Consider the following 212052-nt stretch of genomic DNA (forward strand, 5'->3'; position numbering starts at 1 on the left):
TTTTGTAAAGATCGAAATCAATGTGTAAGGTAACAAAGCTGCAATGTAGGGAAATCTTCTGCGGCGCTATTTGGAGATTCCTGAAATTTCAACTATTTCACTGGTTCATTACCAGTCTAACCTGATCCCACAAGTCATGCAGTGGATTTTGGAAAGCCAGAGGCCTCTTGTTCCGTCTTAGTGTCAAGTATCAGAGGGTAAAAAGAAAAAAAGATGTGTTAAAAATGTATGAGTACAGTAACATGAGAGGGATAAGTATAGAGCTGGACTGTTGTGATGCACCATGCATTTTATTGATCTGAACATACAAGCTATTACATCTTCCCAGTGATAACTCAATCAGCTGGTATAATGACTTGATTATGTGGCCGGGTGCCCTTTAAGATATAAACAACAAAAAACAACACTTTAATAACCTACTCTTATCACTGCTTTTTCTCATGTCTACCTGTGTGTGTGGGGGTGTTGGGTTCTGCAGGATCATGTCACCAGGACAGCTGCATGTTTGCACCCCTGCTGGAGAGTCAGGCCTCCAGCTCCTCGGGAGGCGACAGGCATGTTTCTATCAATCCCACCATCAGCCACTCAGTGTCCTGGAGCTCCTCGCCCGCCAACAGTCTCCACTCGGGAGGAACAGAGACGGAGAGCGACCGACACTCCGGTGAGTTTGCACACATCACACAAGATAAATGTCACTGGGCTAAGCACTGCTCCTGTTGGTTGCTGCATGCAAACCTAATGTGCATTCAAAATTGTTAATGCTAGACTTTGAAGCCTCCTCCTTCATAATTATAACAATAACACTAATTATAATAAGCTTTATAACTTCTCTTGATAATATTACAAAGTAATTTAGAAGGAAGAAACAAGAAGATAAGTCAATGGAACAGAAGCAGAGGAAACAATGATAATTGATCAAAATGATAGAATTATATGAATAAATAGGGTTATTCGGTGTAAGAAATATTCTATATCATTTTTTAAAGCTTTCATAAAAAGATACATTTTAAGAAGGGATTTATAAGGAGCTCAAGAATTACCCTGTCTAAGTTCATTGTGGAGCAAATTCCAGAATGTGCAAACCTTTGACACTCACATCGATCCAGCCAGAACTCCCATAAGCCTGTCAATCACATTGTGCTGTGGCCACTGGACATCAGATGCACTCAGCACCGCACCACTGATCGACTGTGCTTATGACACACAGTGAAGAAGAAAGGTTTCTACCCTCAGCTGAATGGTTGGTTCTGAACTTTGATAAAATCTACATCAGCAGATCCGTCAGAGCGAGACGTCAGTATTCATTCGGTTGAACGCTGCTGTTGAGCGTCTTGATGTGACTGGTGATTGTCATTCAGGAGCCTCTTGAGTGGGCGCAGAGTTCTTTTGATTCTTGGAACATTTGCAAACACAGAGATGTGAAGCTGCAGCCTCAGATTGAAGCTGATTAAATATCCCCCGCTACACTTTCAACATTCTTCAAATTGGTAAATGGGCTGTATTTATATTGAGCTTTTCTTGTCTTGATTGCTACTCAAAGCGCTTTACATTACAGTTTTTTTTTTTACAATAACTCATTCACACACACATTCATACACTGCATCTACTGTATGTGCTGATCTAGTGCCGTATTGCCCAAGGACATGTCAGCTTGCAGATCGAACCCCCATACCTTCTGGTTGGTGGTTGACCCGCTCTTCCTCAACCACAGCCACCCCTTTAATTTGCAATATAATTGAACTGTAGTTTTATTACAGTTATATAATTTAGACTTTAAGTATCTCACAACTAAAAAAATATGTAAATTAAATTAGCTTCCTTGATTTTACATCTTTTAACTGTAAAAAATATAGTTAGACTTTTGATGCAAATATAATATGACGGTTCAGCATATTGTTTGAGACTGCATGAGTCATTCAGTATGACACTAGTGAGAAGTAGCTCATGATTGTATATTAACATGCACACCATGAGGTGAATAATGCATAAACCCACTGTGCTGCCTGAGACTAAATACTAACTGCTCTGCTGCTTTGTACCCACAAGGTGGCAGTCTTTCACTTATCTTAAACCTCTCTCCCTCTGCAGAGCCTGTGATCTGACCTACATCTCTACTCTAACAGGCAGGAATGGAGGAGAATGTATTGTAAATGGCACTGACCCTATAAAAAGCTGCCTACCTCTTTATTTATTTATCGGCCCGATGGAAGAAATACAGTCGCCTGATGGTTCCATGACATGTGATCAGGGTTGGCACGCACACAAAGCTGCCACCAGCGCTCAATAAATATCAGAACAGTAGGAGGAGGAGAGGCTTGCTGAGCCTTAAGAAAGCAGATGGTATTTTGCATTTACTGACAGATGCCAGGCAACTCCGCAGAATAGCAGCACAGACAGAGACGGATACACAGAAGTACGCAGCCCAAACTGTAACCTGTGTTATTGAGATTCTGTCTGGAGGTCTGCTGGTGTGCAGCCAATCGTGGCTGACATTGAGATAAGAGTAGTGACCTTGCAGTTACACCATGATAAGCTCAGTATTGGTATGCAATGTCAAAAGATGACAGATAGATTTATGAAGTAAATTGATGCAAATCTTTATATTCTTTGCATTTCTTGTCCTCAGAAGTTGAATGAGTTGTTAATTACATGTCACCTGAAATATCTACTTACAAATTCAAGAAATACTTCTTATAGCCAGGACTTTGAAATCCATTTCAATGTCCTCTAAATCCCAATCAATCCAGCAGGAGAAATACCCCATCAGTTTTAATATTAGGCTATTAAACTTTACTAGAGTAATTTCTTTCCGCCCTGCTCAGTTTATGTGACATGATGTTACATTAGCTCTCAAACAGGGATCCCCTGTTGCTGCATCAGCACTGTCTGCACAGCTGATCTGTGAGTCCTATAGTATTGATTGTTTTGGAGTTTTTCTATCTGCTGTAGAAAAACTGCTCAGCCTGAAAACACTGTAATGAGCCGAGACTTTTCAAAGGTTGTTCTTTTCACTGAAGTTGGGGCCTTAACTTCAAGGCTGCAGAGTGGATTGATAAAAAAAGATCTCAGAGAGGCGTCATAATCTCAAAATGATGAACCCCCTGGCCTCAATATCTTTTTTTAATGAAACCATTATGTGATTATTAAAGGTGGTGTTACATAATTTTCTCTTTTTTTGAGGTCAGTTTGTTCAATTTGCACCCACTGCCCTGAAATTCACGCTATGATTCTTTAACGGACATGCATCTCTCATCGTGCACAAAGGAGAACGACTGATGGCTGAATCGATACACGTTGTTGTCGGCCCATTAAGTTCTGCTGCCCCTGGTAATTTCCCGCAGCTTTATTTTGAGTCAGTAAATCACGACGGAGGGGGGACGTGACCATCCAATGTGGGACCTCCCCTACCGCCCGTCACCATGACAACAGCCGTGGATGGAGGTGGTTGGGGAGCTGAGGATGCTGAGGGGGGAGGAGGAGGAGCAGGAGGGGGCGGGGCGGGTGGGGGGGGGGGGTACATGCGGAGCTGAGACAGGTGTTGCTGGAGGTTTGCGCATCGCCCGCGAGATCGTGCGGCGGCATGAGGGGCTGAGGGAGCGCGCGGACACGACCCAAACACAGTTGTTCATGTATTCTGTAATTCTGCTCCTCGATACACGGGATTTAATAATCGCCGCCGGGAAACAACTGACCGTCACCATGGTGCACCACTCGGGTTCGATCCAGTCCTTCAAGCAGCAGAAAGGTTGGTCCGCCGTACGTTGTGCCAATTACGCGCCCGGGGAGGGTTTGTTGTCGAGCTGGCTGCGATGCGCGGGGACTTTCCTCTCTTAGTTGAAGAGTTGGCGGTGAGACATGGCGCTCGCAGGTATCAGACTGTGTACTTGGCTGAAGAGTGACGCAGAGTTAGAGGTCTCACAGCCTCCTCCTCCTCCTGGGATGAAGCTCAACCTGGTGCGCTCTGAAATTACTTTTATATTGACTGTATTAAGTAATTTTTGTTTTGCTGCAGGCTACAGGGAAACAACTCTAACCCTAACGGGATACAGCATATTAACCTCTAATAATTGTATGTATACCCATCTATCTATATAAAACCAAACTTATTCACACAACATGTATTATAATATAGTGGGTGGTTGTATTTGTAATGCTGCAAAGGAAAAATGACTGACCTTTACAGATGTTGGAAAGGTAGTTTGATGATTGAATTTGCAGTGATTTCCCTGTCGTGTCCATATGACATTTAGAATTATCCACACCTACACAGTACAGGCTCTGTGTTGGTGATGACACACATAGGGCTGGGCAATACAACTAACAATAATTGTCACAGAATAATTTGAATCTCTAGTAATAGAACAGAAGTTCAATACATATGGATATGATGCTAATGGATTGTGCGAACACAGTTAGGTGGTCTAACAGAATTGGTTTTAAGGCACATAAAGAAGACTGTAAAACCATAACGTTCATGCAGGAACAAAAATCAGTCTTTGAACATGAAGAAATCATAATGTGACATTTATCGTGACAATTGTCAAAGCCGACTGCCATGAAAATATTGCCCACTCCTATGATAACATTAAAAAAAAAAGCGTTGAGGAAAGAGACAGGCTTTGTTTCCCATTCATCTGTTCAGGGGCTTGCTGACGACTTTGTACCTTTGTGCCAAGCCCCTGTCAGGAGTCGCTGCCCCGAGGCTGTGTGCTTATAAAAGTCATAAGAAATGATTGTAGGCTGTTCAAAGTTCCTGCCATGCAGTCAAATGGAAAATACAATCTCCTCCCAGCGAGCTGTTGAAAAAGCAATTTGAGACGTCGTCGGACCCCATGCTACTGCTGCAGTCCATTTGGCATCGCTGCACTCTGCACCAGCAATAACTTAACGCGGGTCATGTAACAAATGTGTATGGTGAAAGAAAGAGAATTGGAGTGAATTTCATCAAATCTATGAGTAAGTAGCAATCAAGTCATCAATCTGTGTCTGCCATTTCAGCGAGATTGCACTGATATTCCGCTATTGATTTGGGAGCCAGAGTTTATGCCTCTTTGGAGAACATTAGAGGTTCTTTAACGCTCGGTGTTCATTATACATGTGTCGGCTGTGTAAATTTAGAAAGATGCCGAAGAAGGTCGTTGTTTTTCCTGCGGACGTGGGGCTCGTAAATGAGGATCTTTTTGTGTTCGTCTCCCTGGCTGAGGAGGATGAAAGAGCCTATCCCTTGGCTTCTGGGGAGAAGATGCTGAGCTGAGTAGCTAAAGAATCTGGTGACTGAGGGAAGCCCTGCTGAGGATGGTGTGAGCTGCACACACCAGCTGCACTCAATCCTTTTTACTGGGTTTCAGTGTGAAAACAGACCAAGAGGAAGAAAAAGCAGGATATTGACAGAGATGTATTTTCTCTCTATTCTCAATCTTACACCGTGACCCACATGAATATTATGGGCTGTATTCATCCAGCGTTTCAGGTTTGTTTTTAAGTTTTATGATCATCTTTTTATATTGTCTGTTGTGCAGCACTTGCCTCTTGCTATTCCGCATAAAATCATAGCATATCACAGAGTGAACCACTCACCAGAAAGCAACATTACACTCCACTTACCCGAACGCTATCATCAACACATATGAGCTCGTAAAAGGCTTGATGAGCTGATATTGCTTGTGTACCATTTGAAGGCTGAGTGGAGCCCCGTGTTGACGGCAAAAAATCGTTAGCAATTTTGGAACCAAGCTGTAACTGCTTCATTCGTCATCAGTCTAATCGGGGAATTGATTCCATAAAATCCACTTCAAAGCCAATATCAGATCAATAGGAGAGATACATCTGTGTTCCAGCTTCTCCACTGAGAGACACAGGGGAAAACATTTCTGGTCGAAGATAGACTTTGACAGAAGTTAGAGGCGGACTAATTATTGAAAATTATCAAATGATTTAAGGCATCCATCCGCCCATATACTAGTTATCCTTTGAGGGGCGGAATTAGCAGGAGCCAAACCTAGTTGACATTGGCCGAGGGCTGGAGTACAGCCCATCAAAGCTGACAAATCGAGACAAACAACCATTCTCACTCACATTCACCAATTAGAGTTTCCAATTAACCAGAGAAAACCCACACAGACACAGGAAGAACATGCAAACTCACCAACCCCAGCTGGGATTCTACCCAGGAAGCTTTTCTCCATGAGGGAACATATAAGACCCCTTCCTGTCTTGATCAAATGTATCGCTCAATTGAAGCAGATTGGAAAATGAAGCTACATCTGATATAACTGTTCACGATGTAAGGGAAGGAACATCTCTTTATGTTGGCCCTATGATTCGCTGGCAACCTGTCCAGGGAACCACACCTCTCACCCAGTTGTAGGATAATTTGATAGAAAATGATTTATAGAACAAACAATTAACTGATTAATGTAGAAAATATTTGATCAGTGGGTTAGGGTTTGGGATAGATAACAACCAACTTCTCCTGTGCTGTAAATCAAGCAATGTCTTGCTCTTCCTTATGAAAATAGTTTATGGATTAATGATTAAATTTGTTTTGTTTTTATGACGGAAATTGTGTGCGTGTGTGCCTGCTAAAGGACAGGGAGTACTGTCCTCTCCTCTCTCACACTACCTTTACTTTTTAACTTTGCATATGTGCATATAGGCAGTAAATATGTGTTAACCATGCCTATGTGGTTGTGTGTTCACGTGCAAACCTTTGGTTGCACAGTCCCAAGCAGGCCACCTGTCCTCTTATGCAAGCAGGCAGATGGTTTTATCGATGCAATCTCAGCACAGATTTGGGAAGAGCACATGTAACATATCCTCTGGGATTTAAACAGACTGAGGAGCAGTTTTTATGTAAGATGAGGGGATCAATACCGTTTATAAAGAGACAGCAAGCCAGGCAGACAACCAGTTCAGAAAAATGACAAAACAAAGAGGCTGCTTTTTCTCCTGCATGTGTGCGCAAAGTGTGGCTGTTCGGAGCTCTAACACTTTCACAGTCTTTAAATAGTCAGTCGCTTTGTTGCTAGGTTATAAGAACATTACAGGCACAAGTTCTGCTGGAGTCCGAATCGTATTCTACAGTTTCATCACGTCTACGAAACTAATGGCGACAGTGGAGCCATTCTGGAACCAAAATGTTCTTCCTTGAACTTAATGCTCGTATCCTGAGCACAGTGCAGTTCACAGACGCTCCCAGACGAGGTGTGGACCCACGGACACAACAGAGGCTTTGCAGAGAATCCTGTGATGCGGTAGAAGATCAACAGCAATCAGGGCGCATAAGAAGATAGTGTGGCATTAAAGGAATCGGGGAAATGCAGAGATTGAAAGACAAGGAAGATGTTTAATCTTCTCTAATGATGCAATCCAGAGGTTGTGCCAGGACCGAGTAACAGGCCGCTGAATGTTTTAAACCCTGCATGGGTAAAAAGTGCCATCTGCTCTGAGGTGTGTTCACGGTCAGACCGATGGGCCGAGCTGCACGTGACAGACAGACGACAGCATGACAGTCTGTGGAGCAAATTATTATCCACAATGGGGGAAAAGTTATTAGGCAATTTTAATTCCTCAGGATTAATCTTTATTTCTGAACAAATACAATCGTAACTCACTCAGTCAATCCGACAAAGTCAAACTTCAACCTGACTGTTTAACAAAGGTCATGTGAGTTTTGTCTTTCTTATATACATTTGCAGAATTATTAAGCAACTAAATTACAAAATTTATTTCCCCCAACTCACTTGTTTATTCTTAGTTTTAAGAGCAATTATAACAAATAAGTAACACAATTAGTCAATTTTTTTATAAATACAAATATGCAGTTTCCAATATTTCAGGGGTGGAAACTTTTTATTTTCTTGGCTCTTTTTGAAGTACACATTGTGCTTGAACTTTAACAGTAAACAAGGAATGACTTAAATGTGCACCTGACTGAATCAGGAATTTTGCAAGGATGTTGAGTGTATCATTGGCCCCTCTTTGCAAAGTGTGGCCTCTTTGTGACCCTTGATTTAAAAACTCCTCAGTTCACCCTTATTTTGAGTAAGTGCCATTTGGTTTCCTTTCATGGAGTCTGCCAGTTTCTGGATGTGTTCATAATTTGTTTCTGTAGGAGCGTCCACAGTCTGGTCATAGATCTGTATTGTCCTACCTTTCTGGGAATCTCACATTAAGTCAGGTGAGGAAGGGGTCCACCTTTTTAATCTCTCATTTGTTAGGCCTTTGCTGGATTCCAAAACAGGGCAGAAGTTGGATGCATGTGGATATATGTGTTGTGTCCTGCATTAGATCATTAGCTCCATGAATTGACTTAGTCCTGTACTACTAAAAGAAAGTGGAGCAGATTTTAAGTCAATCTTCAACTCCATTGGACCAACTAGGGAAACTGTACCAGTTCTCTCCTCCGCTTTGCTGACACCTCAAAGTTGTGCCCCGTGTCCATTAGTGATCCAGACACAGGCCAATACATCTGGCCCTTCAACAGTGACTTTCATTTCATCTCCTTTACACAATCCGTCTTCCGATATTTTTTTGGCCAAGTGTTGACATTTTCAATTTGTTAAAAGCCTTCTTTACCTCGGCTTCTCTGAGCAGTAGGAACCTTGCACTTCTGGACCATCCAGCGAAGTTACACTTTGCGATGTGCTGTTGCCAGCTTAACTTATATGTTTCGTTCTTATTTGCAAAAAAAAATATTTGCTGATGCTCCTGCCTCAAAAGTTTAGTTATTTCAAGAGTGCTGAATCTGTCTGAAAGGTACCTTTGACTAATCAGTTGTGTTTATATTTCGTTCACTGGCCCATTATACCTTTATTAACGATGCTGCCTAACGATTGCTTAAACATTAATATGAGGTGTTAATTATTTAGGCAGAACCCTCTGTCATACACATGACATGAAAATGACAAAATCCTATGAGGAACTGGAATATGTGCTTAGCAATAATTATTAAGTCAGAAAACTACACTGTTATTGTACATGCAGTGTTGTGGTGATCCTTATTAAAAAAAAAGAAAAAATGTCAATAAAATGTAAAATAAAAAATAGAATAAATAATATAACATTACTATAAACATTTTTTAAATTTATTTATTTAAAACAGAATAAGGTGTAAGGGATGAATCTTTTCGTTCTGACTGCACATGAGACCGTTGTTTTCTTCACTAATGACATGTGAACCCTGCCCTCATTAGCTAAAATACATTTTACTGTCAGTCATTAAGTCCATAGCTTATGCAGCTAAGTCCATAATCTATAGGGTATCAGATATGAATAGCTGACCATCATTTATCATCATTAAATGAATGGATGAGCAGACGTTACTCAAACTAATCATTTGAGAGGATAAATTACTTTTATTGAAAATTACCTGGGGCAGCTTACGTAATATAAAATAAAATATTGACAAAGAAAAACAATATGTAGTATAATTTTATGTCATTGTTTTATTCTGATGGAATCAAATTATTTAATTGCATGTTTTGCGCTGTGGATATAAACTGGCCTTAAATGCACACTTGTAAGACGGCAGGTATTTGCATATATTTTATAATAAATAAACAGATTTAAAGACCTACAGAGAGATGTAAACTGAAAATACTTACAGAATACAGAACAGAGACATGAGGAAACTCAGGGGAACTAAACACAGCAGCATGAGGGAACATGAAGGGAGCTGAACACACAAACTGACAAAGAGAAGCGGAAGCACCGAGTCAAAGGAGAGAAACGGGGGAAAATAAGAGGTGAAACAACCGACACAATAACACACCAAAGAGTTTGAAGAGTGACCTTAGAGAGGCAGGTCACGGTATTTTTTTATTTTTGTTGGTAGAAACAAGAGACAAACAATGTGCACTCAATTTGTGGTGTTAAAAGCCATAAATCTTCAAATTCTCTATGTAGAGGCTATTATATATTAATGTGTTGAGTGATCCATCCTCATAAAACATTTTTGGTTCCAATAGAGAAAAAATATTAATATTTTCTCCGTGCAACCTGGAGCTACAAAACCACAGACACAGTAAGTGGTGCAGCAGTTATAATTATAAAACTGCTGTGATACTGTGATGATTATCAGCTGTAACATTAAATATCATATTAGTCAAAATGTTTTTAAGAACTATGTTATTATCGTGATTATGTTTTATTTATTTAATCTTTATTTAATCGGGGAGTCTCATTGAGATGTATCGTTTTCTAAGAGTGACCAAAGAATAGGAGACACTCACAAACCAAAAATAAATACAACACAACAGGCAACAATTGCAAGAATCATGTAAACCATTAGATAATGGAGATTTGTACTGCAGTACTAAACTTGCCTGTTTTGAATGGGCAGTTCTCTTGGCCTGTGTTAATGCTCCAGAACTCCTTCAGAATTGTTCCTTGTCATTAGTGAGTCCTCCTCCAACAGTTCTACAATATACTGTCACTTTTTATTGTTTGTGTGCTGGATGTTGTGTGCAGAGCTTTTTCTATACAGTTTAGTGCGGACTGTAGTAAGAACAACTTTGTGTTCATCCTACCTGGTTTGTCTGCAATGAAGATTTTATAGTCAACGTTTTTCAGACTAAAGTTCACATCTTTTCAAATAAAAACGTGTAAGTCAGGTTGATACAAAGCATACCAGCAACAAAACGAACACTGTGCTCTTACTTTTCTATACACATGCTAATTGTGAAGCCGATAAGATTTAATGTTCTAGAGATATGCGTTCCACAGTCAGACAGACAGACATTAGTGGCATTAGTAGGTCGATTTATTCAAATTTTTTAGAGTTTGTCAGATTAACACAACGAACCCAAGTTGAACCATACATTTTAACTGTTAATGATTCATTTTGCTCTTCTTGGGTAGACTTAAAATGACAATTCAAAAGGATCCTCTGAAGCAGGACGGTCTGTTTCACTCAGCAGCAAACACTTGTACTGTGCTCCACACCTTTGAGCCTCGTTTGCTTCCTGCACTTGTCTTTGGTGAAGAGGAATCGTTGCTGTGCCTTGAGTGCTAACCATGTAGCTTAAGATGGGACTTGAATATTCATTGGCTGATAATGACAATCTTCCAAATCCTCCCTGTGAACCCAGATCTGAATATGTGTTCTTTGATATGGCGCCAGGCAGAGGATGAAACACTCTCTTAATTGCTCGGAGAACGTTTCTGTCGGGGTGGCTGCCGGCCTCGCCTCAGTCCTGCCTCCACTTATCACTTTTTAAAACCCACTGTCGCAGAGCTTTGTGAGAGCTTGAGTGTGTGTGTGTTTCTCTTTTTTTACTTTGTTGCCGCTGTTTTAAAGCAGTGATCTCCTGAAATGCACCCTGTAATATAAAACAATAGTGATGGGTGTTTAAAAATGTCCTGATGCAGAATGTGCCTCGGTTGAAAGCTTTGACGCTGAAAAAGAGCTATGAGCTGAGAGTGGATGAATAATTGAAAGTATAGAATAAGGGAACATCGAGGCATGATGGGAAACAGCCTACTGACCTGAATTCTCTGTTCGGTACTTTGTGCAACATCCTTGCAGATAATCTAATACTGCAGGCTCCACTTTCTGCTCAGGTCTCCCAGTGATCAATGGTCGACGGAAAAACACAACGCAAAGCATAAGTTCCTCTTGGACAGCATATCTCATCATCACTTGTGTTATCTCCGCCGTCTGACAGCTTTTAAATTGATCATAAAGTCCTGGATGTTTTTTGAATTGTGCGTTTGTTCTTCTTGCTGGCTGCGGAGGCAAACAGACACACAAAGGAGTAGTGCTCCGACACTGCCAGTGATGTGCTTGCTTTTCATGACAGAATTAATCAAGAGGAGCAAAGGGACCTGACACAAACAAACACTGTTCTTCTTCTTTATGTTTGTCACCAACACAAAGTAAAAAGTCTCAATGGCATATATACTGTATATATATATATGTGTATATATACAATAGCATACACACACACACACACACACACACACACACACACACACACACACACACGTACAGACAGAAAAATAATCATTTTAATCCCTCATCACAAGACCATCGTGGACAAGCTGCACAGGGGATATCCAAATCCCAGATCACGACCTTCCCTGACGCTCGTCCAGCTCCCCCCCGGCTGCGCCTGAGTGGGTCTTTGCGGGAGCGAGCACACGATTGTCATCAAGTTGATACTCATGCTGATACCCAGACAGTTTCTGAGATGGTTTTTTCCCCTGCATTAACCTCAAACGAGCGTCCGCTCCCTGGTCCTCCTGATGCCTCTTGATTTGTCACCTCCTTCCTGCTCCTTGTGCACGACACACACACACACACACACACACACACACACACACACACACACACACACACACACACACACACACACACACACACTGTTACAGCCCACACTCTCACACACATGCACGTACACTCCATGCACACACACACAAACACACACAGGATTAACTTTCTCCTGATAAACCAGTTTTAGCCAGCACACAGTGAGATTAAAAACAGGATTTCAAATTAGAGGACGCAGTTATATATTTATATAGACTTACACAAAGAGTCTGACTCCGACAGTGAGTTAAAATTAAGCTTTGGAGCAATGATTGTCAGATAATAATTATTATATATTTCATATCCACTGGGGCTCAGAGATTTGACCAGAGGGGGAAAAAAAGTCATCTACATATGCTCGGAAATTTCCATGCGACAATTTCACACAACACCAGCTCAGTCCTATTTGTAGAGCTATTTTAAACTTTGAGTGTCCTTTGGGACCACCGAGCCTCACCCTTACAGGCCCATTAGCTTTCTGTGCTCTGATAGGTCTAAGGCATGTTGAGCCTTGCCCATGTCTATTGGGACCCGCTCACCTACAGTCAAACAAATATACTTTTCTGACAAAGCACGTGCCATCGATACGCAGTAATCGTGCTCTGTGCAGGGTTTTCTAACTGGACACTTATATTAAGTAAACATGGATCAGCGTTGGGATTATGGCACTTAAGGCTACTGGCCTCTAGAATGGAAGCTCATAGCTCACATCCAGTGTGTTTACATGGAAAGCACATATTCGGACTATTGACCTTATTTTCACACTGGACTTTAGACATTATTCCGATGATGATGTTTGACCAACAGAATATTACCATTTTCATGTAACAGAGCCGAGGGAACACATGTGAACATTACATCCTATTTTATACTCAAACCAAGGCAATGCGTTATCGCAAATTGCTGTGAAAACGACACTATGTTGTAGTAAAGACTTATATATTTCTACATAATGTGAGTAATACCACTTTTATTACAACTGTCACTGCTGCTCTCTTCATCTCTTTAATACACCCCTTCTCTACTTTCTCCTCTCCTCATGTAAGGCACTTTCTTTTCTCATGAATGTTGGAAATATTGTTATTTTGTTGATTTGCTCCTACACACATATAAGCACTTCTGTCCAACCTCGGAGACGGATCCCTCACGTGCAGTTCTCTCTGAGTTTTTTGTATCTTTAACCTCATTTGGTCAATATCAGAATATTGTTTTTTATGTAAATATGTCTACTGATTAACAGTCCTGTCCTAATGCATGTTGTTGCTGTGTTTGCTGCTGAGGGAAACAGACCCTCCTGCTCAGTGGACATTCAATTATCTGATTTCTAAAATGTCATTGCAGATGTAATTGCCTCAACTTACAAAACAACAGCTTAACAACCTGCAGCTCAGTATTGATTTGAAATATCGGATTTAATGAACCTGATTGAAATATAAAGGGATGAAGGGGAGGTGCATGCTGTGCACTCGTATACACAGCGGAAATAATTGAAGGACTGGGAAATCAAGCTCTGTCATAAGCCTGAAGGCAAATGAACAATTAGATCTAAAGTTAACTTGTGTCATGTTTTGTGCTGTGTAGTCATACTTTAAAATTTTCTCAAAAAATGTGTTATAGAATTTGTCTCTTGAGAGGGAAATCTACCTTCAAGCAGTCCCACTGTCTCAATTATTCATTATTTAGCCCTTAGCTAGAGTTCACAACTGTCATTATTTTGTTTCTGTGGGGCTGCATAAAAAGAAAATACACAGCATGATTAGTGGCTCCCCTGGGTTCACATTTTCAACTGGTTCCATTCTCACCCAACAGAAGTGGGAAATCCCTCGGTGATCAATGACACGAGAATGAGTTATTGCGCAGCTCACAGCCTTTGGCCCTCAGGTTGCAGAGTGAACTATCAATGCATCCGAACGTTTCAGGAAGGTCACTGGGAGAATCCCTTACTGGAGGCTAAAGTAAGTCACATTCTCATTTGAAAAGAGAGAGAGAGAAAGAGAGAAAGAGGGAAAGAATGAGCGTGAGAGAGAGAGAGACTCCTTTTCATGAATAAATTTGTCAGGAGCTGTGGCTGCCTGCCGTGAAGGTCATGCAAACTGTCCTGCTTCCATTGCTGGACATGCATTATCGTTATTAACCTCTGGGCTTCTCTTAACAATTCATCACTGTAGTATTGTTTTAAAGCGTTATGCATCAATCTTGTCTGCCTGCTCATTCGCTCTTTTATGGTGGAACTGACCTTATGAATAACCTCTAGTGGTATTAATAAGGGCGGCGCGGTGATGCAGCGGTTTACCTCACAGCAAGATACTTCTTGGTTTGTTCCCCTTTCCAGCTCAAGCCTTTCTGAGGAATTAGGATTGTCTTCCCGTGGCAGTGTGGTCGTCTCCTGGTGCTCCTGCTTCGGTTAAATCGACGTACCTGTAGGTGTGAGTCGGCCTTTGAGATGAGCTGATGGGATGGACATTGTTGTCCATGGCGTACCCCAGCTTGTGCCCAGTGTTTGCTTGGATAAGCAAAAAAAAGGATAAGTGTTATCTCTAATGGATGGATAGATGGTGTTATTAAAATAATAGCATGTTAATTGCTGCATTGGTTGCAGGATTTACAGACGTTCAGTATGTATCTAGTTTCGTTTTGTGGATTCACATAATGCTGCTTCTCTTCATGTACTGAGCTGTGTCATTTAATGGAGGATTGCTGATTGTTTTAATGCACTCCTCTGTGAATGACAAAATCATCACCACTGTAGCCTGTAAAAGGATGAAGCAGCTGATGAATGATGTCACCCCCCCCCCCCAACACACACACACACACACACCCTTTCTGTCCCTCACTCCCTTGATATCAGTTTCTGCACTTGATGTGCTGAATACTGTAAATAGATTTCTATCCTCATTAATTCAATTTATTACCTCCAGCAAGGAAGTTATGTTTTTACCCTCATCTTTGTGGTTGTTGGTTTGTTGGTTTGTTTGTTTGATTGTAAGCAAGGTTACACAATAACTACCAAACAGATTTCCACAAAATTTGAGGATTTAGTATGGATCAGGGAAGAACTCATACAATTAGTTGTGGATCCAGATCAGAGGCTGGCTCCAGGAATTTTGTTTTCCCTTTCAACTTACTTTGTGAACTTGGGTGGGTTTTATAAATTTTTTTATTTATTGTTTACATTTTCACCAGTTTCTGAGATAATAATGAATTGATCGTGATGAAAAAGAATCCTATGTGTCTAGGGGATTGATACCTATGAGTGTGTGTGAAATTTGGTTGAGCTTGATTGAATTGAAGGGGACCGACGGGCCCTGGTGGTACTGAGTGCCATTCGAAATCATTATACATATAAACCTTCATATAAATGAACACGTATGGAAAAAAACAAAAGGTTTTAACTCCCCATTGTCCCTCTCGTCCTCAGGCATGCACACCAGCATCAGCGAGATCCTGAAGGAGAAGAGCCTGAAGCCGTCTCGCCGCAGCCTGCCCTGCCTGGCCCAGAGTCAGACTCATCCAATCAACCTCAACCACTTCCTGTCTGTGCCTCTGAGCCCGGAGCCCAAACCAGAGGTCGAAGCTCTGAGTCAGAGCATCAGCACTTCCTGCAGCATCCTCCCCCCACAGACAGGTCAGTCCTCCGAGTGGAGCTAACAGACGTCTTCTGAAACCCATTAATGGATGTGGTGCTTCAGTTCTGAGAGAGCCTCAACACTCATGTGTGTTGTCTTTTTAAAGTGTAGTTTCATTGCAGGTATTTCTGCAGGGAACTGTACAAAGACCACAAAAAATAATAAAAATAATAAATTAATAATAATAACAACCTGGAGGTAAATTAATTATCATAGGAGGATCATTTTTAGTCTAATGCCAGTGAGTAGGATTTCAACCACATACAGTGCCTTGCATAAGTATTCACCCCCTTTGGACTTTTCTACATTTTGTCATGGTATAACCACAGATTAAAATTTATTTCATCGTGAGTTTATGTAATGGACCAACACAAAATAGTGCATCATTTGGAAGTGGGGGGAAATATTACATGGATTTCACAATTATTTACAAATAAAAATCTGAAAAGTGTTGAGTGCATATGTATTCACCCCCTTTACTGTGAAACCCCTAACAAAGATCTGGTGCGACCAATTGCATTCACAAGTCACATTTGCAAGTCACATAATTAGTAAATAGGGTCCACCTGTCTGCAATTTAATCTCAGTATAAATACACCTGTTCTGTGACGGACTCAGAGTTTGTTGGAGATCATTACTGAACAAACAGCATCATGAAGACCAAGGAGCTCACCAAACAGGTCAGGGATAAAGTTGTGGAGAAATATGAAGCAGGGTTAGGTTATAAAAAAATATCCAGAGCTTTGAACATCTCTCTGAGCACCATAAAATCCATCATAAGAAAATGGAAAGAATATGGCACAACCGCAAACCTACCAAGAGGAGGCCGTCCACCCAAACTGAAGAGTCGGACAAGGAGAAAATTAATCAGAGAAGCAACCAGGAGGCCCATGGTTACTCTGGAGGAGTTGCAGAGATCCACAGCTGAGGTGGGAGAATCTGTCCACAGGACAACTATTAGTCGTCTACTCCACAAATCTGGCCTTTATGGAAGAGTGGCAAGAAGAAAGCCATTGTTGAAAGGGATCCATAAAAAATCCCGTTTGGAGTTTGCCAGAAGCCATGTGGGAGACACAGCAAACATGTGGAAGAAGGTGCTCTGGTCAGATGAGACCAAAATTGAACTTTTTGGCCTCAATGCAAAACGCTATGTGTGGCGAAAACCCAACACTGCCCATCACCCTGAGCACACCATCCCAACAGTGAAACATGGTGGTGGTAGCATCATGCTGTGGGGATGCTTCTCTTCAGCAGGTACAGGGAAACTGGTCAGAATAGAGGGAAAGATGGATGGAGCCAAATACAGGGAAATCCTTGAAGAAAATCTGATGCAGTCTGCAAAAGACTTGAGACTGGGGCGGAGGTTCATCTTCCAGCAGGACAATGACCCTAAACATACAGCCAGAGCTACAAAGGAATGGTTTGGATTAAAGAATGTTAATGTCTTAAAATGGCCCAGTCAAAGCCCAGACCTCAATCCAATAGAGAATCTATGGCAAGACTTGAAGATTGCGGTTCACAGACGGTCTCCATCCAATCTGACTGAGCTTCATCTTTTTTGCCAAGAAGAATGGACAAACCTTTCCATCTCTAGATGTGCAAAGCTGGTAGAGACATACCCCAAAAGACTTGCAGCTGTAATTGCAGCGAAAGGGGGTTCTACCAAGTATTGACACAGGGGGGTGAATACTTATGCACCCAACAGATGTCAACTTTTTTGTTCTCATTATTGTTTGTGTCACAATATTTTGCACCTCCAAAGTACTATGCATGTTTTGTTGATCAAACGGGAAAAAGTTTATTTAAGTCTATTTGAATTCCAGTTAGTAACAGTACATAATGGGAAAAAGTCCAAGGGGGGTGAATTCTTATGCAAGGCACTGTATACTGTTATCGTTGTATACCTCGATGGATAGACTTTTGATTTGTCCCCATAGGGAAATCGGTGTGCAGAAATAATCACAGACCACCTTCCACACACCAATATAACGTATACACTTGATCCACACCAGCCGACCATCTGTGCATGTTTAAAAACTCCAGCACATGTGGAACATAAGGACATTTATCAGAGGTTTTCTTTATAATCGTGGAAGGCAATAATGATGTCCAGATGAGCAGTTTAAATGAGGGAGTCTTTTTTCTGGGCTTCAGTAGCATTACCAAACCCACGGAAGGTACAGAACGTCCAAACGCTAAAGCACAATAAAGAGGTGAGGTGCTTTGGAATGCACAAAGAAAGATATCTCGATCCATTCCATCAGCTGACAGCAGCAGATCTCCCCGCCAGGCCACATGAGCCAATCCCCTCCCATGCTTTCAATTGGCAGAGCTCATATTGTGCACTCTTTTTAAGCTGCTTGAATCTTCCTGCCACTTCCCAACCCACCTCCACCCCATCACCTCTTTTTCATACTGAACACAAACATTACTGATCAACTTGAAACTCTTTCTCGTCGTCATTAATTATGAGTTATTTTCCCCCTCTCTTTACAATGAACCGCATCATGCCTGTGGTGCAAACTATTAATGTTATTTTCTATAACTACATATGTTTCTTTCTTCAGCTGTGTTTTGTATGTTGTGCTCAACTGAAACAGTGTCGGTTGCTCCACTGATTTCTGAAACGTCGGTGACATTTCAGCCTCGTGCACAAAATTGATTGCCCAGATGAGTTTGTGCTGCTGGAGATTTACCGAACAGTGAAACAGTCTGTTGCACTTCCAGCGGGAGTGAGATAGTGTGAGAAAAATGCTGTTGCAAGGAAAACAACACATCACTGTGTGGACTGGTAAAATGAAAATGTCAGTTGAAGAGGAAAATCCTTTAGTATTGTTCATTCAGAGGACATCGATAGTGAGGGGGCTTATTTGTGTCACGGCACAAGCAGTAGCGCGTGCAGCTCTTTTCAGCATGATGCGGTTTGTCCTGACCTCGAAAGGCTCTGTGCTCGACCCTGTTGGTATTCGGGTGACGAGTGCAGCGAGACAAAGCTGGAGGTGAGATGTTGCTATTTGGTGAGAACCGACTTTTTTGTTGTGCCGAGAATCGACCTGTGTGGAACAGGTCTGTTTTCTGTTGGCCCGAGGAGAGAGAGAGAGAGAGAGAGAATACGGGCAGAGTAGAGAGGTTGAGAGACAAGGACGCGATCCCTCTCCAGCTTCCCATCTGTGAACACTGACATATGTTTTTAACTGGGATCAAGGTGGATGTGACACATGTTGATGTTTTACTGTTATTGCTCTAATTTATTGATTATTTTACCGAAGCTTACAACTGAGTCAGTTCCACAAACTAACATTCTGAAGGTTGGCACCATCTTGTCCCCAGGTATGATTACATTAGTTTAAAGTGAACTGATGAGCAAACATGTTCAACCCCCCTGGTGGAGCCTACGGCTGGATGCTGAGGTGGTGGAGGGGCTGTGCTCTGTACTGTTGCTCACCCTCACAATTAAAAAGAAATCTCCATCCTGTCATTTCTTATTTTGTGTTATTATTTAGTGTGGTAATTTCTTTATGGTTTATGTTAAAATGTGTGTAAATACAACATGATCCAGATCAGACTTTTCTTTGAGTCATTTTTCAGCACGGTTCACCCTTTTATCTCCAAATCCATAAAACGTTGGTCTGTAGGAAATTCAACATTATCCTTGATAGACTCAGCTGTTTGCCTATGGTTTGTCCCATTGATCTGTTAAACTGCATCAATGTGTTGAACCCAAGCTGACGAACACGTTCCAAATAACTTTTATTCAGCTCAGATCTCATTTCAATCCTGGCAGTCAGACTAGGGAAGATATCGACTCGAGCAACAACAAAAGAATGAATGAATGCAGGTAGGGTAGGTAGGATTCCTCACCCACTGTGTCATTGATCGTGCTGTGTCTGTGTGCAGCAGAGGATGGCAAGGATCGTTATACAGAGGAGTCCGAGGTGACTACATGTGAAACGAGAGCGGACCAGTCATTCCTGCTACAGAAGCCCTCCATTCGTGCTAAGCTAGAGGCCCGTACGGATTCACTAAAGGTACTACACTCCCAGCGATCCACAGTTAACACACAGTTTGAATCTTCATGGTGTCGGGACTGTTTTTATTTTATCGCAACAGCCCGAGAATCTTCAAGCATCAGCCTTTCTGTGTCAAGTTTGCATCTTACATTCAGAGGTAAATCACTGTTGCCACAGGGAAAGAAAGCTGTTCATTCCTCTGGACTCTTTTTCCGAGATGGGAAAAAACGCATCGACTACATCCTGGTTTACAAGAAGTCCAGTCCACAGGTGGAGAAAAGGTGCACGTTCGAGAAGAATTTACGTTCTGAGGGCCTGATGTTGGAGAAAGAGGTACGAATATCTATTTTGCTTTACATACTGTTTGTATTTTGTTTTGTGCTTTCCATGTGCTATGTGCCTTTGTTTGTGTCTGTGCATGTACTCCTGTGTCTTTACACAAACGTCAATTTGTTAGATTTTTACCACCAACATACCATGGGACTGCAGATGACAACAACCCTGTTTGGCTAAATCTGGCAGATTTTAGAAAGGTGTGTGACTAAAGATAGCCGATCTCTCACCTTATCTCTGATTTCTCTGCATTTCTCTTAAACTTTGAAGCCGTCGCTGACGAACAACGACATCATGTTTGTGAAGGTCCACGCTCCTTGGGACTCACTTTGCAAATATGCAGAGCAGATGAACATCAGAATGCCTTTCAGGTAACTAGAGAATGACAGATTGAATCTAGGAAAGTGAAGGCCACTTTATTTCAGTGTCTCTCTAACTCCTCTTTTCTTTTCTTTTTAAGGAAAAAATGTTACTTTTCAGACCGGAAGAGCAAAGCATTGGGCAGGTGAGAAGATTTAAGATTCAAGGCTATATGATTATTTAACTCTGTTACCGTTTGGAGGCAGAAAGACGTTTTTTACCACATTCATTAACGCCACTGCTGCAGGGCTTCAGCTGACATGTGAGCTGGTGATGCCGTTTTTTAGAATGAAGCTCTGAGTCACTTCAGTGAATAACAAAGACAGAGAAAGTGACAAACCATCATTGTGCATGGTTACCCTCCTACTTACTTTTAATGAGTCGAGAATTAATCAAGTCTGAAGCCTGTGTGTAAATAAACAGTATTTACAAAGTCTGGGGTTAGAATTTTAAATTGGAAAATCCACCCCTGTCTAGAGCTGGGATAAGTAAGAGTAATTAAACCTGTGGCAAAGGAAGGTTTCTGAAAAAATGCAGTACTTCATTGTGTAAACATTTAAAAAAGCAATTTTAGATTTGTTAATAAAATAAATATCTTTAATTAAACTTTACAACCTTTTCAAAACGCACAGCATCCACCTCAGACAGAGCTTTTCTATTAAATACTTGCAATTTTTCAGGGAAATAAATGGAGCTGCATCGGCTTATTTGCATACTATTTTTAGAGCGATGCAGTTGCGCTTTGATGCGTCGTCCAAGCTCTGCACAGGACTCCAGATTTCCATCTCTTCATCTCACTGGAAAGCAGAAAGAAACAGCCCAACAAGGAAACCAAAAGCAGCATCTTTAGTCTCTATAGACTCATGTCTTTCATGTTCTGCAAATACATTTTAATTCTATAAAGTTTGTAAACACTCTAATGGTTTAATGGCTCTAAAAAGCCTATTTTATCAAGTAAGTTATAAACACGACATTTTGGATATTTTTCATGAGAAATATCTGTATTTTTCGTTTGCTTTTACTTTCTTATATGTTTGTAGTGGGCAGGGAAATTGTGATGTCATGTATTTCCATGCACCAAACCTTTTGACAACAGTAATGATAAATGGGTTGTGTTTATATAGCACTTTTCCAGTCTTATCGACCACTTAATGCTCTTTACAGTATAAATTGCATTCACTGATCCATTCATACACCCACTTTACAAAGCATTGTTTCTATTACACCATTCATTCACTGTTGGCACAGCTACGCAGGCGCAATTTGAGGTTTGGTATCTTGCTCAATGGGATCGAATCCGGTTCCTCTAGTGAGCTCATCCACACAACCTTCTGGTTGGTCGACGACTAATGTCTACAAACACATTCTGTATGTGAATGCGTCGAATCTGTAGGCGAGGGACAAGATTTTTGGGCCAGAAGATTTCTGGTGTTCCAGTTTGACCAATCACATTTCTCCACGCATCTAGCCAGAATGTTCTCTGAACCTATAAAAAGTTCAAGTTAAAAGTTTTACTATTTGTGTTTTGTGCGGAGAAACATTTGACCACTGTGATAAAAGAGACTAGTCGGACTCTAAACAGTGTGCAGAGGCTGATATCTGCTGTCGACACTGGCAGCTCCAGATTATTGTCCGTAGCCCCCCAGAGGATAATTTGCACCAGACTGGTGGAAGGCCCTTTCTGCCTCCTGAGCCTGTGTCAGAAAGAATTATAGGTGGTTCATCTGGTCCATTAACAATCCAGTCTGATAAAACCACAACCTCACAGCTGAGAATAGCCCAATGCTTTTTTTTACGACTACAGAAAAATACACATTTGAGTTTGTGCTTTGTTTTCTTACGATGGCTGAAGTTTAAGTATAAGCTTCGAGTCAGCCCTTGTACAGCTCTGAGTATGCAACAATCAGTGAAGTGTGATATTAGTGGGGTTGAGTTTCTGCAGGTCTTTTATCCATTAAATTGCAAACATGGTGTGACTGTTGGTGTTTCCATCCTCTGGCTGTGTTTTGAACAGAGCCTATTGAGCTATACAGAGCTTAGTCAGCCAGGATTAGTGCACCCTGACAGACTAACTGCAATAAATGTGCCTGTTTCAGTGTTTTATGATACTTCACCGTAGATATAATAACGTGTTAATAAACGATTGCAAATGCATCCTGCTTGAACAACACAAGATCTCAAAGATTAATATGTAATTTCATATTTGCACACGATGTAAACAGTATATATTCATAGTTTTGTTCGCAGGACACCTACACACCTTCACACAAAGCAGACAAAACGACACACAACAATCCTTCGCCCACATGTCCAACCGATAACAAAGCACCACTTTTATATTTTTGTATGACAGTGATCTTAGTCATTGTGGAGAATAAGAACCATTCTGTTTTTCTCAGAGCTCCTGAGGCTCTTTCATCATAAGCTGCTGTTTTCTAAATGAAATTCTACCGGAGTAGTAAATAGGCGTCATGCGTTTACTAATGGTCTGTCATTAAGTCGTGTCCTGGTGTAGGCAGAACAAATTGACGGTGTGCAGGTGGTGATAGCTTGTTGGCTTGATACCATTACTTTCTGTACAGAACCTGTCCTCATCAAAACAGCATTCTTAAAACCTATGATTTCCCCCGAAGAATTCCCATTTATATTCGTTAAATCTACATCAGAGCTGCAGCCTTAAAAATTAGTCCAATACGTCTCGGGCCGATCTGCAGAAGCACCGAGCAGATACCCAGCCCATTGATTTTTCAGACACAGGAGCAGCGTAGCTCCCGGGATGTAGGTGACAGTCTGTCGCTTGGTCCAACACTGTGGTTCAGACTGAAGTATCTGAAGAAGTATCAGTTTGCCAGCCAACTGTTATTTCTTGCACTGTTTCTATTGGTCCCATGTTATGGATAAAACATTTTTATTGACTTTAAGCATTAAGTTTAGTTTAGAGATCCCTCAAGGCCGAATTAAGCTACATACTGTACCTTTAACTTTTCATGTAGCACCATCATCAGATTACATTCAGTCTAAACCTTTAAAATGTGTTGTAGCGCACCCCCAACCTGCCCAGCTTTACTTTATGTTCAGTGCTAATTAGCAAATGTTTGCATGCTAACACAAGGGGTGATGTTCACATGGTAAACATTGTGCCTTCTAAGCATTAGTAATTTTGCATCATGAGCTTGTTAGCATGCTGATCAGTTAGCTCAAACTCTGCTGTGCCTTAAAACAGCCCCACAGAGCTGCTAGCATGGCTTCTTTCTATTTATTTCTACTTTTACAATTCTTGAAATCATCGATCAGTCCTCATCTGGTCCTTAAATCGTTAAATGAAAGAATAGAATTATCCCTCGAGTTGGATTCAGCGGACTGTGAGGATCTGCGTCTCCCAGGATCATGAGTTACAAAGTGAAAATAAAAAGCGTGCGCATGTGTCTGTGTCAACACGTCTTCAGTGAGGATGAGGTGGTGCGAGTTTGTCATGGTTGCATTATGGGAAAAGGTTACAGGAGCCACTGATCAAAGAAAACAATCTCCATGTTAATCCGAGCCGTTAATCCTGTTTCCCTGCGCGCCCGTGCAGCAGGTTCCATCGGAGATGTCGTCAGATAAAAAGCTGGCTTCCCAGAAATCCCATGAAGCTGGACAAAGAGGCCTTGCCTGACCTGGAGGAGACCGACTGCTACACAGCCCCGTTCAGCAGAGCGCGCATGCACCAGTGAGTCGGACATGCACGTGCTCAGTCGTACCTGCACGCCACCACGCTCATGATCAAAGTGTCAAATAGAAGCAGTGTCTGTTGTGTTGGTTTGATCCTCATCCTGCTCCGTGTCCCCAGCTTCTCTCTCATCTCGCACATTCATTCATGTCTCTGAACTCTTTATATAGAATCTGGAAACAAGGGGATGACATCACCTTCATCTTGTATGTTTGAAAGCTTTCAGCATGAACTCAGAGGCCCGAAGGAAAAGAACACGTTGATCATGAATTAAATATTAATATATAGCAGCTGATGTCCTTAAAAGCCTTACGTTTCTCCTCCGTCCTTTTCTTTCATAGGTTCTGTTTGATGAAGAATGTCTCTAATCTCATTTGTTAGTGAACCATTTCCTTCTTCCTTTACTTGGTAAATAATGATGCGGGCGCGAACATAAACTTTACAGCCCATATTGAGTTTTAATGATCCCATCATTGCTGGCTCAGCTTTCATTAAGAGCCCTGACTGGAGGATAGTGATATATTGTTACTTGATGAACTGCTCGAATAATGTCCTATTATTATCTTCTCCAGCTTCACTATCAACAACAGAGGAACCTTCTTCTCCAACTCCACCAGAAGCAGAATCGTCCATCATGTCCTGCAGCGCACCAAGTACGAGGAGGAAAAATTAAAGATGGGTAGGGCTCCACACTTCTATAAGATTTCTATATTTCTATAAAATATTGTACATAAAACACCCATTATAGTTATGTAGTTATGTTTTTATTTTCATTCCTGTTGATTTAGCAGATTTATTAGTATTAGTCTCAGAAACAGGCCCATAATTAGCTAATTAAAACACATGGGGTTTGTCTCTTTATAAGGAAAATTTAGCCAAAACCATTGGACAGATAACCAGGAAACTTGGTGGAGGGATGCAGTATGGGTCATGGAAGAACTCCTTTGATTCTGGTGCAGATTCAGAAGTTAACATTGTGAGATAGGGGGTTTTGTCAATTGTGAATAATTCATGGCTCTTGATTTTTAAATAAAAAATCTGCCATGTTTAGGGGACTGATATTTATTTGATTTTAATTAACTTGGTGACAACCCAAATAAAAATCTTGATCTAGTGAATCTAAATATTGTTTTCATAAGAGAACTGTAGTGGGACTGTATGTAAATTATGTGAGTGTAATGTTAGTGTACATTTAAACGTTGATTGATTTAATAATTTTCAGTCTTTTAAACAGTATTTTAAACATATATGTTCAATAACACGTCGAAATCAATCAAATAAGCCGGAATGAAACATTTAACATTTACAGGGGGTCGGAATACATTTCTTCTTGCTACGCACTCGACTGAGTCATTCTGCTTCTGCCGTCATTTCTGTTGTATTTTACTACGTGATAAAATGTTATTGTCTAAAACCACCAGGGGTTATCAGACCTTTAAGATTCTCGTCCTTGTTTGACTTGAGAGTGATGGTTGGGGGGATGTGATGCCTCCTTGTTTGCTGTTTTGCTGTGGGATGATTAAACTGTGGGCTGTTGTTATCGTCTAACTTGTGGCTGGTCCCTCCTCTCCTTCTGGCTGTTTGCTTTTCGGTATTGGCAGACACTACAATGTCCATCGACTCCCACCTCACAGTCCTGTCTGACTGCCAATGTGATTTGCTGATTAAAGTTTGGACTTGAAGCACTGGAAATTGATTCCACATTAATATTTGAATACTGTTGACCACTTTCCAACAAATAAGATCAGCTTTCCCACAAGAGCGAAAAATCCTCTACAAATCCCTGCCCTGTTCCTGCTCTCGTTATCTACAGTTTCAGAAAGAGGAGGACAATGTAGAAATGACAGTTCATTCATTACTGCTTCATATCGACAGTAATTCAGTTACTCTACCGTGATTCAGATGATATTTCACAACCTTCACTCACGATGGTGTGGATAAGAAGTGGTTACGTTTCATAAAAAAAATGACAAACGTTGTTTCGAATTGCTCGCAGTGATGTGAAACTCTAACCTGGTTAGTGTTTTAAGCCTCTAATGTGCTTGTCTAATGCAGCTTGTCAGTTGCATAATGGAGTAAATTGTTATGACTGTGGAGGAGTGGATTTAAATGAACCTCTCACTCAACCCACCTCTCAGTGATGGCTGCTACTGAATTTTTTACGCGGTGTCCTTTTGCTATTCTATCTCTTATTTGTGCATCCTTTGACTTGACACGCTTCATTATTTATGTAGGTATCAACCGGTTATTGGGCAACAACACCTACGAGGCTGCATTTCCTCCTCATGAGGTAAGGCAGCTTTTTTATTTTTTTCACAGGGATATGCATATTGACAAAACTGTACTTTTCCTCCTGTAATGTAGATGTTCTTTTAAACACTTTGTCTCATCAGGGTGGTTACAAGAGCCGACATCCAATCAAGACACACGGAGCCCAGAACCAAAGGCATCTTCTGTACGAGCGCTGGGCCCGCTGGGGCATGTGGTATAAATACCAGCCTCTTGACCTCATCAGGTAATCAGCTCTTTGAGCAGACGACACCGCATGGCCAGCTGTGACAGGACATTCACCTGAGCTCCAGTGTCCACTGCTCTCTCCTGTCTCTGCTCAGAGTCAGGATGTGGTGTTGAAACAGATCAAAACTAACCCTGTTGTTTATCTTGATGCAGTCACTGCACGAGTATTAGGTCATCCCAGTTTCTTAAAGGCTGGAGGCTTGTTTGTGGTGGAGTTGTTTTAATAAGATGAGATGAGCCTGCTTTAGTCTGATTTGTTTTTTCAAGAAGAAGATCAATACCACTCCAGAGTGAACTGGATATTGGAGGTGATGAATTTAGCTAAGAATAAAGACTGGAGGTGTGGGAATCAGCTCCACTTCATGACTAATTCTTACATTTCTGTTTTTGCTACAAAACGTTTGGTTTGCTTCGGACAGAGCAATTCCACCTATTTGACCAGACTTCCAGTCTTCATGCAGAGATAGTATAATGTCCGCCCTGCTAAATTTGCATTAGTGAAGCACATGGAGTCTTGTCAATCTGTTATTATTATTTAAATATTGAGGTCATGTGTATTTGCATGTAATCATCATCATCTTCCTTTAGGGCTGTGGTAGCCTGTATGATGATGTATAACATGAGATAACTGTAGGGCAAAGATCTGGTCATAATGTATGCACCATGATATTTATCTGGTTTGTGGATAATGTTGCAAATCAACAAGCAGAACTTCTTAAAGCAAATATTATATTTACTTTAGTATTCATGAGGTACCTCGGTTTTTCAGGTATTTAATAGATTAGAGAGAAGCTATTCCCATCCCATACTCAGTTAGTTTTTTGGGGAAATTCTTATCATAGTAAAAGACAATATAATGACATTAAATGATTTACACTGATAAGCCACAACAGAAAAGCCAACTTCTTTATACTGTGTAGTTCCCCCAGTGTGGCAGGTTGCATTGATCTGCTGTAAGAGTCCCCTGTCTTCAGGGAGTTCTGTTAATGGATGTGCTTAGTCTGAATTTTGTTAAGGCAGATGGTAAGTGTCAAAGTAGAATTCAGATGAGTGCCAAAGGTTTCCCAGCAGAACATTGCCTGGAGCATCACACTACTGCCTCTGCAGGTTCGCCTCCTTCCCATAGTGCTGCCTGTAAAGGCTGCACACACACACGGCTGTCCACGTGAAATAAATTATTTATCAGATCAAGCGGCCTTCTACCAAAGCTTCATCGTCCAGTTCTGACGCTGAAGTTCTCAGTGTGGATACTGCGACTTCTCTGCAGCTACACAGCTCCGTATGCTGCAAGCTGTGATCCTCTGTGTGTTCTGACAGCTTTCTATCAAAGTTCTCAGCAATGGGTGCTGCAGATCACACGGGTCAGCTTTTCCTCCACCCCTTGCATAAATGAGCCTTGGGTGCCCACCACCGTGTCACAGGTTCACCAGTTGCACACCAGGAATAACCTGCCAGTCTTTGAGCCTCAATCCATCACAAATGTCAGAGTTGCTCAGATCCTTATATTTCTCCTGCTTCCAGCCCATCATCCTCAAAAACAGACTTTTCACTTGATGCACCATGAACAGGAGCCATTGTAAGAAGATAATCTATGTTGTTTTCTGCACCCCAGTCAGTGGCTTTAATGTTGTGGTTGATCAGGGTTTGTCATGATAAACGCTTTAATCCTTGAAAACCTGCTGTGTGTAATGTCTTATCATATTGCTGTGATAGTTGTGTACACATTTAAAGATACTTAGAGAAACTTACTTTTTTTTATATAGAAATGCACTTGCTTACACATTTGTGTGTTTCCTGATGCAGTTAATTGCTGAAGCGTTGTCTTGCTGAAGGGCACCTTAACAGTTGTGGTTTAGGAATTAGTAATTGATTCATTCTCCACCACTGCATTGTACTGTGTGACTTACTCCAGCAGCCTGACTGTCCATTAGGCCACCGCGACCCCCCTCACAGTTTTCTATCCACACCCACAACTGCAGTCATAAAGAACATGCTCCACTTTAATTAAAACATCTTTGACCCCGTCTCTCCCTCAGACGTTACTTTGGTGAGAAAATCGGCCTCTACTTTGCGTGGTTGGGCTGGTACACCGGCATGTTGATCCCAGCTGCCCTGGTTGGCGTTTTTGTCTTCCTCTACGGCCTCTTCACCATGGACTCTAGTCAAGTCAGGTCGGTTCACACAACTGGTCCCGTCCATTTATTTATTATGATTTAAAACTTGTTGAGTTTGGATTGTTATTGTCTTTTCCTAAGGCTCTGTTCATTGTCTCCCCAGTAAAGAAATATGTGAAGGCAACACAACCATCATGTGTCCCATGTGTGAGGAGAACTGTGGCCCGTGGACCCTGAGTGACAGCTGCGTCTACGCAAAGGTCTGTGCCCTCCTGATATTCATCACAGTATCTCAGCATGGTGGCATTCCTTAACCTCTTCTGGCTTGTTTGCAATTTAATTTTAAAAGAAATTTACCCTCCAAGCGTTAACAAGTTGCATATCTGTCAGTCATGAGAGTGGTCGATCTTACCATAATCATGTTTTCCATTGGCAACTATTCATTTTAAACCCCTAACCCTTGGAGTAAACTCGCAAAACTACTGAAACTGAAAAGATATCAAATTAATTTCCAATCAAATTTTGTTGAATGAATACATTTCAGGGAGAATTCCTTGTGTTTTCAGAGCAGCCCCTCATGTCCTTGTGTTTGTAGGTGACCCATCTGTTTGACAATGGCGGCACTGTGTTCTTTGCCATCTTCATGGCTATTTGGGGTAAGTGGAGTCTGCTTTTTGTCCTCAATCTTCCTAATTTTTAAAGATCTCTTGTTGTATTACACCGGCTGTGCTCTGTGCTTTATACAATCCCTCCTGGAATTCAAATCTATTAATACTATTGTGTGTCAGTGCTCATGCTTCCACTCTCCACTCAACTCCTCCAAACACATTAAGCTTTTGCACAGAGAATTCGATATATAAACAGTCGGCAGTTCACACACAGGAGACCTTCATTCTCTATTACATCTGTCAGCCAATAAGTCACGGTCAGGATTTCTCTGACTGAAGCCCCGTGCTTACACTTCCAGAGCTGTCCTGATGTAATTAGTCGGATAATTAAACATCTCACCAGAGGGAGACAGTATCATTCAGAGGTTGGGGCTGTACAACTGCCCTATGATAGCCGCATATTGCAGCTATAGGTATAATACCCTTGTGATGTAGAGTTTGAGCGAGAGTGTGCAGCATCTGGCCCAGATCCACCACTCTGCCATGGTAAACGGTAAATAATCACCTGCGCCCAGAGGGAACACTTTGCACATTGTGTTCTACGTCTGGGGTTAAACGAAGGCCGAGCAGAGCCAGAGAGCCGGAGGAGGTCCGGGCAGCCTCACTGACTGAGGTCTGCAGCTCTCAATCCTGCATGAAAGCTTTGGGCAATGTGGACCAAAGAAGCAGCACTCCACTACAGAGTGAGTGCACTCTAGGTCTAGTGTGTGTGTGTGTGTGTGTGTGTGTGTGTGTGTGTGTGTGTTAGTGTGTGTGTGTGTGTGTGTATCGCAGGCCAACTACTGTTTGGCGGTTACAGTAACTACACCAAATCGTTGAATGTGTGTGTGTCGTGTGGAAGACAGAAATGAAAAATTGTTTCGCCCAAGGGACCAGATGTAGGCATCTGAAAGGCTTTTCCTTTTTTTGCCTTAAACAAAAGTGGGTCGAGCTATATTAAACTTCAACACAGCAGTAGAAGTTGTTCTGATTGAGGTTCCTCCAGTCCATCCTGGTGGTTTTTCAGGCCACCAGTTCTTTCTGTGGCCCAAATTCGACCTAATCACTGGAATCGTTTTACTTCGCTTTAAACCTATGAACAAAAAACACATGTTGGCCTGCAATGAATACTTTACGGATGGATATTTTGATCTTTGAATGCCAGAAAATGGGGGGGGGGGGCAAAAGCCCACAATGATCTCATGGAAATAATTGTTTCGTCTGAGCATTAGTCAAAACTTCTTTAAAATCAAATATGATTTAAAAAATAGACTGAGTTGCTAGGAAAATGTTTTTTCTGTCAATCGACTTATTCATTAATTAATTGAGTTTAACTTCAGTTCATGTTTGTTAAGATTCAGTTCTCTTTTGAAGTCTGTCCCTTTGCCACAGCATCGCACACGTGTTGTGTGTGTGTGTGTGTGTTGAATGGACGCTGACAAACGAGCGGAACCAGCAGTATAGTGTTACAGTGTGCTGTCCACCACAGATCATACATGACTGAACCGCTTCCTCCACATACACTGTCCCACACAAGTGTTGATTCTGAAGTGTGCAGCCTTTTATTAGAGCCTTGTTTTCTCGTGTTACGTGTGTGTGATGACACAAAATGAATGAGCAGTTATGGCTGAAAAAAAAAAATTAGGAAAGTCCTATCTGGTGTTGTGTGCAGCTGAAGTCACGATAGAGTTTGACAGAACGGAAACAAAGCCTCCAGCCAGTGTTCTGCCCACAGAAGCTCTGATTTTGAAGTCTTTCAGTTTTTGGTTTTGGGTGTGAAACGTTGCACAAGTGAAGCCTATTTGCTGCTGCCACTTTTCTTTAACTTCACATGACGCAGCAGCGTGAGAGCTGACGACTGTGATAAGTTTCTATAGCGGGCTGTGAGTGTCGGTGCAGGATTATTCAGTTTATCAGGTCTGTGCCTATGAATTGTCTCCAGGGGGAATTCCCCTCATGATTATCGATCATATTGTGTGTCGCATATCAAAGTTAACCAATGGTGTGATTGATTCCTGATTGATTTCCCCCCCACCCCCTTTACAGCCACGGTATTCCTGGAGTTCTGGAAAAGAAGGAGAGCAGAGCTGACTTATGACTGGGATCTCATTGATTGGGAAGAGGAAGAGGTGCGTCAGCAATATCTTGGAATCGATTCCATATCATATGATGACCTCGCAGTTGTAGCTTGTATTCTTGCCTTGCATCCTTTAAATTTGAATGCCGCTTACATAATAATAAAGAGGAGAGTAATTGCTGCATCAGGCAGACAGTTCAATAGTTCACCATGGAATATGTGTTGTTAATCAGGAGGAGCTGCGGCCTCAGTTCGAAGCCAAGTACTCCAGGGTGGAGAGGGTCAACCCCATCTCTGGCAAGCCCGAGCCGTTCCAGCCGTTCTCAGACAAACTCAGCCGGCTGATGGTGTCTGTGTCCGGAATATTCTTCATGGTAAATCCTCTGATCCTTCCATAATCTGCCCTTTTGGGAACTGGGCTTAGAATGAGCTCACAGTTGTTTTGTGTGCCACGTTTTGGGGGCAGTATGGTGGTGCTAGCAGTGATGTAACATCTCCTCCTGCTGGACAAAGAGTGCATTAGAGGAAGCACTGGATTAAGACCTTCTGATCACCTCATTTCTGTTGTTTACTGATCTATACACGACTTCATCTGAATAGTCAATTGTTGCTTAATCAATAGTTTTTTTGTTTTTTTTTACCCATTTCTTCATTACAATACAAGATTAGTCCTCTCAAGCCCAAACTAGAGTGCCCATGTTTTCTGAGGTTAAGTGCTTAATACGGTTTATAAACTCACTCATCATCCCTTCTTCTCTGCTTCCTTCAGATTTCCCTGGTTCTGACGGCCGTGTTTGCCGTGGTGGTGTTCCGCCTCATAGTGATGGAGAAGTTTGCCTCCTTCAACTGGAAGTTTGTGAAGAAGAACTGGCAGTTTGCCACCTCCGGCACCGGCGTCTGCATCAACTTCATGATCATCATGTCTCTCAACGTGGTGGGTGTCTGGACAAGCTTCATCTGGCACATGTTTACATATTCTATCCAGCAAGTATTTTTCTTATAAACCATTTATTTAGAACTTTGTGCCAGGAAATTTCACATCCACAGCCAGAATTTTTTTTCCTGAGATTCCTGTTCGCTTCTCTTTCTCACGATCCCTTGACGTGCTTCTCCAACCTTTGCCTGTTGCTCACGCATGCTATCATCTTCTCAGGTGTATGAAAAGGTGGCCTATCTGCTGACTAATTTAGGTGAGCTATGTGCACACGCTGCCTGCATTTGTGCCTTCATTATCTCTCACTTCCCAGATGGTGGGCAGCCATTTATTTTGTCACAACCCCTATTTCCCCCTCTTCAGAGCATCCGCGGACCGAGTCGGAGTGGGAGAACAGCTTCGCTCTGAAGATGTTCCTCTTCCAGTTTGTAAATCTGAACAGCTCCACGTTTTACATCGCCTTCTTTCTTGGAAGGTAGGCCCGGCCTTCATGACCCTACAGTTCCTGTTTACAGTGAATTTAACGAGCGATAGAGAGATGTTGTGCTTCAAACTCCCATGTCATGACATCTGCCAAGACTCCCTCCCTTTTCCCCTCCTCACGCTATACTTATTTTTGGACATTTACAAAACACTCCTTGGTCCTGAGATGTGAATAAGCTGTGGTTAATCGGACACAGCTTCGGGTGTCTTGTTTTTAATCTTTCTGTAGTGAGTTTTCTCTGATTGCATTTTGCGCCTAATGTGGCCCATCTCAATCTGTTCAGGTTTGCTGGCAGGCCCGGAAAATACAATAAACTCTTTAATCGATGGAGACTGGAGGAGGTGAGTGCAATTAGGCATCGCCCTAGGTGGCTGATTTATTGCCTCTGTTTCAGGGATATTTTTAGAAAATGTCCAATGATCCGTATGAATATTACTGTGTGAACCATTTATCTCCCACATAACTAATGAGATGTTCAGTTCAAATGATCTGAAAACATTGGGATGAAGTGTGTCTCAGGCTTCACTTGTGGCCTTATATTATCAGGCATGAAAATTCTATTTATTTAAATGTATTTGTCTCAGTGTCACCCGAGCGGCTGTTTGATTGATCTGTGCCTGCAAATGGGAGTCATCATGTTCTTCAAACAAATCTGGAACAACTTCATGGAGCTCGGATATCCGTAAGTTATATGTTATTACAATCATGTGCTTCTGTCTCTAAGACTCATTAGAGATGCCATATTTAATTCCCAGTAGTGAAGCTTGATTATGAGCCTACTCATGCCTGATTAGCATTTTACACACCATTTGTATTTCCTGCATAGTTTTTGTCCGTTTTGCTGATTAGCATAGGAAAAGGTTTTATCTCCTTCAGGAACTAATCAAATCCTCTTGTAGAGAAAAAGGTTCCTACAGCGCTCAGTTCATTGTCAGAAATAATTGCTTTGAGTTCACAGTTAGCTACTTGCTACATTCTCAGCTTGCTGCAGAACTGGTGGTCTCGCAGGAAGTTAAAGAAAGGAGGTGGAGGAGGGCAGAATGTAGACAATAAAGCCCAGCTCCCCCAGTGGGAAAAAGACTGGAATCTGCAGCCGATGAACACCCATGGACTGGTGGATGAATACCTTGAAATGGGTAAAGCATCACAGATCGTTCCAAGTGTTATATTTGACTTTGTAAATTGCAGCCATTATTCAATCATTGACATCGTTGTTGCCAGACTTGAGGCAGACATCCTGTGAGGTTTTATCCAAGCTCTTCTTTCCTCTGCAGTTCTCCAGTTTGGCTTCACCACCATCTTTGTAGCAGCATTCCCGCTGGCTCCTCTCCTGGCTCTGCTCAACAACATCATCGAGATTCGTCTTGACGCCTACAAGTTTGTCACTCAGTGGAGGAGACCCATGCCGGCCCGAGCCACTGACATCGGTCGGTGTGATCCCTGACTGCCCTTACACACTCACCTCCTCACAAACTCACCTCCTCACACACTCACCTCCTCACTGTCTCGACTCCGCAGTGTTATTTTTAGCTTTTGAGATTAGCTTTTTTTTTCAAGCAGAAAACCACTGTAGGAACCAAAACTGTTCCACCCTAATGAGATGGATATGTTTCCATATCCTGTGTCTGCACTGCCATATGCTGCAGCGCCCCCCCACCTCACCCCTCCCCATATGATTACAAACACCACCCTCCAACAGCCGTGTAACAAATGCTTTGTGTGGCATGTCGCCCTGTAATTAAAGGATCCCTGACATATTTAGGAATTCCTCAGCTGACGTGAATGCATTATGTGTCAGTCACAGGCTCAAAGAGCAAAGCTTCTTTTGCAGCTTTAAACTGACATTTACAGGGTAGAAAAGGCGAACAGAAGATTTTCCGCCACTCACAGTCGCCTGAATAGACTTTACGTTTAAAGTAAAACGGTAATGACATTGAAATAGAAAAAGATTTCACCATTAAATGGCTTGTTAACTTCTAGATCTCTGTAGATTATGTGTTTCTTGCTGGAAACAATATTGTAAAAGGTTTATTCCCCTCTGTCTTGGCGCCCAGGTATCTGGCATGGGATCCTCGAAGGAATCGGCGTGCTGGCGGTCATCACCAACGCCTTTGTCATCGCCATCACCTCAGACTACATCCCCCGCTTTGTGTACGCCTTCAAATACGGCCCGTGTGTGGACAAGGGGCATCACCACGAGGATGAGTGAGCATTTAGAACCCATGCGTGAGCAGCAAATCCATCTGGCCGAGAGGCTTCCTGTTATGTTCTGACGGCTTCCCCCCTTTCGCTCTCAGGTGTCTGCGAGGCTACATGAACAGCAGCTTGTCTGTGTTTGACATGGGCGAGTTCAAAAACAGCAGCCAGTCCAGGTACTGCAGGTACCGGGACTACAGAGCGCCGCCCTGGAGCCCGGTCCCATACGAGTTCACCCTGCAGTTCTGGCACGTCTTGGCTGCCAGGCTGGCCTTCATCATCGTCTTTGAGGTCTGTATGCGCTCTTCTTTTCTTTCCTTTTTTTGTTTATTTCCCAGTAAGGCAAGCAGTTAAAGTACATCTCCTTGAGTCTGTGTAACTGCAGAACATTTCTTAGAGGCATATTGTTTTTATTGTTATTAATTTATGTTGCTTTCAGTGTTGAACCACAACCCTGCAATCCCAATTTAGGTGATATTTGCTGCTGCAGTAGTCTGAGGAATTTAACTCAAAACCCACAGAATAAAACCTTAATTACATTGTGGCTCACATAATAACATCATCGTGTTTCTTCTCATCTTGAAAAGTAAGCACCAGGGCTCCCCTGACAATTTTGCCCTTTACATTCATTTCTGCAGAAGAAAAACTTATATCGCGTTATAGGGCATTGGAAATTATTTATCGCGGCCCACACAGTGTTTACCTCGGCGTGCTCATTGAATTATCGGCAAATACTGGCAACTAAAGTAAAGTGTGTTCTGTGGAAGGTAACTGGTAAATGATTGATGCTTCCCACAGCACCTGGTGTTTGGGATCAAGTCCTTCATAGCGTACCTCATTCCGGACATGCCGAAGGGCCTGTGTGATCGCATGAGGAGGGAGAAGTACCTGATGCAGGAGATGATGTACGAAGCCGAGCTGGAGCACCTGCAGAAGGAGCGGAAGAAGAACGGACGGCGGTATCACCACGAGTGGCCTTAGCTTTACCCCCCCCCCCCCCCCCCCCCCCCACGTCTCCACTACAGGCCTCACAACACACAGGCACACCCCCCCCCCCCTCCCCCCTGCCTGCTTCTTTATGTATTTTAGCTTTGAGAGAGTCCAGCTTCACTCAGCTGATTCTTTTAAACCAAAGACACCTTCTTCAGTGACCAGATCCCTTGCTCTCCCCCCCCCCCCCCCCCCACAGGCCCGCTTGGCTTCAGCTCAAGCTCCGACCCAGAACCCTCTCTCACCATCTGTTGCTCGGCTGGCTTGTTGGCTCTTTTTCTCGGTTTTCAGCCCCGCCCCTGATCCCTCACCTGGCTGCGTCCAGCAGGTCGCCCTCGGGTTCTTTGCTGTGTCCTGGCTTCACTTGGGGGAAAACCCTGCAATTGCAACGTCTACTATGCAGATCAAGGGCTGCAGATCGGCACTTTTCGCTCTTGGCATCCGTCCCGCCCTCTTCTCTGTGTGGCAGCTAGCACTTCGCTTTGGCTCTGCAGTCCGACGCAGCCCCGCAGCTTGGCCGTGTTTTTCTACCACCAGTGGCGTTATGTGACAGAGCTGCTGTGGCACTTTAATGTTGCAAAAGTGATTCTGGTATTTTGTGGCTACCAAATAAAATGGTCTGTTCTTGCAAAGTGACTGTAAATTGCCCTTGAAGCATGCTGATTCAAATTTGCTACCGTTTCATAGACTGCAAAAAAAAATCTAAAAACTGAAAGACAGCAGCACTCATCGTTGAGGGTGTGAACATCCATTCAGTACATTCGACAAAGAATTCTCTATGGAATCGTATAAAGTGCATGATAAACTTGTTTGGTACCTTTCTGACGGATAAAGCCCCTGTCTTGATGCCTGGTTCACACGTGTCTGTACTCGGTGTGTGCTGTCTGTTGATGTCCGTGCAACTGCTGAGCGTGACCGTCTTGAGTTGAGAAATCTTATAACTTTGTGCAATTTGATTGTGCCTACAGTGGTGTGCACCACAATTGTGTCACCAACATCACGCGTGCCTGTTTGTGCTGCACGTGCTTTTTTTTTCTCAAAGTGCAAGGAAATCTTCTCTCTCCTCGTTTCGTCGTCCGATCTGCTGTAACCTCTCTGAACCCTCCTGCCAGGATTTGTTTTTTGGACGTGCTAATGGCTCTGAAACACACGGGCCGTGTACATTGTAACGCGACTCCCAGCGTGAAGCAATGTATACACTCGCATGCAGGAGCTACAAATCTGCTCTTCCGTTCTGCGCCCGCAGCCTGTTTTTCATTTGCTGCTGGAAACGCTGAATCGTGGTTGAAACTTGGATCACTTGGGCATACCTGTGGCTTGAATGTTCAGTTTGCAAAGAACATCCATCCACTGTTCCTCACTCCGAAAGTACAGCAAGAGTCTTAACTGCCAGTGTTCTACTGAGCAGATGTGGTTACAGAGGATTTCTGACCTTTACCAGTGTGAAAATGAGAAATTAGGTTTTTGGTTAAAGCAAAGTCCTGATTTTGGGGATTAGAGCGGCATGTTTTTATCCAATGAGAACTCAGGATATCAGGCAGCATGAGCGACACATCTGTCTATGAGGCTGAATCGTATAATGCCCTGCTTCTTTCATGTTGGGATTGAAGGTTATGGAGGATGTACAGTGAGGTATTAATGTTCTTAGTAGGTGATGAGAACTCCAACTCACCCAGTAAAGGTCCCAGGGATCATGTGATGGGAGTTAAGACTGAGAGTTAACCACATTATGCACAGTAAAAAGTGAAAGTAACGTGTGAAGGTGAGGAAAATCCCTCCCCTGAATGCATTGCACAACACTGAGAAACGTATTCCTCATTTTGCAAGAATTGTACATTATTTGTATTGATTTCCTTCACTGTTCTTTCTACATTTTCTGACATATGTAATGTTTTTTATACATTTAAAACTGTGCTATATATGAGTTCACATGTTTTCACCCTCAGACCGTCAAACGTCCACATTTCTCAGGTGTCCTCTGAATGTTTGCCGATGGTCAACATGTCGTCATCTTTTCTACGACGCAATCCAAGCTGTCCTGCTTTTTTAGATATATATTTTTGCACCGCGTTACATTGCATGACTACACTGCACATTCACCAATAAAAGCATGTTAGATTTTCTTCTCGCACAATCCCAGTGAAGATCATAAGAGCAGGTCGTAAACAACGGCAGTTAGAGATTTATGATGCAGGCTATTGTATTAAATATAATAGTGTTTTTATTCAATCAATCATCATCGTTTCATTCACAAGAGAGAGAGATATATGTTTAACATCTTATTCCAATGATGTTTAGGAAACTAGCGCAGGTTTTCAGAATATCTTCCTTGCTATGTGAACATTGAAAATCTATGCATGTTGTTCTCCTCGAGTGCTACATTTCCTTTTGAATAGACGCAGATGTAAATGTCCTGGTACATTTGTACGGTAGTGTTATGCATGAAATGACACCTGCTTTGAGCAACTTACAGCATCTTAAAAAACATCACCTCCCGATTCCCGGTGTTGGTCCTTGCTGGAGGTCAGGGCGAGACATGTGTATGTTTCTTGATGTGGCCGAGTTTTATACTGGTAGAGTGTTTTATAAATAATAATCGACTCCAGACGGATTTGTTTAATCTGTCCTGGACTGAGTTTCAAGGGGAGGTTGATAAGAGAGAACTCAGACTTGTTTTGTTTGCACACTCAACAGCAAATTAGAAGTGTGTTTACCCTCTGACAGCTGCAGTGTTTAACCTAGTGCGATACGGGCTGATGTCATGAATAATTCCGGGACCTTGTTTCCAACTAATCATCTCTGGATGGATCTCTTTCCCGTTTTCTTTCTCTTTCTCTGAGAGCATCAGTTCACGTTCTCACCGATTCAAATGCTGCACAGCAGTGGCAAGGTGTTTTCTCAGGCCTTCTGCTTCTGGCAATAGCACAACATGGGTATTGTGTAATAAGTAATAACGGCATGACCTTGCACATCTCTGAAAACATGGCGGTCGAGAGAGGATCAAGCGTTCAGCTCGATGCCGCGCCTCCTAATAGGATGATGTACCTGATGTGGAAGCACAGTGACATTTTCAAGATTCAACTGTACAATATGATGGTATCAGTGGTGACATGAAGTGTATTAGTAACATTGTTTACTTCGTTCCTGTTTACATGTAAAAACATACTGAAATGTATAAATAATATGACATAAAATAATTTGGATATCACTCTTTTTCTGTAATAAATCATGGATTGTATCTTTCAAATCACATCTGGCATCATTATTCATGTTTTTTTCCACCCTGCAAAATGGCGGACAGACAAACCGGCAGACACTGAGCCGAGCTGATATCATCCTCATGACTATTCAAGTTTGACTAAATCTGCTTATGGAACAAACCAGAGCTGCAGCTGAGTGCAAAAATTGCCTTCTTGCTTTTTTTTTTTCTCCCTCTCTCTCGCTATTATCACAAACCACAAAACTTCTTGCCAAAGAGTCCTCGTGTAACATATTGTTAAAAAGATTATGTTTCCATGAAAAACCTACCATTTGATTTTTGCAGCATTTTCCCTCAGCGTTAGGACTGTTTGCTGCCACTCCTCTTCTAACTGCTTTTCCATACGAGTCATGTCAGTCAACGCTAGCCTTCATTTATTTTACTGTGAAATCTAAATAGTCCACAGGAAACATGCCAAGCTCTGGTTTGTTTTAAGCTATAATGACAGATGCTTAATACTTTGATTATTTCCTGTGTTCAGTTTTACACTTGGACGGCCACACCAAGATATTTCCTTTCACCTCTTTGACCGACAGACGTTACTTAGGGGCTTAAAAAGCTGTGGTTTCACATTCTCAACACAGTTGGTTCTTAGAGAAAACAGCCGTGCAGGATTTATGCACATCTGTCTCATGGTACTGCCGCTCTATGTCAATGATGGGGTTGGCACTGGGAAACTTTTAAGAGCTTTTTGACAAAAACACAAGCTAAACACAACCACCTCACAACAGATGAAAGAAAGACTAAAATCTTCGAAGCAACTCTAGTAAGTAAGTGTCAAGCACAACAAAATCAAGATTATTAATCAAGTAAAGAAATTAATTAATCAAAATGGAAATGGTAATGGAAATCAAGAAAATGAAATAAAATGATGAAAATGCATTTTCATTCATAGCACCTTTCCAAACCCCCAAGAACACATTACAATATAAATAAACGCATGAATGATCAAAGTAAAATCAAACAATACAATCTGAATAGGAGACGTAAACACAACACAATAAATACAGCATATGTGGCGCAAGAATAGTTTAACTCAAAAGCCTGCAAGGACATAAGAGTCTTCAGTTTAGTCGAGCTTCATTGTAAAAGGTTCCAAAGGTCCGGTGCAGCTAGAACAAGCATGATCAACCTCACAACTTCGCCTCGACCAAGGAACCTCCAGGAGCAACTCATCAAAGGACCTGAGAGATCTGGGGGTTGGAAATACAGGAAGGAAACTTTTTCTTCCTGGTACCAGTTATCAGTCTAGCGCCAGTATTCTGTGCTGGCTGCAGTCGTGACAGGGATGATTGCCTATGTCCACATAGCCTGAAATTTGTGTGGTCAGCAAAATTGTTCTAAAGCAAAGCAGGCGATATATTAGACAGCTTCATTCGACCGCTTTGTGAGGAATTCAAGCGGGAAAAGGTTATTTAGTGGAACTGCTAATAACCCATAGAAATGTAACAAGGATCACAGCCGAACAGCAGAGCAGGTTTACAGCACCTCTCAGAATGACTTATTCTCTGGCCCAGCTGCACCAGCAGGATGTTTTGTGCCCGGCACCACAGTTAATCCCACTGGTCTGTCCACCAATAAAACACAAGCAGCCTTATTCACACTTTGTTCCGAGCAGTTTTCCAACCCTGGCCTCACATATCAGGGATTTAACCCCTCTCCCTCTCAGGCAGACTGTGGCCATTAGTTCTTGCTCTCTCCAATCACCCCCAGGTGACTGATGTAATTCATACAGCACAGATTTACAGGACAGGTTAGGAGGGTAATCAGTTGACCCACTGAGACTGTGGCCATAAATCCAGCTGTACCGGGGTGTAAAGGGACAGGGAACCAAGGACGAGCAGCGGGGGACAAAGTTACATCACTGGCGTCCACAAATCATCAGTGCACACACTGATAGCTGGGTGCAGGGAATGGTGTCCAGTGTGGTGGAGTAAGTTCCCCACTGTTCCGTGATGTGTATCCAATGGAATCCGCTGCATGTAAAATAACTATAAACTATGGTTTCATGAAAACATGTTCCATTGATTTGGACATGCTATAAAAGTCAGTTAAAAGTCAGTCCATCAACAACTAGTTGATTGACTGTCATGACATTTTCTCTTTAGTGGCTTGGTCATCCACTAAGTAGAGGGTCATTGGTTCGAACCCTGGCTCCTCCTGACAGCATTCCAGAGTGTCCTTGGGCAAGATACCGAACCCCAAATTTCCCCTGACAGCTGTGCCAGCAGTGTATGAACGGTTTGTGATAGAAAAAGTGATGCGTACAATATAGTATGAATGTGTGCGTGAATGGATGAATGCTGTAAGTAGATAAGAGCTTTATAAATACAGTGTATTTACCATTTAAAGTTGTTCGGACATTCATTGTCCCCAGAGGTCGAATCCGACTAACTTTGTTTATCTTGTGCCCCTTTCGCCACCATGAGGTTGACATTTAATAACTTCATCGTGAATAATTTGGTCATCTCCTGACTTACTGGTTCCAAATTATTATGTTATTTTAGTTTTTGCTTTCAAGACACTGGATTTAAGTTTTTACTCCAACGACCGAGATGAGTTTAAAGCATCTGAACTGTAGTAGGAAGTGGCAAAGTTTGAAAACGTTTTTTTCCGGTAAAGTTTATTTGTGCAGAACATGAGAAGTGGAAAAACCCCAGGGCCGGATGGGATACCTATTGAGATTTATAAATTGTTTCCAGAAAAATTGCTCCCTCCACTGCTAAAAATGTTCGAAGAGGCATATGAATCAGGAATCCTGCCCCCATCCTTACGGTCTGCACTAATTACCTTGGTACCAAAGCCTGGCAAGTCACCAACAGAAAGGGGATCCTATCGCCCCCTATCTTTAATGTGCTGCGACACAAAGATATTATGCAAGGCCTTGGCTAGGAGACTGGTGATATGTGTTCCATCCCTAATTTCTAATGATCAGAATGGTTTTGTTCTTGGACGCCAGGCATTTCATAATATACGTAGAGTATTGAATATATTACATGAAAGGCGTGATGCCAAAGATAATGCAATCCTATCGTTGGATGCTGAGAAGGCCTTCGACAGGATTGAATGGAAATATTTGATGGAGGTCTTGGCAAGGTTTGGGATGGGAGAAAAGTACCTTAAATGGGTGAAACTTTTATATACAGAACCAACAGCAGAAATAATAACAAACAACCTCATATCACAGACCTTTAGTCTTCACCGAGGCACGCGACAAGGCTGTCCTTTGTCGCCCCTTCTGTTTTTGTTTGCTATTGAACCCCTGGCCTTGGCCATCCGGCAGCATCCAAAAATCTCCGGTTTTAAAATAGGAGAACTGGAGCATATTATTTTGCTCTTTGCGGATGATGTTGTTATCTATTTGTCCAACTTGAATACATCTATTCCAACACTCGCTGACCTAATCAAATCGTTTGGAGAATTCTCTGGCTACAAAGTTAATAGTTCAAAGTCAGCCATACTATTTCTGAATGAACATGAAAGACAAAACCCCAAAGTAGTTACCCCCTTTTCAGTTACCCAGGAGGGATTTACATATTTAGGAATCAAAATAGTCCCGGAAATTGAGAATATAGTCGCTCTCAACTATGATCCCATAGTACAATTCACAAGCGAATCTTTGAGTAGGTGGATGTCAATGCCGATCTCTATGTTAGGCCGTATTAATATAATTAAAATGTCAATCCTCCCTAAATTCCTTTATTTATTTCAATCGATCCCTCTCCCACTTTCACAAACTTTTTTCTGTAATCTTAGGAAATTGTTCTCAAATTTTGTATGGAATAACAGGCGTCCAAGACTGCGGCTCTCCTTACTGTATCTTCCCTACGACAGAGGGGGGCTTCACTACAATGGTACTATTGGGCAGCACAGCTGCGCACAGCTATGTTTTACTTCTCCTCTGACCCCCCAGCATGGATAGCTATCGAACGCACTGCAACATACGGTTTACCTCTTCAATCATATATGTATTCTGCTCCTATTAAGATACTCAAGAAACAGACGAAAAATCCATTTGTTAAGAATACCCTCTCTGTATGGCATGAAGCGCATGCTTATGTTGGGGATGCACCCAAACTCTCCCAATTCTCCCCGATATGGGGCAATGACAGCTTTGTTCCTGGTAGAGCTGATGGTGGATTCAAACAATGGGCAGAAAAGGGTTTGGGCAAAATAGCGGATTTATATGTAGAAGGGAAACTAATGACTTTTGATCAGCTGGTTCATAGATATGGGATCCCTAGAAAACACTATTTTAAATATTTACAGTTAAGAAGCTTTATAACATCACAGACCCACAGCTTACTGGAGCCGCCCCTCTCAGATACAGAGAGTATTATTGTAAAGAGTGGAAATAATCGAAGACAAATGGCATTATTGTATACTATGCTGAGATCCAAATCTATAGACACCTCACACTCCAGACTTAATGCCTGGAGGGACGATCTACGAGTAGATATCACTGAGGTTGAGTGGGAAAATACTTGCTTAAAAGCACAAACGCAGACGATTAACACTGCATTGAAACTGTTACAGTATAAATGGTTGTTCAGGACATATGTCACACCTGTGAAACTCAATAAGTTTAACCCTGACATTCCTGATAATTGTCCTAAATGCAATGTTTATGTTGGCACACTGTTGCACTGTATGTGGGAATGCCCAAAAATTCAGTCGTTTTGGAAGAATACAGTTAACCTGGTCACACGTATAGCTGCCATAGAGGTCCCTCTTGAGGCAAAGTTCTGTATATTAGCTATCTATCCTAATCACTTTGTACCAAGCCGAAAGACAGCACCTTTGATTAACCTGTGTATGCTTCAAGCCAGGAGAGTGATCGCTTTGAGATGGAAGAGTGTGGACAGTCCTACAACTGCAATGTGGCTAGGGGAAATGGCTTCTTGCCTTGCCTTGGAGAAATTAACATATGTGGTCAGAGGGAAAAACAGTAAATTCAAGGAGATATGGGACACCTTCATGCAATTTTTGGAAAGCGACCAAGTGGAAATTAATGAGTGAAACAGAATAAAATAGCAGCACCTAATGGGATGAATATTAATAGTATCTAACTAATATTATGAATAAGAGAACGTTATTTTATCTAGGCTTTTGATTTGATTGATTGGAATTTTATTTTATTTATTTGTATTTGTATATTTCTGTCTTTATTTACTTCCATTTATTATTATATTTTTATTATTATTTTATTTAATCTCATTTAAGTTTTTTTAATTTCTGCCTTTTTTTCCTTACCCTGAGTGTTTGATTGTGGGTTGGGGGTGTTCATAAACGTTTGTATGTTTATAAATGTTTGAATGTATGTTTCTTATATGTAAAACTCAATAAATATATTGTTAAAAAAAAAAAAAAAAAAAAAAAGTTTATTTGTAGAGCAGCTGGTGAAGATCGCAGCACAGCAGGCCTGCTGGGAAATTGCTATCGAGGTGACAGAGGGGTGAGATTCAGATATTACTCATGAGTAACAGCCATGACAGATGAGTTGACAGCAACAGCCTAAAATTACTTAGTGGCGCTGGACGGATGAAAGAAGTGACGGCCGTTCACAGAGTCAACGAAAACACCTGCAGCACCAGGAAGTTACCGAGCCAGAGTCAATCTGATTAAGTCGAAACTAAGTGGACATAATCTGCTCTGAAATCTTCTCTCATCATCTTCTTTATTGCTTTTATTATCTCAGGGTCTGAGAATGACAGCTCCGTGTTATGGGCTGAATGGCAACAAACAGTTCATGTACATATACTGGTTAGGCGGGGCGGGTGTCAGTAGAGGTGGTGTCAAAGATGAGGTCAGAGGTCATTTGACAGCTACATTGCTGCAGTTATCCACCACTCTCAGGGGGCAGGGTGTAGAAAACAATCTCATTTTCACTTTGAGACATCTGTAACCTTCCGTTTACTGTGGATCCAGATGCTCCAACTTTCCAGGAGGTTATCGACGTCATTGCTTTTAAACAACGATGAGTGTGTGGGTTTGTGAAAGTGTCATCATCCAGCTGTTGTGTGTGTGCGGAGGAAAAGAGCGGAACAATCTCTGTAATGATGATTATAACACTATAGTGCTGTACTTAAAGATAAAACAATGATATGTCTTGTGGCAGCATTGCTTGATGGTCTATTGAGGCTTCAGACAGTGGAATAATTACTTCTTCTTCTTCGCTGGATTTCTTAACAAAAGCCATTTTTACTTTGAGAACAGAACCAGGTACTTACAGTTTATCTGTGATAAATCCACTTCTGGAGGGAAATCTTACCTGCGGCTGCACATGAAATGAGTTTATAAAGTGACGTGTCTATATTTGGGATGTTTTCTGCAAGAAAATGTAAAATACACTTCTATATATGGAATATGTTACACAAGGATTCGTTGGCAAGAAGATTTGTGGTTTGTTAAATAGTGAGAGAGAAGAAAAAGAAAAAAAAACAATTTCCGCAGTCTGCTCGGCTCAGGTTTTTTCCATCCGCTGTTTTAGTCAAACTTGAATAATCATGTGCTCGCCAACATAAGGATTAATGGTGAATTTTATATTTTTGCTGTCAGTCCAGATTGCATACATACATAGTGTAAATAGTGTAATTACAATGGCGTCCTCGCAAAAACCCTGCAGAGCTGCAAGTTAAGTCACCGTAACAGTGCAGCTAATGGGTATGATGTTCTAACATTTTGTATTATTCAAACATTTATTTATAAAAAGGTGTTCTTCAAAATAACGTGTGGTCCAGGTAACATCTGCTGCTTTGTGCACTGAAGGTATGTTTTCATTCAATTCAGATTTGACATGTACTTAATGCATTTCAATTATTTTCAGGGTTTTTATTATGTATGCATCTTTTTTAATGTGTATGAGAGACCTTAAAGATTTAAATTAATTTGATTATGGAGTTTTATAGCTTTTGCAAAGAGTCGCACCCATGGTGGGATAACTGTGGAGACATTCTCAATTCTTGAGAAAATAAAAACAATCTTTTTATGAATTCTAGTAACCCAGACTTGTTGTCTTTTCCCTCCCTGAAATGTTTCTATTGCACTTCAAGCTTTTTCTTTTGACTGCTCTCACATACGTTGTTCCAAGTCTAAGGACAACCAGGGCTCACCCAGTAAATCATTTTATTCACCACCGTGAACACCGATTAGAAATTCAGCCGTCTTTCATCAACCATCTGTGCGGAAAACTTTCCCTTATCAATTATAGAAATTATTAATATAATTGAATTACAGGATGGTTCAGAGGTTTCTCCTCTTTGGATCCTGTTTTACTTGATTAATTTGTTACATGTAATTGTCTAAATCTTTCAAGAGCTTGTTGTAATGCAGGGCCACAGTAATGAACATAACTCCACTGCTGGTAACTTAGAGAATGTAAATGATCAAATCTGAATCATTCCTTTGGTTGTGATGAGCATAAGGTCATTATGATTCACTGTGAGTCGGTCTGTGCAGCCGCCCACGCAGCCTGCAGGCCCTCGACCCTCCTGCTTCCTCAGATCTGCACTGAGAGGAAACACATCAGCATCATCTAAAAGGCATGTGTCCAAACTACTGCCAAACACGCGTCCACACACACACACACACACACACACACACACACACACACACAATATCATACAGTAAAAGCTCAACAAGAACAGTTTGTTGTTACATGTGTTACTTCATCTGCTTTCAGGCAGCGTTGCCCTGCAGTCTCCAGCTGGTCAGTTTACTCCATCAGTGTTTATGCTTAGAGATGTTATATTTATTCAGGTGTGTGACTTACAGAGGAAAAGAGACAGCCTGCACGCTGGGCAGCCTCGAGTTGTCTTTGCTCGTGTCGTGCTGCTCGTCCAGAAGTATGTTCAGCACCACTGAGGTGTTCTAAACAATCAACTCTTTTGACGAGACATAAACACAAAACACCTGTACTAGCTTGGTTTCCCACACTTGTTCTGAAGTCCTCAGTTTCATACTGAATATTACAACTGCACAGTTACAGACGCTGTGACGTATTTAAAAATTGCCAAACCCTTGGTAACCCTTGTAAAATCCCTCATGAGCCACAGTGTGGAGTCGTGACTCAGACTTTGAAAATCAATGCAAGAGAAAGTACAAAGCTCAGTGAGCGGAGAGAGTAACTTCCATTTCAAGGTCCGGAGTGAAACAAAGTATGAATGTGAGTATTAAAAAAGTCTCAAAACTTCAATAATCTGTCTTTATTTCCAAGATGTGTGTAATGTGAAGGGGACTGTTAGTGACCTAGAGAGTTTGCACCGGACTCTGATCCTCTCAGCTTTGGTTAGCTGGTTGGTCGACCATTGACTGAGTAAATGAGTTAGTTGGTTGGTTGGTTGGTTGGTTGGTTGGTTGGTTGGTTAATCATGAACTGAAACCTTGACTGACAGTAAAGAGCCGGGTAGCGGCTTCTGCAAAAGTGGAGTACCACCACCACCACCAGTAGCGTCTCTACTATGGCGGCAGGAACGAGGGCATTTGTGTATCGACAGATAGATAGATAGATAGATAGATAGATTGATAGATAGATAGATAGATAGATAGATAGATTGATAGATAGATTGATAGATAGATAGATAGATAGATAGATAGATAGATAGCATCTTCAGATCCAGCGTGGACCACGAATGGATGGATCACACAGAAACCATCAGTTTTTAGTCCGGTGTTTACAGCTCGCCATATGGTTCTGGTTTAAGTGAGCATTGACCTGCTGAGACACGTATCTGCCAACCACCTAGTGGTGATGCAATTACCCAAGACAGGATGTGCAGTAGAGGGGATCGTAGCCCAGGGGACTTTCTCCCTCATTGCAGTAATGTAATCTTCCTACTGAAGTCGTCAGAGTGAGCTCTAACTACTGCTCCCTGACTCTCACAGTCTGGGAATGCAAAAGAAAAAGATCCATTACCATACTCATTTAACATTCATCACATCTGTTCTGTGCATTTACATATCCTCCCTGTATACTCCTGGACCACTTCTTCTTCAGGCTAATCACAAACAGATTTGTTGGCATGAATTACCATCTATTGATTCAATTGTTTATTTTAGCATCTCTTTTCTTTAATGATTTGTCAATGGTTGTTTTGCTTATTGTGAATCCGATGAACTTTTTTCAAAAAGTACTGTTTAAATGAAGTAGATTATTGATATTATGTATATTTTCTTTTGACAGTGTAAATGATGGTGCTGTAGGGCCCTTGTTAAATGATCTGGTTCAGTCCCACATGTGAACTTGTAAGATTTGACTGTTGTGTGATGGGACTGTATTCAGGCAGGGATCAAATACTTATTATAGGTCTTGTTTGTTTAATATAAATTCCAATGTATACCATTAAAACCCAGCAGTGTGTTCAAATACTATATTATTTCAACTCATTTGAGACCTTGTAAGACTTGTATATTGACTGCCAGGAATTTGTCTTGCTGAATATCTTGTTATATATGACTGACACAGACTAAATCCAGCTCTTATAAATAAATCTGAAAAAGCTTTTAGTGGTAAAAACTCACCAAATAAGAAAATAAATTGAGGTTAGTAGACTGCTGATAAATAGGTTAGTTAACTACTGGTTAGTAAACTACTGATAAATCAAACTAAATAATTTGATACAAAACAGATTTGTCTTGAATCAGGACTGGATGAGAAAAACTGAATAATAATCTTGCACATACGAGTCAAAATGTCCATTTGTGGTGTGAATCCTCCTTCAACAGTATAGATTTAGTAAATACTTATTCCTGCTCATTGTTTAATCTCAGATCTCAGATACAAAGGATATCGGGAAATTAAAGTGTGAATCAACTTTGAACTGCAGGAGAACACAGTCTGCACTGACACTGTGTGGCTGTATAATACCTTGGGGCCACCAGGGGCCCTCTCTACTCAAACAGGCGGTCTGTGCCTTTTAGGTGACGGGGAGTTGTGTAACATGAGTCGGGATGAAAACTGTGCGCTGGCTCCGGCTACCAGTGCAGATGCTGGTCGCCAAAGGGAGAGAGGAGGTGCATGATGGTTCCCGTCCCACTGCTGCTCCTCATAGTCGCATCTGTGCCATGTTGCTCCGCAGTCTACGACGGGCCCCTCCAGCCGGAGATCTCCAACGGCACCTTCCATCACTTCTTCGTGCCGGACGGAGACTACGAAGAGAACGTGGACCCGGAGGAGTGCCAGATGCTCTTTAAGTTCTCCGACGTGTATCCGTGCGCGGCCAACGAGGAGCGGGACTCGGTGGTGCGGGACGACTTCCTCATCGCCAAGCTGCAGGCGGAGGACGCGGCGCGGCTGCTGGAGGGCATCGGACGCGCCGTGGCGCACGACCTGGACGGAGAGGACAGCTACGGCAAGTTCCTGCTGCGGGAAATCTCCCAGATCGGCGAGGCGTTCTCCAGCGTGGACAAGTCCCTGCTGGAGCTGGAGGTGAAGTTCAAGCAGAGTCAGGAGTCGGAGCTGAGAGAGGAGCAGCAGCTGAACGGATACGTGGTGAAGCAAGTGAGCGACGTCAGGGACGCGCTGAGGAAGACCACGGACATCTCTGTGGGACTGAAGGATAAACAAGAGCTGCTGTCTCTCATCATCCGCAGCCACGGCACCAGACTGAGCCGCCTCAAGACTGAGTACCTCAACTTTGGAGCATAGAGGTGTTCTGGCAGGTTAATGTGTGGGATTGTGTGTAGGTGGCTGTAAGTGTTGGTAACTGTCTGTAAGTGTGTGTAAGTGTGTTTGTTAGTGTGTTTGTGTGCGTGTAGGACACTCCAGTTCAACAAACAACTGGAAAGTTAGTTTAGGCTTATGAATATCCTTCCTATAAGTGTTTGAATCGCTCTGACCTCTTGATGACTGCCAGTCCTCTAACAGAAGCATCAACACGTTCCTCTGGCTCAGGGAGGAAGAAAGAAAATGTGAACATAAATTACTTCTACAAGGAAACCTCTGTGCCTCTTAGGAAACTTTGTATTCAGCAGAAAGTATGAAAATAAAAGTCTTCCCAGCTCCTGTTGGGGTTTTTCTTCTCTGGCGTGTGGAGCCCCCTTTCTGTGTCTGTGGTTTAAATAAAATAGGTTGTGTACAATTTTAGGTGATTTCCATTTAAATAAATACTTCATTTTCATCACATATGGTAACTCTCCCTTTTTCTTTCAAGCTAATTTTTTTATTTTTCAGATCATATCCCCGCTAAAAAAATGCTTTTGTTTGTCGTGTCAAATTCACACGTTTTCTGTGGCATGTTTGTCATGCAGACATACAGTTGTCATGTGGTTTTATACTGTAAAAAACACCACCATGCTTTGAAGCTCTGGGTTTAAATAAACATTTAAAAAATAACTTTGAAATCTGAATTTTGGATTATCTGCAGTAGAAAGTGCCCCCCCACTCCCCTGCCATGTCTCTGTGTCACCATGTTTATTGTCAGCACGTACAAGTGGCAGACACGATCGTTCCTTCAAGTGGCCGTGCGTAATTGGCGTCTAAAGTCTGTCACTGCCTCCCACTTTCATCTGGAAGTCATCTGTACTCCAGTATGAAATATGTTTGTCTGAAGGCAGCCACTGTTGTTGCTGTGTATTCCTTTGTCTGTCACCACCTATCGGGCTCGTGGTTGAAGTGAGATGTTTTTGTGTCAAGTCATTTTTCTAGAATAGACTCTCTATCAAAGTTCCCTGGTTTTGTGTTGACACATAACATCTTATTTCCGTCGCACTGTTTACGGAAGGAAAGCCGTTTTGAATTCCTGCACGACATTAACTGTGTCCTTGAAGCGAAGAAACAATCTACTGTCATGCTGTTTCCATTTTCCTGAACTTTTATTTGGGTTTTATCTCTGTTTTCAAATGCTCTCCTTTTAACCCGTGTCGGCGTCTACCGCAAAGTAGCTGCCGTAAGTGTGCCAACTTTTTACAGTGATAATGTCCCTGCAGATGTGAGGTAGCCAGATGGGCAGCCATGGGCGCAACTGGGTGTGATTTCCTCTGTCTGGTTTTCCTCCCAGTCCAGCTTCCCCCAGGGGACCCCCTTTTAAAAACAGCTCTCTGCAGCTCGGCACAGCGCCGAGCTCCATGTGCAGGGAAACCCTATATGTCTATATGGCTCTTTATTTCCAGGGGCACTGCTTGGGGCTCAGAAGAGTAGATTACAAGATACTGGTTAAAATTTCCACTGTGTAAGTGAAGGCTGAGCAGGTCATGGAAGCTCTCATAAACAACCTATCATACTCAGTTTGTCTTTTTGGCCCACAGTTATTAATTCCACCTTTTTTCTTCTTTTCCTACAAAAACACATTTTCTATAGATTCTCAACTCCCTGATTCTTAGAAGTAAAAGCCCCGGAGTGTTCCCTTTCCATTAGAAGAAAGTTTTCTCCTCCTGACATTTCTCGAGGACAAACAAAGAAAGGCCAGGAATGCAGAGCAGAGTTGACCTGAGAACACAGTGATCCATCTCGGAGCTGAGCACAAAGCCCCTAAACCACATGCTTCTGCGCTGCTGTTATGACCATGAAGAAGAATACAGCTAGCGAGAGACCCTCAATAATTATCACTGCAATGAATGTGATACTTCATCTACCACCATTACTAACATTAATGCCATCATCTGACACTTTCTGACAGAGGCTAGTCGTTATTTGTACTTTAAAGGGGACATACAGTATTTAGCCCATTTTACCGCAAGTTGAAATGGTTCCTTGGGGTCTTAATGAAATGTCTGTAACATTTTTGGTCAAAATACCACAAGGATAATTTAAAACAGCACCCTTTTTACCCTGTCTAAAACAGCCCTCCTCAGATTGACCTGTTTTGAGGTCCCCGCCTGTGCTTTTTACTGCTCGTCTGAAGATCAAGGCTGAACTGTCAGTCTAGACTGAGTGTTCCTGATAAAACAAAATGTAGCAGCTCAACAGACAGTCGACTGTCTATGAGAAAGGATTACATCCACTTCCTTTCACATTAAGGCGCTGAGTAGTGAAACTGGTAATATTCCTTCTTATAAACAGAAGCTAGGAGGAGGCCTTGGACCTCTTTGTCTCCAAACTCGAGAGTGTTTGTTGGTTTCTGCCATGTGTCTTTTGAATAGTCTTTAATCTAAGGAGCATTCCTAACCCAACCCAACTATTAATCAGGGTTACTGAGTGTTAAACAACTGATGTGAAGGTACTAATATTTCTCTCTCTCTCTTTGGATAAATAGAATGGATGACTGATTTCAACCCTTTATTTCTGAGTGTGTTGAGGCTCTATTTAGAACCATAAATCCATAACATTTACAGTTTAATATATTTCAGTTCAGTAAAAGTATTCATATCCAAGTGTGGAAATACAAGTAAATACAAGTATTGCATTCCCTGCATGATAGTGACTTGTCCAGGTTAAACCCCGCCTCTCTCGCAATGCTGGCTGTGATTGGCCCCAGCCAACATTTCTCTCCTGCAGTGACTTTGCAGAATCAATTTTTTGTGCTAAATAAATGTTATAAAATGTTATAGTGTCAGGATATAACTTAGCTGGAATACATGGATGTTATACTATATATTGAAATGTGAATTACTTTTTAAAGCCATGTAATTCAGGTATTCTGTGTCAATGTTTCCAGAGAGTTTAGTTTAATGCAACAACAACGTGATATTATTAGAGGAGCGCTTCTTTACAAAGAATAAATATCACTTTAGATTTTTTGCTTCCTCACCCTCTGCACTTTGTTATTCATGAGCCGTTGGCCATGACTGCTGCACTGCACTAAAACAATAATATAAATGTCAAAGCTTTAAAGTGCAGATAATCTTATTGTGAATAACGTAAGTATTCTTCAATCATTGTCTGTGTTGTATTTGTTATAAATACTCAAGACAACACAGTCTCCGGTGGCCAATAAGGTTTCGCAACAATGATTTCTTTCAAGGCTGCAGCTGCATATAATAACTCTATGAGGATAATAAATATAATGTGAGAGGAACAATAGTAAAGACAAGATGCTGAGGACTGAGGAAACCTCAGCGAATGAATGAAGCCAGAGCTGGAAATAGATGTCAGAAGGATTTAATTTGTCATTAAAGTTGTGAGGAGGTTATTCACGGTGACATTTTGTCAATGGAAAACAAGCTGGTTGTTAAATCAGAGAAGTTGTTCAGCTGTTGTCAGCATGTTTAAAGTGTTTGATCGGAGAGCTTTTCATGTAGTTATCTGGATTTCCTTGTTTACATGGATCACTCCTGTTAATACAATTAGGTTTTACAGCAGCAGCAGACCATTACTTCACTTTCTTTGTTCTAGTTTATTTGCCTTTTTTTGTCTGTTTCGGTCACTGACTCAGTCTTTGGCCACCGACACTTGTTTTGAAATGGCTGCATAAAACAGACGCTTGCTACACTGACATAAATACAAACAGCTGCTGTTTTACACATGATGGAAGACTCCATCCCGGCTCTGCTGACAGACTAATGAACTTGTGTCATTATGCAAGAGGAGACACCCTTACAAGGAAGTTTATATGATGCCTGTTCAGTGGGTTAAGCCAGAAAAGTGGTTTTGCATGACTGTTTTATTTTTCAAAAATATTTTGATGGGGGTCAGACCTCAAGAACAACAAAACATTTCCTTCAAACACAGTTTGGTCTTAATGCTCATATTTTTCCTTGAATAAACACAAATGCATCTGCATACATACAGTTTAAAAAGTACATGTACATATCTTGTTTTGAATGGGTACATAATGATACACAGTTGCCCTTTGAAATGTGACAGTACACATCCACCTTCAATACAGATTTTAAAGTTGTGCTATGGGTCTTCTGCCAGTGTTTTCTTTTCTTTTCTGTTTTTTTTTTTTTCTTTTCTTTTCAAACTAGCAGATTTTACAGGAAAAAAAATGTGTATATCTATTCTTCTGTTCGAGAGCAAGCATAACAATGAACAGTTCATTCATGAAGAGGGACGGAAAAAAGCACCAGAGGAGCTGAAAGCGTCTTTCAGTCAATCAGATGTCACCTCTTTATTTTTCATTTTCATGTGAGCAAGAGTCCTGTGCTGCATCTGTGCCAAAGCCGTGTGAAGGCATCCACTGCTCTGAGTCCCTGGGTGAAACTGTCTCTGGAACAGGGCCAGTCACTGTTTCAGAAGGAGACAGGTGTCCGTTAGATGTGCGGCGGCCTGTCACACGCTGCCATTCTCCTGCCTGGGCTTGTGCACCACAGGGGTTTGTGGAGGGTAGAGGGAAGGGGCGAGTGTGCACAGGAAACCAGCCAGCAGTGTGAGGCCCAGTCCTCCCCACGCACAGAACATGGACCAGCCGTAACCGTGGCTGATGTCCTCTGGTATGCCAAACATGTAGCGGGGATAGCGGGACAGCTCGAAGTTGATCCCGGCCACACATGTGCAAAGAGATATTATGCAGCACGTCCCTGCCAGAGAGGAAGCAGACATCCAGTCACACAGCAATCCAAGTTAATTGCCCCTGATGCATCATTTCATCTCCCCCGCATTGATTGAGACTTTAGCGCCCCTCTGTGGTGACTCGGGAGCAGTGCTCTTTATGTAAAGTACAGTGCATCTTACCTCCCATGAGAAAGAGAAGTCCAGCGACATACTGCATCAGATCATGCTCCTTACAGCAGCCCAGCACGCCTATGACCCAGCCGAACAGGATGATGGATATGGCCATGCCTACGAAGCTGGCAGTCATCCTCTGCAGGTCTGCAAAGGCGCACAAACACATGTGTCAGAATGTCAAGGTCCTCCGCATTCATTCCTCTGGTTGTGCCAAAATAAATATATTAGACAAGGTATTTTTGGGGTACTCACGGAGCGCGTGCCACTCATCCTGCCTTATTGTCTTAGTCAGATTGATTGGCAGGTTCCTGGGCAGCGTTGAGGATGAGTAGTAGTATTTTATTGGCGTGCAGCGCGGAACCAATCCTGTGGATGTAAACAAGGCAGAGAGGATGTGTCACATATGAGCACTGGGATGAGATGAAGAGGATACCACAGGGCTCTCTGCTGCCACCTCCTCCCCGAAAAAATAAAGCACCCAACCCCCTTCCACTCACCCACCACCCACCCATCCACCCACATTGTGGAGAAGCTTATTGTACTCATCTCCAGGCTTCTGCTACTACAGCTTGCCCCCGTTTTTTCTTGTGCTGGGAAACAACACAGCCCGTCGATGGGCATTGTGAGCGGATGTAGTGCGTGTGGTGCTGCGTAGGCCTTCAGGGTCTGTGCGCAGCATCAGCACCTTGGATAGCGCATTCATGCACAAAGTATTTACAGAGAGCGCGACGCACAACAACACACATATACAAAATAAACACACGAAAACACAAAATATGACACACACATACACACACTCCTCCAGATGCAGACCTTTAAAGATCAAATCCTCCGTCTCCAAGTCAAACCCCTCTCGGTGGCACTTTCTCCACAGTCCCGTGATGGTGGAGTTGAATTGCCGACTGCAGAGCGACTCCATGGCAGAGGCGGGAGGCAAGAAGTGCCGCTTGGCCCGCAGCAGCATCTCGCCGCCGACGCCGGAGCCCTTCCTCTCCACGCTCTTCTCCTTGGGCAGCATGCGGAGCGGGAGGTTGTTGTTGGAGATGTAGATGTAACCAGGGTCGTTCCTTTTGTTCGAGTAATTCTTGCAGCGCTCCCGGTGCCTCCTCGCGTCCGTCTCGTACCAGTTGTTGGTGCCGATCGCCACTGCGATCAGCCCCAGAGCGCAGAATGCCAGGAAGAGACCCGCCGCGGTTAAAGTCCTCATCGCAGCCATGTTCCATGCGTGTGTCTCGGTTGCCGTGTTAATTCCACGGGACAGCAGGACCCCCGCTCCCGGCTGCTGCTGTCAGTGGCTGAGGTGCAGAGGAAATTGAGCAATACGGGGAAATCTGAAGCGCAGATGAATCACCGGAGCCCCCATTCGGCTGATGTGCCAACCATCGCCGAAAAAAAAACAAATTCAGAGGCTAGGGGATAAATAAATAAATGATAGCCTGGTTTTGCTATTTTGGTTGTCTCCTCTGTGCGCCTCTGAACTCAGTCTAGCCTAGATACTGGCCAGTCAAGTATCTCTCTCTCTCCAGTAGATGGAGACAGAGCAAATATTTGAAAGCACAACAAGCCTCGAGCCTGCACTGTAGATCATGATGTGCATGGAGAGGTGCCAAAGTTTGACAGAGTCTGTCAACACAGAGGAGCATCCCCTGATTCACCTCAGCTGCTGTTATTGTGTTGTGAAAAACTGAAACATATCCAGAGTGAATAAAACCATGACACTTCGTGTTTCTCTCCAAGGAGCAGGGAACTGTTCATCACACACACACACACAGACAAATAGATGTATGTGTATTCTGAACTTTATATCCCAACAGGCCAAAACAAATCACAAATTACTTTTGAATGACCACATAGCCAATTGTCAGATGGTTATTGGCTCTGGTATCATTAATAACATCATAACATCTACAAATATCACTCCTCTTATTATTTGCATTGCAACCAGTCTGACAGAGCTTAACCATGATGGTTACTGAAGCTCGTCTCAACATGAACATTTATCTAAAACTTTTTTTTAAAATTGGGATGTTTTATCAAAACTAGTTTGAACTGTTGAGACCAACAGACTGATAGATGGACAGACAAACGGACGTCTGTCTGTGTGTCTGTCTGTCTGTCTGTCTGTCTGTCAGCTTCCTGTTTTGTCAAGCATATCAATTCGAGAGACTTTTTTGTTTGTTATGAAGAGAGACATGGCCTGACCGATTTTTGTAATTGTCGGCCAATCGTGGTGCCAGGGCTGCACTGTAGGTGGCGCTATTCAGTTATTTTTCAACGCCCATTCCTTAAATTCAGGTGGGCTGTTGTTACACAAATGTAGTTTGACGGAGATTAAACCATGAACACTGAAGTTACAGCAATTCCGTGTGTCATGGCGAGTTGATGAACTTTAATGCTACGCCACTAATATGGCGTTTGAAGAAAAACTCACAGTTATCTTATGCCTACGTTATCAATGTCTTGAAACGCATTTGACACAGTTAGACATGGTTAGGGTCAGTGGTTGATGAGGAATACATCCAAGTGTAACACATACAAAAATCAAGACATTTCCTGTTGCCCCCAGGGTGCATTGTGATCTTAAGTCATGCTTTCTGTGGAGATGTCATCAGTACGGGACTCTTGTCTTACATGTCTAGTTTGGAGTTGATTAGATCATGCATGCCTGATGAAGGCCCTGGGACAAGCTCGTCAAAGTTAAAATGTGGAAAATGGCCACTTAATCCAAAATGGCGGGCTTCCTGTTGCGTTTTTCATAATGCTCCTTGAGACTTGTTTGTTTGTCTGGTCCTGATACACCTGTGAACCGATTTAAGGGAAACTTAGGGGCTGCGTTCCAGGTGGCGCTGTTGAGCCATTTAGCCATGTCCTTTTCAAAATACTCCAGAATACATACATTTCAACCACTTTCTAATTTTCTGCATGTTCAAGCTCTCAAAAAGCCCCTTCTATTGCCTGAAAAATAATAATAATCATTTGAAATTCAATAGGGCCTCCCACCATCGTTGGCAAAACTGCTCTTCCAAGAGGATGGGTTTGTAATAATAACATAACTGGGAAAACGATTTAAGGATGAGGTTGATAAGATTTAATTGGAAAGTACGAGGACACGTCTGTGTATCTAGAAGTTATTCCACATTTACTATGTGGAAACAAACAAGACACAGGGACACTGTGGCTCCAGACATTTCAGGCATTTTTTCACTGGTTTCATTCTCATGCTCGGTACTTCCTCAATTGGAACCATAAAGCCAAAATAAAAGAGGAACAAGCACAATTCCAAACTTCACTTTTGGTTTCAGCTGCTGTGTGCAGTTACGCTAAAAAAATTCCTACATGAATAAACCACACAGGGGGGTTTGGTGCGACTGATACTAAAGACAACTAGTAGATCATAATGTTCTTCACAACAGGTTTAGTTAGGAGAATCCTGGTTCATCTACTTAACTCTGAAGTGTTGAGTTGGATAACAGCATCATTCTGGGTTGATTTTAACTGAGGAGGAGGAGTTGAAGCAAAAAGGACCATGGCTGAATCTGTGTGACAGCAAATTGTGTGACTCCTTCAACAAATTATTTCATATGGTTTAGCCCTGCTTCAAAGTGTCACCCAAAGAGGATACAACACAAAACATTGTGTTTTCTGGGGGGGGGGGGGATTACTTTAAAAAGCACAACTTCATGCTGAACAATAACATCAAACATTTTTTAATATTGTAGATACACATGTATTACTTATTGTATAATTACTCCTCTTAGACATGCAGGAAATGGCTGCAACTGTGACCGGATCATACGACACTCGGCCTTCAGGAACTAGCTGAATTTGATAATCGGCTGAACGCAGACTGCATTGGGTCCAACTTATTTCTCAGTTTCAGTTCCCGTTTGTCTGGTGAAGTCAGTGCTCAGCAACATTGCATGTTTGTCAGTGTGGCAACCAGAGTCCGTTAACATCCATCACCAGATTTAAGGACAGAGGTTCTCATGCTGCCTTGTTTACATGATGGACGGCTATGTCATATCACCTGTAAGTACTGCTGCTTTAATTATTACATGTTTGACTTTTTCACAGAGTAAATCGGGTATTTCAGTCTCAGTAGTTTGTGACAGTGACAGGATGTTAACCTGAAGTTTTTTACAGCAGTTTCATTTGTTGAATCAGATATATTACATTTACAGCACTTTTAAAAGGAATTCTGGTGATTCATATTCTGTATTATTATATCTGAGGAGAGATGGAAGATTTTTGTTTGTTTTAATGCGGTAGAGATTTCAACTTTCTCTGTGATCAAATCTTTTTTTTTCTCTTCCAAAGCCCTCAGAGGAAATAATTCCAAGTGAGTCAGAGAATTTCCGTCCGCCTGCAGAGCTGTACCCCTACCTCACTAATGTAGGGGAGATTTATGAAGGTGAGAAAACTGGTTTTAACCTTTGAGAAAAAGAGTAGTCACGACAGGACTGAGAACTCAATTAAACGACTGTCACTTTTCAGATCACAGATGGACCTTCCACTCTGAGCGAGTCCAGTTGCTGGACCTGGAGAGTTCCCCAGTGAATCAGCTCACAGAGCTTCAGTCTGTGACTCCTCAACAACACATACCACCCTACCGCTACAGCAGCGAGTGTCTGCCGCTTCACCTGGAGCCTCCACTCTCTGTGTCCCCACAGGTCAGTTCATGTGGTTGGCAACAGTGTGGAAAGACACAATCTACATATTTTATCTGAAATATAGATTTTAACACCCCCTTTCAAATCCACCACTAAATTCAATACAAAGTCAGATTATTAACATGCAGCAGTGATCATCATGTCAAATATGTGAATTAAATAATTCAGATTCAGTCCATAAATGGACAGTAATGAGTAAAATGTATTGTTTTCATTATTGTTAGGTAAGCTCCTACTTGGACATAACATTTTCTCCCTTCATGTGATAGAAATTGAAAACTTAACTAGAGCAGATACAAGTGATTAATTCACAATTAACTAATCCATCAATTATTGTCTCAAGAAAAACAGCAAATATTTACATTAGGCACAAAAACCTGAGGATTTTAGATTTTCTTTCCAAAAAAACAAACTAACCAAAATACGCTAATGACAAATCGAGTGCTAAAATTGACGCCAGTCATTAACACTCTGTTGATCAACCAATCAATTGATTAACTGATAATGTCAGTGCTAATGTTTAAACATAAATTAATAACATTTATGTGCTCTAGAACTTAAAATATTGTGAAATAGTTCTTAACGGTACATTTATTTGCCTTTTTTTCATGTTTTTAAATTTTAAATCTTCACTGGTAAAGTACATGATGTGTACAGTCGGGGATATTTCCACTGAAATGTCATCTACATCACGTGCTCTCTCTGAGCGTTGAGATCTATTTTGGCAGAGCTACTTCCTCTTTTACCACAATGAGAGTGTTCAAATGAAAATGTCAGAGGGTGAATAATTGCAAAATTAAAAAAGTTGCAGTTCTCTCTTGTATCTGTGTAATTTTGAACCTTGTCACTCATTGAATTCCTCCTACAGATCCCGTATTACACCTCATCCCTGTGCTACCAGTACCAACCCTCGGCCTCGCCGGGCCATTACTACTCAGAGGAGGACCAGAGAGGAGTCAGTCCCCCGCTCGAGGTGTCAGAGGGGGACGATGAATATGAAGACCACAGCCACTCCTCCTTCAGGAAAGACCACAGTGAGTCAACTGAAAATGATCTGCTAACAGCAAATCCCAATGTTCTGAAAGGCATATTGATGATTGAATTTAACTGATAAATAGTGTTAACCGGTCTCATATTTTCTACCCAAGGTAACAAGAAGAAAATCCGCCTGTACCAGTTCCTCCTGGACTTGCTAAGAAATGGTGAAATGAGTGACAGTATCTGGTGGGTGGACCAGGACAAGGGCATCTTCCAGTTCTCCACCAAACACAAAGAGGCTCTGGCCAGCCACTGGGGCCTTCAGAAAGGAAACCGCAAGAAAATGACCTACCAAAAAATGGCCCGGGCTCTGAGGAACTATGGTAAAACTGGAGAGATAAAAAAAGTAAAGAAGAAGCTAACCTATCAGTTCAGTGAGGAAGTGCTGAGGAACCTCTATTTACGTCAGTACCCTCACTGATTAGGAAACAGAGGCAGTGTTTTATTATCATGCTGAAATCACAAACTTTGCCCAGATTTTATTTGCCTGTAGATTTGCATTTTACTTTGTTTTTCTACCAAGTTTTCTCACTTATTTATTTGTGATGATGGTGAACTTCCTCTATGACATTTGCAAACTTTGATGTAAATTGCTTTTATGCCCAAATTAAGTTTTTTTTGTCTGTGCACTATGATTAAATGGTAATTAAATATCTGGGACAGGGACTAAAGAAAAAACTAACATAAAAACATAAAAATCTAATCAGGATCATGTTTTTTATGAATGTGTGTAAATAAATGCTATGTTGTAAATTACTCAAATGAATTAAATCCACCTTTAAACAACGACAAACTGCAGTCTGGCTCACAGTGTATCCACCTGTTACAAACACATGGTGCAGCCTATTTCCAATTCAAATCAACAAGATCATTCAACTCAAACACATCATCCACACAGACAGAGAGGAGAAATGAGAAGATATTGAAGTCATCTGTGTGTCTTTTAATAGAGCTTTATTTTACATAATAAAGGCCCAGTAGGACATTTTTCTATACCTGTGCCAAATATTAGAGAACCGTCCTAACAGAATGAATTACATAGCTGTTCATTCTGATAGATGTTCCTGGTCTGACAGGAAGGTGTCCAACTCTTGACTTATCCACAGCAATAATGCTTATGTTACAAAAACTACAACAATACACTATACTCTAACATTACAGTCACTCTCTTTCTCATGATTTAAGACTAAATATAGCTAAATTGTATATTCCATTTTACTACCTTACATAAGTGTTGGCTTATTAAGCTTGAGTAGAATAATTCTACAACATGCAGAAGAAAAAAATCATCTTAATTATTCGAGGATTGCACACCAGGAATTTCGTCTTTGTTTGTTTGTATTATATATTATTTATAATATATAGAAATGTATTATTATTCTTTAGAGTGTCTTTTAGTCTTGGAGCTCCTTGAACAGCGCTACTCAAATTAAATGTATTGTTATTCCATTATTGTTATTAGTGCCATTATTTAGCTCAATGGAACTTTAAAAAACTTTCCAACATCAATAAAAACGCATTGTGTGCTTGAGATGATTAAATCTGAGTTGAGTAAGCTTATTATCGGTTTCAGTTTGATAAGGTCACACAAAAAGTTACAAGTTATAGTCTTTGAGTTCCTTGAACAGCGTCATTCTAATACAATGTATTATAATTATAACTGTTGTTATTATTATCATTATTTAGTAACAAGCTATAGTTTCATCGTTGTTAAAAGGAACCGACAGGGACCATCTTTAAAATATGTTTCACTGTAAGTGAATTAACACGATAATAATATCAAAGATAAAAACCCAGAAGTTTATCTATTGTCTAAGAAGACACTGTAAACAAAGAACAGCTCAATAGAAACTCACTAATCCTTTCTCTCGTTGCTGGGGTTTATTTCTTCCTCGTTTGTTTCCTATTGGACAAGAACAAGTACCGCCCCCCCGGGAACAACTTCCTGTGACGTTGGCTCAATCAGCCAATCAGAGCGCAGACCTTGTTTCGGTGCAAATTTCAAACGCCAGTGAGTCGACGTTAACGAAGCGGCAGCCGATCAACCGTCGGAGCGCCGCTTTCCCCGTGAAGAAGACCGTGTTTCTCTTGACGGATCGTTTGTTCCCGTGGTGGCAACATGAGAGTCAGGTTAGTTTTTAACACATTCACTCACCGAAGCCTCAAATATTCATCTTGAAAAAGGTTCATTCCGTTTGAAAACCTGTTTCCCGTTTAGCCCCTCTGCTGTTAGATCAAGCTAACTGACAAAGCTCACACGAGACGGGGGGATTCTCCGTCTGCGCGTGACGCAAATGGCTTATTTTGATTAGCAGTGGCTTTTGTCTTTTAAAATGTTCTATTAAACTAGCTTTATTTGACTTTTCAGCTATTGTTATCGCTGTATGAACCGCCGCGTTGGCAGCTAGCTAACAGTAGCATCTATCTGCTAATAAACAGACCTGCTTCCCGGTTGTAAAACCACCTTTAACGCCGATATCGGACTGGTTTGATCGGTAACCCAGTTAAACGCCCAGTTTTTTATTCCAGTGAGGTCCACGCAGCAGAGTCTGTTGCCTACCTCAACAGAGCCCTGGTCAGGCTGCAGGATATCTGGGAGGAAATCGGTATTCCCGAAGAGCAGCGTCTACAGAGAACCATTGACGTCCACAAGCACATCAAAGTGAGCCTCTCAAATTCAAATTGGTTAGAGTCTCATCACTGAACGTGCATACCTGACAAACTGGCCGCCTGTGCTTGTCCTGCAGGGTTTGCTGGACCTGATGATAGTCGAGGAGGAAGAGCTCAAAACGAGATTGATTAAAAGCATCGATGCCTGTCGACAGGAGCTTTTCAGTTTGTGCTCTGAACTTCAGCTGCCGCCCTTCAAGGTACAGTCCCAGTTCAGGACCAGTGTTGTCATTACTCTTACACGTGTGGACTGACTCTCTGGATTTCTCTGTAGGAGGAGGATGGCTGCACTATGTTGCAGATGGAGAAAAACAGCCGCACCCGTCTGGAGGTGATGAAGGAGCACAAGAAGCAACGGATGGATGAGCTTAAAGGCCTCATTGGCAAAGACCGTGAGCTGTGTGACATCATGTGCACCACGCCTTTCTGCATCGACCACGGCGCCATCCCATCACTGAAGCAACTGGAGTCGTATCAGGCCTACCTCAATGATCTGTCCAAAGAGAAGGTTTGACTGTTTTTCCTCCTTTCTTTTTTACTCAATCACCGTTTAAAAAGTACTAACATGTCATATCTGTCTATTGTAGGAGCATCGCCATGAGGAATTTGTAAGCATCAAAAAGGACATTATCGTATGCATGGATGATCTGGAGCAGACCCCAGAGACCAGTTTCGAGATGGATGTGATGTGTGAAGACGAGGAGGCATTTTGTCTGTCCAATGACAACATTGCTGCTCTGAATATGCTCCTCACTCAGGTAATTTAGTGTTCTTTACCGCTGGATATTTGTGTATCTGATGCTATGGATTGCTATTCTAAAATATCACACATTACATCATATTAAAGTGGATGTATGATTTCCTTCCAGTTGAAAGAACGAAGGGCTCAGGCTGAACTCCGTTGTTCAGCTTTGCGCACTAAGATCCAGGAGCTTTGGGAAAGACTCCAGGTTCCCCAAGAGGAGAGGGAGGAGCTGTCTGAGCATATGCTCAAGTCAAGGAAGAGAAACATTGAAGCAGTAAGAAATCTTACCTCCTGTGGTTATTTGCCTCATTGTTAAGTGGTTTCATACAAAGCAGTAGTTAATTGTTTCACAAATTTCTTGTTCCCAGCTCCAGGCTGAGGTACAGCGTCTAGAGGTGCTGAAAATGCAGAGCATGAAAAGTGTCATCAAGAGCATCCGGGCTGAGATTGCCCATTACTGGGAGAGATGCTTCTACAGCCAAGAACAGCAGCAGCTGTTTGTTGCATATCATGAAGGCGAGTTGCTGTTTTCCGATTATAGAGCAAATGCACTGAATATATGCAGTTGATTAACTCAAGGGTGTGTGTGGGTTTCATGCATTTCTTTCCTACCTCAGAGGATTTCACTGAGGATCTTCTAAACCTCCACGAAGCCGAGGTCCAGATCCTAAAGAAGTATTATGAGGATCACAGCAAGCTCTTTGAGGGAGTCACAAAATGGCAGGAGAACTGGACCTTGTACATGGAACTTGACGTGAGTTGTACTGTCCTCTCAAATGTGGTTGAGACCCTTTTTAAAAAGTTTTTACTAATGTGTGTATGCTCTTCTCAGAAAAAGGCAAATGACCCTGCACGGTTCAACAACAGAGGTGGAAACCTTCTGAAAGAGGAGAAGCAGAGATCCGACCTGCACAAAAGTTTGCCCAAGGTAAGGAAATACAAGAACAGAACTGCCATTGATCGATGTTTCTGCTTGCAGAGAAGCTGTTTGGCAAAAAAAAATAATGAGCTCAAGTTATACAAATGGAGGAAAAACAGCAGAGATGGTTGGTGCATTACCAGTTTGTGCCAACAGGTGGGGTTAAAACGTGTATCTCAATCTGTAGTTCTGTGTATTTCATTGTTGTTTACCAGGTTATGCAAAGGAATTTTAGTTTAGAAATTAGACTCTGACTTAATAATGATTGGCCACTGTCGAGGTTTAATGTGGTAACAAGGCAACTGCATGAAATACGTTTCTTGTTTTATAGCTGGAAAAGAGTCTGAAGGCCCAAATTGATGAGTGGGGGCAGGAGCATGGACGAGAGTTCCTGGTGAACGGTCAGGACTTTCTTGAGTACGTGCAGCAGCAGTGGGCTCAACACCTCGAGGAAAAGGAGAAGGAGAAACTGGAGCGGGTAAGTCCTATTGTCACAGTGGTGAGCCTTAAACTGGCTTGTCACCAAAGTGTTGTGAATATGATTCTTTCTTTTTTTAAATAGCAACTAAAGAAAACTAAGCAGACTCAGGAGGACATGTTGTATGGAACCTCAGTGAGGACACCGACCAAGAGGCGGGTACCAGGGACTCCCACGCCTGGGAAAGTCAAAAAGGTAAGACGCTGCAATCGTTTGGACAGATTTATTGTGCGAGTGGCTGCTTAATGTGCATCGAGCTGACCTGCCTCTCTCCTCTTAGCTCAGGGGCATGTCCACCATGTCCACTCCCTCCAGCTTCCTCAGTTCTGGCCTTGGTGGGACCATGTGTCATCCCTCCATCCAGAAACCACCTCTGTCTGCTAGCAAGGTATGTTCACTGTCACCTCCCTCATCTTACCGACATAATGTGCACTGTTTCTGAAGAGTAAGCAAACCATTTAGTGTAAATATATCTGAATCTACTCGTTCCTAGGCTATTCGTTTAATAAGGTTTGGTTGGGGGGGATATTATCTCCATTAATGTTGACTTTGATATTTATGACATATCCGTGCAGTTTAGATTTGTTTTCTTTGTATAACTGGTTATGATTCTCACTACAATGCTGGTCAATTATAGGATTTTTAAAGGCTCTTTGAATATTTTTTCAAAAGCTGCACTTGTAATTTTTTCCTGTGGCACATCTTGAAAACGGGTGATTGTGTCGTTTTTTTCTTTTCTTTTCATATGAAATTCTGTTATGGATGGGTTCGCCTTTCCCCTCTTTCCCCCCCCCCCCCCCCCCACACTCTTTTTCATCCTAGTCTAGAATTTAAAGGACAGAGTTGACATTAAAAAAGAAAAACCCATCATAATTGCTGCTGGTCTTGTTGTAGGGTCTTGGCCTGCAAACTCCTGGAAATGGAAAGACACCTCGTGCACTAGACCGAAACAAGGAAAACATCTCCCACCTTAGAAACACTCCAAGTGTCCCACTAAGGTCTCAGGATACTCAAGATCACACCTTCACCATTATCGCTGGCTCCTATACGGAATTTGCGGTAAATTAGTTTTTACATATCTTTTAGTCTCAAAGGTACAAACTGGAAATGGAGAAGCATTTTTCCTAAATGGCAACGAAATAAGCAGTTTTATAGTTAATCCACCTAATGTATTGGCTCGCCATGTAAAGACCTTTTGGCATCACACTTAAGACAAAACTTTGTCATCTTTGTTGCTACAGGCATTATATTTTGTGTTTGGCAAACAAAATTGATCTTTTGAGTTTTGAAAAGTGGCGAAAGACCAATATTTTGTAAAATGACATGGCAATTACACACCTTAGTTAAAAGATTATAGTCATATTTAAGTGTATTGATGGCTTCACAGTAAAGAAGTTGAAGGAAAATATCAAATGAAACTAAAAACAAACACTCACCTTTGCCAAGATTGCATAATACACTGTATTTATTTCAATAAGAAACTGATAAGATACAGATCATCTGCTTCAAAACCAAGTACAGACGTTTTTTTACCTTGTTCATTGTGCCACAGTTTCTACCTCAATGTTAAATCCGGACATCATAGCATTAATAAGTGTGTGTGTATATACATGCATGCACACTGTATTTTCGTATTACCACATCATAAGCTAACAAAGCCTTTTTCACATTAGATTATTTGAACATTTTGAAAACTTGATTCACTACTGATGGTAATTGTCCATGTGTCTGTACAGAAAGACCTCTCGAAGGCTTCTAAATCCGTGAACTCCACCTTCCAATGAGGGATCCAGACGCTGCGTCACCACAGGGATTCATCCAGCTCAGCGGTAGTTTGGTATTTTGTTTTAGTTTTTTATATATATATACTGGACAACAGGGAAACTTCTTAGACACTTTGTAAATATTTGTATCTATGTGAACGTTTTAATTCTCCTCATCCTGTTCTCATGAGACTATATTTCAGGCTGACTGCTGCGGCAGTGTTCTCTGCTGTAGATATTCTTGTGTTGATTTTAACGTTTGTACCATGGCAATTTTGGCTTTTGATCATTTTTCTTTGAGGGTTGCACCCTTTTTTTAAATCAAATGTTATTCACCATATCTAGAGCACTACCGTTAGTATCGTAGCAGTGAGCCAGCACATTAAGATTTTCTTCCTACAGCTGGAATGACAGCTACATCTGTTCCTCAAAAGCTTGACACATGATTGCTTTTTTTTTAATCGACCTGTAAATAAACGTAAAAAAAACGTTCATCCTAACTGTTTTCTTGTCTATTTTTTTATTATACCTGCATAGTTTTCATACTGGCCTCTATATGGCAGCTACTATGTAAAATCTGAGACCGTTTCACCTACTGTACACATGAGTAAACATTTAGGGAGAAGGTTAGTTTTAAGCCATTCGGGTCATGAGTTCTTCCAGAGCCCTTTCACGGTGATTTTCGTGAACAAGCAGAACTTCCTTGATTGCACTTGGCTGGAAGCCCATCTCATTAAACTGAGTCAGGAGCCGCAGGAACTCAGCAGCCTAAAATTAAAACAAAGGGTTCGATCAAATCCTGTTCAGAGCTAAAGAGGCACTGCTGTGGTTCTGCTTGTTTCATTAGAGGTATTAGTCACCTTGCTCTCACAGTTCTGAAACATCTCCAGGGCCTCCTCCACCTGCGCTTCGTCATAGCCCAGTTCACACAGATGCTCACTGGCAACCAAGTATTTTAGGATCTGTTTAGAAAAAGAAATTATTAGGAGCCTGGTACGCTTTGTGTATAGCCTGTGATTTTGGGGCTTATAAGTCCCTAAGTTGTTGTTGTATAAAATAAGACTTGAGTTCTGCCGACCAGAGATAAAATAAACACCTCCTTTTGACCTGATGCAATTATACATCAAATCCTGCAGATAATGCTTGCAACTCAAAACGTATTTTTACTTGTGCTTTATAAGCAGTGGTGGAGGAAGTTCTCATATTTCAATAAAGTAAAAGTAAGAAGGCTACTATGTAGATTTGTATATCATACTTGATTACAAGTTCAAAAGTCCTGCAGTCAAAATTTAAGCAAAAACATCAAAATACAGTTAAAGTACCCAAGGTTATAGCACTGCTTATAGCTGTATTAATTATAATTAGTGATGCTCTAATATGTAGACATCATTTTAATGTTGCAGCTGATAATGGTGAGACTATTTACTATTCTGCTTTTATAAAGTTATTGCATTGAGGTATGAAGACCATATTTTCCTCTTGAGCGTATTAGAAAAGGGTAACACACATTTACCAGTAGCTCTGAGATGTATTGAGTTACTTTCCATTATAGACTACCAGGGCTCATACAACATCTAGGCCCACCTTCTCTGGGCTGCGGTAGCCAGTCTTCTGCAGAGCCAGAATGGCTGTGCGTAGAGGGTAACCCCTCTCCGTGATGGTCTCAAGTAGCTCCCTCTCCTCCTGGCTGAGAGCTGACAACAACTCTGCTGCTGTGTCAAAGAAAACCCCACGAGAGCCACCGCTGCTCAGGGCCTGACGAGAGGGCAAGAACAGAAAGGCATCGTGGGTAATGAAAATGACAAAGGTAGAAATATCCCGCTCTGAGACATTGACACTGAGGAAAAAAAGGGAACCTTCTGTCTGATTCTGACGAGAGGCCCGGCAGAGGAGGGTCGTTGCTGCTGCAGTCTGGGTGGAGGAGCTCCAGCGGCTGGTGTGTTGAGGGAGTACTTTCTGCCCACAGGGCCCAGTGAGCGCTGCCTCCTCTTGACGTTCTTCTGGCCGTGGAGTAACGGGCTGCCCTGCTGTGACCTTTGCTTCTCCGGTGCTCGCAGAGGTTGCTTGCAGTCTTGTGGGGAAGGGGAAGAGCCTCTGTGGCGTCTGAGGCTCTGAGGTGAGTTAGGCTTACAGTGGTGAGCGGATGGTCCATGGTGTATGTCTTTGACTCTGGAGATCGGGTCTCTGGGTGCAGCGCTCCAGGGTCGCACCCTGCTCTTGATAGGGTGGCGTGCATCTTCAGCTGAGGAGGCCTCGCTATCTTCAATGTAACCGTCTTCATCCTCTGAGTCGGACACGAGGAACTTGACGGTGCGATGGGGCAACTTGCGGGCCTCTGCGGAGTTCAGGCTGTGGCTGCGGGGCCGTAGCCTCGGGGCCCACGGTTCACTGCACCTGCAATCGGCCCTGCTACTCTCCTGAGGGCTGCTGAACATCAGCCAGAAAGGCGGACAGGAGGCGGTTGGGCAAACTGGCTGCTGACCAGTTAAAATACATTTCTCCAGGTTGAATCGATACTAGAAGAACAAAAAAAGAGTTTAAGCCACACAACCTATTACTTAAATTCAATCAAGCTGCAAAACATTTTTTCAAGATCCATCAATTATTCTCCCTGAAATTGGTGAAAATGTCAAAAAGGCCCCTGTTAAAGAGTGATAAATATTCCCTGAAACATGCCAACATTTAATGGGTTCTTTCCTGGCCTATGTCCCACTCTTCCACCACGTCTAATGGAAATCCATCCTGTATTTTTGGCCTAATCCTGCTGATAAATGAGTAATGATGACTTAGACCTGTGGGTAACGTCAGTGATCATATGCCAAAAAAGAAAAGTAAACTGCAACCCCAAAACTTTCCAGTAGGAATGAAAGACAATTAAACCTGTCCATAATAACGTGTCTTATCACAACATATTAACCAACTTGGATTTTAAAAACACATTGATATGCACATTGTTTTCTGAGTAACACTTCCTGGGCTGTGGACAGTCTGATATAATTTAGGAGTTTTGAAGAATATCTTAAAGTGAAGATGGGCTCAGAACTAGGAGCCCCAATTTCACTTATCAAGCAGAAATCACACCAGCTGCACATTATGTGAAACAGATCCCAGCTTATGACCGGATCCCAGACAGACGTTAAAAACTATGAGCTCAGTTGTTTGTTGTGACCTCAGTTTCTCTCAGTATTTGGTGGCAGTCTGGTGTGTTGATATCTGGAGCTGTCACCGTCTGCACCTCCACCTCCAGAGGACCCAGCATGGTCTGAAATGGAACCTCCTCCAGCATGTTCATCGTAACCTGCATGACAAGAACCACAACGTTTTCTGAGGGGTTTGTTTTGGATTTTCTCACCAAATCTTTGTCGTCTTGTCTTACCTGTGTGTTTTCTTTTTGGTCTGCAGCGCTCTGACAAACTCACAGGTGACTGGAGTAAATGACTAACAGACATCATGATAAACCTCTTCATCACTAAGCCTCTGACATAATCTGAGGAGTTGTTTACCAATATGTAGCCCACCTGTGCTCCTACCTGCAAAGGTACAGTCCAACAATGGAATGTTTACGTCAATATAGTTTACAAATATCTACCAGAATACTGCTCAACCTTAGAAATATAAAATCACCAAACTATTTTCCTTATTCTTACATGTTTTTCCATTTTATACCTGTATGTTAACTATGTAAGATGTTCTCAATATTTTATTTGTTTAGTTGCAGATTTCTCTGACATTTCAAACACTTATTGTGGATTTAATTGAGGATTATGGAAATGCTGAGGTATTGGGAAACCAGGAACAGCGTGATACTTTCCAGAGATTAACAGATTACATGAGGGCAACAGCCAGTACAATGCGCTGATGTCTTTTGCATTCATTTCCTGTTTTGAATCTTCCTCAGCACTGAAATATGTTACACTGAATTCATTTTACACATTCAGACCTGCAGACGAGTTTAAGGTTGAAGAACAAACATGTAAATTCTGTACAGAGATACACATTTTATTTATATTTTTAACAATTACAAGATTTTCTCAAGTCACGAACTTGGGGTGTTTACAGGTTCTTAAACAGACCTCTGAAAACAGAAAAAAGCAGATTTGAAGGTAAAAGAAAACTTAATGAAAAGGGGAACAGATCTAGTTTAATCTCATTCTGTGGCACAGAAAGCGTGAAGAGTACAGTGGGTCTGTCAGAGAGCCTTTAGACATGTGATTCGAGTTGCCATTCAATAACAGGATATGACATCACTACTAACTATAGTTTTGAGAGTATTTGACAAAGCAGTGGAGGCAGGACCATTTGTCTGGTAAAGATTTTAATCTGGAAAATTCAGAATTAAATATCCGGTTTAGGAATATGTTTCAGTCATGAACACTGGAGGATAGCTTTCTACACAACATAAAAACTAAAAAAACACTATCAGAGGATATTTCAATAACACTTTTTGAGTTCTCAAAATAACCTGATAATCTGGCTACTCCAGCGATCTGAACTAGTCCTGTAAAAACGGAGCTCTGCAAATAAACACATGTACATTCCCTAACAGGGGGGCGGGAGAAGAAAGTGAACACTGAAAAATAACCATTCTGCCTGTTTAAAAAGTCACCATTATGTTTTTTTACCTGCTGTGTTTAGAGTGCTGGTGAATTTCAATTCATATTAAGTTCTCCTAATTAGAGGTCATGTCATACAAACTGCTTACAAATGCTACCTAAGCAATGTAGCTCAACATTTACAGCCTGATTTCACGGTGAGCACCATTACTACAATGGTGGTAAAGAAAAAACATCAAAAATATTGATGCGCTTGTGGAATATTATGCACTTATGACATAAGGCGTTTCTTGACATGGTGACTTCACATCTAAGCTTTCTCAGCAGCCCACGTTTCCAAGTGTACAGTGTGATCCCATTGTTTCCTCTGCTATTACAGCCCGTCACCACACGAGGAGAAAACAGCAATCTAGCTACACATCCTTTCATGAATAAAATAGCATTATCTTTATATAGATAAAATGTTAACAATCCCCAGAGATTGAAATATTTTTATAAAGGTCCACCATGTGGGTGCACCACTAGAGAATTAACATCTGATGCACAGGACCAACGGTTGTTACACTATAAACTTGTTCATCATGAAATCACTCCTCACTGAGAACCAGCAGCCTTAAGTACCTCTACACAATGTCCACAGACTGTATGACAGGGGCTAGAATGAAACCAACCGGTGGTATCCAAGGGTTCAGAGTAATTGAATAATTTGAGCCAGCTCCGTCTTTAGCTGAAATGAGTGACATGTGTTTCAGTTGTTAGCAGCATCCGCCTGCCGAGGCCAGTTCTCCTCCTCGATGCCCGAGTCGTATTCCTCCTCTGAAGTCTCCTTGGCTGGAGCTCTGCAATTCAAATGGAGACTCCGGTTCAGATTTCAAAATACACAAATATGGAGACTCGGAGCAGGGCTACGGGAACCTGATCTCCAGCGTGTTGTACACGTGGCCCCGTTCTGTGAAATACTGACCTGATATATCTGGGCAGGGCTTTTCCTTGGACAATGTCCTTGTTCAGCTCAACAGCCATGATGTCAGAGTGTGGCACCTCAAACATGGGCTCGAGAAGGAGCTTTTCCTGTTGAAGAAGATGTGTTAATTATTGTGTTACCTCAAAATCAAAAGAAATTTAAAATGTTATCCCCGCAGTAAATTAACATACCATGATGGATCTGAGCCCCCGAGCTCCTGTTTTTCTCTCCAGGGCCATCCTGGCTATGGCCTGCAGGGCACCCGGAGTCACATTGAGTTCACACTGAAACACACAAATGATGAATACATATTAATTCTCCACCAGAAATTTGCTCTTTCATGTATTTGATTGGCCAATGCAGCACCTGGCTGGATGACAGCGTTCTGCACTGTCAACAACTATGCCATTAGTGACCATTTTAAAAAGGAAAAATTCAATAATGTTCCTACTAAATAAATAAGGAGGTTGTGCTTGTCTATCTGAATACGTTGCAACCACTATATAGCAGCCCTTACTTTGTCCATGCTGAAAAGAGCCTGGTATTGGGGCACTACAGCGTTGCGTGGTTCAGTCAAGATTCGGACTAGCGTCTCTTCATCCAGGCTGTGCAGAGGAACGACCACGGGAAGACGACCCACAAACTCTGGGATCATTCCAAACTCGATCAGGTCCCTGGCCTCAACGTGCTTCAGCAGCCTGTCCTTCTCCTCGATCTCTAACACAGTGTCCGTCTCACCGCTGGTGTTGGCCAAGTCTGCTGCAGCCGCTGCACGACGCCCTTTCCCCATGTTGGAAGGAGTTCCGAAACCCAAATACTGAAGAATCCAGACATACGAGGTTACTAAGTTATACGCAGGAATGTAAACAAACAGGAATCTTAGCTGAAGACCTGCCGAGTGTGTATGAGCTGTGTTAAATTCACCTTTTCATTCTTTCTTCTGCTGATGATTCTGTCAAGTCCATTGAAGGCACCTGATGCAACAAACAGGATGTTTGTCGTGTCGACCTGAACTGTTTCTCCTCTCAGCTTCCTGGAGTTTTTCTCAGGAACATTGACAATCGTGCCCTCCAACAGTTTAAGCAAACCCTGACAGAGATTAAAAGAAAGTCTTATATATAAAATTACTGATGTTTTAAATTCAAATCTTACAAAAGTAGATAGATTGTGTGATTCAAATGTCATCGAGTGATATAACATATGAACAAATCGCTGCATATGGTTTTATTTTGTGTGGATTGAATACTGACCTGCTGGACTCCTTCTCCACCTACATCCCTCAGCTGATGGATTCCAGGCACACTGCCAATTTTGTCCACCTCGTCCAGAAACACAATACCTGCTCATCACACAGAAGCACAGAGCCACAGGGTTGTATGTTTGACATTAGTATGAACTGATGGTGGTTATCTTTGGGGAAATTGGGAAAATAACTGAGATTGTAGTGCTATATTTGAGTCTGTCTGCCCACCTTGCTGTGCCTTCTCCACCGAGTAGTTGGAATCCTGCAGCAGTTTAGCAATGACCGACTCAATGTCTTCTCCCACGTATCCAGCTTGAGTTAGTGTGGTGCAATCGCATATTGCAAAGGGAACATCCAGACAACGAGCCAGAGTCTGCGCCAATAAGGTTTTTCCTGTGGAAATTAGAGTAATCATCATCAAATTCCCTTTGTCTAGACAGCGTTTATCTCCAAGATCTGATGCACCTCACTTTGCACAATTTAGGGGAAATGTTTAAAACACCAACCGGAGCCAGTTGGGCCTAGAAGTATGATGTTGCTCTTCTCCAGTTTAATTTCGGTGTGTGTGGAGTCTAGGACCTCTCCGCCCCTCTTCTCCTGAGGTGCCTGCTGGCTCGCCTGCTGCTGCATTGATGCTCCCAGAGCGTTTCCATGAGGACTGATCCCTGCGATCTGCAGCAGCTCTGCAACAACAAGGCCACAAAGTTTAGAAAGGTAGGAACCTATCTAGGAGCATATGGCACATGCTTTACATTTAAAGCGCTGCTGCCTGTTTCAAACAGCCATTCATTGATGATGTGTGTGTCTATCTGTGCTTAGTGACAGTTCTCATGTACTGGCTAAAAATATGGATGCCTTAGTCAGTGCCCATCTCAGTGCCAGTGTGGAGTTACTAAGTGAGGAGGGCTGGACTGAAAATAGAAACAAGTACAGATGTGAATGTAGGTCACTGGGCTACTTTATCTCATTGTGTGGTCAGACAAAGACTATTTTAATTTTATGGCTTTAGTGCTGATCTGTAGACAGGTCCCTGCTACAGCATTGGAGTTGTAATTCTTTTAGTTGAGCGAGACAATAAACATTTAATAGGAAACACCTGTCTGAAAAGGGTCTGTACAGTTTGGCATTTGTGCAAATCATAAGAATAAAAGCATATTCAAATATATCTTAATAGTTTTTACAGTCACCTCTGGCAACTAGAACAGTGACAGTGACAATCACTTACTTGTGAATCTGTATTCATCCTCTCGTCTTCTCATCTCTAGTTCTACAGGGGAGGACGAAAGTACTCAAATCAATTTGATAATTTATCTTTACTCCTATGACATTTTCAACGCAATCCTGCAAAAACGTTTTACACAATCAAGTATGATGATTATTGAACAAATGCCAAATCATACAGATTATGATTAAGGACAAGTTATATCCAAAGGCCACAGTTGCCACCAGATATTTGTGAGATTTGACTGTAAAATATTAAATAAATGTACTGGATTGATCGAAGTTATCAGTGGAAACATGATTGCTTGTATATGTACATGCATTAGAAATATAAATGTAGTGGAGTTAGATCTCTCTACAGAAAGGGATACTGACCACGAGGTGTTAGAGAGGGCTGTTTTTCCACCTCAGCCTGCTGTCGACTCCCAGCAGGAATGTTGTTGTAGATGCGCTTGTAATGGTTGTACACGGCGACCGCTAACACCTTCTTTGCATAGGACTGGCCCACAACGTATTTGTCGAGATAAGCAAATATCTGAGGGGGGAGAAAAACCGTACAAAATTTTAATATAGTCACACTTAAGTGAAAGTAGTTTGAGAGTGTATTCAGACGACTTTGATTTCTGTGTCAATGTCTCACCTTCTTGGGGGGAGGGGGAGGTTTCTGGGAAAATGCCAGTTTCACAGCCTCTGCAGCAGATTCTGGTTCTTTGTTAAGCCCCTTCTTAGAGTCCGTTTCAGACAGAACCACGAAAAAGTGATGGCATTTCTCACATTTGACAAACCGTGTTGATGCTACAAAAAGAATGAAACACAACACAGTCAATGATAAAACATGTCACAAGCTGGATGGAAATTTCATTTTTGGGGGGATTTTCAAGGTTGCAGTTTAATTTGACTGAAACCAGACAAACTGGTTTAAATCGACGATGCCACCTCATGACTTTTATTCATTATTTTCAAAGTTTAGCTGAACAAAGATAATACGTTTTATTGTTGATACAGAAAAATTGGTGGGTTCTGGCATATTTCAATGTCCTATGTACTGAATACAATTATTTAATATTGTAGTAGTTCGTAAGCCATTAATGTAGAATATTATTGTAAAGAAAAATTACACCCGGAAACCTGTTACGTCTCCTCTCCCCTTTCTGTTCAATTCATGTGCATACATATCACCTTTGAGGAGTAAGATGGATTTAAGAATGAACTTTAATTTTGTTGCGCAAAAAGCAAGCGGAAATTACTAAGTGACTGCAAAACAAAAAATGTAAACCATGGATAAAAACATGTCTACTTAGAGTATGTCACTGCAGAAAGTTACATTGCATTATATTGTATTCCTAAAGCATGATTTGAGACATCGGACATTAGTTTGCATAGCATGTAGAATAGCTTGGTCATCGGCTAATGATACATACAGCAAGTGTTGTAGGACATTTAAATTTGTTACAGCATGAGGTTGAGGCCAAGAGACATTCTTCCCTTATGACAGAGACCAGTTACTTTAAAGCACAGAGTTTATGATGCATTTTCAAGCAAAAAACATAAAGATAAATTCATAATGTAGGGGTGCATTAGGGAAGTGCTGCAGTCAGTTCCAGAGGCATTTCTTGTAAAAACTTGCTGAGGCAGCTGAGAAGAAGAGCAACTAGTGTGTAGCAATACGGCCTTATCCAAAAGTAATGTTTGCATTTGGGTCAACTGTCTGTTAACATTTAAAGAGCTGACATTTTCATTTTAACGGGATAGTTCACCGAGAAAGGACAATTCACTCATTATCTACTCACCCCTAAGACGATGGAGGGACGGGTGAAGGGTTTGAGTCCACAAAACACTTCTGAAGTAAAGAGTGTAGCATCTGAATCCAATACAATTGAAGACATTAGTATTTTCAGACGTAAAATAAAACAGAAACCAAATAACATGCCTCCATACTGCTTGTGTGGTGTCATCAAAGTGTCTGGAAGCTTCCAGACATTCAAATTTCGACTTCAAAATAGGTCATTTCCACAGTGTTTTAAGGCTAAATGTCCACCAGAAGTGGCTAAGCTAGCGGACTTAGCTTTTCAAATGGTCAAGCGAGCATTTGGGCTTAAAACAGTATAAATGAACTTGTTTCCAGTAGAATTTGAATGACACCAGACGAACAGTATGGAGGCGTGTTATTTTTTCCCCTGTTTTATTACATCTGCAGAAGGACTCACCATTGAGTTTGATTGTATTGGATCCTGCTCTAACAAAGTTTAGCCCTGAGACTTCAGAAGCATTTTGTGGAATGAAACACAATTCGCCCATCCCCTCTTCGGCCTAGGGGTGAGTAGATAGTCTATTTTCCTTTTTGGATGAACTATCCCTTTAAAAGGTTGCATACAGCCATGGGGTTTGCTAAAAGCCACAGCCTCACCCCTCCCTGCCTGCAGGGCTACTCTGTGTGGTGGCTTCTGATGCAGGCCCCGCACTCAGGACAGGAAGTGCACACAACAAGGAGCCCTGCACCAGACACCCCGCTCTCTGGAATCCAACTCGCAGAAATCTTTTGTAGTGATAGATTATTACAATTAGTATTTATATACTAAATGTCTCTGGGCTGTGATGTTGGTTTGACACAACTTGTTCAAATATCTTATGCTCTTTTGAATCGTTAGCCCTGCAGTTTTCTGTTTATTCAGTTAACATGATTTTGTGCCACACCTACCTGTAAAATTTGACTCTTGAAATATTTGGTTATCCATTTAAGAAGGCTAATTAAACCAACTTAAACGTAGGGGCTGGGATGTATTCATTCATCAGCACATTGTCATAAATATTTGCAAATAAAAAGTTTAGAAGGTGGAAAATAGTGTCATACGAGTGGAGGTGTACGTTCAAAGGTGTTGGACAGCCAACATGTACATTAACTATGCCCCTGGTCAATCAGTGACATAAACTCAATAATATCAGTCTCAGAAAGTTACAAAAACTAACCAGTGCAGAAATCTTCGAGGTTTCTAACCAATATCCCAGTGTTAACTTGCAGGACTCTAATTTGAAAAGCTGTGCCAAAAAATGACATGAGGTGGATGTTTGTTGTTACATTGTAGTTTAACAAAAGGCGTTGAGTAATATATCTGGAGGCTATTTCTCTAAACACTTTCTCCTGTTGAAAGGTTCAACATTCACTTTTAGCCTAAAACAGACTATAGATCACTTTTACCCCATAGTTGTTCAATATTTATTAAATTACTCACATACAAAGGTCTCTACGTGCGTGCATGGATCTCCACATTTAGGGCAGCGTAGCTGACTTCCCCCCTTTCCTGATCCTCCAGAACCAGAAAGTCTCTTCCCCTCACTGATGCTTTTCTGTGAAACAAACATGGCTGTGTCAGCATATATCAATAACTTTACATCAACTCTTCCTTGTACAAACTGGTAAGGTGTCCGGCATTGGAAGAAAGCTACACATGAGATTTATTGTGCAAGAAAATTACCTTTCCACCATCACTACCATTGTCCTTCGTTGTCCCATCTTTAGCAGCAAAGCAGACAGAAGTCTCTGAAAAAGACCTCACCCGCACCTGGAGCGGTACATGTGCTTCCCGAGACCCCTGACGACTCAGAGAAAAGAGCTGAAAGCGGGAGCAGGACAATCCTGAAACAACAGCATTTATTCAATTAGTGGTTTTACTCCTTTTTTAACCAACAACATCAAACTAACTGCGGTTGCAGCTTTTCCCCTGATATCTACTACTTTATTTGTCATATATGATTGTAAACTTAATATTTATGCCTTTGTTGGTTGGAAATATCCAAACATTACATTGGGCTCTGAGAAACTGGAAGTCCATTTTGACATTATCTTTTTCTGTCCCATCTTTAATCAATTAATCCCTAAAATGTCGCTATACAAATTGGGGTTGAGATTTTACAACTTCTGACTTTCTTCTCCTTGCACCTTCATGGTAGGTGAAGTTTGTCTTTGTTACCTCATCTGCTTCTTCATGGAACCTGGTCACCAATTAGCTTAGCTGTAGCTTCTTGACAGTGTTTCTTAAAGTGAATTTATTTATGTGTCACTACTACTGTATATTAGGTCACAGCTGCACAGCTCTGTGAGAGGCTGGAAGCGGACGCAACGTTGCTCAGCCGTCGCTTCTGAACTCGTAAAAGTGACTTTCCCACCTGTTGACGCTACGTGTTTGTCATAACAGGCAGTGATCTGGGTTAGCTGGAGACATACTTAACAGGCTGGGGCAAACAAAACAATGTCATGCAGCTTACCCAGGCTGTGCACTTTCGTTTTCCTACCTCTGTGTGCAGTGTTAAGGAACAACCGGGCAGCCGAGGTGCATGGGCAGGACATCACTCCTCTTTGGCTTAAACCCCTGAAAACGAGAGTAAAGTCAACACCAAGCAAAGAGAGAGGGGAGGCTACATTAGCATCGGCGGCTAACAGGCCACTCAGCTACGAACATTTCATAACTCCTACGTCACTGTTAGCATTAGCAAGCTGGGTCACCAATTGAAGCTTCAAATTGCTGAAACAAGTATCCTCTGAACCACGAAATGTATAAATTGGTTAAACCAAAACAGATAAACACCTCATCGTGTCTAATGCTGGCAATAAATGACAAGGTAAACAATGTTAGCTTGCTATCTTAAATGCAGCGCTACCTGGTAGTTACTTAAGCTAGGCCCAGGCCACAGCCACGGGACGCTGCTGCCGGTGGAAACGGCAAACGACCCCGGGAGGACAGACACCCAGGGCCGGGCAGTGGTTCAGCAGGGAGGCTAAACACCAACCCCAGGCCTCACGCATGGCTTACATCTAGCATTACAACAGTGAAAATGCGAGACGACATGTTTATCAGCTTGCTAGTTTTACTCACAAGGTACGAGGAAACACAGACCAGCCTCCTCCTCGGGAACAACTGACCGTCAAAGTCACCGCTGCTTTAGTTTGGTTATTTCAGTGAGAGGTCAGCGTGTCCGGCTCGTGTCACAGTAACTGACCACCGGGACTGACTGCTCCGCGTTGTTCCTCACAGGTGGGACAAGAACCCACCGTGATGTAACGCTCGCAGTTATGCACTAGGTCGTTCACACGGCTAACCAGCTAGCCTTCTCTCCGGGTACACTCTCTAGCGGATTCGGTAACTGCACTTGGCTGGAACAACACGGAGGCTGCCGTTACGTGTGAAGAGGTTTACACCCATCCAGGCCTGTAGAGATCTACTATTCAGAAGGAGGCGTTCACAGGGAGGACTGATGGTGCGTTCAAGGGACCTCGTACTCTACTTTCACAACATGGTGCGCTTGTGTCGCGTTTGGGGATAATCGTAAAAGCATACATTAATGATGATGATAATAATAATATCAACAATAATAAATATGTTAGTCATCAATATTTATATGTTTGTATATATATTTCTCTTTGGGCTTTTGTATTTATTTTAATCTATGCGGTATCTGGACCCTGATTCTGAATAATAAAAGTCATCATCATCATCATCCTCAATAATAATAATAATAAGAAAAATAAGAATACACTTTTAATATACAGAACTTTTCAAAGCTACAAAGTACATTTGGTTTTCAACAAAGTAAGAATATAAATGTTGATATTTAGGTAATAAAAAAAGGACATTTTAAATTAAATCAAATGAACGTATTCCTTAAAAATAACGTCATAACTATTAACTGAGAAGTCTTAGACATACAATACACTCTTAATGGTTTGGTGTTGACCAGATCTCGTCCTTTGTCTTATCCTTGCATTTTAAGGCCTGTTAAAGCCACACAGAGTAAGTAGTCACAAATCAGGGAGCAAAAGCCAGTTCAAACAGGATTATGTAACATCCTGTAACTGTCAAGTCAGGTCACTTTCTTGAAATTCTTTAATAACATTAAAAACAATAAACATAAAACCGATACTTCAAATATTGTTTTATTGCTAATTTTACAGGTTTTTTAGTAGTTATTTTTAGGTCGCTTTGAGTTTAACTCTGCAAGTTTTCACTTTGCTGTCCTCCCACATGTACAAACGCTTTTGGTTAGGGTAGTAAGACAGCATAGCCAAGATGCCTGTAGCTGGCCTTAAATCAAAACTTGCATCAAAAGCACTCTGTTTCTTCAAATCAAAAGCATAGGCAACTCTTCTGTCCTTATCATCTGTGAAATAAAGCACCCCACATACGATGAAAGCATTTCCTGCTTTAGTTGTGGGGTAGGCAGTGTTGATGACGGACTCCACAGAAAAGGTGTCGGGGTTGAGCTTTGCAACCATTGTGTTATCATCGGTATCTGAAGCAAAAATCACCCACAGTCCATTTTCATCCACAGCAAACTTGAAGTAAGTCTTTGAGTTGCAGAAAAGATAATTCAGATTGTTGTATCTGCTCTTTGCCACAGTCAGAGTGTCTTTTCTCCTAGTGTTCAGGTCAAATCTGTCAAATAAAAAATGCATGAGTTAAAATACTGAGTATTAACCAGGTCGTATGTCACAAACACATCTACAGACTACTGCCCTGCAGCTTTATGCCTCCGCCAACAAGTGCACATTCAGTCTATCAAATGATGTCACTGTGAACTTTATCTTTTACTATTGCAATCTAATCAGTTCATGTTTTTGTCCAAGTAGCAACCGATCCAAATTTAAAGAAGTTCCCTACAGTCAGTCTCAAGATATCAAGTTCATGAGACATTGACCTTTGAACTCCAAAGTCAAATCAGTTTATCTTTGAGTTCAGGTAAAGTTTGTTCCAGTCGTAGTGATTATACCAATCTGTGTTCCTGATTCATCAAGTTCACAAAAAATTTGCTTTCTGAGATCACAGCAACATTGATCTTTGACCAGAATAATTGGTAAACAGTCTAACAACGTGTTAGAAATATTTCAGCAAGGCAAAGTTACGAAGTCAGGAGAATATTCCTTCTTATGTATAACATATACACACACACAAACACGCACACCCACACACGCACACACACACACACTTACTTTATAAGATTGTTTGTTCCTGCATTGTGGAAGTAAAATGACCCCTTATAAACAACATGGCCACAGCCCTGGTAGAACCTCCGGACATCTATAGTCTTGTTGCTCATGTTCTGAGAGGAGGAAATGTTCTCATACTCGGCCAAAATTCGACCTGAGGAAGAACAGTTAACATGTTAAACCCAACAAACATTCACAAAACTCTGTGATAGATGAAGAAAACATTTATTTCAGTTTCCGTCACCTGAAAAGTGATCAGCCAGCCAGTATGGACCGTTGTCCAGCAGAGATATGTCTGACATCCAGGCTCCAAATGTGCTTCTCATACTGGTGGCTTTCTCCGAACATTTGATACTTTTGATACGGCACTCTAGTGAATAAAAACATGTATTTTAGTATCGCTGAATACATACACACATGGTTAGATAGTTAGATAGATTAAGTTATGTTAATCCATTTTACTGACCCTTTTTTGTCCATGTCTCACTGTCGGTCACATTGATCTTATTGGCGTTCTGGAGTGGATAGGAAGAGTCTAAAGGGTAAGAGACAAAGCACAATTCTCTTCTCATCATTCTTTTCATTAAGTTTTTTTTTTTTTTTAAATCTTTGAGTAAACAAAAAAACTCTAAATGTGCATAAGTCAATACTGAAAGCAAATACGTGAATAAAGACAGAATCTTACCTCTTTCCATTGGTGTATCAATGATGTTTCCACTGATATTGAAAGGCTCCATCTTTTCAGTAACTTCAACAGAGAGAGGAGCTATACAATTGAATGAAACACATAATGTAGATATAACACAAATAGATGTGCATATAATGGTGTTATATTTCAACATTATAACAGAGTGTATCATACTTGTTAATAATATAAGTGGTGCCCCTGTAACAGTCTCTCTCCTGGTTTCATTAAACCTGTCGTGGCTGTTGTCTTGATGAAATGACTCTAAGATAAAAACAGTACTGAGATTAACATATGAATTTTTTTATTTGGTTAAAGTTTGGTTTTTAAGTTTCCCTGCAGCTGAAACTTGTTATTTACCAGGTTCCACTGTTGGGTTTAGTCGTTTCTCAGAGTCAGTAACGTGGATGTTGTCAGGTGGACGTGGTGTTGGTGTCACGTTCCCTGTGTTGCTTTCCGTCCAGGAGTCCTCTCTGTAGTCCGGACGAGGTGATACTGACTCTGTAGTAAACAAACAGGAAGAGGTCAACCATAACTCTGTGTATAAAAAACAGGCAGTATGTGGTCATGCAGTACAGTCCTTCAAAACACTGATGTACCAAATCTCCTATTTGTGTCTAGAAGCTAAACATACAAGTCAACACTGGTCAATACCAAACCACACTAAATACAGTTCATGCAGACAGTTTCTAACCACGTTTCAATGAAGCATTATTACCACGGTCTTTAAACGCATCACTGTTGTCACCCAAGTCTCCAAAAGTGAGGGCTGTAGAATAAAGTGAGACAGTAACCGTGTTATTATGATAAAAGCCTATAATAGGAATACAAGAGACAAACATGGAATAATTAACTATTCAAACACAAGACACATTGTTTTCCACCTGTTAAAATTTTTACTGGTGCCTCAGTGACATTTCCTGTGATGGTGTCATTCAAGGTGCGGTGGTTGTTGTCTTGGTGAATTGGTTCAGACTCTAGAGGGTGAAATAGTAATGAGATTAATATGTGTTTTATTTTATGCCTTTAAAATTACTCTGCAACTCAAACTTGTTGGTTACCAGGCTCCATTGTTGGGATGAGAAGTTTCTTAGCATCAGTAACATTCATGTTGTCAGGTGGATGATGTGTTGGTGATTCTACACAAACAAAGTTCAGAAATTAAAATACCAACGGCAATAAAACTCTGTTATAACACAGTTATAACAATATACTTGTAATAACTGTGTGTAATTGTTATGAAGTGTATAATTGGAAGCTTTTAATGACACAGTTCACTCACTAGTTTCCGTCCATCCCTCGTTGCCAGTTAAATTCAGCTTGTTGTCTGTTGAGTCTAAAGTGAATGGATGAAAACGGCTAATTAACATTTTCTCATATATGAATATATACATAAAGTTGTGTTCTATAACAAGTCAGCAGCATTCTTTGTTTTTTGTACAACAAAATCAAGTGGTAGTTCACTTAAATGGACTGAAATGAAGATAAAGGTGAATTTTAAACAATATTTCAAATAAGTCAACACTATATCATATACAGTACATACACAGTGGTGTGATAGTTTCTTACCACTTTGCATGGGTGTTTTAATGAGGGTTCTACTGTCATTAAAGGCATCACTTTTTTGGTCCTCAGGAACATGAGCTGTAGTGTGAAAAGAGACATTCAAGTTTGTGTCCTCATGTGGGGTCGGCACATCTCATTTAAATGCAAGCAACGAAAACAGGATGTTTTATAGTAATAGTTAACTAAATCAGCAAAGGGATTCTATTACTAATATTTTTTATGATTCTGTAATATTCTCTCTTTCTGTATCATTCAAGGTGCAAATTCATTCAGTTGTTTTCAACTATATAACTTTTAATACTAACATTAATTGCATCAGATCACATCTGTGGTCTAATACATATTTAAATATCCTCTATCTATTAAATAATAATTGTTGTGAAGAGTAAACTGCTGCTTATGTATTTGGATAAAAATACAATTTGTTAATATCAATACAAGAACAGTTTCTTACCATTTTCCTTGGGCTCATCAATAAAGGTTCTGCTGCCATTGACTGCCTCTCTGCTTTGGTCTGAAGAGAGTGGGTCTGCAAATAAAAATATTATTTTAAATGTTTCCAAGTTATGGTCTCTCATTTTGTGCAGAATAGTCCAATCTGTACTTCTAACCTGTTAGTAATTGTATTGGTGTTACAGTAATATTCTCTGTGTTTGAGTCATTCAAGATGTTGTGGCTGTTTTCCTGATGAGGTGACACAGACTCTAGAAAATAAAGACAACAATTAAATACGGACAAAACTGTTATATTGTATACTCTTTCTTGAATTTGGAGGAATTTTGAATACTTTCATAATACTGTAAAAAATTATTTTAATATCAATCAGATACTTTTAGTTCATTAAGAATCTCAATACTTCTTCCACCAGTAATTACTTCAGGGTTTTGATATGAAATTATTTATATTTGCTCCCAACATAAATAAAGTGAAAATTATGACACACGGATGGACACAAGAACAAAAAGAGTACGGCACAAGAGTAGAGAAGAGAGTGGGAAGATCTGACATAACCGATCATAAATATCAAAATTGTAAATAATAACATGATATAAAATAAACAACAATGCCAAAACATTGTCCTTAGCAAAGGATTACAAAAAGAAAAGGTTTTCCTGTAACTCAAACAATTGCTTACCAGTTTCCTTTTCTATGTTCGTGAACCTCTCTGAGTTCGTGAAGTTGAAGATATCAGCGGCTTCATGAGCAGAACGTGTTGTTGGTAAAACTGTGGAAAGAGAGATGGTCATGGTTTGATGTTCTTGTCACATACGTGTGTTTCATGAACGAGATCCAGTCTCAGTATTCCAAACCTGCTGATGTTTCAACTGGCGACTCTGTAACATTCCTCGTTGGAATCCAGGACTCGTGTGTGTTGTCTGGACGAGGAGAAACTGACTCTGTAGAAACTAAAAAAGAAAGAGGTCAACTATAGTTTTTTAAATCAAAGTGTGTGGTCATAGACTATAGTCTGATTTCATAGATAATATTAAGATATCTCAACATTGGAAGTTAAGAGTGTAAAGAGATCAATCTGGAATAGGAGGAAATAAAACCAGTAAAGCAAACAGTCAGCAACAGTCACTTAATATATCAGCATTTTGAATTGGTCAATAAATACAGGACATTTGCTTTGACAGTTTCTCACCATTTCTTATTGTTGTAAGACTGATATTTCCACTGGGTTTGAAGACATCACTGTTTTTACCCAGGTCTCCAGAAAGTAGGTCTGTAGAATAAAATGACACATGATTATATATATATATATATATATTCAAAGACTAATGTTATAATGCAAAGCCTCCATTTGTGACACTATAAAAAAAAACATGGAATATTTGATGATTACAATTTAAACATATGTTTCTCACCTGTTGATAATTGTACTGGTGCCTCTGTGACGTCTCCCGTGTTGGTCTCATTCAAGGCGTCAGTGTCGGGGTGCGGATGGAATGATTCTGACTCTAGAAGATAAATTAATGTTGAGTTTAAAATATACTGGTATTGCTGTCACGTCGCGAGTCTGTGTGTTTGTGATCACATTAGAATGTGGTCCAAGAGACATCTACTGTAGCCAACACCAACCCACATTAGTTATTTTAAAGTGATAATTCACTCAATAATAAAAATTCATAAATTATCTACTCAGCTCAGAGCCGGTGGAGGGGTGGGTGAAGTGTTTGAGTCCAGGGGAAAACATTGTTCCAGCCAAATCCAATACAATTGAAGTAAATGGTGACCGATTCAATATAACATAAAATGCCTCCATACCGCTCCTGTGGTGTCATCCAATTGTCCCTAAACCCCGACGTTCAAATTCGACTCGTTACAGCCTCATTTACTACATGTTTATAGCCTAAATGTTCTCTGTGACCCACGTGCGAACGCAGCTCCAGAGGAGATGCACTCATTAGTGGATAATGAGTGCATTTCATTTTTGGGTGAACTATCCCTTTAAGAACTTTGACAGGTGTCTGTCTGAAACACAATGCAAGATGCTTAGATGAGGTGTCTATTTAAGATCAAAATGAAGGCCAAGTTTTCAGGTGGGTTTGGTCTGACTACTTGTATAATAATGTCGTACTGATACCACCAATAGGTAGAGATAGTTTTTTTCTGCTGTTTAAGCAGTTCCTTACCAGGCTGCATTTTTGTGTTGAGTAGTTTCTCAGAGTCGGTAACATTCACAATGTTTCTGGTATCATCAGGTGGATGTGATGTTGGTGATACTGTAAAAGATAAGATTTAAACTGAAGAATTGGAAAAGATTCATATTAAAGAGGAATTTAAGACTTCAGTCACAAAAAAAAAATATCAATGTCATGAATTTATATAACGGCTGCATGTCATACTGAATTGTTTCACACCAGTTGTAGTAATTGTTGTCCTGTTTTCTGTGTCTGTTTGATTCAAGTTGTCTCTGGTCGGGAGAGGAGACGACTCTGAAGGTAGAGTGAAAGAATTAGATATAAAATTTGTATGTTTTGTTTCAGATTGTTATAATGAGGGAGGCCAAGATGCACAAGAAAAGTCAGGGGCTACACCAGTCAATGGTAACAGCAAAGACTTAAATATTTCTACATTGTTGAAAAGATTATTTATTGGAAAATATTATTACTTCTGGGTGAGTAATCCTGCAATTAAGACGCAAAACGTTGTGGATATCTTAAAGAGAAATTCCAGTATTTTAAGACTCATATTAAACTCTGCTCCTGTGGGGTCTCCAACACTTTCATGCTGGGAAACGAAGTTCACGGCAAACATCATTTAAAAAAGAATTGAATAAACAAAGTTCCCAGTAATCCAAATTATTTATATTAAACTCAAATTAAGAAAGATTTGATTTTTCTCTTGAGGACAATTAATTTGAACTCTAAAATCCTTCCTGCGGCACTAAGGACTATTACGACTGGGTACATGGGATTATTCATACCAACCCAGCCCGTTAAAATTGAGATGAAAACATTATATTTCATCATATTTTAGTCAAGTATATTATTCATATTTCTGATACTTTTTGCCATATTGCAGATTCAAGGTGACCTCTTGGGTCTACTGTAGTTTCTGCAGAGAGGTTTTTAGCAGGGATGTTGAGACATACTGGTTTAGAGTCGATGAGACATTCTTACTCTCCATCTTGTTGGTTTGATGAATGCGTCTGCCGATGGTTTTGTTTCTCACTCTATTAGGATTACAGGGGGGACAGTTTGGACCAGGTGGACCAGGTAGACCCGGTGGACCCCTTGGACCAGAGGGACCTTCAAATATACACACAACCCAAGTCAGACATGTAAAACAGTCCCCAAAACAAAAATGTTGGTCAAATTCAAGAGCTCTTTTCAACAACAACAAACAGAAGAAAAGACATAATGTGGGCTGCTGTGTGAATTTGGGGTATTTTGTTCAATTGTGCTGTGTCTTTTGATGGAAATAGTTTTATTATAATTTAAAGCATAGGAATAGAATTGACATTAAACGCAAATATTATCAAAAATAATATAGGATTCGTCGATAGAGGTTGTTTCAGTTTGTTTATCACACAACACGATAAAATGTCAAATACAGTCGTGGTGGTGGGGCCTAATAGATCAAGTAAAAGCACATAAGAAATGTCTTCTCTCTGTTAGACACATTATCAATATCAGGTTCAAGTATCATGTCGTCTCTCACCCTCAGAGAGAATGTCGTTGCAGGTTTCGTCTTTCACTCGAGGAGGCCCATGGTCTCCTTTGGGTCCCGGTTCTCCAACTCTACCAGGGGGTCCTACAGTATATATTGATAGGCTTGTCAGATCATTTGTTGAAAATAATTGAACAATCCATGTGTTTTTGCAGGGATTTAAAAAAAAAAAGCGTTAAAACCCTTTTCCAAGTGAAAAACACAACTTGAGCCAATCTGTGATGCCTTCAGGGAAGTCAGTAGATGAGTAAAAGGCAAACAAATTGCCCACAAAGGGACGTTTGTGTGGAGCACACGATTCAAACCACAACACAGCCTCATTAATGTGTAAACAGCTGTGTGGCAGCTATGAACAGAGTGTATTGAAGACAGTGAGTGGGATGCTCACGTAGTTACACAATGGAGGACTGTTTCAAACTAGACTGACTTCTGTTTCTGAGTTAATTTCTTTGTTTTCTCTCCACATGGATCGAATATTCGATTTGTGAAAAACCAACACATCTCTCACCTTTTCTCCCTCGTCTCCCCTCCGCACCCGGCTCACCCTTTGGGCCTTGTGAACCAGCTCTACCGGGCAAACCTGACAGGCAAAATTACTTTGTCATGATTTCAGCTTAGTTTATGTCATTTATGCAATAAACTAATAATATGTGTTCTTACCTGGAGGCCCAGCTGGACCTGGGGAAAAAAAAAATTTATAAAATAATTACACAGACTAAACACAATATGAGGCATCAATATGTGTAGTATATTAACAAGGAAGGACAACATAATATAGTGTTGGGCTGGAAAATAGTTTTGAAATACACCTATTAAACAAACTCCTCTGGAGCTGCACATGTCCATGAGGGATTTGACCTGAAAAACAGAGACACACAGTTAAATAAGCATCGGCTGTAGGAACCCTGACAAACTTTAAAAAAGTTTCCTGTACAACTCAGAGGAAGCTTTGCAAAACTACTCATTCACATCCTGACAACTGAAAGTGTTGCATTAATCTGTGTGTTATTCAATATTCAATGCTGAATATGGAATGTTCCATGTTCACTGAGGTTTGTACATGTTTGTGTGGAAAAGCTGTGTCCTTCTGCATCGATAGTGTTTTTCTCAAAAGACCTGAGTAAAATTTCTCCTAAGGGAGACCATACATCTAAATCTAATTTGGACACAGCATAAAGAGAAAAGACTGCATCCATTTGATTTATACATTGTAGCTTGTATTATCTTATCTTTTATTACTTCACCCAGATCATCAGTTTTTCACCCTGCTGCCCTCCGGAAGGCGCTACAGGTCCTAAAACCTCAAACTAGCTTTTATCCAAGTGCCATTAGAGAACTTGACAAAGTGCAACAGTATCCCAACTGAGAAACATTATCGTGTGCACTAAAAATGACATATTGGTACATATACTCATCTGTTTTAATAGCTCAGATTTTATTCCATTTATTGTTTGTTTTTATATTGATCTATTAGACTGTGATATGTAAATTAGCAGGTCACTATCTATACCACTGGGAAACCTCATTTGGTTGTACAATGTGCAATGACACTGAAGACTTTGAATTGAATTGAAGAACTTGCTTAAACAGTTAATCACTTAATTCAGAGAGTCGTTAATTAATGATGATGCAACTACAGTTCTCTGTTCTATATTTTTGTCAAATACTTGTGTACAGAGGTGAAAGTGTAGTCATTATATTCAGTATGTGTAGAGGGGCCAGCTCTCAGAGGATGTGAGTAGGGGGGGGGGGGGGGGGGGGGGGGGGGGGCACTGCTCAACAGTATTTATCCAGGAATCACTTGATGGAAAAACCCAGCCCTTCTTAATCGCTGCAACAGACTCCTGGATTCTTTGCATTTCATGAATGTTTCTGATCCCAACAGGGAAAAACTGAGGATATGTCTCTGTTAAAGATGACAGAAAGGATTCCTGCTCTGTTCCCTCTCGTAATAAAAGCATCAGAACAACATAAATCTTTTTAGTTTGGGGGCTTTCATCCCAAATTTGAAGGAAAACTTACTTTCTCCAAACATTGTTGTCCAGAATAATTAGGACTTTTTTTCCAATAGGGGATCTTACAGTTACATTTACACAAATTAAATACATTTTTACACTTTACATTTTACTATTTATTTGGAAATGGATATTTAGTTCATTCAAAAACACCAAAACCCCCTCCATGAAAAGGAAATGTTGACATGCACACGCACAGTCCAACAGCCTTTTACCGAAAGTGCTCTGAAAGCTCTTTTGTACATCAGAAGAATGTTCCCTTTGTCCACAACTTATTTATTCCACTTCCATGTCATTTGTGCGGAACGTCTTGGGGACAACATGGAGAGGAAGAACACTAGAAAGATGAGAAGCAGTCATTCTGGAAATATGTCCATTAGCGGCTACACATTTGTACTGTAACTGTTTCCCAGATGCTTGTTGTTGTGCAACGCTGCGACTCCACCAGTAGCTACAGACAGATTTTGACATGTTTATGCCGCCCCAGCAGCCCGAGCGTAGTTTCCCTGTGACGTCTCATCTTTTGGCAGGTGTTCAGATATGAGCTGTATGTGCCTGTGAGTTGTCAGAGCTCAGATCACTCTGCGGCCATGCGACAGGGCACAGATATGATGGAGAAAAGTGAGGTTTTTCAGGCATGGAAGTAAAGTCAATGAACTTGAATATTCACAATCTAACAAAACAGCCCATTTGAAAGCATTTGAGTGTCTTACTGGGACCATGGAGTATGTCATCAGCATCAGCATGTCCTTCTCCTCTTGACTTTGTGTTGGTTCCCGCTCCTGGTTCCTCCTGCTGCGGTGGAGCTTCTTCAGCTCTGCAGCCTCATCCTGGTCCGTGGACAGGATTCCCTCCTTCAGCCCGCAGCTCTGTGACAGCTCCTGCATCTGGGCATCCAACCTGACCAGCTCGTCTGACAGCTCCTTCTGCCGAACCAGCAGAATCACTAGACCGGAGGTCAGGATCATCAGCAGCACACACATCCCCACCAGCAGCACCTTCCATGCCTGAAAAACCTCACTTTTCTCCATCATATCTGTGCCCTGTCGCATGGCCGCAGAGTGATCTGAGCTCTGACAACTCACAGGCACATACAGCTCATATCTGAACACCTGCCAAAAGATGAGACGTCACAGGGAAACTACGCTCGGGCTGCTGGGGCGGCATAAACATGTCAAAATCTGTCTGTAGCTACTGGTGGAGTCGCAGCGTTGCACAACAACAAGCATCTGGGAAACAGTTACAGTACAAATGTGTAGCCGCTAATGGACATATTTCCAGAATGACTGCTTCTCATCTTTCTAGTGTTCTTCCTCTCCATGCTGTCCCCAAGACGTTCCGCACAAATGACATGGAAGTGGAATAAATAAGTTGTGGACAAAGGGAACATTCTTCTGATGTACAAAAGAGCTTTCAGAGCACTTTCGGTAAAAGGCTGTTGGACTGTGCGTGTGCATGTCAACATTTCCTTTTCATGGAGGGGGTTTTGGTGTTTTTGAATGAACTAAATATCCATTTCCAAATAAATAGTAAAATGTAAAGTGTAAAAATGTATTTAATTTGTGTAAATGTAACTGTAAGATCCCCTATTGGAAAAAAAGTCCTAATTATTCTGGACAACAATGTTTGGAGAAAGTAAGTTTTCCTTCAAATTTGGGATGAAAGCCCCCAAACTAAAGCCCTAAATGTGAGGCTAATATGTTGCCGAACAGAAAACCAGCTATCCAGAGGCACTGAGGCTGAAGGACAGCTCACTATACACACAGATTCTGCACAAACACGTTTTTTTCTCATGTCCGTAAGTATGATTTCATACATTGAAGTGTCACAAACTGTGACTAGCAATTCTACAGGAAATCCTCAAGACTAAGCTTACAAAAAGATAAAGATTTCTCAGCCCCTTGTCTCCTTGTTCCGAGCCGCTGGGTAAATCTCTGCTCTCTTTGTCACAGGTCAGTCTGACCCAGCTAATTAATTTCCCCTTGAAAAGGCTCCACAGCAGATGAATTGGGACGGAGCGGTTTCTTTTATTCCGACAGCTAAATGTGAAGTAAGCCCACCTGCAAATAATGAAAAATGTGAAAAGGCTTCTGTTTTTCTCCTGAATTAAAAAAACACACCTTTTTTGTTCTTGCTGAAGCTTCGAGACGTGAACTGTTATCTGGCCTGTTCCGTGTTGTGCTGTGTCGCTACTTGTAAACCCCCCGAGGAGGCTGCGTCTCTAAGCAACTGGTAAAGTGGAGGCTGAAGCGAGGATTTATAAACACTCGAATCCCACTGTGATTTATTTGGTAGGAGAAAGTTGATCATGTTTAAACCTGATCTGTGAGGCAGTGATGTCTCTTCAAACTGCTCTCTAACCTGTCAGGGGACACAAAGGACAAGAGAAGTAAGTATCACTGATCATTTCATATTCTTTTAGTAAAGAAATTGTTATTACAGTCAATGCTTTTACTCCACCTAGAAGTTTTACTCAATTTGATCAGATATGATTTCGTGCAATGTGTCAAGGTGTTTAGTTTGGGGATGTGACTCAGTGTTGTTCAGAGAGCACAAGGAGGAAATGATTACTTTTATTTTTCCTTAAAAGTTATATACACTATGTAAACTCTTGTACAGGATGTTAGATCATTATGTTACATCATTATAACTATTCTATATTTAGAAAAATGTCAGACCTTGATACAAACCACTGTGTGCTTCCTTGTTAAGCCTCATGCAGGTGTGTTATGGTTTTAGCTTGTATCAGGGCTTTGTTGTATATGGTAACTGGGGGACAGAAGCATTACAAGGGATGAAAAGGAAGGTCGTCCACAGATTCAGCTTCTGGTTTTGTGAGCTGTGCTTGTTGAGGGAGACAGAAGCTGTATGAGCACCGGTCAAACTCCATCTGCAGGCAGACAGACTACTTTCAGAGATGCTGCCGCTGGAGACCCTCACCCCCGGCCCCACGGTGGTGGATACAGTGTCCGGAGTCACCGCTCTTCTGATTCTTCTTCTCCTGCTGCTGCTCTTGACAGCCTGGGGCCGAACAAACCCGTCACACATACCAGGTAGGATGAGATTTTTTTTTCAAAGATTTTTCTTTCAAAGATTTTTCATTATTGTGTCATGCACTTTATGTGATCGGCCTAAAACAGACGCACGAGACACCTTTATGTGTAAGAAGAGCAACTAGATACCAAAGTAGGGGCATCAATAACAACAATTAGAAGATAAATTTAGAAACAAAAGGAGCCAACTTATACATATTTAAAGGAGACATATAATGCCCATTTTACCAAAAGTTGATATGGTTCCTTGGGGTCTTAATGAAATGTCTGTAACATATTTTGGTCAAAATACCAAAAGAATCATTAAAAACAGCACATTTTTACCCTGTCTAAAACAACCCTCCTCAGTTTGACCTGTTTTCAGTGCCTTTTTCCTTTAAAAGCTAATGAGCCAATTAACGTGTAGAAGCACTAAAAAAGCGAAATTTTCATAATATGTCCCCTTTAAGTAAAACAACCATTCCACTTTGAACAGACATTTCATGTAATGTAGATTTTTGATCCATATTTTGTAATTTAACTCCCTTCTGTGGATATTCTTCCAAGGAAAACCTTCTCAATGACCCTGTTATAATGTTTTAATCATCAGCTTTTCGTTTTCTCCCAGGTCCTGCTTTCCTGGCAGGACTCGGCCCTATTCTCTCCTACTCCAGGTTCATCTGGACCGGGATTGGAACGGCGAGCAACTACTACAACAACAAATATGGCAGCATCGTGCGGGTGTGGATCAACGGCGAGGAGACCCTCATTTTAAGCAGGCGAGTCCTTTTCAAATAAAACATCTTTGCACCCACAGTTTATCCAGTGAATCTTGTAATGAGGTCACGTCACAGTCTGGCTTCACTTGCAGGTCGTCAGCAGTGTATCACATTATGAGGAGCCCCCACTACACTGCCAGGTTTGGGAGCAAAAAAGGGCTGCAGTGCATCGGGATGGAAGGGAGAGGCATCATTTTCAACAATGATGTCCCACTCTGGAAAAAATTGAGGACGTACTTTTCTAAAGGTGAGGGATCACTGTAGAGTGTTTGCCTGCCTTAATTCTTATTATATTATATAAATTTAACTTCTTCACCTTATTTTAAAATTTTTATTGTGTCTAATTTAAATGGTATCTTTTATATTTAATTATGTTTTCATGAATCTAGAAGTACTAGTTTTCTTATCATTCTGTATTTAAGAGTTTATATAATTGGATAGTACATCCTTTATATTAACCATCCTAATTTAAGAACACCCATTTATTTCATTCTTTTTTATTCATTAAAACATATTTGATTTTGTTCATTTTAATTACCCTTTTCATAATTTCTTAAATAATGAAAAGTTTTTGAAGCTGTCATGTTCCAAAATATAATATGTAATAAAAATAAATCAAGCTCCTGCAGACTCAAATCGGATAACAGTGGAAACTCTCGCAATTTGAATGATTGTAGTTATTTGTTACGTTTGTAAACAGCCCTGACAGGCCCCACCCTCCAGGGGACCGTGGCGATCTGTGTGAGCTCCACTGCCAAACACCTGGACGGCCTGCAGGACATGACTGACTCCTCCGGCCATGTGGACACTCTCAATCTGCTCCGAGCCATAGTGGTGGACATCTCCAACAGGGTTTTCCTCAGGGTGCCGATCAATGGTCAGCTGCACGTCGTAAATCATGCACTCAAACTGTGTACAGTATTAACTGCCTTCTTGCTCCTGACTGATTTTGTATTCATAATTACAGAGAAGGAGTTGCTGATGAAAATCCAAAACTACTTTGAGACCTGGCAGACGGTTCTAATAAAGCCTGATATATTCTTCAAGATTGGATGGCTCTATAATAAGCATAAGAGAGCAGCGTAACGTTCTCACACTCACCAGTGGAAACACAACATTCGTTTTTTTGTGATGTGTTCAACCTAAACTGTTGCTTTCTTGTGCCACCAGGCAAGAGCTGCAGGATGTGATGGAAAGCCTCCTGGAAATGAAAAGACAGATTATTCATGAAAGTGAGAAGTTGGATGAGGATCTTGACTTTGCAACAGAGCTCATCTTTGCCCAGGTCAGCTCATCTCTCCCTCTCTCCACACTGACTGTGTCATGGAGTCACACTTTGTGTTTGCGGTGTCCGGATCCCCTTCTTTTCTCTGTGTTTTCTCAGAACCAAGGCAAGATCTCTGCAGATAACGTCAGGCAGTGCGTGTTGGAGATGGTGATCGCAGGACCCGATACACTTTCCATCAGCCTCTTCTTCATGCTGATCCTGCTGAAACAGAACCCGGATGTGGAGCTGAGGATAGTGGAGGAGATGAACACTGTCTCCAGTAAGAGCAGTTGACAAATTTCACCATGCGACGGCTAAATATTGAATTATTCCATCACTGCTGCTTTTTCACTTCCAGATGAGAAAGGGGCTGAAAACATTCACAGTCAAAGCTTGAACGTGCTGGAGAGTTTCATCAATGAGTCTTTGAGGTTTCATCCTGTGGTTGATTTCACCATGAGAAAGGCTCTGGAGGATGACGTCATCGAGGGCACTAAAATCAGGAAGGGAACCAACATCATTCTCAACATGGGTCTCATGCACAAGACGCAATTCTTCCCCAAACCCACAGAGTTCAGCCTGTTGAACTTTGACAAAACTGTGAGTTTCACATCTCTCTCTCTCTTATCAACATTAGTAACTGTTGCTGCTATCATTAATAACATCTTTACGTCTATAATTATCACTCTTATTGTTCTCATTATAACAGCTAGTCTGTCAGGGCTGAAACATGATGGTTACACTTCTGTTACACACTGAGTCTGGTTCTGCCAGAGGTTTCTTCTAGTAAGAGAGGGAGTTTTTTCTCTCCACAGTCGCCAGAGTGCTGCTCAACGGGAAACTGTAGGATTTCTCTATGAATTTTAAGGTCTCAACTTTACCATGTAAAGTGCCTCGAGATAATGTATATTCTGATTTGGCGCCATGCAAATACAACAGGTTATTTTTAATTGAAGAAAATGTGGATCGGAAATAACAAACTAAAACACATTTAAGCCTTTACCTCCTCTGTTTGGCAGGTGCCCAGTCGTTTCTTTCAGCCCTTCGGCTGCGGGCCTCGCTCCTGTGTGGGCAAACGCATCTCCATGGTGATGATGAAGGCCATCCTGATCACCCTGTTGTCTCGGTACACAGTGTGTCCTCGTCATGGCTGCACCCTCAGCAGCATCAGGCAGACCAACGACCTGTCACAGCATCCGGTTGACGACGAGCACAGCCTGGCCATGCGCTTCATCCCTCGGACCAAGCATATTGACGACAAAAGTGAAGGAGTTGGGCATGCCGAGCTGTGAATGTGCTCTTAAATACCAGTCCTGTGTATTTCTATATGTTCTTAGATCCTTACATTTATGAGTCACAGCAGATGTTTGATCTACTTTGATCTAACTGAGCCAAATCTCTAAGAAAACATAGGTCATGCTAAAGGAACCTATAATTAATAGAGGTACAAAGTTATATATTCTTTTTAAATTGAAATGTGTTTTTTATATTTTGTCTAAGCTTTCATTTCCGATAATCAAATAAATACTAAAGGTAATTACTGTTCTCCTGAAGCAAATATAATGTATGAGAGAAAAGGCTATAAGAAATTATTATGCACTTTTAATAATATCCTTTTTTTCCTCATGTTCAGCATATTAAAGTCTGTATTGAATGAACAATCATGGACTCAAAGTCAAGGAAGTTTACATGTGTTGAATCTATTCAGAAGTTAGTAGAACATAGTGACAGGCACTAAGAAAAAAGGATTTCCTCTTTCTGTACCACAGGCACAAATCAAACACACCATCATGGCATTAGAACATAAGGCGTTGGGTTAAAGTGGAGATTTACACATGTGTTGTTTTGTCTCAGATCAGGACACGAAAAAGAAAAAGGTCAACTCTCCCTTCAGATTAAATAAAATAAAAAAAGTTTTCAAACTGGAAACCAGATCTGGCACAGCGCAAACCAAACAGTATATGAAGCACACGTTGTTTTTTTTGTGTTTGAAATCAATATAAAATATTTTCTGTAAGAATATAAATCCAATAAATATGTTCTCAATACTGCTTTGATAGAAAAATATAAGAATAAAAAAAAAAAACACTAAAATCCACCTCTCACCGAAACTGACAAACCAGAAATACGATCCTATAAGAAGGGAGCATCTACAAAACATCAGCACAAAGACAAATGGAGAATATGATGATCCTCACTGCTACTTTGAAGACAAAATACACATCACAGATGTAAGAATCAAATGTTACTGCTGCGGTTGGAGGTTAGTGAGGACATAACGTTGTCTTTTAGACAAACAACAATGTAAACATGTATTTGCTTGGAGGAAACTTCAGGTACTGGAACACCTTTTCCTTGACAACAAACTGTAAATATTAGTTTGCTGGCATAATATTTGAAATAGTCCTGACAAGATATTTAAATAGTTCCACTGTGTTTCTCCGAAAAAACCTGATACATAACATCAGTAAATCCAACTTTAGAATTTGTATTCTTTCATTTGAATCTGTATTGCTTGAATATGTGTTGACGAGAAAGTAGAAAATGTGTTAAGTTAATGACAGCAGTGTCATTAAGTCTTTGTCTTCTTTAAATCCAAATAAGCGTTGCTGTCATGCTGTCACTCTTACTATGTGGCATATAGACCCAAGGCACAGATACAAAATCATCAGTTTTCCCTTAAGACATGACAGAAATTTCAAACTTAATATTAATTTCACAATGTTTTGACCATTAAAGGTTTCAAGTCAATTTGGAGCCCTGCCATCATCCTATATGACCCAGTTCAGTCCTGGTATTCACATCCATCCTGAGAGATCCGATCACGAGTGGACAGCGTTAAGTTCCTGGAATTTAAAACGTGTCCGGAATATGTCTCTGGTCACCACTTGTGATTGGATCTCACTTCCCAGCTAAATACCCAAATAAGTACAAATGTCATTTCTGTTCACAGACACCAAATTATGTTGTTTTTACCCAGTCTGAGTTTACAGATGTGCCAATAGGCGACGTTTGTGTGATTGTGTCGGCATGAACGTGAGAGATTTGATCAATTTAAGAAAAGTATCAATCATTATGCAGTGATCAGTGTTGATATTGAGGCGGTGGCCAGAAACTATTCATTGTATGGTCACTGAGAAGCTGAAAAATAGATATGACGTAACAAAACTGCAGCGGGTCAGAGACGTCAGCTGAGTAAGCAGTCGTTTGATGCGGCCCGGGACACATTTGCGTTCACACGGTGAAAAGAATGTGGCCACATGTGTCCCAGACCATCTCCTAATGTGGTCTTAGTGATCAGAGCTCAGGACACATTCATGACACAATTGGGTGAGTTCAGTCCTGAACTTAGAGCTGACCCCTGGTGATCAGATCACTCAGGGCAGATGTAAACACCAGATCTGAACAGGATTTTAAGACTTTTAAGTATTGTTCTGAAACACATAGGGTTACACAAACTCTCTTAGCCCTGACGTTATTCCCAGTCGCGACTTTCCAACAGTTGAGGTCCTCTTCTAGCAATAAAATTCAACAATCCAAGGACTATCAACACCAAATCTTCCAAAGTAACTCATAGTGGAGGAGATAAACAAATGGTTAACACTGTGATGTAAAGACGACAACATCAGATGTCTCATTCTCTGTTCTGCACCGTGTACGTCTGTGTTCCTCCCTTTGCAGTGGTTGAGTTTCTGGTTGCTCAGTGGCGTGGTGCAGTTGGGGCTCAGTCCCCCTGCAGAGCTCTCTGACAGTGGTAGATCAGGCAGTCGGGCAGGTCAGGCACCGGAGAGCGCAACCACACCGCCAGCAAACCGGCGTGTACACGGCAGTGCATCAGACACGGCTGATCCTTGAGGAGCTGACAAGCGAGAATACCTTCCATCCCTGTGAGCCAAGTGAAAAAATGTTAACGACCAACTTTATAAAATACTAACACATAAAGTGTCTTAGAAAATGCTCTAATTATAAATTGCATTAGTTTGCCTGACAAACCTGTTAACCAGCAATAACCATAAATAACAAAGCATCTTGTTGCGTCCTGATGTTTTGGTGTGGCCTTATTTATGCTGTATATATACTTTTAGATTGTTGTTTCGGTATTTAAAACTATTTATCAACGTGTTTATTACAAATTCCAGCAATGGTTAAAAACTTATAAAGTTGAGATCAATGAGAGAACTGAGTGATAAATGATAAATGTCTTTTCACCTATGACTTCCACGACACCAAGCTGAAGTTTCCTCTTCAGTACATTCAGAGTGGCTGTGAGAGGCTCTTCACCGTCACTGATCAGGGTCAGATTCTGCTTTGTGTCGTGACAGAAGTCGAGCCACATTGTGCCGTACTCCTCTGTGGACACCGTCAAGGGTCTGCAGGAAAGATGAAAGTAAAGTCAGCAACGAATAGTCTCTGAACCTGACTGCGCTCAATAGTCAATCAAAACTCATAGCTAAGCCAACTGAACAATTTAGATCATGGAATCATAATCTCTATTGCAGAAGAATTATAAATTGATAAAATAAAAAAACGTATTGAAGCCTAACCACCAATAAGACCACATTCAAATTTGCTAGAGAAAGATTGTTGAGATCGGCACCAATTAAAAATTCTCAAAAATACCAGTCCCCTAAATACACATAATTAAAAAAATAAATAAAGATCCATGCATGAATACTTGGCAAGTCTGTGATAATGCCCCCGAAACTATCTCAAAATTTGAAAGACCGTGGATCGGTTCCCTGATCCAGATTCACACAGAATATGAATGGGTTATTTCTTGGCCCTTTCCCCATCCTTCAATGTTTTGTGGAAATCAGATCAGCGGTTTTTGCATAATCCTGCTCGTAAACAAGTAACAAACAAACAAACGGGAGAAAACACATAAATGTGTCACCTGATGAAGGAGGTCAGAGGGAGTTTGTATGAGAACTGCAGATTCTGAGGTGTCCCATCACACAGCTGATAAGAAACCATCCCGGCTACTTCAACATGAACCGAAGGCCTCTTCACAGTCAGAGAATACTGGTACACTGTTACACTGTGGCTGCTCACATCCACCTCTGGACTGTCAGACACACAGGATACCTGAAAATAAAATGGCCTTTAATATAAAAGACTGTCAAAGAAATAATAGTCTTCATTCGTCATTTTGAGATCAGTATATCACCTCTAGATGTTCTGAGTGAAGTTCCAGCTGTATCTGTTGAATGGCAGAGGAGTTGCAAATGAAAATGACAAACACTAAGGAATCCTCCTTCTGCACATGACAGGCTGAGAGCTCCAGACTTTGGTTTGTGCACAGAGGAGTGATTTCTGAGTGGCCGTGTTCACAGAGCTCTGCAGGCAGGTGAGAACTGAGACAAGGGTCTTCAGGTCTGTCTGGGTCTTCATGTGGAGCAGGATCAGCAGCTACTAATCCATCATCCTCACTGGGGGAGGGGTTACTTTCCTTCACGTCACTGTCGGCTAACTCAGCTTCGACATCACAGGGGCCATGAGCAGTCGCAGTGAAGCCCTGGGAGAGTTCTAATGTGATTGTGGACGAGGAAACACTCGGCTCTGAGGGGATACTAGAGTCCAGTAGGTCGTCACCCAGCAGATCGTCCACGGTGCTGGGAGAAGAGGAGAGGGGGCTGGGTGTTTGCCCAGTGGCGCTCGAGGAGGAGCCCTGACCTTTGGTTTTTCTTCTGAACCGATTGGGTGTCGGCTCAGGTTTTCCCATCTGTGAGAGGAAAATAAGGTCAGTTAAAACATTGCAATAGCATCAAATTAGCCAAGATGTACAGACCAAGCAGATGCAACGTAAAGCCAAAGTGATGAATCGAAAATGTCCTTATTAATGACTTGTGAGAGAAACTTAATTATCTTTGGATTTTATATTTTTGTTATGATCAAATCACTTCAGCCTCTGAGAAGTTACGAAAAATATATTTTCACTATCTTCTGACATCTTCTGTAACTGCATGATTAATCAAAGAATCAGGAAAGAAATTTGCAGGGTATATCACATGGACTTAACTTATTTAACTTATTTCTGTCCCCTGCTGAAGGTCTAAGAAGCATCAGCTTAATAATGTGAGTTCTTGTAAGGGTGTGGAATACTCCGCTTTGACTTATTAACCTATCTCCATATTGTGTAGCTCTTCCTCAAACAGTCAAAGAATGTAAGCGCTCACCAGACACATCGGGCTTTGGGAGCTCAGTCCGAAAAACAGGGACGAAGCCAGCTGCTGTTTATCTTGTTCGGGATCAGGGGTGGGTGTCGGAGTCTGGCTGTGTGAGCTGTCAGCCCCCGCCTGCTGACTGGGTGACCGGAGGGGACTGGGTACCTCCACCTGGGCTACCTCCTCCACAGATTCCCTCAGGTACCCCTCCCTCCCCCACACACGCTTCACTCCGTCCAACTTCAGAGTTGTAGGGCTGAAGCAAAAATGGAGAACAGGTCAGTGGGAGTTCAAAATAATTAACGAGCACATAATTCAGAGGTATGCACAGTGTGTCCGCATACCCTCCTTTGTGGGAGAGCTCGGTGCTGTCACCCGACAGACCAGAGCTTATGGACAACAGCGTGGGAGACTGTCTGTCAGCGATGCTGCAGGAGGCCATGCTGATGGGCAGGGACAGGCCGTACGGCTCCAGGCTCAACGCTGAGGCAAACAAGTCAGAACAATTCAAAACAAGGCAGTTCACATTGTGCCAAACGTGCAACCATCTGGTCGCATTCAAATGTTTTTACCTTTTGCCTGAGCTAGCTCCTCCTGCCGCTGATGGGGAGGCTTGTATGGAGCGGCGCCAGCAGCCAACGCCTCCGACACGAACCCATCCAGGAACGACAGCGAGGAATCCACCTTGGAAACAAAACATCAACACAACAAGTCTAAACGTCTCCTTCGATCATGAGGAATAGGTTGTTTGGGAAAGTTCTGCAGGATTTCAATCAAACATGTCAAATGTGAGTGTTTGCAAGAACACCACATCTTTATCTTTAACACTTTCTTTTGCCATGACAGAAAGAAATCACAACATTGCATTTGAATGTATTAAAAGTTATTGTTACTCTCTTCCCAGCTGAACGATACTGAATACAGTTGTGTTTCAGACATGCTAAAACAGCTGCACCGAAACGGCTGAATTAATGATCTCTATTATCATGGTTAAATACCTTCATTAATCTAATTGAGTGTGTGTCATGGAGGGCAAGTGGAAGCAGGTTTCTTTTTCCAACCATCACATAATGAGAGTTTACTCTGCCAGGAGAGAGTGCCACAAGAAACCTCAAATGGATGATAATCTGTTGTGGTTGCCAGAGTTAAATCATTTACTGGTGTTTGTGGACATTTAAAATTAAATTAAATGTCTTTGTATTATCATAAAATCCACACAATTAAAAATCATTGTTGTAATTCTGCAGCCCCTCATGTATGCTACCTCTTGAGGCTCGAGGTCAGCGTCTCGGGGTAGCACCCTGGCTCGTAGTTCAGAGTCTTGGCTGAGATGCTGCAGCTCCTGAGCCCTCTGTCTCAGCACTGTGTCCATTGAGCTGATGTATGTTTCCGAAACCTGCTGAGCGACAGCAACACTTGCTCCGCCCTCGCAGAGCTTGGTCATCGCCATGAGGACCCAGCTCTTGGTTTCGCTGCTGGTTTGCTTCATATCCAACAGCCTCTCCAGAAGTCGCAGGACTGTGGCTGGTTCAAGTTCCTCCATCAAGTGAGAGTATTCACCGAGGACCTGATTAGGCCAGAGGGGGCAAAGTCTGAGGGTGGGTTTCACAGGTGAAGAGGAGAACTGCCTTGTGTCTTACAAGTAACATTGTTCCTGCAGGTTTCAACTAACTAAATTTCAGACTTTTTAAGACAATAATGAATGAAATTTAATAAATATGTTAAGAACAACAGATTATCAGGAATATCAGAGACCTAGAATAAATAATTGAAGACAAGAAGAGCCTTGAAGAGAGTAACCCTCAAAACGCCATGTTGTCTCACAAACTACCGATAGAGACAATTCATATTGTTTCTCACAGCCAAGGAACGTCTACAGACATACATTCTGACCAGGGTGTTTGTAGTTATCAGTTGTCAGTTTAAAGAGAATTACAACAAAAAGACACATTACAAACTACACATGCCGCCAAAACACTCTTATTAAAGACGTTTTTAAGTGCAACAGAACCTTCAGTATAAGATCACTGAGCTCTTCTCAACGGGCACTTCTCTCATTCTAAGAGGCATGACTTTTGTCACATTGATCTCTAAACTATTCAAATGATATGCAAGAGGAAATTTGGCATTGAGCTTTACTAATGTTGCTTCTAAATGGGCTTGTCTTAATTTCCTGTAGTTATGATAATCCCGCCCAATTTCAGCTGGAATTAGCTCCGGCCCCCATGACCAAAAAGGATAAATGATATAGATAATGGATGGATAGCTATGCTAACTGGCATTAAATTAAATGTATAATGTATTCATATCTATGCTTTTATTTCAATATTTTTCCTTTTTTGTCTGCAAATTAAGTAATTAGTGGGGTGTGGTCAATCAAATACTGAATTTATTTTCCCTTTTTGCTCTCATTAATATTACATAAGACTTTTGCAAAGTGCTCAATATAACAGCACTCACCCAGCTGATGACTTGGAGGAAGCGCTGTGGCAGCTTGCCAGGTTCTCCTCGCAGCAGGGAGACATAGGAATCCACAGCAAACAGCCTCAGCTTCCTGTCCTCCTCCACACCGTCAAATCCTGGGCCATTAAAGAGACGTTAAGCATTAAAATCCAATCAATATGAGGATCCAATTACTGAACAGCTATGTCACAATTCAGGAACACCGCAGATTAAGTTGTGGTTATCTCACCCTCTGACAGAAGCTTAAGGAAACTGTTTGGGATGTCAGGCTGCATCATGTCTCCGCCCACTGAGAACACTGTGTTCATGGTCTCGATGAACCATTCATTGTCCGGTGCATATGTATAATGTTTATAGGAAATATCAACACAAGTAATAGAAAAAAAACAAGGTATCTTAAAAAATAAATATGTTTGTTATTTAAGAACTGGATTATTGATTTCAATGAAGACCATATTTGCAAGAAAAAGGTAATGGACTTTGGACTGTGTGAAATGTGATGAAGCACCAAACAGGAAGTATACAAATGTAAAGAAATGCAACACCATGATAAAGTTACCTCAAAGTAATAATTAATGATCAGAAACAGGATGTGGATGTACAGACATTCATAATATTATATGAGATGTAGTTGACAGCGATTTAAGTATAATTTGCTTCCTGGATCAGTGAAACTAATACAGCAGGTATTGTGGTTTGTTAATGGATGTTATTTCATTATTTAGAACAATGTATTTCTATAACCATGGTCAATTTTTATAAGGAGTATAAATTTGACACCGAGTATCTCACTGAGAAGGATATTTTTCTGCCAGTTCTGCCACCTTCCCCGTCAGGTCAATAGTAGTGTAGTCATCTGGACTGACGCGCAGAAACTCCAGCATCTTGTCCACAATGACCATGACGTTCTGGGCGTTAGTGATCCGAAAGAGCAACTCCACCGTCTGCAAGATAACACAAGACGCACCAAATCCTGTAACCCCGTAAAGTCTGTAACGCCAAAATCCAAACTAGACCAACTGTTTGTCTCACCTCACGCTTGATGATTAGGTCAGAGTGATCCAGACACTCTATTATGGTCATCTGATGCTGCAGGGCCAGTTTAGGATCCTGTTGGACCACGTAGGTGAGAGCCTTCAAGCCTAAAATAACAGCAGATAAATAAGAGCTTATATGTTAAATCTTGATTCTTGCTGGATGCAAACTAATTGCATTATATATACCTTGTTTTCTTCTAAACTTACCAAGATATTTCAGATTTATCTTCTGTGACAGAACAAAGTTGCCAATGCACTTTGCAGCTTTTTCCAAAAGGTCAGATTTGGGATGAATTGTGTAAACACATTTTACACACTCATATAATATTGCTGGAAGTAAAGAGAGAAGAATGTAAGTGGCTCCTGGAACTAATTAAACGACTGCAAACACATTTATTAGACGTTGCTCTCAATGTGACTCACCGTAGGTAATGTTGTGGTTCATCTCTGCTCTTTGTAAAGACTCATCGAGGATTTCATACATGATCTCACTGGCGCTGTGAACAAAGAGCAGACAGAATTTATTATCAGAGCAAAAACACACAAAAGAAATAAGTATTAATTACCCAGCATTCCCCACAGAGTTAATTAGATCTATGGCAGTAACATGTGCACAAAGGTGACTCTCACGCACAACTGATTCTCAGTGACAGGTACACAGACGAAAGAATGAAAGAACTGCTTTGATGCTGCAGCTGAAATTATGAGGTCTGACTGTCTGCGTGGATGGTAAAAATGTGTGAAAAAATGTCAGTTCATGATTAAATTCTGGTGGGACAAATTAGAAAATGGTGGACTGCCTCAGTCTAGATATTAAATGAAAAACACTGACTTACTTCTGATCATTTTTTCCAAGTAGGGACAATATTCTGAGAAGCTGGATTTGAAGCCACGGAGCAGGAACACTGTGATAATTAAAATCTATAGGCAGCTTTCCTCCCACCACCTGCTTTAATATGGTGACAAAACTCGCTGTCAAGTCCTTGTAACCGTCTGGATTCTCCTGAAACAACAAAAAGTACGTCACATGAGAAGACTGCATGATGTCTGTGTAATGTTGTTGTTTTTTTAAGAGAAAATCAAACTACCTGGATCAACTGTAAGTAGATGTGCAGTGAAGCTGTCATCACACCGGGATCCTTGTCGCACAGAGCTTTGCGAAACTTGTTGTGGATGTGTTGAACTTGATTCGGTGCTATTAGGTAGAATTTGTAAAGTGCCAGCACCGCTTTTCGTCGAATGATTTCTCTACAAATATGTTATGAGAAATGGTTAGAAATCATATTATTCAAGCAAATATTTAATTTACCATACAAATAAACAAGTAAGTAATTGAACTGGAAGTCAATAATGATTTCTTACTTTGGGTGATTGAGTTTCTCCTCCACCAGAGGAAGGATTGCAGGTATCATATCTTTGGGAAACATTTGGCTGACGACAGTAAGAGCCATGCACACTTCAATAAGGTTTGTGCTCTGGAGGTCCTGCAAACCGAAAATATATCATCATCATAATCTCCTATTCCTGCTCAGACTCAAGATGAAGAATGCTGTAAAAACTCACACCCACCTTTAATACAGTGTTCACAAGAAGAAGCAGCAGCTCATGATTTTCATTCAGAAACAAGGACACAGCGAGGTAACCTGCAAAATATACTACTTTTGACTGTGGCAGCGGAGGAAGATTCAGTGGAGGTTTTTTTCTTAATATTTGGATCAATAAAGTTGTGTGATGGAACATGAAGAAAGCTGATCGTGTTGTTTGTGAGACTGAGTGAGTAAAGCAGATCGATGGGTAACGATTCTAAGCAATGACTAAGCTTTTCAGCTTAATACAGACAAACATACCGACTCTTTTCTCCAGAGCAGTCCCTTGCTGAGCCAGTTTGATGGCATGAATGTAGCTGAAAGAAGCTTCATAACCCAGACTTTCACAGTAGATCGCTCTCACCATCAGCTCCTTCATCTGCCTCTGAATCACAATATGACACAAGGAAGAAGTAAACACATAAATAGTTTCAGGCCTCATTTGATTGATTTGAATGATCTAGTTCCTTGTAGAAAAACCAAACAGGAAAATCAGAAGAACCGTACCATGGTGGTGTTGGGGGAGGACACCTGTTCTTTGATAGACACTAGTTCACGCTGGATAAGTTTCTCCTCCTCCTGAACGAGAGAAACACACAACACACAAGGTTGTTAGAACTAATGTCTTAAGAAAAACTGAGCATGTTAGGTTATAGAAACTTTCTTCAGGTTGTTAACATATCAGGATTTTACTGGAAAAGCCCATGGCGCCCTTTCAGAATATCTCCATTTTTTCCTAAAAACAGAGCAAGTGCTAAATGTGAAATAACCACTGTTGCAATTCAGACTGTACCACACTAAGGCACTTTTGTCAAATTTTAACAACTTTTTCACATGTTACTTCCTCACCAGTCAACTGGGAACAAACAGTGGATGTTTTATCACACCAACAAACTGACAAAGTACAATTCTGCCATCTAGTGAATCATCTTTAAACTTCTTTTTACTGCCCACTTTCTCACGTCAAATAGCAGGTGCTGTAATATATTTACAATGAGTCACGACTAATTTGTACTCGTGAAATTATCATTTCACAGCTTGTGGTTGTACCACACGTTATGTCAATACAGTGATGTGGTTCGTCATTTGTGACAAAACGGTCAGGCCAGCAGCACTTTGGAAATTGATCAACATCTTACGGTAAAAGCCCTTTGAGTGGGGGTCACCATGAACAAGAGTGATGTGAAATATGTGCGTCACCTCCTCTCAAGGATAAAATATATGTACTTGATATAATCAAGTTTTTAGTGCCATAATGAAAAAGTAGCCAGCTTTGCCTTTAATTCTCTCAGTAATTCTACTGTAAAATCCTCTAAAACGTGGCACAAAGACAGTGGGGGGGGGGGGGGGGGGGGGGGGTGGTCACTATGAACAAGAGTGAGGTGAAATTTAATTGTCACCTCTTAAGGAATTCTTTGAAATAGTTATTGATAAGAGCGAGTTTTGAATGCCATAATGAAAATTGAGCTGACTTTCCCATTCATTTTCTCAAAATTCTCAAAGTAAAATCACTTGAAACTTGACACACAGAAAGTGGGAGACACCACGAACAAGAGTGAGGTGAAACATCTCTGTCACCTCTGTATAATATTCCATTTCACATTCATTGTTAAAACGTTTTGTGTAAACAGATACAGTTTGTACATGTGTTATAAAAGTTATAGAAATAATGTATGCATGTAAACGTTTTATAGCTATCATTTGTGCATTTGTACACATTTATAGTTTTTTTGTGTGTGTGTGTGTGTTTAATACAAGTTTGTGCCAGAATATGTTCAGAGAGGCTGTTGACAGTTTGACTCGTAATGACGTGGATGTCTGAGCTTTATAAAACAAACCAATCACTTGTTACTTCAGCTGAACAGCCTCTTGGTAACAACAGCAGAAACTAAGAGCTCAGATATCTCCTGGATATTTACAGACCATAAACACACCTTCTGCAGTTAGCATGGTCGGGTTAGCCAAAGCGTTTGATCAGAAGCTGTCAGAGACTCGTGTTCCTCCTCTGAGCTGCAGCTGTCAATAACACACTCACATGTTTGGACGTCAGCTCGGTGATTCCCCTGATGAGGTTTCCCAGTTTGGAGGAGGAGGAGAGTTTAGCAGATCCAGGCTGAGAGTCCAGAGACAGGAGGCTGGGCAGAGCTGTCAGGGTCTTCTCCACAACGTCGCTCATCTTGGCAGCGGGTTTGTTCGTCCTACAACACAACCATCAAATCACCTCTTTATCCCGGGGACTCGCTCCCACATAGAGACACTCACTGTCGGCTGTGACGCCTTTAAACAGACCAGGAGAGAGGAGCGCTACGCCGACTGTCCGCCATTGTTTTGATTCAGCAGTGCAGCCAAGGCTTGTTCACGACGTCACTTCCGCCTGAATTTGAAAAACTTTATTAAAAAGCCTAAACACAAACCTAAAGGTAAAATACACAATATGTTAAATATATAATACTGAGAATGAGTCCCTTGTTGAACTTTACACTAAACTACAATAAACTCAACGTAATAATAAAATAAAAATATTTACAGTAAATATGAAATTACAGCCATTAGACATGACAAGGAGGAGTACATTAAACACACACACACAGACAAACACTCACTCAGGCACACGCGCGTACACACGCGCGCACGCAAAACACACACACACACACACACACACACACACACACACACACACACACACAGATGTCCATGTGCTTTCTTACAATAGCATGTGATTTACCAAAGAAGTATAGAAAATAATAAAGAAAGAAAGAAGTTGCAGAATTGATTATACAATGTAAGTATAAGATAAGGTATAAAACAAAAATTAGACACATTGTTATGATATTCAAAACTCAGTTTATTATGTTTGTAATATTTTGATAAACAGTCCCTTTTATAACTGTACACTTAACTACAATAAATAATTACAGTAAATATGAAATTACAGCCATTTGACAACTGCATGAAAAGGAGGAGTGGATTCTAATATATATATATACATATATTGGTATTTAGATATCTACTGGGGGACCACAGGTTCAGAGGTTGAGGGTGTTTGCAGTGACTGAATGTGCACATGGAGCAGTAGTGAGCGGCTTCCACAGCAGGAAGGGGTAAGCCGCACCTTTAAGATCACCAGGATGAATGAAAATAAAAACAACTATCATAAGTTTACCTTAAAATGCGCTTTCTTACAATAGATCAATATTGGCACGTCAGTTACTGTAAAGAAAACAGAAGTTGGAGAATGATGCAGGAATTTGCTCTCCATCCCCATCTTTGAAAAACTACATATTAGCATTTATGGTCATAATATTTGATGCCACTGCTCACTGATATGGAATGTTATTTTGAATTGCTGCAGACAAAGTTATAGTGTCTTACTTCAAGTCAATCTTCACTACTATCCTAGATTTTCCAATATTTCCCATTTGCAAAGAAACCACATATTCCCTACCTCTCACTATGACTACGACTGATGGCTGAAGCTCTGAGGGCTTCATATAAACCTTACTGCTTCTCCTGCAGATGTCATTTTGCTTCCTCCCGTCTCATTTTCTTTCACAGATTGCATTCCAATTTTTTTGGTGCAAAAAACAAATAAATAAACATGTTATTGTGGTAACATACATTACATCACTTTATTGTGCCACTTCTATCCTAGACTGATGCTAGTCACTACCAATTATAGTTTCTACAATATACATTTTACATCTCGAGTTGTTGTAACCATAAGTATTTCTGTGCAATTTTCTTTCAATCATACTGTTATACAAGCTTGCCGTTTGGTTTAATTAGTCTCTGAAATATGTAAATCTACCATGGCCAGGAGACTGGAGTATATACAATGCTATTAATATGCTCTATGTACAACCAAGATGGAGTCTCTATCTCTGTGATTGTACTCTAGCAAACAGAAACATTGGTGTGTCTTCAGTAGGTCTGTGTACCACTTATTCCTCTGTGTCTTCATCCTTAAGCCCAGATCTTGAGAAAGACAAACAGTGAGTCATTAGAGGATTTCAGACTGAAAAGCTTTCAAATCAGACGATAACAACAGACATCTCATACCCTCAGAGTGTGGTCCCAGGAACCTGTGGAGAAGGCAGTCCCATCAGGGGACACTCGCAGCGTACTGACACGGTTCTCATGTCCGAACAGAATTGAAACCCGTGTTCCTTTGAGAACATCCCAAACATTTATGGTGTAGTCATTGTAGCCGGCAAACAGTAGTCGGCCTGTAAACACACACACACACAAATGTATAAAACACCAAGTAAAAAGCAATATGTTTAACCTCTGGGGGATCTGTACTGAACTTAGATTTTCAGAGTAGCTCTGAAAGTAAAATGAGCACATATCTTACCACTGAGAGAGAAATCAACACTGGAGACCCCGAATATGATGCTCTCTTTGGAATAGATGGCCACTTCTCTGTCTGCCCTCAAGTCATACAGGCGGCACTGGAACAGAAGTCAGTGTTTTAAATACTTAGATCATCAGGAGCAGTTTGTTAAGTAAATAACAGGAGTCTGTCCAGTGGACAATCTAGGAACAGTTCTACAGTTTGGGAAATGATATGCTTAATTTCTTAGAGTTTACCTGCTTTGATTTTTCCACAAGGCAGTTTCCAGTCTTTATGCTAGGCTAAGCTAACCAGCTGCTGGCTGTAGCGTCATGCTTACTGTACAGACATTAGAGTGATATGGATTTTCTCAACCTACTCGTCAAGGAAATTAATAAACATTCCCCCAAAATGTGGAATTATTCAGTAAATAATATCAGTATACGTACTGTAGCATCGTCTGAGCCAGAGGCAAATGCATCTCCACTGGGATAATATCTATAAAAAAACATAGTCAGGGAAAAAATTAGTCCCTTAAAGCCTTGATTTCAATATATCTGATATGTAGAGAAATCAAGTTATAGAATGAAAAAGACACTGAAGTTAAGAGTAAATGGGCAAAAAATACACAGAATCTTTTTCATCATTCTTCAACAAAAAAGTCCTTCAGAATAATAAGAAATAATAATCACATACCGCACACTGTTTATGTCGGATTCATGAGTTTCAAAGGACTGAATACACTGTCCTGAGCGCATGTCCCACACATTGGCCTTCTTATCACAACCCTGCAGTGACAGAAATCATGAAGAATGTGACAAATCGATTCAATTATGTTCAAGTTGACAAAGCGCAGAGGATTTGTGTCCTCACCCCTGAAACGAATGTGTTTCCTGTCTCGGAGGGAGCCAGGTCCAGACAGAGCACGTCTGCTGCGTGTCCATGGAAACTCTGCAGCAGCTGCCCGCTCTCAACATCCCATAATGCACACGTTCCATCACCGCTGGACGTCAGGATCTTTAACGCAAGAAGACGATGAAGAGGAAGTTCAGTGAAAAGGCAATGGGGGCAAACGCACAGCTATACATGGTCTTTGCTGTGTGAAGCATCATGTGACCAGGACATTAAACCAGGAGCCACTGGCTGCTGTGAATTATTAACAAAGTATGAGGCCCCTTCTGCTCGCATATGGACAGCAGTGATTTCTGATTAATAATGAGAGAGAAGAAGTCACAACTAGAAAACCAGCTGTGTCTTCTTCTTGGAACCAGAAAAACTAAATATGTGTTTTCCTGTTTTTCTTTAGCGATCTGTGTGATTATTGATGGATTCACTGTGTTTTGGGGATAGTCTCACCTGCATATCTGAGTTGGTGAAGCTACAGGCAGAAAGGTAGTTTGTGTGCATGGCCACTGACTTCTTCTTCGCAGCCAAGTTCTCATTCTTGTCCAGCGACAGGGGATACACAGAGCATTTGTTGTCCAGGCCACTGTGACACAAAAACAACCCCAATTAAAAAAAAGAAGAACCCCACAGAAAAACGAAAATATGACGCACCACCTTTATATGGTACATTGGTGGTTAAGATACTCACCCACAGGCTACAGCGCACCCAGAGGGAGCGTAGGCGCAGGCCATCACCCAGGTGCAAGGCATTGTCACAGCGTGCTCCTGATAAAACACCAGAAGACAAAGCTGCATGAGCCGCACTGGATCAATCAGATTCGGTAGGCATAATCAGAGCGGAGAGTTCAAAGCTGCTGGACCACAGAGGTGATACTGTTTGTCCAGAAAAACGAATAAAAGGAATGGGATGGAAATACATTTCAGGACATTGTTTTGGTAGAATCTCCCCCCTCTTCGCGATAAGAAGCAAACCCTTTGTGCAGCTTTTCTATCCCTTATAGCAGTCGCTGTAGATATATATATATCAGAAATTCTCAGTGATATCATGGCTCCTTATCAAGTTAATTTTGCGGCATGATACTGGAGCCGGTGAAAATCTCAATGAAAAGGTTAAACTGAAGAATTTATTGCAGAAAAATTGTTAACCTTGTATCTTGGATTTTATGAACACATTATATTGACCACTCCTACTTAACAATCTAAATCTAACATATATTTTTGCTTTCATTGTGTCTAATTTCTGTTGTCTTTCCATGTTTTAATATAATTATACTAACATCAGATTTTACTGTATACAACCCGACTTGGATCTCTGTTACTCAATTTTTTTTTCTTTCTAATTTTGAATTCGTTTTTGCTCTTGTTTTGGTAAACACCAATTACTAAACTCTGATTATTGTCCTTTCTGAGCTGATGAGGGATCATAAACACTGGCTTACAAAAAAGGGCAAAAAAGGGCGAACCCTAACCCTTAGAATGGTTCCTTTATATTTAATTACTTTATATTATCATCGGGAGCGGGTCCGCTCTATGGAGGCAGCCATGTTTTTTTTACAGTACACCTTTTTGAGTTTTATGACAACTGAAGCCTGCCACAGGTTCTCCTTCATGTTTGAAAGGGGAGGGTGAGTTGAGAGGTATTCAGCTGCAAAATGCAACTTCACCACTAGATGTCACTAAATTTAACATACAGCACCTTTAACATGCATCTGATTATTTTCAGTTAGAAATAAAATATCTGTATACTGAGAACAGCTGTTACCTTGTTGGTGGTGAAAGCATCCCATACTATCACTTTTCCATCCTGTGAGGAGCTGACGATCCTCCTCTTGTCCTTACACCAGTCCATACACAGAACTTTGTTGCCGTGGCCCTTCAGAGTTCTCCGGGTCTTCATGACAAACTGACCCAGTCCCTCCACCTTCTCTGCCACCTGGTGTACTGCACAAAAAACACACACACACACACACACACACACACACACACACACACACACACACACACACGCACACACACACACACACACACAATGATCATCACATTAACCCTTCTCCTGTATATGCACCCTCCATTAATATTGCTGGTAGCAGTGGGGATTAAACTACAGCAGGCCTTCACTCTGTGGAGGGATTATTATCTTGTCCTCAAATAGCTTTTATGAGCATCTCATAAGAAACACATCCCCAGGAGCCTGTTTCTAATGTCCTCAACATCACACACAGGTGAGACACATCGGACAGAACCACTAGATGGAGGAAGCTGGGACGGAGGCGCTGGACTGTGAAATCAGGAGGCAAACAAACATCCTGTCAGATGTGAAGAAGCGTCAGGCCACTAGGATCAATAATCAGCTTCGGCAAACGCCCTCCCCCTTGAAATGCAGCGAGGGGTAAACCCCAGAATAAACACGCGCGGGTATTTTGGTGCCGTATTTTAGTGCGATCGGTCCCGGTGCGAGACGCAGGGGTGAACCGAGGCCCCTCCATTTTCAGCGGGACTCACGCTCGACGTCGTGCAGCTTCGCCCGTTCATCTTCCAGCTTCGACTTCAGCGTGTCCGACTCCGTCTTGAGGTTGGTTAGGGTCTCGCTCAGATGTACCTCCTGTGTCGCCATTTCAGGGATCAGAGGGGATCTCATAAATTTCCTTTGTGCAGGGCAGCGGTGCAGGCGGCGAAAAGGCTTAAAGCGCAGCTAACAGCTGATGCTGCTGTCATGACGTCACGGGGAGAAGATGCTCCTCTTCCAGGGAGGAGGCGGAGAGAGGAGGAGAGATGAGGAGGAGGGTCCTGTATCCCGGTGATGCTGCATCCTGAGCAGCAGCATTAGCAGCTTCACTCTACCATGCAACTAAATAATGTATTTTTAATCTGAAAACACAACACAACTGTTTCCCCCTCTGCACTGTGAACATTCACACACTGACACAGGCCCTTACATTTTGACATATAATACCATGTTTTACTGTGGATGTAATTATTCTTTTTAACATATAAAGGCTAACCTGCATTTACAGGAAGGCTGTCATGTTTTTATGTTTTATAATAATCTATAATCTTATACTGTCTAATTTTGGCCTATCTTCCTTGTTCATATTTACATTTTTATATTACTTTTTTAACATGACTGTGTGCTGCGGGAATTTTTATTCAGTAAAACACCATTATCATTTAAAATCTATGTTACAGGAAATACATTTTTATATTAATTTATTTAAAAGAATTATGTTATCCTTTGTTGTGAGCAAATTATTGAAAATACTGCGCGATTTTATTGTGTTCTCCATCACATTTTAATAGAGCCTTAGCTACAAACGAGCACAATGATGTCATGTCATTTTTGTCAGAGGAATTTAGGAGTTTTAGCAACCTGGGAAACAATAATTGACACTATAGATGAAACTGCCCATTATTTACTTTGAGAATCTAATAATTTCCTGACAATGGAGTCTTAACTGATGTCTTCAAATGTCCTGTACAAACACAGTCTATTAACCATTGCCATACACTTTCTCTATATTCCATACTATCCCCTACTATTCCCTGCAGTTCTAGTAAAAGCGACACAAATAGTAATATTAATAGTAGCTGCATATTGCATATGTTTCCTGAATCATGGTTGGTTTTTCACCAGCTTCAGTCCAAACACATGTAGATTGGGTTTAAGTTAAATGGATACTCTAAATTGACCCCAGGTGTGAAAGTGACCATTAATGGTTGTTTGTCTCTGTATGTTGACCCGACGCTGGCGACCTTTCCAGGGAAAATCCCACATTATGGCCTATGTCAACTATGTCCCATGTTCTGTCACCCTCCAAGAATAGATAAAAAACTGAAAAAGTCAGAAAGAAGGAAAGGACATGCACCAGTGACACATAACCTCAGTCTTTCTTTACCTGCGCCCCGACATATTAAATATGGAGTGTGAATTTGTTTATTAAAAGTGTTTATATATAAATTAACATGCAGCCACAGGCCATTAGATTATGAATCAGTCATATGGGGGGAAAGGTCAGAGGTTGACTGGGTCAGATCCGGGTCAGAAAGCCCAGATGGAGACTGTTGGGGACCTGCAGGAGCTCCAGAGCCTGCGGTGACGGGCAGAAAGGAAACGTGACCTGGAAACGATAATCCGTGTCCAGCATCATCTGTGTGGAGCCGTCCCGATCATGCACCAAGGACTGCAAACAAAAACAGGACATGTTCAATGAAGTGAAAGAAAAGCTAAGTGCATTAAAATATGAAAAAAGGAACAGCAGAGCTCACCTGAACCTTGCGGACAAATGAGGACGACACTCTTTTCTCAAAATCATCAATAGGTGTGTATGAATTCAAAATCTTGACAATCTACAAACACAAATTGAGTTTTATTCTATGGATGCTGGAGTTTTCAATCTTGAAAAACATATGACCCAGTGTGTGAGTGAATTAAAATACCTGAACAGGGTTGAGTTCAGTGCATTTGTCAGTGATCTCCTTGGCGTCATCGTCCGTGGACTTGTTGACTTGCAGCAGCCAGGCGGCCTGAGACAACGGCCTCAGAGTGTCTATAGCATTAGAGCTCTGAAGTTCCTTCTCCTTCAGCCACTCCTCCAGGTAGCTTATGTTACACCTAAACACACACAGAGACCTGGTTATAACATCTGTCCTGAGTGATCCATTTACAGGTGATCAGAGGTTGGTGACGCCATTATTTTCACTGTGTGAACACAAATGGGTCCTTGTGCTTGACCACCTACTCCGCTGACATCCTCTGACCCGCTGCAGTTTCATATAAAATCTTCTCAGCGACTATGTGTTGAATGGTTTTTTGACCAACTTTTTATGTTTCTTGAACTTCTTTTTGACTTTTATATTTCAAAACCAAAACCAAAATCCATCACAGACCTGATTTGCATTCCCTTCCTGCAGGAGCACATATCTTTGCGGAGCATGATGTTGTTGAGTGTGGTGGCCCCCACTTGGTAAAAGAGCTGTTTGACGGCCTGTTTGATGAGGCCCTGCTCCATGCCATGCTGGTTCATGGTGGAGTGGAAGACGCTGAGCTGCTGAATGATGGAGGAGATGCTGTAGGTCTCCGAGTCCTCGTAGATGCTGTTGGAACGTTTTCTGACGCCCGTCGGCTTCATGCTAGAAATCCCCTGTAAACTCTCGTGCTCCAACATACCAGGCACTGTGGGACAAGAAGCAAAGTTAAAGGCACTAATCCTGGGTGACCACTGTCAAAAAACTACAATGATAGACTGTGAGGAATACCGATCCCCGGAGTGATGCTCTTTTCCATGACTGTGATAAACTGATGGTAGATGTGGATGGCCAGGTCGCTGAGAATCTGTCTGTGCTCTGACAAATCAAAATTCTGCAAACAGTTCTTCTTCTGGCGGTCGGTATTTTGTTTCATGAACTCCTTCAGAGAAATAAAGAAGGTTAAGATATGACTGCAACTCTGTATGGCCGACATGAAGCACAACCGCCTAACCAGGTTCAACAGAGCAGATCCATACATACCTCCTCTCCGCTGTACTGCTTCAGACAGTTGAGCAGCTGATATGTGTTAGAGAGCCAGAAGGAGAGCAACTCAAAGTCTTTCGGGTAATCCTGCAACATAAAAACAGCAGCCGTGTTTTTGGAGAATTGTTTGGAGGTGTAGCATTTTATTGTGTTTTCTTCCCTGTTTGTTCATGGTTGATTTATCTGTTAGTTAGCAAGATTACGCAAAAACGACCTGGACAAATTACCATGTAAAAAAAAATCATTAAATTTGGATGTGTGCCTCAGGAGGCGGATTCAGGATATATATTTTTTTCTCACAGAATAATTCCTGGATCTTGACTTATTTAAAAAAAACAGACACATCAAGGGGACTGATATTTATGACTGTGTTGATTTTGGTGCAGATCCAAATAAAAATCCAGATGTAGTGAATTTAAATGTGGTTTCACAAGGAGACGGTTGGGCCTTGGTGGAGGTGTGTGCTATCCCAGTTGTATTTATTCAATTTGCAAATTTGTACTTTCCTCCCTTCCTTAGATCAACAACATTTCAAAGTCAAAATACAAGAGCCAAACTAAACTGCTGCCAAATTATTTTGTCACCTTAGATATGAACATGAGTAATAATCATTTCTCTGATCTACAGCGCAGATAAAGGCAAATAAACGTCTAATCCACCTCACCATGATGACCTTTTTGACAGAACAGATGATTGCATTCATCAGAGACTTGAGTTTGGCTTCGTCGTTCAGGTAGTCAGCGAAGCGGACGCACATGAAGACGATGTACGCTGGCAGACCCGGGATCATGTTGACCACCACACCCTTGGGCTTCAGGTCTATGGACAGATTGTGACATGATCATTATTTTTCATTTAGTTAAATCCTGCTTAAATTCAAAGAGGATCCCGCAGCAAGCAGAAAGAGAACATGACCATCTTAAAGAAACAGTCGAGAGGAAGAATACCAAGGATGATGTTCTGGATGAGCTTGGGTTCGTCCTCCCTCTTGTACTCCAACATGCCGAGGTACTCTTTAGGCAGTGCAGGTGCAGAACTTTGCTTGACTGTGTGAGAATCAAGGAAATTATTAATGAGGAGTTCTGTTGCTTTAGGTGATAATTCACAGCTTCAAGCCATAACGCTACCTTTCTGTGATGACTCAAAGCTTTTGATTTGATTCTGGAGTTTCTTTATTAATCGGTCTCTCTGGTCGAGCTGCTCCTCAAAGTCCTGGAAGTAAAGTAAAGTTTGTTATTGACTTTCTTGGAGACAAATGAAGAACCGACACACTTTTATCTACGCATACCATGTTCACTGCAGTTAACTGTGAAGTCTCCTCTCTCAGTTTACTCTTGGCCTCACTCTCCATCAGCTGCTGTCTCCTCAAGTGATCGTTCTCCTCTTCCAGATCCTCCACTTGGCTTTGAAGCTGCCTCTTCACCTCCTCCAGCACCTCAGCTTTCTCCTCAAAGTGTCTACAAAGCAACAAAACATCAGCCAAACTCAGAAATGTCCGTCCCATCTTCAATCAGGAAACAAACTCTGACCTGGATGTGTTACCTGCGTTGTGAGCTCTCTTCATTAATTTTTGCTTGAAGAATGTTGGTGATCTCCTCAGTTTTTTCTTTCAGGTGACATGGAAGAAACAACAACATAAGAAGCGGTACAATACTGAAACCATGTGTTGATATCATTGAAAAGAAGCAGATCTCAACTCTACCTGCCAACTCTCTGTTCAGCTCCTTTGCATTGAGCTCAAGTTCCTGTTTTTGTCTCTGCAGCTCTGACACCTGCAGTTTCAGCTCTGGTAGAACCTGTGGATCACGTCAAATAAGAAGAAGCACAATCACTTCACCTTCTGCACCTCATCTCTCCTTGGAAATAAAATACGGAATCAGTCAGTCATCATATTACGCACCGAGTTCTCGCTGCTGAGTCTGGACACTTCTTGGCGAATGTTCTCATTGACGTTACTTTTCTCCTGGAACAGGTTTTGCAGCTTGCTGTTCTCATTTTGAAGGTGGTCCACTTTCAATTGCAGGCCCTCCAGCTTGGTCTCATAGCCCTCCTTCTGCTCCCTCTGGTGGGTTTCCAGTATTCTGCCATCAAAGGTGGCACCAAGTCGAACAGTGTGAAGTTGTAGCCAGGTTTGTCACACAGACTTAAGGTCCCACTCCAGCAGCTTATTGCACCCACTACAACTCTTCTTTCTTCCTCAAAATTACATATTCAAAAGGTCTGTTCTGAAAAATTTCCCCTCAAGGCCTTAAAATGGCTTAAATGCACTTTTACACCTTCCTTCCTCATTTCTTGACTAGGATCTACCAATATGCTGATAAGGGCAAGTCCCTGCTCCCTGTCGCCCCACCCTCACAGCTCATCTGCAGCTGAGGAACCTTTGCCAGTAAATAGTCCCACCCTAAAGCGGATTGGTTTCTAAGGTTTGTGACATCACAAACCCTGGCTGTCTGAATCTGTTGTTTTCAGTGAGGGCCATATATGCAAATGTTTAAGCAACAATTCTTTGTTCTTCCATTGACTTCCAATCCATGCGAGTCAGGGGTGAATAAAACATTTGCTTCCTGTGGCGAGGCAACTGACAATATGGCTTTTCGTGGAGTTAAACTTTAATGAAATGTGAGGAAACACTAATTTCACTAAAGATATGTTTTTTATACTAAAAAAGGCACTAGGGGACAACCCTAACCCAAAATAATTGTTTTCTCTAGAGGGGGACTTTAATAGAGGTTATACTCAATGGATAAACTTCAAATGTTGACAGAAAAATATATACCTGGTAGCTTTCTGCAGTCCTTCAAAAGCTGCCAGCAAATCTTCAACCTCATAAATCTTCTCCGAGTCATTTGGAGTCAGCCTTCACACAAACAATGTGTGAGATTACAATTCAGATGAAGTATAATTACAAGAGAGAGAATAGGAAAATATTGAAAGAAGTTACCCCAAAAGAACCTCCTCTTCAACAACGCCGCCAAGAAGTTGTCTTGTAATCTCAGTCATTTTTGCTGCACAGAAATATTTTATATTATAAGCAAAATAGGATTTTCATTTGTGTCCTAGCATGAGGTCGAATCACATTTCTATAGAAAAGAATGTCACTCAGTAGAGCTCGTATCTCTACCAAAGCCCATCAGTCTCCTTAAATTCAATCAAGCTGCACTAGATCACACACACTCATAGATATCAGTCCCCCTAAATATGTTTTTCATACATAATCTCTGTTTTACCTCATAAGAAATTCCCCAAAACTATGAAAACTATCTCGCGAAGAAAATAAATTCCTGGATCCGCTCTCTTAATTGGATCTGCTTCAAAAGTTAATGGGTTCTTCCTTGGCTCCATCCCACCCTGCTGTCTCATCAGTCTACTGAATCAATAAAACTGATTCAGTAGTTTTTGTGTAATCTTGATTATAGACAGCCCAAAAAATCCAAACAGACAACAATGGAAACAGCAATGCAAACACTTGAAGGGGGGCTCAGGGTGTGTGTACATCCGACAAGGCGCACACAGACCAACAGGTAATAAGCGTCACTACATATGAAGTCTGTACCTCTTGCTTGTTCCGAGTGCTGCTTCATCTTGCGGTCCATGTTATTTCTCTGGTTCTGCAGGTTGTTCAGATCTCTGCGCAGCTCAGGAATGGTCTTGACTAGCTTCGTGAGCTGGAGGACCTGTTCCTGCAGGTCGGAGCTCACCTGGCCTTCCTCCTCCACCTTTCTGTGCAGAGTGACTCTCTCCTCCTTCAGTCTCTTGATCTCCTCCTTCAGAGCTTCCACCTCCTTCTCCTGGTCCTGTCTCTGGATCTCGATGTTGTTCTCTGCAATCCTGGAAGGAATCTCTCCCATTAATATTCTGAATAATCGATCAAGCAAAGATGTCTTTTTCCGTATATAACAAAATGTTGGTTTCTTACTTTCTTAGCCTTGCTTCAGTTTCTTTCTCGTCAAGAAGACTTCCCTTGATCACATCAAAGTTCTCTGCAGGAGAGTAAAACAGGTCAGAAATATGGTTTGAGGTATTTCAAAGAATAGGGTTGCTCCATCTCTATACTCTTACCTTTGGCCTCTTTGTTGGAAGCTTCAAACTTTTGGTTCAATTTCTTTTTTTCAAGGGTTATAACATTTATTTCCTGTCGAAGCTGTGCAATTGTCTAGAGTAAAAAAAAAATGCAGTATTATAAAGTCTCTTTCATCAGCAAACAAAAAACTGAAAAGACAAAACATAGCTAGAGCTTGGATGACACTCAATAGTGCTGATAGGCCTACCTCCACCAAGGCCCAACAGTCACCTTAAATTCAATCAAGCTGCACCAATTTCACACACTAAATGTTCTGAATTGTTATCGTCCAGAACATGTTTTCCTGAAGTTTCATAAAAACAGAACCTCCTCCTGACCTGAGTAGCATCTTCTTTCTCTTTCTTCTCTCTTGCCACCACAGACGCCTTCTGGCTGGTCGATTTCTCCAGCTGCGCCTCCACACCCTGAAGTCTGTCCACAGTCTGAGCGTGAGTACTGGCCAAACTGGTCAGTCTCTCCATCAACCCACGGCTCTCTTTATTCTGAGGGCAGGGGACGGGAATTCACAAAAAGTAATGTCTTCTAAATAAATAAATAAAAACACAGATAAAATAACTGGAATCATCTTTACCTGGTCTTCAATCTTCTTTCTGAGCTTCTGCACTCTGAATGAAAGCTGAACATTCATCACCAGCCTGCGCATGGTTTGGAATCGCCGTCGAGCCAGCCATGCTCTGGCGTACTTCTGGATAACCAGGGCTTTGTTCTCTTCTATCATCTGACAGGTAAGAAGGAGATGGCAGGGCATAAATCTCACATGAGGACAGTCTGGATTTCTATAAATGACACAAATGCTTCATGACTGATAACCCACTGACCTTCTTGTACCGTTTCCGGGCCATCCAGCCTCGTGTGAAGGCCTGGATGGTGACAGAGGCCAGACGGACTAACTGGTAGATCTGTCGCGTGCGGTATCCTCTCCAGTGCCTCTGGATCACCATTGTCGCCCATCCCCGCTTCAGAGTGGCAGCACTCACCATTTTGCTGGAGAAAAGAGAAATGGGAATGAATGAGACAACACTTGCTTATACAGTGGATAGAGCAATCAACCAGAAAGGCTCATACCGGATCGTCCTCTTTCCGCGGATGTACTGTTGGAGGATGATGGCCGCCTCTCTCATTCGCAGGTACTTCCTCCTCTGCTTCCACCCGCGGACGTGTTTCTGGATGGTAACGCTGGCTCCTCGAAGTCGGTCCAGACGCAGCTTCTCCAGATAAGCCACCTGACCCGCTCGGAAGAAGATCTTTGTGCGACCAAACTTGTACTGGTTGGGGTCCTGGAGATCAAGCCGTGACATCAAAGTGATACACAAACATATAGAGAGCAGTAATGCATGACGATATATTTAAATGGGAGAATTTAAAGAGGGAGTCAACCTGAATCAACCTCTGCAGCACATCTTTGCAGGTCTGTTTCTTGTCTCTGAGGTCCGACTCCTGGTGTGACATTAGGATACTGTATCGGCTGTAAAACTCAATATATGTCCACCTGCAAGTACAAGATTGTGTTACGCATTACAACACGGACATAACAACATGTGAATATTGTCATTTGGCTAATATGGCCTCATGCAGCAGAAAGTCACCTGGACGGATAGCTCTGTGCACTGACACGGATCGTTTCAAGGACGCCACAGGCTCGCAGCTGCTGCACGACCCTCCTGGAGTCGTATCTCAAAAAATAAAGTAATAAAGTAAATTAAACGCTAACTTAATGATTCAGTCAAACAGAGTAGATTGTGTCAACGATAGTCTTGTTAGTGCTCACTCAAATGGGAGTTTTTCATCGTTTGGCTTGATGCAGCGCACGTAGTGTGGGGTGGTAGCGTTCAGTGTCTCCATCAGCAAGGACAGGGAGCTGGAAAACTACATTTGACCATTAAATCAATGAGAAGGAACAAGTGGAAATTACAATTGCGTCCTTTATACACACGCAAATACAGGATTGGAGCTGCAACAATCTCCGGTGAGCAAAGACAGAGTAAACATGTTCACCTTATCTCCCACAGAGGCTCTCAGCTGCTTATTGGCTGGCTTCAGTCCGGGCCTGGCCGGCCTGACTTTGACTTTACTGTTCGCACTGCTTTTCTCCTCTTCGTGGAAAAAATGGGCCAGAAAAGGAAACTGATAACAGACACAAACATGGGAAATGTGTTAGAGTGAGAAAAACAATGCCACATGGAACCTGGGTTATAATATATATATATATATACATAAATATAATATATATAAAATAGGACTCTTGATTTACCTCACTGGCTCTCATTATATCCACCAGCTCTTCATAGAGAGTGTCTCTGTTCTTTTCCAGAAAACCTCTGCACTGATACTCCACCTGCAAAGTTTTAACATGACATCTCCAAGGAATCAAAAAGCATTACATCTTAATAACATTAACATAATTGTTGTGCTCCATCATTCGTTAATGTGTCTTTAAGGTTCCCCCAGATTCTACCTTGTCTGCGAAGTGTTGTATCACAAAAGCCTCGTTGGATAACCTGGGCTTCTCAAACAGGGGATTGGTGTCCATGTAGCTGTATAACTTCATCAGCCAGGTTTGGTCAGTGCCCTGAGGAAACTGTGGAGGGAGACATGTACGGCAGGAGGTTAATAAAAGGCAATCAAGTGGAAACTGAAAACTTGAACCGTGTAAGTCCAAATCGGGCTCTGACCAAGCATTCTTCATCAAGCAAGTCAAGGATCCCCATCTTTGCTTCGATCAGGTCAATGACAGGCTGGTTGTCATAGAAATCAATCAGCGTCCATGGGATGTCCTCTTTCATGTACTCCTCCTGCTCCAGCTTGAACACGTGCTGAAGGGAGGAGAAGCAGCAGAATGATCCTCTAAGCTGATAAAGACACGTGCGCTGTGCAATGATTTCTGCTTGATGGTTGCATACCAAGTTAAACTGCTGCTGAAGCTTTTCGTTTGCATAGTTGATACAAAACTGTTCGAAGCTGTTGATGTCAAAGGTTTCAAAGCTGCGAACAAAAGACGTCGAGTTCATGTCATGATACAAAAGCATTCAAGAGATGAATATATGAAGAAGAAGAAAGTGCTGCGTCCTCTTTACCCATAAATGTCCAAAACGCCTATGAAAGCGTGCTGTTTTCCAGGGACCTGCAGGGCTGTATTTATTCTGTTAATGATACAGTCAAAAAGGAGAGCGTAGATGTGCTTGGCGAGGGCGTCTCGGGCATTCACCGCCCGCTCCTTGGTCACCGGCTTCACCACCGTCTCCGCCACCAGAACGATCCTCCGGTGGCACAGCCAGCGCACCAACCCCTCCACACTTACAGCCAGTAACTCACAGCAGACGGCCAGGTGTGGGTCACTGAGCTGGAACACACAACAATGCAGTTCTGTATTCAACCTGGTTAATGGTTGAAGTTCTATTCAAAGAAGAATTCAAAGTGATTTGAGGCCCCGGAGAGTCATGACTCACGCTAACTGACGATTTGTCCTTTCCTGAGTCCTTGATCTCCACGTTCCCCAAATGCAGAATGGCTGCCAACACTTTGAACACGTCTGACTGAAAGTCTTCCTTCAGACCTGGAGAAGCCGAGGGAGGAAGGTTAAGCTCAAATAAACACCAGAGAAAAAGGGCGATTTATAGTCTGAGAGCTGGGAACTCTTTTTACCGAGCAGGGAGAAGGTCCGTCGAGTCTCCTCCATGTCTTTCTTGTCATCTACGCCTTCAATAGTGATGTCACCGCCAATGGATGTGTACCGGAAGTTATCTGCACTCACTGCAGGCAACAGGAATATATCATTTATTTAAATAATCACAAAATAAATGCATGTCTGAATGTGAGGCTTAAGTGAGTCAGAATAAACATCACAGCAATAAAACGGTTCAAGCTCCATCTGACACATGCAGTGTAAACACTCACACAGTCTCAGGCTCTTGAATTCCGGCAGCTGAGCACAGGAGCACATCTGGTAAAATATGTGATAGTTCCGCTCGTTGTCGGCCTGAATAATAGAAGAAAAAAGGAGAAAAACATTAATATGGATTAAATATTGGAAAACTAACGCTCAACAACATCCTCGTCTCGTACTCTACCTGAAAAACCACTCTGGACTTCTCCAGGAGGTAGGTCCTCATGTTTGCTCCAATGATGCGGTACCTCCTGTCAAAGCTGATCTCTGTGTATTTCCCAAATCGGCTGCTGTTGTCATTCCTGGTGGTTTTTGCATTTCCTATTGCCTGAGGCAGAACCAAGACATTTAGATCTATTTACCAACGATCATAAAAGATGTTCTCTTATCTTCATGAGATCATAAACAATGGAAGCCTAGTTGTCACAGTGCTGAAACATCGTTTGTTGCCTTGTGGCTCCTGGTGCAGTCAAACCATACCTCTGTTACTGGATTAGACGCCAGGACTTTGTCTTCAACTCGTGTGTTGCTGCCAGATTTGCTGACAATGGCAAAATATCTCATAGCGTAACGAGCAGACACAGTTTTACCAGCTCCAGACTCACCGCTGACGATGATAGACTGGTTCTTGTGGTTTCTGAGGAACAAGAGGTGTAAATCGCTGTTATGAGCAGACAGTTAAAAAGTAATAAAATGAAAAAGAAAGTGTTGACTGTGATCTGAGAGATTTTACTGTCCATTATATCATAACGCTAGCCTCAGGCATTTCTGTAAAATGTCTGCAGGAAGGTCTTGGTTTGTTTTCTATATCTGATGAATGACTTCAGTTCCTGTTTACACACAGAGTCTCTCACTGTTAAATCCCTATCGACAGCACAGTAACAACCTTTGTGTTTAATGTGTTAAAGGCAGTCAATAAAAAAAGTAATGTTTCACACGAGTAACATTGTGTATGAATTGTGCTCCAGCTTGATGACAGAATATGTATCTGTTCTTTGAAGGTGTCTTGAAGGCTTAATGCCGACTTGGTACATTTTCCTGAATGACACTTTATAAAAAGCATGTTCTCCATAGGTGCGGTGTGTACTCTACTTCATGTGACTCATTGGTTTTTATTTATTTACCTGGCCATCTGTTTGTAGGCCTCCTCTGCCACAGCGAATATATGAGGGTCCATGTCTCCCATGTTCTGGCCTGAGTAGGCATGAATGATTGCGTCTCCGTAGATAGGGAGCTGTTTGTAGGGATTTACGGCCACCAGTATAATACCTGAAAAATGAGGAAACAACACAGGTCAGGCCAAAAGCCAAAACACCTCAGTGCTTGGATATACAGTCAAACGCTTCCCGCGACAGTACCGCAGTAGGTGTAGATGATTCTGGACTCCACAAAGCGCACTCTGAGGTTGTGCAGAACGGCGGGTTCGTGGAGGTAACTGAGAGCGGTGAGGTCATTCTCCCCCACCAAGATGTCCGGGTTCCTGAGAGGAGGGAGGCGTGGAGTGGACGGGTCCAGAGGGTGGTGGTGCTTCTGTCACCGGGACACACGGGTCGGGTAAAAGAGTCAGGAAAGCTGTGGCGTTTGTTACATCGTGAAACACACTGCTGCATGTGATGGGATTCTGTACTCACTGTTCCATCTTCAAGGAGCAACTCGAGGACTTTATCTCCAGACTGAAAATCTCTCACTATCTCTGCTGATTTCCACACATGTTCTGCATCTGGAATCCACACTCTGTTGAACTGAGGGGGGGGAGATTATTAATTGTTTAATAATCAATTATTAAACAATATTCAACAAGAAACCTCTTCGGCAATGTCGGATATTAACTAGGTAAACTCCCAGGATCTTATTCTCTTAAGTTTAATGATTTGTTTCCTTCTATGTCATAAATTTAAAGAGATTCACATGTAAAAATATGAATTAAATTAAACATTTGAGTATTTTAGCTTTTACTTCCTTCAACACAACTTCCTCTACATGCATACAACTTGCCTGAGCACTGGGAAAGTTTCCATATGTCTCAGGGAGTGTGGACACAAGATCTCTACAGCATAAATGACAGGGATCTTTTCTCTTACCTCGGTGTACAGCTCCAGCAAAGCCATGTCTGTGCATTATTATGATGATTATTGATGTGAACTCCTCTTGTCTTAACATTTGTTTGTCACCTGTTGTATCACTTGTCCTGTGTCTGGTTAGCAACGATCCCCCGGTGACACCACAGTCAAGTCACACACACTTACATCACCCGGACGTCGTTTTCAAAATAATACGCATGGAATTCGTTCAAAATCCTTCTTTTAAAAACACTTGTATTAAAACATTAAACCCTTACCTTAAATGTTATAACATTTATACTTTAACCCTTAAGCTCAATTTATTTCTTTTTTATTCATTTATATGATTGTGTATTCATGATAAATGTATTGACATATCCTGATCTGATACTTAACTTGACCCTGAGGCTATAGAGTGAGATAGAGCTCATCATATTTTGTTACCAGTATTTACACTGTCAATGAGCGTCTAATAACTACTGAGGGGCTCTCCAATGATGCTGGAGGATTTCAATAGTCTTTCCTTTTTATTTCCTTTATGAGATATTCCCACCTCTAAAATCCTTCATAAGACACTGACAAAGTGAAATATTCACTCAAGCTAACATATAACTTATCATTACATACGATATTACAGTGAAGGGTTTCTCTGGAACAGACCTGAAGCTTTTATTCTGAAGGTCGCCACCCTCATTGGTCCTGTCTCTTCCTGGTTGTCGTTCACCTGCTGCGGACTCCTGACTGGTCGACTCCGCCCCCCTGTCTTGTGACAAGGTGGGTGTGCTCGTTTGATCAAGGATTTTAACGACAAAACAAACCGGATGCAGATCTCAGGCAGAGATCACAGAGAGTGAGCACACATCAGCTCCTGCCTTACCCAGAGGAGTCCAGAAAAAATCATGTACAAGAAAGTTAAATGGTTCAAGACCTTGTGATAACTTGACCCAAAGTATCTGTGGAGTGAAAAGTTGGAAACACATTTCTGCTGTACACAACTAAGATGAGCCAAGAGGCACAGACCCAGTTTTTAAGACCCCAGAGGATTAATAATTAATGCCTTTTCTGTATTTTCATATCTGAAGCATTTTTAAAATAAAGGACAATGATGACCATGAAAAAATAAAAAATGTATTTTAAAAGCACAGAGTTTTGAGTATTTAAGATCCATCTTTCATAGAGTTATTGCATCTGTTGGTTACATGCACATTTCTGAATTTAAACGAATCCAAAGACAAATGAGTCTAACTTCACATGTGAAGGACTCTCAAAAGAAAGGTCTCTTGCATCAAGTCCAAATCAAATCTGAAGCTCTGCTCCCGAATACATGAGGATTAAAGTGCAGATTTGTTTTATTTAGAAACATAAATAAATAAACCAAGGCCCTCTTACTGTGGAAACGGTGAGCAGGGTGACCTGACTCACCGTTTTTATCTTCAGAATTAGACACTATAATAAAGTTGTTTTTTCCAACAGCAGTAGCACCTTGGTTCATTTTATTTTTTGTATCAGACTCCATCCCCTCTGTGCCAGAGAGCACTACATATAGTTTTAGACATATATTTCAAAACAGACACTTCCTTTATCAGCCTTATTATTTGCTTTATATTTGTTTTCTTGTGGAGTTCACCTCCTGTTAAATACATTTTTTTTAATAATAAATGACATTAAAGCATCAGATAACAAAACAGTGATGTGTCAGTGTCGACATAGAGAAATACTTAACTTGATTAAAATCTTCTATGTTTTCTTACGGACTCCTGGGTGGTTCACACGCACCACTTTAGAACAAAAACACTGAGCTTGTGATCTATAAGATCTAATACACCTCATGATGGAGTGAAACAATTTGTGCAGCAGTTTTAAACGCATGAAGCCCTCTTCCTGAGACACCATCCCTTAATACGACCAACAGCAGTTAGACTACAGATAGTTAACTAGAGATACAAGAGTACTATTGGCTTCTTCAACTTGTCTTGACATAAATACCATCACTTGGAATTAGGAGTCGTAGAAATATAAAGTTCCAGCTATAATACCGTTCTCCTAAAGTTACAGTTATAGGAATACATGAATGAAACCACGAATTCTACACCTGTATTGGCAAAATATCAGGTGTGACAAGAAATTATATATTAAAAGAATGTTTTGCATATTCACTGTTCATAAAGTTTTTACTCTTTGGTCTACAGCTAAAGCACTGAGGCCTGTAAACAAGACATCATTTCTCTACTACAGAAGGAATCTTTAAAACTTCACAGAGAGGTAAAAACCTTTGGTGAAAAACGTTGTTGTTTTTTTACTTGGGTAAACGAAACACAGAGAACATGTCAGAGGCAGCAGGTTTAGATGCGGGTGAGGAAACTCAGATTAAGACTAGCAGGAACCTGGATGGTCTCCAGAGCCACAGTGGAGGGTGTGAAGGGAAGCGTGACGGAGAAGATCTTGTTGCCGTCCATCATCAGAGGGGCCGACTCACCTCTGTCTTTCAAAATGTTCTAAAATATATTTAAAAGATGGAGATTTTGTTAAATAAGGTCAAAAATAGTATAGGATGAAATAGCAGCGTGATCTTGACCACACTTAAAACTTTCCATTTACTCACTTTAATAGTTGTGATGAAAGCGGTTGGCACTCGCTCTTCAAATTCAATCACTGGAGTGTACAGGGTCAACACTTTCAAAATCTGTCGAGAAAAACAAAGGATAAATCAAACCCAATTAAAATATTGTGTCAACACGTTTAAAAGGCTTAAACCTCCACTGATGACGGACCTGTGCCGTGGTGAGGGCGGTGCACATGCTGCAGATGGCTTGGGCATCTTCCTCTGTCTTCTTCTTGATCTGCAGAAGCTGTGCAGCCTGTACCAGCGGCTCCAGAGTCTCCTTGGCACCACAGTCGGACAACTCCCGCTCCGCCAGCCACTCCTCCAACTGCCAAATATTGTACCTGAAGCCGGAGGAATGAATGTGAAATATATTCAAATAATTCCAGATATTGTGACGTAATTGTGGAGTCATAAAAAAAGGGTTTCTTGAATTTCTGAAACTAGTGAATACAGTATTTACTGTATATGTGATAATACACTGCATGATTTTCTGTGTAAGGGGAAAACTTAAGGGAGGAACCATTTTTTTTTTTTTAAACTAACAATGTTATAATGAAGAATAATGGCCTTTCAAAGTTTGAAATTAACCCTTTTAATTACAGCACTTTCACTGGGCCAAATAACTGAACAACTGATGATTCTGATTTCATTAAGAACAATATCATGGCCGCTGTTTGCTGTACCTGATCTGCAGGCCTTTACTCCAGGAGCACATTTCCTTCCGCAGCAGCAGATGGTTGACGGTGACTGCGCAGATGATGTAGAACTGCTGCTTCACCACCTGTTTGATGAGGTCTGGGTCCATCCCATGCTGACTCATGGTGGTGTGGAAGAGGCCAAGACGCTGCAGGAGGACTTCCACGGTGACAGCCTCCTCCTCTGGGAAACTCGTGCTCCTCTTCCTCAGGCCTGTCGGTTTGGACCCCAGGACTCCCTGGATCGTCTCATGCTCCAGCATGCTTGCCACTGCATAAAACACGTGAAGTAAAAAAAAATCATGTTGATTAGTAATAGTCAGAGTTGTATATATGTAAAATTATAGCTGCTTTCAGACATGCGCTGACATTTTCTAGAGATGCTGTATTTAGGAATGGAAATGTCGAAGACAGTTGTTCTGCACATTTTTCTAAACTTTTCTTGCCAGTCCCAAAGTAAAATGTCTCAGTATAAGAAAGAGGTGCCATAGACTTAGAAGACACAGATTCTGATGTCCACTTAGAAAGTCAATGAGATTGGAGAGCTTTTAAAGATAAGAGCAGACTCTGCAATGTGCTTTGAACAAAAAGAATGCTTTCCAGAGGGAGGTTTATACTTCATGTCCTGCCTCCTGCATGCTCTAGCCAGGCACCACACCCCGCCTGAATGTTACGGCCATTTTCCAGTGGTTGTGAACAAGCTTGACCTGGGAAATCACGTGCCGCATTCTTCAAATATGAAAGGCAAACTCCGGAGAGGAGTTCATGTCTGAAAACGGGTTATGTCTCCTCACCTATCAGGGGCTGCATGACGTTCTCCATGCTCTTGATGAGCTGACAGTAGATTTGAATGGCCAGGTCACCAAAGACCTGCTGGTACTCTGACAGTTCAAAGTTGGACAAGCACTGCTCGTTTTGTTTGGCAGTGTTGTGCGTCATGAAGACCTAGATTATACAGAGGACATAGAGACATGCAGGGTTAATCGAGAGACATGTCCAGCTGTCAACAGAACTCCAGCATCAAACCTCGTCCAGCTTACCTCATCTCCACTGTACTGCTTCAAACAGTGCAACAGCCGGCAGCTGTTGGCCAACCAAAAGGAAACTACTTCAAAATCACCTGCTCGTCTCTTCACAGAAAAATAAAATAATCAATGTAAAGATCAATTCAAGATAAACATGAGTTGCTTCATTGACACATATCAAAGTTATATACTGCACCTTGATGACCCCTTTAATGCTGCTGATGGTGGAATTGAGCAGATTGCTGACTCTCCGGTCATTATTCACATTGTCCGCGTATCGGAGGCACATAAAGATGATGTAGGCAGGAAGCCCAGGAATGAGGCTAACTGCCACGCCGCGAGGCTTCAGATCTGAGTGGACAACATTTCACAGTCAAATATTCAAATAACAAGTCCTCTATCTATGAAGAACATCTTCATGCAATTAGAAAAACAGTTACAGAAGTGATTTGCTTGGATAAAACAGGTCAGAACTTACCTGTGACCAGATTTTTCAGCAGGCGGTTCTCCTCGCCCTCCGTGTACTTCAACATGCCCTGATACTCTTTCTCCTTGCGAGTGATATGAACAGCTCTCATGGGAGCGTTCATTGCAGCGGCATCGACCATTTGTTGAGTGTTTGCTAAATACAGTAAAGACGTAGTTTGAGTAATGACATGAACAAGGCTGTGATACTATCATCTGTAAAATGTCTTTTACAAACAAGTGGATACCTTCAAAATCGCCAACTTTTTTCATGTAAAATTTAAGTTGCTTTTTCAACTTGCGTATGATTTTGTCTTGTTTTTCTTGCCGATCCATGTTCTCCTGAAAGATTCAAACACATTAGAGTGAACCTCAGTAAATAGCAACATGATTAAAGCAACCATCTTTAAAGCACTTCCCTTAGTACTTAATTTTTGCCATATATATGTTACAATATGCCACTTTTTGTTGATAAAATAACAATATTATCTTGTACTGCACACTCAGCTTTATATTTTACATTTACTTTATATTTGAAAGAGGTCTGTAAAGTAAAAGTAATCACTATATCTGTGATAAGAGTCAAAGATGTTGAGTGGAGAACCGACTGAGTAGACCCACCAGGTTATCATTGGTGAGCCGTATGATCTCATGCTTCAGGCTGGCGTCGATTCGGGCGTCTTCAGGCAGAAGGAGGCTCTGAGCCAACAGCTTCTGCTGTTGCTCCTTCTCAGCCTTCAGCTTGTTCACCTCCTCGAGAAGACTCTGGCACTTATCACTGTGAACACGCTCCATCTCCTGCATCTGGCTCTCAAGGAACCTGGAAGAGGAACAGAGGAGGGACAGTATTTGGTTCCATGTGACATGAAACTGCTTGAACCCACATAACAACAGGAGAATATAACTTAATTACGTGTTGGTCTCTTTTAAGCCTTCATAAGCCAGCCATAGCTCTCCATCTTCATTCAGAGTATGGATATCCAGGGATCTTAAGAGGAACATTAGACAAGAATATCACGTTACACCTGATAGATTCACACTAGAACAAGTTTGCTTGAGGGTTAATGTAATTTAATACTTGTTAAATGATGATATTGGTGGTGATTATACGGAAGTATGAGGGAAAACCAGTGGGAAGTATGAATGGTTAATGTTGACTGAATGAGCTGGGGAGTGAACCACAGACTGATTAGACAACCCACTCTACCTCCTAAACCATAAAAAAACCTAGGATTATAACCTAACATGTTTAATATATTTTCTGTACTTTCCAGCAGAATATAACAATGATTTGTCAGCCCGTAGAAATAGATAAGAGTGGGAGCAGATTGCTCTTACCTGTCAATGTCTTGAAACGAGGGAATTTCACTGAGGTCTAATTTCACACTCTCGCCCAGTAGAGAGTCCTGAAGGGGAGTGCAAATGGAATTAATTATTTCTCATTAATTTTAGATGTACAGTTTACAGATCAATAATAAAAACATTCCTGGTACAAATAGAACATGAAAATAATAATAAATGCAGTTTACTTTCTCACCTTATGTTTAAGAGCTTCTTGGCGGACCATATGCGATCGAAGCAGCAGCACTTCTTCTTTTCTCATCTCCAGCTCCTCGTTGGAGGAGGTGAGTTGTTCCATCAGTACCTCGTAGGGCCGAGTACCAGGGTCAGGAGGCATCAACTCACTGTTCTCATTGGTCAAAGACTTTCGCAGCTTGTTCAGATCCTGCTTCAGCTTCTTGTTGTCAGACTCCAGCTCTTGCCTCTGCAATCAGACATCTACAGATTCATTGTGTGTCTCTAATCACCTTTCAGTAGTTCAATGCAAAGATAAGTAATCATAGACTTCAGGACCTGTTATGGGTGACTATTTAAAAACAGCTCTCTTGCTTGGATCCAAATATACAGTATGTTCTTGACTAAGTCGTACCTTCAGTGTCTCCAAATCCAGTTCTGTTCTGCCAACAGTTCTCTGCTCCTCCACCTCCTTTTCAGAAAAAGTAAAAATCAACAATTCAAACACAAATATCAGTCAGACACAATTAATAACTTATTGATCTGTTTGGTAGATTTTTAATTTAACAAGTAAGAAACATGATTGTTTTTTCAGTGCCTACTTTTGCCTTTTCTTGTTTGGCTTCTTCTCTCTTATCCAGCTGCTGCCACAGTGACTGTTTCTCCTGCTCCAGTTCCTTCACTCTTCTCTGGAGCTTCAGAAGCACAGGCAGGTCCACCTTGGCCTCGGTCTCATCCTAACACAACACAGCAAGAACTGACTCACTGATCTCTCCTCAACTAAACTACAATGCTGCACTAATAGGATTATGACCCAGACGAGGCTGGAAGAAAACTCTCCAAAGCTTTTCAAAAGAATGATTGTCCAGTTCTCTGTAGTAAATTCAACAACACAGATGCCGGCACAGACAGAATTCCTACTATATTCCATCCGTTTATAAGTGCCACTAATATCATGCTTACTGAAGGCGGAGATCATGCAGATGTAATATAAATCATGTGAATTCATGTTAATATGAAGATCTAGCAACTACAAACCTTGTTACTGAACTATTTACAAAGACATGGCGAGCATGTTGCATGTTGCTAAAGTCTGATGATAATACATTTTATAATGATATAATTTTTACATGAAAATATTTTTAGTTGTTAGTATATAAATGTCAATGTTTTGCATCAACCTCCAAGCTGAGGTTGAGAAGTTCATACTCAAATATAAGCATAACTTTTGATTTAATTATGCAGCATGTATTTATGCGCTTTAGTACATTACCTCTTTTTGTGAAGAACTGTCCTCTCCCTCTGTAGAACCTACGCTCAGGCTAAACTCTGAGGAGTTACTGCTGTAGTTGGAGTCTGTCTTCTTGTGTCCAAGTTTGCTTGAACTCTGCTGATGTGTGAGAGGACATAACAAAACATGTCAGAGAAAGAATCTGTCCGGCCTAAACTTGTACCAACCATAGACCGTATATAAAGAGTTACCAGCATGAGACACATTTTGATATTTTGAACCTTTTTCTTGGTGTTGTCAGCTGTTTTCACTTTGCTCAATGATCTGATGTTACCATGTGAACAAGCTCTGTACATCTACTGAACTTTTCAATAAAGTGGTGGTTGGTTTATTACAGCATCTTGAAACTGTCATGTTATTTAAATCAATGAATGAAGATGTTTATAACTACTGTTGCCAGATAAAAACGGACTGAAGCCAAAATATTGTTCAAAAAGGAAAAATACGGACTTCCTGTCTGGCGGTCTGAAAACTACAGCAAATAAATAATTTAAGCTTCTAGATGTTCAGATTCTCTTTTTTTCAAATGTTTTGTAATTTTTATCCTAATCAGCACCCATCAAAACAATTTTTACTGAATGTGTGTGTTGTTCTTTTTGCCGAAAGAAAAGGTTTCTTACCACGCTGAGATCCATCTTCTCTTTCAGGTCTTTGTGCCGCTCCTCCAGGTGCAGGTGTTCACTCAGCAGACCTTGGTAACGAGAACGCTCCTCCGTTAAGTCCTTCTCCATCTGTTTAGTGTTCTCTACGTTGGTTGTAATCTCTGAAACAAAACAATTTGGATTTATTTATTCTGAATTTAAGCTGCTAGCGGTCAACTGTAAAGGTTTAAGGTGAGCTGCTCAGTACCTGTTATCTTTTGTGCTTGTTCAACGAATAATGTGTTGACTTCATCTTTTTCACTGTTCAACAAGCTGTTCTTCATATTAAGCTCTTCTATTACCTGATTGTGAAAGAAGGAAAAAATGTGTTCACAGTATTTATTCCCATTCATTATTGCTCCATATGTTTTAGAAATTAACAGAAACAAAGGAAAAAATATTAACTAAATCTCAACATTTTCTATTTTGAATTTCATTATGATCTTTAGTAACTCAAATGCAGCCACATTTATTCTACTATTCTACTAAGCCTAAACCCCAAATTCGGATTTTAAATGTTTTGGCAAGCAAATTTATTTACAAAATACAACATATAGAAAGTTCAATTGAAGCTGATGGCCTCTGAAGTATGATAAACTTAGATGTGTATATGGCAGACCTACCTGTTGAGTCTGCTCCTTATAGACCTTTGTCTGCTCCTCCAGGTCTTCTTTCTCTCTGCGCGTGTTTTCCAACTCATGTTGAAGGAAGGAGAGCTGCTCCAGCAGAGAGGGAAGTGTCTCTGCCTGGGCTCTGACCTTCTGCTCGGATCTACGTAGGTTCTCAATCTCTCTGCTGTGTCTCTCTCTCTCTATACTCTGGGTCTTCTCCACCACACTCAGCCTCTCACGGAGCTCTTTGTTTCCCTTTTGCTGCAGGGGGAAAATACAAACACATGCTGTGCATGTGATTCTACGCCTCCCAATGACTCAATACTTCTCCAGCAACATTTTTTATCATGGTAGATTCCACAAGAAAACAATGAGTTATAAAAACACAACAGACCTCCATACTCTCACAGTACTCACCTGATCATTTATCTTGTGCTGCAGCTGCATGATTTTGTTCTCCATGCCATAGTTGAGCTTCTTAAAGTGCTCAACAGAGCGCGCCTCCACCTTCAGCTTCTTGAATTCCTTCTTGGCCTGCATGCGGCGCACACAGCTCTGCAGCAGGACGATAGCTGCCATGGTGCGTTTGTAATGCTGTCTGGCCAGCCAGCCTTTCACCCACTTCTGGATCACAACAGCCTTTTGCTCAAACATCAACTATGAAAACAAAGACAAACACATATTCCTAGTTAAACTTGATGGTAAGATTATTTCTACTGCTTGTGTGCTTCTTCTAATACATTTAAAAACAAACTGCATTAACAGTGTGTCTCAGTATAACATGTCTGTGACCACAGTTTCTAACATCAATATTAAGTGTTCTCACTGTTGCAGTACTATGTAAATACGTCAGCTCACAGGGAGTGACACTAACCCAAGCTGTTGCCCCGTGATACTTTGAATTTAATTATTTTTCAAGTTTGAGGAAATCCATAACAATCTAATGCACTCTGTATTCTCCAGCCTTCACTACTTCAACAACATTATTACCAGAACCTGACACATCTGGACTTCAATTAAGCAAGGAACTCTTCAAAAATAATGTCGAAGAGGCAATTCCGGTTCCTTTTCTTCATGACAACTGTAATATCCAACGCTGGTTATTGCAATAATCAACAATCCAGTTCCAGTATGGACTGGGTAAATCCCTTTTAAAAAAAAAATTACAAACAACAGTCAGCAAACCCCCAAATGCTCAGTTCTATGCAAGGCTCATGATGCTATTGCCTTATGAAATTACGTTGCCATTATTTAATTATGAATACAAACCCTTTCCAGAAAAGAGAACTAATGAGTGCAGAAATAAAACTTAACTTAATTAAACGCATCAGACTTTTAAGGGGCATTTTAGGCCATTACCTTATAATACTGCTTTCTGGCCATGTAGGCCCTCAAGAAGCACTGGATGGTGATTGCTGCCAAGCGCTGCTGCTGATAGTGTCTCCTGTTCACCCACATGCGCACGTTCCGCTGGATGACAATGGCTGCTCTGGTTCTTCGTAGACCCTGAACATAACTGACAGAAAAAAACAAAGTAATAGAAGAGAATTAGCAGCAGACAACAGACAACTTCTTATTTTGTTATTTTAAAAGATCCACTTACCAACGGGCCTGGTGGCCCCGTACATATCTCTGAATGGTAATGGCAGAAGCCTTCATCCTCAGATACTTTTTGCGGGCCAACCAGCAGCGGATAGTCTTCTGGATGCTGACACAAGCCATACGCAGCTTGTCGGAACGCAGCTTCTCCAGGTAAGCCACCTGACCAGCCCTGAAGAAGATCTTGTTTTTGCCAAACTGGTACTTATCCTGGTCCTAATGACACAACACAGTGGTATTAAGTATTTTATTTGTCACATTTTGGTGTAATAGTTGAATTGAATCAATTTACTGTCTTTAACATTGTGAGATAGGGAAATTTCAGCATTTTCATTGATTTCTCAAAGAACTATGTGTGACTCATGATGAAAGAAATCTGACATATTTAGGGGGCTGGCATCTATGAGTGTGTACATTATGGAGCGGATCCAAATAAATCGAGTGGAGTTAAATGTGGTTTCATAGGGAGACTGCTGAGCCAGAGCCATTGTGGTTAACACGATGTACATCCTTTTACACAACTCCAACATACCTTCACAAGTTTTTCTAGGAGATTTTTGCATGTCTGTTTTCTATCACTGAGAACATCTTTTTGCTTCATGAGGACCCGATAACGTCTGAAGAACTCTTGATAGGTCCACCTGCAATAAATAAATAGAAGAGTAAGGTGGGTAATTTAAAAAACAACTACCCGTGGCCCTGAGTACCAGTTTCTGGTTTTTGACATGCTACCTAGATGGGAAGCCGGTTGCTGAGATCCGGATTGTCTCGAGGACACCACATGCTCGCAGCTGCTGCACTGCCCTCACAGGGTCCAAGCTTTATAGAAGAGAAAAAACATAACACGTTACTACTCTTTCATCTGTGCTTGTTACAGATAACCGTACAAACAGAATCATCCTACTCACGTGAACGGAGATTTATCATCATTTGGCTTAATGCAGCGTACGTAGTGAGGACTCGTAGCATTAAGTGTGTCCATCAGCAAATGTAGAGACTGTCGAAACTGAGACAACAAAACCTTGGTAAGTGAATTTGGTGATACATGAATCATATCCTCATGAATCATGGCTCGAAAAACTTACCCAATCATATATATATTTTGTGGATGGGCACTAAACACATCTCTAATGTTTCTTTGTTTAATGTTTTTACTGAGCAAGTGCAGCCAGTGTGCTGGTGTCTCTCCTTCTAATGAGGATAGGTGCTGTCACTGTAAGAAAAACCCTCACCACCAAATGTCATGTTTACTTTGTGTGCTCTCACCTGCAGTCCAACAGTCTTCTTGTTATCCTTCTGACTAGGACCAGCCCTTCCAGTTACACCAGCACGTTTTTTAGTGGAACCCTTGGCTTTCTCATCTTCCTCAAACAGTTTCAGAAGCAAATTAAACTGAAAAGATGAAAAGTATAGAATGAATACATCTGACACCAAGTAGAAGAATGTAAAGCTGCCATTGCACAGCAGATGGCAGTGTTTTCAATCTGAGACAGAGGGTGTTTTTCCACTGATAGTTCAGACTGAACAAGCCTCGGGTGTGTTCCTGAAGACTTGCAACACAATAAATACTTTGCAGTTATTTGCTTTTGGCTTCTTGGCAGTGGTGGAGACATTAAATGACACTGAGTTAATTTCTCACTCTAACTACCACAAAGACAAATACATCAAAATATTGTAAACTATTTTAAATGATTTCACCTGGCTCTTTTTCAGCACATTTATCTGCTCCTCATTGACCGTGTCCTTGTTTTTCTCCAGGAAGCCCTCACACTGGTACTCCACCTAAACACAATAGACCAGCTAAAAGATTGAGGGTCAGATTCATCATGAACAGGAAAAGACCGATTATTCCCAAATATTCGTGGTGCAGGCATTGAATTCTGACTTTGAAGACAAGTTTATTACAATTTCACACTTCACTCTGTTGGTGCTATTCAGGAGAAAGCATGAGTCAGCCACCCATCTGTCCATTTTCAACACTGTTCTGTGCTGGGTGGGAACCAAAGTCTATCCCAACTCAGTCTACAGACTAATTAAAGAAATAACACATATAAATACACACACACATTTGCACCTATGACCACAGAGGTACTCGGGTCCCATAACTGTACACATTTGTGGTGCTTTCATAACATGCACAGAAGGCTGAACATTTCCCTGAAACTGTCCAGAAAGTCTGTATGTGAGAAAGCAAATGTCATAGTCAGTTGCCGGGCATATATTGGAACCTTTCCTGCCATCTCCCAAGTAATATAACCGAAAGGTGTCCAAAACATGTCAGCGTTAGCCCATGTGATAATACAGCAGGAAAATTGTTAGAAAATAATTCACAAAGAACAAAACGGGTGTCGATGTGCTGTAAACAAAAAGATCTCTGTTGCAGAATTTAGACATCATGTCGAGCCTCTTGCTGCTCGACTCAGAAGCCACCCCTCGTTTGAATGTTCTGGAAATGTTCTTGTTGTTGTAAAAGGAAAATGTCAGGGCCCAATGTTCTGGATATTTTCCAAGGTTTGTGTCTTTCTGTGGAAAGAAACCTGAATACTGGAAGAAAATCCATGCAGCTACATTCAGGACATGCAAAAAAAGCCCGACTCAAATAAAATACCACCTGAACATGAAACATTCTGTGTAACTGTGTTTTCCTGGGCAGTCAAGTACCTTGTCTGCAAAGTGATGGATGATGAAAGCTCTGTTTGATAACCTGGGTTTATCAAAGTGGATATTCTGCTTCAGAAGGGTGTTGTACAGTTTCTGGGCCCATGTGTCATCAGAGCCTTTTGGCATCTGTGGAAACAGGAAGAGGTTAGTCATGGCATTACTCATAACCTCTAAACATAATGTGGCAGAGATTCCTCCAGTGGAAAATAGCCGGGCAGACTTTTCTTGAAAAAAGTAAAGCAGTTTTTTTTTTACCTTGCATTCCTCATCAAGGAGGTCCAGGACTCCCAGCTTTGCCTCAATTAGATCAATGCACGGCTGGTTGTCATAGAAGTCGATCAATGTCCAGGAGATCTCCTCTTTCATGTACTCCTCTTGCTCCAATTTGAAAACATGCTGGAAGGAGTGATTGCTAAAAATTATTTCTGCACATTCTCACTAGGAAATGCACATGCTGAGCCGCAAAGGACACATACCAGGTTGAACTGTTGTTGAAGCTTCTCATTGGCATAATTGATGCAAAACTGCTCAAAGCTGTTCACATCAAATGTTTCAAACCTGAAGAGAAAGTTATTATTGAAATTAAATCTGGTCATCCATTAATTAATTAGAAATATCCCATCCCAAAGGTGGCAACTTACCCGTAAATGTCGAGCACACCAATGAATGAGTGTTGTTTGGCTGCAGTTTTCAAAGCGCTGTTAATACTGCCCACAATCAAGCTGAAGAGTTTGGCGTAGATGTGTTTAGCTAGGGCATCTCGGCCATTGACCGCGTTCACTTTGGAGAAAGACTTCACGTAGGTTTCTGTGGTCGTCTTGAGCGTCCTGTGACACAACCAGTGGGCCATTTCTTCGCATGGAACCCCCATCAGCTCACAAAACACCATCAGGTGCACATTATCTGGCTGGAAATACATCAACAACAAATTATCTTTTGGGGGGAGGGGGGGGGGGGGGTGGAAACATCAACACATCCTCAATACAGTACTCCAACGTAAAATATAAGAGGGAAAAAAAACATGTCCATGTGTGATCAGTTATTACCGAGATGCTGCTTCTGTCTGCTGACTGATCTTTAATCTCCACATTGCTAAGGTGGAGAATAGATGCCATAATCTGGTAAATTTCCATTTGGTCACTTTCAGAGATTCCTACAAGGAAAACAGGACAATAAAACTAAAAAGTTTGATCCATCGTGCCTTGCAATAAAACTCCATATGGACAGTATTGTCTATTCAAAAAACATTGTATGCTGTTAATGCAAACTTTATTGAAATGCAACTTCCACCTACCTAAAAGTGAGAAGGCCTTCCTGGTGCTGCGCATCTCTTTGGCATCATCCACTCCATCTATGACTGGGCTCTGACCCTGGTTAGTACAGTGGAAGTCATCTGCGCAACCTATAAACATTAATCATAATGTATTTGACTAATACAGACTGCCCTGTTACAACTGCTACTGAAGTAGTTCTCCTAAATCATGATTTAAAGAATCCAATATTTCAGAGACTCACATACCTAACTTAAAGGCCTTGAACTCTGGTAAATGTGACGAGGCACACAGCTGATAGAATATATGATAGTTCCTTTCTCCACAGGCCTGAAAATTATGAAAACAGATGTTAAAAAAAGGGGAACAAACCATAAATACTGAAAACAATCAATTGTATGTACATTCATGTAGACCAACTGCTTTGCTGATAATAATACATTGACGTCTCTGTGGGTCACTGGCCATACAGGTTAATCTGAGGGTTATCTATGTGCCTTGAATCATGCTGCAAAGATATACTGTTCACATGTTAACACGGTGCATGCACGTGAGTGTTTCAAATCACTTAGCTGTGAGGAGAATCACAGATGATAGAGAGATATGAAGGGACACATTCATACACAGAGAAGTCACCTGAAGACATGCAAGTTATATGCATAGAAATGATATTACCTGAAACACAACCCTGGACTTTTCCAGTAAGTAGGTTCTCATGTTAGCACCAATTATACAATGCTTCTTGTCAAACCCAATCTCAATGTACTTCCCGAAGCGACTGCTGTTGTCGTTCCTTGTTGTCTTGGCATTCCCAAGGGCCTTAGGAAAACAAACACATATGTATCAGTAAAAACATTTTTATGTTCTTGTTTCCTGCAGTGGGAAATGTTACCTCCATGATGGGGCTGGAGGCGAGGACTCGATCCTCAACACTGGTGTCCCCAGAAGAGCTGACTGTGGCAAAGTAACGCATAGCATACTTAGCAGAGACGGTTTTGCCTGCTCCAGACTCCCCGCTCACTATGATGGATTGATTTCTTTCATCCCTGCATGAAAAGGTGATAATATACAGAATATCAGCTCAAGCAACGTAGAATTTTACTTGCTTAAAATGTTTAAATGTATAGTGTCAGAACCTGGCCATCTGTTTATAGGCTTCCTCCGCCACTGCAAATATATGGGGGTCCATGTCCCCCATGTTCTGCCCATTGTAGGCATTGATGATGTCAGCTTCATATATGGGCAAGCTCTCATAGGGATTTATGGCAACCAGGACAATTCCTAAATACAACAAAGAGAAAAGTTCTCAGCAGCAAGATACATTTTGGTTCATGTTCCTTTAAGAGCAGCCAGTACCATAATAATCAACGTAATATGCTGTAGATTGTGTCAGAACGTACAGTGAACATGGCTCCAAAGTCTAGTGTGACAGTGATAGTGTGACTCAAAGGAGATGAAGCTCATTACCACAGTACGTGTAAATCAACTTGGAGTCAATGAAGCGCACTTTGAGGTTGTGCAGCACTGCTGGCTCGTGGAGGTAGCTGAGCGACGTGAGATCATTCTCCCCCACCAGGAGGTTGGGGTTTCTGAGAGGTGGCAGGTCGTTGGTCCTGGGGTCTATTTTGTATTCCACCTCCTAGAAAAACACAAGATATTTAGCTTCGAGTACCAGTGACATTAGTCTTTCATTTTAGATGAACTGCTAAGCCTGGGGGGGGGAGAACCATGTTGGAAGATACAAGTGAAATCAAATGGTTAAACACAAACTATATCTGTACTGTCACTGTGTTTCCCTTGCTCGTGTTCACTCATGATAGGACTTCGGTCTTATTTCCATACCTAATGTGCATGCCCTAACTCGACCTTGCAGATGCAGGTAGCAACAGCACAGAGAAAAATGTTTTTAAACCACGCACTATTGGAGTGTTTTAACCATTACGCACCTATTTATTGCGCCCAGTTTATCGAATGGGCTTCCTGTATTCAACCTTTAACAGAGATGCTTAAAGAGACACATACGATTGTCTTTGTTGGATTCCATGTACATTTACCAGACATCACAGCTGCCTCACATGATTCCACAGCTCAGAGATTGATGAAGCTCCATAGCCAGAGTTCATCCAAAGAATGTGTGTGTATGTGTGTGTGCATTAACAACACTAAGTGCTGAACAGAAGTGACAGAAATCAGAAAACGTGACTGTCCGCATACCAGTTGATGCTCCCATAAACTGTATTTATTCAAACTTCTAGTTCTTCCATTTATTTATTGAGACCTTCACTTATGTGCCCTTCTTCAGTCTGAAGGGGGGGCTGAGTGAAAAACATCACCTACCTGGGAGGTACAGTAAATGAGTGTATGGGGGCATCAACTGGTGGGCTCCGCTATTCTCGTGAAAACAAAATCCCAATAACGTAAATTCCAATAAAATGTAAGGTGAAAGAATGTTTCAAGGTTAGGATCATGGAAGTCAATATAGTGTGTGTATGTGCGTGTATGTGCGTGTGCTCACCGTGCCATCCTCCAGCTGCAGGGCCAGCGTCAGGTCTCCAGCAGTGTAGTCTTTGATAAGCTCCGCTGACTTCCACACCTCGGCTGCATCTGGGAGCCATACACGGGCATACTGGGATGGACGGAGGGCAAACAGAGACATTCAACCACTGCTCTCACAAAAACACGGCCTTGCATAAAACTTTATTAAATCTTCAGTGACGTGGGGAAAATGGCAAGACGGTGAGTGCAAAGTCAGCAGACAGCAGCAGCCACGCGTGTAACGCGGATGGACCGTGGATACGAGGTGTTTTAAGAGCCGGGTTCATAAATATAAGTAAACAAGTGAAGACTTGAAGACCAGAAGCTGTTCTTTTAAGTAACTGGTACGTGTAAAACACCATTTTGACGGTTATAATAAACGTTAAGTCAACCGTAGAATGAGCTGGACAACAGACACACAGTGGAAACTCTTACCCTGGAGTACAGTTCGGAGGCTGCCATGTTTTCAAACTCTGTCGGTGATTGTCTGTAAAGTTTCTTCTACCCGCGGGCACACATTCTCCAGACTCCCAGCGGAGCGGACATGCAGTTCGCTGAGCTCCTCCACAGAGCAGGAGGGGCTCCTTCACAGAGCCGAGTCCCGGGAGCTGGAGCTGCTCCTCCACTCAACTACCGCCGCTGCTGTCAGTCAACTGCGCGTGCACCGACACGTTCAGCTCCCGTGCGACCACTGTGCCCCCCAGCGGCCAGCACGCGCAAGTCGACCAAGCCCCCATGAGGCCCTAGAGGAGGAGGAGGAGGAGATGGAGGAGTCACCATTACTGCTGCATGTCATGTGGCGTGTCATTAAAACCTGATCGGTCACACCACACTGCCCATCAGGTCGGATTATTTTTTTTAAATAATTTAAAATATGGATTTTCAAGTTACATGTTTGTTGTTGAGGTTCTGATTCGTTTGAGATGATATAAATCAGAGTTAAGATATGTTTAGAGTTGTGTAACTGGGATATTTTTGCTTTAAGTCACAATTTCCCACCACTATTAGCTCACCACATCAGTATGGCTGGATTAACCACAGCTGGGGCCCCCACTGACACCACAGTACGTTTCATTAAAGGATCATTGTGTAGAGTTTAGTGTCACCTAGTGGTGAAGTTGCATGTTGCAGCTGAATACCCCTCACCTCTCAATCCCCTTCTGAACATGAAAGAGAACCTGTGGAAGCCTTCAGTTGTCATAAAAAATCAAAAGGTATTTAGTTTGTCCAGTCTGGGCTACTGTAAAAAAAACATGGAAACCTCCGTTGAGAGGACTGCTCCTGATGTAAATATAAAGTAACTATATATAAAGGGGACATTTTAGGGTAAAGAAAATAACAATCCGTAGAATTTAGGTGATACACACTACTGAAGACATCACTAGGGTTATTTTATATTCACTTTCTGCCAATAGATCCCTTTTACCCAAATCGTACACACTGAACCTTTAGTACCCCACCCAACCAACTCTGTAAAGTTGAAACGATTTTATTATTATACAACACATGAAATTCATTTGAAGTCATTCCAATGATACATCATTATTTATTTGGGAGAAATTCCAAATATTGTCTGGTTATACTGTTTGTATACTTTGCATGAACACAAACACACACAAAAATATAAAATAAAATCCTTATTTCACAAAATTAACTAAGCATATTTTAAAAGTTATTAAGTGTTGGCATAAAATATGGAATTAGAGCTTCACACAAATATTGTGTTATGAGTTGAGAAAAGTTGTTTGACGGACATAAATTAATATTAGACTTCTGGTCAATGCATCAATAATTTAACCAAGTTAATATGATCTATATATCACATTTTACTCTTCATACATACTTGTACAAAAGCTCGAGTGAAGTTCAGTCATTTTGGCTTCATTAAAGTATGTTATTTTTATTGAAAGTTGGTTCAATACCATTCCCTCAACTGCTCATGAGGCATATTAAAGAATTAAAACACTGGTAGTGGCTTTCGGTTCTCAGATGTACCTGATGGGGATTTTGCATGTGCGAAAAATTAAATATTTCAAAGAGTAAAAACTATGCATTCATTAATGGGCCCTGACGGCCTTGTTTTTTTCATGTCAGCAACACCTTGCTACTCTAGTATGTCAACGAGTCTCTTAATGCAGGAAGGCTTGTGTAATAAATGCAAGGATACATTCAGTTGAATAAGAGTACATATAAGATATTATGCAAAACTATTTTATTTACAAAACAAATGGCACAGTGTGACTGCACAGTAAATGCACATGCACACTCCAGACATGTCAAGGGAGCTTCTTTCCATAAAATCCTACGTGATTCCAGTCAGACAGTGACAGACATTTCAGTCAAGATTCACAACAAAGATTTTCACTGAGGGAGCAAATATTGCTCAAGAGGAACAGTTCATTACTTTTAAGGCCATTTTAAAGGTCAGATGAGATGGAGACCAGCAGCAAGTCTTGGCAAACCAATGTCACTAAAATGAATTAAAATACAACTGGCTACAAAGTGTGTGTGATCTAATCTTAAGTACTTCAGAAGCACGTAATCAAATTTCTGCACAGGGAGAGGAAGGGAAAGAAACAAAATAAAGGATTAGGGGGAGAAAAAAAACGAATGATTACCTCAGTTTTCACTATTTCAATAGACATGCCTCAAGGTGAGTAGGTGGATGCTCAAAAGTTTCTAAATGAAAAGCATACCTGTAAATTACACTTCTATTTCACACATACATCAATGCAAATTCTGACAGCATCTCCTCAGTGGTCACAACAAAGATGTATTTATGCCTCTAAATATCACGTCCAGGATTTGTTTGTGATGAGGATAGATCCCCCTTCACTCAGCTGGGGGTTACAGAGGCATTCATATGAAGGCATTATCCTTAAAAGTGAAAATGTTCCGTGAAAATAAGATAGCATTAACATCCATTCACATCTACGACTGTGATATCATGTTCAGAAAACAATCACTATTCAGTCTCAAGAGCTTGAGAAGTGCTTCTCCTACTACATTGATGGATTTAACTCACTGACAATTCAGTGCCTGACAGATCCCAAATTTTTTCTCAAGTATTTGGCTTGGTACATATCTTGTTCATAGAGAATACATACAAAGGTGGAAAACAAATTTAAACGGAAACGACAGGTAGATATGATGTGGGGGGTGGGGGGGTCGGAATGGTAAAAATACAGTGATAATAAAACCCATCAACCGGCCAGCTTGCTCGCCACGATTGAAGTCTTTCTTTGAGGCAGGTCCTGAGGTGTGGGGATGTGGCCCCCTGTGATCTCAGCCTTCTCCGATGGGGCTGACGGCAACTGCTTGTTCTTCATCTTTGCTTTAGCCATGTTGTAGTCACCAGAGTCAAAATACTTTGGCTGCACAAAAGAGAAGACGTTATATTGTTGATTTGATTTAATTTAAACAGGTGGAGTCTGGATAAAGCCGTGTTCAGGTCTGAAACTCACCCCCTTCTGGAGTCTTTTCCTCAGAAGGTCTGAGCCTCCGGGCTTGGCTCCAAGGTTTGGATACCTGGCTTTCAGTTTGGCTTCCTCTGCTTTCTCAGGACTGATGACTTTGTCCTCCATTTCCTTTTGAAAGTGTACAGAATGTATGAATGGGACATGCTGTTCTCAGCTGATGTGAAAACCTTGCTACCTTAAAACTGATAATGGCAGTGAGTAGTCATCATATAATACACAGTCATCATTAGAGTAAGTGCGACTGTTCAAGTTCATAATGTGCAGGCGCCGTCATGAGGGGAAACACGACGTTTAGCTACAGCATCAACCGACGTCAGCTAACACGATAATCAGTTTATAAATACTAACGGCATTCTACGTCTGCACCAACGCATCAGGTCGGTGGATTTGCTTTAGATACAGACGCCAGTGGCTAATTAGCTAATTACCTAGCGCTAGCATCGTTGATGACATAAGCAAAGAGTAGCTGCTGGCTAGCTAGCTTCGTGCTAGCCGCATGCTACCTCACCAGATTGGACGCGTTTGCAGAGCCAAGTATCTCCTTTAAATTATATTTTCCTGGTTACATTCTACCTGCTGATCGTCTGAAGTCCTCGTTTCTTCAACTTCGTCAGACATGGCTATGGTGAATCGCGACTCTGCTCGCTGAACTGTGGCTGTGTCCGCACAACAGGCTCCTGACTGCGGAGGATGAGAAACAGCTCTGGCAGCGACGAGGCGGGCAAAGGCTGCAGACTGTACAGCAACAGGCCACTGAGTCGAGTCCAGAGAAACCGATTGGAGCAGAGTCGTCACACGCAGCTCAGACTGAAGGAAACATCTTTGTTGACAGCCGGAGACACGATCACAGGGAGTCGAGCGACAGACACTTGGTTTTTATTTTAAATCATCAAACCTAAAGCAATACAATACCTCCCACAGTCTGAGCTGTAGAAAACATGTTAAGGGCTTCTGTGATGCCATAGATACCAATACTTTACCATGCACTTCAATATTGTATAATATATTAATACATTCGAGCAATTTATTCATGCTTTCAATTGCTTGTTATGCTGACACAGCGCACGGACACCCAACTACATCTTTAATGTTTTACAATATGGACATTTCATGAGGAGAAATTCGTATTTAGAATTTTATGGTCTCATTATTGCCACTGCACAACCATTCATTGTAATTATCAAGACAACGAATTTATAGAAATTTCCTCTTGATATTTATAAAAAAATTCTTCATATTTTTCATGGTATCTCTGACCTTGTGTCAATGTCATTCAGATGATCTGATGTCATAAGTGGTAACAAAGCCAATAGAATAACTTTCACTATCATTATAGCATCTGAACTTATTTCTGCATAAAATAAAGAGCAGAGCCAATGTACCTCTACTTAAAAGTATGACATTTTTGTAAATTTGATACCTAGAATGACAGTAGCAGCTCAGTTGTTTAGTATTGTGGATTGATGAGCAAACTCAGTTATTTTTGGAGGGTGCAAAATGTGTCCATTAATCACCATTTGTGGTTGAATGACTGATAGATTTTCAGCACATGATCCACTCTATGTACAGTAGTTTGTTAATTCATTATACAATATGCTTGTATTATACTTTAATAAAGTGTGCCATGAAGAAAAGTGATGCCAACATTCTCTACCTTCTTCCTTCATGCTTACACGACAAACAGATTTAATGTCAATCAAAATTCCACATGTATACAAATATTAAACGGCTCATTACTTATAACAAATCTATTAACATGACACCAACGAATGCTTTAATTATGCCATGGTTAGTCGGTTTGATGTCACAGAAAATAACCAGCAGAAGAGCAATTCCCAACAGAAGTTTTTTTATTGGTTACATTTCAACATTTTTGCAAAACGGCAATGAGTAAATTTATAACAGCCTCAACTACTATGCAGGAAATATAACTGGGACAGAAGTGGTCGGTCGCTGCTGCTGCTTCAGAGGCAAATGCTTATTAGGCTTATTTTTTCAGTCTTCTTCCCGTCACTTAAAAACTGAATGAATTTCTGTGTACATCATTTGCTATCTGGAAATAACAAAATACAATATATAACATGTTTAACTTGCTCTCAAGTTTCATGACACAAAGAGAACAACTGGGCCAAAAGATTAAACATCGACATCCCCCATGACGACGTCCTCTTGTAATTTCTGCACCATTTTCTCTTCCATTTGTTTGGCCTTTCCTGTAAAAAATAAAGAATGAAAACATAATTTAAACACTGCTGAAATCACAGACATGGATAATCAATATGCTGAATTAAAAAATGTCTCCCTATGACAATTTTTTTTTTAAATCTGAGTATATTGATAATCAATGTCAACAAATCAAATGACTTGTACAAGACTTAATTAATCTTATGAACAAATCATCCAACTGATTATTCTGATAAATCTTTACCTGCATGTGGAGCTTTGATGAGGTGAATATTTTTCTTCACTTCGTTGATGGCCTCTTCCTTCTCCAACTGTTTGCCCTTCTTTAATCTATTAGGTGGAGAAAAACACAGTTAAGCAAACACCATTTTCCAAAACTTGTAAATATCACATTAAGATAAAAAAAAAAAAATCACCTAAACATGAAACTGAAGCTGTAAGTTTAGAAAAATTATCTTTAAACATTAACACAAAATGAACTGCTCACCTGTTCATGATGAATCTTGCCTGTCGTTTGTATTTGATCACTTCCACCTTCTTCATTGCTTCCACTGTAAAAGATGAAAGTTCAACATAAATGCTCTGCTAAAAAAAACACATGTTCTTTAAAGGAACTGACCCTGAGAAGTGAATTAATTTGTTACCTGTCTTGTCCCACAGCTTCCTGTTATATTTAACAGGTATATTTCTGCGTTTCTCGAACTCCAAGGCGTTATCCTAAAAGACAAAACATTTGGTGGGTAAGTAACCAAAACAGTCAAACAAATCAAAGAGACAGAGGTCGTGCTCTATAGATGGGCAGCTCACCACAGTCAGTTCCTTTCCTGATGATTTTCTGAAAGCTTTGGTCCATCTGGTCTTTCTGGGGTTACGCTTCTTCTTGAAGTTCTTGTGGCATTTTGATCTGCAGAATCTGAATGACTATTTATTTGAAAAGAGAGAGAAACACAAATAACAAATTACTCAATCCGATAGGAGTTTGAATAGATATGAATAAGTAGACCTGGGGAAGGTGTTGGATTGAGGAAGTATAAAGTTGCATTACAAATTTTCCATATTCAGAATGAAAGATTTGACATTTGTAGTTTATTACAATATAGCAATTATAACAGTTTAAGTCGTGTTTACAAATAAAAACACTTTAGATTAGGTGTTTGAGTATGAAGATTTACTGAAAGAACAAAAAAGTGAAGTACTGAAGTGAAATCCATTTCACAATAATGTGCCGTTAAGGGATTAATGTGTTACATAGCACCTGGTAAAGGGTGGGATCATGTGTATGACTGTATATGCTTCTGAGTAGCTTATTGTATATGACATGATTTGTTCATATATTTGGTATTAATCTGAATTTACAAACGAGTAAATAACTTAAACCACTGAATAAATAATTAAGTAAGGAACAACAGGATGGACACACTGCACTAAACTGTTCTCCGCACGGGTCATCTACAAAAACACACACTTCCTGCTCCTCACTCATGTGACTGAACTAACCAATAAGAAGCCAGAAAGGCATCAGACTAAGTTTAATGGGAAATAACTACAGAGGCAGATTCAACACATTACTACTGTTCTTATGATGACACTGTAAACATGTGGACAATGACAACATAAATATGTAAATAACTTAACTGTAAACATAATCAAATTCTTAGTAAATTAACAAACATATGAATCAACTTAACTTTCAATATTACACAAGGATTGGCTATGGCGCTGAGGAAATCTAAACAGTTATTCAAAGCTGATACAGGACAGAGTGGTTTTTAGAGTTTACACTGTGGACGTGTTCGTGGGTTTTACATCCAGTCCTCAGATCCAAGCTGCAGTTTTCACACGGATCCACTAGGGGGGGAAAAAATCAATCCACCAACTAAAACCAAGGCCTCGCTGGTTAAATGTCCTCCTCCTCCTCCTCCTCCTCTTCAGCGCTGAGAAAAAGGCAGCGTGGACCTGACTTTCGATAAACAATAGAGTCCACTCTGTTTACTCAACATCCATCGTGTTAATGAAGTGAGCGGCCGAGTTATTCACTGTCTATATGTTTTTAAAACCCCTCTGTCGACCCACGTGAGTGAGTCCCAAGCACGTTATGTTAGCATGTTAGCATGCAGGCTAACGCTCCTAAATTGACAACCACACACGAGCTACAGGGTGATTCAGCCCCGAAGGCAGACGCTTACCTTACAGTCGTTCCTTACAAACATCATCCCGTGTCCCGGGTACACGGGACCCGAGCAGAAGTAGCACTTCTCGATGCGCATCTTCACAGCACGAGCGCTGTATGCGACCACCGACCACAACAAGACCGTCCGCTCCTCCTCTTCTTCGTGTTCTTTCAACCTGACTGGAGCTCCTCGTGGAGAAGTGCTGCCCCCTGCTGGACCCTCAGTGGGACATGTTAAAGTCTCATTCAAAATAAGGCCCTGTGGATTTTACTTTTTTACATGACTCTCCTGATCTGCTGTAACACAATATTACAACCTCACAATGTTTGTATGGAGATCAGTGTGCAAGTTTAAATTTGTAGATATCATGAAATAAATCACCAAAAAATTAGATTTTATTATTTTAATGTGATTGAGTTGCACTCTCAACTGCACTGTGACTGCATACTATGTCGTACTTTGTTATGTGTTTTGAGTACTTATTATGCATAAACACATACATATATTATTATATATCAATGTTCAAATATACATTGAATAGAGTGAATACTTGCTAAATAAAGTGTACATAAAATCTATTCAGTCTATCTCTAACTTTAAGTTAATACAGAAGCATGTATTTGAGTAATTTGTTCTCCAAAGACCGTTTTCAAGTCAATTGGTATGTGAGCAGATTTGTTCTTCATAAGATCAATAAGATATGGGTCAATATATTGTAACCAGATTTCTTAAACTCATAAAATCCTTTTCGATTAAAAAAATCCAGCATCAGTCAGGCTACACTTTTTAACTTTAAAATATACATCAGGAAGCTTTCATTTGCTCCCAAACACAAAAAAACACACACACATGGAAATAAAAACCAATGACACAACACGAAATATATTTTTTCCAAGGACAATTTTATTATCTAGTATTTGTGATCATCTTGAGAGTATCAAAAAATCTGTTGCAACATTCCAACACGTAAAATAATTTTCTCTGTTGCTCGTTTTTAATTAAATGATGTATTTTGGTATTCAAAAGCAGACATATTAAAAAACCATAACTTAAATAATAACAGTTAAAATCTACACTCTAAATCTACATTTGGCACCTGAGTTGAGTCAGCAAATTTTTACCTGTGGCTTTAAAAATGAAAACACTTTTTTCTGAATAGCAACAAACATTGAACTGAAAGCCTGCCAAATAGATTTAGAAAAAAGTCACATTAAAATAGGGAAATGTTTCCGTTTACAACATCATGGTAAAAAGGTAATCTAAATTTAAAATGTCCAACGAAAGATAAGAAGCATCAAGGTGAAATCTTGTGGGAATAAAAAGACAACAGAACCATTTCGACATCTCAAGCTTTTAAAAGAAAAGGAAAAGGCCTTTCTACCAATCGAAACCATTGGATATCGATCACATTTAAATTCAAATAATGTAAATGAAAACCAAAGAAAAATCACTAAATAACAGAGACTTCAAGTTTTCTTTGGTTAGGATTATTTGCTTTACAAAGATATAAAAAATGATTATGTTGCTCTTCACACATTGGGTTTTCTTTTATGATAGTCAGAATCCTTCATTGTCACACCTGAACAGGAAGTATCACCGTGGAGGTGAGTTCTTCCCCATACAGTTTTAATGAACGGCGACAGACGATTCTCTAACCCAATAATAAATATCGTCATCTATCACTGGTAGGAAACGCTGGATCTTTGGTCTGTGAATAAATTCCACCCAATCACACCCAAGGATCCCCTGAATTAAAAGCAATACCCTTCTGAGGAAGCAGACAACTCTTTGGATAATAGCAACGGCATCACCGCTGCGTTTAGCAATAGTTTCAAAGGCAAATGGAACACAAGCCCGGGGGGGTCTTGTGCTAAAGCTTTCACCAGAATAAAGCATCGAGAAAATTTACACTGAGTAATGCATTCAAACAACCACTCTATGGGAAATTTACATCATTGGCAAGAAACAGCACTTTGGCAAACACACCCTTAATATACATCCTCTATATTTTTTGGTTGCCTTAGAATATCTATGGTATCATCAAAAACTCTTTGGGTACAATATTTCTTTCCCATCTTTGGTTCTCAGTATTTATAGTATGCAAAGACCCCTTTTTCGATATTAAGGCCATTTTTAAAGCTTTGAGTTCAGTGCCTTGAAAATGTCAAACTTTACAGTGTGATAAAGCTCGAATAGTTTGACAAAATCTAATGCACTTGTTGTTTTCACAGCATACACCATTCACAGACAAACAATGTGAAACAAAAGCTCCTCCAAACATGAAATAAAAGAATTTGAAATGAAAAACACCAACCTTGAGATAATAACCTCCCAACAGAGGCAGCAAGACATGGCAATGAAATGTTTTTACCTTGTCCCCTGAGACTGAGATAATACTGCACAACATGTGGTGAAAAGGAGGTAGTAATGTATGTACAAGAACAGAACACTGAGGTAGATAATCAGTCAGCAGGGCCCGACTGTGCCCTTCACTCCAGTGGAAAGTAAATTAAATATAATGAAAATGCATCACAGTACATTTCTGACATTCTTTTTAACATTCATCATGGGTGAGCTTTGGTTTGGGACAGACACCACCAAACACAGGCAAACAGGTAGAAAGTTGTATAAAAGAAACTGGAAATAAAAACGTTATAACAAACATTCATACAAACTCCTGAGGTAGGTCCGAAGAGAAAGCACATCTCCACTCCGTCGCAGCAGCTGACTTGCGGATCCCGTGCGCATTAGGAAAGGCCCCAGAGTGAGGAGGCCAACGAGGTAGAAGTGGTGTCGTTCCGGCTGCAGGAGAGCGGTGATGGACGTGGGCCCGGGCGATGTCACGATTCGGCTGCTTGGGAAGCGTGCAGGACGACGTGAGAGCCCTCCAGGGTGCGGCAGAGCCGCGAGGTATCCGGGGCAGAGTGGTGAAGGGGACTCAGCTTCTTCTCATTTTCCACTTGAAAAGACTGCGTCAGCTCAGTGACAGCGTCCTCGTCGTTTGGTCCAAAAGATTCCGGTCTGGAGCTCTGACTGGTCGAAGGGTTGCTCATCTCCTCGTTGCTCTCTTCGTTGGAGTAGTGTCCAGAGTCGCCCGTCTCTTGGCTGCCCTCGCTGGTGTGAGAGCTCTCCGTGTGAAACGGGCCGTAGATGATCTCCCGCGAGGAAGGCGACAGGGGCCCTGAGATTAAATCCCCATCGTACCTCAGAACGGTTTTGCCAGCCTCGTACAAGCTGGCTCTGTTCTCCGCCTGAAAAGATTGAAAAAAGATGGACAGAAGTTAAGACAAACAGAAAATAGACTGGAAAAAAAACTGACTGAGCTAAACAATGTCACGCGATCACTCACGTCACTTTCAGCTTGATTTCTGATCTCCCTCTGGAAGATCAGCCACCTGTTACTTTGATTCTTGTTGCTGGCTGGACCAGCACCATTTGTGACCATGCTAGATCCATCCTAGAGAAGACATATGAGAGGGATTTTTTCAATTAACCTGTGTTCTTTTCAATATAAAACACAAACCTCTGAAACTATAAATTCAGTTTGGTTTCACTCACCCTAGGATCCAAAAAGTGACCAGTGATCATGGGAATATGAGCCTCCACATTGTCTGTATGGCGTTCGCTGGGCAGGGACATACCAGCACGTGGATCTTCACCAGCTCCCACAGCAATGACTTTGTGACTGGAGGATTTTCTGGGTCATACAGAGATCAAGATGTAAACAAATGTCACAAAAATATAGCTGTTCCTGAACTGTTTAAATTATTTAAAATGCTTATAATCAGTACCTGGGTCTGCCCTTGCTGAGGAGGATTAAGGCACATATAAAAATACAAGCCAAGGCGATGCTCACACCAACAATGATCCCCGTCATGGACCTCTGGTCTAAGTTGTAGAGACCATCAGAGGAAACTGGAAGATAACACATATTTTCATATTAGCTCACTTAATAACAAACACCTCAGATACAGTGTTGTACAACACAACCGAAGTTAATACTCTGGCACATTCATATATTTTGACCTTCAAGGCAAAAAACAGTCAAATCGGAGTTAATACCAGAGTCTAATATCTTGACACCATTTATTATGTGTAAAATTATTATTCCATAGAAAGTCAATGATACTATGAGGAAACACCTCTCTCTGTGTAGCTACTGCTTTTCCCTGCTGCCCAGGTTGTTACTGCGCTCTGTGACATAACTGTGTCAACTAGTCACATCTAAAATTATTATAGAGATTCTAATATAAAGTACCTAGAAAAAAACAGAAATGATTAATCTATGAACTCAAAATAATCAAATTAAAATGTTTTTAAAAAGGCAGTAAATGGGAATAGAAAGCTCAGAAAAAATATTTTTGGTAGTTACTGCAGGATTCATACAATATCTCATCATTACTATTTTAGATATTGTGTAGGTTTATGCCAAATATTCGTTTGTGTTAAATCATTAAAGACATAAACAGAGGGCATTTAAACATTGTTATTTGTTATCCAGTTTGCCAGCCAGCCAGAAAACCTAAAACACCTTTTTTCCTCCATTATTTCTGTAGTAACAGCTCATTGCCTTTGTGGGGCAGTGTTACCATTTCTCAATCATGATCATCCACTGAGAAGTGAATTAAAAAGTACACTACGCTTTGTATTAGAAAACATTGAGAGTTTCTCTATTTCTCTAAAGTAAATATGAAAATACTATAAATGAAACAAAAAAGATAAGAATAAATAGAAATGAAGGATTTCTAGAAAAATATTTTTCAATCTAACTTTAAATCTGACTCAAAAACGGAAATTAAATGACAAAAAATCTAGATTTCTTTTTAACTATCTTTTAACTCTATACTCTAGTATGCCTATACTGAGCCACACATTTGTATTAACAGGCTCAGTAAGTGTTGCTGACCTACGCCTCCTAGTGGTTTGTTTCTTGCCAGAGAGGAAAATGTAATCACTCTCCACATTTAATTTCTTACTAATAATTAGAAATATTAATTAGAATGAATCCACTTAAATATATATACAAATAATATAGATAAGACAACCGGCATCTATCGTGTAGGCCTCAGTGTTTTCTGAAGTTTTACCTTCTGTGTCTGGGAAGTTGTCTGAGTTTCTGGGGTTCTTGCTGCGCTGGTTGCTTCCCCGTTTCAACACCAGTTCCACAATTTTCGAGAAAGGCCCGTCACCGATCTGGTTGGAGGCGGAGATCTTTACCACGTAGACGTTCCCCGGCTCAAGCTTCTCCAGCAGGGCCATCGTGTGGGTTCCTGTGAACGGCAGCAGAATCATACAATGAGGATTAGTTAAAAAAATACCTCATACCCGTGCTCTTAATGATGAATAAATAACTGTAGACGTCATATATCATTTTTCTATATCTTTCTATGACAGAAATCCCTTGAGCTGTTCAGGAGAAACACAACACACTTTGACTTTTGCTGAGAGAATATCCGGTGTGGTTTGTGATACTTTAACCAGGGATTGCAGTAATATAGTACAAAGTATGATGATTATTGTAAAAATGTTACCCTCAAGCACTCACATACTCATTCTGTTACTCAGTGTGATTTAGGTATAAACAGTGGTTACATTTACGTGACAGATTTACATTTTTTAGATATATTATATATATCATTTCATCTCATTAGTATATACCAACCCACTGTCCATCCCTTTACTGGCTATACTAGCCCCATACACAGACTTTACCACTACATATTCTTATATATTTATATATATATATATATTTTTTGTTGTTTTTATATATATATATATTTTATTGTACTATCCACTCAAGCAACACAAGAACACTCAAGAACACTTTCCTACTGGACACTGACACAATCACATCATTGCATTCCATTCCTGTATCTGTAAATATGTTCTCCGTATGTGATTTATGTATGTATGTCAGTGAGGTGTTTAAGTGTATAAACTACTGGATGATCTCAATTTCTCACGGGATTAATAAAGTATCCATCTATCTATCTATCTATCTATCTATCTATCTATCTATCTATCTATCTATCTATCTATCTATCTATCTATCTATCTATCTATCTATCTATCTATCTATCTATCTATCTATCTATCTATCTATCTATCTATCTATCTATCTATCTATCTATCTATCTATTTACTCCAAAATACCTCATCACTAATATAACAGATGATCAAAATAAGGATGATCAGAACATATGATCCAGGTCACTACTCACCCTCTCTCTGCAGTATTTGCCAGTGTCCGGCCATCCAGGCTTGCTGGGAGGCGTACAGGATGGTGTACTTTGTAACCACCATGTTGGGCTCCGTGGGCTCCCTCCAGGACACCAGAGCTGTGTCTTCTTCGATCAGAGTCACTCGCAATCCTCCAGGTGGTTGGCTGGGCGCTGTAGACAAAAAAAATAACATTCACAATTAACAGCTAGTATTTGAGTCTTTGCATTTCATTTGAGTCTGCAGCCTGGATACAAAGAACGCAACATAATCATGACAAAATGAGGTTGCAGCGATGTCCCGTTTCTTACCTGCTGGCAGCGTTTGATGGTAAACAACCGAACTCCAGGGACTCGACATCTCGTCCACATGGAGACGCACAACAAACTCATAGCGAGTGTTTGCAACCAGATTCTGAACCATCACGCTCTGTTTGGTTCTGTGAACAAACAATATTCATACATGTTGGGCATTTAGCAGAGAATAACCCAGTGCTAGTAATTGTTTGAGATACTAATCTCTAAATTAATCTTAATTTAAAGGGTAAAATACTAAGATATATTAGTTTTTTTAGCTTACGTTTGTATGAAGCGTATGGCAGAGGCATTGTGGGTGCCCACAGGGGTACAGCGGACTGTGTAGCTAACAGCCTTTCCAGAGGTGAAAGCAGGACGGCTCCAGCGCAGGGACACTGCAGATGAATTTTTGGCCAAGACGATCACGTGATCTGGAGGTGGAGGGGAGGCTGTCGGTTGTTCTCTTGCCGCTGGATGATGCAAACAAAATTCATATTTTTACCATACATTCAAATTTGGATTTTTGAATTTTTTAATTTTGAATTGCACAACTTCAGGAAGAAAAATACAAAAGAAATGTACTTACACACACATCCTGGAGTGCTAACTGTTTGGTCTGTCTGATAACCATCTCCACCTTGGCTGACAGCCAGAATCTTGACATGATACTTTCTCCTTGGATCTGAAATCAAAATGAATCAATGTTTAGCTAAACTACAACTGAAGGTTGCTGAAACTGCTCAAATGACCTAGAATGGCACTCAGTAGAGAGAACTCATCCACCAGGTTCTCTTACAAAACTGGATCCAGATATTTATTGGATCTGCACTAAATTGCACACGTCAGCCTCAACATGCAGTATTTTCTTCATCGAGACCAATGAATTACTCTCTGAGAAATCAAGGAAATGTTTAAAAAACACCTTTTCTCACATTGTTTAAGAAAGTGAAAAAAGGTCTCATGTTAATCTGTCCAGTAGTGTTTGTGTTATCTTGCTAACAAACAAATAGACAGGGGTGAAATCATGATGTCCTTGGTGGAGGTCATAATCCAATAGGATCCAAAGGAACTTGGAAAATAATAACAAAGCCTGAAGGATCATCATTAAAATACCAAACGTGATTGTGAACCAATAGAACTACATCATTTAAAAAAAAAGGCAAAGAGACACTTTGACACTTAACTGCAGGAGGGTAAGTTGGTAGGACATAACTGGCCACCCCCCCCCCCCCCCCCCCCCCCATGCATGGACAATGCAGGGTCTCCCTGAGTGAAACCAATCTCTAATTTATCATGTGTTGTCATGTGTAAGGAGCATGAGAAAGATCAACCAGCCCGAGGCCCGGTAAATATGGTGACATGGTCAATAAGCTCTGTGAAAATATTCACAAAATGTATTTTCCCTTTGAAAGCCCATGAAGATTGTATTACACAAAACTCCATTGGCATCATGTTGTATTTTAAGACTATACAAGTAAATAACAAACTTTGAGGGGATGAGGTACAATGTGATTTGTTTGGATTGTGCACTTAGGATAATTAAGGACACACCAGGCTGTATCAGGACTGTCTTTAACACATCAGTAAGTTCAATGAAGTCTCAGGATTGGACTCTTTTCTCTGCATCAAATTTTAACAAAAAAAACTAAAAAACTGAAACTGCCTCAGCTCCTAAATCAGGACAGCTTTAGAAAGTGTTAAGATTTGTTTTATGCCTCCCGTGTGAAAGGTCAGCGTACGGGTATTGACCGGCGAAGGCGGTGTGTCCACGCCTGTGGTGGGGGGCTGGGCCAGGGGCCGTGTTCAGCTGCTGGGATCCTAGGCCCATGGGACTGGGGGGGTTTGAATAGGGTCACGGGTCAGGCCAAGATAGAACAGAAGGAATCTGGGTGCAGGACAGCGTTATAGGAGCTGGGCCCCTTTTGTTTCCCCTTTCACATTCTTCCTACAGGTCTTGTGCAATACCCTTCAACTTGGAGCGACCATGGTTCAAAAACAAAAGTTATACTGAGAACAGCGATGTTATAGAAAATATAACTAATGACAGCGGCATGTGTTATTGTCCATATAGAAGCTTAACTAAAGAGTTTCTACTGAGAAATAAAAATAAAACAACAACAAAGCTATTCTAACAATTACTTAAAATCTAATAATTTCTATTTCAGCTTTTTTTGTGTAAGCGGAGTTGGAAACAAAATATGCTTCAAGTCTCGCCCTATTAAAAAAATGAAATTGCTTTGATCAGTGTAGACCTGGTTTATATTGCATATGCATAAACTGTTGTGGTTTATTTACATGGACAGCAAAGATGACCGGTGTGGGGGGCTGTGGGTGGGGTCCTATTCCACGACTGCTGTCTCACGGCTAAAGGTCAGTGCCGTGGTCCAGCTCTGGCCAATCCCAGGGGTCTTTGTCTGTGTGCTACGGTGTCCAACTTAAAGGGGGGTAGTGACCAGGGGTCTTACGGGGCAGGTCTGGCCCTGGATACAGCACAATGGCCAGGGGATAATTATGCAACTGCAAGGATGGGAAACTGGGGTGGGAGGGACATCTGGACCCTGACCCCTAACCCTGGGAACCTGATCACACACAATGCTGCAGCAGGCCTGGAGAGGGCTTCTGGTTAGGCAAGAGGGGTTCACCAGGAAGGAGGAGGGACATGCAAATGCAGCGTCCAACTGGCCACTGAATTAAATTGGGGCAGTGCAAGAGAGATCAATTTTGGAGAGAAGCTACTGGTCCTTCTCTCTCTCTCTGTTTGTTGTCTTCGCAAGTCTAGAGGTCCAGATATGCGACAAGACACTCAAATTAAATCTTCTATTTATATTCCCTACAACGAGACATGTAAAACAACAACAGTGGGTGACTCACCAAGGCCACTGATGGTGTACGTGTTGGTTTGAGCCTGCAGCTGGATGTGGGGCTGCTCCGGTTGACCTTCCTCATGGTAACACAGCCGGTAACCCTGGACAGCCACAGATTCGGTGGAGGTTTGCCAGCGTGCCACAATGCAGGTGCAGTTAAGCGGCTCAAGTTGAAGAACAGGGGCTGAAGGCACTGTTTAGGGAGGGGGGGAGAAAGCAGGCATGGGATCAATAAAGACTCTTATTTTGAATATTACTGCACACAAAGGAGGACTAAACCTCTCAACAACAAAAACACAACAGGATGCTGGGTATAGAAAAAAGTGGAATACTGAACATTACAAGTGTCAGTTATGATTTCAGCTTAAATTTGCAACTGGATGTGTAGTAACAATTCCCGATGTAGAGGAAATCCTAAATAATATTTGTTGTATATTGTATGTAAAATTGTCTCTGTGATCTACATGTGCAACAAAATATAAAACTAAACTTCTGAAAACTAGAAAAACTGCTTTGGTGGACACACAGCCTCCCCCAACACACCAGGCCATGAACTAAGGCTATTCTTCCTCCCACATTGACGCCTGAGGCCCTCTCTTTTATGACCCATGACTGAGGCCGCTCTGACATCACTGACAGCAGAGGGCAAAGGTTCCTGGGTAACCAACACAAAGACTGTGGGACAATGCTACAAGAGCAAACTCTACTCATAAGCTGGCCACTCTGCATGAGCTCCAGTGATCCTCTTGGTATTCTAAGTGCAGTAGAGCCCCGATGTGACCAGAGCAAAAGCACAGCCAGTTACAAGTTTGGCAACAAGTGATCTTATTACATGTACTTGTTTATTCTTAATCATACTCTATTAAAGATTGAATTTTAGATCTTTAAAATTAAAGATCAATGCTTTTGAACCAATTCAATAAATTCAAATTTGTATGAAAACTAGGCACAAAAATAGAAGGGATTTCATTCACAAATTTAGCACACTCTAAACATGCCTGATTTCCGCACCAAAATTGAATCTGTCGCTTTACATTACCAGCTTTGAGGACATTTCATTTTCAGCCTCCTGCAGGTTTACCTTTGTTGCCGGAGGCATTAGGTGTTCGGTGCGATGTCCAGGCTGGAGGCTCACACCAGCCCACGCGGGTGGCTGCAGCCATACGGAGCAAGTAGATGGTGTCAGGCTGGAGGCTCTCCAGGAGATATTCGGTGCTGTTCTGAGCTAGCTCCACGGAGGTGACAGTGGTGTCTGAAGCTGTGCGATAGGAAAGTCTGTATGCGGACACCTGACCACGGCTCAGCTTGGCTGGCAGCAGCTGCCAGCTCACCTGGATGTCTGTTGAGCTGCCGCTGGTCAGAGTTAGCTCCGGGGTACGCAAAGGCACTGCAGGAAGGCAAGGATATCACCAATATGCTTGATCCAAAAGCTCTGGACATTTTTATTTGTTATCCTAAAAAATATGCTGTTAGTGAGTAGAATATTTGCAAAAAAATTGCAAACTACACCGGCCCATCCCCCTTTATCCCACTCAAAGTTTAGTCGGTACACAAATCACTTGCATGCATGTTAGGTTAACTACCAAGGTGATTTACTGTGAGGAATGCTGGAATTCTCAATGCTATGTGCTTACCATCCTCCAGGGTGTGTTGACTGACTTGGTCTGACATACGACTGGCTCCCATTGGCATATAGGCCACGATGTAAAAGCTGTAGTTTCGAGCTGGCTCAAGGTCATCGATGATATAACTGGTCGTGTCATTGCCGATGACAACTTGGTATTCTTCGTTGTTGAGCCCTGACATGCAACAGACCAGAAAACACGTTAGGGGATAGGTTGAGGTTATCCGAAGAGGAGGAGACTGTCAAGCATATCGCACTCAAACTCATCCTCTGCACATGTTTAGAACATGTGAAATGCTCCACACAGCATCCCAACTACTCCCAGGACTCTTAAAGCAAACCCAATACAATGTAATACCTTGTTTACTACCGAGGCTTGATAAAAAACTCTCAATTTAATGGTCTGAGTTAATTATATCCGTGCATTAGTCCTTCGCTAGACTTTTAAAAAGCTACCGTGTCCCTTTTACTGCATGAAGAATGAGCTGGGGTGTGAACAATGGGTTGGATAAGCCCGTTGTCATTTCAGTGAAGTTGCCATTCTGAGTCCGCCTTGACCCCTGCTCTGTGCAGCATCAACAGATGGCCTTCACCAAGTAGAGCTGATCACATGTGAGAGCGAGCATGTTTATTGTGGTAATGGAATGATGACTACGCTGCACTTATATAGCGTAGTTGTGTGTTAGCAGCCACTCAAAACGTTTTACCCTACAAGAAACCTTTACCAATTCATTCACACTGCACTAATATTGTAGCACCTATTCATATTTACATTCTGATGAAATATACTTGAGGGGAAATTAACGTCTGGTCTCAAGGTCTGGAGGAGATGGGGATCAAATCACCGACCCATTAGTGGATGAAACATTCTACCTCCCAATCCACAACCGCTTGTGTTTGACTGTCATCTTACATCTCTTCAAACCTTTATCTTTCCCAGTTCCCCAAATCATAAGTGACTGGATTACTCCTCTCACCTTCAGCCTTCATGTAGTGGATGGAGTAGGCAATGACTTTGTCCGCGTTGTAGAGCGGCCTCTCCCAGGCCAGTAAGATAGCAGAGCTTGAGATTGTCTCTGCGTGGATATTTCTCGGTGCACTGGGCCGGTCCTCGGACATGACAACGATAAGGCGAGCCAAGGACAGCACAGAGCCCTCTTCATTCTCTGCCAAGCACTGATAGATGGCGTCATCCTCGGGGATGATCTGGGTAATCACCAATTTACTGTGAACAAAAAAAGCCCGAACATTAACTCAAGGACATTTGATATTATCCAGTTCGTTTTCATGGTACTTATTATGTTGTGTTTGATCGGGAACACTAGTCTTGTTGTACAATACCTGTTATACATTTTGATTCTCCCATTTAAGTGAACCTGTTCTCCATTTTTCAGCCAGCTGATGCGTGGCGGGGGCACTCCCTCAGCCTGGCACATAAACCTGGCAGTGCCTGCTCTTGGACGGGTCTGGCTCTCAGGCCTCTCGACAATGGAAGGCGGTTCTGAAATAGAGGTTTAAGAGAAAAGTTATGTAATTGTATAAAAAACTAATTCTAACGTTTTTATTGTGTTATAGAATATGCAATAGAAGAACTAGACAGAAGAGGCTGTGTGAGGACCTCTGAGATGAGAATTTACAGTACCCAGAATTGTGATGTTGGCTGCAGCAATAGTGTAGTTGCGGGTTCCAGGAGTGGTGGCCCTGCAGAGGTAGACTCCAGTGTGCTTGGAGCTGACATCAGTAATAACCAGGTTCCCGTTGCCCAGAACTTTGGCATTGTACACATCGATTGGTTGACTGTCGGCCCGGCTCCAGGAGATGATGGGCCAGGGGTTCCCCGTGGCCACACACTCCAGCACCACCGTTTTGTGGAGAGAAATTGTGACATTCTGAGGTCCAGCAATGATTTGGGGCCTCTGACGGGGTTTAGGACCTGCACCTTCATGGGAACATTTTGTGAAATTAATTCAGAGTTGTCCAAACAGAGTGATGGTTTATTTTTCGGTATGATGGTTTAAACAGATGAAGTCTCTTTACCCTGGTTGACCGTCAGCATGGCTTCTCTACTCTTCAAACGGCTGCCGATGTTCGTTGCCACACATCGATACTGTCCAGCATCTTCCAACTGAACATTGTGAATTTGAAGAACTCCATTGGGCAGAACCGTAATTCTACAAACACACAAAGGTAACATTACGACGGTGTATAAAACTAGAGCCAGACCGCTTTGGATTTTTGTGGGCCAACGGTGACATCCCTATTGAGGAGTAAATCATTTTCAGTACCGATATATCTGCCAATTTGTCTTCTATCTAAAACAACTCATGTGTGCAGGTACCTGTCTGTCTGAAGTGGCAATGTGCTTTGGTTGAGCTCCCACGTGATGGTGGCAGGAGGGCTGGAGGGGACCGCACAGGAGAAACGTGCCACTGACGCCTCAGTCACCTCCACAGACAAGGGATGCAAGAGAAACTTTGAGATACCTGTGGAGAAAAACGAATTAGAAACCATAGCCAGAACTTTCAGCTGCATAGAGAACCTTAACTGAAACCCACCTTACCCAACCTATTGACCATTAATGGGTGTTTGCTTTAGGAATTGGATATTCATCATGATTATTTACTCAAATCTACTTCACAGTTGCTCGTGATTGTCACACACGGAAATATAGTATTTTCTCCCACTCCTGGGTAAACATTATACATTATGTATGCACAGCAATGACTTTGATGGATGTTAACTGCTTCTATGAAAGGAATTGATCTCCGTAAGTCTCTGTGATCTTGCTTTTGTGCAGATGAGCTATCGGGTCCCATAGTGCCCAGCTGGGCCGATCAATTCAATCAATAGAAGAATGACACTGAATGATGCATTGTTATAGATAAAAAACAATCAATTCCCTTTGCATAAGAAGGATTGTGAGCAACCACGAGGAATAGAAAACATGAAAAACAACAGTGTAAGACAAGGGTAAACCTATTTCTTACAGAAGACTGTCACACTACTCGAAGGCAAGCATTACAATTTGATGTAATATCATACTTATTTCACAGCTATGCTTATATAAACTATGATGTGTATAAGTATATTAAATATAAATATTCTTATTTTACAATAACTGAAATAGCAGTGCAAAGTTTGCCGAGTCACCCTCTGTGCCTGTGCTTTACGCTGTATAAGGTCTTTCGAATAATCACCACAAATTAGAAACACCTGATCTGCATTAATATGGAGCACGCTGTATAAGATATGAAGTGACCTTCATTCATTTAGCTGATAACTCTCTCCCTTCCCCCTCACTCACAGGAAGGAAGTCAATATCATGTTAAAGAAATCAATACCCTGTTCTCCCAATGAAACTCCACATTTAAATCCGGAGCTTTGGGACGTCCAAATTAAAGACCAATCCTTTAATTTAGGAGCTAATCTCATCAATACTACACACATGCACTGGTTACTCAGTTTATGTGAAGTGCAGTGGGAGGTTAGAATAAATTATATAGTTGTGTGTTGGTAATATTCTGTGGAAATTGTAGTGGGTTTAAGTTCAGGTTTATGGTGAGTACAAAATAATGCCTCTGGCCACTGGCTGTCGCCCGCTTGGAGGCACAACAATCCTGGCCAATCTTCTGACAGCAGCCCTTACTGATGAGCATCATGACAAATCCTCAGGAAGAAGTTAAACAACATGTTGTTTACTCTCATCCGAGTGACCAGGGACGATCTTGACTCTGGCTGGGGACAGAGATGTAGATGGTGGATGTGGCCTACGCAGACCGATCTGCTAATTTGCTCACCTCTGTTGTAAAGCACAAATCAATGTCTGGGTCAAACATCACAAAGGTTTCTCTCAAGAGGTCAGAGTTCGCCGCAAACCCCGGTGCATTCAATTTTAGCCCAAACTGGACAAGAGATCGAAGCCAGTTTACCATTAGTCTACAAAAGAGAAGCCTATGAGACTTGTGTTGTTTCTAACCTCTACAAAACCTTACAAAAATGATAACCATCAGCAAAGCACATGCAGAACACATAAACTTAATTGTGCAATTATTGTAGGTTTTATATGACAGAGAACTGACGCCCTCAGTAAATCTAGGAAGTGCTGAAAGGGGCGATGTCTCCCTTGGACTGCAAGAAAAAACACTTCCTGAACGTAAACATGTTTTTGAAAACACTATCTACTGCAGAATATCAGGTCCGTTCTTTCGCTTGACAAACTGCAGCCGTTCTTGGACAAAAGGGCTCTGCTTGACAGGGCAACAGAGGGCCTGGTGCAGTGAAAGGGATTGTGGGATCGGAGAAAGAACAGCAGGGCGGCCCGGGCAGAGCAGAACGGTGACGTCACAAAGCCTTTCCCTGCTGACCCCTGACCCCCCAGGACCTCTGGACAGAAGGCGAGAACAGCAGAGGCCCATCCTCCACTCCCAAACTACAGCTGACCAAAAACCTTTAACCCTTTCACTGACAAAGGCTGGACCCCAGACCAAACTTGACATTTTTGGATTTTTCTGTTCTCATGGCCTAGTCAAGTTTGTTTGTCCTTTAATACACCAACAGTTGCAACCAGACTCTCAGGGAATAAATGAGTGTTGTGAAATTACTGCTTGGGTTTAGTTTCACGTTTGTATCTTTGAATTTCGAAAAAATCTTCCTGCATTCTAGTTTCATCAAGTTCTTAATCAAGTTGCACTGTTGAGACACACAGCACAAAATGTGTTATCTGGTATCCTCAGTGCCATTGTCAAGATCACTGGACTTCAGGGGACTTTCAGATGACAAATCATGGGATATCCCTTCCAAGACTTGTGAAGAGAGACCATGGTAGACCAGCCCCAGTGAATAGACACAGCTGTCCTGTCCACTGATAAGTGGACAAACAAATGCCCTGAAAACGTAGCCTTTTCTTCTGGGGCAGTCAGGGGCACTCCAAACAAAGGCTAAAAGGCAAATGGCCTTTCAGGGATTCCTCTGTGTAGCAGACCATTCAGCAATCACATGGCCATGGCCTGCAGTGACATTGTGACCCCACTAGCCAGAGAGAGAGAAGGCTAATTTCTACTTTTTGCACATGTTTCCTGAGCACTTTCATACAAGTTCAAGTTGTACTTTTCCTCAAAACAAGGAAAAGACATTGCAGTCCGACTCAGCGCTGACTATTTATGGAGTATTTATGAGCTTTGAGATAGACTCTCCATCAACTTTAACTGTCTCTTAAAATGTCCCTTTAACTGGCCTGACAGCTTTAAACTCCAGCGCAGTGAAGTCTGAACAACTTCCAGGGACATGGAACCCCAGACTATACCCGGTAAAGAAAAAGAAGAAGAAGAGAGGGGTTGGGTACATCTGCTTCCCATCTCCAGGTTAATAACCCATGAACCTGCGATTATAATGCCTTCATGATGACACCACATAGTAGATATCACCAACAACTTTAACCCATTTCACCTCGGACTCAACAGTGGAAACTGAGGGATAAAGTCCATCCTGTAGCCCCTGGGAATTCCTCTCACCCTTTGCTCCATACTTACTTGCGATAGTCAGACGTGATCTTTGGCTTAGGATAGCTCCATATTTGTTCTGTGAGAGGCACTGGTAGAATCCTTCATCTGAATCCTCCTTGGTATGCTTAATCTTTGGTATGTACAGGGAGCCGTTAGGCAGAAACTGTATGTGCTCTCTTTCGGACAACCGTACTCCGTTCTTCAGCCACCTGATGGTGACCGGCGGCTGCCCATGGGCCTGACAGTCCAAGACAGCGGGGTCCTTCGGCAGTGCAGTAACATCACTGGGCTCTGTGATGAAGGACAACTCACTGAAACACACAACACCTGGAGGAAGACAAAGGTAACATTAGTAAAGACTTTTATTATGTTCCTGAGTGGCGGACAGCTGTATATGCTGACAGGTCATATATATCAGGTACGACATAATACATATAGATACATATAAGTGCTACACAATGTCTTACAAATAAAACGATTACAGAAACACTACAAAAATATATAGAGCTTGAGAGTAATATGAAAACAAATGTAACATTAGAAAAAAAAAAATTATGTTTGTAAGCACTGGATGACATGGACAGCTGTATATCCTGAGAGGCTATATGCATATCAGGTGCAACATGAAAAATATACATATGTACTATAGATAAAAAGAAAACACAGAAATTCAACCAAATGAACAAAATTTGAAAATAATATAAAAAAACAAACAGAAAATGTGAGGATAAATGCTTATCTTTTTCTGCATCGCTTATTCTCTAAATTATATCGGCAAACATGATAGTTCATCATAGTAATAGTACATAATTGTAAGGATAACTATGTTGATGAGGCTGAAAAAATACAACTTATCTCTCGACACAAGTGTTAAAGCATAATCAGCTGTATTATTGAATGTGGGATGTGATATATTCTGTTAAAATAGAAAAGTAAACAGTAAGTTATGGTGATTTAAAATGAATATTTGCTGCCTGTCATTAACATAAAGCATGAAGTCTGTGAGCATCCGAACCGATGAGACAGAGCAGGACTAATAGTGAATACACAGTGAAAGTCTTATTATTCTCAATCAGAGTGGTTTAAAAAAAAGTCATGTTTTCTTTTAACACTATAGTTGTGATCGGTTGTGATGTGTGTGTTTCAGTGGTGATCGTTATACGTACGTAGCAAACACACACAGATATAGCCCTAACCCACCAGGTCAGACTGAGCACACACACTATCCACGATAGCATCAAAAACAAAAACAACACACTTACTCGACAAAGGCATGAAGAGGGCAAACAGCAGCCACCGCTGGAGCACCCTCATCTTAAACTTGGTCATTTATCCGGAGAGTTGGCTCATTTCCCCGAACGATCACCACCACGAACGGCGCCGCTCGCTGCGTCCTGCGTGCGCTCCGTAGATCCACAGGACTGCTTCTGCTGCTGCCGCCGTGGAGCGACCGCTGCACCCGGGGAGCCGGGGACCCCCTCCCCTCTGACGCATGCGCTGTCTGTGTGTGCGTGTGTGTGTGTGTGTGTGTGTGTGTGTGTGTGTGTGTGTGTGTGTGTGTGTGTGTGTTTGTGTGTGTTTGTGTGTGTGTGTGTGTGTGTGAGAGTGTGAGTGTGTTTGTCTTTCTATACTTTTGAGGGCCAATTTTGGTTCAATATCATCACTGTGAGGACATTTTGTGTGCGTGTGTGTTATTTATGTGTGTTAAACACTGACCCTATCAGCACCATTAAACCTCATGGGGACCAAAAACATTCCTGATGAGGCAAAACTTAATTTCTGATGAACTGCTAAGGTTCAGGTTAAGATTTGAATTGTGATCAGGTTAAGGTTAGATTTAGGCATGAATTGGTCATGGTTGAGGTGTTTGTTAGGCTGGCCACAATGAATGAAAGTTAATGCAAAGTCCTAGTAAGGATAGTTGAACAAACCAATGTGTGTGTGTATGGTGGAGGTGTTACTCATGTTGTAGTCAGTTTAAAAAGTCACACTCCGATCATTACAATCCGATGTGTAGACGTGTCATGATGGGGTACGGTTGTGTTCAGGTTAAGGTTAGGTTCAGGAAAGGGAGTTCTGGTTAAGCCAAGGTCCTCATCCTCATCTGGAGCTGAATCCACCAGGACAGATGTGATCAGAGGTTCCCATCAGATATAATACTATAACCAAACTTGGTGTCCCTGGCCTTATTAACCTCACAATTCTTACTTTGACATTGATAACTGGGAACTTTGAAAAGTGCTCATACACAAGAACTCTTAAAATGCACTTTAATGCACCCCACAGCTTCTCCATTTGAATTAATGTTGTTCATTTTTACACACAGTGTGTTTGCATCCTTGGCTTTGGCTTCTTTTACATGTGCATTTGTCTTTGGTTATTTTTATGTGACTAAACTGTCATATTGTTGTTATGATTAATTTGATTTTTAATTAATCTCGTCATTAGTTTTGGGATCAATCAATACAACAATTTTATTAAATGTTACAAACCATCTATCACAACTTTCAAAAATACCTTAAAATGTCTTGTGTTTTACAACCAACAGTTCATAAACCCAGAATAATTTGTTTACATTCATACAGTTCATACGCACAGTTTCATTATATTAACTTGACAAAAAGGACAAAAAGGCAATTAACTGTATCAAGATAGCTGAAAGTAAAAATAGCAGTTGACAATTCTTCTGCTGACTGACTGACCAGTTCAACGCTCAACGTCTACTTGCTCTGATGTTGTGTTCACATAGTTAAAAGATCCTTCCCTATAGTTTTAATGTTAATCAATCGAAATGAGACTCTGCATAAATAAAGGTTTCAGGTTTCAGGTCCAATAAAGGTTGCTTGATATTTTCTCTGGTCCAATAACTTCCACATGTTTTGAACTTTATACGAATTATATTAGGATTCTGTTTCTCCATGTTGCTTTTCCTGCCTACTTTGTATTTCAGGAATTATTACCCATCTGAAAAGGGAACCCATCTCTGTTGCTTTTCTATTCCCAGGTTCTCCTCTTTTCCCCCATTAAAATAGTGAGTGATTTAAGGATTGAACTAGGAGATGTTTTATAATTTGTAAAGGCCAGTAACAATGTTTGGATCTTGGGCTTCATGAGTTTATCCGATTTGTTTTGGATCAAGTCATTCAACAAGTTCAGAGTTGGATTTTCATTCAGTCAGATTCTTTAACACACTATATTCGACCTGAAATGTAAATAAACATCAAGGTCTGATCGGCTCCACAGAGGACGTCTCTACATACAGTGATTTTCAAAGTGTGATCCCATCAGTGATTAAAGGCTGATTTCCCATGTAACAACTTAGATTTGTGAGATCTTCTCTCCTGTTTATCAGATTTTTAAACAAACAAAACAAGATGAAGACAGTGAATTATCAGTCACCAAAGGCCAGTGGTAATAAGGTCACACTGGACAGCATCTGCTCCTTCTACAGGACCTGGTAATTATGAAGAGGTATTGATGGCTGCACGTCAGCTGCCTAATGAATTCAGATATTGATCCAGCGACCGTGCCTTTTGACAATGACCCTCCCCGTCTCCCGGCCCTCATTCAGCAGCACTACAATGGGCTCCAGCTGTGAGATCAGTCGTGCTGCATCAGCAGAAACAACCGTCCGATGGCACAGGTAAATTCAGTCATCACGTTGAGGGAGGGAGATTTGTTGTGTCTTTTCAAAGATACTATTTAAATCTTATTCTAAATAATATCTACGAATGGTTGTGTAATGATTTGAGGGGAATTCTGTATCAAACATGCAACTCCACACTTTACTAACCAATCAAATAAGGAGCGCAGAGTGTAATTATGTATTGATTAGAGCTAACTATTGATCTAATCAACCATTCTATAAGACCTAGTTATAACTCAAACGCTCAAAATTAATGCTTGGGTAATTAGAATCCTGTGATACATTTCTCAATAGCTTCTATTTTTGAATATGTTATTTACAGCTTCAGATTTTTACAAAAAGAAACCATACTGAATGGACACACAAAATGGTAGACTTTGTTAATATTACTCTGGGACCAGAGTAATTTTATCTATTCGGTGTATCTGGTTTGTGGAAACGCAACAATGGTATACTACTAGTACTACTAGTACTACTACTACAAATATTATTATTAATAATAATAGCTTTTATTTAATCTGGCTTATCTAGACACCTTATAATACATCAAAAATAAACACAGGAATAATTTATAAACGTAATAACCCAAGGTCTAATCAGGTTAAGAGGCATACACACCTACAGTGTGCAAACACAATATTGACTAATAGTATTACTATTATGAACATAGTGTTATTATTATAGTATTAGTAATAGTAATACTACTTTCACATACAGGGTTTAGTCAATGCATCACCTATATATTTTGAGATCAGTTTATTAATTATTCTAAATTTAGTAAGAATAATATTCATATAGTATTATGTATTTAAATGACATTTATTAAAGAAACATTGTAGCTTACCAGCAATGGGTGTTCATCATTTTTGTATTGACATGCATGAGTTCACAGAGATGAAAAATGCTGATATTCCATTTTTGTGGAAAAAATATTAAAATGTCCTCACTCTCATTGGGATCTATTGTCTGTCAGTGACTCAAATAAAGAGTCATCTGTAATGGTGTTTATCTTTACCTATATCTTCACATTGTTTGTTGTGAAGTGTTGTGTTATTGATAAGTTGTGTACAAACAGGAAACACGATCACTTATACCCTGTGAAATATGTCGACTCACAATGACTAATGTTGTTCTGCGGAGGTGGGGGTTAGGGCTAGGCAGGCGGTGATCAATAGGGTTAAGGTCATTAACATGTTATGAATATCACGAGGCCATGGGAAAGCAGAGCAGGGGGCCGGAGAGCTGGACTCTGATTGGCTGGTGTGTGTCTCTAGGAGAGGCCACCCCCCGCTGACCTCAGAGGCCATTTGAAGAGCTGAAGACCTCTGATCTCATGTCAAGGGCTGATGGACAGCTTTTGCATTTGCATAGACTTGACTGATAAGATATTAAAAGCGTGCGGTGTGTGACCAAAAACAAATAAACAACAGTATTACCATAACATCTGGAAAAATCAATAACATTGTGTCATAAAGCTGCAGCAGTCCAAAATGTAGCTTTGTCTTTTTATCATTTGCATTTAGAGACAGATCCAGGTGTAATATCCTGAAATGACATGATCACTGAAACTTAATATAGAAATTGTTAAGCTAATAAATAAACCAATTCAATTATTATTGCATAGTATGAATATTATTAATCTACAATGACAACTAATTCCTGCAAGGTTCATTTTTCTCTTTCTTTTTTATTTACCGCAATAAAAATACAAAATGATCAGCACATAAACACACAAGAACATTCTTTAAAAAAGTTTATTGGCTTTTAAAACCACTTTAAAAATCTCACCAGTGAGTACTTTCCATTGAAAAAAAAAAAAAGAAACAACGCGTTTGCAATATTAACAAGCTACTGTACATTAAGCAGTACACCAGACAACACCACAGAGGAGGGTTTTTTTAACTGGTAAAAATGGACAAGAGAGTCGAACAGAGTTGGTTCTGGGTCAGTCAAAGGTAAAGAATCAGTCACCACTTGATGGAGCTCCTGTACACATTAAGAGGTGCATTTCCTTCATTCATATTCAAATATCAGTGCCTTATTGTTAAAATAAAAAAAGAGAAAAATGTTAAATTTCTTCACAAACGCATTTAGCAAAGTAAGAATATGTAAAATCAACAGGAGACAGTTGTCAACATAACATATAGAACAACATTAACTTAGTAAACAACACACAACAATGTAACTCATAAAACTAGCACTGCCAGTCTGGTTAACAGAACCTGCCCAAAATCACAGAAGACAGTGGTTACCAAGGATACAAAGTACAACATAAGTCATCACACATGCGTGCGTACAATCATTTATCAACATAATGAGCATGTAGGTTTTAAAAGGTTATTTAACTTTTTTCCCCCTCTATGCTTTAAATTCTCATGTATGAGAATGAGTAAGAAATGTGTATCTCACTGAGATTAATGCACATTTTGCTACAAGACAATTAGTCATTTTCTGACCGTTCAGTTAATTTCCTTACTCATCTTGTCATTTTTCTTTTTTTTGCGGGCATCCGTCGTTACATTTGTCCATAAAGATGTGTCATAAAAATTTAGTGCAATAATGTGAACCTCCAAAGTTTGTTGGAACATGAGTTTTTTTTCCAGTGTCTGCTGAAAGGCTTTGAGCACAATGTCTGTCACAGAGATGTTTGCAACCAGCTAACAGTATCACAACTTTTTTTTTTTTTAAACCATGCTATTGATCCTGCTCAAAGCGCACATCACTTCTGCAACCGCAGAGTCCTATTATCTTTGAATAGAAAATAATACAAATGAAAATCAGCAAGCGAGACCAGACAGCATTACTTTTACGACACATTGAGCCAGAAATGTAACACACAACATACAGTATCTTGCCGACTATATATCTGTTAAGCTTTTTTTTTCTCTTTTCGGTGGCACATACTTACCTAGAATAATGGCCATAATATAGTGTCTTGATACATCAAATCTCTATGTATCTATCGTATTTACAGATGGAGCGTAAACATGACTTATACAACATTGACAATAGCCAAAAAACTCAAGCAAGCATCCTACTGTATCACAGCGCCTACCTGGCTAGCAGTGATGGTTTCAACATGCTTTCAGGTCCATGGTTACCTATAAAACATAGGACAGTGACCATTTCACAAATTTACATACTGTACATAAGATATCTGCAACTGAATCATTTTTCCTTAAATGCAATATATCGTCAGACGCTGCTCGTTTCCTGTTGTTTGCCAGGAGTGTCTCTACGTGTAATAATCTCTTCATGTTATTCAAACAGATCATCTTTGGTATGGAAATAAGGCTGGATCTCCACAAACATAATGATTTCACCTCTGCTTGATCTCAAAATGACATCGAATCAAACACGTCAGCCTTCAGCTTTGTTTTTTTTCTCTAAGTAAGCCTTCTCCATACCGTTTAAATTCGTATCCGAGCTGGGAGTATAGCATGCCAATAAAATCTATGACATGTGCCTGCTGTGTGTTTTCATGAAATGACAGCATATTCAATTCCTCTAAATCCATCACTGGTTAAGGGCACACAGAGTGTAGTCGTTTGCCTGTACAATACGCGTCTATATTGTAACTGCAAAAGAAAAAAAGAAAACAGAATAAGAAATAGTACTGAAAATATCACAGTAACAGCTGCCTTGATATGATGAAGCTCTGGATGGTTCTGAAGATATCTTAACATTATACTATATACAGTCTCTCTAAAGATGGCATAAGGCCTTGGACTTTGGGGAGTAAGGCAGCCAGTTGTTGATTCCTTTCCATGTATAGTCCGCAAAGAGGCCTGAATTCCCATCGTCTCCCTACTGATTCATCTACTCCCTTTATAAGATATTAAACATTACAAGAAGTATAGGTTTTAAGAAAATTTCACTTGCGGACAATGCTCAGATGTGAATCAGTTTACCACTGATTTTGGTTTATGATAAAAGTATAAAGATTATGTCATAAATTCAGCACCTGGCAGCGGTAAGATGCCGCCCTTTTTCATATTCCGATATGGCAGGCAAATGTACTACAGCTATTATGTGCATATACAACAATCCCAATATTGTTTCCATTTGGTTGATCTTGAACTGCACACACTGCAAATAGTATACAACGGCATACATTTTTTGGTGAAGTCTTTTGTGCCAAATTTCCTACCCATCTCACTTTCTTGAAGTGTTCATTAAATACAAATATTGCATTATTGATTGGCTATAACTTGGAAGATTACGTTCCTCATTATGTTGATACCGTACAGATCTGCTCTCGTAGGTGCATGCCGCCACCAAATTCTTACGCTTCTTGATTTCTGATGAGGGAGAAAAAGAGGTTCAGTACTGAAACTCCAGGTGACAAGTGTAAAAGGAGAGAAGTAACTAAACGTCAGTAGGAGAGATTTTCTGGTACGCCTGGCACTTTTAACAGAACGGATGGCAAAGTCCAGACAAATCCCAACAAACTATAGTTTCAAAACAGATATACTACATATGCACCAAACAAACAACAGAACGGAAACCATACAGAGTCAAAGATATCGTTAGCCCAGCATCTCTACTGTGGTAGGCTGGTCTTTGCTTTCTAGCCAGTCGAAACCAGAGTTCACAGTATCACTGCATATCTGCTGAAAAAGCGGGTCGTTCTTCAGTTCTTCCAGTGTTGAATCTTCATATTGTTCCTGCTGCTGGTTTGGGTCAAACAGCAGGTTGGTGTCCAATGTGTTAAGGTCAGTGATGCTACTGGACAGATCTGAGGTCAGTCTGATGTCGTTTGAGAAGTCAGACGCCACGGCGTTGAGCTCCGAGGCTACCTGACCCACCAACTGGGAGCTGGGGTTGAGACCATCATCCCCCAGCAAGTCCTTAACAGTGTTGTTGAAATCCAGCTGCTGTTGCTCGTCCTCCGCCTCCTGCTGTTGTTGTGTGCTCTGGAGGAGGAGCTGTGGTTGTGTCTGCACGGGATTCTCCTGGAGCTGCAACTGTTGTTGTTGCTGCTGCTGCTGCTGCTGCTGCTGCTGCTGGTCCTGCTCACCAGGCCCTGCTTGTGCTTGGCTGTCCCCGGTAGAGAAAGTCACCTGCTCTCCACTGCCAGTGGTGAGGTAACTGTGTTGCTGGAGCTCGAAGGCAGCAGGGCTTGAGCCGACAGGCAGCTGAGTCTGGTGAGCAGTCCCCCCAGAGAAGCCAGGAGTCGTCTCCAGGATCTGTGTGAGGTTCATACGGGCCGTGTAGTTAGAGGGGAGGTTGTTTATTCCCAGGCCACGGACTGAATCATCCCCATCCGATTCCATCTTGCTGAGAAGCACGTTTGTAATTTTTGCAGTGTTGCTCTGACCCTGCACGGGCAGCAGCTCACTCTGCATCATGATGTTCAGAGGAACAGACTGACTCCGCTGGGCCATGCTGTGGACAGAGCTGACTGTCTGACTGTTGGACAGGATGCTGAGCACCTCGGAGGTGATGGGAGAGTTAAAGGGAGAAACCACAGCACGGATGGTGGTGGTGCTGGTATTCGTGGTGGTGGTCAGAGGGCCAGTGTTGCCGCTGAAGTTCCTCTGTCGCACTGCCGGGCTGACGCTGCGGCAGCGGAAAGTGACGGACGCAGATGAGGTGGATGCTTTGTTGTCTAACGGTGCAGGCACAGCAAAGCTCTCCTGTTTAGTGGGAGTAGTTACACCTGTCCCCAGCTGCTGCTGCTGCTGCTGCTGCTGCTGCTGCTGCGTTTGTTGTTGTTGTGGCTGTTGCTGCACTGGAGAAATGGGAGTCAAGCGGCCAAAGTGAGCAGCATCTGGTCTCGCCTGGACTTGGAATGACTGGCCGGGAATTGCAAAAGCATGTGGCTTTCGAAACTGGTCGTCTACCAGGTCTTGGTAGCTGGGCAGAATACCAATACTGTGGTTGGATAGAGGGCTGGCAGCGTTGCTGTTGTAGCGGTTGTTGATCCACTCCAGTTTGGCCTTGTCAGGATGTGTCGCCATTGGCCTCTGCATGGGCTTTACGGGACTGCTGGAGACAATACTGGCATCATGGTAACCTGTTATACTTGAGTTTATGGGAGTGAAGGCAAAAGGGTTCCTGCACTCCACTGGGCTAGGGGGGACACTGCTGCTGCAGTTGGACAGTGGAGTGCTGATAGGTGTGTGGCGACCCATGGCTCCATCCACAGGGGTGATGGGATTCATGCGGGAGCAGGGGCTCTCCCTCGTCATGCTGTGCCCGAGCGTCATTTCGGAAGTTGGCGTGGGAGTCGGGGTCGGTGTCGGTGTCGGAGTGGGAGTTTGGACGGGAGTGGTACTATTATGGGCAGAGTGGTAGAAGGTAGTGTTGGCCTGGTGAGCGTTCAGGATAGAGCCTTGGTTGCTGGCTGACTGGCCTTGTAGAGACACGTCAACAATACTGCTAAACAGACCCTTCAGCTTCATTTGCTCCTCCATTTGCACTAGCTCCTCCACAATGCTGTCCTGGGTCATGTCGTCGTCGTTGAACGGGAAGTAGTCCATGTTGGGCTGAGAACCTGCAAAGTCAACCATCTCCTGTGTGAGCGTGAGCTGGCCCGAGGTCTCAGGGGGTTGAGATATAAGGGAAAGTTGGTCGGTAGGGGCTTGTTTGTGTTCTGCTGGTATCTGCTGAGCAAACGCCTGCTTTCGAAGCTCGTCAAGCTGTCCCTCCTCCCATATTGTGCTCTTTAAGTCACTCATCACAGAGGCTTTGTGTGCTCCTGAGTTGGCTGGCATGGCCCGGGGGTCCCCAGTGATCTGCTGTAGCAAGGCCTGATCGGACGGGTTGTTTCCAGCTGCCCCGGTGCTGGTGTTAGTGCTGAGAGAGTGGTCGTTCGGTTTCACGACCAAGGCCTGGGGTTTGACAACAGTCGGGGAGCCCTCTGTGTGTGTGATGGGCGAGTCGGAGAGTGCGAGGATCTGCGTGGGCCCAATGGTTGTGTGTTTCACAGTCACTTTGCAGGGGGCACTCTCTGGTCTGGCAGGGGTTCCCGGGCGAGGGATCCTCTTCAGTGTAGCACCAACGCCAGGTTTTAGATTGTCAATTACAGCCATTGGCTGCTGGGAGATAAACACCCTCTTCACAGGAATCACGTGGGACTCCCCGACTGGGCCTGTGCGCTTTCGGGGGCTTTTAGCATCTGAGCAGGGATCTTTTGACATTGGAGTAACAGCGGATGACCCATTGGAGTTGTGATTATCAACAGTCAAGTACAAAGTACCGTCATGGCAGTTACTGTTATTGCTGTCCTGAGTCCCAGCTACAGCTACAAAGGTGGGAGGCGATGTGGGGTCACTTTTTATCCTTAACCCTTTATCTGGTCCCAGAGAACACTTAACAAGGAAGCTTGGCTCGCTGGCCGCCCTGAACTTGGCCACTCTCTCCTCTTTGACCCCAGCGGCGGTTCTCTCTGAGCCAGATGTGGGGTTATTGTCGTTTCTAGCGTCAGACACCGCTCTAAAGTCTGTGAAGTTCAGAGTGAGGGCTGGGGCACTGGGCCTGACTGCAGGAGAATGAGACATGACCGAGTGTGATTGCTGGGAATCATCCAGAGCAGCCATGGTCGTCACACCTGCCGAGGCGGGACGCACGGTTGTGCTGCTGCTGCTGCTGGGAGCCAGAGCGATCGCCGTCATTTTCACCACATTCATGGAGCTCACGTGGGAATTGGGCATCACAGTTTTTATGGGGCTGTTGGTGATGAGGAGGGTGGGGGGTGAGCGCAGCGTGATGGCACTGGTGGCAGAGGGCTTGGGCAGGATCTGAGCGTAACGCGTGCTGTGTCGCGCCAGACGGTCTCCCACTGGACTGGCCGAGATATTCTGTGGAGTTTTGGGGGACTGCTTAATAGACTGGGTGACCACTTGGAAGTTCACAGGCACCACTTTTCCCTCCGCTGTCCCCATAGGGCTGGGCGATGTCATTAACTGCCTGGTTCTCTGTACCTGGAAGAAATACAGAGAGAAAATAATACTGAATTTAGGCACATTGAATCAATAATATACCTCAACACCATAAGTGGGCGAAATTCAGCTCCATACCGTGACTGGGCTGGGGACAGCTGCTACGACGATGCCTATTGTGGGCTGCGGGGAGAGTATAGCAGGGCTGCCACAGGGAATGGTGGGGCCAGGGGTGCTGGTCTCTGCTCTCTTGACCTGGCACTCATTGGGCAGGGGCGAGTGGAGCTTCTGCTCCTGCTGCTTCTTCTGGATCTTCCGCTGCAGTTGCTGCTTTGCATCAACAGAGGGCGAGGGCAGGGTCTTCACCTGTGGCTGGAAGGAGTTTGCCTCAGCTGTGGGCACGAACGCAGAGGCAGGAGTCGGCGTCTTCAGTCCTGTCAACAGAAGAAAATGTTAGGAATCATGATGAGTAGCTTGTTGTGTCACATGTACAATAACAAAGGAATATATTATGTAAAGTACAACAGTATTATCAAGGATTTCAAACTTGCGAAACGGATACAAAAATGGAAAATAGCCTGTAAGTCTAATAGTCTTTCCTTGACTATTGGCCCCACACTGCCTGATAAATATATATAAATATGAATATCACTGATATAAATATGTTAGCAAACCATTGAAATGATTTATTAAAGATGGGTTTAATTTTTTGTTTTATTGTAGGAGATTATGTTTTTGCCCCCTCTTTGTTAGTTTTGTCTGTTTGTTTGTTTTGTACAAAAAACTATTGAATCGATTTCCAACAAAGAGCCCATGCAATTTTGGCAGAGATCTGAAAAAAGTGGCAAAGGGGTTACTGATTTATATAAAAAAGAGATGTCCAAATCTGTCATATTTAGGGGATATACTTCAATAAGTATCTGCAAATTAATTAATCAATAAGTATATACATTAAATGTGGCAGATGTAAATGCGGTTTCATAGGAGATTGTTGGTTGATATTAGGTTTTAATTTGATCCAAGAAGTGTGATGATGAATGATTTAAGAATTTATCATATTATTTTAAACATTTATCAAATCTGGCACAGACAGCGAGGTGCAGACACATGCACTAAACCAATCCCCTGGAATAAATAATAACAACTTAGTGCTACTGTCTACAAGGCCTTTATAAGCATGTTTAACATGAAACACGTCTTAAAAACAGCTGACTCCCGAATCAACTGACCTAAAATAAGACTAGGAGAGTACTTTTTCAAAACTTGAAGCTTTTAACTTGTAAAACATGATGTCCAGGTATGACCAACATGAGGCAAATAAGCAGCAAAGATATGACAGAGGACAGTATAATAACACATCAGATCAGTGGACATCTTTACCTGTGGGTGTGCCAGTCATAACAGTGAGTGCAGCCATGGACTTAGTACCAATGTAGTGGCTGTTGAGCAGGAAGCGGGCCAGGTCCTCCACGTGGTCAAACTGACGACTCAGGACCTTCTGAGCCCACTCACACACCAGTCCGCAGGCTGCAGATCTCATCTCATCTTCAGCGCTCGGCGACTGACCCGACGACTCCATCATCTCACACTACAGTCAGACAGAGCAGAGCAGCGTGTGGATGAGCGTTCCAACGGTTTAAAGTCTAACGAGATACGTACTTCAAGTTGAAGGTTTTGAGGATGAAACTTACCCCATCGCCAGATTTCTGCAGATCCAGGTTGGGTAAAGACGGCATGTGAACAAAAGCTTTCTTCCTTAACCCGCTATAACAGTATGTGAGAAGGAGTCAAGGCGTCTGAAACGTAATGGCTGTGGATACAGAAATGATTACGATATGCTGATGCTGACTCTACACCGAGTCCGTCCATATCTTTCACTGGAACAGTTTCTTATCTATCCATCAACAAAACAAGTTACTCTGCAAATCTGTCAGGGAAGCGTAACAAAATAACTACAAAGCCCAGCATTAGCTTTTCAGCTGAAGCACACAAACTTTTGCTGAGCGTTTGATCAAAATCAAAGGATATTTGGATTTGCCCCTCATGCCCAGTCGACGGGCCTTCATGTTAGGAAAGACATTCTTCATGATCTTTCCAAAGTCTGCTGCACTCAGTGGATTGTAGCCGAGATTGTCACAATAGCTCCTGTAGAATAAGAGAATCAACCATGAGATTAAAAAGGTCGTTCATAGGTACTCCCAGTCACCTCCCCTGACTCCCACACCGAAGATGACACACTCACTTGTACTCATCATACACCTCTTGCTTTGGGAGGGAGGTCTCTGGGTGCTCCTCCAGGTGATTCCGTATCCAGTTGAATGCATACATCTGTTGAGTGCGGCTTGATGACATGGAACTCTGGTCACTGAAAGTGGTGCAGAAGAGAACCAAAGCTGGTGAGGCAGTGTCCGGGACTTGAACGCATCATTTCTTGTTAATACAGAAACTTTAATACCATAATCCAGGAGTGGAGGTCCCCCTCTCATTCTCAGTCCAAATGGGCAGAATTTGGGGGTTGGGGTGATGGATAGATATGGGGAAACAAATGAAACACAAACAGCTAGGTATAGCAAAATTCTACATATTTAAGCGGTTTGCGTTATAATGATCAATAGATCATCAACAAATAAAAATTTAAAAAAACTCACCAATGAGCAACAACCCCTCCAAAAATGTCACAAATCACAAAAGATCAATTTCATTTCTGGGAGCTATCAGCCCAAACTAAGTCTGTGAAGTGTGGAGATTTTTGAACAATCAGAATCACAAACAGTGCCAGTAACGCAATGAGAGCCACAACAAAGCAGCCATGCGTGTGTGCGTCACAAAGTGGAAAACGTGAGAAAAGGTGTGTGTGTGTGTGTACCTTTTATCATTGCCACTGCTGGGACCAGAAGGCAACTTAAGGTAGAGGTAGAGTTTTTCGATGTCTGTAAACTTCTCAACATCTTGCTGCAAAAATAAAAACATCACCAAGAAAACGAGTCCAAAGATTATTCAAATACAAACGGGTGAATAAAACGCAGGCTGGTCTACATCTCTGTAACATAGTTATTACACTTGTCGGTTAATTCTTTGCAAATGAACAGGCAGAGGACCCACAGATTTAATAACACTGACCTTTGTTTATTTGCTTCATAATTTGGCGCCGATTTACATAACACTACACGAGTCCGATAGTCGCTCACAACCTCTTCGACTGCTTTTCAATTGGCTTCTAGGAATGGATTCTTTTTACCTGTCTCTCTTCATTTGTCTCTTTGTTGCTAGGTGAACCACTACTTGAATGAATGAGGTGAGAGCTGTTAGCCAATGAGCACTGAATGAAAACGCTGTTTACTACACTCACTGCGTCCCTACGAGCACAGAGTGAATTACCTGAGTCATTCTCTGCTCACATCAGGGTTGGAGCTTTAATTCTCTTCTTTTGTATCGTTTCTTTACATTTGTGTTTCCGCGAATTTTCGACGACGGCCTGTGTATACCTGCTATTAGCATGTATATAGGTTACCATGGCAACTGCAGACGTTTGATTTAATTAACATGATTTGACTTTTTGTTCGCGAGGCAGGTTTGAAGAGCTCAGAAACTGGACATTTCACGTCAGAATACATGACATGAAACACAACACAACATTAATATCAATATTACTGTATTCACAATACTTAACTATACTAAATCAATATCAATGAAACAGGATAATGGTGAGCGGTATTTTTCCACACAACATTTCATCCAAACATACAGGAAATAGGCTGAGTTGTGGAAGTTTTTGGTGCCAGTGTTTTCATATTTTTTAATATATAGGTTTTGGAAATATAATTGAACATATACAATTTATTGTACGAGATTTTTCTGATACCGTTTATTCTATGGTATGGTAATGTACATTAAATTGTATTTTTGCACGTATATGATAAGTGTCAATGGTCAACATCAGTAAGTATATGAACATATAAAAATCATGATAGAAACTACATGCATGTCATTAGAGGCTTGTGTCCACATCACCAACCCCCTGATATAGTTATTGAAAGTATTTCGAATATTTCGGGGTATCTTACATTATATCCAAATTAAGACCCAGTCCACATGTGAAGGATATATTTTGGAACCAAGTAAACTCGACGTACATTTATTTTACTGAAATAAACCCTTTAATCTAGTTCTTCAAACTCAGTTAATCTGCTGTGCTGTGTCAGTTTGTAACCATCAGTGATGGAAGAAGGTGGATATTTTATTAGGACACTGACCGTCTGTATCTTCTGTTTTAAAAGTGATTTAAAATTAGACAAAAGCTTTATCATGCAGCTTTGATCGTGGCTGAAAACAAGGTGTGTGTGACACTTCAGCTCAGACAAAATGTGCATAAATAGATCTGCTTTTATCAACACTAATACACTTACATACAGTGTATATCCTTCCTTTAAATCTAAATAATCACATACAGCTGTTAGCTGATATATTATAAACATTTCGATGAAAGAGTACTTAGGTCAATAATGTGTAATGTGCATTTATATAGACAATTTGTATTATTATTATCCCCCTAAATCCTACCATCTGTGATGTAAACAATAGGTAAGCAAATTCAAGCATCATGGTTCCAGTCAGTTATTTGTACATTGTGGGGCAACTAAGTCACTTCATCAGGTTATAATCATGAAACATTTATTTATTAGTTTTAAACAAATGCTAAGCTTCACACCAAATCTAAGGATCCACCAATAGACGGTTACATGTGTCTCCATGATAATAAGGGGGGTGTCAGAGTGATAGGTTACCACAGAGAGTACAGAGAGAAGGACACTTTGTTACTTGTTAACACTGATACTCACCAATATGCTGTCCACTTTTGATTGTACAGATTTGCTACAATGAGAAACACATCAAAAGACAGCAATTAAACTAACATTGACACATGCAGGACTTCATCAAATTTTAAAAGTCACGTGTGTAAGAAATTCAAATTTTTAAATCCTTTATATTTAAACCAGGGGCGGGTTTCTCTCTACGGAGGCCACCATGTTTTTTTATTACAGTTTTAGGACAACTGAAGGCTGCCACACGTTCTCTTTCATGTTTGGAAGGGGAGGGTGGGGTGAGGGGTATGCAGCTGCAACATGACACTTCACCACTAGATGTCACTAGATTCAGCACACTGTACCTTAAAGCAAGTTAGTTTTCATTTCCTAACACTTTCTGTCTTTGGTACCATCAGTGTCAAGTTAAGGTATCAATACACAATACATGTGGGTGAAATTGTATTACATTTAACGACGTACTTTTTTATTAATTAATCTACACACAAAAAAACAAGAGACATTTAAAAATCGAATTTACGGAATATTTCAGAATATTTCATTTCAGTACTTTTTTCAAGTCCCTATTTCTAGCAGATGCAGTCAAGGTCTCTATCAGATGGTTTTTCTGTGCTACAACCTACACTTTCTCCCTCACTCTTATCATTATATAAGATTTTCTTCAAGGACCTCTCTGTGTTTCTTTGCCTGCAATAGTTCTTCTGACTAATCTGACCAGTGTCCCTGCTCCTGCTCCTCCACAGTCCGACGCTGCCACCACTCGGTTTTATTGGAGAGGTGGTGTTACCGAGGTGAGGAGCAGCTCTCTAAACCTCAACTCCTGGGTCACCTCCCTGCAGACCCTCTGGCTTGGTTACAGGAACATCAGACATGGTTTCACACACTTTCACGGTCTGTGCTGTGTTATGATTGAAGCATTAATGCCTGGGTTGTGTCTAAATTCACTTCCTGGTTTATTCAATCTCCCTGAACATAAACACTACAGAGCAAACTATTAGACCTGAGGCATTAATGCTATCACAAACACGTTGTATCACTGCTTTTAGGAGCAGTGTTACACTACTGTCATTTTCACACAATAAAAGCTGTGAATTGACAGTTGTGGAAGTACCACGCAGTATCAGTAGAGCTGAGTCTGTGGGTCAGAGACTGTGGATCAGCAGCTGTGGAGGTGGACCAGTGTCTGTGGACCCATGTCTGTTGATCACTGTGTGTGGACCAGTGTCTGTTGATCACTGTCTGTGGACCAGTATGTCTGTGGACCACTGCCTATGGATCATTGCCTAAGGACCAGTGCCTGTGGACCAGTGTGTGTGTGGATCAGTCTGTGGACCAGTGTGTCTCTGGGCCAGCGTGTGTGTGGATCACTGTCTGTGGACCAGTGTGTGTGTGGATCACTGTCTGTGGATCAGTGTGTCTGTGGATCACTGTGTCTGTGGACCAGTGCCTGTGGACCAGTCCTGGTTTGACACCTGTCACCCTGAGCATCAGCAGCCCTGCTGGATCATGTGTAACATGGCCTCCCGTGGCTCCACTATAACAACCACAACCACCACAGCTGTAACTAACCTGACGTTACCGTGTCCCAGACTCACTGACAGGAACCACTGGGTGGATCTGTCACCGTGTTGCGGGTCAAACGTTCCCCGTTGCACTCGTGTTATTTTCGGCCGCTTTGTGCAGCCCTGCCTCCCCTCAGCTACACACGCTAATTACGAGGCTACGGCTAGCGAGAAGGACAGTGAGACACCACATCCTTACCAAATTGAATTCTTGATTTTGAACTGCAGAGCGTTGGCCTCGGGCCCCTGGAGTCCCGGCACCAGCGCTGGAAGAGAGCCTAATCCCGAGGCCGGCTTCTGGCCGGGCTGTTGTTGATCATCAGCCATCGCGACGGAGGGGTGGTGGGGGAGCTTTAACGAGTAGGCCTCATCCCCGGCTGTGCACTGCACCGGACCCACCGCTGCTGGAGCGGCTCAGGCAGCTAGGACAGCCCGCTGAATCCAGCGCGGAGCATGGCCACGAACACGGAGATCCGACCCTGGCGAAGACGCAAAACAGAAGCGGGAAGAAAAACACACCCGGGCGTACAAAAAGGCATTTCTCCGAGGAGGGCTCTCTCTGTGTGCGCTGCCGCAAACAGCAAACAGCGAACCGCACGCCTGCAGCAGCAGCCACCGAGCAGCCGTCCGCGTCACGTCACACAGCGGCAGCGGAGAGCAGCCCGGAAACACCGCGACAAAATAAAAGCACCAGGTGAGCTGTGCGGACAGGGCAGAGTTCCTGGTTTCAGGGCTGATACATTAGTGCTGTCCGCATGGAGAGAGATGTGCAAAGGGTTCAAGACTTTCAGGTTGTGTGAGGATGCGTTCAGAAATAAAAGATCCATGGATTCATTATTAATTTGATGCCAAGTGGAGTAAACAGAAAAAACAACATTATTGTTTAAAAGAAGTTAATAATTTAACTTAGGTTCAGACACACTGTACCCACTCCTCTTATTATCCATCAACCCTTCCTATACCTGGTCAACCCATCCCGCTTCTCTTGTCTCAGATCTCTCGACCCATCCTCCCTTCTCTCATCCATTTACCTCCTTACTCCATCCTCATCCTTGCCTACATCCCTCCATCCTCCCTTCTCTCATCCATTTACCTCCCTACACCATCCTCATTCCTACCTCCATCCCTCCATCCTCCTGTCTCTCATCCATTTAACTCCTTACTCCATCCTCATCCTTACCTACATCCCTCCATCCTCCCTTCTCTCATCCATTTACCTCCCTACACCATCCTCATCTCAATTGGCCATCCCTCCATCATCCCGTCTCTCATCCATTTACCTCCTTACTCCATCCTCATCCCTACCTACGTCCCTCCATCCTCCCTTCTCTCATCCATTTACCTCCCTACTCCATCCTCATCCCTACCTACATCCCTCCATCCTCCCGTCTCTCATCCATTTACCTCCTTACTCCATCCTCATCCCTACCTACGTCCCTCCATCCTCCACCAAGGCCCAGCACTCTCCTTGAGTTCAATCAAGCTGCACCCAATTGCAAACACACACACACACACACACACACACACACACACACACACACACACACACACACACACACACACACACACACACACACACACACAACGACAAACATACACATTCACACACATTTTGTGTTGATCATCAAGATCCATGAATTATTTCCTGGGAATTCTGACCCAGATCTGCATAAAGTGTTACACACAACCACAATAACCTTCTTGGTAGAGGTAATATCCACAGTTCTTCTGTACAGGGTTAACTTTTTATACTGAAAAGACTTGATATGTACAACTGCTAAATGTTTTTGTTCCCTATTACGACATCAGGAAGGAATCATCTGATACCATAAGTGAGAGGGATGATTACTGTAAGCAAAACTGTTTCAGAATTCACCTGGCTTCTGTCTGTTTTCACACACTTTCAGTAACACAGTGCAATGCAATGTTTGATTTGAACCATATCCAATAAAACTATTTGGGCAACTGGGGCAATTCTCTTTATTGTACTGAACTTGAGTGGTTTTATTGTTTTACTTTCTTTTAAGGACATTTCAGAGGGAAACAATTTACTTTCTCACACACATGGTATGAAATTAATATTCTGTATTGTCGTATATCAAATTGAAAGTCTCTACATCAGTGAACGATTGTCAGATAAAAAACAGTATCTATAAGATGAATATTTACAGAAATATATATTTTTTGTCATTATCCCAACCTTCCTCCAAAATACCTATGTTTTATCAACCACTTCTAAGAACTATAAAATACAACGTTTTCATTGATAAATAACAGCATCCTTGTGCTGTCAGGTTCCAGTTGTTCATGTTATCTATCATACTGTTTTAATTTTCAAACGCTGACGGTAATTTTACTCCTCATTATGTCTAACTTGACGCTGCCTGCGCCTCTGCATAGTTCCGCTGTCAGCCAGCAGGGGCGCTGCTGCAGGAAGCCGCTTTATCAGATAGTGACAATGACGGGTAAACATCCAGGATCACATCACTCTTACATGTAAACCGCACATTGAGCAGCGCCTGCATCGATCCCGATACCTACCAATATGTCCCTATCGAACGATTACCTGATCAGACATGTGATCGGGACGCGCGCACACACCGGAGCGTGTGCACGGTGTCCGGGGTTTGTCTCAGCTCATCACATCGCGGACTATTTTCTCCTTCGCCTGAAATCTGAGACTCACTTGGTGGAAGGAAAATAAGCTGAGTGGGTGAATTGTGAAGAGAGCAGATATAAATATAACGCTCCCTTGCATTACACCAGCAAAAAACTGTCATTAATCACATATCACACTCATGTCCTGATCATTTGATACTAATTAGTGATTTTAACATATTGGTAATCGATAATGATCCACATTCTCTCTTTATGTGAGTGAAAATGTGGAATAATCAGAAGAATGAAGTCACCAGGTCAAGAAAAACAAGACCTATAGAAATGCTTTGATCATGACTTATTTTGTGCTGCCATCTGTTGATGAAAACAGGAAATGATCCTCCACGGCTCCGTGACGGCTCAGGTCCTGATGATGCGGGACAGCCAGAGACTGAGGGTGTGTATGAAACTCGTTATAGATAGTCTGTGGTCTGAACCTGAGCTGTGACTTCACTGCCTGAGAGATAAGTCGAGCAGGGACACAAAGGGAATTATAGAAATGTGTTTTTATTTGTAATTTTATTTAGACGATCACTAATTGCTTTGCTCTAATTTAGTTTGTGCACATGTTTATTTAATGTCTGCTTTTTCTTTTTGTACACTGCAGCAACTAAACCTTTTTCACCCCAATGTGCAAAACATGATGATGATGGGGACACAAGAAGGGAGCGGCGCCGTTACGCCCTTTAAACCACCAGAAAGCTTTTTAAAGCGTTAATACAGATATTTGTCTCAGAATATTATAAAATACATATTAGAATTTGCGGTGAAGGTTGTAAACAACAGGAACTTGTTACATGTCATATAAGAGCTTGGATACCAAGATCCTTTAAGTGATAAAGACCAGAGAAATGGTAAATATGAAGTTAAAATTAGATTAAATTCAAATAAAATGTATACAAAGGAATGAGGCCTACTGACTAAATGAAGCCAACTGACTGCACTGATGATATTGTTCTTGCAGCTGAGACAGAAAAAGGCCTGAGGAGTATATCAGCGTGTGTAGGGTTCGTGTTAGATAGGTTTTGGGGTCGTTAACTTTATCCTATCAGTCAGACATTTCAGGAGAAAGTTTATGATAAGAAATTTGGTTTGAGTTTATTAACAAACCTGGAACGCCATCAATTTATGAAATGTTCAAAAACCAGAATGAAAACTGGACTGTGACTGCTGCTTGCTTCTTTGAAAAACCCTTAATCAGGGTTCTTAACTAACGTCCACGTGTTGTTTAATCCAAGTCATTCAGTATGTTACAAAAAGCTGAAGCTCGCATTTGAATTTAAACCCAGCTCCGCTTTCTGTGTGAAACCGAAGTTTGTGGAATCTCCCTTTTTACCTGATGTTGACTTTGGAGATGTGTTTCATACAAACGCCTCAGCAGCTGATTGTCCTCACAAGCTTTTATCACTGAGCTTGAAGAGACGAGTTTGGAGCAGCAGACTTGGTGACCCTCAATCTGCTGGAGTGGTGCCACGGTGTTCTTCTGACCTGCAGGGTCACACCTTTCACACAGCCAGGGGAAATGCTGTGGTCAGGATCCTGAGAACTGTGTGAGTCTACCACTGCACTTCACCCAGTACTGCTTAGAAGTCTTTTACATATTCACAGCAGCACCAGGAGGATGCTACGGTGTTAGACCACATTAGAAGAGAGCCTGGGGATGACAACACCATTACAGCAGCATATCAACATTTTATTTATTGGCAACATGGCTCTTTAGCCCAGGGAAGCCGCCCTGCCTTCCCCAGCTGCTGTATTTCTCCCCCTGGAAGCTTCATATAGTACCACAAGTATTCACACACCTGCATATACGTGCATAAGGATATTATAAGGGTTATTATTATTACTTATTTTTTAAGTAATTATTTTTCAATTACTACTTTTACATAGTTGCTTTGCAATTATAATTTTGGGAGCTGTTTCCCTCTTAAAGACTCACATCTCTTCATCAGAGGATTTGTGATGAGGGAGACCGTAGAACCATAGAACCAGACATAAATATGATCTATTTTATGAAAGATATATAGTAAAGTTCATTTATTGCTGCAGAATATAAAATAATGATATAATATAAATATAATGGGATTCATATTGCATATTAATTCATCATATATAGGCCGATCAAGCCTGTTCAGTTTGTCATTAGTGACGAAAGCTATAAAATGATGTAAAACTGAGAGCAGGTGATGTAAAGTTCCAGGATTATTTCATTAATAAAGTTGTTGTACAGTGTGTGAAGGTGTGTTATGTGAACAGCGTCTGAAACTGTGTAACATTTTCTCATACTCTTAAGAGGCAAATTATTTTTATCATTATTATATAATATAATTGACAGGGAAATCATTTGATTATTATTATATTATTAAATCCTCTGCTCAAACCTTGAGATAATCCTGATAACCTCCCCCACTCTCCACAGTGTATCACACACGTCCATCAGGCCTTGTCATTCGCTGACTTGTTAACGACACCGGAGGTGAGGAGCAGTGACACTTCATCTAAATCTCAAGAAAAAATGTTGTTTCCTTGTTAGTCATTGTTTTCTCACTCTATTTTTGACCTGTGGTTGCTGGCTATTCTGCGCTGATTTATTTCACTGTCAATCTCCTGTCACTTCTGATTTGGGCTGGAAGGTCTCATCTCAGCAGTCTTTGCCCTTGTTCATTCCTCCAGATGTTGAGGTTTACAGAGGAGTCCTGCTGAAGAGGCTGCCGACTCGGTGCTGCTATGCTCCACGGACAAAGCACACGCAACCTCTCAATACCTCACATTATGCTGTTCCCTGCTTATCAAACACATGGCATTCGATTTTGTAATTTTTTTCAAACTCAAGCTTTTTTTTAAAGAACATATTGAAACAAAGAGAAATTGATGATAATAAGGCTGATAAGGATCATTCAGAGGTTGTTTCATCGATGTCTGTTTGGCCTGTTTCCTATTGTTTGACTTCAATCTTTTTATTTTGAACTGGTAAAGCAGCTTTTAACTGTGTTTTGAAAGTTGCCATATAAATAATGTTTATTATTATCATATCACAAGCAGGATTACGCAAAAGCTACACAACCAGTTCTTCATTAATCACTTAGAAAACAATTCATCGATCTTGATGAAAAAAATCTGACGTGTTTTGGGGGACTGGTATTTATGAGTGTTTGCAATAGGGTGTGGCTCCATATCAAAAACTAGATCTAGTGAATTTACATGTGGTTTCATAAGGGGATTATTGGGTCTGGGTGGAGGTTTGCTATAAAACATTCGTTTGTTGTTTTGTTTGATTTTGAGCAGGATTACACACAAATATACAAAAGTGATTTCTAGCAAACAAAAATAATTTAGTTCTGGGGCAGATTTGAGCTCATTTAGATCATCAAACGACTTCCCATTGTCTGTTCTGCTGTAATGACTAAACAATCATGTGTAGGATTGTTTGACCTTGGTGGAGGTATATCCTCTACTCAGTTTCAGATTTTTATTTCATTAAATTTCATTTGAAGAAACTAATTAACAGTTTTCAGGTCACACATCAGACTGACAGTGACCAAAACACACCCTCCTCCTCCTCATAGGTGCTCCTGAATGTGGGACAGCGAGGTCACTGCGGTGCAGAGGTCGCCGAGTCTGGCTCGCACGTGCTCCGTTTAGCCACAGCCGATCCAATCCTCTTATGCTACCCCCCCTACTTCTTCTTCCTTCAGCACTCAGGCCAGACTATAAGATCAGCTCACTGCATGCAGGTCTTATCCTGAAGCAGTAGATCCTCAGAGTCACGTCAGCAGGTATCAAACACTGCACACAACCCACTTACCTACTGGAGAGCAGAGCAGGCCTGTTGGTTTTGAGATGCATTCACTGACCCTCTGTGTGAATAGAATATCAGTATTATGTATACCAACTATATTAGAAATAAAAAAAATGGCAAAACCAACAATTGGTTGTTTTATTATTTTCTGACATCTTAGGGACATCCATCGACAGTAATTCTTCCAAATGTCACCAGTGCTCACTGGTCCTGCAGGAGGCGTTTCTCAGTGGGCGCTCGGCTGCCACAGGAATAGGACGACATCTGACAACACACATGGAATCATTTTATTATTTTTCTGATGTGGTCATCCTGTTGGTTCATGCCTGGCTGGGGAATTCCCTGATTAGCTATTTCAATGTTGCTATCTTTGTACAAATAGGTTTCTAAATTGTTAAATAACATTAAACACTAAAATAGTTTGTTTCAGCTGTTAAAATGTTATAAATTACTGTTTTTTTATCAATATATGATGGGATTTTGAAGATAATATAGTTCTAAATACCTTTTTAGACTAAACTAATTTTCTGAATATGTCAGACTGAGCTTTGGGAAATTAAATGATGTTTCTTTTTACTCTTTCCGGACATTTTATAGATAGTTAGGAACAGTTACTCAACAAAGCAATCACCAATGACAGAAGATAGACTAGATTAATATATAACAGAAAAAAAAACATCAAATATGATTTCCCATAGCCAAGGATGATGTGTTCAAATAGAACACTTTACATTTTGTTGTATGTTGTTATTTTCCGACCTTTTATAGACAATTATTAACAGTTACTGTAGAAAACGATCAACAGATTAATCAATAATACTAAGAAGTACTTAAAATCATTGAGGAAGTGTCACGTTTATGTAATAGCTATAAGTTATAGTTATAAACAGTTATAAGGTGTCATATATAAGTGTAAGTCAAGTCTCCAGTGTTTCTGCAGTGCAGGTCTTCATCTCAGTCTTTTCAGCCTTTAAATGCAGTTATCAGGTTCCACTGTAATTTTGAAACATGGGAGTCCCTGGCTCTGACGTCACTCACACAGCGTATCCCAGGCCGGGCTCTTATTGAAGATGTTATGTTGTGTGTGCGTGTGTGCGTGTGTGTGTGTGCGTGTGTGTGGGTGTGTTTTTTTTCCCTCCTTCTTTTTTCTTGGCATCCTGTGGAAGAGCGGATGGGAAATTCTGATGTCATCAACCTTGGCACAGCGGGGCGGAGGAGCATGCAGGCCCTCAGGGTGCCACGATCAGTGCCCGTGTGTTTGTGCCCCGTAGATGGTGAAATAGATGGTGTGGTGCTGCCCGCCTGTGCTGCACCTGCGTCCCAGCATGCTGATTGATCAGTTTGGTCATGTGGAATGTCACCATCTGCTCCCCAGTCCCACTCACCCCTTCTTGTGCGAATGCCAATCACTGGCAGGAAGATAGTTATTTAAGCCATGTCAAATCAGGCGCATGACGATGAGGAATATGCCAACAGCCCTTCAGATGTGTGTCGAAGGCATCGTATGCACAACAGCACAACAGAACACCACAAAAGCACAACCATGACTTCAGACTGCGTTTTGTTCTTATTGGTCTCTCACGGCAATACAGATTTTCTTTCCCCCCCCATACAGGATTAAATCAGATTCTGGTCACCTCAAAACATTTTATTCCGCAAAAATTGAATTTGATAACCAAGGATTGAAATGATGGTGTGATTACATGAATGTGTTTTTATTTATTTGCATATAAACGTCCTGATTTTATTTTGAGCTTGACTCCTTGTTTATTTATGCTCCATCCCCTTCGGTTCAGCTCCTTTTTTTGTCCTCTTAATGGCCAGCGGCGTATCAGGGGGCCATCAGCAGCGACATTCTTCATTGTAGAGCGCCATAACCAATGACATTTCAACCATGGGAAAATAAAGATATGCAAATTTGAACTCATTAACATTTGCATTACCTGTTTGAATAATCGCACTCCTGACAAGACTGCAATTAACTAAGATTGATGCAAAGTTCAGGGTTAGAGAACTGTATATATTTGCTCTTGGATCATTTAGCCAAGATGTGTGAGTGTGTGTGTGTGTGTGTGTCTGTGTTATGTACGCTTAGTGTGTCAGATAGGAGAACTGATCTCTGTCAGCAGAAAAGGTCATTCAGTAGCCACTGATGTTCCTCGATTATTTGTAATATATACATATATTTCTATATAAATGTACATTCAATTTTTTTTTTAATTAAATATTCAGCTTAAGACAATTAAATATTTCCATCTTTCCCAAAGTAGGGAAACACAGATAAGGGGTTGCAAGATGGCAAATTCAATTAAAAAACTGATTTAAAAAACATATTTTAGCATTGTTACTAAAAGTGAAAAGCATGTTTAAGTTTATATCAAAACTATTAAAATCACAAAATGAGTTGTTCAGATTTTCTTCATCCCCACTCACTGCGATTATGACATATTAATGACTGCAACAATTACAGCAACGCTGGAAACATTGTGACATGTGCATGTAGTGGATTTAAATTTTGGGGGGGATAATGGTGGTCCCAAATGTATGCTACAGTTATCTTAGGTCTTAGGGGCTGAAAGGTTATGGAAGCCCTGCTCTAAATAACCGAAATCTTTAATCAAGCGACATCTAAAAATGTATTACTAAAAAAAAGGAATCGTACACTGTTGATCGTTATGAAGATGAGGAGACTGACCTCCTGACCCAGTTAACAGTAGCGTGAATAGTCAGGATTAGACTCAGAGTTTAAGGAAGCTGCGTGTTCACAGTTCACCTTCCCCGCTGATTGAAACCAGTTGACAGCAGTTTGTTTCTCTTTCAGATCAGTTTATCGGAGCCACTGTAAACACTAATCTCCTACTTACAGCCATGCTCCTCTGGCAGTGTCCTATTTTGGGACATCGCTTATTCAAATGTGAAACAAACAAGTCCGATCACCTCAATGCACGTGTGTTGACTATTTCGAACTGTGCATTGAAATCCATGCGCAGCCTCCGCAAACGTTTTTTTCTCAGAGACTCCGAACTGAAATAGATGCGTTGGAACGAGTCCAAGATGGCCGCAGTGCACCCAGTCCCCTGTAGCTTCAGAGTAAACACTGGAGGGTTAGTGAGACAATGTGTTTAAGATAAATACTTTGCAGCTGCCTCGCTGGGAGTTATTTGATTGGATTCTTGCGAGGTGTCTCCAGGACAACGTGCCGCGCTGCATCGCTTTTGTCCCGCGTCTCTTGATGTACTGTGCAGATGATGGTGCACAAGAAATGTGCGCCAACTTCTTGCATTGCTTACACTAGTGCAGCACCCCATCCTACTTCAGGATTATTTCTTTTAGATTAGTGAATCCCCCTCAAATAGTTCCACAATATACTGGCACTTTTTTATTGTTTTAAACGCAGTGTGCAGAGCTCTTTATAAACAGTCTGTTGGGCAGAGGGAAGTTAGAAAACTCTGTGTTCATCCTTCCTGGTTTATCTGCATTGAAGATTTCATTGTTAATGATTTTCATTGAAATGACACTGAAGTTGCTTTATGCTGCTCCTGTGTGTGGTTTATAGGCACATTTGATTGATTAACTCAATTTGTGTTGTTTTTACCTAACATGTCGGTATTTCAGAGGTCTGTAAAAAATAAAAGCTCTGTAATTCAGCTTGTATAAAGCATGTCAGCGCACTGCCCCGCCCCCGCTGACTGCTACAGAGCGCTGGTCACCTGTTCAGTCAAAGTTTGCTAATATTGAATTTATCACAACAAACTGCACCAAACCTGCCTCTGCACTTCCCAGGACGCACACACGTGCCAACTGTGAAGCCAATAAGATGAACGGATCGTGAGATATTCGTTCCACGCACAGACTGACATACAATTGTGAGTATCTCAGTGTGAAAGGTTTAACCAGTGGACTTTTCTGGAGTCAGTTCCTGAGGCTGTAATTCAGAAAGTATAAATGCAAGTGGTTCATCTGCATGTGCGATAGTAGGTCACTGCAGCACTGGCACGGCAAGCAGTGGATTTTACCGCAAACAGGAAGTTTGACTGCAACCCATTAACAGCTCACCCAGACAGTCTGCTGTATAAATAACCTTTGACCCAGCCTCTGGAGGAGCTCGCCACACGTGCCTACAAACTAAAGACTTTGCTTCTATTTGTGAATGTAGGTCAGACAGGGTGTGGTATCCCCGTGTTTACTGGAAACCTTCACCTGCGTAACAGGAGCTAATCTCCATGACTTCACCAGCGCTCGCTGCCTGATCCAGAGAAGGCATCTCTGAGCGGGCTCACTTATGATTTCACACTAACGTAGGATGTCACAGGAGTGGGATGACACCGGAACAACAACAACAACAACAACAACCTTTACTTTAATTCTAATTCATTTTTCTGGTGTGGTCAAGCCTGGGTGGGGAATTCCCTAAATACCACAAGTTTAAATTATTTTCCTTATTAGTTACCTTTTTTTTTGTTTGTTGCACAAACAGGATTTTTTATTGCAAACTCCCACTTTACCCTCAACATTTTTAGATATATCTCTAATGTACAGATTTGTCTCTGATTAAATTAAAGAAAAAAGGGTGCTCATGATATTATGGACCAGGCTTTCTTGTGAGTACACTAAGCGCATCATCTCCTGGCCACCCCTCTCTGCTGCCTGGAATGGTCCAGCCCTGATTTGCATAAGTTGTCTGCGGGTAGCTGCATGACCAGCAGGGGCGGGTTAGTGCATGTGGACCATATACACATGAGTAGAGACGCGGACAGACGAGCTGTGTGTGGACTGTACGTTGAGCCTGGAGTCTTGCATTGAACCAGACAGAGTTATGTACTGTGCTCATCCCGCCTCTGGCACAGGCAACAACTCCCTGATGTATTGCTACAACACGAAACCAGTGAGTACAACCCTTATATGTATATTTACATATTTCCTTCTTATTTTCCAGAGGCTGCAGGACACTGTATTTGTGGTAATGCTGTTGAAATGGTCCAGTCTGATGTTGTGTGTGTTTGTCGTGTTGATTTCCACGATTCTTCATTAGTTTCCAGATTTATTTGTTCACAGGTGTTCAACTATGTGTTTTCTGATAAATGTGATGTACAAAATGTTTGAAGATATGTGTCTGCAGGTGCAACCAGTGTCAAAGTTATGGGTATTATAATTTAACATTTTGTCACATGTTTATACCTGTACTGATGCACTTCAGACTGTCGGGCTGTGCAGGACATACAACATAAGGGATACCAGATTGTTTTGTGTGTCTGTTCTTGTACTTAAATCTTTGTGAGGACCATTTTAAGTGTACACCCTGCAGAGTGAGGACCTTTTGGGAAAGTGAGGACATTTTGACCGGTCCTCACTTTTTCAATGGACTGTTTGAGGGTTAAAACTTGGTTTTAGGGTTAGGGTTAGAATTATGTTTGGGTAAGGGTTAGGGTTAGGGTTCGGCATTTAGTTTGGATGTTTAAGGTTAGGGTTAGGGTCTAGGTAATTTATTATGTCCTCACTGAGACACAGTTACAAACATCTCTGTGTGTGTATGTGTGTGTGTATGTGTGTGTGTGTGTGTGTGTGTGTGTGTGTGTGTGAGAGAGAGAGTGTGTGTGTGTGTGTGTGTGACAGTGGGAGAAAGAGCTTTATGTTTTAAATTTGTCATATATATATTGTGCTGAATGTATAGTGATGAGTTGTGTATATGGCTGACTCTTGTGTAAACTTCAGTGTTTGCACCTTACAGGAGTGAATGTTAAACTGCACCGTTTGTGTAACCGTTATAAGGTTAAAAATCTTAGTTTGCCTCAAGATTTTATTTTATTTGCTTGTTTATTTCCTGCTCAGCCTCATTTCATCCAGTGTTTGTCTTGGGGTTAATTTATGATCACAATTATTCTCAAGTCAAGTCAAGACACCACCCCCGAACCACAACACCCACAATAACCTCATAATTCAGCCAGATCAAACTACAAGTCCTCCCTCACTTGTGGTTTCACGTCTGACAAACTCATGTTAAAATTCACCAGCCAGGCTCGTGCTTCCTGTTAGTCCGGGCACCGTGTAGTCAGGCCTCGCAGCAGAAAACATCTTGACATGAAGCAGATTGCTGCTATTTCTATTTGATTTAACCCTGCTATGTCAGAGCGGTCCCTCCACCACTGCAGCCATTATCAAAGGCAGCTTTGATCTCTGTGAGACTAACCATATCCAGACATCGTGGATCACAGAGGCAGAAAATTGGTTGCATGTGGCTGGAGTTGGCCGTGATGGAGCACAGCATAGGCCCTGAATAGCAAGTTGATATTTCACTCTTCTAGCATCATAATGCTGAGTATAATAACAAAGGGAAAACAGTGTAGTTGTCTGTATAGTCAAATTTGTAAGTATATTTAGCTTAAAATAACTTTGTTATTTCAAGGTCACATGTTCAAAATGATAATTTCATGCCGTTATTAAGGTTTCATTCTATTTCAATTCTCTTTTAGTTGCACAAGTTGCTGGAAAAAAAGTCCCTTATCGTTTGTGATGCCATGATTGATGGTTCTTAAATCAATGCTATGCTAAAAGAGGATGCCATGGTGACGGCGCCTCTCCAGCGGGGGCCAGAGAGGGCGTGCTGGGGCGGGGGTGTGACCATTATTAACGGGTCGCCTGCTATGCTGATGGTAAGGAGGACAATTGGCTTTATCCTCCGCCATATGCTGCCCATGGCGGCTCAGACGGGCCCAGTGTCGGCAGGGGCTCCTCTGTTTGGCCTAGCCCACAATCACCATGGGACTCATGCCAGCCAGGGTCATGGCTGCATGTGTGTGTGTGTGTGTGTGTGTGTGTGTGTGTGTTTGTGTGCTTAAGTACGTGTGTCTTTGTGTGTGCACATGCGTGCGTGCGAGAGAGAGAGAGCCTGTGAGTGTGCTTGCACGAGCATACTCAAGAGAGTCTTTAATAGCCTGCTCTACAGAAGTTGTCGTCCGGGTAACTGACACCCCATTGATGCTGCGCAGGGAGGTTTATTTTCATTTCCTGGGGCACATCAAAGCAATCGAGGGAGGTGCAGGTGCAGCCCAGACCTCTTGGTGTGTTTGAGTGAGCGAGCATGTGTTGGTGGGTTTCGTCTGCATATGTGGAGTTTGGAGCGCGTCGCTTACACGTAAAAAGAAAAGAAAACAAATAAGCTGAAGGTGTCCTTAGTCGAATCCTTTGATCTGTTTATTTTGTTTCCTGCGGGAGAGAGCATCAGGGTGAGCCTCAGTTCTCTGTTTTGGTTTCTCTCTGAGGGCGAAGCGTGAGGAGGCCTGTAATTCAATTTTATTTGGGAGGGAATTGTATCCCAGTCCTCTGAAGCCAGCCGAACCTGATCATGATTAGGGCAGGGATTTCTCATGCTGAATGGTTCCTAAATCCGGATGAGGAGGTGCATGGATCTGCAGCTTATGGATTATCGCAATAGCTCTAAGTGTGCATCAGCTCTCTGCTTTGTTTTCGTAATACTGTTGCTCCAGCCCGCGCTCAGAGCACTCACGTGTTTATGTCACTAAGTCAGTTTGAGTCATACAGATACCTTGGAAAATGTTTGATTACACATCATATTTTTCCAACACTGCCTTAAATATATGTTTTTCTTTTTAGGTGTATGGGCAGTCTACCACTAATGACGACATCAACCAGAACTTACCTGCACATGCATCCAACAAGATGTCCACCAATGTGTTCGCAAGCACCTTCTTTGGTGAGAATCCAAAATGGACACGATTAACCATCAGCCCTTCTAAAGCAGTGACAATCCTTCATCAAGACTTTGCTCCATCTAAAGTTCCTTTAAACCCATTGTCTCTTTACAAATACAGTTTTAAGGGAAAGATGTTCTGATTTCTAGATACACAACAGTAAAATGTTCTAATTGTGGGTTTTCTCCTGCCTGCCTGTGGGTATATCTGATTTATTTGTATTTTTCCTCCAGTAGGACAAATAACCCTAACCCTAACCCTAACCCATTTGATCCTAATAAAGATATACAAAACTTCAGGACATAATAGATAAATACCCATGATATCAAACACTTTTCAACATGATTAAATTTAAACTCAGTGCTACAATCAGCATGATAACATGCTTATAATCACAGTGCTAACATGCTTATGCTCTGTGTAGCTTGATAAATATATCAGTTTAGCATTTTAGCATGCTTACATTGGTTAATTAGTCATAAATAAAAAGTTGGGACTGTTTTGACCTGATGATGGCACTGTTGGAAAAGTGATTCGCTGAAGGAAAGTAACTATATTGACCAAGCTCATTACAGTTACAGTTGAGAGCATAGACTCTATATGAAGATGGATGACATGACAGTTCCCCAAAAGTGAAGCCAAATCATCTTAATTGCCCCCTGGGGGCTGCCTGCAGTATAGGTCATAAACCCTGCCTTAGCAGATGGGATGTGGATCAAACAAAAAAGTCAAAAAATACATCAAATACATATTTCAAATACAAATTTTTAAATTAAGTCTGTGACAAATTAGAAAGGAATTTCTGAACAAGTGGTAAACATTAGCTTAATTCAACAAGTGAAACTTTGTGATGGGACTTAATTGTTGGCTGTGGAGCTTCATGGCTGCACTGGCTGATTGAGATGCTGTTCCAGTGCAGGCTATAACATATCGTTATGCATTTTAGAGGGGACGAGCAATTCGCCTGACATCTGGAATGCTGTAAATGGGCTGAACCAGCAGGGCTATGAAGGTGCACTGGGAGCAGGCACAACCCACCAAACACAGCCGGGGAGCTACAGCAGCTTGCAGCCACCACACAGTCACCTGGTGAGATTTACATCCAGGACCTTGGATATTGACAGTGCAGCATTTTTTGTCGTCCCCTGTGTATTTAACTGTGGGTTTCCTTATGGTTCAGGACTACTCCTCACATTCAGTGATGGCTGCTGATATGAACAGGGGTCTTCCACCCATGTCCACATTTCACCGCAACAATACGGCACCACGCACCCCATCCATCAACACTTCAGAGAATTCAACAGGTGAGGAAATAATCTCCATTGCTTGTTTCAGCGCAGGTTCGACTGTTTATTCTTCTGTTTTATGATGATTGTTTTTGTTCTCCAGCCTCAGGGAACCAGGGAAACGGATCAGGAGGGTCACAGACAGGCGCTACCTTGGGCAAAGCTCTGGCCTCTGTAAGTATGCACCACCTCGGTCCCATTAGGTCGACTCATCCATGCCTTGTTATGTTCAAACAGTCAGACCAGTGCATAAAACCAAGCCCGTGAGAGCCCCAGTAGTATAATACAAACAGGAAACACTGCCACTAGCAGACGGGTGCATATTAAGGAAGGGCTACTTTTTATTGTCCGGTGACTTGTAAAATGACCAGAATTGATGAGTTTAGCTCAGGTTACGATCCCGCTCCAAAGGCTGCGGCAGCAGCTGTAAAACCTTACGCGGAAATGACAAGTTGTGCTTTTAAAATGATGCATGACCTGGTACCGCCCCTCCCCCCCTCTCCCTCTCCCTCCCTGTTTCCCCCAACAGATTTATTCCCCTGATCACACCAGCAGCAGCTTCCCCTCCAGCTCGTCCACACCAGTGAGGAGTCCGTCTCCACTGCCCAACACAGCTGAACCCGCAGGTAAACCGGAGTGATGGAAGCAGCCGGAGGTGCTGCTCGGGATGTAATAAAGTTTATTTTTATTTTGTGTATCTCAGCCTCTTCATGCTCTATTTTTGTTTTGTTTTTTTCTCCTGCCAGGTTCTGACATGTGGCCCCGGAGTTCTGTCCAAGCCCCAGTGTCACCTCATTTTGAGTCTTCACTTATATCGATGGTACAGACCTCATTTCATAAAACAAAAACAACATACACACATATATATGTATATTTAAATGCACTAAGATGTGTACACATTTAAAAAATGGACCACCAAATACTAATACAACAATTGTATTATTATCAGATAAATTAAAGATTATTATACCAGGACTGAAATTTACTGATAAAGAAATAATATTTCCACATTTTGCCCATAGTCAAATTTTCCATCTTTCAGAGGGAAGAGCCATGTTTTCTCAATTCTGTCCAGCAAATATTGTGACCAATATCTTACCCATACTATTTTATTATATATTTACAACCACAATGGCACTAGGACACATTCCCTCGCCAAGAACCATCGATAAATAAAGTTCCTGGATCTGTCCCTGATCCAGATCCACACCTGAAAGTAATGGTTTCTTTCCTGACCCATACCAGGTCCTGCAATTAAGTTTTGTATTAAAATGTCTTGTAGTTTTCTGTAATCATACTTACAAACAAAAACAAAGAAACAAACAAACAAACCTCCTTGGCGATGTTTATTATAAATAATATTTGCCTATCATACCTGTTCAGAGAACAGAGACTGAAAAACGGAGGGAAATGTAAAAGTAAATATTCTACATATTGTCTGTACATTACTGGAGGGATAATTTACTATTTTAAAAGATATGATTATTTACTGTCTTCAACATCCAAGCCACTCTCCTCTGTGTCCAGCAGTTAGCTCAGCCTACAATAGGCCATATAAGAGTAAACAGCCAAAATTACGATGTCCAGCTCAGGAAACTCCAGCACCTGTAAATCTCAGTAATAGACGTGTTGTGTTCTGTTGAGGTGAAACAGGTGTTTATGTGCAGGGCTGGTTGCCTGGCAGCCAAACTCCAGCTATTTAAGCTTATTCATGTAGAAATTGTGATCTTAGATGAATACAGCTGCTTATTTGCGAGAGAATAATTTGTGCAGCTACAATTGAATACAATATTTCTGATATTACTGATGGGATATTACAATTTAGCCTTCATTGACCTCTACCCCCCCAAAATTGCCCTTTTGACCTTCTGTCTCCTGGTGTTTGCAGTCTCAGGTGGAGGACCGTCTGGACAGACTCGACGATGTGATCCACGTTCTGAGGAACCACGCCGTGGGCCCCACGTCAGGTCTGCCCGCCGACATCCACACCCTGCTGAACCAGAACCACCACGGCCACCCGGGCTCTGCCAACGCTCTGAACACCACCTGTCACACTCAAGCCATGGTGAACAAGCATTACCTTGAAGTATTTAAGAAAGGACAGGGCAGTGTGTCTGGAAATCCCTTGTTGTGTGTGTGTGTGTGTGTGTGTGTGTGTGTGTGTGTGTGTGTGTGTGTGTGTGTGTGTGTGTGTGTGTGTGTGTGTGTGTGTGTGTGTGTGTGTGTGTGTGTGTGTGTGTGTGTGTGTGTGTGTGTGTGTGTGTGTGTGGACAGTATATATGCTGGTATTCAGTTTCAGGAATTTTCCGCCCGCTATGTTTTTTCTCAGATTGTTGTCCTTGAAATAGGAAACTGAGCACAATGGCAGAGCGCTGTGATGCGGTGCCCTTGTACGGAGCGTGTGCGGCGTAATGCTGTGTGGGGTGATGGGGGACGCCTGCATCGCGCATTCACATCATAGCATGTTTCCCTTTCAGCCGACCGAGGGGATTTTAGCCCAGCTTGAGTGGAAGTATATGCCGGGGAAAAGGGTTTTTTAGTCTAATCCTTTGGGGGAGGGGGGTATTAAATTCTCTCACTTTTTTTTTTTTTTTTCAAAATGATGCGACCAGGAGTGAATCGTTCCTGAAAAGAATTAGGGAGTATATGTGGTAGTTTTAAGGGAAAGATTAAGATTGTCTGAGATTACATTAATTCTGCAGAGCGAGAGATCTACTCAGGGTTACGTCGGAAATGAGAGGGCAGATGTTGGTTTTGTGACTTGTTTGTCGTTGGTTGGATGTAAGAGTTTGTGCACTGCATGCGACTGAGGCTGCCTCGCTGTCTCAGAAAGATTTACAGAGATGCTGCATCGATCACATTTAACATTAAGAGAAATTCCACGTGCTCAAGACTCAGGAATACAAACCGTGCCCTTATCTCATCCCGTTCTCTGTGTGTCATAAAGGTTGAAGCTGTGGGCATGAACAACAACCTCTTGGCCTTCCAGGGCCGCACACAAAATGGCCACCCGTACCTGGCCAGGCAAAGGGACACTCTTCAGCCCATGCAAGGTGGAGGTAAAGGCGGATAATTTCCACTCATTTTATCCACTGCTGCAGTCCTGCAACACTTTGAACTATTAAAAGATTTCAACCGTTTGATTTTTATTTCTGTGTGATATTCCACAGGAGGTGTGGGAGTTCAGGGTAATCCAGATCTGAAGATGGAGAGCAGGGAGAGGGAGGAGATGATGCACACCAGCCACAGCCCCGACAGCCTGAGATCAGACGAGGAGAGCGAACACAAAAACCAGGGAGAAAACAGCAGCAGGGACAGGTGAATGCTCACAAACACCCGGCTTTACTCTGGGGGGGGGGGGGGGGGGGGGGGGGGAAGAACACACACAGGATGCACCTGGTCCGAAAAACCACGTTGTTGTGTAAAATTTGTTGCTCAAAGAAAAAAGTCAAAGAAAAGCAAACTGAGATTTATGGTGCTGATTATGCAGAGTCAGGCCTCCCTGCTGACGTGTGGAGCACATGATACTTTAAGTGTATTTTTAGGTGTTTTGTGACAAAGAAATGACGCTAAATCTGTAATTTCTTGAATTTCACACAAGCGTTTTAAAAAGAAGAGCCTCAGAGTCTAACGCATGTATTAGTGCCTGCTTGCCGTTCAGTTTCACTCGCTTTAAGTACTGTCAGACCCCCCGGTGTGAAGGGCAGCTGTGTCCACGCCGGTCTATTTAGCTCTGCCTCATATTTCTTCTTCATGTCGCTTGAAGTTGCAGTAAATTAACAGATGAAAGAAAAAGAGGGATAAGAGCAGCTGCTCGGACATACAGTTAATAGTAAAGACATCGCGGCAAAGGCTGCTTTACATTATACTGCATTATACATTAGAGGCTACACTGCTTTACATTATAACTCACTGTCCTCAATCAAAATGAAGGGTTTGCAGTTCTTGTCTGCATTTATAATATTTTGAACTACTGCTGCCGATTCCGATTTATTTTCATTATTGTTATTAATTAATAATTGCTTGCTCTATAAAAATAAAATAAATGCCTTATGTCAACAAATTGCTTATTTTGTCAAAAAACCTGAAGACACTAAAATGTCAAAGATATAAAGCTCTAAAAAAATCGGACTCTTTAAGATGCAGGAACCAGGCAATGTTTAATATACATTTGTTTTTTTGCTTGATAAATTAATTGAAATATTAATCACAATCAATTACATTTTTTACTATTGATTGATGAATTGACTGAATGAATTGTGACATTAGTCGTGATCGTTGTGGATAATCGATGGTGTTTTAGATTCAGTAAAATGGTTTGGGTTTTAAATAATCCAGTAGAAGAAGTCGGTCTGATTTAAACCCAGAATGCACTTTTGGAAAATCCCAGATAGTCACAGACTGAACCTCCAGATGTCTGAAGTCTCAGAGGTCACATCAGGACAAACCTCGTCATGACATCAGCTCTGATGTCTGAGTGCATGCTGTCTTTTTATTTAGATCTATAATCTAGTTGTGGGACATCAATGCTGGCATATGTGAATGACCTCCAGCAACAATTGCTTTTATTGAACATTGTTTGTTTTATATTGTCTACTCAAACCAAATAATTTAATAATTAAAAATATCAATGATTCGAATCAATCAAATGATTCGAATCACAGCCCCTATTCACAAATCACAATTTGTCACATAGGGCTTAACAAGGGCAGACATCCTTTGCTCTTAACCCTCAGCAAGAGGCAGGAAAAACTACCAAAAAACCCTATTAACAGGGGAAAAGAGCGTAGAAACCTCAGAGAGATCCACATGTGAGGGATCCCAGTCCCAGGACGCACAGAGGTGCAGTAGATGCTGCATATAACCGAACACATCAAGACAATAACAGTGAACATTCATCAGAATATAAGATAAATAAAGAAATTGAATAATAATCATAAATTCTGTCAAGGATTGATTATCAATGTGTTGATGTTCAGCTGATTACATGAGCAAGTTCTTTGTCAAGGATCCAATGAGAGCACCAGAGGATCTCAGTAACATAAAGTCAGCTTAGTGACCAGCAGAGGGCAGACAAATCCACGTTTTACTTAACACACTGTATTTTATTTGTTAACATTTTTTTTTTTTTAAAGGGAGTTTTTTAAAAGAGTTTTCACATTCATGATCATTCTGTTTTGTTCTTGTACCCGCTTGTTGTCGTAGTAATCATGAGGACGAGGACCTGAGCCCCGAGCAGAAGGTGGAACGCGAGCGCGAGAGGAGGATGGCCAACAACGCCCGGGAACGTCTGCGCGTGCGGGACATCAACGAGGCCTTCAAGGAGCTGGGGCACATGTGCCAGCTGCACCTGAAGAGTGAGAAGCCGCAGACCAAACTGCTGGTGCTGCACCAGGCCGTGGCGGTGATCCTGAGCCTGGAGCAACAGGTCCGAGGTCAGTACATCGCTGCTGCACAAGGGTCGGGAGGCAGGAGGTCAGGAGGTCCTCTGTGATGAGACGGGGAAAAGTAAAGGGGAGGGTGAAAATAAATAGGGGGAGAATCGCTGAGAGAAAATTCAAGGTGTTTTTCAGTAATCAAAGTATTTGTATGTGCATTACACGGGCGATTGAAATCAATGATATCATCAAACCACACAACGCCTAATTTAAAATTCTGAATTTAGAGTTCATATTCTAACCCTGTTGTTTGTTGAATGCCACAGAGAGGAACCTGAACCCGAAGGCGGCGTGTCTGCGGAGGAGAGAGGAAGAGAAGGCGTCCATGATAGATCCGCAGTCCATGCATCTTGCTTTTCATCCCAGTCTGAATGATCCAGGAAACCTCATGGGCCATCTCTGAGCATCTGATACGAACATCACGTCCAGCATCAAGTATTTAACATTCAATTATACACTTTAATATCAGTCAGTCAATCACAATCATATACAGTAGATGTGTAGAGGTGTTTCTTTTGTAAAAATGTTGTTCATCCAAACCATAACATCACTAGTTTTAGAGATATTGAGTGGTAAAATCAAGGATATTTCTATCTGGATACAAAGCATATTTTAACTAGAACTAATTATTGTCCTTTTAATGTTTATGTGTCTTTGGTTTTCAGACGCTGACTAAAGAGCATCTCGGGATCCTATCGGGAGCCCCCAGCGTTCCAGAGTGGAGAGGTCGACCTCTCTGATTGTAAAGTGTGATGCAGTCGAACAATCATCTCCTCACTTCCCCCAACCTGACTTCTAACTTTGTGCCTAAACTTAATAGACGTAACAGACAAATGCATTGTAAGCTGCAGATGATTTTTTTGTACATATTTTGTATATTTATTGATTATCTTCTACGTTTGATTAAATCTGAATAGGTGAGACCCGGTAGCGGCAAATGTGTGACCTGCAGTCTTGACTTTTACAGTGCATCACTATTTACCAGGTACACTCTAGGTTCCCACCGAGCTCAGAGGACCGGCGATACCACAGTGTGTTCAGGCGACGGATTTCATTTGTCCGGTGGTTTGTGTGTGTGTGTGCCAGTGGGTGAGTGCTTTTTGTGGGAGTTTGACCATTCTGTGAATGAACAGATCTCCCAGAATGTTCTTTAACTTGCAGGCATCGTCCGGTACTTGTATATTTGTTATGAGTATGTGTTATAGCACTGTTACCAAGGTTACACTCGCTGAAACACTGGTGGACACAATACTTCTTCCTCTGACTGTGATCACTGCTCTTCACGTGTAGTCCAAGCTCTTTGCATGTTTGAGTTTTTAAATAGGACATTTTGTTTTTTCTAAGTTATGTAAGTTATCTTTTATACAGATCTTGTGAATTGTTAATGTCTCCATTTGCTTTTTTTTCATTCTGATTTTACAAAACACACTTTTGTGCAGTCTTTTTTGTTTAGATCTAGCCACGTGTCATGCTCTGAGCAATACAGTGTTACAGAATAACTGATGTCTTGTTTGCTTATCACACTGCCGAACAGGTAATAAATAATAATCAAGAATAATCTGAAATACTATCATAACATGTACAGTTTGAAGTAGCCAACAGGCATGTGTCAAAATGATAATGTAGCAATAAATGTCTTTTTTTCCCAAATACTTTGAGTCGGTGTGTCTGATTGTACATTTTTGATAACAGCACAAACACACAGTATAAATAGGTCAAATGATAAATTAATGACACTTCAAGATGTTGATATTAACTGATCATAAAATAACAAAATTACACACTGAAGTTATGTATTTACAGAGTGTCACATCTGTGTTCTCTACATCTGTAATGGTTCTGAGTACAAAACATACTGTACCTCCACCAAGGCCTAGCAGTCCCCTCAACCTCGATCAAGCTAAACCAAATTTCACTAGTTTATTGATATCAGTCCCCAGAATCCAACAAAGAACTAAAGCTTATCTAAAAAGAAGAATTGAAACTCGCAGTATCTGTGTGCAAAAATAGCTAAACGTATATCTAGAATATAACAACAAACTAAAACGTATCTACAATATAACACAAATGAAATGTTTCTACCAAATAAGAATCAAAACGTATTTAGGTACAAAAAAAGAACAGAGAGTTGAGGGGCAGGACCACACACAGGATGGTTCATTACAGCAGTGATTTTCAACCAGTGTGCCGCGGCACACTAGTGTGCCGTGAGAGATCGTCAGGTGTGCCGTGGGAAATTATCTAATATCTAGTGTTGCACCGAAGTATCGGCCGAACATCGGTAGCGGCAGATATTTGCCTGTTTACCGACATCTGCACATCGGTAATAAACCTTGACTTTCACCGATATCATTGGTATTTGTGGTTAAATCGCTGGGCAGGTGCCGCGGCTGGGGGAGCAGTCGCCCTCCTCTCCACGCCGCCGGGGACTCGGCGTGCGGCACGCCTCGGCGTTTTTTTGGGGGGGGGGGGGTCCTCATCCGGTGGCGCCTCACGGCGTCAGTGGTGCGGGGTGCTTTCTTTCTCTTGGACCGCGGGGCGGTGTCCGTCGCCGGTGCGGAAAGCGGGCCGTTGGAGGGGACCGGGTACGGCGGTCGGCGGCAGCGACTCTGGACGCGTGTCGGGCCCTTCTCGCGGATCACCTCAGCTACGGCGCCCTGGGAGAACCCTCCGTTCGCGCGGGGGGCCCCCTCCGGCGGTGCGCCTCGGCTTGCGCCTAGCAGCTGACTTAGAACTGGTGCGGACCAGGGGAATCCGACTGTCTAATTAAAACAAAGCATCGCGAAGGCCCACGGTGGGTGTTGACGCGATGTGATTTCTGCCCAGTGCTCTGAATGTCAAAGTGAAGAAATTCAATGAAGCGCGGGTAAACGGCAGGAGTAACTATTGGCACTCAAAACAGGTCAATCTGTTTTAGACAGGGTTAAAAGGTCCTTGTGGTATTTTGACCAAAATATGTTACAGACATTTCAATAAGACCCCAAGGAACCATATCAAATGTGATAAAATGGGTATAATATGTCTCCGTTAAATAAAGTTTAGTTAAATCAAAGATTGTTTCATAAATCTGATTCAATTTGTGCTCATTAAAAGGTAAGAGTAAGAAAGGGCTGAAATAATTTAAAATAGTGCTTTTTAATACATTTAGAAATTATATTACTAACTATATGTATTATATGTACTGTGTTAGTCCATAGAGTGTCATTTTGGTTGGTGGTGTGCCCCAGGATTTTGTAAATGTAAAAAATGTGCCGCGGCTCAAAAAAGGTTGAAATTCACTGCTTTACAGAGTCTGAATTGGACCGAATAAGGGGCCACTACCCTAACTCGTCAGTTCACATGATCATTGGATGTATCTTGAATATATCTATATTCATATCTTGGTAATATCACTTCAAATGTATATTCAATATATATATATATATATATATAATATTTATAGAAAATAAGATAGTGGTGAAAATTTATAATTTTTTTTAATGAAATTTATACATGTATATATATATATTTTAATTTAATTAAGTGAGAAGACTGCACACTTCCTTTAATTTAATTTAATTTAATCTTTCCAATTTTGTATCAAATCTTTTTAAACCTGTTGACTGACAAATCAGTCCTCTCGGCAATGTGCGCCCTAGGCAACCGTCTATGTCGCCTGTACCAGGAGCCGTCCCTGTTCAGGCAAACGAGTTGGCTTTTTAAGGACTTTAACAAGATCTGCTTTTACTCTTTATTTTTCTTTAACAAATCTAAGTCTAAACTACAGATATAGAAACATAATGGTACCCTTAAACCCATTTTTTGTGAACTATCCATTTAATCAGATGACTCACCTGTATCACAGCACAATATTCTCTGTTAGAACATCTTAGGTTGTATGCCTGTGTCCATTAAGTGTTGAATAGACCAGATCATCTGTGTTTAGGGCGTGGTTCAGGGGAGCGGTACGTACCATGCGTGCTCATGTCTGTACCTAGACTCCCCAGGAGGTGGCGGTATGCAATAAAAAGTAACTTTACTCCTGTGGACAAAAATCACAAGTGCTGTCCCCAAGTACTGGTTATTTAATGCCTGGTAATGTTAATGAAAGTGAAAAGTA

At 41.4% G+C, this 212052-nt stretch overlaps 18 protein-coding genes across 26 annotated transcripts; 6 read left to right on the forward strand and 12 right to left on the reverse strand.

The window, feature by feature from the left end:
- The first annotated feature begins 15730 nt into the window (after positions 1-15730).
- On the forward strand, positions 15731-36298 carry ano3 (anoctamin 3). Its single transcript, XM_053426923.1, has 24 exons — positions 15731-15935; positions 19834-19964; positions 20124-20279; positions 20550-20650; positions 20740-20784; positions 24214-24348; positions 24921-25027; positions 26583-26638; positions 26742-26863; positions 28902-29036; positions 29143-29239; positions 29575-29635; positions 31673-31755; positions 31937-32077; positions 32473-32637; positions 32857-32893; positions 33001-33112; positions 33405-33462; positions 33706-33803; positions 34103-34257; positions 34396-34548; positions 35176-35326; positions 35419-35608; positions 36116-36298. Exons 1-24 carry the CDS (start codon positions 15731-15733, stop codon positions 36296-36298), a joined length of 2877 nt encoding a protein of 958 aa, XP_053282898.1.
- A 13220-nt stretch (positions 36299-49518) lies between these two features.
- On the forward strand, positions 49519-50688 carry fibina (fin bud initiation factor a). Its single transcript, XM_053426956.1, has one exon. It carries the CDS (start codon positions 49582-49584, stop codon positions 50209-50211), a length of 630 nt encoding a protein of 209 aa, XP_053282931.1. The 5' UTR covers positions 49519-49581; the 3' UTR covers positions 50212-50688.
- A 3024-nt stretch (positions 50689-53712) lies between these two features.
- On the reverse strand, positions 53713-56583 carry tmem276a (transmembrane protein 276a). Its single transcript, XM_053426950.1, has 4 exons — positions 55924-56583; positions 55363-55476; positions 55117-55254; positions 53713-54962 (listed from the first exon to the last, which is right to left on the reverse strand). The coding sequence occupies exons 1-4, from the start codon at positions 56324-56326 to the stop codon at positions 54715-54717; spliced, it is 903 nt and encodes a 300-aa protein (XP_053282925.1). The 5' UTR covers positions 56327-56583; the 3' UTR covers positions 53713-54714.
- Positions 56584-58978: 2395 nt separating this feature from the next.
- spi1a (Spi-1 proto-oncogene a) lies at positions 58979-61611 on the forward strand. Its single transcript, XM_053426951.1, has 5 exons — positions 58979-59139; positions 59428-59521; positions 59605-59780; positions 60649-60814; positions 60929-61611. The coding sequence occupies exons 1-5, from the start codon at positions 59113-59115 to the stop codon at positions 61237-61239; spliced, it is 774 nt and encodes a 257-aa protein (XP_053282926.1). The 5' UTR covers positions 58979-59112; the 3' UTR covers positions 61240-61611.
- A 1181-nt stretch (positions 61612-62792) lies between these two features.
- LOC128444437 (protein regulator of cytokinesis 1) lies at positions 62793-67893 on the forward strand. Its single transcript, XM_053426933.1, has 14 exons — positions 62793-62948; positions 63348-63480; positions 63566-63688; positions 63763-63996; positions 64076-64246; positions 64358-64507; positions 64602-64749; positions 64851-64987; positions 65066-65161; positions 65484-65630; positions 65715-65825; positions 65911-66018; positions 66525-66689; positions 67367-67893. The coding sequence occupies exons 1-14, from the start codon at positions 62938-62940 to the stop codon at positions 67412-67414; spliced, it is 1782 nt and encodes a 593-aa protein (XP_053282908.1). The 5' UTR covers positions 62793-62937; the 3' UTR covers positions 67415-67893.
- Positions 67158-70755, reverse strand: LOC128444446 (ubiquitin-associated protein 1-like). Its single transcript, XM_053426944.1, has 5 exons — positions 70563-70755; positions 69250-69909; positions 68978-69148; positions 68254-68355; positions 67158-68161 (listed from the first exon to the last, which is right to left on the reverse strand). The coding sequence occupies exons 1-5, from the start codon at positions 70695-70697 to the stop codon at positions 68027-68029; spliced, it is 1203 nt and encodes a 400-aa protein (XP_053282919.1). The 5' UTR covers positions 70698-70755; the 3' UTR covers positions 67158-68026.
- Positions 70756-71371: 616 nt separating this feature from the next.
- LOC128444435 (ATP-dependent Clp protease ATP-binding subunit clpX-like, mitochondrial) lies at positions 71372-80569 on the reverse strand. Of its 2 annotated transcripts, XM_053426925.1 has the most exons (15): positions 80246-80569; positions 79665-79741; positions 78848-79008; positions 78605-78719; positions 76015-76169; positions 75750-75909; positions 75379-75420; positions 74660-74836; positions 74382-74546; positions 74161-74249; positions 73835-73999; positions 73428-73727; positions 73102-73194; positions 72911-73017; positions 71372-72785 (listed from the first exon to the last, which is right to left on the reverse strand). In XM_053426925.1, exons 2-15 carry the CDS (start codon positions 79717-79719, stop codon positions 72695-72697), a joined length of 1875 nt encoding a protein of 624 aa, XP_053282900.1. In that variant the 5' UTR covers positions 79720-79741; positions 80246-80569; the 3' UTR covers positions 71372-72694. The 2 variants fall into 2 exon arrangements, with proteins under 2 accessions (XP_053282900.1, XP_053282902.1); XM_053426927.1 differs by lacking the exon at positions 75379-75420 and having other exon boundaries at positions 80246-80568.
- A 718-nt stretch (positions 80570-81287) lies between these two features.
- On the reverse strand, positions 81288-92049 carry LOC128444430 (gliomedin). 6 transcript variants are annotated; one of them, XM_053426916.1, is made up of 26 exons: positions 91509-92049; positions 89590-89638; positions 89441-89458; positions 89289-89360; positions 88772-88864; positions 88231-88359; positions 87469-87543; positions 87241-87330; positions 86473-86565; positions 86250-86330; positions 85915-86010; positions 85740-85829; positions 85216-85308; positions 85059-85133; positions 84608-84682; positions 84321-84374; positions 84100-84177; positions 83923-84015; positions 83733-83807; positions 83399-83539; positions 83216-83302; positions 83039-83119; positions 82820-82888; positions 82598-82723; positions 82357-82507; positions 81288-81802 (listed from the first exon to the last, which is right to left on the reverse strand). In XM_053426916.1, the coding sequence occupies exons 1-26, from the start codon at positions 91845-91847 to the stop codon at positions 81340-81342; spliced, it is 2886 nt and encodes a 961-aa protein (XP_053282891.1). In that variant the 5' UTR covers positions 91848-92049; the 3' UTR covers positions 81288-81339. The 6 variants fall into 6 exon arrangements, with proteins under 6 accessions (XP_053282891.1, XP_053282893.1, XP_053282890.1 ...); XM_053426918.1 differs by having other exon boundaries at positions 83760-83807; positions 87454-87543; XM_053426915.1 differs by having other exon boundaries at positions 87454-87543.
- Positions 92050-92617: 568 nt separating this feature from the next.
- On the forward strand, positions 92618-97966 carry LOC128444440 (aromatase). 2 transcript variants are annotated; one of them, XM_053426937.1, is made up of 11 exons: positions 92618-92845; positions 92936-93184; positions 93692-93848; positions 94456-94606; positions 94699-94853; positions 95307-95483; positions 95574-95688; positions 95777-95891; positions 95991-96153; positions 96232-96473; positions 96893-97966. In XM_053426937.1, the coding sequence occupies exons 3-11, from the start codon at positions 93713-93715 to the stop codon at positions 97163-97165; spliced, it is 1527 nt and encodes a 508-aa protein (XP_053282912.1). In that variant the 5' UTR covers positions 92618-92845; positions 92936-93184; positions 93692-93712; the 3' UTR covers positions 97166-97966. The 2 variants fall into 2 exon arrangements, with proteins under 2 accessions (XP_053282912.1, XP_053282911.1); XM_053426936.1 differs by having other exon boundaries at positions 95307-95688.
- Positions 97555-109466, reverse strand: ap4e1 (adaptor related protein complex 4 subunit epsilon 1). Its single transcript, XM_053426913.1, has 22 exons — positions 109413-109466; positions 109159-109321; positions 107631-107702; positions 107385-107508; positions 107107-107180; positions 106900-107021; positions 106626-106785; positions 106374-106540; positions 105961-106034; positions 105745-105867; positions 105533-105642; positions 105301-105444; positions 104730-104838; positions 104498-104616; positions 103302-103604; positions 102610-102721; positions 102382-102520; positions 102050-102293; positions 101041-101595; positions 100768-100958; positions 100083-100243; positions 97555-99758 (listed from the first exon to the last, which is right to left on the reverse strand). Exons 1-22 carry the CDS (start codon positions 109445-109447, stop codon positions 99598-99600), a joined length of 3462 nt encoding a protein of 1153 aa, XP_053282888.1. The 5' UTR covers positions 109448-109466; the 3' UTR covers positions 97555-99597.
- A 539-nt stretch (positions 109467-110005) lies between these two features.
- gnb5a (guanine nucleotide binding protein (G protein), beta 5a) lies at positions 110006-115061 on the reverse strand. The gene is made up of 10 exons (XM_053426945.1): positions 114865-115061; positions 114125-114303; positions 113051-113127; positions 112813-112945; positions 112330-112473; positions 112153-112244; positions 111906-111954; positions 111478-111574; positions 111183-111349; positions 110006-111098 (listed from the first exon to the last, which is right to left on the reverse strand). The coding sequence occupies exons 1-10, from the start codon at positions 114998-115000 to the stop codon at positions 111087-111089; spliced, it is 1086 nt and encodes a 361-aa protein (XP_053282920.1). The 5' UTR covers positions 115001-115061; the 3' UTR covers positions 110006-111086.
- Positions 115062-116279: 1218 nt separating this feature from the next.
- myo5c (myosin VC) lies at positions 116280-128061 on the reverse strand. Its single transcript, XM_053426912.1, has 40 exons — positions 127916-128061; positions 127466-127576; positions 127193-127364; positions 126959-127103; positions 126315-126471; positions 126019-126162; positions 125846-125927; positions 125594-125701; positions 125398-125504; positions 125026-125291; positions 124852-124933; positions 124624-124764; positions 124407-124529; positions 124203-124286; positions 123947-124075; positions 123720-123817; positions 123538-123624; positions 123329-123440; positions 123017-123228; positions 122770-122935; positions 122523-122669; positions 122269-122433; positions 121930-122023; positions 121787-121850; positions 121424-121698; positions 120812-120875; positions 120647-120727; positions 119771-119951; positions 119573-119666; positions 119413-119476; positions 119159-119327; positions 118998-119082; positions 118818-118916; positions 118535-118689; positions 117868-117957; positions 117616-117766; positions 117247-117532; positions 116797-116971; positions 116626-116706; positions 116280-116540 (listed from the first exon to the last, which is right to left on the reverse strand). The coding sequence occupies exons 1-40, from the start codon at positions 127940-127942 to the stop codon at positions 116388-116390; spliced, it is 5226 nt and encodes a 1741-aa protein (XP_053282887.1). The 5' UTR covers positions 127943-128061; the 3' UTR covers positions 116280-116387.
- A 947-nt stretch (positions 128062-129008) lies between these two features.
- Positions 129009-145472, reverse strand: LOC128444426 (unconventional myosin-Va). Of its 2 annotated transcripts, none has more exons than XM_053426911.1 (40): positions 145244-145472; positions 144789-144899; positions 143741-143912; positions 143410-143554; positions 143166-143319; positions 142949-143092; positions 142522-142603; positions 142297-142404; positions 142049-142155; positions 141644-141909; positions 141479-141560; positions 141258-141398; positions 141003-141128; positions 140040-140123; positions 139608-139733; positions 139250-139347; positions 139074-139160; positions 138874-138982; positions 138346-138557; positions 138102-138258; positions 137160-137399; positions 136755-137003; positions 136340-136433; positions 136111-136253; positions 135473-135586; positions 134802-134936; positions 134615-134671; positions 134222-134449; positions 134023-134090; positions 133598-133672; positions 133306-133504; positions 132933-133026; positions 132698-132841; positions 132416-132570; positions 132235-132324; positions 131989-132139; positions 131183-131465; positions 130666-130840; positions 130497-130577; positions 129009-130389 (listed from the first exon to the last, which is right to left on the reverse strand). In XM_053426911.1, the coding sequence occupies exons 1-40, from the start codon at positions 145268-145270 to the stop codon at positions 130237-130239; spliced, it is 5466 nt and encodes a 1821-aa protein (XP_053282886.1). In that variant the 5' UTR covers positions 145271-145472; the 3' UTR covers positions 129009-130236. The 2 variants fall into 2 exon arrangements, with proteins under 2 accessions (XP_053282886.1, XP_053282885.1); XM_053426910.1 differs by having other exon boundaries at positions 135473-135589.
- Positions 145473-147003: 1531 nt separating this feature from the next.
- LOC128444457 (cAMP-regulated phosphoprotein 19) lies at positions 147004-149020 on the reverse strand. Its single transcript, XM_053426958.1, has 3 exons — positions 148861-149020; positions 148273-148395; positions 147004-148182 (listed from the first exon to the last, which is right to left on the reverse strand). Exons 1-3 carry the CDS (start codon positions 148903-148905, stop codon positions 148012-148014), a joined length of 339 nt encoding a protein of 112 aa, XP_053282933.1. The 5' UTR covers positions 148906-149020; the 3' UTR covers positions 147004-148011.
- A 1099-nt stretch (positions 149021-150119) lies between these two features.
- rsl24d1 (ribosomal L24 domain containing 1) lies at positions 150120-152819 on the reverse strand. The gene is made up of 6 exons (XM_053426957.1): positions 152658-152819; positions 151279-151392; positions 151116-151188; positions 150959-151022; positions 150716-150801; positions 150120-150500 (listed from the first exon to the last, which is right to left on the reverse strand). The coding sequence occupies exons 1-6, from the start codon at positions 152736-152738 to the stop codon at positions 150424-150426; spliced, it is 495 nt and encodes a 164-aa protein (XP_053282932.1). The 5' UTR covers positions 152739-152819; the 3' UTR covers positions 150120-150423.
- A 2663-nt stretch (positions 152820-155482) lies between these two features.
- Positions 155483-170475, reverse strand: LOC128444136 (protogenin B). The gene is made up of 19 exons (XM_053426443.1): positions 170409-170475; positions 169174-169473; positions 165984-166128; positions 165683-165816; positions 165288-165584; positions 164987-165146; positions 164623-164870; positions 163656-163820; positions 163103-163408; positions 162029-162214; positions 159744-159839; positions 159441-159627; positions 159173-159300; positions 158864-159034; positions 157730-157912; positions 156434-156557; positions 156201-156339; positions 155992-156099; positions 155483-155893 (listed from the first exon to the last, which is right to left on the reverse strand). Exons 1-19 carry the CDS (start codon positions 170473-170475, stop codon positions 155483-155485), a joined length of 3555 nt encoding a protein of 1184 aa, XP_053282418.1.
- Positions 170476-174459: 3984 nt separating this feature from the next.
- LOC128444177 (DNA-binding protein RFX7) lies at positions 174460-187682 on the reverse strand. The gene is made up of 10 exons (XM_053426493.1): positions 187263-187682; positions 185517-185550; positions 183544-183630; positions 183134-183171; positions 182921-183043; positions 182704-182823; positions 182370-182451; positions 182059-182266; positions 180817-181112; positions 174460-180720 (listed from the first exon to the last, which is right to left on the reverse strand). The coding sequence occupies exons 1-10, from the start codon at positions 187388-187390 to the stop codon at positions 177322-177324; spliced, it is 4515 nt and encodes a 1504-aa protein (XP_053282468.1). The 5' UTR covers positions 187391-187682; the 3' UTR covers positions 174460-177321.
- A 10590-nt stretch (positions 187683-198272) lies between these two features.
- On the forward strand, positions 198273-208367 carry LOC128444851 (transcription factor 12). The gene is made up of 12 exons (XM_053427516.1): positions 198273-198405; positions 201132-201231; positions 202176-202318; positions 202410-202533; positions 202619-202689; positions 203045-203141; positions 203262-203335; positions 204404-204580; positions 205463-205574; positions 205686-205833; positions 207721-207950; positions 208220-208367. The coding sequence occupies exons 1-12, from the start codon at positions 198337-198339 to the stop codon at positions 208354-208356; spliced, it is 1482 nt and encodes a 493-aa protein (XP_053283491.1). The 5' UTR covers positions 198273-198336; the 3' UTR covers positions 208357-208367.
- The last annotated feature ends 3685 nt before the right edge of the window (positions 208368-212052 follow it).

This window comes from Pleuronectes platessa, chromosome 7 (assembly GCF_947347685.1).
Source record: "Pleuronectes platessa chromosome 7, fPlePla1.1, whole genome shotgun sequence".
In the NCBI taxonomy this organism is placed as follows: domain Eukaryota; kingdom Metazoa; phylum Chordata; class Actinopteri; order Pleuronectiformes; family Pleuronectidae; genus Pleuronectes; species Pleuronectes platessa.

Excerpts from the sequence above, each read along its gene's own strand:
- gnb5a (XM_053426945.1), bottom strand. The coding sequence starts at position 115,000 with ATGAGATCCCCTCTGATCCCTGAAATGGCGACACAGGAGGTACATCTG. Across the intron at positions 113,128-114,124 it reads ATGCTTTCACCACCAACAAG|GAGCACGCTGTGACAATGCC; the intron begins GTAACAGCTGTT and ends GTGTTTTATCAG. Across the intron at positions 112,474-112,812 it reads TCACCAACTCAGATATGCAG|ATCCTGACGTCCAGCGGTGA; the intron begins GTGAGACTATCC and ends CTTGCGTTAAAG.
- LOC128444177 (XM_053426493.1), bottom strand. The coding sequence starts at position 187,390 with ATGGCTGATGATCAACAACAGCCCGGCCAGAAGCCGGCCTCGGGATTA. Across the intron at positions 185,551-187,262 it reads AAAATCAAGAATTCAATTTG|CAAATCTGTACAATCAAAAG; the intron begins GTAAGGATGTGG and ends TTCTCATTGTAG. Across the intron at positions 182,452-182,703 it reads ATGAGGGGCAAATCCAAATA|CTGTTATAGCGGGTTAAGGA; the intron begins TCCTTTGATTTT and ends CCTTCTCACATA.
- LOC128444136 (XM_053426443.1), bottom strand. The coding sequence starts at position 170,475 with ATGACCAAGTTTAAGATGAGGGTGCTCCAGCGGTGGCTGCTGTTTGCC. Across the intron at positions 159,628-159,743 it reads TAGCACTCCAGGATGTGTGT|CGGCAAGAGAACAACCGACA; the intron begins GTAAGTACATTT and ends TGCATCATCCAG. Across the intron at positions 156,558-157,729 it reads CAACTTCCCAGACACAGAAG|TTTCCTCTGATGGTCTCTAC; the intron begins GTAAAACTTCAG and ends GTTATCTTCCAG.
- tmem276a (XM_053426950.1), bottom strand. The coding sequence starts at position 56,326 with ATGGCTGCGATGAGGACTTTAACCGCGGCGGGTCTCTTCCTGGCATTC. Across the intron at positions 55,477-55,923 it reads GGAGGATTTGATCTTTAAAG|GATTGGTTCCGCGCTGCACG; the intron begins GTCTGCATCTGG and ends TTACATCCACAG. Across the intron at positions 54,963-55,116 it reads ACTTCTCTTTCTCATGGGAG|GGACGTGCTGCATAATATCT; the intron begins GTAAGATGCACT and ends CCTCTCTGGCAG.
- myo5c (XM_053426912.1), bottom strand. The coding sequence starts at position 127,942 with ATGGCTTTGCTGGAGCTGTACACCGAG. Across the intron at positions 127,577-127,915 it reads TGCTGGAGCTGTACACCGAG|TTCAACAGAGTGTGGATTCC; the intron begins GTAAGAGAAAAG and ends CCCCCCCCTCAG. Across the intron at positions 119,667-119,770 it reads GACTCAGCAGCGAGAACTCG|GTTCTACCAGAGCTGAAACT; the intron begins GTGCGTAATATG and ends CGTGATCCACAG.
- LOC128444440 (XM_053426936.1), top strand. The coding sequence starts at position 93,713 with ATGCTGCCGCTGGAGACCCTCACCCCCGGCCCCACGGTGGTGGATACA. Across the intron at positions 95,689-95,776 it reads AATAAGCATAAGAGAGCAGC|GCAAGAGCTGCAGGATGTGA; the intron begins GTAACGTTCTCA and ends TTGTGCCACCAG. Across the intron at positions 95,892-95,990 it reads CAGAGCTCATCTTTGCCCAG|AACCAAGGCAAGATCTCTGC; the intron begins GTCAGCTCATCT and ends GTGTTTTCTCAG.
- ap4e1 (XM_053426913.1), bottom strand. The coding sequence starts at position 109,447 with ATGGCGGACAGTCGGCGTAGCGCTCCTCTCTCCTG. Across the intron at positions 107,509-107,630 it reads CCTCCCCCAACACCACCATG|AGGCAGATGAAGGAGCTGAT; the intron begins GTACGGTTCTTC and ends ATTGTGATTCAG. Across the intron at positions 106,541-106,625 it reads TCTACTTACAGTTGATCCAG|GAGAATCCAGACGGTTACAA; the intron begins GTAGTTTGATTT and ends TTGTTGTTTCAG.
- LOC128444435 (XM_053426925.1), bottom strand. The coding sequence starts at position 79,719 with ATGTCCTGCCCATGCACCTCGGCTGCCCGGTTGTTCCTTAACACTGCA. Across the intron at positions 75,910-76,014 it reads CTCCCCCTCCCCCCAAGAAG|ATATTTGCTTATCTCGACAA; the intron begins GTGAGACATTGA and ends CTCCCCCCTCAG. Across the intron at positions 73,728-73,834 it reads GCAGAAGAAAGAATGAAAAG|TATTTGGGTTTCGGAACTCC; the intron begins GTGAATTTAACA and ends TGGATTCTTCAG.
- rsl24d1 (XM_053426957.1), bottom strand. The coding sequence starts at position 152,738 with ATGCGCATCGAGAAGTGCTACTTCTGCTCGGGTCCCGTGTACCCGGGA. Across the intron at positions 151,023-151,115 it reads GAAGCTGTGGGACAAGACAG|TGGAAGCAATGAAGAAGGTG; the intron begins GTAACAAATTAA and ends CATCTTTTACAG. Across the intron at positions 150,802-150,958 it reads GCAAGATTCATCATGAACAG|ATTAAAGAAGGGCAAACAGT; the intron begins GTGAGCAGTTCA and ends TCCACCTAATAG.
- LOC128444851 (XM_053427516.1), top strand. The coding sequence starts at position 198,337 with ATGTACTGTGCTCATCCCGCCTCTGGCACAGGCAACAACTCCCTGATG. Across the intron at positions 198,406-201,131 it reads ATTGCTACAACACGAAACCA|GTGTATGGGCAGTCTACCAC; the intron begins GTGAGTACAACC and ends TTTTCTTTTTAG. Across the intron at positions 202,534-202,618 it reads CACTTCAGAGAATTCAACAG|CCTCAGGGAACCAGGGAAAC; the intron begins GTGAGGAAATAA and ends TTTGTTCTCCAG.
- fibina (XM_053426956.1), top strand. The coding sequence starts at position 49,582 with ATGATGGTTCCCGTCCCACTGCTGCTCCTCATAGTCGCATCTGTGCCA.
- LOC128444426 (XM_053426910.1), bottom strand. The coding sequence starts at position 145,270 with ATGGCAGCCTCCGAACTGTACTCCAGG. Across the intron at positions 144,900-145,243 it reads CCTCCGAACTGTACTCCAGG|TATGCCCGTGTATGGCTCCC; the intron begins GTAAGAGTTTCC and ends CGTCCATCCCAG. Across the intron at positions 139,734-140,039 it reads ATGTGCTGAAAAAGAGCCAG|TTTAATTTGCTTCTGAAACT; the intron begins GTGAAATCATTT and ends TCATCTTTTCAG.
- LOC128444446 (XM_053426944.1), bottom strand. The coding sequence starts at position 70,697 with ATGCAGGTTACGATGAACATGCTGGAGGAGGTTCCATTTCAGACCATG. Across the intron at positions 69,149-69,249 it reads TCGTCAGAATCAGACAGAAG|GCCCTGAGCAGCGGTGGCTC; the intron begins GTTCCCTTTTTT and ends CCCTCTCGTCAG. Across the intron at positions 68,162-68,253 it reads TTCAGAACTGTGAGAGCAAG|GCTGCTGAGTTCCTGCGGCT; the intron begins GTGACTAATACC and ends TTTTAATTTTAG.
- ano3 (XM_053426923.1), top strand. The coding sequence starts at position 15,731 with ATGCACACCAGCATCAGCGAGATCCTGAAGGAGAAGAGCCTGAAGCCG. Across the intron at positions 20,651-20,739 it reads AACATCAGAATGCCTTTCAG|GAAAAAATGTTACTTTTCAG; the intron begins GTAACTAGAGAA and ends TTTCTTTTTAAG. Across the intron at positions 34,549-35,175 it reads GGCCCGAGCCACTGACATCG|GTATCTGGCATGGGATCCTC; the intron begins GTCGGTGTGATC and ends CTTGGCGCCCAG.
- LOC128444457 (XM_053426958.1), bottom strand. The coding sequence starts at position 148,905 with ATGTCTGACGAAGTTGAAGAAACGAGGACTTCAGACGATCAGCAG. Across the intron at positions 148,396-148,860 it reads GGACTTCAGACGATCAGCAG|GAAATGGAGGACAAAGTCAT; the intron begins GTAGAATGTAAC and ends CACTTTCAAAAG. Across the intron at positions 148,183-148,272 it reads GGAAAAGACTCCAGAAGGGG|CCAAAGTATTTTGACTCTGG; the intron begins GTGAGTTTCAGA and ends TCTTTTGTGCAG.
- spi1a (XM_053426951.1), top strand. The coding sequence starts at position 59,113 with ATGATGGACGGCTATGTCATATCACCT. Across the intron at positions 59,781-60,648 it reads CACTCTCTGTGTCCCCACAG|ATCCCGTATTACACCTCATC; the intron begins GTCAGTTCATGT and ends TTCCTCCTACAG. Across the intron at positions 60,815-60,928 it reads CTCCTTCAGGAAAGACCACA|GTAACAAGAAGAAAATCCGC; the intron begins GTGAGTCAACTG and ends TTTCTACCCAAG.
- LOC128444437 (XM_053426933.1), top strand. Across the intron at positions 66,019-66,524 it reads CACCTCTGTCTGCTAGCAAG|GGTCTTGGCCTGCAAACTCC; the intron begins GTATGTTCACTG and ends GTCTTGTTGTAG. Across the intron at positions 66,690-67,366 it reads GCTCCTATACGGAATTTGCG|AAAGACCTCTCGAAGGCTTC; the intron begins GTAAATTAGTTT and ends GTGTCTGTACAG.
- LOC128444430 (XM_053426915.1), bottom strand. The coding sequence starts at position 91,847 with ATGCGACAGGGCACAGATATGATGGAGAAAAGTGAGGTTTTTCAGGCA. Across the intron at positions 84,683-85,058 it reads TGATGAGCCCAAGGAAAATG|CTCATGTTCCTGAGGACCAA; the intron begins GTAAGAAACTGT and ends TTCACACTACAG. Across the intron at positions 81,803-82,356 it reads GGAACAAACAATCTTATAAA|ATTTGACCTGAACACTAGGA; the intron begins GTAAGTGTGTGT and ends TTTATTTGACAG.